Source organism: Cygnus atratus, chromosome 7, assembly GCF_013377495.2.
Source record: "Cygnus atratus isolate AKBS03 ecotype Queensland, Australia chromosome 7, CAtr_DNAZoo_HiC_assembly, whole genome shotgun sequence".
In the NCBI taxonomy this organism is placed as follows: Eukaryota; Metazoa; Chordata; class Aves; order Anseriformes; family Anatidae; genus Cygnus; species Cygnus atratus.
In genome coordinates, this window is record NC_066368.1 from 25,470,930 (window position 1) to 25,709,786 (window position 238,857).

Genomic DNA, 238,857 nt, shown 5'->3' on the forward strand with positions numbered 1-238,857 from the left:
ATTGTGAAACTAATAAACTCCAACCATCTGAAACATGAATGCCTGAAATTAATCTGGAAATCTGAACACCCGAAACAAAAGTTCTGCAAATGTGATTCCCAAATCAAGAGAACAATGTTGGTATTGTTGTTTGGAAAAACAAAGGCTCAGCACAGACCCATGAGGAAGAGCAGCAGGCCACTCCACTGCCCCCCCAAGGGCTTGCTTGCCCAGGACTTACTAAAAATCTGCAGCTCGTGTAGCTTTGCACCATACCAGTCCAGATTTTACCACATGGGACCAATCTGGCAGCCCCACCACCAAGAGTCAATGACAACCACACCATTAGCTCAGAAGAAAACTTTTTATGAAAGTCAGCCTGGAAACGCCTGAATAAACTTCAGAGCTCCTAAACAGTTACTATGGAGTCACTATGGAAACAAGCGCTGAATTAAGCCAAACGCTAATCTGGGCAAAATACAAAAAAGAATGCTTAGAGTCATTTAGCTCCCGGGCTGCAAGGCTTGCTGCTCAAACACAAGACTGGCTCACACCTCCAAGTCCCAGCTCCTCTTTCCTTGCTCAAAAGTACACACTAGGAAGCAGCTTAGCATACAGTTAAAGGGTACGTTTACCAAAACAGTCCAGAAGCAAGGTACAGTAGCAGCAGGAGTCTCCTGTGACTTGGGGGACAGAAGGGAGTCATCCTTGCAGAAGCGTTGTTTGAAGCGGTACCTTGCAGATCCAGCAAGGTGTTTGCAGTCCAAGAGGTAAGTGAGCAAACACAGGCTGTCATAACCCGACTGCAGTCACAACCACCTACATCTTCCCTTTGAGTTTGTCAAGTGCAAAGCAAACAAGAACTCAAGGGATACCACTCAGCCACGTAACTCACCTCTCTCGAGCTCTTCCACGAGCATCAAAGTTTATAAATTTGTAAGGGTTAATCGCAAGTTTGTGTTCTGTGCCAGTCACATTGCATTTAAGCAGAGGCTGTCCTGACTCTGGGAAGGAAAGGAGAATTACTCCTCCCCAAAGCAGAAAATGCCCGACATTCACATGGCCATGGCCACACATACATAGCTGCTTGGTTCTTCCTCAAATGGGGCTTTGCAGAAGGACACGAAAATTTCCCTCCTCACCAGCTCGGCCCTGAAATCAGCAGAGGACATGAACTAGCAACGTTTACGCACTACCTGCATTTCAGTAAGTAACGGGAAAATTGTGTGTGAAATACCCTGAAACAGCTTTTAAAACTGTGTTCAGACTGCTGTAGACTTGCTTCTGAACAGCAGCTTTAAGGTCTGATGCTAGCAGGAAGCAAAGGGGATTCAGACCTAAGTTTCCACCTGTGGAGATATGCAGTTGAACATTTTAGAAAGTATTTGACAGAGAGAAATTCACCCCAGTTTTCACAAGTATCCCAACATTAAGACAAGCAGCATCTGCAGGCTTGTGAATACCCAACCACACACACAGAGTTGCCACAACATAATTCTCCCCATGCAGTCACAGCAACATGTCCTACCGCCGAAATCCCTTTCTGTGAGCACACACAGCAGTTTAAGTAGCCAATTTTTCCACTCCCCAGTATCTATACGAGGAGCTCAACAGTGTACTTGAAACCTTCTTACACTAAAAATAACTGCAAGGGTGACAGATCACACAGTCATGTATGAAACTGGCACAGCCTGGTGTTGCACTGCCTTAAACCTTATTCAGTGACCCTATCAGGTAGAGTTTCCTGAGAACTCAGTTCCGACAAACTAAATCTTCCTCCCGGTGGTATGCACATAGGTTTTCCACTTTAAGGTATGTGGGAATACCGCTGGCACAAGCATCAACCCCTGGCTGTTACTTACTCTACCTAACAGCTTACAGTTTAATTAAATATTTCATGTCTCCCATCAAAATCCAGATGTCACAAATAAGCTAAAACATGAAGCAAAAAAAAATATGAATTGCAACAGAACAAAATCATTTGTATAAAACTGAATTAGAAAAAAAGAATAAGACATCTGAATTTCTCCAAAATAAATAAATTACACCTATGTCCCTAAAATCACCTTCCCCCAAAAAACAATACTACTTTTTTTTCCCCCAAACATTGCCTGAGTTTGTGTGATAAGCATTTCCTGCAGAAAAGAATACAATTTAAAGAGCAAGGACAGACTTAATTACCCTTCAGATGACAGAACTGATATTTATCTCAAAACTCCTGTGACCAGAATTACGTAATTCCCAAGGCATTAACACAAATGCTTTTTGCCTCCTTACACATTTTCACAAGACCCAAAGGTTAGAGGCACATGATTCCTGTCATCTCTCTGACCAAATTTCCTGCCAGGTTGTTCATTACCTGTTTGTTATCTGCTTAACTCTGCCCTTTGAGAAGGAATGGAATGAGTAGCTCATTCATCACTAGTGAAATATCTGATGTTTATTACAGGTGAGGATATCTTGCAAGAAGGCAGCGGTTTCCGATTTTCACATTGAACAAGTGTACAGCAGAGTGGTAAAAGCAAAGGCATGGCCTCTGAGCTTACAGAAGTCCACCTCTCTGAGTGCTTCACATAAGCGGTCACAGGAGGAGAACATCATCAAGGAGCTACAGCAGTGTAAACATGAAATGCCAAAGTAGTTATTAAAATAGTATTTTATTTTATTAATAAAAACTAAACAACATTATGACATGGATTCTATTTTTTCTTTTTTCCAGTTTCCTTTGAACTACTCTGATCATCTCTTTTTGAGGCAAAGCCATATCTACCATTCCTGTGCTGATCCTGCCACTCACTCTCCAGCTGTCTCAGCATCTCTTGTGTTAGAAGTCCTTCACGCAGCAATCTGTTGGCAAGCGATCCACGTCCATGGCTTTTCAAATCCTCCTGCCTCATAGAAGACCTGTAAGCTTTCAAGCTCCTGACTCTACTTTCTCCTGGAACCTCCAGTGCAACAGAAAGTGGCTCTGTGGATTTTGCACCACGATGGTCTGAAAACATCCTACTATCTCTTTTAGTCCTTGAAAGAGGAAAGTCTTCTGACACAACTTCTGCCGCTCCAGAAGCAGCACTAGACTGCGAAGCTCGGATCAGCTTTGTGATGTTGCAGACACCAATTTGTATAATGTCGTCTAGTTTTTTCTGAATATTCCTTACAAGGGCAGCATCAGGGAACATATCCATGAAGCGGTAACTGAAGAGAAGTGAAACAAAACAAAATACAATTAAACCTTTACACTAAAGGAATGCTGACTGGGACAAAACTGAGATATATATTATGTAAAGTAAAAAAGAAAAATTATTACGTGTTGCATGAGAAGACCACTATGTTTTAAGTGGCACTGCAGCTGCTTCAGTCCAGGATCCCCTTGTTTCTAACTTTCTTTCTCTGCCAGTCACAAACTGTTCTCTGCAGAGCCTACAACTTGCTCCCACAACATAGCTACACCAGCATTTGTCAAGATCCTCCAAAGAGCCACCAAATGAGCCCATACTGTACCACATACACACTGGCTGGAAACACACTGCTTTCTAGGACAGCAATTCATAAATATTAGCAGGAAAAAAAAAGTGATTCCCAAGCACCAAGTGAATACCTTAACCACAGATAGAGGTCAAAAACATCATGAACAGCTTCAAGGTGTACAAGTTCTTTGATGTTCTTTGGTGGGGCTAGCGGCCATTTGGTGTGCCGACAGAGCCAGTCAAACGTCAGAGGCTCATTTCTGCTGAATTGTCTTGCAAACTGAAAGAAAAAAAGAGGATTCAGTGAAATATGCAATTAGTCAGGAAAGAACAAATACATTTGTTTACAGCACAGCCATTTCTGTAACCAGTTGCATTATTCAAGCAGTTTATAAACAAACAGGCTATTTAATTTCTTGTAACTGACAGAAGGGTAGTTTGCAGTTGGGCAGCTGCACGCTAGCTAAGGCCCACTGTAATCCGCAGAGCATAGAACTGATTGAGAGTCAGTACCACAGTCTACTGCTAGATAATGTTTGCAGGCCAGTTTATTATTAAAGAAACCACCGCTAGCCAACTCAAAATAATCCCAGTGGACTAAATTCCCTTGAGTCTGTATACATACAATATTCCAGAAAATACCTGCTTTGTTTTACACAGCCCAAATGCCACACATTCTTTTAGTTAATTGCTCAACACAGCAGTCATCTCTCCTTTCCCAGGCCTCATTAACACAATTTGTCCGTGGGCCGTGCACAGAGTTAAGCAACAGATGTACAGAGCTATCCAGCAAAACCTAACACTGGAGGCATATGATTTCATCTAGCAGAGCACGCAGACTTGGTCTTTTCTTCTCCTCTTGCTCCTATTCTGTTAATTATCTTTTTTTTTTTTTCAGAATCTCCAGGATTGAGAAAATCATATTAAATGTGTTCCCTGACTTATGAAAGGCACTACTCACAACCCAAACAGATTAATCTGCAGTAACAGCTCTTCTGAAACCTAGACATCTCGGCTCTTTTACTAACGGATAAACAAGACAAATAAGATTTAAATTTTTAAATGTCAGGAGTACTGATGACTTGGATTAACTAGTTCCTAACTGGCTAATACCAGGGTGGTTTTTTTACCAGGGGCTAAAATTCACATCAACATTTAACAACTGATGTGTCAGCTGTTGAATCTACTATCATGTTACGACCTTCTGCACCTCCACTACGTGGGATCTGAATGCTTAGCATTTACTTAAGAAGGCAAAATTTATTTTTTTAAACTCTTGAAATCAATCATTCAACTTTCAAATAAAGTTACTTGCCAGTTTTTAAAACCTTGAGTCTGGTATCTGTGACATGAGTGCACAACAGCAGCTAAATTTTTAGACTATTTTATTAAAAATATTAACACAATCCCTAAAAAAAAGGGAGAAAGATAATAGTGTCTAACAAAGTAAAAGGCCCAAAAGAAATTATTAGTCCTGAAAAACTGAAATCAGCTGACGGAAAATTCCTCAAAATAATCACTCCAGGAGCACTGACAAAAAGAGTTTATCAAGGCCTGCAAACTGAACTGATGTAATTCTGAGATCAATTTTACAGCATCACATCTTGTGGGAGTTTAATTCTACATAACTGTATTATAACATCAACAGTCACATTCAGTCCCACATTTCTCTGTCTTCTTGACCACCTAACACCCTGAATTAGGGGCATCCTGGTTTTTAAGGGCTATTTTTAATGACTAGACAGACACACTGCAGTGCAAAGCTTACCTGTGCACAAGCGACTACCTAACAGATACACTTCTGATCTCTCCCATTACAAAGACCACTTGCAAGGCAAGCAGTATGATTCTCTGAGGCAAACAGTGGAAAAGCTATTCAAATTCTAATTTAATTCTCAAAATGAAATCAGTTCTCAGAAGTGAAGAGCTTCCCCCTTCCAGGTGAAGAATACAATTTAAAAAAAATCTCTATTTTATATTTTTTACCTATGAGCATGTTAAGAATGCTCTCAAATGAGGCAATGACAATACCCACAATAAGCAGAGCAGCTAGACAAGTCCCACTGCACCACAACCTGCTCAGTTTAATACAAATTCAACATTTTCTAGGGAACAAACAATAACTGACCTTCAACAACGTGGTACACACAAAGGGCTCTTTTCTATTCAAGGGTGCAGTGCAGAAGACATATCGTGATCGCAAATTTAGTGGAATGTGCTGAATCATATCTGCTAGAAATTTGAAGTCATCAATATTGCAGACAAAGTAAAGCCCATCAACTTGTGAGAGACTCACAAAAATATCCTGTGAAAACATAATCAAATGAAGAGGGTGTTATTACAGGAAAGGGTTGACACATTTTATATTAACAAAACAAAATGGTGTTTTAAATGCTAGTTATACTGAAAGAACAGTTAAAAATACTAATTTGAACCACAGTAATAAGAAAAAGGTCAGAAGAGCTCCCTCTACTCTTTTAAGAGAATTTTAACCAAATTCTCTGACACAGGATCAGAGGGTAAGACATAAAGCACTATGTTTTATTGAAGCATTTTCAACTGGTCTTTTAAGTATCCAATTTTATGTTCTAAAAACATACATTCTAGCTTCAAAGAACACTATCACAAGAATCAATTATTTCCACGTTTCAAACTTATTCCAGGTTTGTCACTTAGCATGACCCAAAAAGCTAACTTTACAACATAAAATTCAACAATTGAGCTATTTTTATACCAATGCCAGGAGCAGATCTATTTTAGGAAGAAAGAAGTCACAAGATAAATCTGGTGTTGCAATAGAGAAGTTCAAAGAATACCTGAAACTTATCCAAGGTCTGGAGTAATAGGAGATGCCACTGCACATTGCAGGTGGAATTTTTATTGGCCCACAAAACTAGTTTCTCTAATGTAAATCTTTTGAAGATTTTTTTTCTTTAAAAGATCTTTAGAGAAGTACTGAGCTTCTTAATTGGATATGCAACTGAATACTTACAGAAATTGATAATGACATTTTCTTTTTTTTTTTTAAAATAAATCTTGATACTGATAAGCTAGCTCAGAAAAACAGTTAGATTTTGAAGATGTGCTGTTACCCTACCAGTCTAATCTTCCAGGAGGTCTCCGAGATAATCTTCTATCTCAAGGTTAGAAACTGTGTAATTTGCTACGTAACAGCATCTCAGCAGGGAGCTAAATATGCACTCATATCCCTTAAAGCTGCCGAGAAGTCCTCATTGTGCTAAAAACAGTGAAACTATTTTTAAAATACAGCATTGGAAACTTAATTTCTACTTCAAAAACTTCAGGTGCTTCCAGAAATTCTATCATCCACATAATGATGAGATCAAGTACATCCCACAAAATCTGCTTACACCAAGCTCAGCAGACTGTTTTACTGCAAAGTCCACAGAAGCTCTCAGATATATAGAAACCTGACATGACCAGCTCCATTTCCCAGGAGTTTTCACATAAATTTGTTAAAATTTCAATCTAAGATTTTCAGACACAGACAAAGTCTACATTTAAAATGGAGGAAAGGTGAAATGAAAAGGATCTTGCATGCTCTTTAACACAAGTGCACATATTTACACACTTCAAAGGCTTTCAAGTTTATTATGAAATAGAGTAAGTAGGCATTCAAAATGTATTTGCAGTCATGGCTGTGGTAGAAAGAAAATTTGAACTAATACACACAAAGCTGTCTGTTACGTTTTTAAAGTACACATTTCTAAGAAAGCAGTGACTATAGGCAAAGCTATAGAAGCTAATATTTTGATTGCTCTTACAATTAGATTGGAAAGAGTGGCATCAGGGAGATGATAAGCAAACATTTCTATCTGCTCTGCAGTAGGATGTAGGCCAGCTGCCTAAAGGGAAAAACAAAGACAACATTTTCCATTAATTCTCAACATTGTTCTTAAGTTAGCGCATCAGATGAAGAATCTAGAAAGATAATATGCCAAAACACCCTACAGAGTCCAGTTTTTCAAGAACACTTATATGGACCTTACAAACTTCTGAGCTTTTAATTCTTAAAAAAGCGGTTTCAATATAATTGAAGGTATTGCAAGCCTCCAAATGAGCCATATATTCAAAATCATCCCAGCATGACAAAAAACGTTTTTGTCACTGATTTGTTCATAGACACAAAGAAAAATGATTTGGGATCAGAAGACTGTAACACGGCTCCAGAGCACATATGTACACACTGGGAACTGAGCCTCTCACCTTCACAGGGCGCACAGGCTCACTCAGAATCTCCTTCAGCTGCACTAGGTCATCACGATGCATTGTTGTGACTTCTCCTTGCTTGAAAGATGAGCCGTAACGCCCAGCTCTGCCCGCGATTTGTAGAGCCTGAGAGGTTGTAATTAAATCTATTTCCTTCTCTCCCTTCTCATTGATAGTTGGCTTTACTATTGAGTTAAAAATTATTCTTTTTATACACCTGAAATATTTGAGAAAAAAATAGGAATTGGTTTTGCAAATTATTTCCAATACACAACCACCTACAAAAGAATGAAAGCCGTATTTTCAAAGGCTTTTTCTCCTCCATAAATTAAATAATCACAGATACTACTTAGGAACGTATCAAATTCAAAAGGGCAGCATAAGACTATGGGTTAGTAGCTACAAGAATCACCGTCCTGACATATTTCAATCCTGTTCTAATAGGGTCCCAGTCCACTCCTCATCATCTGCCTTAGCAGTTGATAGCAATATGACTTCATTGCTTTCAGCAGCATAATACTTCTGAAACTGGACTGAACTTCACAGAATCATAGAATTATTTAGGTTGGAAAGTGCCTGTAAGATCATCAAGTTCAACCATCACGTAACACTACCAAGTCCACCACTAAACCATGTCTCTTAGTGCCACAACCCCATGTCTCTTAAGTGTCACCAGGAATGGCAATTCCGCCACCAAAAACCACGACTAAACAACCCCACATCCCTCAGCTGCTCCTCGTGTATCTTGTTTTCTAGTCCCTCCACCAGTTTCAGTGTTCTCTGAGCACGTTCCAGCACCCCACCATCCTTCTTGCAGTGAGGGGCGCCAAGCTGAGCACAGTGCTCAAGCTGCGGTCTCACCAGTGCCAAATACAGATGCACAAGCACTTCCCCAGCCCTGCTGGCCATACCATTTCTGATGTGGGCCAGGATGTCACCATCCTTCTTGGCCACCTGGGCACGCTGATGGCTCCTGTTGATCTGGCTTTCAACCAGCACCCTCAAGCCCTTTTCTGTTGGGCAACTTTACTGGCACTCTTCCCCCAGGCTGTACCACTGCACGGGGTTGTTGTGACCCAGATGTGGCACCCAGCATTTCACTTGCTCTACATTTCACAAATGCAAGAGACTGACACTAACAACCTAGCCCATCTGACCCCCACAAATCAGAAGCACCTTAACAGTGCTTACTATAACACAGAATTAGATCAAGTAAACCATTTAATTTTTACAATCAGCTTTAGAATTAAAGCTCAGTCCTACCCAATCAAATTCATTAGCAGTTCAGAATTAAAACATAAGTACCGTGTTTTTTCAGCCATAGCAGATATTTAGCCAATCCAGTCAGACTGGCCAGAAAAAAGTGAGCAAACTAATGCAGGTACCAGATCCCAAAAAATCATACCATAACCTGTCAGAGTACTTACAAATTGAGTCCCATTCCAATTGCATCCGTAGCAACTAAAATTTTGCATGGATCATCAGGATCGTTGAATTTCTTTGCCTGTTCAAGTTTTGTTCCTAAAGCAAAAAAAAAACGAACACTTCACATAGCAAACTGTTCTTAGAAAATAAATACAGCTTATCACTAAGCTTGATGTCTTTATAACAGATCAAGGAAAAAAAAAAAACAAAAAAACTTTGATTGGTATCAGGCTGTGGTTGAGGGTAGAGGGGCAGGAATTTAAAACCAGACCCAGGGCTGTGGATAGATCTCATTTAATTAAGTCTATCTGAAGAACAATATTAAGTACGTAATAAAAGCGCTGACACCAAGATTATAAAAAACACCATTCAACAGAAGTCTTTATATGTAGATGCAAAACTAGGAAAACTTCATTTTAAGTTTTTTTCTAGAAAAGCAGCAAAATCAGACTGTTCTCTTAAAAATAAAAGGAAGGAAGCTTTACCTGGTGGCAGACTGCCATAAATGACAGCACACTCTAATCCTCGAGCTTCAACCTGCCGACTGACAGAATAAATGTCGTTCTTACTGAAACAAACGATGCAGTCCCCAGGCTGGAGGTTATCCAAAGATTCTAAGGCATAATTCAACACTGTAAGAGGAGTGAGTCTTTCGTAGTTTCGGACCTAGAATTAAAGGAGTTATCACAGATAATGTGTTTTTTAAACGACAAATTCCTGTGGAAGATCATTGAGCATGGTTATTGTCACAACTGACTAACACTGAGGGACCTCTCACAGTCCTGGAAGGATAACTACCAGAGAGAAGGTGACATACACCTCACGCAGTTGCATACTTGCAACATTTCCCAGGCTGAGAAATAAAAGGCCTTTTCAAGAAGCAGAGGAACTATACATTTTTACATGTCAACTAGTTTCAAGTGAAGAAATACACAGACTACGTAATAGCCATTCTTGTAAGAAATGAGTTTGTTTTCCTTATTTCAGTCACCTTCATGTTGTAACTCTTTCACAGCTGCTCAGCCCAGCAAGCAGATATATGTAAAGCTACAGATAATTCACCAAGAAATCATGTAGACTACACTTTCTTAGGACCAAATTTTGTTTTTTAATGCTCTTCAGAAAGGAACCTTTTGAAGACAGCAGAATTCATAACAGGAAAGTTGGGTTTCAGAGATTTTTCAATTGCTTTCTTCTGGAGACGAAAACTCTTAACAGTTTTCCTCACCATATGGAGAGTAAGCATCAACAGATCAAATAACCTGAGCGAACTGAAGGCATGGTTCCGTCCAGGAAGAACAGAACAGTAAAGAAAGCCACTGAACAGCTACAGCATTCCCTGAGGGGAAGTCAGCAAAACAATTACCTTTCTTTTAAGCAAAAATAATACCATTATATGAAAAAAAAAAAAAACACTTTATAACATCTCCTTTGGTTTAGCAAAATGGAGAAACATTTTAACAAGAACTCCTGCAAGAGTAACTTTGATCAGTTGTATCCCAGACAAGAGCCTGCATTTCAGTCTGTTTTCCCAGCAAGAAGAAAGTGATGCTCTAGCCATAACTTCGTAGAACTAAAAAGCTTACCTCAACTTCCTCCCCTGTAGTGTACATGAGTTCTGTCACCAAGTCAATAGCAGCAGCTTCTCCACAAACATGGATTTCTTCCGCAGAGAGTCCTGAACAAGACCCAGTGAAACAGAGTGCTAAAAGTTACATACTTATATCCAACAGCACTTTGGCTGACATTAACAGTTACCCCAAAATCACATTTTGCTTACTAAACACATCAAGGAGTATACTTCACCTCACATTAAATCATGAATTATTGTCATAAGTCAGAACAACCTATGAACCAAAGTTAATTGCCAACACTAACAAGCTTACCTAGAAGGGCTCTTGTCCAAGCCCACCCTCTAGCAGGATCTCGGATCATCTGAATTTCATCAATCACAGCAACTTCATCTTAAAAACAAGAAAAATATGATGAACCAAGGAAGAGCATCCAGAACAGCAATATTACATAGGAAAGAACATCACAAAGGCTTTCAAAAATGTTGCTCAAATCAAGTTAAACCTCTGCCACCAAAAAGTTAAGCTAAGATGGTCCAGGTAATAACTCAGAAATTGCTCAAGTAGGAGTGAAAAGGAATAGCTCTGCTACTTCACAGAGTACCAGCAGTAACACCCATAAAGATCCCAGAGATGTGACAAACAACTGTATATACGTACAAGGTGTGTTAGTGCTGCACATTTCTATGGTACAAGCAATATGAGAAGCTTGTCTGGCATCTTCATTGGCATACACACGCTCTTCTCCTGTCACCAAATCACATGGCACGTTCTATGGGAATTCAGAAAACTCATGTTACATTTCCTGAATATAATATAATTCTCTTTCCACAGGGGAAAAAAAAATCAGTTTCTTAAAGTAGCTTCTAAGACAGTATAAAGGAAGCTATCCAGAAAATAACTACTCAGCCTTTTGAGACTTGTGGCCTGTATTTAAGTCCTATCAGACTGAAGGGCATAATGAAGAGGTAATATCTTTAATGAGATGCCCCCCCCCATTCCTGCAAGAGATTACATCTTACTTAGATGTACTCTTACTTAGAAATTCTCAGACTTAACAATATATAGAGAGAAGTGACAAGAACCTTGTTAAACACCACTATATCTACATACTACGCTGCATTAATGTGTGATGTGCTACAGTAATACCTCAGAAGAGGTATGGTTCTGTGCAGCTGCAAACACCCTGGTGAAAACCCTTCGGAAAGATGTTGGAAATGATTAAAGTAAAAAAAAAAAAAAAAAAAAAGTACTGAAGAACACCTCCTCTAGGGACCTGTTATAACAGGGCACTGGCTTTCACCAACTCACCCAATCTGAAATTGCAGAACTTTATTAGATGGCCGAGTTAAATGTATTTAAACACTGAAGCAAAAGGTTGATGGGAGTTAAGCGAGGGTAATTACTTGAGTACAAGCTAAAATAAAGGTCAGGATAAAAGAAGCAATGGTTTTGACACAGAAAAATCTAACAGTACAACCAGGCTAACCCAGGGAGAGAAAAAATACCACAGAACAATGAATGCAGGTTACAAGGATGACAACATGGCATATGCTTTGGAGAAAGTGATGTTCCACTCTGCCTAGAGCAGAAATGACCACTGGTAACTGACACCACCACAGTTCGCCAAAAGCACCCTTTCAAGTACACTGCTTCACAGCCTCCTTTAAGCAACTACAGCACTTAAACATGCATTCATGAGACTGCTCCAATAGTTAGGAAACAGGTAAGTAATACAACATACTGACAGCAGCATTACTCTTTTGGAAGATCTCATGAGCCAGAAGTTTTAATGGACCACAGTATATTCCAGACTTTGCTGACAAAAATCTCTGGATAGCATGGTACGTTTTTCCACTATTTGTAGGGCCAGCATGGAATATTATCTTTCTCTGAATAGCCCTAGCTTCTGGATACCTGAAACAAACAAAAAAAAAAAATTGTTGAACGTGTATCTGGTGTTCTGGACACTGATTTAGGTGAAATTCCAAATTAGCTTAAATATTTGCATATCAGTAAACTTTCATGTGTGTTGAAAGCAGAAAGATCAAGTTCTTAAATACACCCTATAAGGCATGAAGTTCCTGTATCTTATACATTCATCTTACTAACCATACAATGCTTTCTAAGATTGAGATTGAAATTCACACATGGTGTTCAAAATAACTCTCATTACTATGGTCTCTCTTTGGGTGCACTAACGTTTTAATGTTCCAACACACTAATTCCCAGATACAGCCACAAGTCAGCTTTCTGGAAAGAGAATACCAACTCAGCTACTTTCATAGCTGACATGCTCTTGTTTTCCTTTTAATTGATTGCAAAATATCTTGTAACATAGATGAGAGTTTCTGACAAGGTATTCTAAAAAGAGAGAACTGGAACTGAAAACGTAATGCAAATATCCATCAAAGTTCAAATCCACAGACTCAGAAATTATGTGAGGCTAAGAAAACACCACAATCACTTAAACTCACTGACCAGTTGGGCGGTAGCCTTAAATCACTGATCTTTCGCAGATCATCCATGCAGTCCAGCATCGGAAAGATCTGCTTGGCATGTCTCAAGAAAAATGGAAAGAGATCATCCACGTGACCTAGAAGACATGAAAGCTTGAATGCCTGTCCGAAGGCATGCATCTTCATAACAAATTTTGAAAAAAATTAATGGCACTTCCACCACCACTTCAGTAATTATTTCAACAAACTAAGTTCTAAAAATTTTAGAGCTAAAAAGCTCTAAACAAAGTTCAATATCACAATCACCGAAAGGTAAACTAACATGAGTCACGGGCTCATTAAGCAATGTTCTACAAACACAAAGGAGAATGAAAAAAAAACAACTCAGTTCAGTAAATTCACTCTTGCTAATCTTCAAGTCTAGAGAACTTCCAAATCAAATGAGAAGCTATGAAAAAGCTGGGTGAGAAATAGCTTTTTCTGTCCTATGAAGATTTTTGTCTTTTATTGCTGAATTCATTTATGGCCTTGGAATAAAATAAAGAAACTACATGAAAGATTTTATACAAAACTAATATATAAAGATTTCTTAAATTTCCTAAAGAGGAAAATTTCCTAAAGACTTAAAATCAACACATTTACATTTTAAGACAAAGCTTAAGGACACTGTAACCTTTATATTACCATCATTAAAAACATACGTACAATGCCAAAGTCCTAAAGCTCAAACTCTGGAGAAAGGTGTTTGTGCTGTTACCAATTAGCATCACCTCTTGGTTAAGTGCCATTAATTACAACACACAAAGCAGTAAGCAAGCAAGCAAACACCCCTTTCTCTATTAGTGCCACACAGAAGCAGAACAGTCAGAGTTGTGTTCCCAAGTTTTTCAAGCCACCTGAGCAGGACAACGCTCTCAAAGTGCCCCCTAGTGACTACTAAATTTTTGAGAGAGGAATAAATCAAACAGTCGGTTTCCATTTCACCAAGGAACAGATGCTATAAAACAATGGGCTTCTACTTGCTAAGACTTCCACCTCTTTTGTTTCCACTTCAGAAGATTTAAAGACAGAACACTCCGTAGGATGGGCACAAATGGTTCTGAAGAGGAAGCAGGACGATTTTCAACCTCTTTTACAACACCGTAGGGGGGTCCAACAAGTAAACAGGTAAGTACAACGGTTAAAAACAATAAAAAAATGCACATTTTATTTTACAAGCACCCCAGATACTTGCCTGCACCACAGCATATATCATTGAGAATAATATGCAAATCAGCACTCACGGAGCTGGATTCCATGATATATTTCCTAAAGCTTATAAAGGCTTGGTGAAACAGGCGAGCTGCAAAAAGACAATGAAAAAGTCAATGTGAGTAGAATCACCACACTGTATTTGTAAACACATAACAAACCACTGAAGTGGTCCATTAAAAACGTGTACCTTCACTTGAGCTATTAGAAGCAATTAAAGATTATTTAAACCTAGTGACAGAGGCAACCTAACAAGCAGTGCTGTGAGAACTGTAAAAAATCCAATCTACTAATAACATACCCAAATAAAAACAGAGTTCACATAAAATAAACTCTTAGAATGTTTTCTTACCATCTAATCCATTTTCTGTTCCTAGTCTTTGGATTTCTTTTCTTTTGTAGAACTTATTTAAGTTTTTTAGAACTTCAGCTGCAGAAAAAGAAGAACATTTTTTTAGCTTGCTCAAGACTAAATCGCATTCTGCCGACCCCAAAATCATGGCTTATAGTCTCATTACGTGAGAGTGAGGGCATCTTTGCCGTGCTGAACAGACTCAAATGATTTTTCCCCAAATGAAGCACAATCAACAACTGAGGCTGTTGTGGAAAAGGACGATTTTAAGTCTGGGGGTGTTTTTTGTTTGCTTTGTATCAGCACTTATCGGCAAAAAGCAAGTTTTAATGTGAAAATTAAATCTGCTTAAACCACTCAATGAAAGCTTTCCTAAACCTGCTGAGAGGCCTTCTTCCCTCTACGCTGCTTCTAAGACACACACTCAGAGAAATCAGGCAAACCAGATGCGGTGTTCTTTCTATTTCTCAGATAAGATAAAAGAAAACTTAGCCGACTTTCCACATACCTGTCACAAATCAAGAGGTTTGATGTGAACACCTGATTATTATAAAGTTATTAATAAACCCATTCTGTCCCCTGAAAAGAATGGGTTTTAACAAAACTGTATTTATTATTATAAAATACAGAATTTAGTTTATTAAATGTTAGTCAAATCACAACAGCAGAAACGTCAGCTCCTCATCGATAACAAATCAGGAATTCATAGCGATCTAGCAAGTATCAGCAGCACCTGGCCATAACCTTACGTTATTCTTAAAATTCGAGTCCAGCAGCGCTGTACTACACACTGCCAGAACTGGTACATAACGCAGTTTGCCAGCAGAACACCACCACGCGCTGCTCTCCGCAGTTATTACCTGACTATTGGAAAGCTCTGTCACGATGGGGAAAGCTTCCCATGAAATCAATGATAAATCACTGAAAAATTGCCTCTTTTTCTGAAAAGCTATACTCTAGAGTAGAGATAGCACACTTTGAATAATAAAAATCATCGCTTGGCAAGAATTTGGCGAAGTGCAAAACCAGTGCAGCCACAGCCAGAAGCACAAGAGCAGTGGTTCCATCCATCCTACACCTGCATGGGATGGAGTAGTGCAGCAGTCTGTTAAGAACTTATTTCAAATTACAGACTGAAAACTACTTCCAAAGCGTTCACACGGGTAACTAAGCAAGATGAAGGCTGTTATCAGCACGCTTACATTTACCGCACAAACATTCGTATTCTCATCAGGAAATGTTTAGGGCCCTGGAAATCAAAGACGTGCTGGAAAACACCACAGTAAAAGAATGGAAGAGGATGAATTTCCCTTGAGAAGCCTCCATAAGAAGTTACAAAAGTTAACACAACATCAGACATATTTAAATCACAACCTACTGGCCTTACTACAAGATGAAAAGGTCAATGCCAGAACATTTGTTACTATCCAAGGCAACATGACGTTGGGACCATCGTAGCCCACTCAAGGTCACAATCCTTCCCAAGCACAAATACCTTAACAATAAGGTGTATCCAAACAAAACGAAGCTGGCATCGCACTCCAACAATGTGTACAGCCACAGCAGTTTAATCTAACTGCCTGTAGCACTATTTCTAAAACAACTAGTAGCAGGGCACAAACTCAGGAGATGTGTCCTACCTCTACCATTAATTCTCCTTTCTACCAGTCACTTCTGTTTTAAGAAATTCCCCTCTTAACTATTTTCTCAGTCTAGAGCACTATTTTAGCTCTGCTTGAGCGAAAATACTTGAGAATTACGCATTTCTTAGCAGTATTTTCCAGTTAGACTTGCATTGTCCAACCCAAGTGACGTTGTGCATCTAACTAGTCCATTTGCTCAGGCACCTCCTGGTCCTGATGCACGAATTGCTGACAACAGCTCATCTTTCCCAGTTCACATCTCTTAGCAGCGAACACGCGCACACAGTCCGACAGCTGAAGACACTCGAGGGGCATTCAATGACTGAGCATTTGGGCTCCAAATCAACAACTTTATCAAGAATTCTGACCAGAACAAAGTGCTGGTCTTTCATACAGTAGACTTTCTGTTCAAATTTATTTTAAAATGGTTAACGGATCCTCTCCATGCCAGGAGGCCCACATCCACACCCCGTGTGTGCTGCCTGCTGACTGGCAGCCGGGTACCAATCTTTCTCCCTCTGTACTGCTGGCGGATCACTTATCTTTGCAACATCCCTGTCTTCTCTTGTTGCTCCTCTTTATACGTCTTTCTTTCTATGCTGCATTTGTGAGCGGCCCAGTTACTCCCTTTCATCCTCCTATCTAAGTTGAGCATCACAGGTCTTGGTTTTTTGGTTTTAAAACACAGCAGCTCCTTAGATATTTCACTGTAACATGCTCATGTATCACCAGCTCGCTCAACAATTAGCTTTTTTGACGAAGCAGTCAGACAAGGGGTTTAGCAAGCATTGACTTAAATTTTAAATCACTCCATCATATAGTAATATCATACTGTTTTATCATTTCCATATCACTGCACTTAGGCTTTTTGTAACAAGGACGTCACCATCACACAAACCTGTCAGTAACCCTACTAATGTAAAAGCAATGAAAGGCTATCAAACAACATATTCTGGCACAATCTCTGTAAGAGAAGCTCAAAAGCAATGTCCCTTCTACTTGTACCTACTTGATACACCAACATGGAAAGCATACATCACCACTAATGAGGACATCCTAACGAAGTCGAAGTACTGCATAAAGATGCAGCTGGGAATGAATTCCCCTACTTGGTGTTAAGCAGCAGGTCTGTTATAAAAGCTTTTGCAGAACTGGCTTTGCAAAAGTTATCCAAAAAGGTGTCTGCTATATTGACAACGTTTGACTAGCATGAAAGGTATGACCACTGTATCTTTCATCTTGTTAGTTTGTTATTTACTGATTTACTGTAATTATGAAAAGTGTAAGTAACAAAGTTTCTTCACCGGCTGTAGTGAGAGAGCTTGTAAGTACTCAGCATACAAATTTTTCTTTACTGAACCTAGGACAGTATTTGACAGTAGAATTTAAGAGCATCTTCATTCAAAATACCACAAGAACAGATGCGTGATTTGTTTAAGATCTGGTCAGAATCCTGGAGGAAAACCAGACGATGAGCATTTATTTCATAAAAAAGAATGGATGATATTTGCTAAGGAAGCTAAGGTTTCAAAACATGAAATCACTGACAGCAACACAGAGGGCACCCTGCAGGCCACTATGCCAGACAAGCACCACAGCAGCCACCTGGCTGGCGTGCCTCACACCTTTAGGTTGCTTGAAAGTTAATTTTCATCTGGGAACGCAAATGATTTTAGCCAATCTGTTCTCTCTTGAAGTTAAGAGAACACACAGGATCTATATGTATTTTCCCATACCATTTTAGTTGTAACTTTGAAGAAATCCACCATAACTGCTAGTCTAATACAGGTGAAAATGAGTTATGTATGCGTAAGATACCACTGTTCATACTTATTGGCACCTGAGGAATACACTCCTAACTTTAGCCAATACTCACACACCAGCCTGAAGACAATACAGATTTCTTGCCTTACAGCTGTCCAGGATTTCACTCCTAACTACGTTTTTTACCTGTCAGGCCCAAGTATCCTTTTCTCAAAAGCTCCAAACAAATTAGATCACTTTCCCATGCTTCCTATACCTGCAGTTTATAAAAATAAAACGTTCTCCTAATCAAGTCTTCTGATGGCATATAAACAAATGTTCTTTTACGCCCTCAATGCTTGGCATCGCTGAACACTGAGAGGAGCAGGAACTTGTTTCTTAGCAAGCCTTTACGGACAGCATCCTGGCAGAGCTAGGTAAAACATAACTGTTACTATGCAGAAGGAACAAGCTGTATAGTTTATGATTCAATAAAACGGTGAAAAAGCATTTCCAAATTGCACTGTGTTTCTTGGGATATAATTATACTGACGGACAAAGAAGCGTAGAGCACCTAAAGGTCAACAACGGAATTTCTTTCCTGTTTCCGCTTACATGATAAAGAAAAAGGATGTATCAGGCACAATGCAGGAGAGGCACCTGATATATAAATATATATATACACCAGATACACAGAAAGGTGCCCACCCCCCGAGAAGGACGCTATTTTGCCTCCCGCAGGCCGCAGCCGCGTGCCCCGGCAGGGCAGCACGCCGCGCCAACGGCTGGCCCCGCACCTGCTCCTCCATCTACCTCGGGGCCTGCTCAGAGCCGCCCCGACGGCTTCGTCCCACCCTCGGCCCCGCGGCCAGACCGACGGACGGACGGACAGCCCACACCCACCCTTGTCGAGGGGCCGCGTGAGCTCGGCGCCCACGTCTTCCTCCGCCGCGTCACCCACGGGCTTTAGCGGCACGGGCACGAAGAGGGACGTGTCGGGGGCCCGCGAGCCGCCGCTGCCGTCCGAGGAGGAGGAGAAGGAGGCCGGGAAAGCGGCGGCGACGCCATGGCGGAGGGGCAGCGCCCGGCGCCCCGCCAGCCGCAGCAGCGGCCCCGCGCAGCGCCTCATCCGCCTCAAGGGCAGCGCCGCCACCGCCCGCCCTGCGCGTGCGCCGTGCCCCGCGGGGCGCCGAGCCGAGATGGCGGCCGCTCCCCTTCCTGGGCGAGGCGTCCCGCGGCCTCGCTGCTTCCGCCGCCAGGCCCTGCTGAGAGGTGGGGAACACCGGCCGTGAGGCAACGAGACCGAGGTAAAAGCGCCCGTGCTGCCCCAGAGGGGATAGATCTAGGCACACAATGCAAAGGGCTCGTCCCCCCTCACACAGGAGCCCGCAGCTGTGCTCCTATCTCAGCTGTGACACCCTAGAGAGGAAGGAACAGCACAACCAGTTTACCTCAGTTACATGGCACAAGTATCCCTGTGAAAAACAAATCCTTTTTCAAGATCCTTGCACCACCTGAACCACTTTTGTACACACTGATTTAGCTACCCCAGCTTACTTCTCTCACAGCAGTGCTGCCCTGTCATGAGGCAGAGCTGGGAGAAGTTTCAGCGTTCCCATCCATAACAAAGACAACCCAGATGCTTAGTGAGAATACAGCTATTTTAATAATTGAAAGAGCAGCTCAGTATATTTCTTGTTTATTATACATGGTTGCACAATCTGAGGCTGGTTAAATACAATCAGTTTTCAAAATCTCTTAGAATAGTCTCCAGATAACAACATGCAAGTGACCATGAAAATATTTGGCTTTTTACTTTATTCTTTTAAATTTCCATACAGGCACTTACATGAGGGAATTAAATTTGCTCTCAGAGATATTCATATTACGAGAAGTATTCTAACATAAAGTACACAGAATCTTTGTCTGCTTTATCAAAGTGCCACAGTAATAAAACAGTTCTTACAGAAAAGTAATTCAGTAATTTGCTTACTCATAAAGTAAGGTTACCAATGACACTTGCACTGAAGTTGAGAAGTCTTGGTTTAAAGGCCAAGTGAACTACAAGCGCAAGTAGCCTTCCACACAGCAGGCTTCAGTTTATGCCCAAGCCACATGTCTGATAACAGACTACATGCTCAACTGTGAGTAGATGAAGGCTAACTCATTTAAGCTATTTCTTCAAACACTAAATGCATACAAGATGATCAAGACAAACAATTTGCTGTGCTAGACAAGCTTCTAACAGTTTTGAGGCTTGCCTGGCTTGAAAATACCTTTCTAGAAGAGCACAAGAAGCATGTTTACCCTCATCACAGGCTTAGATGGATGAGGAAGAGGTTGTCCTTTGAAGATGTTTTGCCTTTCCTATCAAGACAATGAGGAAAAATTGAAGACAATAGAAGCATGAAACCAGGAGGAACCACATTTTGTGTATTCGCAAAATAATCAATGTTACTAGAGTTTATTTCGTCAACGAGAGAATTACGTTCAGATACTTTACCCACTCGCCACCCAAAGGTGAAATCATGAGAACATCTCCAAAGTCACTCGTTACCGGGCAATGAACCCCCAACAGTCAGGAGCGACTCAGATGAAAGGCTTAGGGGAAGAATGGCAAAGTCAGAACTGGGGGGAGAGAGAGCAAAGATGTTTTCTGACATTCTTTGCTACCGAAATTCAAAGCTTCTTAGAAACCTTGGTAAGGTGTCTGAAGGCTCCAGTTATAGTCATAGTGCATATACATGCAGCTTGAGTTAAACCCTGTCTAATATAGTGATTAGAAGTCTTAGGACAAGTCCACCATAGACCTTTTTAGTGTGATTTAGTCATTTGCCTTACTGCCATTTCAAAACAAAACAAATGCAAATAAGCAACATCGGAAAAAGACATGCAATAAACAACATGAGAAGGGAAATGCTTTTGTTTTCACTGTATAGGTGATCAGCAAAATCAAATACACCAGCCTACCATGCGTGGAAACAACTAGATTTAAGCTTATGCATATCCAAGTGCATATAACATTACCAAATAAAAGTAAATGTGCAGTATAAAATAGCTTAAGAAAGTTCCAGTGTTTGAGAAAGCACTTTATTTTAAAGGTATATACATACTTGAATGTTTAACTGAAGAATGTTTTAGTAGTATGGTAAATGCAGCACTGCAAGACGAAGGAAGACAGTTGTAATGGGAATTTTGGCCTTCTTTCCCCACAGGCTGCTGCCATCTTTAACCTGCTGAAGCATTGCAAAGTTTTTCGCCTCCTACCAGTTCACATTTCAGGTTGTTCAGCAGATGCTTGTGATTCTGGAGATTCAAATCGCTGGTGAAAGTTTGTTCGTTGTTTCCTCAGCTTCTCAGGTGCTTTTCTCCATAAAATTATTTCCTATTGGAGGAAGCAAACACTTTTGAACCAGCCATTTACCATTAAGCCAGTAGTATCAACTATCATTAGGATAAATTCCTAGATGGAATAGGTAAAGGCTTTTGAAAAACCTCTGGATCCCCATTATTTTCCATATGCACTTTCTGTTATGTAGTTAACAGAAAGATAACAATTTACGTATTACCCATCATAGCCATTGTATGCTTCAGTTACCTTCTGTTTCCCACATACATCACCTTGTCTATTCTTTAGAAGAAAAATTCTGATATATGTTGTCACAATCCACATGGCTTCATTCCAGTGACCTTTTTCATTACTTCTTTCCCCTAACAGGTCCTCAACTTTTGTTAGTGTTTCAGTCAATTATCTTGACCTTACTACAGTTTTGAACCTGAGATAATGCTGGGAAGGGACGTTATCTGTAGTAGTTAGAAAAGAGCAAGCACGGAAATGCATCTCTAACTCATTTTAGCCACAAAGTATATTGTCTGGATATTCACAGTACAAGATTGTTTTATGGCACTGAGCATTATATCCTTGCTGAAATAGTATCTGTCATACCTGCCTCCCTCCAGGACTTCCTTCAGCAAGCTAATATTTTCTATATGGCTTCCAATACATTCAACAGCAAAAACATTTATGCCATACATGAAGCACAGCTGAATATACATTCTAATGTATAGAATATCTAAAGCAGAATGTACAACACCCCAGAATTCTGAGGCGAAATCCCTATAGACCATACCTGTTGTTTAAAGTATCGTCTGTCTTCTTCATCCACAAGCACAAGATTTAAGAAGTACCTCACTGAAAATTTCTTGTTCACATCTCTCATTGTAGGGGTTGGGTCATAGCCTGCTAAGAACAGTCTGATAGGAATCGATTCACCTTGAAAAGGAAGGTTTCAATTAGTTCCTGAAAACTGGGTAATAATCTCAGAAGCCATGCAAAATAAAGGCACCTTCCCAAGTTCCGTGCCTCTTCTTTCTGCAGGGGAAATGGGAACACCAGACTTCCAGTATCTGAGGCAAGAGGACAAGAGTCCTCTCACCAGTAAGTCACTTGCACCTCATTAGGTTTCAGATTATTCAAGAGCTTTCCACACAGTCATCAGAACCAGCTCCCACTAGTAGGAGCAAGCAAGTGGGAGTCTAGATTAAAATTTGATCATCACACTTCGATGAGACCTAAGTTACATTACCTTGTGCTACTGAAGCACCTTCACAGTACTGCTGCCACCTATGGCATCTACAAGCATTTGCATGTCTGAGTCCTGAAGTTATGCAGTAACTGCTCAGAGCTGGAATGCTTGTTTAAAAAAAAAAAAAAAAAAAAAAAAAAAAAAAAAAAAAAAAAAAAACACCACACTCTGGCAAGCATGAAATCAGAGGTAGAAGTGTTTTTGTCAGTAGAAGCATGGTAACCAAGCAAGACAAAAAGAAACTGCATCTTGAACTCTCTACAGCTGATCTACATCACAGAGTCAGGTTTAAACTGAAATGATAAATTGATCAGTCAGAATTTTCAATGTTAAATGAAAGAATTGCTAGGGTCCCAAGTAAAATTCCTTAAATTAGTGAAAATACCTGTTTTAAATAGGAAAATCCAGTATTATTACAGCAACCTAAGTAGAAAGGTGTTTTCTCCAATAAAAGTTTACACAAGTCACTCTCATAATCCACATATTTTTTAGGCAGTTAACTAAGAATGCTTACCCTTCAAAACAGAATCACAAATATTTACCTTTAACTGGTGCACCATCCATTATTTCATACTTGGCAATGGTTTCAGTCTCTGTTGTGGTACTAGGTCCTGATAAAACAAGTTATCACTCTGAGAACACATGCTTCAGTTTTAAACATATCTACAAAGCTTTATCGCAGCAATTTCTACTCTGCAGCATTTAAATTACATACCACCAAATTATTTTTGTGCCTTTATTTTGTATTCACACAGTTAAAGTCAGCAAAGCCAGCTCCTAGACAGAGTAACTACTCTTTACTATCTCCTCCCAGCACTGACACAAAAGAGGCAGTAGTTAGTGCTTCAAGGGAGCCCTCAGTATGCAGGCTTTAAATAAAGGACAAGCATGCAGGGTAAGATTTGTGAAACTGTTCTGTTCCGTGGGCAGTGCTCGTAACTGACTCTGGTAGGCCACGACCAGACTAGATACCGGAGGAGTTGCCATCCAGCACAAGAGCCACCTTTCTCCAGCGTCTAGGTTGAAGCATTATCTAGTTTAGCCACAAAGCATGCAATCAAGTAGAGCTCTGTGCTATTCCTCTCTTACTACAGAGGCGTTCTTGAATCTCCCCACAAACAACTCACTAAGGCCCCAGCCACTTGGGAAGGAAGTCGTGAGCCACAACCTTACTGCCTTCCTAGTCCCACAGTGTGCAAGCCCAACCTGCAATAATCGAGCTGTTTCTGCCTCAAAGCCCCTAGATGTTTTCATCACATCAGTTTTCGGCTGCCTGAAAATAATACATTTCTAGAGCAGAGGAGAGATTTCATGCCACTCTTTACCAAGCCCACTTCACTAGCTTTACTCTGTAGAGGCAAAAAGGTCTTCAGGATGCATTTTACACCTCTTCCCTTGTTTATCTATCAAAGCCGCTTAAGCGTCTGTATATTTTTTGCAAAGGTTCCATTTACAATGGTTCAAGTTTGTGAGGCCAGCCTAACATCAAAGCCCCAAAACAATGCCACAGACCTCAAGTATGATAATCGCAGCACAAAATGCAAATGGTAGTCAAACATCACTGAGGAAGAAGCAGATCTTTTGGACTTTGTTTCTCTTACCAATTCCAGTAATCTCCTTTTTGATCAGCTGCAACTCCATGTGCTGAATTTTTATTCTCACTAAGAGGAAATAAATTTTCCCAACAATCACGTCCTTTAAGTGATACCTTTGAAAGAACAGAACAAGAGGGGTACATTAAATAAAAAAACCCCAACTTTTACACCTTCTTCAATCAATTTCTAGAGGCAGTTACCTTATCTGCCCCTTCATTACTCAGACCTCACTTCCCCACCAAGCTAAGTATCTCAGCCACACTGGTGATATTAACACCTTTTTATGACTGCAGTATTGGTAAATGAGGTACTGTAGTTTTATTCAAAAATCATAAATGCAGAAATCAAGTCTTAAGCATCTGCAGTGACCTTCCTATTAGTACTGAAGGCAGAACAGGCAAGAAAGGCCATCATAATTAACCAGACAGCTCAATACCATAATCACTGAAAGAGTCGCATTACTTTTCAACTCCCTAGTGCCACACTGTTCATCAAGTATTCTGTATCCTACCAAAGTATTTTCTACCAAAGTATTTACCTGAACGTGTTTCATTCTAAGTTACACTTACTTTGACTTATTGTATTCAAACTCTATATGAAGACAGTCTTCAATGCCTACTTCCATTTTAATGGAGTTGTTTACGTCTGGGTAGGTAGCAAGCTGGTGAACAATCAGATCATATTCTTTCACCATGTCTGACAGTCGTCTCACTATTGTCACTTTTAGAAAATACCTAGAAAGAAAGCCATAAAGGTAACCAGAATTACATAAGCAAACACCTTCATATTCTGATGTACAGGTCATTCTTTCAAAGACCACAGTGCATTCTCTTTAAAACTGAGCAGAAAGGAAAGACACCAAAATATATGGACTATTTTCATTTGATTGAACTGAAAGAATTTGATCCACATAAACATCATGTTGTAATATTGCCTATTCTATGTTATTTGGAATTGCTCATTCTCAACACTGTGAAAAAAGGCACACTAGCTATTTGCTGTTATAAACATCTGATTTGAAATCAGATTTTTCTGATTTCTGAAGGAGTGTGGAGGCATGAGGGGGGTAAGCACAATTGCTAAATGATGAAATATCCAGCAGGACAGGAGGGGAGAGAAGACCTAGCGGTTACAGACCTCAGTCGGACGTTGGCACCAATGTATGATTCATATGGCTTCTCAACCTGCATGAATTCAAAGTCATAGTTTCTGCTCTGGGTCAGTTCTCCAGGTAAGGCAAGTTCCTTCACTAAGTTCACAAATTCATGAGTATTGCTTTTGTCGTTGAAGAGCTCTACAGTTGAGGAAGAGGAAAGTGGGTTTCAGTGTTTATTTTTAGCAAACAAAACTGTCTCTAATTTGCCAAGAGCAGATGGGAGAAGACAAAAGTAATTTGATTTGAGCAACACATTTGACCAGATGTTTTATCCAGCTTTTCAAAGTTATCTTCTGTTTTAGCAACTTACTGTAAGGATTCCTAAAGAGCTGATTGCAGTGAAAAAGAACACATACTTGAAGCTTCACTAACACGGGATTTATTTTTTCCCCCCATTTCTTTAAATGACAGTTTAGCTAGATTTTTCAAGTACTTCTTGCCTTGCATCCTTTGTAAATAGCATAGCTCAGTTTTGACTTCTGACATTTATTGCTGAAAGGACAAAACTTAAGCAAAGCAAGATTAGCCCATTACGGACATGCCAGTGATCCCAAATGGTATCCCACAGGCCAACAACACCTATCAAATGGTTTATCATTACTGCTGGTGTAAGTTGGTCATTTGAAAACAAGTTCTTAAGACATAAACATAAACACACCAGTATCACACAGCAACCACATTTCCAGTCACTAGACTAGACCACTGTGATTATTATTCATCTGTAGGTCTATGCCATGCAATCCTCACATAGATAAAAAGTTAGAGAAATATAACATCGTCATTAAAAGACTACCCGCTTTAGTACATTAAAACAGCTGCTCCACAATTCACACCTAAAAACATCAGGTAAGAATGTAAGCAGCAGTTGAAGTGGTTGTGCACAGACTGAAGCACTCCAGAAGAGAATAAACAAACGTGAACTTCACAGTTTATCGCTGCAAATTTGATAGAAACTTGTACGTTCACTAGTAACTGCTTATTTTCTGCTACAACCAGAAATAAAAGGTGCACTTTGTTTGCTATGACAAGTGTTAAAATAACAAAAGGTCTGTTTCCTGTTGTATGTCCACTATTTTTTGTGCCAGTCAGAAAAATACGCTGAAGAGTAGGTTTAAAATATGTTTGTGACGTGCTGCTAGAGCTAGTCTCCATGTAGTACAGAGAGAAGTCACACTAACAGGATGTTGTTTGTATTAACTACATTAAAACTTGAAAGGATACAAAGAATTATGAACAAGTAAAATAAGCGGTAGCTTAAGCCACTCCTGTGCAACTCCTTGAGAATTTCTAAAATTGTAGCACAAGATAAAGACCCAGAAAAATATAAAGTTTGATAAACTCCATCAAATTAAAGTCATTCAGAGAATACAAATTATCCATCAGAGTAGATGAACATATATATACACAACTATTAGAGGACAGACAACAGACTAAACAAAGCAGACATATGGGAGCTCTGTTTTTTCTCCTCGGCTTCTCAACACCTCATTTCCTTTGCACTGCTGTTTCACTCTACCAGCCTGCTTTTATGGCTCCACTGATCAGATCCTCGAAGCATAAAGCAGCAGGTGTCAGAACTCAGTCATACTTGCTGCACAACAGTTCACACGAAGGGTAATGAAGCCTACTGACTGAGCAGAAACAGAGCAATCTGTTAAATGCCAACCAAAAAGTCAATTTTATGAGGTTGAAACTTGAAGGTTTACTTCCAAGAGGGACAACAATGCAAACAGCCCTCTAACAGAGAAAGAAGGTATTTCAGCATCAGCCTCAAGAAGCTGAGGTTACTTGGACTGCTAAGAGGTTAGACACAGCGAAGATTCTTCACAGCCCAAAACAAGATTTGGATACAGTTAAAAGATAATTATGTTTATCATGTCAATACCACATCATCTTGCTAAAAAGCACACAGGTCCTGTGAAGCTTCAACACTACTTTTTGTTAGCAATACAAAATTATAGTTATTGCTTCTCTAAAACAAAGAATTATTTCCAGAAGTGTTGTACTGTAGGCTGTCCCATCATTTCTTTTCTCTCAGAGAAAGTCTTTCAGAGCCAGAATTCAAAACTAGAATTAAGAAGTCTACCACAATAGGTACACCTGGTATTTTGGCTTGAAACCTTAAACATGGACAAAAGGCACAAGCAGGAAAAAAAATAAGCGCTTTGAGTTGTTTTTTCAAAACAGGGTAATTTACCACCTATAATCAGTGGAGAACATTCTTAAGTTATAAATGAGTAGACTGAAATACATAAAGCTGAAACAATGTGTATCATGGTTCCGAGTTTAGTTTTCATAAATCTCTAGTGGTTCTTAATCAAGTTCTTAGCCAGTCAGACAAAATACTTGCCAGCCCAGTTCTCCCTCACATGTACACATCCTCCCTTCCAGTGATTTTCTGACTAGCACAAATTAGTATGTCACTTGTGTTAAAATTAGTAGAATATACTCTTCCTTTGGCACTTGTCATCTACTAACCTGATCAGGTTGCAATGGTTCAGCCAAACTGCCGACAGTCACATATGCAAAGTTCCACACACCACACCCACCTAACATCCCCTTCGTAGTTTCAAAACTCACCGATCTGTCCTACAAATTCAATTCTAATTCCTTGGTGCTCTAGTCTCTTCCCATGCTGTTTAAAGGAGATGTTCACCTACAAAGGCAAAAAAAAATAGAGCAACAGTTAAAAGTTAATACTTTCACTTAATACATGGTCTTAGTACAGGCATGTAGCAATTTCCTTTTTAAAAACTGCAAACTCTTCTCAACAGCACTACCTGAGCTTGAAAAGAACCGAGTCAAACAGCTCATTAAAAAATTAAGCATAACCAAGACCCCACTAAAGCCTTTGAGAAAAATCTAGCCATCCCTGAGACTGAACTTAGTAAGCAGCCTTGAAACCTTTGAGCCTCACAATTAGGAATCCAACCCCTAGCTTCAGTACAGCTCACATAAGCCAGCAGTGACCTCCTTGCCATCTTTGAGAGCAGAGAGCTTCAAAACATTTTGAAGTCCGAAAAAGAACTCCCATTAGATGCATTCCTTTCAAGTCAAGTGCACTCAACTCCTTTCCTCAGCAGAAAGCCAAGTATTAGTTTGAGATAAATCAATGTTTCCGCACTAGGCAGCTACTACCAGAGAAAATCCTGTACCTTAAAATCCAATATATCATTGATATCCGAGTAGAAAGCAAACCACTTGAATGATCTACCTCTGTGATGAAAAGAAGGGAAGAGACACAGGGAAGCTGCCCTATAAATTACTGTTCTCCCAAACCCCCTGATCCCACTGTGCTGGTGTTAGTCAAAACTCAGGCCTCTCTCAGGACTTGCTGATATAAGCAAGAAGTCATTAGGTCAGTGAACATGTAAAAGCCAGTTCCTTCTGTTCGAGTTTGAGGCCTGTCTTGCAAGAGTTTCACATCCCTGAAAGGATCTTTGTAGAGAAGCAAGCTCTTACTGTGGAAAGATAACTTAAGAGCAGGACGGTGCCCAGTGACAATCAGTCAGTCAAGACTGAACGAGGTATTTAGAAGTCAGTCCCAGAACCCAATAGCTGTCCCAAGTTTCTTGAAGGAAGAGTGAATCCTAACAAACATATTCAGAGAATGACTCCAGTAAAACCAGTGATAGCAAGGACTTCTTGTGGGGGAATTCTGAGAGATGAGGAATCCCTCTAGTAATTTTAACTACATCTCCCCACCAAGAACTCCTGTTGACTCAACAGCCAGCTGAACGTTAACATGCTGCCCCTTTGATGTAGTTCCAGAAACCACTTCAGGGCATGAAATGTAAGGCTTAGCTTCAGGGTGTGCAAAGCAGGTTGGCTGCACCAGCCAAAATTACTCTTACACCCATGGGAGTTGTGGATTTCAGAGTTCAAGGGGAAGGGCGGGTCCCATTTGGAATAACTTTCTTGTCAGAAGCAACGACAGGATTGCACATGGTCGCACAAACAGCTTATTCATAAAAACATGAAGATCAGAAAAGATTATCAGAAACAAACGTGAACAAAAAATTGAAAAGGCTCAGTTCTATCGGCTGCCTGAATAACTATGGTTAAAAAGACCAGATACAGGAAAGTAGCGTTTTCTTTCAGCAACAACACAACCTGAAATGGCCACGCTTGCTTATGTTTGTTCATTTCATTTCCTATATGCATTAGCAATCAGTGCAGTAATTAATAGCCACTCAAAAAAAAAAAGTTACCTTTCCTGAAACAGATTCACCATCATAGAAGAGAAAATGCTTTTCCACTTTACCATCTTCTGTTTTGATTTCTGCCGTTTTTCGTGTTTCAGCATCATTAAGAATAACGTCAATCTCACAAACGGGACTAAAGAAGCCTCCAAGGAAACTCTGGAATGACAAGAATTAGGTGAATTACTTCATAGAGGACACCCCATTTTAAATGCAGTATCTACTTGCAGCTGTGCACCTTATACTGGGGAAAAACACTCGTGTTTCCATGAAATTATGAAGCCATTCTGCATTAAAGACCCAAGATATAGCAACGACAAAAGAGAGTTGTTCACCTAGCGAGTAACTGCAATCACAGCAACAAGCAGCAGTTGTACTTACAAAAATGTGACGTTTATTATTAAAGTATGCAGCATAGCTACCATTATTACTACTACATTAAAATGCTAATAAAGATCTGTTACTGTTGCAAACACAACTTTGGTTTCTGCCACTGCAACATTTCATCGTATTTACTGTTAAACCAGTGATTTCACTTTGAAAAAATTAATGCCTTCTAACCACACCAAAAAAAAAAAAAATGTTGTTAACAAATTTATTCCACCTGGGTGAGGATTTGAGCTATTATGCCAAAAAATATGCATTGTTTGATACCCACTATAACTTACTGCGTAAACAGCAGTAACATGATGACCAGAAGTAAGAGGACTGTAAGAAGTAAGATGGAGCAAAGCAAGGTGAGAAGAAACAGCTATCAGGGGAATATTACAGAAGGCCTAAAGGAACCTCCTGGCTGGCAAAGTTCAATAAGGAACTTTTACTGCTGCCTCTTCCTACGCCCTGTAATTCTCTTTGGGAACAAAGAGAGCATTAGCAGGCTCAGGAGACAGCAGCTCTTCACACAATCTACCTTAACTACGCAACCCTGCCATCAGATGATTCGCATGTTCCAAGTCTACCTGTAATTCTGCTCCAGGCACCGATGTGCTGTAAGCTTTAAATGTCCGTCCTCACTTTGCAACAGCATTCTCTAGGCATGAACTTTTGAGCAGTATCAGACAACAGAGCAGGGAAGATCATCCTTTGACCTTGCACAAACATTTCTTACAAGAAACTGAAAAACATGTTTAGCAGCTCTGTGGGAAACTCAACAAGGTTACTGTGAAATCCCACATTTTTCCTAGGAATTAGGCACTAATCTGCTTTGATGTACTAAAGCAGACAACACTTTGCTAATTCAGGACAACGTGTTTTTTTTTTTAAGAACACATTTTGGTTTGAGAAGTTACACTTGATTCTCAATAAGAGCATCCACTTCAGCTAGCGGATTTTCGTATGCACAAAACAGTCATACTCATTTCACCAATTTAACCTCAAAAAGTGAATAAGCACACACTCAAGGTATTCGGGGACCTCAAGTTTTAGCTGTTTGATTAATAACCAAAAAAATCTAAAATACAGTTTAATATGAATGCAGCTGCCTAGCAGTAGGAACACTGAGTAACGTATTACAAGACATGGTGCAATGTGGAGCTATAAAACAGCAACTCACACAAGACTAAACTGACTTGGGGTTTGTTCAAAAAGCAAGCAGCCCTAATTCCATCCACAAAGATGTACGTAGCTCAGTAACGGAAGCCTGGTCACATATACTTCGGATTCTCAAAAGCAAGCAAAAGCAGTCAAGCAGGTAGGTGGTCAATCCTATAACTGAGCGGTCCTCCAAGTTTCTGCCAAGCACATATGTGCATTCACTGCTCAAACAAGAAATTAGGGTGTTGTTTTGCTTTTAAAAAGTGACTGCACATTAGAATTGTTCTTGAATTTGGGTCCTTGGAGAGAGGAACAGAGAAAGAAGAAAACTTCACCAAGAATTCCAGATCTTTGGGCTATTTTTATCTGCGACACAAGTTATTTTATCATATCCATATTTTTTTTCTTTAGTTCTGTACTTGTTGTCCAGATTAGCCTTCTAGTTTTTCCCCCAGCTAAGCAGGGAAGCATACTACCTTTCAGTAAGCATTACACGAGATGTTTACATGGCACCTTCCACATTTTGAAGCCGTACCATCCCTCAAAGCAGCGGGCAGACCTGGCACACCACTTCCGAAGGCTCTGTCCGAGCCTATTTCACCCAAACCCTCAGAAATGAGCCACGACCTCATATGGAGAGGCCGAGAACACACGGAATAAAGGCACCAGCAGCTGCTATCTCCTCCGCTTGCTACCAAAGATACCGCCGCAGGGCAACTGCGCGCGACGAGAAGTTTATTTTCAGAAGCCGTAATAGGGTTTATTAGCATAATAATGACAGAAGCCGGGTTTTAGGGAGCTGGCCAAACGCTGCCCTACGCCTCAGGCTTGGTGCCAAAGGGTGGTCAGAGGCTGTGCTCCTGCGGGCCCGCGGCCACCCCGCCGCGCTGAGGGACCCGAAGGGCCCCCGGGGCAGCCCCAACGAGCACCTGCGGGCCCCCGCACGCCGCAGAAGCCCTCGGGGCGCCCCCCACCCCTCAGCCCTTCCACTAAGCAGCCCCCAGCCCTCTCTCGGCCGTTTTTAACCCGTTTTTAACCCGTTGCAGCCCGTTCTCCCCCCGCCCCGCCTGAGGCGGCCCCTGAGGGCCGGCGGTTGGCGCCCTGCAGCCCCGCCCCGCCCCCACTCACCATGGCCGCTGCCCGCCGCCGCCGCCGCCGCGCGCCACCAGCCCCCGGCCCGCGCCCCTGTCATGTGACCCTCCGGGCCGCCACGCCACGCCACGCCCACATTCCCCCCCGCCCCCCGGCACGTGACCAGCCCGGCCCGCCCGCGGGGCGGGAAGGGGGCGGCGCATGCGCGGACGGAAGGGGCGGGAAGGGGCGGCTGTGGTGGGCGGGGGAAGGGGCGGCTGTGGTGGGCGGGGGAAGGGGCAGGGGGAGGGGATGGCGTCGCTGAGGGGGGGCGATGGTTGTGCCAGAACAGCCCGGTGTTCAGCCCTAATAAACGCTTTTAATGTACCAAAACAGCCCAGTATTCAGCCCTAATTAACGCTTTTAATGTAGCAAAACAAGACAGCGTCCAGCCCTAATAAAGACATTTAATGAGTGAAAGCCGTAACAGTTATAAGGCAACGGTTTTTATTGAGCGGTGGTAGGGGATGGTCCTGTCATGGCGGCCGGGGCCTTAGAGGAGCAGAGCCTCCTCTGACAGCTGCAGCCCCAGCTCCGGTGGCAGCTCCGGTCTCCGGGCAGCCCGGGGAGCCGGGATGGCCTCAGCTCCTGACCCCGAGGCAGGCTCCATCTCCAGTGCTGTGTCCAAGCCAGAGCCCGATTCCTCCTCAGAGAGCGGGAAGATATCACTCAGCTCCTGGTAGCTCTTCATCCTGAAACGCCAGGAAGCAGCGGGTTCATTATAATTCACCATTTCCCTCATTATTCACTAAATATCACGCTCACAGGGCCAGATGAGCCATGGCCCTGCACGTCCACGGCACTGGGTGCACTTACAGGGATGGGTCAGCCATGGGAGGGAGGATCCTGTTGGCGCCATCGTCGGGCAGGTGGAACCAGGGCCCCTTCTCCTCAATGCAGTTGGGGGACCAGGCGTCGGGCCGGCACCTCACCCTCTTGTACCGCGCCTTCTGCATGGGGGCACCTGTGGGAGCAGCCCACGTTAATCGCCCGCACCCACCAATCCCGACTTGGGTGTTGCGTTGGCCAAATTACCCAAACCCACTGCCTTGGCTCAGTGCCTCCCGGGCCAACGCTGATGAAAAAGACCTCCAAAATTACCAGGAGGAGAAAATGGGGATGGAAGCAACAGTACAGCATCTTTCTTTCCAGTCTCGTTTAATTAACTTGTTCTGAAGCCTCCTGGCACATCCTCCTCCTTTTGGCAATCTATGTAATTTTTCTCAGTTTCTTGGGAATATCTGTCTGTAATTACGGCTGTCTATTGCTCCATATATTGCCACAATGTGCTAGATGACTTTCAGCTTCCTCCTACACTCTTCTGTCAGAGAAAAAGTCTCTCAGGTAGGATTTCCTGCTGCTTTCGCAGCATATTCCCTTTTCTTATTTATTTCTCTTAGCGTCTTATGAAGGTTTTTTATAACAACAGCGGCAACAAAAGAAACAACCGCAGCTGAATACTTTGTAAATAAGCATTATACAGAAAGCAGGCTCTAAGCTCCGAAAGCTCATCCTCAGAGCAGAAACAGCAGTAGGTGCATAATAAAAGCTTCTCGCTGCCATAGCCATAGTTTGCCATAGTTTGGCAAGAAATTATACTACACATGGTTGGTAAGTGCCACTCTCTTGCAAGAAAGGAATCCACAGGGCATTTGTCATCATGAATCAACATTTCCTTTTCGTTGTTTTAGTGCTGCGTGTTGCAATTTTTTCTGTACTGAATAAACCGTTTAATTTCCTCACACTTACGTCCGATTTCGTTTCCTCCCCCCCACAAGTAGACCAGAGGAGTTATAACATGGGGACTGCAACAGGCTTACTCTATAGCTGCATAATGGAATATCAGGACGTAACCGGACCCTTGAGAAAGGGCTGGTTAAAAATATCTATATTGGCATATATCGGGTATATGTGTACATAGAGTAGCGTATTTTACAAAGTCTCCTTCTTATACGGGCTGGGTGAGGGATGCAGAAATGTTCCACTAGCAAAAGGCATCTTTTCTTCCAATTCTCCCTTCAGAAAACAAGAAGCTAGCAAAGCAGGTTTCCTAAGCAGACCTCGTTCCTCCCAGAAGAAGGTCAATTTGAAATATTCTCCCTCAAATTTGGAGGCTGCTTCATTGGCCCACACTGCCTCACCCAGAAAGAGGATTACAGAGAGAACAACCGCTCGGCGTTACCTTGTGCTGTGCATCCCACAAAGAGGATTACACAAACAGCCAGGAAAATCCTCCTGCTACATCTGACTGGGAGCTGCATTTTGGCCGGCATTCCTCCTCTCCCCGCCAGCCTCTGCTGCGGCCTCGCGCTTCAGAAATACAGTGAGGCGAGGAGACCGACTTTTAGACAAGGTTTCCGAAACCTCAAACCCAACCCATAATCTGCGTCACCGCTTCCTGATTGACTGAAGTGAGGCATCTGTGGAAAAGCCCTGTGCTCCGGCCCCCCAGTTCCCCACTGGGCACTGAAATCCCCACTCTGGTGCTGCCCGCGGGCAAAGGCAAGCCCATGACAAGCCCACCAGGCACACGGATCAGGCATGCATCCCTGCTCACTGCTCTTTCCTCCAGCCCACCGTGTTTTTGCATTGGCAGCTTTTTCGTTGGGATTAAACCAGCCAGGCTTGAGTTTAGCCAAGAATAAATCAGGCACGAGAAGGCAATGGCAGTGGTGGGGTTTTTCTTACTCATACCACTCCCCACCAGGTTAACCCGGGCAGAGATGTGGGGGCCAGCATGCTGCCAGCACCTCCCGCAGCACCGCGGCCAGCAGCACAAGCTGTCTGTGGTGAATCTATTTTTATGAGGTGGAAAGTCCACCGGGGCCCCAGCGGTGCTTCTGGTGAGCGGTGACTTTCCCTGCGATGCTCCCTTGGATTCACTGCCCGACAAGGGGCTGAGAATTCTTGCCATTTATTTTGCATTTCCACACATGGTTTTTCCAGTGTGGGAAAAACCAGGAGACTCTAAGCTAGCATGTACAGACTTGCGGGCAGCAGTTATTTGTACCGACTTTTTCTCTACTTCGTATTTTTAGCATCAACTCTGTGTTGGTTTTTGTTTTCGGTTTTTTTTTTCTTTTTTTTTTTTTTCTTTTGAGGTGGTGCTCAGCATCAATAGGAAATGGAGCAAACACATGCAGGGTCCCACAGCCCCAGCCCACGGAAGTCGTTCCTGCCATCACACCTCTGACTTTCCGCTGGTCACGGGCTCACGGAACCTTCCCAGGTCCCCGACGGGAGCAGGCCCCGCAGGGCTGTGTCGGCGTGGGCAGGGGAACAGATCACAGCCCCCTGTGCAACAGTGATAACCTTGAAACGTGCCATCGTATGGCTATCGGAGTGTCTTACTGCTGCGGTGCTGAAGCACTGCTGCTGCTTTCAAATCACATGTAAAGCAGATTAAGGGCTTTGCATTTTTCTAAGGCATTAATTAGGGGGCAGGGAGAGGGAGGGGGCTGCTTCTGGCCTCTTGCGCAGACACATGGGACTCTTCCTGATGTGCCCAAAATGCCTGGAAATAGCCCCAAAGCAGAGAAGAAACATCTCAAAATCTCAAGTGATGAATCACTCCTCAGTCATAACTCTCAGGGCTGTTTTATCTCCCAGTTTACCTCAGGAGTGATGAGTAATTTGTAACATCACTACATTGGGACCACACTGTGAGAGTGCCCAGCGTGACAGCAGCTATCCTGCCATTGACAACAGGGGATTTAGGGCAAGAAAATTCCCTCCTGGTGGCCCCATATCATGCAGGTACAGGGGTGAGGCGTTGTCCACCCAGATGGGGGTCCTGATAAAGAAGTTTCTCATTCATAACTGCTCAGAAAGCAGATAAACCCCAACTGCTGCGGGGTCACTGCACGCTCAGGGGTCGCTGTTATCTACATAAACATATTACACATCGATGCATTATCTGTAGGTCACTGTGCTGGGGATTGGTGGTACAGAAAGGCTACACTCATGCTGATCAGCGCTGGAAAAGAGGCTAAAGGGAGAAGGAGGGCCACAGGCGTCACAGCTCGACTGAAGGATGCTTTCTCCCACCAGTTCATGTCCAAACAACCAGCCTTTGGGGGCTGAAAGTAAGAGCATGTCCCACCCCAAAATAACAAAGAGCTGATGAACCCAGGAGGTAAATTTGGGTCCCTTGAGTGGATTTCTAAGTCCAGCCCGGAGCCAGGATGGATCCTCAACCCTGGCTGTGCCTGAGCCCAGTGCCTGGGATGCTGGAGCACAGCAGCCCGCACAGCACACGGCATCCCTCTGCCTCTCGTGCCATAGCCTCTTGCCTCCAAGTGCAGTATCAGGACCTGGCCCATGAAGATAAGAAAGATTCAGATCTCACAAGAAGTCAATACCGCTCACGTGCATTGCACAGAAATAATCTGACGTTTGCTGCCATCTAGATTGCGCAGAAGAGCAGCTCCCTGTTTTTTCCCATGATAAAGGCCAACAGACACCCAGAGAGAAATCGTTGCTCAAAAGCCACAGCTGCACGGGCACCGAGCACTACGGATGGTTCACAGGAAGCTGCCACCAGCGATCTTGGCTCTGTCAAAAACATTGGCTGAAGAACGGGCCCTTCCCTCAGAAGGCAAAAAGCAGCTTTCCCCTGTGGTGCAGGCTGTGGCGCTTTCTGCTTTCACATGCTGAAGCCCAAAGCAGCAGGAGGCTTTCACTGTAGGAATTAAAATGGGTTCAGGATGGAGATAGATTGAAGTTATACATACTCAAGCAACTGAATGGCCAAACTGTATGGAGACGAAATGAGGAACTTGCGCTGGCCTCAGCCTCCCTTGCGGTCAAGAGTGGCTTTTAGGGCAGTTGAGGACCTCAAACAGGGCTCTGCCAGCCTGGGACTGGATTCATCCCATTTGATGCTTCCAGCAAATGGTGCAGTAGGGTTAGGACAGGCTGATGAGGGTGGTCACACTCAAGAGACCCTCATGCTAGCAGAACTTTGTGCCTTTATGGTATAGAGAGAGGTGTGCTCTTACTAAAGCACTAAGTAGCATAGGCAGCTTGGCACCATAAAAAATAAGACAAAGCACATGGAGAAGTTCAAAAAAAGGATTTGAGAGTTATTTGCAAATACAGGAGGTTATGTTGTTCTTTATCATCCCCTCCTCTCCCTGAGCCTGCAGACCACGCTAGGCTGGTGGTCATCAGGTCCAACATCATCACTTCTGTCCTCTTGTCTTTATTAGACAGAACCTGATGTCATTTTTGGACCATCAGTGCCTCCATTATGTGGAAAGTCCTGGTTTTCTGGCAGACGGAGGCTCTGGGCCTACCTGACTGCATCGTCTTGTGGGTTGCTCTGAAGCATCTCTGGAGGCTGCTGGACTCCTCTGGAGATGGGCTCCAGGCGAGCAGTTTCATGGCCAACACTCAGAGCAGCTGGAGAGCCTGTTCGGGAATCACTTTCTCTTCCTCTCCTCCAAGAGGGTTAACTTACAGGAAATTGTCTTGCTAATTCCTTATTTTTCCCCCCGTATTTCAGATGAGGATCTTGGAGCTCTCTGACGCAAACCCTTGCTGTCCTCTCACAGCGTCCAGTGACTAACATCTCGCTCCAACTTGTCCATCGCAACCTTTCACTCATCACTCATCCAATTCCTTTTTGTCAGCAAAGTCTACTAATAGCTCTAACAGCGAAATACTTGCATCACTGCTTGACGTCTCTTTTACAGTGTCAATGAGCATGTGAGGAGACTTTCAGCGTTTTGTGTGCACCAGATGGGAAAAAACTCAAGCACTAAACACGTAAGCGTTGCCACAAAACACCTGAACAATTGTGCTCTTCCAAGCTCAGGCGCTGTGCTGCTGTCAGTCACTTCTCCAAACAAAACTCTATATATTTTAGTGGTTGGAAAACGGGCTGTGTTCAGTATTCCCTCCCTGCACAGTCTCTCTGGTACAACGCTCACATCTTTGGTTGTAAATACCCAACTGTACGCTTTTGGAAAAGGGCAGGCAGGCAAATGGTTCTTGTTAGGAAATCACTGATTGCGCATACATCTCGCTGGGATGACGAAGAGCGAGACGTGATCAACTAAACTGCAAAATTAAAAAGTGCTAGCAGGCACTTTGAAAGAGTTACTTGGAAGCACATGAGCCAAGTTTTTAAACGGAATTCAGAATCTGCCTTAATTATTCCTGGCAAGCTCTAAAGTAACCTAAAATGTTGCAATTGAGGAGGAAAAAGTTGACAAATGCTTCCAGCCACAAATTTACACACTTGATTTTAACATAACAGTCTTCAGTTCTGTAACTGCAAGGCTGTAAAGGGGTCAGCTCCAGGGATGCCAGCCTAGGTAGGGGTCCTGCTTCACTGGTCTGGTTCTGGGCATTTTATAATGAAAAGTTCCACAGAAAACATCAAAGCAACAGTGATTATCTCAATCTTTTAGAAGAAACACACAAGTAAAGCTCATCTTCACTGAGTGCTGAGCAAAAGGAAAACAAAGAAAAAAAACCTGAAATGCCTAAAGCCATAAGTTAAGCAGATCAGTCTTGTATCTCGTTGTCTGATGTTGAGCTTAATCAGGCTCCTGCAATGTTTCCGGACGTGGGGCTGCTGCAGTGATCACACCCAGTGCCAGCTCTGCACCGATACATCGAGGCATCTCTGTCTGCAGATAGAGGAGGAAGTCATCCGCCTTGCCAAGACCACGTAAGACTGTGCCCTTTGGGGTGCGGGGGACCCATGTTCCTGATGGGAAAGGGGAAGCGAGGGCTCACTTCTCATTTCCCCTGGTATTTCAGCCGGTTTAAGGGAGGAGAATGGCAAAGGACACGACCGTTCTGCCATTCTCCTCAAGGGAAAAAGGGAAAGAGCCTTCTTCCATAGGCTTTGAGGGTGAGGCAGAAAAAGGCAGTGGTTTAATTCTCTGTCCTGAACCATTTAACAAGCTTCCTGATCCACCCACTTTGTAACACGTAAAGCGTCTTAGCTAGTATGAGAATTGAGAGCATTTAAATTAAAACGAAACTGTTTTTAAACAAAACAAATTACCTCTAGTGAGTATTATGCACTGTCTGAAGAAGGACGCTGAGGTTATAGCCTCCATGTTTAGGAGATCTGACACTTGATATGCATTCTGCACAAACATGAGCTTCTTGTAAACCTCACTGCTCCATGCTGGGTAAGGAAAAAAAAACAGTAGAACAACAGAAAGGAGTTTTCAGTGGCAAGATTTTGTTGAGGTACAAAAAAGAATAAAACAGTTTAAATGGAGTTCACAGGAATCTAATCTTTAATTAATCTTTGAAATAAATGCCTGACCTCACACATACTTCACAGTTAAAACTCAGCATTCCTGAAGGGAGCTTTGCTGCCTAATCCAACAAGTCCCCTCTTGGCCTCCCTCCCTTTTTTTAAGCTACTACACAATCTAAGTCCATTCTATCAAATAGCTTAACAAATAGGAAATATTCAAAAGGTTTCCATAAAAAAGACATGCCTCAGAGTACCATAACATAATGTGTTGCAGTGAGAATCTGGCATGAAATAGTCTCAGGAATAAAATATTTTTAGTTGGTAGTAGTCTTCAACTTTTACTGTAGGAGATGAAGAACAGACATGATTGGTTTCTGGAGCTCTAAATGTAATATATAATGAATACATACACTTACATTATACTGCAGTTTTTAAGACCAGTTGAAGCTCTCCTGCAGAGGCAAGAGGTGTCCAAACCACAGCACCAACCCCACAAGTTGAAAAAAGTGTGAAAAAGCCCTGTTCTCTTTTATTTCCAGGCCTTTTTAAGTATTGTCCTGTTCTCCACTGAGCTTTGACCAGAATTTTGGTGAATACAAAGCAAAAGCTGCTAACAAGAGGGGTGCTCCTCTACACACCAACTGCTGGCTAAAAGTGACACAGGGCCCTGCACTCCGCTCTGCTTTTGTACGGTGGGTTAGCCCTTGGTCTGTCTTTCCCTGAATTACAAGTAAAGCCAAATTTGATAAGCCCAGCCTTGCTTTAAAAAATCCACTTGAAGGCCCTCAAGGGTGGAATATTTAAATATGAGGGGAAAAAATCATAAAAGTCCTTTTTCTACCTGAATACAAAGCTAGAAGTAATTAGAAAAATATAACCTTATATTTTAAATTATACGAGTTAGCGGTAAAAATGCACACTGCCTTTAACTGAAATCACACACAAGAAGAACACACAGTACAGCCCTCTGAGAACCTGTGGGCTGTCCTACTGTCAGGTCAAGGGAAAAACTGAATTGAGGTACTGACAGTGGAAAGAAAACTCTTAAAGGCTGACTAGACAATTAGGAAAACAAACAATGCACACGCATTCATACACACGTGCACACACACTCTATGCATGCATGCAAAATAGATGCTCTAGTTTTGAGCTTTGCTACCTCTCATTTCCAGGACCCATGTGTTGGCCTATTTGCTTGTGGTTAGCAGTCAGCCAGCCTGTTCTGCGCAGCAGTCTGCAAACGAGAGGTTTTTACCACACATACGCGATGTACTTTCTTGCTTGCATACGCTCCTCCCTCACCCCCCTCTCCAGTTACAAATTTTCTCATTTTCTTGAGGTTTCCATAAGAAACCCGTTGTTGGGCTGTTCTCATTTAACGCCCTCCATTTCTGTAAAAATCTTCCCCTCAGCTCGATAAGACTGCCAGTGTGTGGGGCAGCTTGTTACTGCACACCCTTGTCACTTCGCTTTCCCAGAGCTGGCTGACCTCTCTGACCGTTCTCTCTACGTATATGGCTTGATTGTGGGCTCAGCCTACGTTTTATCTACACCACTGGTTTGTAATCCTTCCACAGACACAAGAAATACAAAGACAAGCTCAGTGCGTGTTTTGGGTCAGAAACATAGCCTGGTCTTCCATGAAGGAGTAAATAGGGGGCTAATTCAGAACGGGGCAAAGGTGATGGTTTGTATAAGACCAGGAACACAGCCAAATCAGCAGGCCCTTAATGAGAATCAGCTCTAGCACAGAATTTGGCGATCCACAGCATCAAGACAGATATTTGAACAGTGCTCCTGAGGATCTGTGGCAACTTCGGAGAGGTGCCTACCTGCAGCTCTGGCTGAGAAAGCTTCTGACCTTCCTGACCTACACAAGGAGCTGTTTATGGCACCTTAGGCCTTGAAGTTTGGAGCACTATCCCACGGCACCTCTACCCTACCACTTTCCAACAGTTGTACTAAGAACAGGGTATCTCCTCCCACCTTGAGCAAGAAAGTCTGCCGCTTTCTTGCTTGTCATTCTGGCGCTTCAAATGCTCGTGTATTTTGATTGATGGCACATGGGAAAACACTTTCACAACCATTTATTTTGGTAAAAGTTGTACCGTGTATCATATCTTAGTAAGACAAAACAAAACAGAATTCTAAGGACTCAAAAAAAACATTTAGCCAAGCTAGTCCATTTATTGAGCCTCTATCAGTTAGGTTTTAATTAACAGGGAAAGAAAACACTGAGCAACACATAAAATAAATAATGAAAATAAAAGTTCCCTTCATATGGATAAGGTTTTCTGGTGACAAAGGTTAGAAGAGAGAAAAAGTTTTCTAAGTGGAAGAATGTGCCTCAAGTTTCTTCGAAAATGCTTCCTAGAGCAACAGATTCTCTTAGAAGAAACCATTTTTGTACAGCACTACATTTAGACCATATCTCAAAGGAAAAAATAGAAGGAGAAAAGGTTTATATTTACATACAGTACAAGCAATACAAAGCATCATCTGGACATTCACTTTACATTTAAGGTTTAGACCGTTAGTGTGGGTGAGCTACTAAACTGGAGTGCTCTGTTTTTCATAAAGTTGTGTTACTGCAGGCTCTAGTTGGACTGCCAAACCGTGGACACCTTTGTTTTATTAATCGGCACAGAAACTGTCTGGCAGCACTGGTTTTGACAGAGATCATTTTAATAGTGCACATTCCCTTCAAGGCAAGTATTTATACGAATGGCCCCAGTTTTGCTCTTAGCCTCTCCATTCTTGTTGGAAGAAGACCCACCATCTCCTTACTGAGTTCTAGTTCAGTCTCAACAACACGGACAGCATCTGGGTGCTTCTCGCAATAGTCTATCAGAAATGTGTAATATTCCAATGATGTCTGCATATTTTCCAGTTGCTTTTTGCTATCTGAAGTAATAAGCTTACTATAGAGCCGTGCGATATGAAATTTAGCCACCATTGCAGGGCGAAGAACATCTTCGTCAAGCTCCTCAGGAAACACCTTATCTGGGTTCCTCAAAGAATCTAAGAAGAGTTCATAATACTTGATTGCTAACTGAGCCAAGGAATTAACTTTTTTTATCGTGTGGGAGTCAAGCCCCTCTAACCTGTTACCAATAGTTACCTTTAAATCCATCATCTCGTAATAGGTCTCGGCTAGTTCAAACTGAAGCTGCCTACTAATCAATAGGTAGTACTGTGGGTTCAAGTCTGCGTATATAGGCTCCAGCATGTCTATTCTACGCTTGTGCATTTTGCAGCGTCTCTCATAGTCTTCTTCAAAGAAAGCAAGGACCTTAAACAACGCACTGTGATCCTGAACAATCTCAATATGGTCAGTAACATAACCATCAACCTGGAAGAACTCTTTTGCTTCCTGAACATAGTTCTGACCCACTAGAAAGATCTCTCTGGCTTCCTGAAAATCTAACGGATACACGCTGCTCACTTTCTCTTCCATGGCTAAGACAGAGTCACATATATCACTCGTCCCAAAAAGGACAGCTTTTTTCCTGCCGTTCTCCTTTTCATCTTCCTCTTTTTTCCTTTGGGCTTTAAGTTGCATTTGCCTGAATGAATCCATCTCTCCTATGTCATCCTGAAAACACAAAGCATAGTAATTAAAAGAGCACATGCCTTACAAAGACAGGCTTACACTGGATCATTTTATTTACGAGTTACCTTTCAAATACAAACTAGCTAGCAGCAAAACACAAGAGAAGACACACTTGCATATTAAACCTCATATTCACTAACAAAAATATAGATTACAATCTTGATTCTGTAAAAACACAAGACAAAAACAATTTAAGTCTGCCTACTCTGTGTGACAATGTAGTCAAACCAATAAATGTAAAGCCATAAGGCCCTGCTTCTGCAGAGCATTTCAGCAAATGCTGAGTTTTACGCATTTAGCATGAAAACACCAGCATGCTAAAGTGCTGCGTATTAAGAGGATGTTCTTACTGCCAGCTAAGTGACCTGCCAAAATCAAGCCATGAGCAAATTCAAGAGAGGAGAGGAGTTGATGAAGTTGCTGTACAAGCAGCACACTGATCATGTTAGAGAGCTGATCTCCCATCCATGCTTATTTCTAAGTACTGCATTAAAGCCAAAACATGCTACGAAATACCTGCTAGATTTCAAGCAGCTATTGTATTATTCATTGGGCAATTGCTTATCATTTGCTACCAACTATGAACTGACTCCTGCTACGAGCATCAAAATAGACTTGTTCTTTTTAGCAATCTATTCTACAGAATAGATTTTGAGTTACCTCAAGTAATTTCCGAGCACTCTGCAGAAGATTCAAGCAATACTTAATCCAGCATCTTGCAATTTCAGCTTTTCTCTGTCGAAGGTCCTGCTGGTCTTGCTCATTTTCATCTAGTTAGCGGATATAAACGCGTGAGAACCTTAATACTTGAGCACTCCAGTAGTAACCCCAAATGTTACATGCAAAGAAAACATTACTTGTATTTAATTATTTTTTCTTCGTTGTTGGACAGATACATGTTCACTGCATTAGGTTATTATACAACTCTGTAAACAGCTGGTATGCTTCTACATGCCTACTGAAAACGTAACCTCATTTTTTAGTTTAATGATCATATTCAAGAACTCTGACAACTGTGCAGACAGGTAGCTACAGAAGCCCATGAACACCGACGCAGACCTCTTGAATATTTTATAACACATGCTGTTTGAAAACCCCTGGGTTTTTACAGGCTTAAGAGATCTGCATAACCCAGCTCTGACAGCCCTGTTCCCCTGAAACTGAAAGTCTTTTGGACACCATCATTTAAGTACATCCTCAAAGGCAACTGCATAGAATTCTGTATTGTTGAGCAAGAAAAAATACTAAAAACAAATTAATGTACTGTCACTGAACTTCAATTAAATAAAATTCATTTGAGTCTATTCAGGCTATATTTTATGTGAATTAACAACATGGATGGATTAAAGTGCTAGAATCCTAAACAGCTCAAACCATTAGAAGTTAAACAATATATTCACCATTTAAAGTCAGAGTTAGGAACTCACACTGGAACTTCCCTGAGTACTTGCTCATTCTCCATCAGTCAAGCTCTACTGTTTTGAAGCTTTCATTTGCCCAAGACATGGAACATAAAAAGCTGTGCTGTAGATAAGCAAAGCATAATCCTACAACAGACAACTTATGTTGCGTACTGATGCTATCACGTAACCACAGCTCCTTAAAATTGCGGTCAGTTCTTTAGAAGTCTTTTATTGATCTTTGTGCTGAACAGTGAAGTTGTTCCTTTACATAAATACCCCAAACAACAAGGATGGTATCTACAACTTCAAAAATAGCCATTAATGAGGCTGCAGAATTCAGCAACAAAAGGCAGTAAAAGTGTGTTCTGAATGTGGGCTTTTTAAGAGCTGCAGTTTCCTTCCCCCTTTAAAAACTATGCCCAGGAAGCACCTGTTTTGGTTCATTGAATCATCGTCCTCTGATGGTTTACAAGCAAAGGTAAGCTGGATTTTAAGCACACATACAGTAACAAGTGGGTGAACTGCCACTACTGAAAGCATACTGTTTTAAATTTCAGTTTTTAATCTTTGTCACTTTAACAGTAAATGCAAGTCTTATCTAACTTTCTGGTATGCTTTCTGAAACATCATCAACAAGCACTTGATTTTATTTTCAAAGGGTTTACTCACAGCTAATCTTAAGCTGCAGTAGCAGCAGCTCTTCAGAGACATTCCAGTTTATTAACAAAAGAGATTTTTGAAAATTAACACTGGAATATGTTTTGTACATATTTATAGGCTTCACTTTTAATGCACGTATTAATGATGCGTAATTCACCATACTTTATTGTTGAACACTTATGTGAACTTACTGTCTTCAGCAGATGGCACCTGGCCGGCTTGGCTAAAGATGACACTGGCTGCTGCTAAACAATGTCGGGACTCCATAAAACATTGCTGAGAGAAACAGAAACGGCAGCATTTATCACTGGAACAAGCAACACAAGCACTGCTCTCAACTTGGTTAGACCCCTCACCTCGGGCAGTACGGAGACAAGAGTGCAAAGCAAATTACAGAACTGAGAGGCTGTCAAGAATATTCCCCTGGATGCTGGAAGAAAAGACAATTTTTCCACACCTACTACTGAATGCAGTATTTTCTAACTATTTTCTGTCTACCACAGCCACAAAAGCAAGCCATTCTTTTAATATTCTTTTTTATATTAGATTGTGAACATTTTCAGACTGCTCTGATCTATGCTACTATCACTTCCTGACATCTTCTGGTGAAGACTGTATCAGATGGCGTTAGTCAAAACGAGCTGGACAAACAAGTCAATACATTAAGTCAGATTTAGACTCCTTTACTTATATTTGCCTTGTTTAATGATTACTCTTGTCAATGCATCCAAACCACACGGAAATGACAAGCTACTTTTCAAATGAGCATTAACTGGTTTATGTATAGCAGAAGTTTTTAAGGATCAGGAAAAAGCACCTGAGTGGTCTGGAACCTAAACATTCCTAAACAAAATGGAAGCATTTCCTAACAGAATAGATTATTTAGAGTCCAGACAAATGTGTGGAAATAACAATTACCATCTTACAGTTAGCCTTAATGTTCACATAGGCTCCGTTCTTAAACACGTGCCAAAGTACAAAGGACAATGATTTATATGGAACATACAACATGCAATACCTCTGCAAGCCCTAAGACGTCTTTGTTTTCAGATTCTGTATTGTAAGAGAACAATATAAGAAACAATTTAAGATTAAGCAATTATGACCTAGTAAATTTCACTTACAAGCATCATGTCACATCACTGCTGAGATGTTCATTAACTACAGAGCTTTTCTTGTCTACAGCCCTGTCCATTTTCCCTGTTGTCATCACTAAGCCACAGAAAAGCAAGGCTACTATGGCTTCTTCAGAAAAAAATAACAGCTCTACCACGTCAGAAGACAATCCATGGTTTAGTAAGAGGCCATTTTTAATTTAACAAGGAGCCCTACTCCAAACAGCTGTTTAAACAATAGTCTTACTTGCTAGCTACGTTTATGATATAATTACAGCAGAAAAACCGCTGTATTACCTTAGAGAGATAGTACTGTGACAGCGTAGCAGCGTTGAGTGCCCATTCCACTGGGTAATAGCCACAGTACTCAAGCTGTCGTTTCAGAGTAGTATGGCAATACTGAGCAGCCTTCTCAGTCATCTCCAGGTGTTGGTAGACTTGGGCTAGATAATACAGCGTATGGGTATAGGCTTTTTCAAATCTGAAAAAAGAAACTCCTTAGATTTCTTCTTTTTCGACTCCCTAAATACACCCTCCTAAGTAAGAAAATAAAAATTAAGAAAATTCGAATATGCTGCTATGCACCCACCTTTTTGATCTTTCTTGGTCTGTGAGTTTTTCTTCTTCCGACATGAAATGTTCACTGGGATCCAGGGGAGGATTTCCATCCTGCAGGAATACACGACCTAGTCAGTCAACTACCTTTCTCCTACTTTGTGACACAGCGCTCCCTCTTCTGGCTGCAGACTGGTTTACCACTTTTCAATCCTAAATTCAACAGAACTTCACATAATGCATCCACAGCTATCTGAATGTCACATCTCTGCAGCAATTCTACATAATTCAAGAAATTTGGGGGGGGGAAGAAGACCACAATTTCACATAGAATTACACTGTGTTCAGCTTGTAAAATATTTCTGCCTGCATACTTCAAAATAACGCATGCTACCTGCACCAGAAATACTCACCCTGTATTTTTACAGGACTACAATTGGGTGTCTTTAGATTATATAACAACATAATGGCTTTACATCATGTTTTTAAAGCATTAGTTTAACACTAAGCTTGTCTTCAAGTGTGAAATATTCGTTTGCCCAGCAGCACTAATCAGTAACAAGAAAACATCCTGCAGGAAGTACCGCAAAGAACATTACATGCAGAGCACTCAGCAGACCTGCTGCAGAGACTGCTCTTGCCACTTTGCAATCACTCCCTTTATTCACAAGCTGCTGAGGCTGTTCACACAAACATAGAAATGAGACAACAGCCAATGTCTTTGGAGGATGAAGCTGCTAAATCTTGATCTAAGACACGACCTACATGCAAGTTTATTAATGAAAATAAGTGAATTATTAGTGAAATACTTTGTTGGGTTTTTTTTGTTTTTTTAAACCAAAAGCTCTGTCATAATCCTCATATATAGTGTGATATGTACAAAGTAATTATTTTCTTCATACAAGAAGAAATGAAAGATATTGCTGAGCACATAGGTATTAACTCTGATTTTATATTTATTTTTGTTCATTCTATGACAGTTTGGGAGATTAAAACAGAGTGGTGATTATACATCTTTCAGCAGTGCTCTGTTCAAACTTGTCTTAAAAACTGTCAGTAAAGTCAGCATAACTGCTGAGGCAGACAGACTAATACTGCTTATAGCACACGTTTGACTATAATGCCCTACTATATAAGTGGGAAGTAAATAAACGCTGGGGACAATAACGTGACAAATGATCTGATGTGAGGTTATGACAGTTTTGTACACGTACCCTACCCTTTACCTAACGACATGCAGATAGCCAACAAAAAATAACCATTTCAGAAAAGTAAAATGTAAAAACATGAAGTATTTGGCAGTATTGTCTAATCCACTGAAATATGTGGTAGTATCCATTCAATACCATAATCACGGGAGCAAGAGACAAACTTTTAGAGGTGCTGTGGAAGCTAACAGTATCATGCTTGGCTGGGTATATCACGGATGAACATCAGGAATTAATTAGAGCGAGGGTCTGTAGAGAGGTACAGTATCTCTAGTTAAACCAACTGATTCAGAGGGTGAAAAACAGGCTTTTTAACACAAGTTGTTTTTTATTTCCTATATCCATTACCTCTTCTCTAAGTGTAGACTAGCATGGTTACAAAGGCAGTACTGTGGCAGGAATTAACCCATAAAGAATAACCCATCTTAAAATTTCCATAAGAATAACTTATTCTGTAAACCACATTCATGTAAAACTAATTTAATGCATCTAACTTCTGTCTAAACTGAAACACTGCACACTGCACCTTTAAGTTCACAAATATTTTTAGCTCACTCAGGAACTCTTCTGTCCCTGAGGCACGTCACTGTAGGAACAGCTTTGCAAAGCACCTAACAATAGCACAAGGGAGCCTTTGTTGATATACAGCAGAATCCACAACTCAAAAGGTTGTTTAATATGCAAGAGGGGTATAATTGCTTGTAAGATTGCCCTCTTTGAAATGAACTAAACTCCTTGCCTCTATGCAATATTATGTTGTGCATGGTCAGACCAAGCCATGCAAACATTGCACTTTATTGCCCTTATCAGACTGAAAGTTTGACATTTCACAGCATTCCCAAAACAAGATTAGGACAATCTTAATTAGAAACCAAATTCTACCTGTCTTCAATGTGGAGTATCACCTCAAAGACCTCTCATCAAGGACCTTTTTTTTTTTGAGCAAAACTATTTTCCTGAGTAAACCCATTTTGAAACTAGCAAGTGAGCCTCCTCTGCTAGCAGTACAAACCATCCCACTTCTCAAAAGTATCACAGCAGCGAGTACAAAGCTCAGAAACTCAAGTTCCATTGTATGTTTTTTCCAAGACCAATGAAACTGTAAGTGGCGCACAAAAGTAAGACCTGACAGAATATTAATAAACACGGTACCTCTTTCATGTATTGATTATACAAGGCTTCGGCAGATTCCAAGTAAGTTTGTGCAGTTTTAATTTCATCCCTTTCAGACCACAAGATACCTAGATTGTTCTAAATTTAAAAGGAAGAACAAAATAGTTATTTTCCAATTACATCACACGTTTTATCCAAATAACTTATCAGTCTTCATCCCCATATATATATATTTTAAAATCATACATTTCAAAAGGCAACCCATTTTATCACAAGTTGCTCAAAGAGGAAGGTTCCCGCAGGGGCGAATACATACAAATGTCATCTCACAACGTGTAACTTTCTGTGTTTGGTTTCCTAAATTAGGACTGGTGTGTTCAAATAAAGTTTTTTCTACACAACATGTTCTATATCTGATTCAAGCATGTTTTAAATCATTCGCTATCATATTAGATATTTGTCATCACAACTTTGTGGAAAAATTTAACAGGGAAAAAAAACGTTAGGAATGAATGCTTGTACACATTGACAACAAGAAGAGATGAAACGAACTACTAAGATGTAAAAGCTACGGACTACCACCTTTAGATTTATATTACAGGAAAGTTGCACTATGTGGCAGGTGATGGCAGCCCTGTCTGCTGTTGGACAGAAATTTTGCTACCAGTATTATCTTCTTCAGTTTTAGGGAGTGAATATTATTATTTCTAGACTCTCAAAATGGTGTTTATGTCTTGAATAAAATATAATAGATTAAGAGATAATAGGCAATGCTGAAAAGCAAACAAGTAAGTGATTTTAAGAATAATTTACCTTTTCTGGATACTGCATAACTAAAAGCATCCCCCAACTTGACTTTGACAGCAAGTGACGGTTAAGGAATCACAGTTAAGGTCTGGACACACTGAAATCTTCCACTAATTTATTCTTCCTCAGGCCTTACGAATTTCTGCTTCCCAATCCTGAGGAGGAGGCTGCTTTGCCAACACCCAACTTCTATCAAGAGAACACACCACTAACACTCGGCACAACAGCGAGCAAGCTCCAAAGTGAGCAGCACACCTCCGCACCCCTCAGGAACTGCTCTTTCGGGCAAAAAGAAAATGGGCTGTAACCCCATGGGGCTGGAGAGGGGCGGATCCCTCCCAGCGCTCCTCTGCCGAGCTCACAGCACCCAGGGCCCCCTCAGAGCCCCCTCAGGACCCCCTGCCCACCTGGGCCTGGATGTAGAGGGAAACGCAGTCTCGAGAGAGGCGGTGCGGCTGGAGGAGCTGCGTGCAGCGCTGCAGGTGCTCCTCGCCGGCCGACAGCTCCTCGGTGTCGGTGTGGTTGACGCCCAGCTCGTACTCCAGCACGGCGCGCCTCACGGCCAGCAGCCGCGCCTCGCCTCCCTCCTCGGCGGCGCTCAGCTGCTGCTTCACCTCCTGCAGCAGCGCCCGGGCACTGTACTTGGAGCGGTACGGCTCGCTCTCCGGGTCCTTGCGCGACTCCACGGCCGACAGGGTGCGGGCGCTGCGGAACTTCTCGCAGGCCGCGGCCCACCAGCCACCCGCCGTCGCCGCCGCCATCTTGCGGCCCCGTCACCCGGCCGCGTCACGATCGCGCCGCCGGCCGCCGGAGGCCCCGTCCCCTCCCTCCGCCCCTAAGATGGCGGCCGCCGCTTCAGGCAGGCTCAGCCCCGCCGCGCTGACAGGAGGCGATGCCCCGACCTCAGTAAACACACGCAGGAGCGCCACTTTTATTATTATTATTTTTTTTTTTTTACTTTTTTAAGTTTTTGGTAAAAACCAGCTCAGTCCCATAGCTGTGGCGGAGGTTAATCGGACGACTTGTTGAAGCGCTGTCCCCAGCTCCTGCTGTTAAACTTGCCGTTGCGCTTGAAACCGCCGTCCCCGAACCTGGCGGGTCCCCGGCTCGCCTCCTGGGGCTGCTCCTCCAGCTCGGGCAGCTCCTTTGCCACCGTCAGCTGCCAGCGCCGGGTGTCCTGCCACCGCTCCTGCAAACACAGCAGCACCATGTCACACCCGCCACTGCCAGCCCAATGGCATGCCCGTGGCTAACGGCAGCACCAAATGCACTGGCACCTCCAAGCAAGGCCCAGCCATGCCAAAACGGCTCTGCAGAGCCCCACAGGAACAAGCATCAACCTTGGTCTTCCCAAATCATCTCCATACAGAACGACAAAGGAACAAGAAGAAGTCCACAGTAAACTCTTTTAAGTGCTGCTACTCTCCAATACCCCAGAGAGATCAAAACCCAGAGCAGCCAAAAACATGACTGTGTTTAATAAAAATCAGGTTATAGGATGAGAACTGAAATGAGTATTTTCTCATTGTAATCTCTCCGTGCAATGTCCTTGTTAAATCATAAACCTGATCTTCCCAAACCACCCAATATTCAAACCCATGTATGACAGTCACCAAACGTTTAACTTCATTAACCCTGGAGGTTTCAAAAACAACATACCTGTATGTGATTCAGTTCGTTAACAGGGATATCAAAGCACACCCCCTATAGGAGAAAAAAATAATTAAAAAATAAGGCATTTGCTTTCCAGAAATATAACCAAGACAGCAAAACTCCAGATAGGCAGCACATGCAACTGAGATACAAATATTTCTATAGTGGTATTCCATTATTACTTCATTTCTACACTGGTACATTTTTATCCTGGTACTGTCCCAACCCCTGTAGAAATTGGCCCATGCACAGACACACACATGGACCACCACCACCATCCCTCCTTCCCAAAGGATGGGTTATAACTTACCATCTTCCCCTTAAGGAAGCGCATTGCAGATATTTTGTCATCTACTTCTTCACCAAGCTGTTCTTTTAGCCCTCTCCAGGCGTAACTCATGGTACGCATTTCAATCGAGCACTTTAACACCATGGTCACAAAGCCCTTCAGAAGAAACAGAGAAATACATTTGCAAATACATTTCGTTGGACAGCCTGTAACCCACTAACTATAATGAACTATGCAAGAACCTAAGAGAATCCTAAGGGAGCAGTTTCCCAGAAGTAAAGCAACTAAAAGCCTCTTAAGAAGCTAAAGGCATCCATTTAACCTAGGAGTGCCCATTGATATGAAACGGCAACAGCATTTCTGTATTTTAGACAGAAGCAGAGACATTTATTCAATAAATAAAGTTACAGCTGCAAAAGGGTTAAAAAAAATGATACAAGGAGTACAGTCCAGTGACATGCTATTTCCAAAACTGTATTACTACACAATAAACTGGGCCAAGTTCTCCCCAAATACATCAGGAAAAAGAAGGACTGTACTTTTCACCTGTCAGGATTTCTTTGCTATCAGGTAATTGCACGTTAGATCTGCTTGAAATATGCAGAAATGCAAGATGCTTCCTGACAAAGGAAAACTACAACAGCAAGAACCAATCTATCAGCTTGTGACATTTCATTAAGTTCTTTTATATCATCAAAGTCTTCTGTTACTTAGATCTCCAGAGCAATTCTTTTAAGTCTCATTACATGAAAATTTACTAACTGATCTCAAGTTTCTCTCACTGCATGCAGTGTGCCAGTAAGAGCTGAGTTCAGTTAAGGAACAAGAAACAAACCAGAAGGGGATAACAACTGTAAGAAACCCTACTGAAAGAGCCTTAAGAGAAAATGCCACAGTTGCACTGGACTCAAGTGATCTGTTTATCCACTCTTATTAATGCAGGTATAATGCTATTTACCGCAGTTGAGTTGAGAAACGAGCGCTGCTGTATGGAAGATGCTCCAGAAATATGGGCTAGAGCTGCTGCCAGGGCATCAACTGCTCCTTTTTCCGCTATGAGCTCTCGAGCCGACTGTCTGAAGTAGTCTATTGCAAAAGGAGGAATGGCCTCTATACACCTAGAGCATTGATAAAAAAAAGCAAGGAAAGGTTCTGAAATATCAGTGTTCTTAAGGCCATAGCCAAGAATCCACAAGAAAGTGTTGCTAGCAGATCCGAGGATCCCTTGTGTTTACTTCACAAGAGGAACAAACCACTACAATGCCACTGCTGGGCTGGAGCAAGGCACTTTCTGCTCTCAGGGAAAGCTGATCAAATTGGTTAGTTCTGGGAGAAGGAATAAGAATAAGCTGGGAAACTGAGAACAGTTACTTTTCCAATGCTGTTTTTGGTACACCAGCACTTCCCACCACTTTTAAGTACAAGGTGAACCCAACACCATGCCAATCATTTCACTAATGACAAAAATCTGTCAATGGAATTTCCACCAATCATGCAGCAAGTGTAAACAGAGCTGCATGGAATAAAAAGCACAACCCTTGGCAATACATTGACACTGAAAAACACAGGATGATAGATTACTGATGTTCTAAACACAGGTCAATTTCAGCAAGGATTTAACAGAAGATTATGTTCTATGAAAAGGCTGACATTCAAGCACACAGGTTTATTGATATCATCTTAAGAAAACTAGTCAGTGTCCACGTGCAAGCAGCTGACTTTTATGACACAGGGAAAGACACGCTCACATACACATCTGTTCCTTAAACCTGCATTACCAGCATTGCTGCTGGCATGAACCCTAGATGTCTTTTAAGAACAGGCAGAAAAACTTACTTTTTGGCATCATTACTTGACGCTTTAATTATATCTGTAGCAGATGGAACACCTATCCGCTTAAACGTAATCCCCTGAAATCAAGAAAACAAATTGCAGTTAAAGGTATTTTCAGCACTCCACAGGTTCAACCCTACCTGAGTCACATTACTAGGACCTCTTTCATTTGTTGTTTATAGCAACAACAGTCTTTACTTAAAAAAAGGTATATCTCAAGCTAGAAGAAAGATTTGAAGTCACTGCCTTGGTTAATCCGAGCTACTTTCCACCAATTTACAAGCAGATTGTAACAAAAGGCATGGTTTCATTCATGCATTCCTGTCACTGTCTGCCTCCTGCCAGTAACAGAGTACTGCCGGCATGGGAAAACTCATGAGACATTAGAATAAGCTGATACAAAATCATTTATCAACACTTAACAAATACCAGCATTTTAGGCCTATCCACACCCATGCTGGCCTCATGCAGCCCTAAGCAGCCCATGGTTACAAAGTTCAAGAGTACCACTGTCTTCTTAGGACCCGAATCACTTCATTAAGAAGTCTAAAGCAGAACTCACCGCTTTCTGCTCAACCTGTTTCAGAAGGTCTTCTTCTCTTCTCTGATAGAAACAAATACAGATCCCAGTCCGGCCAGCTCGACCCGTGCGTCCAGAACGATGGATGTAGGAATCAACATCCTTCAGAAATTCGGATTAACATGAAAAAAACGTGTATAATTTAAGCCATCAACATTTATAAATTATAAGAGAGAAGTGAAGTTAAATTTTAATTCGGAAGCCTAAGGAATGATACATTTCTGTACCCGAACTCGTATTTACATGCTAACCACTGGAGATACTATACCTTGGGTTTAACAAATACTATTGATACACATTTTTAAAAGTAAAAAGCTCCAATGGAGTTTCAAAAGAAAAAGGCTATAGGACTATTTTAGTATTGTTACAAAACTCCATCTAAAGGTGTTCAGAAGGGATTCAGAAATACTGAAACAATGTCAAAAGCTACCATAAGACTTTGCAGAGTAACAGAAAAGCCTAGCTTTTACTTTAATCAGAGCTCAAATATAAAAGCTTAACTAGAAAATTGTAGGGCTGCATGTAAAAAAATCCACTTCATCGGTGAATCAGAACATACATATGGCAAAAAAAAAAAAGGAATTGCCCACTATTCTGCCCCAAGAAAACAAACAAACAAACAAGGCTATTTCTTTTTCCCCTAATGGCTTACTTTTGGTGGTGAGCACTGTATAACCAGGTCAACTTCAGGAATATCCAAACCACGGGCAGCTACATTGGTTGCAATCAGAACTTCAAACACACCGTTTCTAAAGCCCTTTAAGGTAATTTCCCTCTGTTTCTGTGGAATGTCACCATGCAATGACTGGGCATCCTGTCAGTGATACAAACCGTTAAGATGTCAAATATTGAGGAAGTCTAGCCTGCAACATCTAAAGATATTTTGTATATGACATTTTTCAAATACTGGGCAAAACATGCCTTCCCACCCCTGGGAAGAGAGACAGTATTTCCTGGTTGTTCAGCATTAGCTGCATATTTTGCATTGATCTGGTCCTGCATGATTTTAAAGCCAAAGTAATAATCACATAATAACAGTCACAAGTGTATCTTAAATGCACAGCTCTACTTTTCGACCTGGATTTCAGACATCTTAAAAACACAGAAACAACTCCATCCACGCGGTTCCAACCTCATATTTATTTCAGGTCGTTCAATCCCTGAGTATCTGTAACTGCTGCTTTCTGTTGACCCCAGTACCTGTTTGAGAGAAGAATTCAAAGCCAACTCGTTTGCCTCCTTTTTGGTCTCACAGAAGATGATAGTTCGCCCACGGCTTCCACTGTAGACTTGAATGATATCCCCAAGGACTTCTGCTCTCTGAGACGAGCGACACTGTATAGCCAAATGCTGTTTGGGAAAGAAGCATGATAAGTTAAATCTTAAGTGTAAAATCTTAGCCATGCACAAGACAGACACAATTGTAGTATGTCTGTACTTTATTTTTTAAATTGCCAACTACTGTCCTAAGTGAAATCTTTGCTTTAAAAACTCATGTGTCAATCACGGGAAAAGTCATTCCACACCCACCACTTTCCACTTTGGAAAGTCACTGCAGAACCCATCTCACCCAGGCCACATGCTCTCAGGACCCATACTGCTCTGCACCAGACTCACTCACTTCCACAGTGGTGGCAGTCCTCTGGGTCTTCTTGCCAATCAGGTCTACCTGTTCATATTCGTCTTTCATGTATTTTTTTGCAACGTCATACACCCAGCGTGGACAAGTTGCAGAGAACAGCAGCGTCTGAGGTTTGTTCTCAGAACCTGGCAGGAAAGACTACCAATTTCAGTCATCATAGCAGACTCAAACTTGAGATCTGATTAAAAAAATCAACTGAATTCTCTCAAATTGAAAAATTTACATGTGCAGTAAGTCAACTACAACAATAAATCTTAGAAGAGACTAAAATACTTTTAAAGCCCTTTAGAAACCAAAGGCAAGATTACAGTAATTTGAACTTGACTAAGCTGAATCCTTCACCTCACCTAAAAGAAATGCAAGACTCATCCAGATCTTCAGCTAAAATAGTTTGGACCATGCCTGAAGTCCCTCTCTTACCTGAAAAGCTCAGTCCCTCTTTGCCCAGCGTTCCAATATTTACTAGTTGTGGACAGTAGGGCTACATACAAAGGGAGAACAGTGGGCTAAAAAGGACACTGCAAATCATGGGAAAAAATATAAAACCAGATAGACGACTCCTCGTAAGAGCAGTTTAACAAGTGGTATCTTCAAAAAGTTTAACCTACCTCCACAGCTCCACAGGATCAGACAGGTAGAAACACACATTGCAAAAGAATGCTTTATTATTCCCTGCAATTTACTTTCCAGTTGTGAAGAAAGCTTTAAAGGATGAATTACAACTCTTCTAAAATCTATACGTATTTCCTTTTTTAGGAGATTACTTGTACTCCCTGGCTGTCAGCACAAGGATCAACTAACCCTAAACCCAGACATCTCTTTCAGAATGAGGAAAATTAGGGCTTGGAGCAAAACCTAAAACATCAGTGTTTTTTGTTCCTCCCTTACCCCCTCCCCTCCTTTTTTCCCTCTTTCCTCCCAAAGATGCCATTCCAGCCCATCAGCCATCTGACACCTTGCTCCAAATCTTATCATTTTCTCTAGGCTTTTATACTAACATCACACAAAGGATTCAACTGGTGGGGCACCGCCTGTTTTCAGAATAATATAACAGTGTTTTCTACATTGTCCCCTATTCTTTTCCCAGTATCAGCATTTACCTTTTTTATAAGCAAATCCTAAGATTTCTTCTACTTGCTCGGCAAAGCCCATGTCTAACATGTGATCAACTTCATCTAAAACAACATGCTTCACATTGGAAAGGTCCAGCTTGCTATTCTCAATGTGGTCTTTGATCCGCCCAGGAGTTCCCACTAGAATATCAATGCCAATTTTAAGGAGATCAACTGCAAGAAAAAAGACAAAAACAACAACTGTGTCAGAATACGGAGACAAAAGCTAAAAAGCCACCAGTAAATACCAAAACTTCTAACCTTAGAATCAAAAAGCTGCACTTTCCTGCAGTATTTGTCTCTGAATAAAAGCACTGTGGCATTATCGCCACATGATGGCATTAGAAACCTCCATAGCTTTATCACAGAAAAAAAAAGTTTGCTTTTTTTTTTTTATCTAAATTATTTATTTCTTTCACTTCTGACTATGGAAATGTATAGAGCCATCTGCACATACAGTCCTTGGACAGTCATCCAGTCCCAGTGTATGTCCACTTACAACATACACAAATCCACAATAAAGAAGTAATAAGGAGAATTAGACACTTGCAGACCTATAATCATTTTTTTAATGAGGATTTATTGGAAATAATTCAACTCAGGCTGTGTAAATCCTTTAATAGCAATGTCATGGCTGCCTGAAGTGAAACTCTGACAGGGAAAAAAGCCAGTTTTACTCATGAAATATGTTTGGAGGAAGACAACTCCCACCCATGAGTTCTAGCATTTACTTACACTGTGCTTTATATGGAGTTCCTCCATAAAAACAAGCCACTGACAGTTTCTTTGTGAGATTCTTGAAGTCTCTGGCTACCTGAATGGCCAGTTCCCTTGTTGGAACAAGAACCAACACCTGGAGAAAGAGAAAGAAAAGACAAAAATACAGCTGTGCTTTGGAGTGGGCGCAAAGAGAACAGGATTTACTTCACGTCAGACAGGGAAACCACGCTGCAGAACTGCTCTGATTTTTTGCCTGTTGCCCTCCAATTCTTGCCAGTTTGTAATCCGCTTTTTATGCTACACTTGTTGCAAGGTGCCACAGCTCCCTAACACCCCAGTAACATTTTCTGCCACCTGGAACTGCACATCACAGCCTCAATGCCATCAAGAGGAAACAACGGAAAGTGTTACAAGATAACCAAGATATAGAATGGTGATGTTTTTTTCTTAACGCCAGATAAAACAGACACTTCATTAACATTACTGAAGGCAATGAAGGCACGGTTCAATGTGAAAGGACAAAAACAGTCACTGAACAATTTGGTGTAGCAAGACCTGCTATGATACACAGCATGAAATACTCCAGCCATGTACCCTCCTTCTCCATCTACCTGCCCTCCTCTAATATCTTCCCTTTTAAGAACAAAGTGATAAATGATTTCATTCATTCCTAGAAATCTTTCAGACAGTAGTATTTCAAATCTTACATCAACATCATCTTTAAAATAAAGTAGAAGGATGAAATAGGCAATGGATCTGTAGACTGTCACAGCTTTTCAGTCACGAGATAAATACACGCATCTTATTTGTGTGGGAATAGGGTATCTGGTTACAGATATCTGGTTATCGATTCAATTCCATGCTCAAGTAAAAACATAAATACCCCTTGAATCCATTCAGCTGCGTCTCCAGACATGGGGGAAAAATAAAATTATCACCACCAAACTTACAGTAAGAAACAACCTCACTGAGTTCTGAAGAGTTCAGCTGACACAACTGCTATAGAGGCAGGGGACTGAACCGCAAAGCCACACACCAAATTCCTGAGGACAGGAGTCTGGACATCATAAAGAACCCCAAATATGAAATGTTTTACCACCGAGATGCTACAAAACCTCAGCCACACTGTAGCTCCTGTTCTGAGGAAAGTGTTCAGTATTAGGAACACAAATAAAGGGAAAACAAGTCCACGAAGCATTCACAAAATCACTTTTGAAAACTGCCCTACTCAAAGGTTTTGGTGTTAACCCTTAAGTGGTAAGTTACTTTTGGTGAACGTCCTCTTCTCTCATCTTGCGTGACACTCTGAAGTTTTTCAGTCAGCGGAATAGCAAAAGAAAAGGTTTTCCCGGTTCCCGTCCGAGCTTGAGCAATTAGGTCTTTGCCATCATATATGGGCTGAAAAGTCTTCGCTTGCACAGGGAACAGGTATGTTACACCTCGAGCTGCAAGGTAATCCAAAGAGATTTTGTTAAGTGCTGCTGAATCTGCTGCAAACTGGGCTAACAATTACGAGCCCTCACACAGAACTAGCCTGAGTATGTAAGACACATCCTGTCAAATCCTGCACGCCACAGGAGGTACCAAGTTAGAAGAAATACACACGCACCTGTTTGTTTTCACTCCTACTCTATATCAAGAAGTATTCCACCCCCAAATGCAAAGGTGAGCAGCCACAATGAAATAAGCTTTCTTTGCGACATTTGGAGCAAGACACCAAGGGAAAAATGTATGTATTAATGTTTATTTTTCCTGATACAGACCAAGATTTTGTTGTAGCTTGGCTTTGAAGGCAGGGGACGAGATGAAGCTGTTTGTTTTAAGAGAACATTCTAAAAATTCAGAGACATTTTGCAGAATGGAAGCGAAACAACGCACCCCAGTGACACTTCTGAGTAAGGAAAATGTAAGGCAACAACAATAATTTTGTCTGGGGAACAAGAACTATACAACTTCCCAGAAAACAGTAAGAATTCTACAGCGCTTACTTCCACAAGAAAGCTAATCTAAAGGACAGATGAAAATGCCCAAAAATATGAGATCAGAGACGATCCTTTCACAGAAGCCAAAAAGCCCTCGAATACAAAACTACATTACGCTTATTTAAGAATTGATATTACAGAGAACATTGAAGAGCATTGAAGACACAGTAAATCAAATGATGCTAGTAAGAAAAAAAACCCACTGTCTATAAAATGTATATGCAGTAATAACCACGCTGTCAAAGAATAACTCTACCTTGAAATAAGTACACTTGAAATTGAACCAAAAAAACTTTAGCAGACTACTATTAACAGCAGATTCTTTGAACCTACAGTGACTGCTGGGGTGCGTATCCTTACTGCATAATAAACGCAAGATGATTTAAGCTTCATTCTCTGCTTGTAAGGATATCAGAGCACAATCCTAACAAACATTTACAGAATTTTTTTTTGCCACATTAACTAACCTTTGAGAAGGTTGATGGTGTTTTTGGAAAGAGGAAAATTGGAGAAGGCACCTTCTCTTGCTTCCTCTGTCAGCTCCTAAAAGAATAAAAGAAAACTTATTAGTCCTGAAATACGATCAAATAGCATAACCTATGTATCCACACAAGAAAAGCTGTGTATTTGCTTTATTGGCACAATTGTACCAGCTACCTCCTTTCTAAATAGAAGAAATGAAAGCCCTTGAGATGCAGGTACTTCACAAACAAAAATGTCATCACTGTAAAGCAGGCAACTCAAATCCAGCCACCCTGTATTAGAAGACAAGGTGACACAGGTTGCACCAGTCACAGGGTACAAGGAATTCATACAAGCAAGTCGGGTTTTTAAATCAGCATGAACTCTGTGCTACCAAATCTTCCTGATCGTTACCTGCGACATGTTCAAAACCATCTATACTGTCATCTCATCCTTAATTCAGATACACCTGCACCATATTTTAAAGTCCCATGGCAAAAGAATGGGAACAAACACTCCTTCGGTGTATCAGTGACCCACCACATCATACAGATATGCTCAGCAAGTCACAAAAGAGAAACTACTTGCTATCAGTCTCAAGTGGCTCCACTGAAATAATAATCAGGAAACTTTTTGTGAGCAAAATGTATTTGGTATCAGAATTTACTATGTAAAGCAGAAACTTCCCAGTAAACCAAATCTCCTTGGTACACCACACAAATAGCTTCTTAACTCTGCATACCATTAGATAGTTACCTAAAGCTCATTATTCAGTTTCTGCTTCAAAGATCAGAGAGATGACATCATTATACCTATGTACAAAAAGCACCCTGGATTAACTTTTCCATCTTTCTTAAACACGAGAGAGAAAATTACACGTGGAAAGACCCATACAGAGGGTGGCAAGCTGCAGTGCCCACTCACACAGGTGTACAGGGCCAAGGGGCTCCAAATGCCCCAAATCTGGGCAAGGAGATCTCAAGGAGAGGGAATTAGATAACCGTCCTTTACCGACTCCCTGCCAAATACTTCTTCACAGAGCCTTCCAGAAAGTGCCATCACAGCACAAAGCAGCGCACGTTTCTCAGATGGGATCTGCTTGTGTAATCGGGAAGAAACCCTTGTGCTGTAGGACACAGAATGAGTTGCTACACGAAGACAAGCCAACATATGCAAGCTGCTTCCTGCTAGCGAGTCTCCCCCGCTGCCAGACACTCCAAACAGCTTAGCATTTGCCACGAGGAGGAATGCACGACATGCAGAGAGCTGCCACGTGCTGGTCCACGCACTGCTGCACCTTACTCACCCACCACAGCTGGGTGCATCGTGCTAGGGGCTCCCTAAAGCCGCTGCTCTGAGTCTGAGGGGAGCAGCAGCAAATGCTACCTATGGCAGCAGCCGAATGCTCCTACGGGCCTCACACACCATGTCTCCACATGGCACCCAGCACGTGTTATTAAGCCAACTCGTTACCACCAGGACACCGACTAGGTGAGACAAGGGCTCTGCGGGCAGTTACTACCTCTGAGTCACCGTTGTGCTCTCCATCCACCACTTCGTCGGACACGCTCTGTGCTGCCTCGCCATCACTTAAAGCCGAGGAAGACTTGCCCAACCCCATGGTGCTGCTCTCCTCAGCCACACCGTTGCTTTTCTGCCGCTTCTTCGCCTTCTTGGGCAGGGGGGGCTGCAGGTCGCCATCGCCCAGCCCGCTCTCCTCAGGCTGAGCCTGTTCGCCCTCAGCCTTGCCACGGCGCTTCAGCTTCTCCCGGCGCTTCGGCTTCTTCTCTGTGCTCTCATCCTGAGGAGGGAAATCAGCCGTCGGTCGGCCCAGTGACGTCCCCTCTGCCCTCAGCGCCCTCCATGAGCCCTCAGAGCCCCCCCCTCAGGCCGGGCTGCACAAAATGGCCGCCCCGGGGCGCCACGTGCGGGCAGCCCCTCTCCCTCCTTCCCTCCCTCTCCTACCTTCGCCTTCCTCCTGCGGCCGCGGCGGATCGGCTCGGCGTCCGCAGGCGCCTGCGGCTCTCCGGGGCTGGCTGCGGGGCCGGCGGCGGGCATGGCGGCGGGACGCTCCCCGCACAGCTCGGCAGTGGATCGGGCTCCAGCGGGGCAGCACCAGGAGCCGCGCCCCGCCCCGGCGCGCAGGAAGGGAGGCGCCCAGCACCGGGCGGCCGGGCCGCGGGGCAGCGCCGCCGCCAGCAGCAGCAGCGGGCCCGGCCGGGCCGCGGCCGCCCAGCACAGTCCCCGCCGCCGGCCGCAGCTCGGAGCCGCCGCCCGGGAGGCTGCAGGGAAGCCGAGGCGGGCAGCGCGGCCCCACACGCCGCCCATGCAGCCCAGCGCCCGGCGCTGCCCGCCCCTTCCGCCCGCACCGCCCGCCGGGACAGGTATAAGCGCGTAATTAAGCACGCTTTTCCTCAGACTACTCTAATTTCTACCGTAAAACCAACAGACAATATGACTTCGTAAAATAATATTTTATTTTTTTACTTCTTTTTTTCGGAAAATGTACAGGTTTGGCCAGCAGTTAAGATCTATACATTATACAGTGAGCCAGGCTAGAGGTTTGAATGCAACAGCCGTACTCTGGAATACAGATTTAGGTGTTACACACAGCTGAAATGGCAAATGAGAAAGAAAGGAAATAACACCTGCATTTTCTTCTTTTTCCCCAAAAACGAACATGATCTTGTTTATGACCAAAGTAGTACTGAAGAAAAGAACTGAATGACATGTTTCTCAAAGTGGTACAAACACCCAGGAACAGCCTATTTTAACATATTATAAAATACTGCAGTTCCGTTTTGGGATTGTCGAAGTTAACGATCAAAGGCTCTATCATAACTCCGCTTCTGGCCTCTGCTTCTGAATCTGTTTCTTCCAGAGCCGCCCCGCCGCCCACTCCTGGAGCTAGAGAAGCTTCTGCCATTTCCTCCTCCTCGCTGCGTTTCTTCTAACTCAGGTAATTCATTCGCCACACACAAACGGCACTGTTTCGAGTCCTCCCATTTTCCCTATTGCAACGAAGTCACATATGTCAAGTTATATTCCATAAATACAAATACAGTGTATTTCCTAATTGTTATATTTGCTCAATTGAAAAGCAAGGAAAAATCTTACATTTTAGTAGTACCCTGCAAATACAGGGTATTCAAGTTTGTTTGTCAGTACTAGTTTCAAAACTTTAAGCATAAAAGCTATAGATATCTGACTACGCCTCAGATACTATACAACAGAATCAAAACCCACTTTAGAGATTTACAAAACCCACTTTAGAGATTTACAGAGCAGCCCTTACCAGCAAACTCTTTCCCCGCCTTTCACTTATTAGGAATACCACTAGAATTATTACTGATCCAACAGTCCCCACCCTTCCATCCACGATCCCCCTCTAATCCAGAACTAAAAATTGTTTTAGGAACAAATGCTGCGGCACGAGGGTATGGAGATGCACTGAGGGATCTCCACAATACCTGAAGGAAAGACAGGAAGTCCAGGGAATTTTGGCATGGGAATGCTAACTCTGCCAGAAAAAAAAACTGATCTCAATTCACTTTTCTGGGGAGAAAATTCTGGGTGAAAAGAAGCAGGGGGCAGAATGAAAAAAGGGATCTTTAAGCGAAACATGTTGCCTACAAAGAGCAATTCAGCAGCAGCAATAAGAAGGGGTAGATTGTTCATATCACCATTCGTTTCAGTGGAAATGTTTCAAGCTACAGATTTTTGTAGACAGAAATAGTTTAGGAAAACGACACTGTCTATTTGTTCTGTTCCTCCGTTCCTTTATGGCCAGCCCTTTTGGCCACTAGAAAAGGCAGGATACAAGCTAGATAACATTTTCAGCCTAACCTAGCCAGTTTCATCTACAGTCTGCTGTTACCAGAAACTCCAGTGAAGTACGTACCTCTATTTCCTTTTGGTCTGCCACAGGAATATCAAAGCAAACACCCTACAAAGAGAAAATAATTTCAGTGGATACAAATCTAGCCTTTGAATCGATTGCAACTAAAAAGAAGTATAACAGAACCTACAGACCTACGTACGAAACCAAAGTTTTACATTTCCAAGTTATTTTTATGTTGACTTAAGATGTTTCAAAATCTTTGAACGTTGAAAGAGTTACATCGGTGTTTCACAAAACACCAATACTTGTACTTCCTTAATGTTTTTCTCAGATATACAACATTTTTCCTCTGCATAGCCAGTACTTCATGGATTTTGTTCCTTAACAAGCTTATCACCCTCTCCACTCCGAACTGTGGTCCATTAGCTTCTGCATTACTGATTTTGTAAGTTCTCTCAAATCAGAAGTTTTTTCTATGCTATGAATTGTATACATCCAGTAAATTGAACATTTAGGTTCAGATTAAAGATCTCCTGAAGTTAAAACTATATTACAGGTTAAGTACAATAAACTACATACAGATTTAAGTACATACAGGTTAAGTACAATCCATAATTCATATGTTAAAAAGCAATTCTTTGTCTGAAGCAGCAATTTGACTATCAACAATTACAACTCAGGTAGGAAAAGCCATCCATAGATTGTGTTCCGTACATCAAGTATAAAACAAGGCCGTGATCAGAGAGACAGAGGCAACGGCAATAAAAGAAATCTCACCAATTAAGACAGCATTGAATACTAAGTACGCATCAAAAATACATCAAAAAACCTCAGACAGAGATAGTAAAATAATTCACTGGAATTAAGAACTGTCCCCTCAAGGTCAAATTTAAAATTAAGCGTCCTGCCAGGAAACCTTCTGAAATTCCTGTATAGTAAACCTATATGAAATTCATAAGTCAAGACATGCAGGTTAACTTTTACAAAAAGATGTACCGTAAAAGAGAATACACACAGTACCTAAGATTTTTCTTTTATTTTTTAAATAATTTTAGAACTGTTGCTTAAGTGTAGGTTGCCTCTTGTTTCAGGCTTTCTAGTTTATCATGTCTGGGTATCCTCAGTACTGGCATATAGATGCGCTAGGATTTTGATGATTTGCTGAACTAGATACTGCCAACACCTGCCATTTTTACATCTCTCCCCCCTTCCGGTACTTCCAAAACGCACACAGTCAGCTTTCTTTCATATCAATCTTTATGCTTCTATTACATAGCAACACAATTTGTACCTTTGACATGTACTGCTATCTCTCTCTGGACGTGCATGGTTATACTGAACTATCCTACCTCTTTAACATAGCAGGGGAGCAGAACCCTAAGCTGCAGAGGTGACCACTAAATAAGATAGAGGCCCATTCCTCTGTCAGAGGATCGTGTCTTTATCAGAGTCTGGAATGGGGGAAGAAAAACCCAACTATCCACTCCACCATAACTTTCTTACAGTAGCAGAAATACAAGGAAAAAAAAAAAGCTTACCATTCTTCCCTTGATGAAACACATTCTGTTCACCTTTCTATCAACGTCATCACCCAGCTGTTCTCGTAGTCGCCGCCAAGCATAGCTCATATTGTTTATTTCTTCAGAGCAGCGCAGTATCATTGTAACAAATCCCTAAAGAGTAAGAAATTGGGCATGTTCCATTCAGTCAGAGGAATAAGCTTTAGCTCATCCATCAGATATGAGAAACCTGCTGATTTACAGTTTATAAACTACATTTTCAAATGGCTCCCGTTACAGGCGAACATGCATATTTATAGTCCCTATATTCTTAGTTCCCATAAGGAGAATGAGGAGACAATTATTTTAACAAATAGAGGTATTTTTGTAGTTGTTTTGTTTTTTCTTCAAATTCAGGACAAACATTAAGCTATATATATACTTACAGCATCAGAGTTCAGCAGGGAGCGCTGTTCAATGGAAGTAGCACCTGAAATATGTGCTAGAGCTGCAGCCAGAGCATTAACTGGTCCCTTTTCTTGTATTAGCAACTGAGCAGATTCTTTGAAATAATCAATAGCACTTTGAGGAACAGAATCCAGACATCTAAACAAAACCAAACAAAAAAAATTGCTAGTCAAGGAGAAAAAAAATTTATATACAGAGGTATCTACTTGGCTTTGGAGCATAAATAGAAATGGCAGTCCAGGACTTTAATTAATAGTGATGAGAAATGGCAATGAACAATGCAAAACAGCCCTTTTGAACTAGAAAGATAGGAAGATACAATAAAGCTTGAGTTACCTGATAGCATCTTTGCTGGAAGCCTTTATTATATCTGTTGCAGTAGGAACACCAACACGCTTGAATGCAATGCCCTGAAATTCATAAAGCAAAATACAGATGAAAGTTGCAAACTACAAATAATTCAGTTTTAAAGAAACAGTGTTGGACTCCAATGAAAAAAACATTTAAATCTTAATTTTCTCTTGTGCTTTTTCAAAACCCTACTTTGTTAGTAAAAATTACAAGGTTACAATCACAGGAAAATGGGTAACACTTAAAAAACATTTATGTACCAGGTCAGTTTAAATCATCTACTGGCCTTAAATGGAAGTGAATAGACCATTTTGATATTTTCCAGCAAAAATGAAGGTCTACAAATTCTAAACAGAATTATAAATCCAAGTAAATCAGACTAAAATTAAAGTATGAGTTATGTTGCCCTTCTAAAGGAAAGCCTAAGTTTTTACATGCCTGTGACGAAACCATCTCATCTTAACTGAATACTTAATCAGTGAGAAAACTATCGTATGGAATAGTGCTGGGAAGTAACAGTTATCGATAAAGCTGCACATCGGAAAATCATTGATCACATAAACCAGGGTGAACACTAAATGGAAAACCTGCGAGTTTTCTCCCCAGCCTCCCCTTCTCATTTCCACGGGTACAATCTTATGGCATTTCCTGAAAAAGTGTAGGCACGTAAAACTGCAGTGCAGTGCCTGCTCCACAGCAGCCTACAACCTACCCAAACTCTGCAAGGTAACTGAACCTCAACGGGATGCTTTAGATGTTGTACTCTGTCATTGAGCTACACGAACAAAACATGACATGAGGATTTTACATGCTGCCCTAACACGTTGCATTTGGGTGCTCGTGAACAGAAAAAAACTATGGTTTACCGCTTTTTGTTCCACATATCTTAACTGATTTTCTTCTTTTCGTTGATAAAAACAGATACATATCCCAGTCCGGCCAGCTCGACCTGTGCGTCCAGAACGATGGATATAGGACTCCACATCCTTCAAAATAAATAGCCTTATGACTTATCTCATTCACTGCAATTTAATCAACTCATTGCATTCATATAATTTAGAAGTCATTACCTTAACTAAGCCTGAACAATGCACAGTAATTACAAATGAGGATTAAATTAAAAACCATTTTATCACTTAAGTCAGAAGAGTAAGCTTTCCCATAAATCTCTAAAGAGCATGGTCGGAAAGCCAGAATCACGAGCATGGCTCAACTAGGTCTTGTTTTGTCATTACCACAGAGAACACGAGAAAACATTTTAAGTGTGTACACCTCTAACAATTCCATTCCCTGTCCTGCATGTCAACTTAAGAGCATGGTTATTGAGATACTAATAGTGAATTCACTGAAACATTAGCTCGTTTCTTGTAACTCTTAACTTCAGCCAATGTTCTCACTGCTGGGGTCTCCTCCTCACATGTGCCCCTATGTTAATCATTCTTGCAAGACAAAAAGCTTTTTTTTTTTTCCCACTGTTCACTGTTTCCAGATTTGCAACTACCATATACGGCCTTACAGTAAGAGGCTTCAGACAGCCTTAAAAGGCAGCACTTTAAGAACCATCTTTACATATTCTAGGGACTGATGCACACTGAAAAATCCTCAAATAAACTACTTTTGTATATCAGGACATTCCTTACCCTCAAACGCAATGCTCATAAACTCTGTGGTGAACACCATCACTTGACAACATTTACTATTTGAAAACAAGACTATATATCATTATTACAACGAGACACCCAACCTACCTTTGGTGGTGAACTTTGTACAACCAGGTCAACTTCAGGGATATCTAAACCACGGGCAGCTACATTGGTTGCAACCAGAACTTTAAAGGCACCGTTTCTAAAACCTTTCAGCGTGATCTCCCTTTGCTTCTGAGGAATGTCACCATGCAATGACTGGCAATCCTGAAAAAAAAAACAAAAAAACAAAACAGTATTATTATAGGACTGTACCAAAATCCAAAAGTTCTCCCTTTTATGGTCACTTTTGGTTACAGTATCTTGGTATACAGTACACACTGTATACCAAGATACAGAAGAACTAAACTGCCAGTTTATACTTTAGATGTCTCACAATACTTCCTCGGTGCTTCTTATTCACATACCTCAAATACCTTTAACAAAGGTAGGAAAACACAACAGCAACATATATCTTACCTCCACCTCTAACTACTGTGACCGATGAAAACAACTATGCCCGAGCTTTCCACCCACATCCTCTATGCAAGGCTTAGCTGTTTAAAAGCAAGCCATTTCCAATAATGTTCTCAGGCCTTCCACAGTATTTCTTTAGGTATGTTTTCCAAAATTATGTTGCTTTTTAATCCCTCAGTATATTAATTTCCCCCACTACAAATTAAGGGATTAAAACATAAGTACTCCTTAAAAAAATAAACTGTAGGGTGTTTTAATCTAAACATTCTGAAAGTTCTTCTGTATCACAGCAATAACAAGCGTAAAGACTAAAACATACAGAAACCATTTTTTCTTCCACTTCCTTTCACCTCTTGCCCATAGTTGATTTCCATGCTTTCCTCATGTAAACAAAGTGATTTAAAAAAACAACAACAAAAATACTAAAACAATCCTACAGACACCACAGAATTCAAAAATGTCTTCACAGTTTTAGATTAATGTCACCCCACAAATGGAAGAGGCATCTATTCTGTTAGTGAGCATCAATATGCAAAACCAGAAACATCTAATAATTTCCTCTCTTACCTGCCAAGATCAGAGCTCTGCATTGCCTATGCAAGATTTGATATCACTAACACCACCAGTAACGCAGGATAAGGCTCCACACTCAGGTTTAGCTGTTAGTGAGGTCTTCTAGGAGTGTGGGAGAAACACTCCTGAACACAGTTGTGGCAGATGAAAAAGGTTCTGCTTTCCCTAGGAATATAATACTCTACAGCTTTTCTAGACATAAGTTAACCCATCTCCCTAGTGAAAATACACAGAGAAGAAGTAGTTGCTGTGATACCACCATCAAAAAGGAGCATGCAGTGCCAGTGCCACAACATATAAACACTGCACCGCTACATCAGCGAGTTATTTTCCACCAGTGCTAGTGTGCTCTAGTGTGCTGCACCACAAACCTCAGGAATAAACTAAAGCTCACTCACAGGACACAGCAGATTGAATTCTTCCTGCGCATACATCTTTAAACTCTTCGTAACAGCTAATAAATACCTTAATGAGACACAGATAGAGCCCCTGGTGTACTGCTGCTCTAAACCCTAATTGGGGCCCCCTGACTACACTAATTAACATCAGCCTCCTAGCTCAGTAACTGCTATTCCAGTACCATGACCTGTCATCCTAGCAGCTCTTCAAGTTTGTTACCATGTTTTAATCCAAGAGAGACAGTTCTCTCTAAAGAAAAACAAAATAGCTCACAACTGCTTCATTTAACAGCAATGAAAAGATGTTTTTTCTTAAGAAAAATGAATCCTTTGTAGTCCAGTGTCTGTTAGAGCAGCCTAGTCCTGAAAACAATAATGCTGAGAACTTCCAACCATTTATTTGTTTTAAGGTTTTGTAATTTTCAAACAATCTGACCACCTGCAAAAGCCCACATCATTCACTTTCAAAGTCTCTCCAAAACTTACTCAGCATAGGTCTAATATCAATAGAGGGTCGATCTATCTGTGTTACCTAATACAGATGATGAAATACCTGTTTGATTGAAGCATTCAGAGCCAGTTCGTTTGCATCCTTTTTGGTCTCACAAAATACAATGGTCCTCCCGAGGCTGCCACTGTAGACCTGAATGACATCTCCAATAACTGCAGCTCTCTGAGACCAGTGGCACTCTATAGCCAAATGCTGTGGAAAAGAATTCCAGTTTTTAGCTTACACAAAACCCACAAGATTCTTTAAAGCATTTGAAATTTGAAAATGCAGAAATACTAAAGAGTTACACAGTTTCTTGATGGGCAAAACATTCCCGGAACATGCAAAATCCCTATGGCCCTTACATGTACAACACGATCAGTCTAACATTAAGTGAAATAATTACAGTAAAAAGAAAAAATGACAGTCCACTGATCACTTTTTTAAAGCAAGGAAAAAAACTGGCGATTATAAACTGCGTCTCTAGAGAATAGTTAGAGGTGCAGGATTTTATCAAAGTTATATTAGCTACAGTTATACGTCAGATAAAGTGAAACACTGTGTTACAAGCTTCTTTTGAGCTCAAGATTAACATTCTTTGAAAACTGCCATTACAATTATGATATGCCCAACTGATTCATCAGAGTATCTGTTAAGAGGTACCCTACACCTAAACAAAACACCTTTATAAGGTATAGAGAATTAATTCAGGCTTCTAACATACGCCTTGTATTCCTTGCCATGGTATTCACCACACAGCAAGCAAAGGCCTAGCAAGTTGTGATACCACAGGAAATCTGAAAAAGCCTCCTGTGTACAGAATACCAGAATGTGACTGACGCCTGTAATAATTTAAAGGAGCCAGGCTGATGTTAATGCATGCCTTTAGCTCACAACTCAGGGAGATTCAGACACACTGAATTTCTCTCTGAAAATCAACATAACTGATAACTGAATTGTCACTCTGCTCTAGATGTCTATAAGGTTACTAGGTGCCGGGAGTTTCTAAACCTAGCAAGTTTGAGTAGCTGTAGTGTGCCCTACGCCTAAAAATTCATTCTAAAAACAAACTTTCAACATTACCCTGATAAAGTACCTTAGCTGGCACCATTTATGTCAACGGATGACCATTTGTGTCAAAAAGGGAAAGGGATGAGGCCTGAAAACATTGACATTAGACAGGTTACTCACTTCTACTGTTGTAGCAGCCTTCTGAGTTCTTTTCCCAATTAGGTCAATCTGCTCATATTTAGACTTCATGTATTTCTTAGCCACATCATACACCCAATGTGGGCAAGTTGCAGAAAACAGTAGCGTCTGGGGATTGTCTTCAGAATCTTAAAATACAGAAAAACATTTCACAACCTTTATATCTTTCATTTTACGGACGCATACTAGTTCATTACACGCTTACTACAAATATAAGGTCAAATCTCATTATCTAAAATATAGACGGAAAGTCTTTTTTTCATTTCATGCATTACTTACACCTCGGAAAAATACTCTTGAAATTAAAAGTATTTTCAAGATTAGAGAAAAAGGTTACTTTGAACAAAAATACAGTCTCTTTTCAAGTGATTAAATGGGTAAAAAGCTTCTAATTCCTTTTGACTGGAAAAAGTCCAAGTAAAACTTCTATAGAGGTGTCAAAGAAAGTTATCTACAGGCTCCTAGGTACTGGATTTTAAGCTTTGCGAAGGTCCTATGAATGATTCCCAGTTACACAACACTTCCTCACATACTACATTCACAGTATGTTTCTTAGAATACACTATTCAGTCTTTTCTAAATAAAGCCACATTACAACTTTCAGAAAAACATTCTTCGGTTTTAGCAGACTAAAAGATTCCTTGTATGTCCTACTATTTGTTTAAATATTGAGATTACCTTTCTTGTATGCAACTCGTAAAATGTCTTCCACTTGCTCAGCAAATCCCATGTCCAGCATCTGGTCAACTTCATCAAGGACAACGTGTTTCACCTTGCTAAGGTCTAGCTTGCCGTTCTGAAGATGGTCTTTGATTCGACCAGGTGTCCCAACCAAAATGTCAATTCCACTTCTAATGAGATCAACTGATAAACAGGAAAGAGCAGAAGAGGAGTTAGCAGTGGACTAACGAGCATTCTATACATTAGAGAGACTTGATAGCCAAGTAATAATGAAACAACAGCTTCTTAAACCACTCATATGTACTTTCTTAACAAATGTAACAAGTGATGAAGAGGAGGAGAAAACTGGGGAAAATAACAAAATTGGTAAGACAGAAGTTCTGCTGCTTTCCCTGAAGGAAAAAAGAGATTCATCATCTCTCTTCCTTCTCCTCGTGACTTAAATTACGTAGCAAAGAGCTTGTTTGAACACGCTTGGAAAATAGTTAGATCTTTCCAAGTTGTCTGACTAATTTAACCAGATTAAGAAAAAAACACTTCTGACTATCTGAATTATTCAATACATTTTTTCCACAAAGTTCTGTTGGAAAAAAAAAGTTATCCCTAATGACATCCTATACACACAATATATGTGTATATATTGACTCCCAATAATGACTCCCTATACACACGATATAGTAACTTTGGTTAAAAGTACGTCAGTAGACGAGGAACATTAAGACTATAACTGAGAGCTATGGTTATTTCCCACCATAAAGGGATATTCTGAGCCACTCACTGAATACCCCACGATTGCCCCCCCGAGCTTGAGCTAAAGGTTGCATTTGGTAAGGCCTGAGTGCACTTCTTAAACACGCTAGTCAATTGATATTTCAATTATTAGCCATGTGTCACTTACTCTGTCCATTATATGGAGTTCCTCCATAAAAACAAGCTACTGTGAGCTTTCTCGTTATGTCCTTGAAATCTTTGGCAACCTGGTTTGCCAGCTCTCTTGTTGGAGCAAGAACCAGTACCTAGACAGAAGGATGACAGACAGATGTTCTCTCAACATGGCTTCTACCAAAATACATTAAACGTTTATCCACCAGTATAGGTCCAACCACTATACCATTAAAAATAACAACAAAAAAAAGGTTTAAAAGTTATCTAGGCAAACATCAGGGAAACACACTAAAGTTTCTCATGACATCATTAACCTCCTTCAGCACATATTCATGTAGGACTTTTTTTTTTTTAATGAGATAGGCAGGAGGTACTTAAATTTTAACTTCAGTTTTTGAACACATCAGATCAGCTACAGATCTTCTTCTACATGTGCATATATTGTCAGTACAAGACTGAACAAGTTGTTTAAGCTTTTTAGCTTTTTTTTTTTTTGATACTGTTCTCAAACCTAGCAACAGAGTCTTGACAAAAGGACCTTTAAAATCCTTGTCCTGTTATGTCTTTTATCATTGACACACATTATAAAAAAGTAAGAAGTGTACTAGGCTGGATTAAGGCCTGAAATCTTTTCTCTTCTGATATTCCTAACTCCCTTGATGAAAGTTTTCCCTTCTCTGCAAGACTGCACCGAATCTTAAGTCAGCGTTCCCAGTCAGACAGCCAACACGATGGCCAGATGCAGATAAAACAGCTAGTAGTAATTTTGGAATAAACTTTAGGTAGCCTGAGATGGGTGACAAGATGAATTAAGCTGACAAAAATAAATTCCACTACGAAATGAGGATAGGTGTTGGCCTTTCTAGTTTTCGAAGGTATCATGAGAATTTGGTAAAATAAACATATATTTCTGAGAAGAATGCAGACAGCTCATAATCAATCTGCATTCTCTGGAGCAGGACTTTTAACATCTGGTGGTGGTCCTACTTAAAAAATAAGTCTATTTTTAAAATCTCCTGCTATTTATGTGCTTAAAATAAACATGCTTAAAGCAGACAGCTTTTATTGATCAAAAAAAAGTCGTTATTTTGTTCTAACTTGGGAGAAAAAAAATCACCCAGTGACCAGTGGGCCCAAACAGGTAAGATGGCTGGCCAAAATTACCTAGAGATGCAGTGAACCCCTCTAGTTTTTTCTCCCTGTAAGCAGAAAAAGGAATTGTCGAGTGGATAGAGCTACTGCACTCTTTAATCTTGATTAGAGGGCATAAGGCATCACAGGATGCAGACAAAGCCCCAGTGAACGTAACTTTCAAAGAATCTTTCAAAGGTTGCTTTGAAAGAAGAACTTCTGTGCTAGCTTATCCCTGCACAAATGTGAAGAACTTTTCCAGTGGGCTAACACTCTGAATCACTTGGACAGAAGACAAAAGCAAAACCAGCATTCTAACTAAGTTACCTTTGGTGAACGGCCTCTTCTTCTTTCCTGTGAGTCTGCCTGAAGCTTTTCAATTAAGGGAATAGCAAAAGAGAATGTTTTCCCTGTTCCAGTTCGTGCTTGAGCAATTACATCTTTCCCAGAAAACACCGGGTGGAAGGTCTTCACTTGAACGGGGAACAGGTACGTCACTCCTCGAGCTGTGACAATGTGAACAGACTTCCTCAGCACAATCACATTTAAAGTCTTCTCACGTACATTTCAGAGGTCATCCCAAGCAGAATACCCAACAACTCTACAGTAAGTCAGGACTATATCATCACCTCCACTGCTTCGTGTAACCACAGAGCCATTTTTAACGAGCACCCTGAGACTGCCTCTCTTAATCGCCCCTGCTTCATATCACCAGAGAGAGCTAGCTGGGACAGAAGAAGTTACTAGCCTTTAATAGAAGTCTTTAAACACCATGATTTTATTTATGTAACGCTCCCCTCCTGGCTACAAAAATTTCTTATCTTCAAATAAAATGCTAGTCAAAATCAATTCTTCTCTCAATCTCATATGAAGTCATACAACTCATGTCAGAGATGCTAAATATATCTGATTTTCTTTTACTTGCAATGATATAACTTTTAACCAAAAATTTCTCAATGTTTTTTGAACTTGTATCTGTTATTTCAAGTTCCACTGTAATGGCTGAACCAGGCAAAACTGAACACAGACTTCTCTGTGCTCAAAAATGTATTTAAAGTTGGCATTCAATACGCTTTCTGTGTAACATCGGTGCTTGCATACACACAAGTAAAGCCCACCCCAAAGCTCACTGCGCATATTAAGTGTAAAAACACATGACAGATCATTTACTTCCTGTGACCACATCATGCCAAGAAACTTACCTTGAAGAAGCTCAACAGTCACTTTGGAAATAGGGAAATTAGAGAAAGCACCCTCCTTCTGCTCTTCAGTCATCTCCTGTTGGGTAAACAAGAATTCAAGTAACTTTACTTGTGAGTATCAGATGACCATCAGAAAGCCTAGGATATGGGCGTGCACACTGGTGTCATAGACAAAGGTGAATTTTTTGGTAACAATATCACAGCCTTCTTTGTTTTACTTGCTTACTATCATATTTCAGTTAAACAAAAGTGATCTGTAATTTAAATTAAGGCAGTTTCAAATATAACGGTATAATAATAGAAAATATAAATTAACTCCAATAGCTTTTAATTACATTTTAAGATGATATTTTAAGCAATTACTGACAGCCAAGCAGAGTAAGTTGTAATATGGCTTGCTAGCCAACTTCCTACTTCCCAACTAACACAGCACAGTGATTTACATGTACACCAATTGATCCCCAAAGGAGCAACAAATTGAGGTAGATCATCAAATTCACCTACTTACTAGTGTGTCACTTCAATATACACTGTAGCAGCACACTGACTAAAACGTTAAGTGTGCTGAAAAACAAAACTACCCATGCCAATGCTGGGTGCTTTGTGAAGCATCAATCACCACAAAAAAATACAAGCAACAGTAAACAACATGGCTAAATAGACTTAAAAACAAATCCTAGGAATGACAATATTTCCCCCAACAAAAAAAGTGAATTATGTCAAGCAATTTTAAAAAGACATAAATCAAACAGAAATAGTCAGATAAAAATATTACCCCAGGAAGGCTTAAAAATACTTACGGAACTGGTCCGATGATATATATATATATATCGCTATATAATATATATATTACGCTAAGAAACAACACCTTACAAAGTGATATTTAGCAAGATCATAGATAGAAACAAATTAACATATAATCCTTCTTTTTCAACCAGCTAGAAAAATAAATGTTACTTTACCCAAGAAATACCCATACTATCAAAAATAAGTCAATTAAGATGTATTTCTGGCCATGACAGTCACATCTAACAATGCTGAAAAACATTAAAGTACCCTCTTGCTGCAGCTCACCAACAGCTGCCAACAGCTACAACAGCACCGGACTGCTGAAGTGAGGAAACCATGGCGCGCTGATCTGGAACTTCAGCACTTTCAGAATTTAGAACTTTTGCAAATAACCGACAGCAACGGCAGGCCAAGCAACTTGAAAGTTTACAGCAGACTTCCCATTGATTGAGAGAGGAGGAGGAAAGGAAAAAAAAGAAATAATGTGTTCTAAATTTAACCTTGTTGTAGCACAGGAGTTGAAAGCTGACCTGATAACTGTTGGTAAATCAGTTATTACTTTTACCTGCTCTTGGTCGCTGTCACAGTCCCCACTTGATGTTTCGCTGGAGTTACGGGGCCGCTTTTTGTGGGCAGATTTAAGGGTGAGGGAAGATAACCTGGCGTTCTCTGGGCTATCTCCTCCGGCATCACCGTTTTGCTTATTTCTGCTCTTTGCTTTCTTGACTTTCGGCGAATCGAGCTCATCCTCCGACTGCTCGCTCTCATCTGTCTGTGATTTCCTCTTCCGAGCCTTATCGCGCCGCTTGGCTTTCTTTTCTTTCTTCTCCTTCTGGGGAACGACACTCCCGTGAGTACCAACCCGCGCATCACCCGAGCCACGGGGAACCGAAGCAGCACGAAGAGCCGGCTCACAACCGAGCCGGCTCACAACCGGCCGCTCCCCCGGGGGCTCGCGTAACTCGCCAAAACCCTCCCATAAAAAAAAAAGAAAGAAAAAATCCCAAGTCCCTCCCCCTCCGCGCATGTGCCGCCGGGAGCCGGCTTCCCGACCGTGGCACACGCGGCGCTGTGGCCGAGGGGGCTTAGGAGGAGCCGGGAGTCCCCCGGGCGGCTGCTCCGGCCGCGCCAAGCCTCGGTGCCCCGGCGGGGGCGGCGGGGCCGGGCTGAGGGGTGGCCCCGAGGCCTCCCGGGGGCCTCGCCGAGGCCACGCCGCCACGCACGTGGCCGGCACGGCCCAGGGGAGCGCGGGGCTCGGCCCCGGCCCGGAGCACGGCGGCGGAGCCCGGCCTGAGGCCGCCGCCACCGGGGGGCTGAGGGGTGGGGAAGGCCCGGCCCGACCCGGCCCGGCCGCACCGGCTGCGGAACCCCCCCGGAGCCCCTCCCCGGTACCTTGCGCCGCCGCCGGCCGTTGCCCGTGGCCGCCTCGCTCTCCATGGGGCTCTCGGAGCCCGCCTCAGCCCCGCTGCCGGCGCACAGCCGGGTGGCCTCGGGCATCGCCGCTCTGCTCCGCGCCTCGCCGCCGCTCCCCGCCGCCGCCGTGACAGGAACGCGCCCCTCCCCGGAAGCCGCCCGCCGCCCCGGCCGGCGGCAGCCAACCGCCTGCCGCCCCGCCCCGCGGACTACAACTCCCGGCGTGCCTAGGGACAGTTCCCGCCCGCCCCAGCCTATGGCCGTGCGCCGCACCTCGGTCGTGAGGCGGCCGCCATTTTGGGGATGCTCCCGCCCCACCCAGCTCCGCCGCGCTGGGGGGGGGGAGGGATTGTGTGAGAGGAAAAAATTAAAAAAATAAAAAAGGCAGGGCTCCCGCCGGGCCAGGAAGTTTGTGCTCCTCCTCGCAGCCAGGGATATTTTCTCAAAATGAATCTCCTGTGGGTTTAAGGTCGATAAAAGACCGTGCAGGCTGAAAGCAGCGCAGCCTGCCTTTAGCTACAGGAAAAAATCAGGAGTAAGAAATCAGAAGGAGTCTCAAAGACTAAGTCCTGTGTACCACATAAAACCACGCACAAGCAAGCGTAGGAGGACTGCCGTGATTTATCCCCAAAACAGTGAGAAAGCCTCAGGATTCAAGCAGTGTTTGCGGTAAAAAGGTGCGTGCCCAGCTAGTTTCTTTGCGTTGTTTGCTGATGGGAGATGGAGGCTAAAGCCTGCCACTGTTTCTGGTTTTCCACAAAAAAAGAATTACAGCATCAAACAGTCCTGCACGAGTGGTACAGTCCCGCTAGAGCAACACATACCCTTTCCAGATTAACAATGGGATCTGAGTGAAGTGTATCAGTCGTCACTTTTATTAGACATAGGGATGCAAAAACTAAAGATGAGAGCAATAGAAATGTTCATTAGATCTCCACACTTCTAACAAACAGCTCTGATTTAGAGGCAGCCTCACACTGTGACCAGACATAGTTACAGTATGGTTGTATTGTTACAAAGAAAAAAGTTTACATAGCTCATTAAAAACCTAATCAAACATTCATGACCATAGTTAGCTGAAGCAAGGAATTTTTTGGTGATTGTCCTCCCACTCTATCCTCCTTTTAGCATTATTATTCTTTTAGGATTTGGCAGGAAGCTTCATCTTCTTTTCAGTCCATCTAAAACAACAGAATTATTAGATGTCAGACCTCATACTCTAAAAATAAGCTGAATTGGCTTAGCTTCTGGTACCTCAGATGGCACCAATACAATCAGAATGACCCTTTAAATACTTTTTGCTAAAGAACAACCAAGAGGCTTCAAGTGTCCATGTCCAAATAACACATTAAAATTGTGCTTGAGAGAGTGCACAGCCAAAAAGCTGCTTAAGAGGGAAGAAAAAAAAAACAAAACAACACTTTAGCAGAATTTCCTTAAAAATAGTAGTATGTGATTTGTTCCTTTGTGTACAAGTTTCTCAAGGTGACAATACATGTCTAATGAGAACTTGAGTGGTTTAATTGTACTTAAATACCAGTCATTTAAGGTCTTAAGAACATATGATGCTATTAAAAATTGATATGATTTTTTTTTTCCTCACAGCATTTTATCTTACATTCCTGTCACTTTAGTTAACAGTTTTGTAAGTCTTACCCACATGCAACTATGTGAAATATTGTTTCATACTGGTTCATTTTGTTTATGAATTTTCAAAAATCCACCTGAAAAAGTTACCTAGTTACAAGCAACACCTACCCTATGAAGGGAAGAGAAACCTCTAGGTCAGGTGGTGGACACATTCTCCAGTCTGTTGTGAGCAATTTTGATGATATTTTGTACTTTAAATTATGATTGAACACCTTCATAAAACACTTTTTATTCTTCATCTACAACTGGGAAAACTCTGGCAATATTGGTAATATTATACGGTAAGATCAATAGAAGCTGAGTGTTATTGTTAACAGGACCATATTGAGTTTATCCATCACCATGTTGCTTAACATTTCTGCACTTGTCTACATCTCCTTGTGCAAAGTAGAGCTCATAATATTTTCTTGTCTCATGAAAGCAAAATATAAACAGCAGCATTTGTATAGCAGACTTAGGGAGAAAGTTCACATAAAAAGACATGGTAGAACTATGCATTTTAAGTATTTCTGGGTCATAACACTTATGTTTTTAAAGATAATAATTTTATTGTTGGGGAGAGGGATCTATGGTGTACTGCAACTGGTCTACCTAAATCTGATTGTTAATTTGAAGATAAAACAACTAACACAGTCGCATGTGTTTTCTTACCTTGGGGAGTCAATTCCACTGTCTCCTGTTATGCTGTGGTTTTCTGTCCCCTCTGTGTGATTCTGTCCTGATAGCACAGTACATGCATTCTTAAAAAACAGACCTTTCTTTACCAGAGGGTTTCTTGTTTCTTTGGTTTGTGGGCCCAAAGCACGGCTCAACACTGCTTCTCCTGTCTCACACAAAGAGTCATCCTCATTGGTGCTGCAGAAATCGGCTACAGCTGAAGCCTTCACATGTTCAGTAAGGCCAGTTTCATCTTCCTCTCTGTAAACTGTCGGAAGAACCTGACTGCACAAACAACTTTCTACTGTAAAATCTGGGTTTTGATGCTGTTTTGAGCCATCAATTGATTCTGCAAAACCAGCACATCCCTTATATCCATGGTCTCCAGAACCATGTTTATTTACAGTTGTATTGTATTGCATTGAACAAATATTAACCTTGGAGTTTTTTAGAGCTGTCCCCATCTTTTGCACAGCTTTATTCCAGTCCGTTGTACCTGAAGATGCACAGCCAGGAACCAAATGACATGGTTCATTGCATTCAGAATTGTCACCCAGATGCAACAAACTACCAGTGTCACAAGGATGCGCTTTCTGGTACGGAAGATGACCTTTATCAGTAAATCCTTCACTTTCCACCTTCATTGATCCAGGATGGCTGGCGCAGACATATTTAAATATAAGGTCATTCTTTTCGTCAGTCTTCTGTCTGTGTTTCACACCAAATTCTTTTACCCGGCTAACATTGGTTGTATAATGTGAAAGACTGACATTCCGAAACTCATTTGCTGTTTGATCTAATAACTCGCATACAGTGTCAGCTTTGTACCTGCAATGGCTTTCTTTCAGATGTAATGAATGTTTTGCTGCTTCTTTGCACGTACCGTTATCCCCAGCAGAAGAGTGGGGGGATTTTTGAATATCCCCATGATTTCTTTCGACTGTTCCTCTGTGGACGTTGTCTTCAGAAATAACACTCTCCACAAAGTATTTACTTTTATCATCTATCCGCAAAGTACTGCTTTGTGGATAACTACAGTTTTCACTTAAACTGTCCTTCTTTAGTTGGACGGAGGACCTATTACCTTGAAGAAATTTGCTTTGCTTAACATTGTCAGCCTGCATTTCAGAAACTGGATGTTCAGTTTCATATTCAAAGGCTTTTGAGGAGTCCAAGAAATGTGGCCTTTGCGAACCGCTCTCCTGCTTTTGAGTCCTGGGCTTCAGCTGACTGTTAACACGACCTCTGTACCCTTTGGAATAAACGTTGTGTCTCCATGAGAGACCCTGAAAAGGGTTCTTGATCTGTTTTTTATATATGACGTGGGATTCCACTGCTACATCCAGCGGCTGGTGGGTCATGGTAGACAGCGAAATGTTCTCTTCCAGTTTCTGGTTTGGGGATGTTAGCTCAGGCATGTGAGATTTCCTGTTGCTTCTGCTAATTTGCTTCTCTTTGTCTGATTTGGTTTTCCTGCAGTGTTTTGCTGTTCTAATTTGTGTCTTTGGAACACACTCCTTTGAAAGATGCTTTTGCCTGAGGGTTAACGCTTCAGCAGAGATACCTTCACTAATACTTTTCTTCCTCTCCTCAAACTTTTGCATTAATTTTGTGTGCTTAATCAAATTATCAACCGTGAGAGTAGGGTTAATACGCTTGATGATTTCATGTTCAATATCACGTGGCATATTATCTAAGTTGTCTTCATCTCGGACTGGCCATTCCTTGGGAGGAAACTGGGCTGAAAAAGTAGAAAACTCCTTCTTCTGTTTCTCTTTTTTGGAAGTACCTCTCCAGAAAAGGCCAAGGCCAAATTTTTTGCATTTCAGTTTCTCTTTGACTGATGTCAGGGATTTGATGGTGTCCCAGGAGTGGTTTTCAGCAGATGCTGAGATCACTTGAGTTTGAATTGAAGGCTTCAACTCACTGCAGCCTTTCTTACCTCCCCTGTTAGCTTCAAGGTTCATTAGTTGCTGATATCTTTGGTCAGTGAGCATATTCTGGTCAGAGAAACAATGGCAGGATCTGTAACAGGATACTGTAGGAATGTTTTCTTTTGCTGGGTCTGCACAGCTCTCAGCATTTACAAGGTAACTGATGGAAGACAAGGAGCAGCAACTGTCCTCCAGCAGGACTCTTTTATTGTCTTCTGGGGCATCATTTGCAATGAAGTAGGTGTTAGGGGTGACGATGAAGTATCCGTTTTCTGTATGATAGATTTTCCTTTCTTTAATTAGAGCACCAAGGATATTGTATAAGATTTTGTGGGAGGGAACTGCAATGCCTACAAGATACAGATATTTCAAATCAAAAATAAGTTTTCAAACGAAATGGGAAATGGTTGAAGAATAACTTGCATGTAACAGACCTGGAAACAACTCAACATGAAATACCCAGCGTATTTAGCTTGCAGGATTCAGAAATAAGTTTGCAACTGACCTGTGAATGGGAAATACTCAATTTCAACATGAAAACGTCTGGTACCACGGGACAAAGAGCGGGATTTTTTTTTTTTTTAATACGTCACCAGCAATTGTGCTTACACCCAGCCACATCCCCGTAGGGCTCCCCGCAGGACAGGGACAGCCCCAGCTCCGCAGCCAGCGGGCTGCAGCCGGTGACGATCCTTGTGTGTCCCTTCCAGCTCGGATTTTCCGTGATCATCAGCCCTGAGCTGGGGAGAGGTGAAGCAGCCAGGAGAGGGCAGCACAGAAACGCCATCCCGCCGAGGTGGCTGCAACCCTGCCAGGGGCTGAAGGATCAGCAAAACCCTTTTAACTCTCTCAAGGCCATTCCTCGCTGATGAGTGAAGCTCGCTGCTGAGGAAGAGGGTGAAGACAGCGGCGTTTCTGGTGGTCACGGTAGTCTCTTTTGAATAAGTAAGGATGTTCCCTTTGCATCTGTCAATATATGATTTTTGTGAGACCTTCTGCCAGGTAGAAGCCAAGCCATGTGTTGTTCAAAGCATTTGCCTCTAGGCAGGTTATTTAAGAGCAGCTTTCATCCCTCTCTCTCAAGCTTCTGGTAAAGTTTTGTCAGGTGACAATTGCTCCCAAAATTTACCTCACTGACACTGGTCTCAGCTGCTGGTTTTCCCTCAGGTGTCACAGTCCCAGCATCATTAGTCTGGTGACAACTGACCAGCTGTCCCAGATGCTGCTGATCTCCTGCCCACAAGAACGAAGACTTCCAGCGAAGAACAAACATAGCAAGAAAAACGTTCTCTCCCTCTACAGACTTGGGGAGTACTGCTTCTGGCTGAGCTGAAAATGCTACCTCGTGGTGTCTCAGTACACATATGGACTGCATCACATTCCTGGCAGCTTTTGGAGCCAGTTTATGGGGCTGCATTAAAATTTTTTCCCAGTAGTGAAAATGCATACCAGATCAACCTGTAACATTTGCAGAGCTGTAAGACTGAAGAATCAAACGAGGAAGCTCAGTATGAAACCAGGGAACCTCCTGCAAAGGGCTATAACGAGCCTTTATGGAGACACACATGCACACCCCCTCCTTCAATACTGCAGATTTAAGGGACGTTTTTCAGATTAAAAGCAACTGCAGCATTTAAGGCAAGAGACTACTCCCCCATCAGAAGAGCTCATTAAAGTTCATTTGGTGTAATTAATTTGCTTTCAGGAATTTGACCAACAAACCTGATTTTGCAGGCAGCTCCATTTTGGATACCAGCCACCAGATGTAGCTCCCCTACTGTAGACTCCTTTGCCATCAAAATCAAATGTGTTCCTGGCTCTTAAAGGAGAATTCAAAGCCTTACTGATCTGGCAGTCTGCTTTATGCTTTTCCAGATCTGGCATCTGGATCCCTCATCTATACTTTCAGACTCTTGAGAAAGGACATGCCCCCAAAGTCCTAACGAACCCAGTTTATTAAAATGTGTAAAAAGGATCATCATCATATCAATGTTAGTGATGCTCACAGGCTGATAAGGACTCCATACGTATTTGTGCATTCTCCCAGTTGCCTGATGGTTCGTAATCTTCCACATTGCCAGTTTTACTTGTGAATATTCATTGATGACTTGTCCAATATCACAAACTCAAGCTTGATGGTACAGTCACTTTTAAAAGGAAGAGGAAACGAACACTTTACCTGGATAACTTTTCACTAACTGCTCCACCAAAGTTTTCTGCGTGACCATCATTTGATCTGCATTCATGTCTGATATGGCACTGCAGATTTCTTCTGCCAGAGGAAGAGACTGTGGCAGTGAGCAAGGATTCATGAGAACAGGGAGCACATCACCTGAAGTCCAGAAGGAAGGAAAAAGACAAAGAAGAGAAGGTAGTTTGAATGGAACAGTGCCTCATTTTTCTATTAGCCACGATTATATGGTGTTGCTTCAGAGCAAGCATCTTATCCTCAACTAATTTTATTTCACAAATTACTCAGTGTTTCTCAGAGAACACAAATGGCTCTAAATACTTTGTGTTTTTATAATGAAGGCAGCAGAAGGCTACCTTAGGCACGTCAGTTTGTTTGGTATTAAATTCCAGCTTAAACCTTCATTTAGCTCAGTAAACAGGGAGTCAAAAGAGAGAATTAAATCTGATGACTGACTTTTTGATGACTGTTTACAAACAAAACCATGCAGAACATGTATTTCTCTGAGTAGCTAATGAAAAAGGTCAGCATCCAACATTCTAAGCACGAAATCTTTTCACCAGATCAGAATACAGGAAGAAAAAAGACCAGCAACAGGCTCTAACACATGAATTTGAACAGAAATGGTAAACTTTCCATTTTTAGACTGGGCTCTAGAACTACAGATTATCTACTGGACTGTACAGAGAACAAAAATGCTTGTAACAACTGACTTAGACTGGTTACAATCATAATTTGTACTTCTTCACCAGTGCACACATTGTTTAGGCTATGTCACCTGGTCACGTCTCCTGGTCACAGACAACAACACTGTCCCCACTTTGCACAGTGAAAGCAGAGGCTCGGAGGGGCAAGAGCAAAGCCCTGCTCCCCCAGCAGTGCTGCAGCCTCAGCCCCATCCCCTGCCCAGCAGGGCACAGCGCACCTCCTGCCAGCAGCTCAACAGTTTCAGTTCTGTTTTCCCTCCCTCTCACAAGGACAGGATAGTGCACTTGGAATGAAGTAGGAAAACCTGAAGTAAAGACTTTTCCTGAAAGCTGGTGACAAAGAATGAAGCAGGGACTTACCTGAGGTCTGTGCATACATTAAGACTATGACCGCGTACCGCTCAGACAAAAACCAGGCGTTTTTCTATTGTTCAGGTAGACCCACGATCTGTTCTCACTACCTGGTGGTGTTCTGTGTTCTCTTCCCTGGTCTCTGTTGCAGAAAGCCCCTGGGTATGCTCAGCTGCCAGCTCGTTACTTCACGAGGCAAAAGTTAGAGTTAAATGCTAACAGCAATTCTCCCACTAGTGAGAAGTGACAGCTTTGATTAACCGATGTTCAGGTTTAACTAAACTGCAGTTGGGTAGTCTGTTGGACGACTCTGCAACCTGATATTTATCCTTTTGGCAGAAAACTAGAACACAAACATTTCTCTGAGTAAATGAATTAAGCAACTGCACTTGGAAAAGCTTAAATTGCTCTTGACCTTTGTTTTACAAGTGCAGTTAGGTTTGACAAAAAGCTCTCAGAGAAAAATCCTGGCACACAGTTTCCCCAGTGACGTTGCTTGGACACTCCTTGCAGGTGCAGGAAGCATTGCAGGGTTTCTTTTTCTATGGGAAAAGACTGCCAGCATTGGGTAATAACTCTTGTGAACACTGCTGTCTCAGCTCTCTGCTGCAGGCACACAGAGCTGCAGCCAGTTTTACTATTTGTTCCTGTAGAGCACCAAACTGCTAGGGAATAAAACACCAAATGTAATGGAAATGTATTAATGATCTTTATGAATATTAATTATCATGTCATCATTGTCTGCATCTGTCTCACAGCCTCAAATCCCACGTCTCTTTCAAGGGGAAGCCCTTTCAGGTTAATATTTAAAACAAAGTAGTAAGCAAAAACCAGCTTCATACTAAAGGAAAAAAATATTAGAGTCGCATTTATCACAATGCAAGCCTATTTAAAATGCTCATTGTAGATCAATAGTGCTAACAACAGGAATATTAGACATCATTCCCTCGTGACTCTGAAAGAAAACCTGAAATAGCGAAAGCAAAAATCAGATCATTGGCAACGCCGCTAGGTAGTTGTAGGAAAAGACCCAGGCAGCAGCCTACATGTGTCCATCAATTTCTTATTAAAAGAAGCTCAGGAAAGTTGCTCAGTGTTTGTCCCTGAACAGCCCCAAAACAGCCCCTGCAGAACCCCTGCTCCCCTCCCTGCTCTACGTAAGCTGTCTGATTAGGCTCATCTGCTTGGTTGCTTTATAGTTTTTATAAGGACTTGCTTACAGTTACATGCAAGGTACCTGTCAGCCCTCAAGGGACTCAGGGTAACCCTCTTGGTTGTTTAAATACAGCACAGTTCCTATTTCACACTCCGCAGCTCTTACAGAATCACGTTTACCAGGTAGGCACTTTGCCAGTAGTCACGTATTATTGTCCTTCAGTTTGGTTTACCATTCTATTCAAACGCTGCTTATTACCTGGACACCCGAAACCCAAGAATACCCTTTTAGAGCACATATCGATCACAGTGTGGGCAAGTCACCTGTAATACAAGCACTGGTGCACAGGAAAAGCCTCCGAACTCAGTGTACAGGAAAGTCTCCGGGTATTCTTGACCTGCACAAAGTGATTTTTTTTTGTTCCATGTCTGTAACGTGAGATTTACCACTTGTCACTGGGTTGTTTAACCAGAAAAATGTGTACAACGCAAGTTTTTTCTAGGTAAAAAATAGGCTAGTCCTGAGAAAGTGAACAGAGGTGCATTTTATTGCATGAGAGCTCGATTTACTTCTTAAAAGCTGGGGTAAAGAATTTATATAACAATAAAAAATTAACAGTAACTAATTAATTCTAGGGAAAAATAAATGGAAATCAGCAATGATCTCCACTACATGATTCCAGTTACATCTGCTGAGACAAAACACCTGGAAATTACATTTAGTAGCTGGAAAAGTCTATCTAGGACTATATAATTGAGCATAAAATCCCACTGATCCTGTGCCTCTTTCCATGAGAGCCCTAATCTGTTTGATTCGCTTCACTTTCTGCAGAAATGCAAGAGGAAAACTATAAGCAAGTACAGTTCTGCTACAACTCCAAGGCTTCTGCTTTTCTGTAGACTAAAGCGCGTCCTGGTCACATTTTATAACATTTTAAAATTAAAGACTAGGAAAAGTTTTGAAGAGGAAGAAAGTTAAAAGGAACATAGAAAGTTTGGTAACTTTTGTAAAATCACTTTTTGAACATTTATGGAGATTTTAAGTCTTATTAAAGGATAACATTTCTATGTAGATTCCAAAGACAGAGTTAAGATTCTTAGATCACTCTCAGTTACAGGTATATAACCAGGAAGCTCCATTTTGGCATAACCATTGTGTACCAGACCCTCTTTTCAGAAACATCCATTTACTGATGCAAAGAGCAAATAGTTCAACTCCATTAAAAACTGTCAACTCTTGCAACATGTTTAATCTGTTACGGAAACAAGCAGAAGCTCTGAAGAACAGCAGGCTATCTTTCTGTTTATTTTGTACAACTCCCTGAGAGAAACAAAATGACTGTCAGTTAAGGTCACTGACACTTCGTCAGCTGGAGCTGAAGGAGCAGCTGCACACACTTCAAAATGTCAGGTTTCCGTAACCACTGATTCCTGCAACGATACTCCCAAATCACAATTAGGCAACGTCCTCCACTTAGTGCCAGTGGCTGACGTTTACAGATGGAGGATGATGCCGTGCCACAAAAAGAGCACTTCTGGGTGTTGAAGATGAGCAGGCAAATTGTTCAGTGCTTGGAGATCTGTTTCACCCACAACAGCTGCCAAAGCAGCCACCTAGCAAACCATATAAACGCATCTGCCTCTGGGTCACCCTCACTGTTTGCAGTGTAACTGGCAGAGAAACTGAGCTATGAGCGACAGCACCTGACAATTATTTTTCAGTATACTTTAACTCGCTTTTCAGTCAACTCACATACAGCATTGGATATATCCAGCACAGCTGATAGCAAGGAAGGTCATCGTTAACCATGTCAGCGTTCAATGTCTGGCATAAAAGGCAAATTGATTCAAAAGTTTCATTGCAAGGAGATAAAAATAACATAAAACAAAATGGTCCCGGGTAAGCTGCAAAACCATGCAAGTAGCCCACAGAGGCAAGTAGTAGTAGAGGAATAAACAAGTCACTGGCAATGTCTCTGGCTCCTGTAATTGTCTGCAGGTGCTGCCAGCCAGAGCTACAGGATTTCGACACAAGCACATCTTTTCCACTTCGCCTGGTCCAAAAAGTCCCTTCACAACCCTGGCATTTCTCCAGTGAAATCGCTCGTTTTTTTCCTTGCTCCCAGCCCTGCCATCTCTTCTGCAGTAAATCTCAGCCAATCCAAATAGCTCTTTAACGTCAAAATCTTTGGTCTAAGAAGTGTTACTGGGTGCTGGTTAGGTACTTACCCATAGAGTGAAGGACACTGTAAAAACATCATCATACTGTTGTGCATTCCTGCGTCTGTTCACCTAAAGGTCAGCTCTAACTGCTGCAGTATTCCTGAGGCTGACTCCTGTGCTGGGAAATGTGCTGTCACACAAAAGGCAGTCACAAAAAGTGTACAACTTAAGGCAACAGGCATGGGAGTAAGATGTAACTACGAGCATGTCCCCCTACCCTGAGTGGGGGACCAAAATTCACTCCTTTGCACGCCCCCTGGCTTCAGCTCACATTCACCCCAGGCAAGGAAAGTCCCACACTGGTCTTTTAGACTAACAGCACCCACAGAGCTCTTCAAAAGAGAACATAGCCCCCTGCAGAGTGTTCCAGCAAACCATGAATCAGGGGACAAAACAGCTATTGCATCCCACTTGCTCCCAGGCAACCCTTGGCCAAATCCGACCCACAGCAGAAAAAGCTGCCGGAGAGCTTAGTGCAGTTGTAGCAGCCCTCGGACCCAGGGCACTGGCTTTCAGTGAGGGCAGGAGCCACCAGCACACACACAGGTGGAAGGAAGCAGCTCTCAGATCCTGTTTCAGGCCATATTCCACTGCAGGGAGTGTTGTCATTCAACTGAGAACAAAGCTTTGATGGTATATGAGCAATTCGCACCTGTCTGAGAATCCCATGATGTTGAAGGATGTGCACAGCCACTTTTAGCTTCCTCTCTCCTTAAAAAGAAATACAATTTTAAAGACAAACCCTATGCTAAAAAATAAGCTTCTGCACCTGGGCTGCAATTCTGCAAAAACTGGGTTGCAATTTATAGCCAAAAGAAAAAGGAAAAGGAGAATAGCATGTTTGCCATCACAGGAGGTCTCAGAGGAGTTGTTTGGTCACTGCAGAACTAACAGCGGTAGTTTGGATCTGAGAATATTGGCCCAGAGTTCCCAAACCTTTCCCCATGACTTTGGCACTATTAAACTCCCCTTCCATACTTCAGTTCATCTAAATTTCAACCAAAAGGAAGTGGTACATGACAAACAGAGCAACTGAGCACCTCCACTCTGTTACAGAAGACTCAGTAAATATCTTTTTCAAGAGCCAGTTGTGGAGAACCCTTGCTGTGAAGGCTGCTGGGTCACACACAGCAAGGTGAAGCCTCCCACGGAAGTTACAAAGATGTGCAGGTGCCTGTGGCATACTGAAGATACAGAACAGTTAATGGGGGAAAAGAAAATGGTGCTGTCCATGAAGTACCTAAGCAAGTGTTCTTTATGGCAGGCTAGCTTTATTGCAATATTTTTGGGGGAACAAGGAAACTATTTAATAATATTAGCATAATTTTCAACCTTGGAAGCTCAGCATATAGCTGGCCATAGAGCACAAAGGAGAAATCCAGTATCGGGGTGGGAGTACTAAAACGCAACAAATAAAACCTCATTTGGGAGTGATTCATTTGTTTTAGAAAAGCAGAATAAAATTCACAGAGGTTCAGATTATTTCAGTTTAAAAACAAAAACAAAACCAGCATTTTAGCTTGCACACAGATTGAGGTTGCTAAACAAACAGCATTTGAAGTTGTGCCACTGCCCAGGAAGCTTTCTGCTTCAGTACAAAGCAGGCTGCTCACAGGGAAGCTGTGAGCTGCCAGCAAACGGACCATGGCTCGCCACTGATGCATCAGTGTAAGATAAAACATACTAAGAAAAAAAAAAAAAAAGGTTTATATCATGGATTATTTCCAAGGGTTTCACAGTACTCTCACCAACATGGGCAGTTCTGCATATTGAGCTCTCTGTTAGCAGTAAACACGGTGTGAGTCACAGCAATGATGCACAGCACTACCATCTTTGTTTTAGTTCTCCCGAGAGTGTTTTTATAAAATACAGTAACAAACTGGCAGAGAGTGGCTCTGGGTGGATGTTGTTTTGGCAGTGCAGACATCTCTCTAACCTAATGGTTTAGAGAAAAAAAAAAGTAAGAAAAACCTCTTGTGAGTATCACAGCAGTTTTATCAGGCTAAAGAAAACCATGCTGCCATCATCCTGGTTTGGGGGGACCTGACAGCAGCCCCTCAAGAAGATGATGGAGCCAAGCTCTGTGCAGCTGTGTGTGGTGGGAGGATGAAGGACAGCAGGCATCAGCTGGAACAAGAGGGGTTCAACCTGGCTATAAGGAAACCCTTTTCACCCTTCAGGACAGCCCAGCAGTGGAGCAAGTTGCCCAGAGAGGTTGTGCAGTCTCCAGTCCTGGGGAGTTTTCAAGACGTGACTGGACAAAGCCCTGAGCAACCTGGTCCGACCCCACAGCTGTCCCTGCTTTGAGCAGGAGGTGGAATAGGCTCCCAGGAATGAGGTAACAGTCCAGACATCCAGCTTAATTGGACACTGGTGCCTGTGCCTCCCACAGCGGTATCTCAACACCCACTTTGACCACCCTGTTTTCTGTAACCCAATGCAACAGCACTTTTGACCTCTGCTAGCTGTGAAGTTTTCTTGGGTTACACCAGGTTAAAGAAAAAAGGGGATGGTTACCCTTACATCACGTCAAAACAGCATCTGAATGGAAAACCTATTGGATTTCTTCTCAACCTTCAAAGAGCCAGTGTTTTCATAACCTTTCTTTTGTCACAACCAAACTCCATCAGTATATGCTTGTTAGAGCTGGTGCTCTCTGGTGGTGAAGTGGACACATGCTAAAACAAGAAGGCAGTGCAGAAAAACTAAACTAAATGAAGTCTCTGATTTTGAAACCATATCAATATCTATATCAGACTAATAAATGCAGTTTATTTTATTAACTGTGTGATATTAAAATAATAGCAAATGAGCTTTTCAAATACCCTCATCCTCACTAAGAAAGTTAAAATCTGCTGTTGAGGATTCAAAGTGCGAGAATGCAAAAAGACAGCTCAGCACAGCTCAGTCTGTGTTCTTGAATTTTGCTTTCTCACTCAAAAGACAAATAAGTTTATTCTGCTGAAAACTTCTAGCACTGAGAAATACACAGTACATATGAAGTTCTACACAACTAATCTTATTAGAGGTAATGTTTAGAAAAAACAAAGTCAATTGAAATGAATGGAGTTTACTATATGTAAAAAATACACTCCTGTTCAACGGTACTTGTTAAATGGTGCAACTAGAGAATATTCAATGAAACAGTGGAAAAATATGCACACACACATTTTTGCAGATAACACCTTACAGGAAATTCAACCTGAGCAGATGTGGTAAATCCATCAGAATTTTGAAGAGCTTTGCAGTGCCTTGCTGCTGTGAGTTCAAACAGTAGTTCAAATACAGCAGTTGCGTTCAGTGCAAAACACCGAAAAAAGTCTTTTGTAATACAGGATTGATAACTTATGAAGAACTCATGGAAAAAAGAATTAAGATTGGATTAAAAGAATTAAGAATGGATTAAGAACACATGGATAAGCATGAAACATTCAGAGGTATCACTTCATTTGAAGTCAGTGGTAAGGGCTCAATGCCAGCTAAAATTAGGTGCTAAACGTTACGAAATAATGTGAGATTTACACTGAGAGAATTGATTCAGTAAGCTAAAGGTAACAAAAGTAGATAAAAAGTTGTCCTTTGAGAACTACAAATATTTTATTCCCTTTTTTTAATCCCAAAGATGTATTGGGCAGTCACCACTGAAACAACTGCGATATCCAGGAGAACCCAATTACAACAGAATATACAAGTTAGTAAGTTCTGAATCAGAGACCTTACTGAAATTAACTTGAGAATAAAAGTTAAAAATGCAACTAAACTGCTCGTGTTCTGACAGCCTATATGCAGCAGTGCAAAATAAAACATTTCTGTTCATCCACTCTTTTTCAAGCCTGAAGAAAATAAAAAAGGAAGGCACCCTCAGTAAGTTTGCAGATGACACCAAGCTAAGTGCGTGTGTCGATCTGCTCGAGGGCAGGAAGGCTCTGCAGGAGGATCTGGATAGGCTGGAGCGATGGGCTGAGGTCAACTGTATGAAGTTCAACAAGGCCAAGTGCCGGGTCCTGCACCTGGGGCGCAACAACCCCAAGCAGAGCTACAGGCTGGGAGATGAGTGGTTGGAAAGCTGCCTGGCCGAGAAGGACCTGGGAATACTGGTTGATAGGCAGCTGAATATGAGCCAGCAGTGTGCTCAGGTGGCCAAGAAGGCCAACAGCATCCTGGCCTGTATAAGAAGCAGTGTGGCCAGCAGGTCTAGGGAAGTGATTGTGCCCCTGTACTCGGCTCTGGTGAGGCCACACCTTGAGTACTGTGTTCAGTTTTGGGCCCCTCGCTACAGGAAGGACATGGACGTGCTCGAGCGAGTCCAGAGAAGGGCGACCAAGCTGGTGAGGGGTCTGGAGAACAAGTCTTACGAGGAGCGGCTGAGGGAGCTGGGCTTGTTCATCCTGGAGAAGAGGAGGCTCAGGGGTGACCTTATCGCTCTCTATAGGTACCTTAAAGGAGGCTGTAGTGAGGTGGGGGTTGGTCTGTTCTCCCACGTGCCTGGTGACAGGACGAGGGGGAATGGGCGAAAGTTGCGACAGGGGAGTTTTAGGTTGGATGTTAGGAAGTACTTCTTTACCGAAAGGGTTATTAAGCATTGGAACGGGCTGCCCAGGGAGGTGGTGGAGTCACCATCCCTGGAGGTCTTTAAAAGACGTTTAGATGTAGAGCTTAGCGGTATGGTTTAGTGGAGTACTTAGTGTTAGGTCAGAGGTTGGACTCGATGATCTTGAGGTCTCTTCCAACCTAGAAATCTGTGTCTGTGTCTGAACAAACTTAAAAAGAACCCTGAACAGTCCAATGCAAAGCACGACCACATACTGAGAGTTACACTTCACAGAAGCCAACTCCATTGAAGTACAAAACTATTCTGCTTTGACTTGCAAACCTACATCCCCACTGGTGAGGCAGGATGAAAGTCCCTGGAAGAACGGGGCTCCAGAAGAGAGGAATCCCAAGCTGCACATCCCAGCCTCTTACAGAGCCACCGTCCTCACCGGGACCGGGTGTTCCCATGGCAAAACAGCATCTGCTGCTCACACAGCTGCAATTTCAGCTGTAGTTTCATTAGAGACTGCAGCAGAATGATGCTGACACTGACATGAATTGCTGTGAACAAATTCAAGTGAAAATAAAGAGACAATCTTTGTCCTCTCTTGTGCTTTTTAGCTCTTTCTGAGTGCTTCACTTCTCCCTCAGTTCTGGGGAGTATTTACAGGGGAAGGAGGAGATGTTAGGAGCTATGCTATCAGGTAACTCCATCAAGTTCACAAACAATTGGGTGAGGACTTGTTTTATGTTCTTACCTCATTCCAGTTCACTCAATACCTGCAGCAAAAATGGACAAACCTTAGCACTTGACAGAGAAGCACTCTGTCCTTTCAACATCAGCGTTCAGTAGGATGTTCTCCAGGTGAGATGCCTGGGTGACCCCAGGAAGGCCCCAGCCTGCATTCTGCAAGCCAGCCCCAGCCTCAGCTCACCTGGGAAGCTGCAGAGCTGGTTTTAGCATTCATAGGGAGTAACTTGCAGCCCTGCAGGGGAGATGCTGGACCAGCAGCAATTTCAGGCCTCTGAAGCTTAAAAAAACAAACGAAAAAATCTGAATTTTCTATTGTCTGCCTCTGCCTGATGGGAACCACAGAAAGGGAACCAGGCAGCTCAGCACATGGAAGAACTCTGGGAAGACAGAAACGAGCTGGTCACGACTAAGGAGAAGCAAGAAGCTACAGCAATGCGTCCTCCAGGGCTGACACCCCCAGCTTCTCTCTTCAAACGCCCTGGAGTGATGCTCCTCAAACCGAGCGCTGCCAACTGTATCATAGCTCATATCCGTCCTGCTCCTCTCCAGCACCCCGGGGCTGCCCAGGAAGGGGCATGGGGAGCATTTTGCCCCTCATTTGGTTAACAACAGACTGAACAAGCACCGGAGATGGGCCCTCAGGGGTGTTAGCATTGCCACTCAGGCCGCTCAGCTATCAGATCGTAGGACAAGAGGGTTAAAACTAGCCCCCCTACTTAACCCTCTGAGGGAGAGGAGAATTGCCATGATTTTCCCTCTACCCGCCGAGGGGAAGAATATAACAGCTGCCCCCCAGCCCTGGGAGAAGCGTGCAAACCAGACCCTGGCTCCAGGGCACAGGGGGAGAAAGCAAGTTTTTTGGGATTTACCTGGGAACAAATACAGCAGGGCGGTTTGCGATTCCTGATAAGCTTTTGGGACTGGAGTTTCCCCTTATTTGCTAAATCTTCCAGTGGCTGACATCAGTCAGGGTGTAGTCTATTTATAAAGCCAAGAAGTTCAACCCCCAGTGCGTTTCTCTAGAGCAAACCTCATTTGAACCGCAGGGAAAAGGAGCAAAACTAAGACCAGAGGAACACCACAGAGTCTTCTGGTGACCAGCAGGAGCCAGGAAGGTTCCTTGAGATACAGCAGTGAGGAGGCCTCCTGAATGCTCAAGGCTTGAAAAATAGAGTGCACCAGGGCCTGGAGCATGGCAAGACCCTCACACTAATTCCCAAGGATAATTCTTCACTGAAACATGACTTGGCAAAATTACCACTGCAGCACTGTGTGCCCCTTACTTCTCATTTACTGTTCAGCAAACAATGGGTTGTGGATTAAAGAGGAAAAAAGAAAAAAGAAAAAAAACACCTTAAAACTGTTAGCTGATTTTTCTCATGAGTCTGAAAACTCAGTCTTTACCCTTTTGGTGTACTGTGGACATAGATAAAGATACTGCAACCAGGTATCTGTGAAAATTCATCAAACAGTAATGTAGTTTGCAGACACTGCTACTGCTATGTGCTGCAGTAAAGGGATGTTTCCTAAGAACCACCTCGGACATTTCTTTGTTCCCTACATCCCAGCCACAAGTCACAGAGCACGAGGAACCCATGTGCGCCTTGAATTCTACTTTACTGCAAGTAACAGCTTGAGAGCAGATAGATTAAAACAAGAAATCTATATAAAATAAAGACTGCTAATGTGATACCAATAGCTTCATTTTTCAATATTGTCAACTCCTTTAAGAAAGGAAACCAAGAAAGCTTTGTCCCTTGGGTTTTAGTTGTCTAACTTGTCACTTGCTTTCCTGGAACAAGACACATACAAGGAATGGGAGAAAAGCCTTCCAGAGCAGAACACGGTCATTATCACGAGAGATGGAAGAAAAGACACAGTACATCAGTTTTTACCAGAAAATTACCTAAATAAAGACACTAAAATTGCAAATTAGTTTCAGAAGGGAGGGAGGGAGGGAAGGAGGGAAGGAATCCCTTCAACATCAAATGTTTGAAAAAGGGAAATTCACAAAGAAGCTTCTTCAAAGGCATTTGATAAAAGAAACAGTAAGAGAACTTCAACTTGTTAGAACCCCCTTTGGGTATTACTGCAGTGAGAGATAAAACATTAGGGGAAGTTGTGTAATTCATTTACTGAAATAATTTTCATTTGGATTCAGCCAGCCACCCTATGCATGAGAAAAGAGGTTACTGGGAAGCAAGAGGAGGAAAAACCAAATGAACTGAGGTCTCTAAATCACTTTCAGGAGACTAGCAAGTAACAACATATCAATAGTCACAAGTAAAATAAAACAACTATAGCAAGAGGGAATAACCTCCAACATATTTAGAAGTATGATGTCTTTTTAGATGGAGACCAGTAAGTAAAATGCTGGTCTTGCTTATAACACCCTACCTGGGTTAACAGTGAAGAGGTCAGTAGGCTACTCACAACCAGGAAAAACAAAGCTCTCGCTGGAGCAAGTGCAGGAAGTCACCAGAGTGCCCAGAGAAATGAGACTGCATGAAGAGATTGAAGAGTCAGAAAACAGGGCTGAGACAGAAAAGAGCTATTCTCTGCAAACTATTAGGAAAGCAGTGTAAATACTAGGAAAGGGGTGGGGGGGGGGGGGGGGGTGGGGGGGAATAAAAATCTGTGTGATTTAAGCTAAAGCCACTGTTAAGAGAAGCATGAACAGGTTGAGCTGGCCAAGGACAACACAGGCTAGGCACCGCAAATTTGCACATTGAAAATTTTGAAAGAGGTCATTCTTAAGTCTTCCAAACGGTGACAAAGTTCGGGCTTTGAGAAAGAATTCAAAACTGCTGTTTCATTTGGACTGCTACTTCTCTTCGACACAAAGCTTCTGTTACCTAATCAGATCCAGTTCTGCCTGAGGTAACATGTACTTCTAACTTTAAAATTCATCCCCTGACACAGAGGATTACCAAGCTACCCTCAGGGAAGCATAACAATAAACCTCTCAAAAAACGACAGCTATGAAAATTCCTACCTTTGGAAATCCGACTCAGCCAGGATTCATTTGCACTTCAAGTACCTGGTAGTTACTATGGGGCTGAACAGCTGCAAGTCTTCATTTCAGCATCTTCTACTTGGTCTTTGCCACGTTTCTGGTTTGGCTGCTGATGCTTACAATCCTTTAGTTTGGGGAAAGTGGTTCAGATCAAAAGGGTAATGCAGGCACCTGAGCTGACACGACACAAAAACTAGGCTGCCCATTCATCACTTATCGTGGTGTTTCTTGGTAATTACAACTTGCTGTCTCCTATAATCACCTTCAGTAGACAACAGTCCTAATTAACTACAACAAAACCACACGGAAAATTGCAAAATGTACAGAAGCTTCACTGGCCAAACCAATGGCTCAAGTAAAAAATGAGGAGCTGTGAGGCAGCGTTCGGTACCAAGAGCAGAAATTTAGTTAATGCAACTGCCACATTTCAGAGAATAATTCAGTGGCACCCTTGCAGTAAGAGCACTCAGTAATCCAGCAGCTGTATTTTCATGTATATTCAAAGCCCTTGATTGCAGCCTGGCCTCATTAGACTGAAAAGGTTACTAGCTTAATTAATTGAATATGAGCTAATTGCAGGTACTAAATAGCAATGATAAATAAATACAATTTTCACCAGTATGATCTTAAAAATACACTTTTTTTCCCCCCAGATTACTTTGTCATTGTTCCTACTGCCAGATATGATAGCATGTTCTCTGTGTATCCCCTGAATGCTAATGAATTAAACAAAAGGGGGAACTGAGACACTTACTGCTGCAATATGCTATCTTCTGCAAAACTCTTATCTAAATTTTTCCTGTGAATAATTACATACTTAAGATAGCAACCTGAATGTGCCCAAGTCTGATTTCTTCTTAGATCTTCCATCGATTTCACTTTTCCCTATTTTTAGAAAAGCTTTCAAAGACCCCTTTGGAGCTTCTTTTTGGTCAGCATTTCCAGAGGAATGAAGACTAAAAGCAGCTGCTGAGATCAGAGCATCGCCTCCACATTAGGTAACAAAATGCCTTCCCCACCAGGCAGCCACCGCCCCACCGAGCTGCGGCGCCCCACAGTGCTGAGCACCCTCCGCCTTTACCGGCTTCAGTGGCAGCACACTCTGTAGCTTTTTTTTTTCACATAAATCTTTGTGCTGATTCAATCCATAACATCCAGCTTCAGTGTTTTTTTCTAGGCATCATTCTTTGTCTGAAGACATTCATGGTGAATGAAACTGAATGAGTCTTCCACTGGTTATGAATGCACCTTCCAGCTGATTAGAGTATCACTCTCTGGACAGTCACCTCCTCCAAAAACACCACTATCTGCAACAAAACACCTAAACCAGCCTGGTTCCTATCACATTTTCCCTAAATGTTGATTGCCCATGTGCACAACTGCACTGCAACAACTCACCGGGTCACGACCAAGTGAGCTTCAAAGCAGACCGCTGGCAGGTGAGACATGGCTTGCCTCAGTGTCCATAGCGGGGAAAGGCTGCGGTGGTGATGCCCTGCTTGTTCCTTGCTTTCGCAGCAGCCCAGTTGCAGGATTTTTGCCCCCCAGGATTCACGCTGATGCTGCTAATCATGAAATGCCACAGGCAGAAGTCACCTGCCACGAGAGCATGGTTTGGCACTTCCAGTGGATAGTCTCCGATGGCAGCTGAGGACATGCTGCTCAATCAACCAGCAGCTCCACAAAGTGGAGAGGATCTCACCATCAGGATCACACAGGCAGGCAGCAAAGGAGACAAGCAACAGAGTCAGGAAGAAAGGAAATAAATTCAGTGGCACTGGAAGGCTGCCTGCTCCAGCCCCAGCTGCAGCCACTGCGGTCAGTTCTCACCTCCGTCCCTGCTGCTCCAGCACGGGGCACTCTTCCTCTGGAAAACCCCACTCTGGGCTGAAGGAAACTGCCTCAATTTTGTACTAAAATCCCACCGAGACAAAAGACTCCCTCCCCATCCCACCGCCGTGTTTTCCTCCCCCAGGATCAGCTCTTGCTATGTCTCAGGTTACACTTTCATGGAGCGAGGCCCCAGCAAAGGAGGCAACAGAGGCACCCCTGCAAGGGCAGCAGGCCTTGCTCCGCACAGAATTTGGGTTAAACACGCAGTTCGTTCCTGTTGTGCAAAGCTGCACAGTGCATCTTCTCATCTACTGTGGAAAATCCTTACCAGATAAGGTAAGAGCACTGCTCACTTTGGAATCTGTGCTCAGGGAGATTTTGTATCAGATTGAGAAGGATTCTGGTGTGTTGTTAACTTGCAGGTCACATTAGAATAGTCTTCAAACCGTCTTCACTAGAAAAAGTGCCTAAAATGGACTCATCTTCCTTTTCTTAAACTTCAAGCAAAGTATCCGAATTAATTAACTGCTCAGAATATCTGCACTGCCATCTCTTTCTTATCAACCCTACCTATTCTGAGCCCCTGCCACCCAAAGTCAACGCTATACAGTTTCTGCTTTTGTCAGTGGCTCAGTTATTATCCAGTGTATAATTCCCACAAGTCCCCCTTTGTGCTGCCCATCATTATATCCCAAATCACAAGACTGAAAATGCTGGCTACGCATTCCTTGCAAGCATATTACTGGATCCCATGCATAACCAGGGGATTTGTAGACATGCTGCCACCAATATGTCCCCCAGAACTAAGTGTCACCTATTTTTCCTCTCGTGAGTACAATGAAAAGATACTTCTTCCTTGCCCCCACTGCTCAACAACAACAGAGGTAATTAGCTTGATTTCAGGAAAGATGCTGCAGCAGAAAACCAAGTCCAATATTGGTAAGCAACTACTCGTTTTCATCCCTTTGGTCACATTATACAAGGCTTCTTTGTATTGGAGATAATGACAACTGTAAGTTTCTCTCTGTGGACAAATGATTTAAGGATACTCTCAACCTGTTTGGAAATCCTTCCCCAGGATTTTGCAACTTGTAACATGAATGTCTTCATTGATACCTTATGTTTGACATAATACACTTAACAAAAGTACATTTGCTTGAATAGCTCTTTGGTAAAACAAGGTATCAGGAGACCAGCTGGAGGCTTGGACTAAATGTGTGCACGTTTTATTAGCACACGGTGACAATTGCCTACTTCTGCTCTGACACTGCCTCTGCATGCATGCAGTGGTCTGTTTTACAGTACGTCAGGTTGGTCTAGGAGACAAGTCTTTTCTGAGACCAACAGCACAAAGTACTTTTATCTCCCACTGTTCATTTCTATGACATGACATGGCAGCAATTTCTGCTTTTATTTGTAAGTCTGCTGGCTACCATCCAGCCCTGCTAAAAAGAGATCAGAAATGAAGGCCAATTGCTCTCCAGCTGTTTCAGCCCTTGCATGACAAAACAGGGAGGTAACTGGATGACCCTCTGTCAGGAAGACCAAAAACCATTAAGTGAAATACAAGGGAAAAACCTAATGTGCACACAGACAAATCCTTTTGTATACCACTGAAAAAGTTGCAAGCAACTAATAAAGCAAACTACTACACTAAAAACAGTTGCCGAAACAGAGTGGGGAGAGTTCAGGCTGAGATTCTCTGTACTGCTTGTCCTCTCCACTCTTCCCTTCTCCCCAGTTTCTTCATGATGAAATGTGAGTGATTCAGCCAACAGGATCCTTTCATTTGTGCCCACAATAGACTGAGGGAAAATAATCAGATACGGAAGGGAAGATTATTATTTCTAAATAGAATAACATCACTGAGGTATTTTAACAATAGGGCAAAATAAAGCTCACATGCCTGAGGCTGTACGTGCTCTGTAAACAGTCTCAGTATAATGGTGAAGCACTGCATGAACTAGAGGAAAAACTCCAGCAGTTTAACCTCATAACCCAGCACCAAAAAAAGCAAATGGCCAACATGGAACAAAAAAATCCACTCAACACCACTACCTTACTCTGTCATTGTTGAGAAAAGAACACAGAGAACCAGACTGATAGAGGGCTAGATACAGTAGCTTGCAGGATTCCTGAATCACACCTGAAAAGATACCAGTTCTTACATTCACTGTATGGTAAATGACCTGAATCTTCATATCTGTTAGAATCTACTCGTTAAAGAGAACAACACTTGAAAAAACAGCAGATACAAGAAATCAGAAGTGGCATAGAACTGCAGAGTGTAGCAAGATTTCAAAGCAAATTCAGGTTATCAGGTAACTGGAAATTCAAAAGCAAATCTCCTAACCACAGCTGAAACACTGTGAAACGTACAACCTTCAGTGTTTGGTGTGTTCCAAAAATCTCAATTTGTGTTCCATATCATAATGTCCTGGTTATGGAGTGGATGAATAAAACATAGTTTTGCTTATTAAAAGTATGTTATATTACTATTAATGTTGTATTAATGTTAAATAAACTAATTAATTTCTAATGCGACACATCTAATGAGACACAATACACAGAAACATAAGTTTGTTGGGAAAACACTGGAAGTTTTCATAGCCAAGTAGAGGTATTTATTATTTATGCTGTTTTTATTGTTGTACTACATGGCAATATACAAGTTCCAGCTGAATTTCTATTTGAACCATTTCTGCTTTCTGGAAATGCATTGACCGTGCTACCTACACATTTTGCAATCTATCACTGGCCATGAGACTCAGTCACTAAAAATGAAATATTTTATATTTTTAAATATAAACTGCACTGAACAAATGCACTCAAGATTTTAAAACCTGACCTGGATACACAAAGATTACAAAAGCAAGAGAAAAAACACATTTTGTGTGCAGTCCTGATAAAATTATCAGTGAAAGTTAACTGTGATACATAAATCCAAACAGATACTCAACACAGTACATTATTCAGCAGAAAGATGGACTGAAAGCCATTATCTCTCCCAAAGCAGTTATTTCAGCCTGAACACTGAACATATATCATGTTCATGGACTCAGCTTTACCAAGTTACATTCTGAAGTGACTCAATTCTAAATGCTGGATCTGTGGAAACCCATGGTCACCAGACAGCATTCTAACTTCTGCTCCACAGGCCGAGTGAAAGGACGCAGGGAAAACCAAGCAACAACTGGGAAGTGATTCTGCAGCAGCGCCCTGGTGCTACAGCCATGATACATCAAGCACTGGTGAGTCAGTAAAACGTGTCTCTGTCATAGTAGAACATGCAGTGGTGCTGGATGCAGCTCCATTATCTCCCATGCAATACTCAGCTCTCCAGAAAGCTTTGGCAAAAACTCTCTATTTGTCTTTTTGCCACTGTTGCTATGTACCACTAAAGCTATGCACCTCTACCTTTTTTATTACCAGATCAAGCAAAGGAGCATTATTAGAGTCTACTCCAATGTAGATCATGTTGCATGCAGATGTATCACGCAGAACTTTCTTCCTATCCTTATTCACGGGCATTCACTGGTCTGAGTATCTTGCTGTAAAGGTTCAATTCATTAATTTCATCATCCGAGAGCAATATAAAAGGGGAAAAAAAAGTCTATAAACAGATTCAGTTCTATTTACTGGCTTGTAGCAGTGCTTTCTCTACAGAACAAGGCACTCCTACATTTGCTACTCTGCATAGAGCCTCTAAGATGATTTTAAAACTACAAACAAATTGTGTGCTTCAACACTGAGAGAGCCAGCAAGACCTTGCTTCAGCTGTTTTAGCTGCCTTTTGTCAGCAGGTGATACCCAGGGAAAGGCGTAACAGGGGAAAGCCCATGAGATGTGAAGTGTGGACATTAAATGCAAAAACACTGTTCATAAATTAAAACTGATAGAAGATTACTTCTCTAAACCCCCATTACTGATACTCTATTAGTTGTTTTTTTTTTTTTTTTAAGAACTGCTTGCATTCCTAGAATATTACTGAGATGCTTTAGCTAATGACCAGAAGTGATGCAACATATACAGAACTTTGTGCCATTTGATAAAGTGACTTTACATGCTGTGAAGTTGTCTGTTCTTCCTCAGATTATTTGTCCTTTGGGAGACTGGTCAAGCCCTGTGTAGGTTGTAAAATTTTTCCTTATTTTTTCCCCTTTATTTTTTAACCTTTCATTTTCCTTCCAACATAAATGCAGACTGTACATTGTATTTAAAACACTGGTACATCAAAGCAATACAGAGCAAGGTTACACTAATTCAAGCAATTATTTTTCTTAAATACTATAAAAATCTGTATCACTAGCAATTATGTCACAGGGCCACTCAACTCAAACACAAGATGAGGCCTGCTTTTGTGCCAACTGCTTTCATATCAGCTGTTTAAGGTTAAAAAAAAAAAAAAAAAGAAAAAACACGAAGAGATTCCAACAGAAGTTTCACAGTGAACCTACAAAGTTATCTTGTATTCTAAAATTGATCTCTTGCACGTTCACACGTACAGCTGAAAATTCCTCATGAAAAAAGTTATTTCAAAGTCAGTCCTTTCCTTAATATTTTAAATGGTGCTCGACACATACTAGCTGTCAGTCTGTACAAATGTAAAGGTGAAAAATATAATTTGATTACAAAAAAATTTCACTTTACACCATCTGTATACCACAGACGATGCTTTTCATAGGATTCATTTATGACCATCCTCACTCACTCTAATGAGATGTTACCTCTTAATTCATAACACATGCATTTTCTGTGTACTTGTACGGAATAAGTAGTATTTTTATTTTATCTCCTACTTTAGCGTGAACAGTTAAGGTATTACACAGTGACTCAACTGCGATGAATGAGAGGGAAATTTATGCATGTTATTTTAATGAAGAGACTTCACTTGTCTGGCTTCAAAAGAGCCAAGGAAAGAAATGATAAAAGCACCACCTCTTAGACTCTTTTGAGCATCAAGTCAGACATTTTAAGGTGTTTCTCAATAAAGCCACGTGAGCTTTCACGTAGGTTATTCATACATATTATGGCACTTGGACTCTCCTAACAGGTATTTAGTTACCTAGGACATCTAGGCTAAAAAAAAAAGTCTGCTAAAATTAACCATTTCTGTAAGACAAGATTCCTTTCCCAACCTTCAAAACCCTTAATTTTCCTGGAAGTTGCACCAAAATACCATTGTTCATGCTTCATCTCATGTAAGTAAGTTGTCTTTGACAAATGATATCACATTAAGTTTTAAGCTTAGATCTCTGGTTATCTGTGAACACAAAGGAAAGGCAGTCTTCACCTCTTTCAACAAAAATTGTCCTGCTCCTTCATAATTATAACATGGAATATTGATACTTGTGTATCTATTACTTTGTTGGACTAGAGTATTTGAAGTAATTACACATACTAGGAAAGAAGTCCAAATTTAATTAAAGGTGACTTACAATGGTAGCATTTTGTCCATGTAAGGCATTATTCTGACATCTACTGGCCTGGTATCCAACCATACATATTAATACACTACACTTGTTAAAAAGGAGCATATATATTAATCCAAAGATAAGAACAATTAAGGAAACACAAATGACATACATTTAAAACAGGCCCATATATTTTCATATAAATCTCACAACTCTACCAGTATTGTGGTAGGTTTCTATTGCTTTCTTAACTCATATGCAACTCTGAACTACTGTATCTCAGGAAGCTTTATTACAAGCAGCTTTTGGAAAATTACAGTTGGAAGGGAAAAGAAAGTTGTGACAAGTAAAAAAAAAATCCGAGAAGCTTTTAAAAAAATCTTTACTTGCAAAATTAAGCAGCATGCTATTTTGTGATTTATATTTGAATTTAAAAAGACTAATTAGACAGAAATAAAAATAAAAACCTAAAAATGGCAATTCTATAAATAATGAAAATTTTGATTTCACTAGACTTTAATGAAAAACATTTGGTAATTAAATACTTGCTACTGTTCATTATGTTGATGAACTTTATTAGGGTTAAAACTGTAACAAAGTTCATCCTAAAACATTTTGCAACGCAAAATTATTTTCACTCGAGGAGTGTCTCAAATTGAATGCTAAGAATTACAAGCAATCTTCAGAAGCAGACATTCACATTCATAAAACTTTATACATCTTTTGGAACTAAGATATTTATACTACTAAAATCAAACATGCATCACTTCCCATACATTCTGGTATCATGATTTATATTACATTATGTAACACCGTTCTTCTAAACAGCAGCAGTTTTATCATACGTTCGCTCCATTTTCTTTGGATTTCTGATCTCTATCTTCACTTTTCACAATATCCTTTAAAGAAAAAGAGGGAGAAGACTTGAGTGCTGGAAATTTTATTTCTCATGTGAACTATAAAGTACTGCAAGACAAAAATACTGCTTAGCTTTAATTTTTAATACCATAGGAACTAGTGTCTTACTCAGTTTAGTTAAACCAATCCCAACATCTTCCTGAAAAACTGATGGAGTAGAAATTAAATGTGACAAACAATTGTAAATAGAAGCACAAAACCATCCCCAGAAGCCTCACTTTATAGTCTAGGCTTTTTTTTTTCCTTTTTAAAAAGCAAATGAAAACAGTTTCTGCAAAATCCATTAAATTATGGTAACATGTAACAGCTCTAACATAAAATACTGATATTGGTCAAAGATGTCTGAAAGCACTGGGCACAGGAGACATTTTCAGTTCTATTTTCAGTTCTAAAGTACTAGACAGAATGAACAAGGATATTTAACTATGGCTATTTAAGTGTGGAAACAGAATTACCCAGCTCCCAGGGATTAGCAGGTCTACAACACACAGTGAAATAAATGCAGAACTGTTTAATGATATGGATGGCAGCTAGATTGCTGCAAGTTATTGCCAGCTTAATAAGCTACAGCAATTTATCACTTGCATCACACAAGAGAAAAGGTCACAAACATTTGGCATACTTCTTTGTACGTGTGCTTGAGCTTTTGTAGATGTTATATCGCCCTTTCAAAATACATGTAGACAGAAGAAGCAGCAAGGCACCCTGATAGTACCAGTTTGCCACTGAGTAGCCTTCATAACCTTCATCTACTCAGGATTCCCCCAGCATTCCCAGGGAACATGCAAGTATCTTTCCATACAGGGATGGGGATGCTCTGGAGCACTAGGCAGGTTGCTTAAAACTCATTTTACTAGAATACTCCTGATAAATTGAAATAACTATATTCTGCTTAGAAAAATTAATAACTGATCAAACAGAATAGTGTATTTGGACAAATGGGGATGGACAAGATCAGGACAGGAAAGCATTACAAAATAAACATCTAACCTGTTTAAGAACACTCTGTATTTCATCCATAACAGTAGCTAAATTTTTGATTGTCTTATTCAGCTGACCCTCAAATTGCAAATTTTTATCATCTGAGATCTTCAAGTTCTCTTGCAGTTGACCAAGGTCTTTTTTGACTTCTTTGAGCTCCGTAGACAGACTTTTGTTAGAATTCTCCAGATGCAGTATGGTCTTCTCATCCTCATCTTAAAGAAAAAAAGTCAGTCACTTCTAACACCTTGTACTTTGCATCCTAATATTCCATTGCATTCCAACACCTAACTATTAATTTTGAAAGAACATTAAAGACTGCATTGCATTACCATTTGGTAATACTCTAACTACATTTGAGAGTCTTATATTCGAGTTGAATGAGAAGTCAGGATTTCAGCATGGTGACAATGGTATTTCAACTACTGTTGGTGTGCAGGTTCAAAGGGTATGGGAAGTAGAAAATTAAGTTTATAGCATGCAACCAGCTAAGCAATCTAGATCACAAATTAGTTTATCTATTAAAAAAGTCTTAGCATCTTGCATCCACGTAAATACCACCTTCAAAGCAATGTCACACCTGTTTTTTCTTCTAGTAACTGAAGCTTTTGTTCTATCTCTGCCCGCACTCTTTCACTCTTCTCCAGCTTCTGTAAGAGGCTCCCAACATCCACCATAGCGCCATTGTATACAATAAGGCCAACGTTCTCTTCTATAGCTTTTGATTCTTGCTTTATTGTAGGTGATGGCAACAGTAATCTGTTTCCTAAATTAGATTAAGTAGTATTAATAAATAATCATTAACATTTTCAGTTGCCTACAGTTCCAGTGACTAATGTTAAAAGCTTCCTACATTAGTTTAAAAGCAACACCTCATACTAATTCAAAAGCCACACCTTTAACATGACAGAATTATGATCATAATATGGCCTCTTCATATGTAAGGAAAAAAATAAAGTTTAGATTCAGTTTGGTTTGTCTATTCCTCAATTCTCTTCTCCCTCCTTACCCCAATCACAGTCCCCCCCAAAAGCTCATGCTGTTTCATGACATTCCTTTATTATTCTTTTCCGCAGTCATTTGTATTCAAAAAAATCACACTCCGTTCTACTACCTACAGCACTGATACTCCCGACTGCAGAGCTGCTGTGAACAAGAAGTGTTAACATTAACCTCCTCCTTCCAGTTCCAAGATACTAAGATTCATCCTGTAAAAGCAACAAGGTCTGGAAGCCAGAAATATTGAAAGTTATGAACTGTCCAAGATTTACTTTTCAAAATTGGCAGGTTCTCTGCAGATCTGAACTTGTTACTGTGAGAAAGCAAACATCTCAGGGCTCTCATATCATTCCAGAGAACTGTTTCTGTGCAGTTTGTGCTATACAAAAAATACTACCTAACATATCTTCCTGTAGTTCTTCCGATTCTTCTTGGTTTTCCTCATCTTTAGAAGTATCTGTTAGTCTTCTGTAAAAGCAGGATTCTCTAAGTACTACTTTATTAAGGAGCTTCTTGACCTAAAACGCAACCATGGACAAAGTATGGTATTACTTAAACACAGAAATTATACTACCTAAACAAGAATGTTTTAACTTTAAAAACTTACTAAAAGAACTTGCATAGACTTTTGGTTTTTAACATACTGGGGATTAAAATAAAAAAAGAAGAAATAAACTTGAGACAAAAGCTACATGTGCAGTATGGGCATGTTAAAAAGCCACACATTTTTACTTTTTCATTCCAAAACAGCTTACAAATTATCAAATTAGTATTTCCTTGTAAATACAAAATGGCTACATAAAAACCAGGGATAAAGTATATAAGCAGTAGCCTTTAGAAGCTGAACTACATTTCTCCCCTCTATAGCATTCCTGTAATAATGAATAAATACAAAACCTGAGCACGTGATAGGTGTAGTCCAAGAGTGTACAGTATCTCCTCCATGTCCTTCTCCAGAAGGTATCCACAATGACTTTGATCGAAATAAACGAAGGCCATCAGAAGGTCCCTATTAACAGTTACCATTTGTGTTTTGTCCTTCTCCTACAGAAAATTAATTATGGGGTCATTAGGAAGCTAAAAATACCACCTTCTCTTCCTCTACAAAAAAAAAGTAAACTTTTCAGTTAACCAATGTTTTCTTCTGTTCATTTTATCATCACTTTCAGTAAAGCCACTAATACAGCTAGCATTTACCTATCGAACTCAGATATAACATTAGCAAGCTATTTAGGACAAATAATCTTTCAATTATGTAGAAGATTTGCAGCACAATGCACAGTAACACCTGGTAGACATAGTTTCTTTTTGTTCAAGCTAATGTCCAAAAGTTTGAAAAATAAACTAAATAAACAAGTGTAATAGGAAAAATCCCTTCTTTCCTCAAATATTTTATTGAACAGCTGTTTTCAAAACAAAATCCCCATAAACATATAATGAATGAGCATCCAGCTCTCACAGCTAAAGCAGTTCTGCAGTGTTTTCCATTATTTCTGTTCCTACCTCTCCTAATATTCCTTGAAGAAAAAAAAAAAAAAGAGAGAATCAGACACTTGTTTTATCCTAGCATTTATAAAGAAAATTCAAGCACAACAAATCTAACTTATGCTGTTCCTTAATCTGAACTATGAAGGCTAGCTATTGGCCTCATGACATATAAAGCATCCATTTTCCTGCAGGGAGATGTAGAAACACAGCTAACGATGGCATCCATTTTCCTGCAGGGAAATGTAAAAAATTTACATAATGATTCCAGGCTTTACAATTTAAAAGCCAGTTTTTTAATCAAGCTAAGCTTCTGTTTTTGTTGTTTATGAATGCAGCAGCTGAAAGCCATAGATAAAATAATCATCCGGCTCTTAGGTCTGCATACAGCATTAGTCTTCGGACTTTTCAGACAAATCAGTATCAGATTGGTATAAGAAAGTTTTTCCAAGAGATTTCACTCAGCAATCTTTAAAATGAAAATAACAGTAGCTTGTATGCACCTAACCCAAAGCTGACACATGTTCCCTTTTATATATGCATAATGTTTCACTCTAGAAGTGCTGAAGGAAACAAGGAGTGCAAATAGGTCTTACAGTGAAAACAAAGGTAAGCTTTCATAAAGACATCTCTAACAAGGCTCTATGTAGTTCTTAAGAAAGGTATTAATTACTTTATCTTTAGACGACCTCTCTTTGCAATGCCTATTTCCCTCTCTTCTGTCCTCCCGTTTGTTCATTTCCTCTTCATCCCGGTCTATAAGACACAAACAAAATTTAACACACCCACAACAAATGATTTGATAAACATTATCTCAAATATACATGTTCATTAAGAAGTTCACATAAGCCCCCTAACACCTGAAAATATTTCCCTCAAAAAGAAAGAACAAATGACAATTATATGAGTCCTGTTAAATTTGTTGTTTCTCTGATCTGTTTTTAACATAAGACCTTTGTCAATTTTATCCTGTAAATTCTTATTTACCTCACACACAGGATGGAAGACCTGAAAGAAACACTAACTAGGCCAAAATAAGTTGCGCCAACAACATCTATTTAAGTTGTGTGTCAGAAATTACCACAATTCTTGCTAATTAGGCTTGGCAGAGTCTGCATTCAGCTATGGGTATTCCTACCAAAAGCAGTACTGTTTGCTCTCAAGTATTTTACAATACATTATAAAAACTGTACCAACTGTATAATTAAAACCCAGTGTTTATACTCATGTGTGAGTGAGATATTAGTGGTGTATATGATCCTCTACTTTAGATCAAAGTTATGGTTCATATCACTTGTTAGATATGAAGCACAAACTGCACTTTTTTTTCTTTAAAGGTAGACAGTACAGTAAAACTAAAGATAAAAAAGAGAAAGAGGAACGTGACAACTGCAGGGACATATGGCATGCAGCTCTGTACCTTATGTACAAGTTTTTGGTCACAGAATCATGTGCCAAATTCAGCTTTAAGAAACCGCTCACCTTTCTTGTGAGGAAAGCTTTGAAAAAAAAACTACGTATCACAACATTTATCTAATTTTGCCAACACATTTCTGAGAACCACGAGGTTTCTCCTGTACCTCCATGGTACGTTAGATTGTTCTCACCAACCCTGACTGGGAATGGCACAAGGGAAGCAGAAGCACTTTACAGAACAGAGAAGTCCAGGGCACACTCTCCAGGGTCAGGTTATGAGCAATTAAGGGTCATTTTGGAAATAAGAGATTAGCACCAAGTTTTTTAAGGCTGGTGCAGTACTCTGACAACTGAAAACACTTCTTAGAAAGTGCTGGGACTGCAAGTTCAGAACTACATCTCTAGCAAAAACTCTACCTAAGAGGACAAAACTCCACAAAAGTACAAACCAAAAAGTGTCCAGCTGCCTTACACCTTCCTGAATCTCTGAGCCAGGAAAGACTACTGCTGCTCCTAGCAGACAGGAAAGTTAATAGTCCCTTTCCCCACTTACTCAGGCAAACAGAACTCCACCCAAACAGAAATCAACTCCTTAGAGCATCACGTAAAGAATCCCATACTGCATTGCAGTCTAACAAAAACAGGATGACATTTTAGAACTGATGAATAGGAAAAGTTAGGCACTTAAAAGTGGCTTGGTTTTTCAGAGGTGCCGAATACTCACATCTCCTACTGACTTCAATGGGAGTTGCGAGTGGTCTGCATTCTGAAAAAAATAAAACCACTTCTATACGCATGCCTTACTTTGAGTACCGCAGCTACAGTTTATATATAGATTATGTTAATAAAACACCTAGCAGAAAGACACTTACATTTTAAGTAGATCTGGTCAGAATTACTGAAATAAAATTAGTGTAATAATGCAATTTTAGATTTTCTAGTTCCAGTGCCTCTTCCAGCTTGAAAGAAGCTGGTATATGCAGTGGCAATAAAAAAGTTTATCTGGAAGCCACAAAATTCCTAATTCAAGATACCTTCATCTTCATCTTCAGCATCTTCTGCCTCCATTGGATCATATTCTTCTTGGTTATTGTCATCTTCTGTCTCTTCTTCATCTTTACAATCATCTTTCCTTTTATCTTCCCTCTGTAAAAATTCCTAAAAATTAGTCCATTCAGAACTAAAAAAACAGGAAAGTAAAAACATCACACTAGCACTCACTCAAAATTTCAGTATGCTTACATTTCATAGGATCACAGAATGGTCAGGGTTGGAAGTGACCTTAAAGATCATCTAGTTCCACCCGCCTGCCATGGGCAGGGATGCCACTATGATATTTAGTCACATAAAAACACACACGCACACACACAAATCTAAGTGATAAAGATGAATTGGGGAAGGTTTTTTTTTTTTTTTTTTTAATATAATACTCAAATACACCAGTCAAATTTTTACATGACTGATTATGATAGAAACACTAGCTGATATATAAGTTAGCTGCAGACCTTCTTTTCGTCTCTATCTTCTTTTTTATCTTTATCGTCTCCAGATTTTCTCCTCTTAGGTTTTGGTTCATCATTTTCTTCCTCTTTTTCTTCCTTTTTCTCTTTTCGTTCATCTTTTTTGCCTTTTTTGTCTTTTTTGTCCTCCCTCTCTGGGAGAGAAACCAGTGCTTTGTAAATTCTGACACCAAAATCCCTCTGAAGCATTTCATTGAAGAGTTCTGCAAACAATGAAACCTGCACATAAAGAAGAACAAAAAGAGAACTGAAAATGAGTTTCAAAATGCATATTAAGAATTTGTACGCTTATGACTAGAAGAAGCCATCAGGTGTTATCTTACCGAGCTTTCACCATGTTAGTTTTAGGCAGTGTTAGACTTCTTACCATTTGTTTTGAATTTGTAAACTTTAAAGAACTTTATACATTCTTCTTTCCTGTACTACAGTGGTTTAGGACCTGCACTAGCTGTGTAAGTTATAAATGCAGCTGAAAATATACGCATTTCTTCTAGATATCACACAGTGACTACATTGTTTTTGAAAACCCTGTACCAAATACTGGACTACTTTTTCTAGATATTGCACAAAGAAATTAACCCATTTTACATTAAGTTTTCTTGTGTCATGCTATCATAACTTGCAGAATTTAAGAATACTGCAGTTAGCATAGAATTAAAAAGAAACAAGAATGACTAACTTTACTAACTATAAACATTTCTATTCACTTGCTAGGCATGAGCTTTTTCTTCAACGCAATGTTTCAATGCAGAAAGCTCACTAAAAAGTAGCTTTAACATGACAGCACAGCTAAATTACCTCAAAGGAATGTTCTTTATTATCCTCTAATCTATAGTCCAGAAGAACGCTAAGCGACATAATGCTACAGTCAAACTTCCCACTCTTTGCTGCCCAGTTAGGATGCACAATGATGGCTGGTTCATCAGGCAAGATGTATCGTCTCTCCCGCCGTTGACGTTCCATTTCTTCTTGACGTTTTCTTTCCTCTTCCTAAATAGGCAAAACAAAACAACATGCAGCGTATTCCAAAGTTTCAAGATATTCAAGAGTTTCAGCCTGTAAGTTAGTTTTTAGGACTCACTGCTTTGTAGGAAGTGAAGAAAAGCCTAAGGCTGCATAATGCAATGAAGATTACAGAAATTAGACCAGAATTTACAGAATGCATAATGCATCCATTGCCAACACTCATGTAAGAGTGAAGACTGGAAACCTGAGCAACACAAAGCAGGGCATACAGTGTTTAACTACACAGCAACGAGCATCTTCCAACAATTTCATGGTGCTAACTGCAGCACGTTTACTTAACATTGGAAGGAATCCAACTAGTTCACTTCAAGAAATGGTATACAAGCTAGTAAAGGAGTCAATGCTCTGGACACAAATTTTGTTTGTCTGGGTGTTTTTAGAGCTGTACGGGGAAGTCCTACTGTAGTTTATCTCTTACATAGGAACAGTCAAGGTTTCTACCATCATCATCCCAAAGATATCCAATACTGCTTCAACAACTGGCAGGTAACTACTCACCCAGAAATTTTGGTTAGAAGAAATGCAATCTATAGATACAACTGATACAGATTTAAAAAAAAGGGGGAGTGGTGGTGTTAAAAAAAAAAAGGTAAAATACTAAGCAGCTTATTAATTGCCAAGACAGGAATATTAAATTCTTATGAATATCAAAGTCACAGCAGAGATTACGCTTTCTGAAAAGCGAACACGATCAAACCTGCCTGCTCCTAATCTTAAAAGATAGATTTGGCAAGGAACTCCAAGACAGTTTTCTTCCTCCAAGCTATGTGAGAAGGCAGCAGCTGAAATAATTAGCAGGCACACGGCCTCTGCTGCACCAATAAACAAAATGTTTACACAGACAAAACTAAAACTTCAAAATTATCCCATACTGGTTTGCAGGTAGGAATACACAAAAAGGCAGGTTTAAAAGCAAGTATGGAGAGAATGTTTTGTTACATTTATGCCCCTTTTCTGTTGTTGGGCTGTGGTGTTTTTGCACAGATCTTGTTCACCCTCATGAAATATCAGACCAGACTTAAATAGTACTGAAACTATCAACTGCAAAACTGGGAAACCTCCATGCATAAGAATTTTATCCAAATGTGAAAAGTAAGATTTCATTATACAGAAAAAAACACAAATCCAAGCAAAACATTAGCCATGTGCAGAAATTAGACCGTTTGAGATACCAAAACATTTACAGATCAAAATAAACATTGCGACACAAATCCCTTAAGGCTTGCACGTCAATAAAAGCCAACACAACTAAGCAGCTACTTTTCATATAAGTTTAACAAGTTAAGATCTTGTTAAATGCGCTCACCTGTTCACAAATGAGCATATTTTTGCTGGGGAGGTTGGCTTTTTTTTTCCTTACACTTAAGGTCCAACATTAATTCAAATACCCTTAACAGAGTTGCACATTTCAGCTGACTTTGCTGATACAGGAATTCAAGCTTGCCAAGATTTCATTCCAATTCAGTAGTTCAAGTTACAGCAGGAGTTCCCAGTAGTCATCTGAGAACTACAAAATCTCAGCAAGGCACCATCCTGTACTTTTTAAACTTATAAAATTTTGTTTAAATAAATATACATATAATAATTTATGTATTTATGTACATTTAATAAGACTTAAACCAAGCATGTCCAAAACCTAACCTCTTTGTCGTCTTCAGATTTCCTATCCTCCTCCTCTTCCTCTTCTTTCTCAGACTTCTCTAGCTCCTTTTGCTCTTCTTTTTGTTCCTCTACTTTCAGCTGCTTTGTCAGTCGAGCTATCAACTGAGATTTCAGTCCTTTAGAGCTAAGGGTTCGACTTTCTAATTCTTTGCGAAGGTCATTTACCTGGTAAGTAAAAGCTCTGTAAGTTATATCAACCAGCAACACTGCAAAACATATGATTAGCAGAAAAGGTGAAGTAAAAATTAAAGAAAGATCACTGAAAACTCAACTGCATTTTTTGAAGCTGTACTGTATTACCCTAGTATTTACTAGTATAAAATACACTACATTTAAAGTCATGTTCTCCCCAAAGAACTCTTTTTTTGAGGGACTTCATAGATGCAGGGAAAAGATTTGGCAGTATAAGGCTATTATTTCTTTTGTGGAAACTTTTTATTACGTTTTTTGTACTATTATTGCCTTTTTAAACTAACATTAAAGTATTTTAGACCCCACATTTTTAATATAAGTAGATATGACCAGATTACCGCAGAACTTTCATTTTCCAGTTAAACAGTATCATATGTGATACACTTTAATTGTACAAAGTTCAAAAGTTCACAATAGTTTTAATTATCTCTATTCATCTATTAAAATCATAAGTCACATTTTCATACTGTGATGTCATACATAATATCTACAAAATCAACAAGGAATATAAAACACTACTATTTTTTCCCCTCAGTTAAGGGAAAGACAGCTGTATTTCAGGTCCTGCTTTAAAAAAGAAAACGTATGATGGAAACAAGTTTAAAAATGTAGTTACCTTCATTGTTTTGGGATCCAGTTTAGACCAGTGTGTAGGCGTAGAGATCTCTTTAGCTTCTCCATCATCCTTTTCCTCTTCATCCTGACAAATGAAATTTAAAAATTATCATTCAGAAAGCTTGAAAGCATTTTAGTCATTTTTAAAATTCTGTTGCTGATCTGTGCAAGGTCACAACTGTTTCAGACAGTCTTCTCCTAAAGTTATTGTTTAGACAAGTTCACACACACATTCTACCACTTTTTAAATGATCAGTGCCACTCAGCCAATACAAGCCAGATCTGTGGAACACAAAAGGGTGAAAAGCAACACCACAAAGAATATCGGGGTTACAAAGACACTGCTGGTCTCCATTAACCACACAGTGTGAGATCTTCCCCCGGATTTTAAATCCCCCAAGTTACTCTTTGTTCAGTTAGACTTTCCCTTATTCCAAGATGTTGATCAGCCACATGGCCTGAAATTCAGATGTTTCAGACTAGTGTTCGTTCAATTTCAAATATCGCAATTAGAACTGGCCACAAGAGAGAATTTAGAAATTTTAGAAAATGGCAAAATGTTTAAAGACAGCTATTCATAAACTGCATCTCACTCAACAACTGGTCCCAGATTCCAGCAACTATTTCTACGGTAAAAAATTTTCTGCGCATCATAAGCACAATTTTATTCCATTTGTGATATCGGCATACGCATTTAAAGTTAGTAAACTAGCTGAAATAAAAATAAAAAACAACATTCACTACACTGCTGAAAGCTGGTTTACCAGTCATTGTTACCAGTTATGTTCCTCCTATGTATGTATGTTGTGTAGTATGTGATGTGCATTTTGTGCCTGTGTTCCTGTGCCTGTGAGAAGCAGAAATAGAAAAAGGGATTAGCGTTCAGTGCCTGTTCTCCATCAGCCTCCTTGCGTTCACCCTGAAGCTTCTCGACCAGCTGCTGCTTGTATCCTCGGGAGAGGGTTTCCCACTCTGAGCGGGTGGGAAGGCAATGCCAAACATCCGGGAAAAATAAAACCACTGTCTCCACATGAGCTGGAACTGTACGCCCCTTGTGGGTCTCCTCAGGGCGATGGTAGCGAATCTCTGCAAAACGGTACCTGTCGCAAGGGAAGAAGCATGTTGGAAAAAAAATTCTACAATACATTTTAAAGAGCCTAGATCACTTGTAGCACATCAAGTAAAGAAATTTTGCTGCAAGACCTTGAAGTTTATCTAAAGAAAAAAATTATGGAAGCCATATTTTCTCTTTCGGCACATTTGTAAAAACATATCACAATTGCAAAGGAAAAAGACTACCAAAATCCCATTTTACATTACTTAGCGCACAAAGGTTTAATGCGCAACTAGGAGGCACTGAAGCACTTTAAATTTAGCTTACAATAGACTTTTCTGATGCTAGTAAAATTGCTCTAAATGTTAATACAGGACAAAAACTCATCAAGAGAAAATATGGCTATATAACCAACAGCTAATTTATAACGAAAGAACAATGAAATGAAGTTCTCTTGACGATCTTCTCCAGCTATGCACGAAATGAGAAATATATTCAACACACATTCATTAAAAATTACAGCATAACACCAAAATAAGTCCAGAATCTTTAATTAGTCCTTAATGCATTATTCAGCACAGTTGGCACCAATCGAGCTTACTACGAAAACAGAACATCCTTTGAGTAGTTTACCTGTGCTACCAACAGCACTGACAAAGAAAAAGATGTTTCTCTTCTTAATTTTTCATAATAGAAAAGTACTTCTATGGCGTACTTTACGTTGCAGTACAGTACTTACCATTGTGTGCACACACTTAAGTCAATCCCTGTAAGAGCCTTGCAACAACGAATAGCCGTCTTTATCAGCACGGAAGGGTCCTTTTCTGGATCAGGTCCATCCAGTGATGGGGACCAGTGTCCTCCAATAGCCATAGCTTCATCTTTGCCTTTCATACCCACTAAAAACTAGACAAAAAGAGTCTTCTGAATGTTCCCCTGCTAGGGGCAAAAAGTCATCTTCCCAAAGCGTAAAGAATATTTCATAGCACACACACTGAAATCCGTGAGCAAATTGTCATGTTATTTTGAAATCTGAAAATGAAAGTCAGTCAAGAAAGAGTTCAGTTATTTTTTTTCCACAGAGTATTTCAGAAATGGAATAGGTTTAAAACATCATCACTCATTCTTGTTTGCAAGACTTTCCATCAAGTTTCTTTATTGGTAGAGGCTTGTTCCTTCGCAATTAAAAGCCTTCTAACACAGAAGATAAACACATACTATTTTAAATGGCATCTTAATTCCAATCAACAACTTTGTAGATGTTCCTGCTTAAAAGTGACAAAGGACAGCTACAAAAGATGAGACCACAAGAGCATTATATCTATAAATTCACGCACTCCCACTGGCTTTAAGATGATGGAGTTTAATTGAAAAAGAACAAATGTGTTGTCTTGAAACACCACAGCACTTACAGGTTGTTCAACGTAACAACTGTTAAATTTCAATACAATAGTTACTTAACTGTTGCTTCATTTGTATTCTCATCACAGCTGAACCCTTAAAAAGTTTTAAGTGCTTGTAAAAATGAGACTAACAGTTAATTAAATAAATAGGTTTCTCCAAATATCTATAGTTTGAGTAAGCGGAAGAAAGCAGTAAATATGAAAGCAATGAAGATAAAGCTCCATTAAATTGAAGAAGTGAAAAACTAGATCTCTGAAGAGTAAAACTGAAGCCATCGCTTAGCTGCCTTCAAACTCTTCCCTTACCAACAAATATTTTAAAGCTCTATAACCAACCTTCATTGCCAAGAGTATCTGGCAGTGAAGCATATTTACCTTTACAAGTCTAGCAGGATGCTGAAATCCATCACGAAGTTCTTGGGGATCTTCAGCCAGAGCACACGACTTGTGGTAGAGATCCTCCATGCTAGGACTAGCCATCAACATCACCTGGTGTGTAAATGAGATGAGTCTTGTGAAGGCCTCCCAGTATAACTGGTAAACAATGACCACAACTTGCAAACACATACATACCAATACTTCTCTTAATGTCACAAAAAATCAGAATAAGCTAAAAGGAAATTGCAGAACTGAGGCTTAAAGTGTCTGCCAAGGAGTTCTTTCACTCCCTCACCATTTGATATGCATGCAATGTGCGATCTTACAAAAAGACAAACCAACTGAAAGCATATAAAAGCAACATGCAGAATTGCTACTCTGCTTTGCATGTTACCGCTATGTACCAAATAGCCAAGAAGCACACTGAGTACATTTCTGGTTCCCGTAACTGACTTCTTCCATTTTGTCACAATCACAAGAGAGCCGGCCGACACTCATCTGCATTTTCTTAGCATCCCATTGGCCCTGCCAAATCTAACAAGCTCACTTTATAATCTAAACAGCTTAATATTATGAAACTGGATGCTATTTCTTAAGGTACTGAATATATTTTAAAGATCAACTTTCTGAAACAGAGTTCTTGCTCTGCATCAGTAGAATGAAAAAAAAAACAGTACATCTGATACTTGAGCCAAGGCTTCAGACTTTTTATAGACAGTAAAGTAACTCTTCCAAAAATACAAGGGTTAAGGGCAGTTTTGTTTCTAAATTTATCTTTAACATTAAACACTTCTAGAACCCATTTTAATGGGAGAGCTAACACACAGAAGGGTTTTAGGAAGATTCTTTTTGACCCTAAGGTCCTTTACATGTCATTATGGCCCCTTGTGCAACATTTTTTGAGATTCCTATAATCCTGCTCAATCTACTTTCCATCAAATGGTAAAGATTGAAATGAATCTGAAAGGAGTAAGAAAGAAAACATCACTAAGTGGAAAAGCACCAACTGCCCAGAAAGGATCCATAAAGGAAAACAAGACTCCAGTAACAGTTCAGAGTGAATTGCCTAAGAAATACATTCAGAGATCCTGCGGGAGATGTCTTTCTTTCCTGGGTGCAGAGAATGGAAAATAAATCTCAGTAAAAACAAGACATAGGACAGCTCTAGTAACAGGAAAAACTGAATTTCCATCATGATTCTACCAAGCTCTACCTACCTGCTCTTTACACAAAGGATTAAAATACTGTATTTTGCTCAGATCATTGCAAAAAAAAAATCAGTTCAGTTACACTCAACCTTTTACTCTATTGGCAAAGAAATCTAATGAAGAGTTGTAATACTGGAAACTATACAAACCTTTGCACTGTACAGATGGTCAGCATCAGGTGGATCAAGGACAGCAGCGTTTTTATCTATAGGATCTACTTCTCTATGCATTACGTAGAAATTACAGTAGTTTCCCAGCTGAAATGGTCTAGACATAGGGAAAGCATCCACCCATGTAAACTGAGCATCAAAGAAATCACTTGGGATATACAAGTTCTGGTAACGCCTCCTCAGCTCCATCATATCACAGCTACGACTGAAATAAACAACATTATTTGAAAGATGCAGCAATAAAAACAATTAAAAAAAGCACATCATTAAGAGGTACATTCATTGGAAACATCTACTGTATATTTAACAGTGTACGTGTGTGTACACGTGTGTATGAATTCAGAGTAATATATTTAAAAGGTCACATATTAAGGATTACAAACACGTAACTACTAAACATTCTTCTAATTAAGGTGTCTACAAATTAGGGAATATTTATTAAACAGGGTTATAAACACATTTTGCAGTAGCACACAAAACCAACAGAGCCTAGAAAGTTTCATATACAAGGTTCTCAGCCATTACATAGTTGAACTTCCTTTAAAGTTATGATCATCATTTAACATTCACTAAACACGTGTGCTAACACTGCTCACAGTAGTTCGTGCCTGCTATTAAAGTGAGATCTTTAAGTAAAAATTTGGTTCTATAAACATACCAGTCCAATGAAAACTTGGAAAACTGAACTGTGTAACGAGGAACAACACGTCGTGGTCTTCGAGGTGACCTCTCCCTCTCTCGTCGAGGTGATCTCTCTCTGGAGCGTTTTCTCTGGGGTGATCTTTCCCGAGACCTACGTCTCTCTCGTTCTCTTTCACGACTTAAAAAAATATGCAGACAAGATATAAATATTTTTGCATGCTGCTAACACAAAGCTTTCTAGTACAACAGAAGCTAGACTTTTCAGAGATGGCTCACAGAACAGAAAGGAGAAATTCCTCACCGTTTGTTTCAGTATTCTTTACAGGAGAGACAGATAATGCAATTCTTTCATTTCAGACAAAAAAGAACTTTTCACTGACATCTAATGGTAAAAACACTTGTGCGTATCACTGACTCAGTCCGGTGCAAGAAGCTCAGCTCTGTTAGACTAGATTATAATCAAAGCATTCTACAAAGACCTGTTCTCAACAGCATACCTCCTGTCATCTTTTCGATTCGGCATAGGGTCTCCTCCTCTGTCATTCCTCCCAGAAAATCTGGATGGGGGGTCTAGTCTTCGAGCTGGTTGAGGCTGTGAGACTAGACGAACAGGAGGCTGTAACAAACCACCTGAAACAAAAACATACGGCATCAACACATAACAGGGAGCAATTGCCTACTCTCAGTCACCAAAAACACTGCTGCTTTACAGCTGTTTCCCTTGTGTACATTTTCTAAAATAATTTGAGTCAGTAAGTCTATTATTAATGTCCTCCCCAAGAAACAAGAGACCTACGCTCTTCTTCACTGATACAAACTGAGACTCAATGATTTTAAAAACTGAAATTGGTCTGAAAACATCTTTTTCACATGGAAGATGACCCAAATCTAAGCACATAGAAGTTACCTTAGTAAACAACAAAACCCTCTTTTGGAAAAGTAAAGGTTTTAAGATATATATATATATATATATATATATATATATATATATGCTACATGCTCATAGAAATAAAATGTAAAATTTCTTCTTGATTCTATTCATAGGTAAAATAATTAGCTTCTTGTAAAAATTACTCTTATTATCCTGCTGCACTAATTCCCCAAAACATATTTTTGCTGTCTCAAGACAGCACACACTTAAATGACTGTTTGTAAATACGGCAAACATTGCCAAAGACTGATGAACACCTAGGACTAAATTAGATTGTAATAAGCATTTATCCAAAACAGTTCTGCTTAGGTGATCTTCTTCCCTTGCTTTTATTGTGGGTGAGAAGACAATGTCTTAACTGCGTCTTATTGTTATCAAGTCTATCACTGATTTGTCAGCCACCCAAAGTTCAGTTGACACGACAACAGCCTTTGTTTCAGATTTGTTACATTCACCAATATTTATTCTTGCAAATGTCGACTTGGCTGACTAAATAAAACAAAAACAAATACAGAAATAACGGTTTTAAGAACACCACTATGAAAACCTAATTTTGTTGAACATTCCAAATTATGAAGAGCTACACTGCAATTATTTCTTTCAGCTCTGCAAATTGTCTGTAAAAGCATCCAAATAAAAACTACGTTGAATTTACTTCCAGATTATGAAATCCTAATAGGAATGACAAGAGTCCACAGGAACATCACTAACCAGGTGATTCTTGAGCTAGTGCAGGCAACGGGCCTTGCATATATCTGCAGAAAAGATGCACACTAAAACTGAAAAATAATGACCCTGCCCTTCTACAGGATCCTTTCCTCATTACCTCACCTGTTAATTCAGTCAGACTAGGCACAAAAAGGACTTAGTACACTGAAGGAGCACCTTTCTGCTGCGGCTGCTGCAGCAATGGCTGAGGCTGTGTCTGAAGCAAAGGTGTGATTGAAGCTGCCGATATCTGTGCTTGCAACAAGGACTGTGGCTGCGGCTGGGCCTGAACACCAAACGCTGTCTGCTGCGCAATAGGCTGAAGAACTGCTGGCGGTGTCTTGAGCAACGGCTGAGCCTGTGTCTGGTTCTAATAGCAGAAAAGGAGTTGTGAACGAGCTTAGAACAGAAGTAGTCAGTACAAGCAAGACCGGGTAAACTCCATATACCTGATTTGGAAGCGTCTGGATCCTCTGTGCGTTCCATTTGAATGGCATATTAGGATTGTAAGTAGCTTCTACCAAAACTCTGTCACCCACCTGAGGTGTTTTTCCTTTAACAGCACTGCAAACATTACAAAAAATGCATTGAGAGAGCTTTATTTAGCTACAGAAGCTATTTTTACATTTGCAAGCTATGTTTAAAGTTGTGGAAAAGTAAACAAAATTCACTAAAAAAAGCTCATAGGAAGAGCATCTACCTTCGGTTTGGAATGCAAAGAAATTTAATACCTGTCTTTGGCCCTAACACAGAAGTTCCTTGAACGATATTGAGGTAAGATAGGCAGATAGCAAAATACATGCATTTAATCACCCATAAATTCTGCAATTTCATATTACAAGGAGCTTACTACCTTCCACATCTCTTAACTTTGGGTTTTGCAATAAGAAAATTCAAAATTCCACAGAAGGAACTCACATCTACTAACTTAATCACCATCTGATTTTCAGTGTTGACAGAGAACATGTAACTGCAGGGACTACCAGTGGAGTCACAGAATTATAATGCAGCAATCTAAACCTTTTCTCTAGGGAGGGAATCACAGAACACATCTGCAGACAACTATTTACACCTTACCTAAGTTGAAAAAAGACATCTTCATCCACAAAACCAAAGGTATCATGTAGTTTAGTAACTACCCCAGTGAAGACACGCTGCTTTTGTGGCTGCGTTTGCTGCTGACTTGAGCGGGGTGCTGGATAAGAAACTGTTATCTGGGCTGCTGGTTGAGGAGTAGATAGGCTAAGACTGGTAGGTAGCGCAACAGCTGGCTGTAAGCAAAATAAAACAAACTATAAATCTTATAACCAGCCGACATGCCTGCAAGGAACAGATCTTTTACCCGTGTAGAGAGGAGTTGATAATGTCTCTAAAGCAATTATTCTGAATGGAGATTTTCAGAATGTGGGAGTTTGTTTTTTTTAAAGATGATCTTTCTTTGCTATTTTGAATGAAGATTGGCTTTTTTTATACTTTTCTTTTTTTAAAAAAGGCCCTTTTTCCCCACATATGCACATTTTCTAGAAAAAAATTAAGACTTCCTTATTGTTTACAGATAACTGATACAGTGGGCTGAAGAGGAGATAAATTCCCAACTCTACTAGGAAAAAGCTTAGAGATTTCTCCATTTGTATCCCAACTGTACTGTTAAATGAGTTAGTAAGGGTTGAGGCTAACAAGAACCCTTCTCTAACTCCAGTTCATGTGCTTGCCTTCTTATTAAATCAGAATAAGGAGGCAAAATACAAGCTTTACACAGTAAAATAGTGAAATTAAGTCAGCTATTTTTACCTCAATTCTTTTCAAAGCATGTTTTTGTAAGTGAACAGTACGAGAGCAGCTTGCAGTGTGTTGAATGGTTTCGTGTTTTAAGCTTGTCAAGCTCAGCGAGATTCTTTTTAAACCTCTACATATCCGTATTGCAGTAGTGTTAGCAGAAAGTTAAATTCCTTTTTAAAGGAGATTTTTCTTGTTACTTACTGCAAAACAACTGAACACTTGAAGTTCAAACCAAAAAAAAGTGCTCAACACACATTTCCTTCAAGATTAAGGAAAAGTGGTTGTCATTCAGTTTTTGAAACCAAGGCTAAGCATATTTTAACATCTGGATAAAATAAACCTGTACCAATAAATCGTCCATTCATATTAGTTCTTTTTACAGATTAAAAAGCTCAAGAAGTCACAAATTTGCCCTCTTGCATTATCTGTGTTTGGGGATGAAGACCAAACAATAAAACCAAACTAACCTGCGTTAAAATGGTCTGCTGAGGTTGCTGCAACTTAAAATAAATAAAGTTATAAATTAATTTTATATGGTTAAGGAAATTGTACAATTTTACCTCCTCTTTACAAGTAAGAGTTTTTTTGTTTAATGTGAGTCAGTTAATAGTCCTTTGGGGTTTGGTCATTTCAGTGGTTTGCATATCTATAAAGTTGTGCTCATTTGTTTAATTTTAAGATTGTGTAATCTAGATTTATTCAGTAAGCAGAAATGCTGTTTTCTTGCAACTAGAAGTTACTAGGAATATCAAAAAAAAGTTTTGGCAGCTGGAGAAGCTTATGCCTCTAATTTCCATGTCCTTTCTCAAAATCCTGTAAATTCAAAGACCATAAAATATGTAAAAGGGAACTTTTTTTGGACAGCATCTTTCCAGCAGTTAAAATACACGGCCCTGATTAGAGCAAAGTTTAGAAGGAATTGTGTACACATGGAATAGCATATAGATTTTTGATTTCTTTTTTGCATGAAGGTAGACAGGCTTCCATTCTGGATACATCTCTCCAAGTTTGTAAACTTCAAGCTCTCTTTCACTACAAAAAAATATTAGTTTAACAACTTCCCATGTAACGATGATTTTGTAGACAAATTCTACAAGGCACATAACCAACAGTATTTTTAAAAATTGTGATGTATGCATTAAGAATCAGACAAACCTGTTGCTGTACACTATAGAGAGTCTGCTGAGGTTGTGAATATTGCTGAAACAGATAAAAGCAAAATATCTCATAAACAGAAAGCATTATTGCCCCCAAAACACTAAATACAAGTTAGCTGCTAAGCATGTTTTAGATAAAAAGTATCCACATTTAACAATACAAAACATAACAAATAGTATCAATATGTACTACTTTTACACCAAATATTCCTCTTTAGACTGGACTCTGAAGCACTCTTCCTAGCTAGAACAGATTTTGTTATGCCTGACACATACAGTATCTAGAGCACAGCATGAAATCATGCAAATGCTATCACGTTACATATGGTGACTGGAGATACTTGGAACTTGAGACAGTCACCTTAGGTGCAGCAAAACTCCTTTTTCCCCCAAAGGCTTTCCATAGCAACTCCATAACCATAATTCCCACACCTTCACTGATTAATACAGCTAATGAGAGCTGTAGGCCTACAATCCCACTGTTTTTTTAAACAGGTTTATAAAACAACAGTGAGTATTGCCCACTTGCTTTTCTCTTAGACACTTTTGCTTTACAGGGCCACTGTTTTATATTTTGAAAGTTCCTACAGACAAGAGCAAACGCTCCTTTTCGTTACCTGCTGTAATGCAGCTGCTGCAGCTGCAGCTTGCTGCTGTAAGGCAGCTGTCTGAGTCAGCTGATAGTTGGTCGGGGTCTGGGTAGTGAGGCCTGCTGCTGCCAGGGCCGTCTGCTGGGTGTATATTGTAGGAGAGGCTCCAAGCAGCGACGGCTGCTGCACGCCAAGAGCAGCTGAAACAAGAACACACACGTAAGCACAAAGAGCAGCTTTAAACAGAGGAACTTTCTCCCAGTTATCTGGGATGCAGTACGTGATGCTTCACTCCTGAAGTAGATAAATCCAATTAAAAAATTCAAGATAAAGGATCCCACCTCACTAGCTTCTTTTCCAATTTTAGAAATAGTACACCACAGCAGAGACAGAGACATATTTCCTTCTCTCAAGTTGCACAGGACTTTAGAGCTCCAGTAACTGCCTTCCCTGTCTCCCAACACATACATTCAAGAAAAGATGCAGCGTGCATATTTCAGGTTTTGGATGAGCCTGATGAAGATCCCTGCTCTGTTCTGTAAATCAATTATTTCACTCTGAGCAGCCTTCACTCTAGCAGCAGCTATGAAACTGAGGCCTATGGAATGCGTGCTGCTCTGGAAAGGCACATGGCTTAGTTTCACTCAGTACTGTCTTTGTCCCGGAGTGAGCTGGGTTTTGTAGATGTGGGTGCTGGTAAAGGAGGAACAGCCTCGTAACAACAGGGAGTTTAATTAGTCTGCACATATAAAGGGACCAAGTCAAGCTGTCTCCAGCTCTTACTAGGAAGGCTTTATGCTGCACAAGTCCAGACTGTCTGGAAAGAAAAAATAATGTATTTTATTGTCATATCACCTTTCAATTCACTGCAGAAGACTAAGCATATCATGGGCACCAGCTATCCACATGGTTTGACTCTTACGCATGCGGTACTTCTGAACAAAGAATGATTAAGCCTTACTTAAGGAACTCTGAGGGACAGAAAACACTGCACAACGTAAGTCTCAGTAAAGAACTGCAAACCTATCTGGAAACCTGCTCCATCTTTGGCAGGGGGCTTTCAAGTAAGTTATTTGCAGCTGCACGATCAAATATCACTTCATCAGGCTATCAGTCTACTTCACATGTTCAAATGAAACTAAAAAGAAACTTGGCGCAGAAGCATGTTGCCAGCAAAAACAGGCCAGCCAGCCACCTTCAGAACTGAAGAACACTCAAGTTGAACAGGGTTCCTTTCTTTTCCAAAGTTATTAAAGACACACAATGAATTAAGAACAGATTTACTATAATCTTCCTGTGGAGTTTGTGCTCCACACTATTCTTCCTGATCCTAAACAAAGCTGCCACCCCTGACCCATGGATGCAGTAAGATAGCTTTGTTCTCAGCGAACATCACCATAAAATACACAAGCTGTAACCAACACGTTCTGAATGAGGTAATCCCCTCCACCACACTGCTCTTTGCAGCAGGGTAAAGATCTTTAGAACTAAACAAGTTGATGGCACTGATCATCTTACAGTTTGGAATGAAACCTGCAAGAACTCCGTAAGCAACGGTGAAAATAACAACCATTGCTATGATCTGGGTCAAATCCTGTCGTATTCCAGGAAGTCATACTATTTTAATAGTGAAATCAAGCATTCTACAGTACAGCAGTATTACAATATTTCTAGTGTTACGTGAGACTTTTTCCCCTGGAAAATTCCAGCATTCACTTTGTTTTAGAAGCCAACTTCTCCTGTGACAGGCCCTCCATCGCCTTGATCCTCTCGCCCACTGCTTCTCCCACCACCAGTTCCAATCTGAAGATGAATTTCTGACCATCCAGCAGCACACTCACCTGGAACCTCAACAGTGCCTTACATAACACGCCTCACACAGAACTTGAAATCTAATCTAAATGCTTTGCTGCTGTATCCTGGGACAGCTTTCACTTTTCCTGGCTGCATTACTTTGCTGGCTGATTCGAGGCAAATAACAAATGCATTAGTCTTTCCTCTTAGCTCTTGATGCTGAACAGAAATTCCTATTAGCGAATTCCACAAGTTCACTTAATGCTATTACCTTTGAATCTGTTTGACTACGCTAGTTGCTGTCATTCAGCCTCATGTTCTATTCTACACCAGCACAGAGGGATGAAATTGGCAAGCAGTGTCATCAAGCAAGTTTCATGAGCCCTCTCCTACTTTTTGTACCAGAATATCCACAAAAATACTAACATGCTTGCTCCCAAAACCAGATCTTGGGTTACTCTCCTCTTTGGTTTCTATCCTGACAATTTCCCCTTCCAGCATAACCAATAATCCTCCCTTTATGCAATTGCCAGCCCACCCTAAGGCTCTTATCCCATTTTCTCCACTAAGAAAAAAACATTTTTTCTACCACTACTACCACTTTATGAGCACTCAGTATCAACTAGGTACCGTGTCACCTACAAGACTGTGGATCAGCTTACTAACAATGGGCAAGAAGAGAAGACTGCTGAGATTCCCTTACAGACCAACATATATAGTAGCAAGTTTCGCAAAGATGCATCTACTAATTTGCTATGAAGTATTCCAGGAGTTTAATCTGACTGCCTTTCACCCCTATGTACTCACCTTGTTCAAGCAGGCTCTGATCAAATGGATCAAATAGGGAATTGTGGTTGTATTACTACTAGAAAACAAAAAAACAAAACAAAACAAAACAAAACAAAACAACTACCACGGGGTGAGGGGAGAGCACAGTCACAGAGCCAAAAGCTTACCGAGTGGGGAGCTGACACCTGACTGCCAGTTGTTGTTATTATTATTATTACTGGCAGCACACATCTATAGCAACAATAGCTTCTTAGGATTTACCACGCAGTAAGTACAATGATGGAGATACCCCCCTTCAAAGGGGGCCTAAACAACTTGCACCAAATACCGCACGTCAGTCTGAAAGGGCTCAGATATAGGCTGGAGTCCTAGGCTGCAGCTCAAGCATCCTTCTAGGTCACAGAAATTTCTGTTGCAGCAGACAAATAATAAAAAAAGGATAATATTTAACAGTTCCTCTTGCTGCTTCTGAATTCCAGAGGTGATTAATACATATTTACGTATTACAATAAAGGAGTAGCGTATCCAGGACTTTGGATGCCTCTCAAAATTCACAGAAATTGACTTAGTTTTTTTCTTCAAGCTTAACACACTTGTAATATAAACTCCATACAACCTGCTCCAAAAAAAAAAACAACACTCAACTGGCACACAATAGAAACTAGTCTCAATGTATTCACCACAAGACATCTATTTAGAGCAAGCCAGCAAACTGTGCATCAGCTGCTATTTCTTAGTGGCTTCCAGATGCACTGCAGGCTTGTCTTCCTTTTACACATTTCTCAGTCATCTCCTAGGGGCCACCAGCAACAATAAGAGCATAGCTGAGCTGGAGGGACTTTTGTTTTCATCAGCTGCACTGTTCTCCACTGTAATGCAATTAGGTCTGGATATGGCAAAGAAGACAGCGCTCATCAGCCATAACGCAGCACAGCACAGCTAGGACTTCCCCTTAACTACAGCTCCATGAAAACAGGTTTCACACTGCAAGCAGAAATCTCAGTCTTGAAGAGGGCACACGCTAAGCACTGTGCTACGAACACAACACGTGCTGAGAGGACAGGAAGGTATTTCCCTGCGCAGGCATTTGAGGAATCTGCACATCATCAAGCCAAGCCAAAAGGATAAAGTGCACTTAAAGAAGCAGTCCGTGCTATCTAGGAATTTTATTTTTTTTTAATGTTCTAACGCTCAAATTTCTGCAGTAGGTATAATTTATACTCGAACTATGCTTAACCAGTGTAACAGGGACCTCATTCTTTTTTCAGCCATGCGATGCACAAAACCGTGAGACAAGGACTACAGAAACAGTTTTGCTATAATGCAAGTAGGAGTCTCTCTTCATACACAGGTATTTGCTGGAACCTGGAATTACCTGTTTCTCTTCTACTACCAGAGGCACAGACAGTAATTAGCAAGCAGCCCCAAAACAATCCCAGGAACCCTTCATTACATGGCACGTAACTCTACAACTACCTTAGAGTAAGGCACCTTAATTAAAAAATCTTAACTCATACAGTGACTTCACCAGGAATGGCCAAGACAGCATTTAAGTCAGCAATATGATTAAAAAAAATCCTGAAATTATCTTTCTGCAGTGATCAAATGGGGCTTTAACATAACAGTCACCACTTTTGACTACAGTTTAGGAAAAAGCTACATAACACGTTGCTTGTGCTATGAAAATCAAGATCTTTCCCCCATACATAAGCACCTTGATGCTTTGGAGAAGGAAGAGATAAAACAGCTGGCATGCATAAATATATTTAACATCTTTTGTCAATCCTCCGAAAATATATCACAATTTGGTATATTTTTTAATCTGTTTACGAACACTGAGATATACAAAGGTAAATTTACAGTCTGCACAACTTCTCGAGCTCAGCCACAGGTGAGAAGTCCTACGCGGTCAGCATGCCTCAACACCGACAGCTTCTCTCCCCGTCTGGCAAGCAACCCGGCAGGACAGTCATACCTTCCTGGTGAAAGCTGCGTGAGGGAGGACTGCTCAGCTAGAACTCAAGTTCTTCAGCTCTCAGCACACCACATGTTTTCCAAAGAGGTTTCCTGTGCTCCCTAGTGTAAGCCAGCTCACCGATAAAGAAAGCAGGGAACCAAGTGTGTATGGGGGTACTACGACAGGAGCTGGGCGGCAGAATCCCAGGGCCTGACAGAGGCTGCAGAGAAGGATGTAAGAAGCTAAATACTTTCAAGTGATACTGGAGAGAAGATACTGCAGCGGGAAGATGGACACTAGGAACAGGAAAAAATGGTGTAAATACTGCAGGAAGAAGGCAAAAGTGCTGTCTTTAACAGCTCTTATATTCATGTCAGGTGCCAGAATAGATGAGCAGCTAAGAATCCCTGGAGACACTGTCCTCATTGAGTAGGTGAAACATCTCTCTACTGATGCCAACTAGTCCTATCCCAATTAAGTTTTGCACTTGGCTTAATTTAAGGAGGCTGAGAAGTAGGCTAACCAAAGGCAGAGCTGGAGGAATAGAACCAGGAGTCTGACTTTGGGGCGTGCTTCTAGCGCCCCCACCCCATCCACCCTCTCTTCCAGGGCTCCCTTCTGGTCCTTGCTCAGTGAGGTCTAAGATGGCTGCCAGCTCCTCCCCTTCAGCAAGTTTTTTGCAGCCTTCCCCCCACACGGGGGCCTGCTCCAGTCCACAGACCACTCGTGTGCCACAACTTGTGGTGTGCCAGCCCGATGAGAGTGCCCCCAGCCCAGGGGCTGCCATCCATCCCGTGGCTACCCCATGCTGCCACCAAGTCAGGCAGCAGAACCAAGCAAAGTTGGTCTCTGCCATCCTCACCCGCTGTTTAGCAACTTCTTACAGAAGGAGAATGGTACCGCTAGGATGAGGGAAGCGTGAGCTACTCAGAGAAACGGGGAAAACCGCACGGTGGTACAGCAATGGTTTAGGCAGAGAGCTGTGGGGAGGTAACCTGGGAGTGAATGTGGTTGAAGAGAAGGCAAAGGCACATCAGGGCTGAGTTTTGGGAAATGCCGCGGGTGGGGAGGAGGCAGGTCCCTGGGCATATGCCCTCAGACTGGATCCGTGCCCAAAGGACAAACAGGAGATGAAGTAAGTTAGGGAAGGAAAACCCGAGTCAGGAGAAAGATGTCTGTTTGTTTGCCCAGATATGCACCTCCGAAGCATGGCAGGCGTTCCCAACTCCTGCTAGGTGCACAGAAAGTAAAACCTCTGACAAAAGACATGTGACAGCAACTCTCTATCAAACTAGAGAAAGATTTGGAGGACAACTGCGCAAAACCCAGGCAACTCTATCTTAACTCCTCAAAGCACTGCAGCTTTTTTGGTTTTTTTGAAGCCATTCCACTTCAGACACCCTACAACATTTAGGCAACATTCTGCACACAAAAGGAGAAAAAGGCAGGCCACGACTGGAAAAGAAAGCACTAAAATTCAGCACACAGCAAGCCTCACATTTCTGGCTCTAAACCTCCAATGCTATAAAACAATGCAAAACAATAAAACGCAGCCGGCTAGATTTTTAAAATCACGAAACTGCAGCCAAGTAAGAGTTTTCAGGTACGTGGAGAGGCACCCTCTGTCAGCAGCAGGGCGATGCCTTTAGTCACAGGGATCTCTAAGTTCTAAGTTAGTGTTACAAAGGTGTGTACGCGCACACGTACCCCTCCCCAGGCAAGCAGTACATTTCAGAAGCGCCTCGCCGTACGAGTGCGTGCTGTGTGTGAACCAAGGCAAGTTATTCTGCCAGCACTGACTGGGGCTGCCCTGGCGACGGACGCGGGGCAGCCCTTAAGGCCACGGTTCTATGCTCCGTGCCGCTGCATACGGCTGGCTGCGCGCACCCAGGGGCCGGTACCTGGGCACGCCGCTCGCCGCCGCCCCCCGCGCCGTGAGGGGGCCCCGCGGGGGGGCCGGGCCGGACCGGGCCGGCGGCACTGACCTGGCTGCGACACCGCCGTGGCCGTGAACTGCGTCGCCCACGGGGGGTTCTTCTGTCCGCCGAACTGCGCCATGGCGGCCGGCACGGCACGGCACGGGCACGGGCACCGCCTACCTCCTGCGACCTGCCGGGGCAAACGGGCTGCAGCCGGGGGCGCGCACGCCGCCGGGCCGCCCCACAGAGCGCCACAAAAGCCCCCCGGGGCCGCCGAGCCCCCTTCCTCCCCCCCGTCCCCTCTTCCTCCTCCCCCTCCTCTTCCTCTCCCCCCACCCCGGGGCTCCCCGCTCCCCCCGCCGGTACCTGCCCGCCCCGCCGCCATCACGCCCGGCCCTCGCCGCCTCCCGCCCGCCCCCACTGCGCACGCGCCCCCCGGCCCCACCGCCGGCGCGCGCTGCTGCCGTCACGGCCCGCGCCCGCCCGGCTGAGCAGCGCGCACGCGCGGGGCTGGGTGTGGGGGGGAGGGGGGCGGGGGATTGGGCGCGCGGACGGCTCGCCGCGTGCTGGGCCGTTAGGCGCGGGGAGGCGGCCCGCCGCCATATTGGCCCCGGCGCCATCTTGCGGGAGGGTTGTGGTGCTGATGTCCCGGCAGCGCCGTCACCTCCCGCGGTCGCCCGCCGCCGGCTCTGAGCCTTCTCCCTGCCACACAGGGGTTGTGTGGCCGCCTTTCGTCCCGGCGGCGGCCCGACGCCTGTCACACCGCCCGGCGGTGCCTCATGGGGGGGAAGGGGCAGCCCCCAGCCTGAGACAAAGCTCCCAGGAGCCGTGAGGCGGTTGCCAAGGGAGGAGTCAAAGCTCGCTGGCGGGTCTTGTTTCCTCAAGCACCCAGAAAATAACGTGGGGCATCGCCTGGGGTGAAGGGGGAGTGGGCTCACCACAGAAAGCGCTTTGAAACAGAAATTGCTGCCAGAAACCATTGCAGTAAGTAGTTCAAGGGCAGCAGGGATGTCTCATCCATCTTTATAAAAGATCCTTCTACCCCTTAAATACTTTATTTTACCGAACTTCGCTTTGAGGTGAAAACACATGCAGGATATTACTCAGTGTTTAAAGTCAGCAGGACATGCTCTGTAAATCAAATTGAGATTTTTGAGGTGTTTTATTTGTTGTCGTTAAAAATAAATTTTAGTGATGGAATAAAATCTACTTTAGAGGCAAAAACATCAAGCAGGTATTCCTGTAAGGGCAACTTGCTGTGGGCTACATTATGCTATAGAGGGGTAACTAGAAAAAAAGCAGGAAACTGCCACGTGGTGATAAATTCCTGTCAGCATTTGGTGTTCGATACTATACAAAGACAGAGCTGCCTTGGAACTTTGAAGTACAGTGCAACTTACATGAGGGTTTAGATGTTTTACACTGATAAGGATATTTCTTTATCTTTTAAATCTCTATGCATTTTTTATCTTACATCTCTTATCTCTCTTACTGGCATAACTACATCAAACTCAGTTGTTTGACAAAGAATCTGTACTCTTTCACCTGAAAGTAGGATTTAGAGGCTAAAAAGGTGACAGAGGTCTCTCCCATGATTGAAATGGAAAGGACAGTGGCAAAAATTTATTAAGGAAGAAAATTGTCAGTAAATGTCAGAATTTTATGAAGTAGCTCTATTCTTCAGTCCTTTGGCCTGGGGCCTTTTTAACCAGACGATGTGTAGCTCTTAGTGATGCTCTCAGAAATCCTTACAAGTTTGTAGGAAACCCTTGGGTAGAACATGACTTCATGTGCTTCCTCCTTTCCATACATATATTGCTACCATTAGTGGGCAAATGTTGATATCGCCCTTTAGAGAATACTAATTAATCCTTTTGATTTCTTTAGGTTTCTGTATCTTCAAGATCAGCCATGCTGTTGTGAAAAAGACCAGTTAAAATGGAAAACAGTGAAAAAATGTAAGCACTTCTAGTCTTTTTTTTTTTTTTTTGTAAACAAACCAAGAAAACACTGTAGGCTTAAGTGAATATGACATGTTCCATCTTCTTTTCCCCAAGCCCTAAATATCTTCCAAGTACATTGGACAATTTCAGCCAGAATTGATAAAGGGGCAGAATTCTGACAGGTATGACATCTCTACAAGTTAGCTTAAAATAATTGGGCAAGTTAAGAAAAAGAGAGACGTTAGAAGGAAAAAACAAAAACAGAAACCATAAAGCATATGCAGCCTCTAGCATTCCTGGTGGTAACGGGAATTGTTAAGAACAAGATGGGGATATTGTGGAGAGAAAAGATGACTTGTAAATCTTATAATTAAAGAACTTCGTATGTATTTTGGCACAATCAGAACATTTAACAACGATTAATGGGAAAGAACAAAGAAAATACCTTTGGTATCAGGAAATGCTCCATAGTTAAGTCTCACAGTGTGAATAGTATTTCAGATCTCTGGCCTTTAGTAATCAGGTGCCTAGCTTTGTCTGGGAAAGCCATGAAGATGGTCTGTGGCACCATCTGTGGTGGCGTACGTGTTCTTTATTATCCAAAGTTTTTCTGGAATGAAAACTACATATATATCCCCTTGGAACAGAGGCTTGTTTGGTACTTAATGAAACACAAATTTCAAAAGGTTTAAAACTTACATCTTTCCTTTTCAAGGATCTGTGTCTAAAAGAGCTCTCAGAAGCTACACCTCTTTGTATGTCACAAGACAGTCAATTGAAATAAAGACATTCACCACTATCACAACAGCAGGCAGCTTTACTGATTCAGCACTGTAGAAAGAACGACTAATACACCAAACAGCATAAATACTGAAGTAGCATGTAGAAGCATGCTGATCTTGGTAGTGAGTATAACCAGAGTACAGATCGTGGAGTGGATGTCGCACCTCTCTAATGAGCGTACTGGGTATTTAAAAAGCAAGTGTATGGCTTGCTTTAGGCTAGAGGCTTTCTCCATTGGCCCAGGGATTATGTAATTGTACTGTTCCTGCATATGGTATACATTTTGCATCCACACTGATGTTGATATTGATCAACATTTGCCATATTGTATTTGCTGTTTGGTACAGTATCCCACCTTCAACTGAAAAAGAAGAAAGAAAAGTCCTGTAATTCATTTTAGCGATACAAACAGCTGACTAAGTGAAGCTGACAAATGACACCAACTTCAGATCCCCAAGGTGTTGAAGAAGCAGAAAAACAATTACATTTGTCATTAAATAAATCTTTACTGCCTTCAAAGTGCCCCTGAGGTATTTCATAACAGTGGTTGTATCATAAACTTACCATAGACCAAAGTGTTTGGTGCAGAGGTTTTGCAATCTAGAAGGAACGACTGGGTATCAGCTGCAAATAATTGTCATTACCTTTAGAAGTAAGTTCCACCTGAAAGCCTTGGAAAAGTAGGAGTCCTATTTTTGAAATAAAAAGCAACAAGAAACCCATAACATGTTACCCTTCTTTTGAAAATGTGAGCATGGGTAAGGTTGTTTGTAAGGACATGATAAAAAAACATGCTTCAGAGGCGCTATCGACAGTACCGCAGACTGCTTCAATACTACTCTTTAATAAATCACTATACATTATTGACACTATACAGAGAGTTCCATGCTATGAACTCGATGATCCTCATGGGTTCCTTCCAACTCGGGATATTCTATGATTCTGTAATAAATACAGTATGGCTGAACAGCTGTTCAGCCATAGCTGAACATAGTTAAATAGCGTCCCTCATACAAAAAATAAGCACTTATCAACCAATCGTCACTATACAGCAGCATCAGGGATACTGTGATATTTTCCTGCATCATGTAGAACAAAACTAGTTTGAGACACCTTAGGTACAGGCTGTGAAAGAAAAAGACGGAAGGGAATGTGTAAGGCTTATCTTCGGTTGGAGAAACAAACAAAGCAACAAAAACCAGCAGAAAGCTTGAACTGTATTCACGGTATGTATTTAGGAGAATTAATTGGGGGGGAAATTATAACCTTCTAATAAACATAATTTTGACAACCTGTACAATTGAGAGGACACAGAAATTACCTGTTTCGTACCAAACATGAAGCTACAAGACAGCAAACTAATAATGATAAGTAACAGGTCATATTGTATCTCTCCAGACAACGTAAGACATTTGCCAGTCACAGGGAGGTGGTTATTCCATTCCATTTTGATGATGTAAGAACTCTTGACAGTGAAACATCATTATATTATGTTTTTTTTCTTCATGTTGGAAATACATTTCTATGTATCCTGCTCAATCCCTGAATGAACTTTCTGATACATACATGTTACTACTGGAACTTGCTCTTTGTACCTCTGGATCACTCAGATTTAAACTTATTTGTACCTTTCCAGATATCCAGAAATACCTGATGATAACAATGGTTAAGATAACGGCTTTTTTGATGCTTGAATTACAGGAATCAAGTGCAGAATATAACCTTCTGAGCAGATTAACTATTTTTTTTCTTGCAGAAAAAATGTATTGTAGTTTTTCCTTGGGATGGCATATGTAGTGATGCTTGACATTTCCCCAAACACGTGATATATTCACTATTGTATGTCTATTATATACCGCTATACAAAGTATTTGACAAAAGTGTTTCTGTATAGGCATTACCCCTCAAAAACAAGGAGGGACATCACAGAGTTAAATCAACCTCATTGGGTTTAGCAGATTGCAGATAACAAATTTACGTACTTTTTTAAGTGTCTCAAAGTGAGGAGGAAAAGGCTTTTATGGTCTACTATATTGTGACAAAATAAAACGGGTTGAGGATAGACTTCGGACAAAGTATGAATTAGTGTAGATTCTGTAACATAAATAAGACAAATTTTAATTATTTTGAAGCTAAGATGCACCAGAAACACAGGGACTATCACAAACTATTTATTTAACTGGTAAAGTTCACTGTCTAAAGGAATTGGTAGTGATTCAATAAAATAACTTAAGATCATGCTTTTGGGGAGTTCACAGGAGATAATCTTACCTCTTGTTGAAAGTCGTCGAGATTTACTGATATTGCCAAAGTAGTTGGAGATCCGAGTCTGAGAAAGGTCCCAATGCTAGAATGTTTTATGTAAGGACTGTACTGAATGATTTGTTTGTAGATTTTAATCTGAACATTTACCATTCTGAGTTTTTTTTTTTTTAAAGCAGTCTTAAAGTACAGAGAAAGGGCAGCACAATCTGTCCATCCATTAAATACTGATTTTCTACCACATTTCTTGTCTGTAGCATATGGCTGGGAGACTGGATGCACTTGCAACTATTTCCTGAAATTTAATTTACATGTATTTGACAAGAGGCTGGTCCTTCTGCAGTTCAAGTTTGACTCTGTGTACTGGAGGGCTGAGTCCTAGAATATTTCACAGAGCTTGACACAGCTGTTTCAATTGTTATTATTACATGCAGAGGTTTGGCCCAGTGAATCTATTTGGGATTCCTGATTCAGCATATTTTTGTACCTTGCATGTTCATGCCACTTACATCTCCATTTCAAGAATAAAGGTTCTTGCATTTTGAAGGACACGCAGGTGTAATTCCCAGCACTGTGCAGCACAGCGTAGAGATTCAGAGATTTAACTCGCTGTGGCCCATGCAGGCTGCAACTTATAGGAAGAACAGGGAACATCCTCTGAACTTCTGCGTGCAGTAACAGCCCCAAGGAGTGCTTCCTTCAGTGGAGGGGACAAAGGAGAAAGACTTAGAGGCTCTAGTCAATATGCATTTGCTCAGACAGTAGAAATTACATACAAAGGGAATACTTGCCCATACTCTTTGGGGTGATCCAGAGCCTCTGACACTTGCAAGGCTTGTTGGTGTGCCCTCTGGACAGACGAGCAGTCTGCCTTCCACCCCAACCACATCTCTACATGAGCCACAGCCAGTGTAGTGGTTAAGCAGTGGCACACCTGAGCCACTGACAGCCTCTTACCCTCACAGAGCAAGGTAATTTGCAACAGTCCAATAGATCTCACCCTGTAAAATTCATAGCAGCTGTGCCCCAGATGGATCCTCACAAGGCTTTCTGCCTTAGCGGAGGTTAGAGTCTACCACAGAAGTGCTTGCTTGATGAAGCATGGGATTAATGCCTCATTTTCCTGAAAGGATTCTTCAAGTGGAGGAAGTCAAAGTCATCACTGTGCAAAAAACAAGTCTCAGTGTAAAGCAAAGTGGTGACAACAAGCTGAACTGCTGACTTGTTATGCCACAGGAGGAGGCAAAGCTCCTACTGTTCTGTGCTGACAAGTAAGGCTAGGTCATGATGTCCCCTGCAGGAATTCCAGGCTAATTCACAAGAGCTAACGGGAGCAGTGTAGCCCAATTTTGTTACATATGAATGGAGACATACATGTGATATCATGGGGATTATGAGTCATTTTTGGCCATGTGGAAAAAGACATCGCCATTTTCAAGAGTTCAGCTGATAAGAATTTTGTATAACTGGTGTATGTTATAAAAGCAAAAGAGAATCCAGAAGTAAACAGACTGGACGGGGAATTAGAGGCCACTTTAAGAGTCGTGCTCCATCGAATGGTTTTAGAAATAGTTGGGTTTAAATTTCCACATTTTAAATACTATCTCAGTGTGATTTAGATTGAAAACACAAACATGTATCTCTGGTAATTATTTTATTGTAGACAATCTAGGCTATTTCCTGAACCGAAACACTACTAATTGAAGCACTATCTTATTTTCTTTAAAATTACTTTCGAATTTGATGCTTATGTTGATCTAGAGAATCCACAGACTGTCCTATATAATGATTAATTCCACTTTTGAAGATACAAAGTAACAGTATGCAACAGCATATAACAGCAGCAATCAGTATGAGTATTACCTCGCAGCAATCAAGCCGCAACATAATGCCCTGCCATTCTGTGGGGTTTATGGGGTACTGGACTATTGCAGAACAGTGTAACTGTAGTAGGAAAAAAAAGTTATCTTTAAGTTTAAACTGTTGTTAGCAATGAATACTGTTTTCAATAGGTATTGTAATTTGAGGTCATAACATTTTAAGAATTAAAACCAACTATACTGTATCAATCTTTTATTACTTGTATAGTTTATATAAGAAATCTAAAATAGGAGAAAGCACTGAAACCACCTTCAGTCATTGAGCCCTACAAAATAAACTGATATTCGGCAGCCTTTCCAGGATGCCACGGCTGGTAACTTTTGTTTGGCTTTGTTCCCCCAAGTCTGAGGTGGCTCTGACTGGCAACAGCTTGGGCAGTGGCAATGCCAGGAGGGGACAAGATGCAGTTGGCTGGCAGTAACTGAAAAGCAGCTGGAGACAGTTGCTCCGCATCGATGCCTCTCCGTCAACAGTGATGTTCTTGGGTCTGCTCCTCAGTCTCTCAGCACCATTCAAAGCCACGTGCTTTCCTAGACACCTGTGCTACAGGTTACTGACTAATATCAAACCGTGGGACGTGTACTGCTCGGAGGATTTGTTAGTACTGTTCAGAGTATGCCTGGGGCAGTCTGGGAGATGTGTTGCTATAAAAGCCCATTAATGATTATCCTCTAAAGGAGCAGCAAATTGCATGGCAGGGTAAAGGCCTTCCTCGTGGATTACCACATGCAGCTCCCGGAGACTAGATGCACTGAATCACGTGATGTATTTTATATTGCTAGCGAATTATTGTAGCCCACGGATAGCAGCATTTTTCTGCCTTCTAGGAGATGCCAGTTATCTGGAAGATTGTTTTAATAGACACTTTTTGCTATTGCATTTACTAGAGAAGGAAAAGAAGCAAATGTGAACATTCAGAGAGTTTTCTTCCTTTTCTTCAGATTATAAAAACAGGAATTCTCCCTAGTATTGTTGTGCACTCAAATGTCACGTACATAGTAAAGCAGACAAGAGCCAAGGTTGTTTTTGTCTTGAGGAAAATCTGTAAACACTGAGCTGAAGCAAATATAAACAGGACTTTCTCTACTGGATGGGAATTAAGTCACAGTAAAAGACTCCCATAACCCTCCTCTGCCAGACAAAGCTGGTAGAAAAACAAGGCACTGTACAAGTGTTCACAATCTGTGTTTTCAGTCCGAAGATGAAGTTTAGAATTTTCCAATGGCTTTTCGACTTGTTTTACTGATTATAGGGTACACAATATAAACATAGTATACAGAATCTAAAGAATAATATATTTTTTAGAGTAACTTCTTTCTATTTTCACATCTTTGCTGAGGTTCTTCACAGTCGCAGAAATGCTGCAAGACTAGCCTAGCTTTAGAACCATTTTTTTAATTGTTGTTGTTTCCCTAAAATGTAAAGCCACGTAATGGTTTTAAATGGTAAATAATAAGTTCTTCTACATTTATGTAACGTTATATGCTGTATTATGAAGGGGGGCCTTAACTTTGCTTTAAGTTTTATCGTATAGGCTCTTCAGGCCTTAATTTTCAATCTTTAGTTACCTCAGTATGACTTTGTCTGGGTATGTATTGGAAAAACAACTTCTTTTTTCCCCCCTGAAACCATTTTACAAGAAGATTCACATGAAAAATGCAGAAAAGAAAAATTAGACGACTAAGTGCAAAATAGAAGTATAAAATTTATTTAAAACCACCCACAAAGTTCTGTGTAATCAGGAATGATACAATTTGTAATAGTCTTTTTAAAAACTCATGACAAGATTTAAAATATATTTTCAATTACAGTATTCATTTAGCCTTATTCAGTTAGGACAATAAAAAAATGAAAGTTTACGTTCTAAACAGATGAGACACACAAGAAAAATAGAACAGAACAGACAATTTCCACAACAACAATTTTTACATGTATGTTTCAATACTAGTATCAACATTTCAATGCATCTTGCTACATAAACATGAAATCATGTACAACAACTGCTTGCACCAAAAAACATAGCTTAATTAGATCTTTCAAGTAACATGCAGTCACAACTCACAAGTCTTCAAGTACTGCTGGTAAGGGTTCCCTTGTCTGCAAAGAAGATTTTAAGATTCAGTTTCTCAGCTAGTCCAACTCCTCATAGCTCCACCAATCTCATGAAGCTATGCTCAGTTATACTAGGAAAGAATCAGGCCCCAAATATTTTTTGAGAAAAGAAGTAATTTTTATACTTTCTCCTGTAAATACTGTGACATAATGAAGTGCTTTTTCTTTCCGATTTTTTTCTCCCTGTACATCATCTTTTGTTTTTTTTTTTTTTAAAGTTATGTTTCAGATCTAAATACAGTAGGTTGGTAACTGGAAATAATCCAAAACCTCAACGTTGAAAAATAAATATCAAATGCATCCCAAAGAAAGAAAGATAAACAAGGAAAGAGATAGGAGGAAAGAGAAGCAAAGAAAGAAAATAGCCTTTTTTTGGCATACTATCTTTTTTTAAAGTAGGAAAGAATTCATTAGCCGTATCATTTTAGTACAGCATGTCCTTAAAATTTTATGTTTTTACGATAGCAAATTTTGAACAGCATTTATGACCTGGTACAATACTGTCACATTATGAGGAGCTGTCTCTTTTAAACTGAGCAAATTATTTTAGAATAATTAATTGTTAAAGACTGAAATGTCTTAAGTTTTTGTGTTGGTTAGAACTGGATTTCTTTTAGTTGTATTGGGATATTGGATTTGCTTTTCTTGCCTTCAGTTATTTTTAATTTTGAGGACAAGAGATTCATGAAGTTTAGACACTGCCTTTTGCATTGCATGGATTACAGTCTGGCATTCACAAAGCTCGTATGAAACCAGTTCTCCTTACGTTCTGCAGTATCATTGCACTTCAGAAATTTAAGAATGAAAATACAACAATTTTTTCCTCAAATCTTTTTGAAAGACAAACATTTAACTGCAATGTTGTGAGGGTATGGGGGGCGGCACTTGATGTTTACAAAAAGCTTCCATAGGCAGCGAGGGAAGCTTTGCATGACTCAAGCATGCAGGGCAGTGCCAGCAGTTTCACTGCTGAGTATCACCACGGTCAGGGCGGTCAGAAAATGTTGGCTTTTAGCTTTGTCTCTCAAAACCTACCCCAGTGTGGCAATGCTGAATGGAGTTCAGTAGATTCTCACAACCCCATTTTATGCAATCAAGTAAAAGGGTTCAAGTAATGATAAAAGCAAGGAAATATTTTAAGAAAAACCACCTATGTTTAGAAACAGCGTTACTGACAACTCCATGAGATTTCTGGCCAGGTCATTATCTTGAGGTACAAATCTACCACATTCTCCTTGTAGACAAGGTTGGGAAAAGGACAGCCAATAGAAATGAATACTTAAAGCCGGTTACAAAACAAGGTGGAGGAATTTCTTTTCAATGTGTATTTCTAAGCTAAGAACAATCTAGGTGTTACTGGCCAGTATGCGCAAAATAGGGTTATCATTGTACACATCAGTCCTTTGGTAAGAATTGTAATTTATACTAATGATCTTTCATACCGTTATCAGTATAATGGGATGCTCCAAACGATGTAAGCTCAGTGGGCATCCATTTACAGCCCCTTTATCCTTCTAATGGGATGCAAAGGACATCAGTATAAATGAGAATCAGGGCCTTCATTCTTACTTTAAGAAGATTCCCAAACCCTAGACCCTTTTCCATTACAATATAATAAAAATACAGACATACATGTAAAATATTGATCAGATCACAAAACTTTCCACAACAGCATTAAAATGTTCTGTCGCAACAACTGCAATACCGAACATCAAACTAGCAGTTCCCTTGCTCCACTGCAACAGCACTTCTTTGGAATACAGTTCATCTGCTGTAACTGGTAACTCTCTGTAGGTTAGCTGACAAATCTCTCCTCCTTCTTACACATGTAGTTTTTTGAGGTCTACAACCTGTGTCCTCTCATTTTATGAGGAAAGCTGGTAGGGTGTGCAAAGTGTTAAAAACAGCACTGTCACACCAAACAGAGCAAGTCACCTTCACGTAAGTTATTTAGCACCCCAGTCTTGCATTCACTGCAAGTACACTGTTGGAAGATTCTAGCATTTTAATATAACTACGTGTGGAAAATGGCATATATAATGGTCCAGTAGAAAAGAGAAGTTGCTGTTGTAGAAGAATTCAGGATACAGCATCAAGAAGCATCTTATATCTTTAAAAGCTGAAGTTACAAGTATGTGGTTAAGCACTGTAAACAATGTTGGGGTGAACTGGGGAACTGGATTGGAAAAAGGATCCTAAAGTCTTTGCGTCTCAGAAAGAGAAAAAACAATGCCAACGCTCCTGTACCCTTTTATAAAAGGCAATTACTATTATTTTCTGCTCAAGCTTAATCAGTTCCACTTGCTGCTACAGAGGAAGAACCCAAAAAATCCATTGTTCCTCTCTTTTTTTCCAAGCAGTCCTGTCAGTTAAGGCATGAACTTACACAACACTAAGGTTTCTCACAAGGATGAGAACTGATCTCTGCACGGGAATATAACCAGAAGATGTAAAGAAATACTCCTGCTCTTGTAATTATGCAGGGTCTGCAGCATCTGTCATGTCAAAATCTGAGCAGAGCTGGTAGAGTAACTCAAAAGAAAAGAAGGCACTCCACAGAGATGCTAGCAACAGGAGTCTTCAACTGTGAGCAAAGGGTCTTTTGTTCAGCTACTTGCAGACAGAAGAACAGAGTGTAACAACTACAGCAAGAGATCTGAGAGTTAACTGGAAAAAAATATTTTAAAAAGTAAGAAAATACTGATGAAGAAAGATAATGAAATGTCCTTTCTTGAAATGAAAAAATATCCAATATTATGGGTTCCATATGAGAGAACATGAATTCAAAAAAAAAAGAGAGAGAAAGAAAGACTGAAAAAATGAGAACTGCCTTATATAGAATAAGAGGTGACAAAGAAACAGATTTTGGGACAGTCACAAAGAGAATAAATTCATATGATATTCCTGAGATGATGAAGACTGGCTGATCTACATAGAAAGTAGCGACAGCTGTGGGGCGTGTTCACGAGCAGGCTGACATCTCTACTCCTACTGCTGAGCACTGAAGTAGATCTGCAGAGAGACAGGAAGAACTTCTGGAGCAGTTGTAAGTGTTTAAAGCATTCAGCAGAAGGTGAGAATGCGATCTAGTGCCGAGTGTGAAAACAGCTAACCACAACAGATGATCCACAAGGAGACTAAGGAATGAGAAAGCTGCCTGTAGTATTTGGTGTCATCTGTACAGAGCAGAAAGCAACACCTACTCATCGACACTAGTCAAATCTAATGTTCTTCAGAGAGATAACACAGCAGCATGTTGAGAATTAAGTTGTCTTAATTTAGGAAGCAAGTATGTAAAGGACAATATTAAGCAAAAAATTTAGCTCACTCCTCTTTTTTGACATGACCAAAAATGTTTTAACAGGGCAATAATAAAATAACTATTAAATCAATTTTCAAACACTTTAGAAAAAATAAGTGACCTATATGCATACTGGTGCTTGCCTGATCAGATACTATGATTAGAACTCCTTGCTCGCTGAAAAAAAACTCAAGTATAAATCTCTACATTTTTTGCAGCAACATACTGAAGCACCATTTACACAGCTTGTGAAAACTAAGTATCAGGGAAGTCCAGAAGAAACTAGAGCCAGTTTCTGTACTGTTCTACTGAGTAGCCACATCCTCAGGACTTTTGACACTGGCCACTCTATTTAATTAAAGAAGGACAAAAATGTATCATGGACTTTAAAAAGTTTTTGTGTTTAAAATTACATACACCAAAAAGTGTCAGTATAAAGAAGCACCCTAGCAACCACAACACATGTACATGAGAAGGCTGTTTCTGAAGTCCATTGTACCTTTCACAGCTTTGCCTGTGACTGTCTACACATATTAAAGAGAGTGACCAACTCTCTCACTCTCTTCTTTGTTTGTTTTGTTGTTCCTTAAAAAAGCGAATATACTTAGGCAGAGAACAAGGGAAAGATTACTGTCCCCAGAGGAACTGTGGAAACAGCTGAATTTGTACGTGTATCCACAGCTGTATGACACAATGGCACATCCTTACTGGTTTGAAACAATGCTGTAACGCAGACATTGCAGTGCAGTACTGTGGTGTCACAATCATCAATGGAAACTTTCTCTGCAATTTAATTTTACGGAAAGATATTTCTCTGCACTTTCTCCTGAAAGTCAGATCACCACCTGATGAAAGTAAGAAAGCCAGACTGTATTTCTACATGTGATTGGACTGTTCCTTGTCTCTAACTAATTATTTAAGATCAGATGACAGAAAGTTTCATGAGGCACGGCTGGACAGATGCTTTTCACACATGAGAAATACAACACCAACAATTTTATGGAAGATACGTCACAAAGACCTTACTTTGTATACAACTGCTCTTACGTACAGAAAGTGTGAAGTAGACATGCAATTTAGCTTTTTGTAATATCTGAAGATATGGTTATTTCCTATAGGTTAGAAATAAGGAGACATTTCTTCTCAGAAAGAGTAGTCAGGCATTGGAACAGGTTGCTCAGGAAGTGGTGGTGTCACCATCCCTGGGAGTGTTCAAGGAAAGGTTGGACCTGGTGCTTACGGACATGGTTTTGTGGGTAATACTGGTGGTAGGGGGATGGTTGGACCAGATGATCTTAAAGGTCTTTTACAACCTTAATGATTCTATGAACTTCTATGAACTAAAAGTTACAGGATTTCCATGGGAAAAAAAAGGGCATAATCATATAGTTATAAATTATAAAGCTGATGACTGATTGATAAATGAGCTAATTTCACAGAGAGAAATTTCATAGGAAGTGAAAGGGCGAGATTCAACCTTACATTTTAAATATAAAGTCATGAAGATGCAGTTTGTTAGCATGTTTCAATTAAAAGCTGTCATTGAACAACCTATCAAATAAGAAAAAAAATCACAAAAAAACCCCTGTCGACATAAGCCTGAATCAGGTCTGAAGGAGACCTGCTTGTATGCCTGAAACTTGACGTGAAGGTATTATGTCTCTCTACACACCACTAATCACTTCTTGTGCTACAAACAATAAAACCTCTGCACTTAACCAAAAGTACATTGATCCCAAATCTTTCTGTGTATGTCCTTGCAAGACTATTAATTGTGGTATTGTTGCAAGGGTCTGAGTCAGCATGGGCTTTGGTCAACTGTATCTATAACCATCCAGTTAAATATGAAAATTGCATAAAAGCTTGATAAATGAGCACATTGCAGTCAACAGGGCTGCAGCAATGTAAACAGGACCCAAATTTAACCCACCAAATTTAGTGTAATACTGCTATGATATTAAAAACATCTTTAAAAAAAAACACAAATGGTTGTATGTTACAAATAATCTTTAGTACTAACGAATGTGTCATTTACCCATGCTTACAATGAAGCGTTGCTTAAGATACTATGATTATTTCCTGTTATAAGTGTAGAGAGGTGCTGTCAGGTAAGATAAAGACTTTTAACAGCAGTTATTCCTAAGTAAAAGAGTTAGCTTAGAAAGTTCTTACAAAAACCAGAACTGCATACAACTGTTAGAGCTAGAAGGTCACAAGTATTTGTAAGTTCTTTCAAAGCTTTTTGGATCTTGTGACTAAAATATTTATAGAAACAAGTTTTGCTACTTTCTGTAAGATAGCCTGTTAGAAACAGTAACATGGAGAAATTCTATGAGTAAAATTCAGTATGTAATTGGGCACAGCTGCAGTAACTCCAAGGGGGACTCAGGGACTCACAGAACTGGCTCCTGCAGAAGGCGCTACATTTTCCCTCCTTCACCGTGAAGGAGGAGCGGTGGTGCCGGACCCAGTGGAGAAAGGGGTGAGAGACATCTCTTCTGGAAAATCAAAGGTGTCCTGTGTTGGGTCATGACAGTTTTTGCTAGAGAACTGGGAAAACGGATCAAAAGACAACCACATCCCACCACCAACCCATACCTGAATCCATTTTGGTTTTTTTCCACTGAGTACAATGCCAGCTGTTGGAAACCAAATAAAATGTATGGGTCTGACCTAGCCAGCTACCTTAACTTTGGATCCAGTTCCTGATCTGGCCATCCCCGAAGGCCTTTGTTAAGGGATAAAAGCAAACTACGCAAGTGGTGGCGTGGGCTGCAAAGGAAAGCAATACACCCACAGATGTACAAATCTTAAGAGACAACTACTGTTATAAAATGATAACCTTACTCAAAAAAAAACCACATAATTTGTGTACAAGACTGATAAATATTCTGAAATGTTACCATAAATAGCACACAGTTGTAAAAACAGTAAAAGGTTGTATTTTCTATACCGCAGTACAGCAATAGAAAATATTAGCTTCCCAAATCACAACCTGCCGTGTGCCACAGCAGTAACCAGAAGCGGCCAGCTTACCTGCCTGTTAGATACACACTGAGAAAGTAGTTATGTTATGAACAGCCAAGGAAAGAGCACCTATTGTATAGACGATATATTTTCTCATATAAGTAATCTTAATAAAGTAGTAACTCTGAGCTTTAGCACCTATCAGTTAATAGCATTACTCTTATGTTAAGATAAACTTTTCTCTTAAAATTGCCTTTTCAAATAAGGTAGACCTGGACTTGCTGAAAGTCTACTGGTGCAGTCACTGGAGCAGTGACTTGCCAGGGGCTATGTTTGGAGGTATCCTTTCAGATCCACCTTTTAGTTTCTCACTTCTTTGAGGGAAGCTGCTGGTTTTTAAATAGAACATTTTCACCTTGAAGTTTCTAACCACACAGAAGTAAAATCTGGACATTTACAGGGGAAGATTCAAGTGAAACTGATCCACTGTAACGATCTGAACATTTCTAAAGGTAGAGATGGCTCTAACGTTACTTTGTGTAGAAAACTTGTTACTCATATGGGAGTGCTGAATGATATTTTCAATTTGTATTACACAACCCAAAGCTATCAGCACTGTCAGTGAAACAAATAAACTCATCTTTTCTGCAAATGATCAATCGTGGTGTTGGACAAGGGTTTTCAGATAGCAAATACATGAATGGAATAGCTAGAGAACGTACAGTACTACTTACTGTATGGACAGCTGGAGTTCTTACTAGTCTTAGGCTCACCAAAAATATACAAGTTTCAAAATGGAAATCTAAGGCACACAAAATACCATAATGATTTGATGTATACTGTATATTACGTAGTCAAGAAGCATAAAACTGCTGGTACAAAATGATGGCATAATATTGTTTTTGTTTTATTATTATTTACAATCCCTTCATATCCTCTATTTGAACTAATATTAAGCTTTGAACTAAGATTTGCAGCATACCCGGTTTTTACAAATTTTACTTAAAATAGGTAAGATACAAAGAATGGGTTCAATTCGGCCATCCTCTGCCATCAAAATTTTGTTAATTTCGACAGGAATCTGTGGAATTGAACCCAAGGTCATTACATAGTGATTGCTATTTCAGACCTTGCTCCCGCAAACACTAGGTGTGTATCCATTTGTACAGGAGAACAGTCTCATTGATCAACGGCCGTATTGAAGTATTTGTAGCACCAAGGTCCTAACTGGCACTATATGTTAAAAATACAATTTATGTACTTTTCGTACCAAAACTGTAGATAGAGCATTTACAGTTCAACTTTTCAAGGAAAAAGCACCTTGTCTAGGTTTTAAATAAAGCAGATCTATATAATTCATATTCCTCTGTTACAGCACCACTACATTATAATATTATCAAGTATATTATTAGTATATTTTCACACTGGAAAACTCTAACCTCGTTATGCCTATGGATTACCCAGCCGGGGAGGACTCCGAGGCAGAATTAAGGTACAGCTTCGTCTCTGGGGCCTGATCCTGCAGCTCTCAGTCACGACAGGAGTCCTGGCTTGAGCGGTGCTCCTGGCTCTGACTGGGCAGGTATGGGTACGCAGAACTGTTCTCATGGAGGAAGTTGCAGGATGAGGTCAGTCCTTAGCTAACGTTGTCATTTGGTAATTTGTTTAAATAAATAAGGTTAAAAAGGAAATACATAGGAGAGGAGAATCAGAAAGAAGAGTGGGATGCTACAGCATTTAAAAGCAATGGAGTGTCTGTTTTTCCTCTGGTCCAGCGAATATTCATTTCATGATACGTCACTTTTTCAACAAAAATGGAGAACATAAATTTCATATGTTTGGAAGGAAGAATACAACCCTTTCTACATGAAATGTAGAAATCACTTAAAAATTTACCAAGCATTTTTGTAAAAAAACTGAACTTAGAAAGCTGGTGAACCTTATAGATGGGTTCTTCTTAAGGAAAAATTTGCTGTTAAATGTTAGAAATTTCATTCTTTTCCAACACTTCCTTTGTATTTTCCTCAAATTAATATTTTTTGTTTCAGAATAGAATAAGGCAACTCTAGGGGGTATTTTTTATCCCAAAACAATCCTACCCCTGAGGCATTAGGAACATTTGGTTGTCATGTTAACTTATAATGCTCCAAACGAATGAGACTTATGCACTTATTGCTCAAAGAAATCATAACATATGCTGCCTTTAAAAAATAAAAATAAAAATCTTAACTCCCCAATAGCAACGCACATATTGATGTCTCCTAATTTCATGTTTGTACACTCTCTTTCAAATAATAAAATGTTTCCATATTTCATAACTGTTGTTTATATGTAACAAAATCTTCCATGAAAAAGGGCAAGTCTAAAAACAATCACATGCTATTAGCATACATACTGCAGCTGTAACAATATGGAACTCTACACAGCAAGAATAAAATGATTTCTTCTGTAGAGTATGCACAAACCTTAGACAATATGATCCTTATACTATACTATTTCAAGTTAATTTTAAAAATAGAAAGTGCTTTTAAAATATATATTTACAGCTTAAAAACAACTTCCAGCCATCATTGCCAATAACTTCATTTCATACATAATGACAAATCTAGAGAAAAAAAAATCATTGGTTTTCTAAAAGATTTATCTGTAATTTGGACTATATAGCAATGGCTGGAAGTTGTTAAAGCAATGGCACCATGAAGTAATAATTCAGCTTATTTATTTTAACTGTTTGATGTGGTTAAGCACCAAGAGCTGTGTAGAGCTACTACTGTAATAACTTGATTTAACACCATAAAATGTGAACCTGTTAAAATCCCTATAAATGATTTCTGTAGTAAACAGACTTGATTTAAAGCACCAAAATATAAATTCCTAAAGGTAATAAACTGAATGATTTCAATCAAGGTTAATAACCTAAACAAAATCTTTTTTAGAATGTATTAAAACTATACAACTTTTTTTTTTTTTTGCTTAAAATGTGCTTGAGCACCACCAAATGTTAAAGTCACAGTTTAAGAAGAAATCCCCCCACATTTTTTTTTTTACCTCAGCCTTAAAATGGTTGAGATGAGCAAATAGTAAACGACACGAGACTTGTTCTTTAACAGCACCTTAAAGAAACACTGTGTAATGCTGCACCAAGAGGAGGCATTCGATACTAAAACCTATGCCCAATGGTTGTAAGGCCCTGCAACTCGTGTAAGGGCATAAGAAGATACTGTTATTACGTTATCTTTAGTTACTGTTAATGCTCTGCGTGATGGAATTTGGTTGAACTCATTGTCTTCGTAAAAAATCTCTCTGTTTTCACTTGTTTGCTTTGTTTTCCTGCTGCTAGAGTTCAGTTCAGTATTCTCTGTTCCTAATCGTTCTGCTTCTTTTTCTTTTTCTTTTGCCCTCTCAGCCATCTTTGCTTCCCACATGGCTAACCCATGTTTTGGCTCATTTAAATTTTTGTGTTGGTAGAAAACTAAGGAAATCCGTGTGGGGTGATTGCGGTTGGGTTTTTTAATAGGTGTGGTAGCATGGAGTTCACGTCTTGCACATTCAATTAAGATAGAACCATGAGAAGGTGCCACAGCAACACCGCCAATGTCATCATCCAAAAAATTGTGCTCGCTGTCTGACCACAGTTCCTCAGCTTTTTCTTCAGAATCAGTTGGTTGTCCCAGTGCAGTGTTTTGCTTTTCGTCAGCACAGTCAAAATCACACATCTGTTCTTGAAGGGAGCCACCCTTCTCCATTGGGCACCCGTGGGAACAGTCAGCTTCATTTCCAACTGCGTCCCTTGCTGGAGAGCTCTGCGGTACTGACAAATTGCAAGAGCTGATCATCTGCGAAGAAGGAGAATTGTCTAACTGAGGCTGACAATTCTGCTTGTCTGGCTGATGTTCAAGTATACTGGGCAGGGGGTCTTTATGGGCTGGGGGGCCTGGAGCAGTGACCTCTGGAAGAATTGGTGGCACACCATTCATCTTATCATTCAGCAAAATTCCAGTATAATCTTTGACCGACACATCAAAGTTCTTACAATTAATATAAGGTGTCACGTGAGGTTGCTTACTACTGCATTCAAAATACCCGTAGGGAACTGAAAAATCTTGTTGAATATTAGTCACTGCCGTTAGGCCAGGCTTATGTGCTAACGATGAATAAGGATGTAAACTATCCACCTTGAAAGGGGGGGAAGCTGTATACTGTTTTAATAAGGAGCAATTTTTAGTAGTGTTTGAAGTATGTTTCATGGCATAGAGGTGGTCGGAAGTCTCCATTTTTATTCCAGGTTTTAAAGCATCTGTTTTGTTCCCTAAAAAAAATGTACACCAAAGTGTAAGTTACTTTTCCTCAGTTAAAAAAACATACCTTTTATGGTATTTTCATATGTGCTTTCTAATATGAAAGATATAAACGATGACTACAAATTTTTCAACATGGTAATTTTTAACTTTCTAGGAGTATCTGTATGACAAACTACATACATAATTACCTTGCTGAATTACTGCCTTAATCTTTTCCCGTCAGACTGCTGGTATATAAAACAGAAAGGTATTTCACGGAGGGATGAAAAAGCAGATCAAATAAGTACTCAGTTCCGATTCAGACAGCCCAGTTCTACACAAGTGCTTCCCAGCAGCTGCCTGACCGCACAGTCCAGCAGGAATCACTGCGTAAAAGATTTTTAGGTAACTGCCAAAATTTAGTCTGTCTGAAATTAAGCCTGTGAAACAACCAAAATTCTTTATCACCTTACCCCAACTTATGACAGAAGGAAAAAGCGTGTTTACAGATCCTGTCCCTTGCAGAAAGAAAGTACAATTTGTGCATTAGCAAGTAACTGCTCAGAATTAAAAAAGTATCTGGCAACATACTCCAGGTAAATTCACACTGCTACATGTGACTTGCTCTGTCTTGCACCTAATTGGCAAACACTAGATATTTCAAATCTTTTGGGGGATTACTTGTTCAGTTTATGTCAGCTCCCAATTTCTAGTCCTGGCACACTGCAGTTGTGCTCATTTGTAGAACAAAACTGCTCTCTCCTCAAATGACTTGTTCTGGTCACAAGTAAGTTTCATCCAGAGTCCGTAAGAGTAATGGGAAATAATTCCATTGACTTTGATGGACTTTGCATCATGCCCTAAAACTGCTTTACATCTGTTTGCTGGCAAACTAGTACAACACAGAGTTCTTCCATATTCTCACAAAGGACCGTCTCTGTCAGTGTTGTTTCTTTGTTCCATAAATACACAGAATGTCTAACTGCTTTACCGAATATAGAAGAACTATTCTCTCTTCTATTAATTTATAAATAGTGATGGATTAAAAAACATTCTTTCAACATGCTTTCAGGAATGAGGAAAAAAAAGCAAAGTGGGATAAACTACAGACACAATACATTTAGCATACAAATACTGAAACTGAGGGGTGACATAAGGAAACTGCATACATTCTTTTAAGGACCTTTTTATGAAAACAAACTCAAAGCATTCCATTTAATTAAGAAAAAAACCTACAGTGAAATTGTATTTAACAGCATTAAGTTGAAATCAACATTTTCTATATAGGGTATATACATGTTAGAAAGATACAAAACTGTGTGTTCTGGAAACGTACAGAGGTGCACATTCCTCTGAAATTAATACTGAACAAAAGTCAGGGTCAATGTTTTGATTAGGAGGAAAATATTACAGATGTTAAGAAACAGAAGTAAATTCAAATATATGGGTAGAAGGAAATCAGTAATGGTTCAGATAAAGTGGCATCACGTCCCGGGGCTACTACCTCCTGTTCAAACAGTGCAGCCCCACTGGGATCTGCTGGCTGCAGTACTACTGTGCTGCAGCCAGCCGAGAGACTGGCTCCGGGCGGGTGGTTCGTCTCTGCTTCTATCCAATACAGGCCAAGAGGAATTGCCAGTATTTACAGAGAGAAAAAATAACATTTCCATCTCTAAAGTTTATTTGTCCAGGATAATGGGCTTTATGATGAAACTATATAAAGATGCATTTTTTTAATCTTTAATATGTATTTTGTAACAATTTAAGATTTCAATGGCTCTCAGCATTAGCACAAATGTAAAAATTAACAGTTGTGCTGCGTGGTATTGGCAAGAGGCGTGTGACAAATGCACCCTATTTAATATATAGTGTTTCTACAAAACACTTGGCACGATTAGGTATCTAGCCAAGTCATCACGTATGCCTGCTCTACCAAGCAGACCTAAGCTGTCTTCAGCACCATAAAGGTCCTCCTCACCATCATCTCTGCTGCTAGGTAAAAACAGAAGATAGTCCTGTCTTAGCACTTTGCAATTTCCAGCTCTCCATACGATGCAGACATGGCAGGTTAGAGGAGTCTCTCAAGGTTTACGGGCTTTCCAGCTGGGGATACAGTAATGGCTTTGAAATGATGGTCAAAGTCTCTTTCAAAGGAAGATCACGAACAATGGACAATACCCAATAGTCAGCCTTGTGACTCCTTCAAAATCCCCCCAGTCTACTCCAAAGAGTGTTAGCCTCACATGGCCTAAAACCTGACTGAATATGCAATGCTTATCTCATCTAATTGCACATTCTCCATATTCTTTTTAATATTTAAAAAGCAAAACCAATGCTTTAAACTCTTGTCCTCATCAGTAAATTGAGTACATTACAGATACCATTTATCAATATTTTTTTCCTTTCCAGTAGACATAAGCTAGTATTTTATTCCTGTATTAGTAGAAAATTTAAAAGCAGTATCTGACATGCTTAAGGTAGCTGTAGCAGAACTCTCTTTACTCACTGCTTACCTAAAACTATACAGTTGGTATTGTTCTTCTCTCCCCCTAGTAAGTTTCTCTGTACTTTGTTTCCATTACCTATTACACAAACCTTTCTGTTTTTTATGTTTAAATGGTATGAGCGGAGCTGATGGCCACTATTAATGTGAAAGGATACCCAATTAATAATTGTTTCTTCCAGTTTACTGTCAGGAACGATGGCTACTGGATAGTCTAATTTCAACTCCTCTCTTCCACAGGCCATTTGATTTTGTTTTGATGTTGAATCTCGTAATCTTTGCCAGATTAACATTATTAATTTCTCAGGACTAAAATCATACCTACAACTGGCAAAATTGAAAGAACCAACCAAGGACTGATCCCTTATTACAGCAAAAAGTAGTATGTACAGGTTAATACTATAATTTTATAAATTCATAATCCATGGATCTTTGTGTTTTTGGCAAGGGGCAGGGCAGGGGCCGTTACGGTGACATTCAGCCATTGCGCTGTGTGACTACAGGAAACACACATAATGTGCATAAATGCTTTGAGTCACTAATCTTGGCCAGCTGCAGCAATGTGCCATCAGCAGATTTGGGCTTACTGTGGTGACAGCTTTATTTGAGTCAGAAAGAACGGCATAAACTCGACATGTTTCACTTGCAGAATCTTGAGGGAATTCCACTATCAAAATCTGCACGACAGAGGCTGAACCTTTACGACAGAAAGAAAATGGTTTTATTCAACTCTTTTCATCTTTGAAAAACTTTCTCACTCTTAAGAGTATTTCTTCATCACTCTGATTTATTTTTATCAGCAGCTTTTTTAGACTATATTACCTAATTATTTAGTCAAGATCAATTATTTAAGTTGACTGGTTTATGCAGTTATTTTATTATTCTTGCATGTTTAAGGGAATAATGATAAAGACTTACATTTCCAAAGCATACAGCAAAACTCTGGATAGCATACCATTTGTTAAAGGCATGGCTTTCAAATTCAGAAGCCATGCCTGTTTTTAATGACAAGGTCATGCTCAGGTAGACAGTTCCTAACTATTTCAGTGTTTCAGAACAACTTTACAGTGAGATCAAACAATTTCAGAATTCCTTCCCAAGCCAGAGTCTAATCCTTCCAGGACTTCCAGTCCACCTGAAGCACGATAGAAGTTATTAATCATTGCTTTGGAGTTATTGTTGGACATTGTCCTCAGCCTGAGGAGTCCTTTTATATTTGTTTCAGAGCCTGGACTGTCTCCCAAACTTACATGCAGGTTAACTCAATGGCTGTCTAATTTCCTAGTAGTGTAATAATTCTTTTCTTATTTCATCCTGCTATACACAAAGTTTTATTTGTTGCCCTGTCTCATCTGAGAGAAACATGTACTCAGGTTGATGAGTACAAATTACAGATGTGTCAAATAGATTCTCATTTGCAGTGTTTTTTTCTTCCCCAGAACATATCCACATTTAATTTTTGTTCCTCAAGTGAAATCTATCACATGTACCTGGATTTCCCTCATGAATTAACATTCAAAGTTTCAGCAGGTTGGCTAAATTCCCCCTTTTCTTCCCCAGAGCCAGACAGGCTATGCTTTTTATTTGTTTTCTCCCTTCTAATCACAGAATCTACTCTGTGGCTTCCTCCTCATCTTGCTTCTTTTCTACTTTTCATTACTGAGAAGTCCCAGAGAAGAGTTTTATTGTCCAAAAATACTTGTTCAAAACCTGACCCCAGTCAGGTAAAATAGCATGAATCAAAAGCAACTCCGCACAGCTCAGTCAAGTAATGACTCTATGCTGCACAAGCACACATTATTGCAGAAGACTGAGGCCAGTGCAATCTCCCTGTAATAGAGAAAGCACACCTTTTACTTAGCTGCTGTCAGATCCCATCTCTCACACCCTCACCAACAGCATTTCAAAGAATTTGAGAAGTACTGTTTTCTTTGATAAAACCTTGCCCCCCCCCCCTTTTTTTTTGGCAAGTCTCTTGCTCTGCTGCAGTATCGGTGTCACTAAGTATTAGAAGGAAATTATCATCAACTCAGACTGTCAGAAAGCCATTGTCTCTCATACAAAGTAGGTAATGGTTCTTGTACTTTAAAATGATATAAAATAATGCCCATTGTTTAAATAAACATTCCTACCATTTCAAGATGTTCTTATTATCATTATTTATCAGAATACAGGAACCTGAAAACATTTCATTGGTGCATTAGCATTACTTACGATTATGAAAACACCACCACAAACTTATTTTTGCGTTATCACCTGTCTTCTTCTGTGCCAAGAGAGAATGCTGACTACACTGTCTTGTTCATTAGCTCCTAAAACGCAGGGTAGGGGAATATGTTATAAAAATGAGTATTAGGGAGCTTTTCCTTCCCCTCAGATGGGTAGTACACAACACAGTGTCAGACAAGACCAGTAGAATTTAATGAGCATCACTCACCTAAACAATGCAACGTGTTGCTCAGATTTTCTGGTGCTTCAGTTTTCAGCTTTACTGGTGTTGAATATTTTTTGTCTATTAATGGCTGCTTTTCAGTTGGGGTCCTCCTTGTGTCAGGTTTCTTTTTCTTTGTAGCTCTAAGAGGCTCAGCTAACATTCGTACTTCTCTGGGAAATGCAGTGAGCACCTGTATGGCTCCGGCTTTTATCTTAGCTTCCAATCCTTCCTCAGTGCCGAATTCATCTGTTTGTGAGATTTTGTAGAGAGGTAACACGTGGAGCTGTTCATCACTTGGAATCACCCCCACTCTCCGGTTATCTTCCTTTGTTAATGTACACACCTGGGAGGAACAGGACCATTTACAAATACAACCAGAACGCAAACGTTATTTAAATATTTAAGCACTTATCTTGGACTTCATTGTTTTCTTGTATTTTATATTCTCAGTGCTATAGGTTTTCAAATGTAGACATCTGACACGTAATTTCTTTCATTTATGGTGATGCAGAAAAATTACTGGTACCTGAAGAATAAGGTGAAGGCATGTGTTTTGGACAGAAAAAATTCAGCTTTGGGCTAGCTCACACTATCCACAAACACATGCCGAACTCATTAAATAGGCTGAGCTGTAAGTATACTGGAAATTCCTAAGTATTTTTTTTTAATATGTATTTGATGTTCAGGTTCATTTTTAAAGGCTAAATATGAAAAAACAAACAAACAAACAAACAAAACATGGATTCAACAAGAAGTTTGTAAGACATGGAACTATTTTTTTGTTGTTGTTGTCTGGCAAATGAAGTTATCTATATTGCTCTGTATTTTCAGTAAATCTCAGCTATAACTCTCTCGTTCTGAACCTACGTATCTATACACACACTTTCTTAAATTAACACCCCTCCCCAACTCTGCCTGCTGTAATGAAGTCATGAGACCCAACAAATATTTCGTTTCTCTCATGCCACTGACCTACTTTCTCTCATTAAATTATGTGTTGCCAAGAGAAGGCTGGCTAGATCCAGTTTGATAAGAAATGTGAATAAATATCCAAAGTTATTGCAACAGTTTTCTTATTAGTTATTCCAAATCACTGCTGAACCTTCGCAGTACTTATGACTTCCAGCATGTCTAGAGTTCCAGCTGTTATTAATATTAAACCTTCACCTTAAAAGAAGAGCTAAAAACACATGCTTGTTTCCTAGGGACAAAAAAAAACACAGAACAAAACAAAAACCACAGACACACACAAAACATTCTTAAAAACAGAGGAGCAAACCACATCTGTCTGGTTTCATTCTGTGCTTTCCAAGGGATGGCGACAGTTTTACTCATTTGAGCAAGTGTTCAAATAAACCACACATTAAGTTTCATTCATTAAATTCACAGGAGAATGCTGTTTTTTCACAATATACCACATTACTAGAAAGCCATGCATTAATACCATGGCACAGTTAAGCTTCTATATCATGGGGAGTTGCTAGCTACACACACAAAGGAATCTGAGCACCATCCAAGGAGGAGATGATACTCCCTAAATGAGGGCATTCTCTTTCCATCATTGTGTAGATCGAATTTGATGCATATCACCAGTTAATTCAGTTTTCCAGAATATTGTCACCATGCCTAACATTCTGGGGGAGAATAATAATAATATAATTTAGGAAAAACAAACATTTATTTTGTAGCATAGCTTTCACATAAAAGCATCACAGATTTATTTCCAGAATAACAGAATTACAGAATCACAAACTAAAAATCCTAAATAAATAAGGTGGTGGTTAGGGCTTTATAAATAGCTATATGCAAAGCCTGACAGTTGCAGAGCAGCAAGAGGAGAAAATTTGAGGGGCAGAGACAAAGGAGAAGAGCTTTTCAGGTGGCATTTTAAAAGGATCAAGAGAAGGGGTCTTCAGAAGAAAAGGTGAAAGGGCAAGTAGAAGCTGATGAGTAGCATTTACTGATGTGCTTGCTCCATGCGCACTTACCTCCACTGGGCAGCCTTTGGACTACGAGGAAGATTTAGAAAAAACAAGTTGTTCCATGAGCAGCAAATGATGCCTGGTTTCCTACGGACTTGTCCATCCCCACGCTCCCACGTGCCCAGTCCCAGCACCATTATCCCTGCCCCCGTCACACCTTGCTGCCACCTCCGCTGGGTACCAGCCCGCGGGAAGTGGGGCCCGGCTGAAGCTCAGTGCCTCCCAGTGTGCGTGGATTAACCAGGAGCTGCAGCTGGAGCTGACTTGGGTCTGTCTCCGCCGCTCAGCAGTGGGCTTTCACCAAGCTTAGAACAAGAGGTTAAAGGCTCCAAGACAAGTTTCTGCGGAGTTCAGTGGAATCTGGTTGAAATACGCCAGCAGATTCCAAATTATTCAGGAATGGGAGAGAGGGTAGGACATACACAGAGCACAATTACATAGGGCTCAGCACATCCTCCCCTTCTAAATTAAAAACAAAAACAGAAATAAAATAATCATGGAGGCACCTAGCTCCCGTTTGTTTTCATTAGACACTGCATGATTCTCACTAGCTGTTAAAAATATTCTGCCCAACCTCTGTCTGGACCCATACGCTAGTCTGAAAAAAGGTCTAAATCTTGAAGATTCAATCTACAATCTTGCTATTTTGAAAATCAAAACCCTCACCCAATTTACAGTTCTGCATTTCCAGGCATTTCATCAGATATGTTCACAGAAATCTTATCTTGTACAGTTATTAGATTTATTCTTTCCCATAAAGAGATTTTCTCTTAAAAATATATTAATCATCTTTTCATCTGACTTATAATTAGGCAAGGATAGATTTGCTCTATATTTCTGCAATGCTTGACCCAGGGGAAAGCATATGAGCAGACAGAAAAAAACAAACAAACAAAAAAAACTCCTATCAGGTGAAAGAGAGCTTAACTGTAGGCAGAAATGAGTATTAGACAGTATCACAAGAGCAACATCCTCTTTAAAACAAGGAAGTCAAAGAACTCTTTGGAGGAACTAAAGAAGATAATGGCTGTAGGACTCTGGCAGAACTATGTAGAAGGTATAGTCACCTCCAGTACACAATATATTAAATACTCAAATGAGACAAAAATGAAGAAAATTCTAAATTCTCCAGAAAAAAAATGAATATGTAAATACCCTTAATACACCTAAAGCCTAAATACCGTAACAGAAAAGTTAATATATATTATTTCTCAGGGTCATTGTTCCCCCATAATATATTTCATTATAAAAGGAAGAACCCAACTGCAAGTGGATAACTGAAAAGTTAATGTAACCAGGAAAACAGTTTTAAATTTAGATTTTAAATTTAAATAAATTAAGGCCCTACAGATGAGCTGGCAATTTACAGCTGAAGCAGAGTAATCCACCAAATGTGAAACATCCGTTTCAAAAGCCCCTCTAATACTGAAATTTGTGCAAAATATTCCATGAGGAAACTTAAACATAAGCTACAGCTGAGAAGTTAAAAGCAGCATTTTCCATTGGTTGTGATACTGTGTGCAAATGGACCAGAATTAAAACTGAACATGAGAAAATCATAGACTCTGTTAAACCCCACTTACGCAGTGAAACTACATATCCTGCTACACTCTATTTTTTCCAGAATATGCAGCTAAATCATCCAGGATGCCGGAAAGCCAAAAAAAATATTGGCCAGGTGGTTTGTTTAGGTTTCCGTGTGCCTGGTGATCAAAACCATTGCCTATTCTGGGTTTAGTGATGTCATGGTAAAACTTGCATATTCATGAAACATTTCCCCCCCCTTCTTTTCACTGAAACGCACCCATGAACTCAGTGACATGCCCTACACATCTGTAGCCACGCAACTGTGAATGAATTATTCTGGGACACTTTCATCTGCCTTTGGCCTCCTGAACTTCACAAGATGTAGCCTTTTGCACCACGATGTAAGAACAGATGTTTTAAATTCAAGATGCAGCATAGCAGTCAAACAGCATTTCTAGCCTTGAAGGATGAAATCAATTTCCTATGCTCATCGTCCCTTTGCAGATGGAACGGAGAGAAGGTGCCATGTGGGACTCCGAGGTGCTATGCCATCATTGTTTATCATTACAAATACAAACAACTTTGCTTTCTTTTCTCTTGCAGCTGAGAAACAGTGCTGTTTTGTTGGCCTGTTATAACCTGAATGAGCTTGCATAAGTCTGCAAGTCCGAGAAGGGAGTCCCAGACATTTTTCCTTTTGACCGCTTGAGGTTCAACTAACAGCGCCTTCTCCTGGATACACCCACCTCAGGTGCCGTTTTCATGCCGCATGCTGTAGCATGGGTGCAGTGCACAAACCACTGTCTGGGAACTCACGGATTACTAGTGAACTTCTAGTATTTCTCCATTTTCACAATATAAAGAATAACAAAAATCCTTCCGTTAAGGTGCTGTGGAGTTTATCTTTTCTCTGATTTGCTATAATCTGAACCTCCAGCTTAAGCATCTAAGTACTTCTGTAGCTCACAAAGAAGTTGTGGACATGACCTCAAATGCACTCTTCAAGTATTTGCAGACATATTCTGTCATTTATTGCAAAGGTCTGGACATACATATGTAGTGGTAACTTGATGAGCTGTAACTACAGACATACAGTAAGTTACAGGAAGAGCAGAGGATCTTTAAAAAAATATATAAGAAGGAAAAAAATCAGGAACAGTTTGTTGATGGATTGCTTATTAACACTAACTACTTAGTTCTGCTGCCAATAATTTTACATTGCAGCTGCTCTTGAAGCACAGATGTAAGCATAGATGTATCTTCCTCCCCTTCCTTCCGCAGTGCCTGCTACAGACTCCGCTACTGCTCTCTCACCTTCCTGCACCCCAGCAAAAAGGGCAACATGCCCCACACAGTGAGCAGCACCCATATACACGGCACACAGCTAGTAAGGTCATCATTAACCATTTTGTTCTAGCTGTTGTGAAACCCCTTATTTCAGTGATTTAAATGGATTTACACAGGTATTAAGAGTGTGATCCTTTGCAGCTAAGCCATTGAAGAAACAGAAATACTTACATTTCACAGAATCCATTAATAACTATAAAGCCTTTATTTACATGCTGCTCATTTACAGTCTAGCTTCACATCGACAAGGAACACTGCACCCTAACACTGTGTTGCAACATACAGCAATGGCCCTTAGTACAACATTAAAAGATGACAAAAGAATCTGAGTAAAAATGGATGGCATATTTATTGACTTCAAGGTTCTTCAAAAATTCAATCCATAGGCAGAAATTACTTTTGCTTCTTTCAGATAAACATGTTAGTTTACACCTCTGTAGAAATGCCAAGTGTTTTCATTCTATTACAGAGACAAATAGGTAATATTCACATTTGTCTTCAGCTTTTCTATCAAAATGCAGTTCTGCAAAATTTTCAGATTTTGATAGCCAGGAAAGGTTTTCAGCAAATCAAATCTCCCATGGTAAATCTTGCTTTTTCTAAATTAAAATGTACTATTCTACCTTGTATCTACAAAAGATGTTTCCAAAACTTTTTTTCCTCCCCTGCTAATAAAAATGACATTTATTTTCAGAAACACATACAAGTAATTCACTTTATCATCAAAACATGTATATCTGGAAAAATACAGGAATGCTTTTCTGAAATTCTGGCAGAGAAAGGAAATTGTTCTTCGTAGCTGGTTAGATACCATATTCTTTTAAATATACAGTAAATTCCCTACTTGTCCTTAAGCTCATTTAGTGCTTTGCTGAACTCATATCTGTGTCTGATTTAAATCATTTTAAAAAAATCTGTTTTTCCTTTAATTCCTGTGCACTGTGCAGTATTTCTTTCATATTTGTGGTGAAAGTGATTCACCAACAACTGAAGGGAGAAATGAAAATGTGTCACTCACGCCATAACTAGTGGTGATAGAGCTGGCAGCATTTTATAAATACCATCTTGTAAGGTATTTATTTATTTCAACCTTTTTAGTCTAGAGGAACTTCAGATTTTATAAATGAACATTTTGTGTCTGGGTAAGAAGGAAGAGAAGCAATCTTACCAACACCAACGATGTGCAAGATGACGAGTATGTTTTGTACAAATTTTAAAAGTGTAAGTTGTAATTATCATTAAAAAATCAAATAAAGGAAATGAGAAAAAAGGTAAATTAACTTGCATGCCTTTGAGATTTAAAAAGCCAGCAAGTCATCCCCATTCTGTTTATTAGCACATTATCAGAAAACAATCATCTATACGAAAACTGACAGTCACCTCAGCTAGGTGTAATACTTGTACACACTGCATTTTGCATACAGAATATGTCAAAGGTAAGATGCAAATGCCTCCATCATTGCCAGCAGTGATGTGTAAGAAATGCTAATCTATTTGAAACTAAGTAGGTAGCTGGAGTAGCTTCTGAAACTACATGGGAACACAGGAGGTGACCAGACGGATGGTAGAGTCACACATGGTAATTTCTTTTTGTGTTCTTACCACTAGTTTTCCTACTTGTTTAAAAGCCAAACTTAACCCTAATTTTGATCATCAACAAGCTGATCTAGATTGAAGAAAGCCCAGCATATCCTATTACCTTGTCTGCAGAACAACAAAACTCTCTGCTTTAGGCTTCCAACATGCATCACTGTAACTACATATCTAAGCGTACTAGACAGCAACTTACATAAGCCTTCTCACTGTCGAGGTTGTATACAGGTCATTAGGTAACTCTGAACTCCACCTTCTTGCTAAATTTTGTTACATAAATTGAGTGTTAATATTTGCCACCTAATTATGCACAGCCCTTTGTTTCAAGCATATTGGAATAAACAGATTAAATAAAGAGAATATGAAGTGTGCAACAGGTATTTGTATGAGTGAGCTATCTGATGAAGGTCACATTTGAAGGTGAACTTCTCAGCAGTTGTAGTGATTTTATAATGTTTTGTAAGACTTATAAAATTCATCACCAAAATAACATCAGATGATTATAGATAAATACACAATCATAGAACTATTCCCTGGTACATTTCTCAAAAAAAAAACCACCACCACCACCACACACAAAAAAAAAGTTAATCATCCCTCCAGCCAACTGTTGGCCATACATTTATGGCTTTTCCAAGAGGATAACTGTATTCTTTATGGGATCCAGTATGGCTGAATGAGTAGTGGGATCAGTTTCCATTTTGTCTTCACATTAAGAGGCAAAGTAGCACTTAAAATATTACTTTGGGAACACCCAAATTGAGTTTCATTTAAAACTATGTCATGCAGTCTGCCAGAAAAGGAAGTCTCATTTCCAAATTTGGGATCTTTAAAAGGTCTGAATTACCACACTTCAGAAGCTTTGAAGTGACTGTACATACACGAGCTTACTCATAGTAGCTCACTAATATTTTGGAAAGTATGCTTTCAGCATTTTCTTATAAAATATCTGCATATAAGTAGCATTCAGTATTAGGAAGAAAATATTAGTCTATTCAGGACTGACATTCCTGCTGAATTCTGAGGCCTGCTTCCATACTTCAAAGTAGCAGATATTTACCCAACCTACAAGCAGACATTTAACATTAACAACCTTTCCAGTCACTTCTCCTTGACATTACATACAAACACCGTAAGTATATACTTAAATTCAATGCTTTATTGAATCACAGCAACATAATAATTGAATTCTCATTTTCAAATTGTAAAAAATTCAGTTTATAAGAGGGCAGAGATTTTAGATGCATTTCTTTTTTCTGTATACACATCCTTTGATTGAGAAATTATTCTCAAGTGTTACCTTCACCAATGTACAAGAATTCATCCTAGTCGTTTAGGAAGTATTTACAATGTTCTAACTACTAAAGAAACAAAACTCATATTTACACAAGCATTGTCAGTTTTATTTCATTTTCTTTCGACTCTGTCCCTCTTCACGACTATGGGTCTCAGTTTCTAAAACACTACTTAACTGAGTAATTCCCAACTGTTTTTCTCACTAGCAAACCAGCAAGGTATTTGGTACAATGACCACTTAAAAAAACAAACAAACAAAAAAAAACAACAACAAACCAAAACAAAAATACACACTGACAACTGTGGGTTTTCCTTTCATAATGAGATACTCAGATTTAATTTCAAGGACTGTAACAGGCACCTGACTCCTCCACCTACTCCATGACATCATACAATGTACTTTCTGACTAGTAACTTTACCAATGTGAAGTCTGGTAAGTGCACAGTGCAAGGAGAAAGTGAATTTGATGGGCTGGGGGAGGTAAATTAATAACGAGTTTATTTGTTTAAGCTCTTCTACAGATGTCTGTGCAACTCCTTGATTAGACCATTATTACCTGACTTTGAGCATGAAGCCTCTACTCAGAATAGCTTATCTGTCCCATTGACAATCCTGTCTAAAGGGCTTGTGTGTCTTCAAAGAATTACGGTATTTTGTAGGAAACATCACTCACATACCTTTCTTGATTTGCTCTACAACAAGATGAACGTATGTCCTCTGTAGACTAATAATAAATAGATCCAAATAACATGAGAATTTATAAATGGCAACGTGCAATTAATTTCATAATCGTTTAAAAAACTTCACGCAAGTGTATCCACTAAATCGAGAAACATTTTAGGGCACAGAGTAATCACAACAGTAAACAGTACAAAAAAGAAAATCCTATGTACATACCACAGTGCTTCCATTGTGCATGTTATGTGTATCCTTATGGGCATGGGCACAGAAATCTATGCAAGCTGTTACACCAGAGAAAGGCCTACCGTCCTTGGATCCAAGCCGACAGTCTGGGCCCATGTGTTCATTTTCCACCTAAAAATGAAATAAACTACAGGTACTTAGGACTGCAAGTGTGTGATGTAGAACCCCCCGAGCCACAAATGCACTTGTGACTGAATAAATACAGCCAGTAAGAATATCAGAAAGTACCTATTTCCCCATGAAACATATAATACTTATTACTGACTGTCAACAAGATTATCAGCTCAGCCAGGATCAAACTGTCTCTGCAAATAAAGTGTTTTTATTTTTAAGACTTTTATAACTGCACAGCTGGGGGCATAACTTAATCACCAGCTGGAATAAAAAGATTTTAAAACCAACCACATGAAATAACAAATCAAAGTAAGCAGTGGGATTTGTCACATCTGTGAGATCTCCTGCTTCCACCTGTTAACATACTTTGGGGTTGCATCTCGTTTTTAAACAATGCTGCCTTGTTGGAGGTACAGCTACATTAGTTGGCTGTCACAGACCTACCTGGTTCTGGAAAGCTTCAGGAGCAAGCTTTTTATAAACCGGAGCCACATCAGTAGCTAAAGTTTGCAAATTATTTTCAAGAAGTTCCTCCTGCAGAGAAAGACAATGCTTAGAGAGCTGCAATTTACTTTAAATGAATCTAATCCAGTTTAGAGATGTCTGACTCAAGTCAGCAAAGCTAATAAGGTCCACCTCTACCTTATTTTATTAATCTGACGTCTGTACTACTGTCTTTTGTCACTGGACATAAATAAGGCTATTTTTACATTACTAAAATACCAAAAGCAATAAATACAAGTCAACCAAATAGCAACAGAGGATGTGTGCTAAGGCAGAGAAACCCAATACACAAGGAATTTATTTTTGCATCGTTTCCTCTTTCTCATCCACAGCCAATCAAGGAAAGAGGTATGTTCCACAGAAAATAGAGAAATACCATCCAGAAGAAAAAAATTATACCACATTCTGGGTGGAGATGGAAACTCATGTCTTCTTTTAGTGTTTTGTTTATGGGGTCTTAAGTCACAATGATAAATTCCTGCTAAAATATAAAGTTTGCAACTTCTTTGTCTTTTAATGTGATGAGTTACTCCTAACAGTATTTAACATCGATTTCAGCTCGCAGGGGGAGAGGTATGTTTCTAAAACTGCAACAGAAACTTTAAGAAGATTTGGTATTTTGTTATTTGGGTGTGAAAAAGTCACAGGACTTCATAGAAATATCTACTAGATTTGGAAGTAATATTCAGCTCCCTGGGGAAAGCCATGGACACATGATGGGCTTCTGTGGCAGTGTGACATTTAAACACTTATTTAGAGAAACACAATCCCTAAATTCTTGCTTTTCCTGATTGTTGCTTTTCCAGGAAAATCACCAGCAACCTGGGAAAGAAAAGGTGACAGATTCATTCTGGGTTTACGTATCTCCTACTTTGTTTTCCTCCAAAGGCCAGGCTTTTGGAGACAACTACAGCTTCAGTTTTGCACACTGGGTAGTGGCAAAAAACAGCAGCTTGCTTCGTTTTGTTCTACAAGGAACACATGTCACCATATATTATAAACACTTATGCACATAAGTATACTTCCACATTTTTCAATGTAATATTACGAAATGATACTGTATTTTTAACTTGTATTATAGCCAGTTTATTAACTGTTGATTGCTACCACATGTTCTTCCGAACTGCACTGAAGGTAACGCATCCTCAATTATCTGTCCTATGTACTATTCTTACCTAGGTAAATTACACCCTTAACCTCATCTCACTCCATCCAGGGCCTCAAATGATCAACCAATCCAAATCTTTCTGGACTTCGAACTATCTTCTTTTTAATGTGCTATATCTCCTAGCTTTATGTCATCTGCAAAATCATCAATATCCAGTTAGCTAGAAGAAGTATCTGATATAAAAATTTATGACAAAACCAAATGAAGAGAAAAAATATTCACCAGTAAGTACTCTTTTTTGAGATGTACTGACAGCCTGCACAAACACTGAAGTGCCCAGCCAAGCACCACTGGCACCTAGAGCTGGAGGCTTTTGCACAGCAGCAGCCAAAGGGTGCAAACGCTTCCCTCACAGACAAACACCATAACAGAGTGCCTGTGTGCTCTGCAGCCCTCATCCCCTCCCAGATGCACTCCCCAAGGAGATTTTAAAACTTCAGCAGAATAGGGGAAATAAGACTATACACTTTCAGATCACACATCTAGAAAACATCCCATTACTGGTTAAGTAATCTCGCTCAGACAACTGCTAATATACTGTGGTGGAAAGTATTCTACAAAAACCTGCAGGTTACCTGTTAAATGAACAGGCAACCCAAGACAGCTCTCATTAGGGGGGCACCATTTCTAGATGCCACTATGAACACCATTGTGCTTGACCGAATGGAGCTCAAGGTGGCCTTTCACAGACACAGGGGAAGCGATGCCACCAACATAGCCTGCAGTCTCATGGAACATGGTGTGATCAGCGGAGAAGAATCTATTTGAGCCGCCTTTTAAGAGATTAAGATGCAGACTAATATTTCATTAGACAGTGCATATGAAGATTGCCACCTTGCTGATCTCCCAGCTAATGCTATTAAAAGCATTAGAAACCTGCAGAGGAAAAACACGCACAGGATGCTCCATGTGCAACACTAAGCAGGGAAGAACCTAAGACAGGGTAATAGAAAACGGAAAGGGAGAAAGGGACAAAGAAGGGGAAGAGGACTACTAAAACGAAGGAACACCCAAACATAGGCAGTTTTCTGTAAATTGAAAATTTATAAAACAAACTCCTTCAAGACATTTTAGACAAGCAGAGATAATTTCAGCTTGTATTGCCTGAAGTCACGTATTCACTGAGAAACAAGGAGAGAGAGGCTGTGTGTGCCCTAGACTGCTTGGGCAGAAGTCCCATTAGCACTTTAAGTGCTAATGAAGTTCGTGAATACCCACAATGCAAGCAGACAGCGCAAGTCAAAGGAGAATGAGGGTTTTGCATTGTGCACATGAGCATAGAATGTGCTTAATCAGGTCTTTTGTGGAAAAAAATAGGACTTGGGAGGAGTATTTAGCTCCAGTGAATAAACTGACATCACTCTTCCAAGAAACATTGTGTGCACACACGTGTACACTACACATTAAAAATGCACAACACTTCTACTACTGTCCGGCCTTCAGCCAGTGAGGTCTTTTCTGTATCTGGCAGCAGTGGAGTTCAGAAGCTGAGAAAGACTAACGGCAGGATAACCCAGAAGGAGAACTAGGTAACAGACTGCTCTGTATGTGTCTTTTAAAGCATGTCAGATATGCTAGTGAAGACCTAATTCATTTATCCAGGAGCTCCACAGGGAAATGGAGTTATAGAGTCAGAGCAAAAGGAACTTTTGAGTTAGCCCAAGTGATCTTTTTGCTGTATGTCCCTCAGGCAGGGGTTATCAGTTTATACCACATTTATTCCTTCATCACAAAATAACTTTGTTTTTTAGAGGTACATTACTTGGCATAATCCATCATCATATTTTCTGCGCTGAGCTTTATGCCACCACTAATGCTCATAATCAGCAATTAAGAGTATCAGTTGGATGCATCATATCTTACTGCAATTCATTCCCTTAAGTGTTTCAGAAACATGTTGTCCGAGGAAATAACAGTTTATTCCCGATGTCAGACAGATACCAGGTTGTCTGCTGGTCAGACATCAATGCGAAAGGCATGCAATCCAAGGCACAAACGTTTCTATAACAGGACAAGAGAACTGAATCTGTTGAGGTGCAGTCTTGGTGCTTAGAAAACCCTTTATCTCTATTTTATAATTACAAAGAATCAACATTTCATATCAAGTTACACAATGGAGCTAAATATGTTTAAAAAAAAAGCATTTAAGGATAATTTCAGAGTATTTAAGGAGATAATAAGAGAGCACTTTCATGCGGTGGAAAAGTTATAAATGCTACAGCTACAAAACATTTAGTTGGATGCCCGTATGATAAGCAATGCATACGTATGTGTGGGGGATATCTGCAGATCCCATTTCTAATTCTGAAAATCATCTGAATAAATAGTTGGAGGAAAAAAAAACAACAAAGTCTTACTTGTTTAGGGTCATCAGTGAGAAGCCTAAATTTCCTGGGGTTTTTGCTTCTTGCAAATTTACATCCATTGAAATACATACTCCATGAACAGCCGAATGAGAATGATGCTCCGCAAGTTTCTGGATCAAGTCCTTGACATGCACAAGTACGACTATGAACGGAAATAAAGACAAGTCACGTCAGCTGACAATGCAGCTTGGTTTTTTTAATTATCAGTGATATTTGCTATTTCTTCTATAATACATAGCAAAATAACACAGTTTAACTGGGTATTTTCTGTTAATATTTGTGTGTAGAGGATTTTTTTCCCCATGAAGACAGTCCCAACTCCCAAAAGTCCCACGAGTTCTACTGCTACAACACTGAGTTATAGCTACATAAATATATATCCATGCTTCTTTGGTTTTGACTTCTCCAACTGGGTAAAATTTTTTGAAGTACAAGAAAATACCACTCCTATTGAGGGTTACCCATAAATACAGTAAATACATCATGTGCAACAATGCCATTATCGTCAAATTGATCCAACTTCTAAAATGGAACAACCCTACTTAGCCTAACCATTTAAGAACATAAGCATTAGATTCAGGTCACTGCACAGCTGTTAGATATTGGTTAAATGTAGGCAACAAAAAATCAGCACAAAGACAGCTCTGCTCCACAGCCTCAGTTTCAATGAGGTTCAATCTCTCATTTATTTAAAAAGATCAAGTATTTTAATTTTACACCTATGTAGAATTACAGCAACGGTAGCTGAAGAACGTGAGGCAGCTGACAGTACTACTACTGCTTCTCTCATTTAATTAATATAATTGAAAACAAAGCACATTTGCAGTTGTCCTGGCCAGACTCGAGATGCTGGGCAGATGTGTACTGCTGGGAAGAGACAGTCCTCAGAAGATCTCTCAAAGGCCTCATGCTGTATACTCATGTGCAGGAGGAAAGGCAGCACACCTTCCTCTCATGACCAACCAGCTTGGCTCACGAGCACAGTACAAGTCACATCCTGGCAGCTCCTTACCATGCCTGCACATGTAAAGTGTGTGCAAAGACGGGGGAGAAGTTGCCACCCGCCTCCCTGGGCTTTCCTTGTGCAACTATCCCTTGGAGCCTGGTCTCTAGAAAAAGCCAGGAGCTAAATTTTATACTGAAATGACACCTAATGGTTTGTAACTTTAAATAAGCTTTTCTGTATTTGTCAGTCACACTACCAGTGAATTCTCATGCTATTTATTACAGAACAACATTCAAAGGGTGACACAACAATCATTTACAATTAAAGTGACATACTCTTCGTTTAATGCACATCTGCGGCTTGTGGGACAGCCGTATTTTCTGAGGCTCTGCGTCAGTTCTTTGTACAGCGTGTCTGCCAGGAGATGAGGGATCCCCTCCCAGGCCAGTATGAGAATCACTATGACGGCGGTTTGACAGTGGTGTCCTGCACGCTGACGTACCAAGCACAGCAACTTTTCCTCATCGCTACTTCTTCGTATCACCTGGAAGAATCATTTTGTTTATTCTCAGATAAAAGTAGGAAACACATAACGTGTTGTTCTTCTGAGACATGTCAGGCCTGGAAGAGAATGAAAAATCGCTGCCTGAAGTGTCCGTCAGCAAGCAGGAGCAGGAAAGCATCACACAGTGGTCTCTGATGTAAAACATGATTTCACATTGCTTCTCTATCTGTAGAAATAGTGTATTTTACAGGAGGAATATCCTAGGTGTTCTACACAAACAATAAAGATGGATTAAGAAGAAAATAACCACTAGAAGGAAATAATAATCTCGAAGTAACAGATCCACTGCTAATAGTTACCTTGAAAGTACTACTGAAAATGTATTGCCAAAACCCAGAATGCAGGTACATAAAAGCACACCCCAAAATCAAACAGCCTCGTGTTAAGATGGTTACCACAGTTACACATCGGCATATAAAATGGTTCCTATCTTGGAAAAGAATATTACAAGAAAGTGATGAAAATAAATGGTGTTCTTAGTGAAGGAAGCAAGGAGATTTTTCATAACATATCCCTAAATGACCTACATTACAGTACTTAGCAGAATGCTGATTTTTTTTACTGAACTGTGTGATATACAAAGCATTCTGTCAACTTTGTCCATGCAACAACACACCAAAGGCTAACATGATACAGAACACTACAATGGCTTTCAATATACCATGGAATTAAAGGAAAAAAAAACAAACTTGATAGTCTAAGTGCTACATATTTTGTTTTTTGGCATAATTTGAAACAAAGCTGCATTGTAAGAGGACCAAAAATGCATTAACACTAGGTAATACTAGAACATAGGCTTTGAAAATATGTTTATCTATTTGTCAAACATGTTTTACCCACCATAGCCTCTATGAGGCTCCAACAAAAGTTCCAAGACTTCAGTGTTAAGCTTCAACAAAGGTATTGGACCTGGACCTCTCAGGCATTAGAGGCCAAATCTTCCTCCTTGGCTCGGTCATACACAGGACGAGGACTGGTGGGTTGCTCTTCTGTACTCCATGCAGACAGTGAGCCTGTATGTTGTAGATGGGCTCTGCCAGCCCCACAGCAAACACGCTTGCTCAGGGTGAGCAGCCAGTCATCCTGGCTTTCCACCCAACAACCCCTATCCATTAGCAGAAACCCCACAGCTAAATTACTAATCATGGACTATAAAAGCAGGAAGGCAACAGTTTCACCTATTCTTTGGATACCCCCAAATGGCTGAATTTTCATGCAGATTCCCTATCAGACTGATGTCAAAGCTTCTTTGTTGCCAGACTCACAGCTAGCTATCATTAATAATGTGAGCGCTAGCCTGATCAACTGTGAATATCTAAATTATTTGAATTAATTCAAAGTGGGGACCAAAGTACCCTCGCAATTAATCTGCAAATGAAAGGATCTTCATCAGACTAACAGTTTCAGAGCAAATCTGTTCAGGCTGAGAAGAAAGAAGCAAGCTTCAAGTTAGTTTGTGTCAAGGGAGAAAGCATCACCCTTTTAAAGTTGATTACGCAACCTTAAAATCAGCCTTAAATTGAGTGAGAAAACAAGTAACTGCATCTGAGGTACCATTTCTCAAAAGCAGTCTTGGTTGTGACTGACCAACCGATACAGTATTTTCTGTAAAGAAAGAAAAATAATGCAACTCATTTACATTTGAGTGAGCTTTACAGAAAACCTATTAAGGCTCATACACAATACAGGTTATTCATGTTGGTGTGAGTTTTACATTCCCGAGGCAGCACAGTTCCTTCGAGTCAGAAAGAGGAATTTGATTTTGTTACTCAGAATGAAGGGTGATGTTTTTAATCTCTTTTTTCTTTCTTGGTTTTCTAGACCTCCTAACTTCAATACGGAAATCTGGTATCTCTTAGTTTCTCAGTACATCATCAGGTTGCCCTTTGTGAGCACTCAAGAGTTCTAAACTGGAAATACAGGGTCCAGGAAAAATGACAAATGGACAGGAAGGTAATTCATAGTTTGCTTTGAACAAACATCACACCACCCTGGAGTTAACCCCAGCTGGAATTTGCTTTGTTGTGCAAGCAGCAGATATTGCAATACTCTTACTGGACCCCAGAACATTTTACAATCCATTGTCTTTCAGGCCACAAAGGTGGCTAAGGGATTTATTAATTGCCTGAATTTTATTTCTGCACCTCTTAAGATGTTACATCATATGCTCACATCTGACTACTGCAGCTGCAGTACTCCTGTCCTTTGGTAACTGGGGATAAGGCACTTTTCTCACCTGTCTCAGAAGAGCACAACTCACACCGAAGCAATCACAGTTGCTCTGGGCTCACGGCCAGCGGCAGTGCAGGCAGAGCTGGAGCCATACTGCTTTGCCCATGTAAACTGATGGTGCCCGCTCACGGTACAGCTGACTTTCTCAAAGCAGTAATAAGTGGAGACTCTCTTTGCAGTAATAATAAATCCACAGCAACACCACACTCAGCTTTAATTCACAAAAAAGCACATTTGAGGGAGACAACTGAAAAACTATAGAACAAATCCAGGCAGAAACACCATGTAAATTCCTGATGATTTAACAATTTTTCTCATGAGGAAAATCCCCACTGCACTCCTTGACTTGGTGACTTATTAGCTACATTAACACTCATGTAATTTCATTAATTTCCAGCTTGTCATTTGTTTTTCAGTACCAGATTATATCCACTATGTTTCTGAACTCTGTAAGTAGTTACATATTAAGCTAAAGAAAAAATTACCGTATCTGCTTTTCTTCCTGAATTTGTGTTTATCTGAGTAACTGGTAAAGCCCAAAATGTGAATACAAGCTGTGTACTGCTTATCAAGATTTGTCTGATATGCTAACAGACCAGATTTCTTACTGTTTGTAGTGGGCCTCGTAAGGTTTTACTTGATTGATCATTTCTTGAATTATTCTTAAATTCGGATATCTCCAATATATTTATTTTCATCCCAGTTTCTGCAGCTTGAAATGACCAGGGATGATTCCAAGACCTCTTAACCCTTAAAGTTCCCCAAACCACAGTGTTTTAACCCACTACTCCCCCCCCACACACACACATTGTGGAAAACATCCCGCTTGTTTTAAATTTATGCAACAACAACATCATCTTAAAGTCATCATTAGAGTAGCATACAAAGCCTCAGCCTACACTCTGAATAACCTTTTGTTCTTTGGGCATGTGCTCGATATAGTGGTCTTTCTCAGTAAGGCAAATTGAATTCATGCACTGTCACAGCCACAGAGAATACAATACTAACATAACTTATGAATCAATTCTTCATGCAATGATTTAAAACATACATGGATGTGTTATTGGAAGTTTGTAGACTATTCCCAGTGTACTTATTGTTTCCCTATGAAACCCTCAGATGCTGAGCATTAAGTTAAATATGCAGCAGAGCAAGTCACTTTATGTTTCTCAGACTGTAAACAATGCACAAATCAGCTGGCAAATCTCATCTCCAATAGTTGTTGATACTACCCATGATTTCTGTGATGTAGTTTTTAAAAATGGTAAAGTAAGCAATTAAATACTTCAGTTTGGTTAATTTGGGTCCCTAATGCACTTAAAAGGAACGAGAAAATAATCATTTGTAAAGTGGTAAAATTTTAAAGGCAGCTTTTTAAGACAGCAAAATAAAAACTTTTCCCTGCAATTATTTTTCCACACCCAAATCCCCACCACCATTTCTCAGTGACTCACACAGACAAATAATATAACAACAGAAAAAACAGACCTGTAGTAAGTTTGTAAAGTATTATATAACACTTAAATGTGGTACGATCATCTTTTTTGCAGGTACATAGGCCCAGATTATCCCTGAGCTTATTTTAGCAAACAGTAACTGTCATCAGTACTAAGCATCCATCAAAAAATTCCTACATTTACAACAAAATCTGTTTCAGCTGCAACACAGCCCTCCTGGAAAGCCACAGACCGGACAGAGTCCCCTGCAATGCTTGACCTGGGCATAAAGTTCCAGGCGACCTGCTCCTTCACCTGGTCACTAATGTAAGCACATCTAGGACAAGAGGAAAAACTGAAGTGGGATAAACACCTCCTGCCTAACAGCTTTCTTATACACATACGTATTTGGACACACAGCAACACAACTATCACCCTTGTAGGTTGCCAGTTTGGGCAGAACGTTTTATTTGTTTTTGTCTTTTTCAAAACCTCATTTTGTACATTCCTCCTGCGCTGCAGTCTGGCACCCACCACCATCACTTTGTGCACCATGCCTGTTCTGCATTATTACGGCTCTCCATGTGTTCTTGTTTATGCATGCAACTTAAAAAGACAGCAATTCAACTAATTTCTTTTATTAACTAGTCCAGATATTCTGAAGTGGCAGAATCAGCTGATACAAGTAAGCCTTCGGGGTGAGCCACAAACTGCCAGCTAGGACAGAAAGACCATCAACGGCAATTATGGCAACATACCACAGCCTAACCTCTGATTCTACAAGCCACAAAGGTAGAAATTAACCCAATTTTCCTAACAGAAAATATGAGCCCTGAACTAGTTTATTAAAGAAGTGCCATACACTGCGCAATTCACTCCAGCAGTTTAACAAGGCGTTACGGGACAAATAAGAAGCTTCTCAATCCCTCACATACAAGGATACCAAAGAGACAGAGAGAGGGATAAGAGGACTTCTTGGGATTACTTCACTGCATTCATTTTGCCTTCAACTAAACACTGTAAGAGCAGGACCAGGTCAGAGAAGCTGACTGTGCAGCCTTATCCCAATCCTGGCAGTGACTACCAGCAGTTGCCTAGGAATGAGTACTAAGAGAAGCACCTGGACACAGGGATGCTTCTCATCAACTGTTGCTTCACAGCATCCATAGGCAAAGCTTAATTCCAGGTCATGCGGAGGAAAAAACAACCCCTTTTCTTTGTGTTGAGCTCATCTTCCCCAAACACTAGTGCGTTTGGTATAGGATGAGACTGGATAATAACAGATAGCTATTCGTCTCTCCATGCCACAAAGACCAAGAGAAGTGTGCTTTCTCCCTTTCCCACCTGCCAGGCGGAGAAGCCTTCCCTTGTTTTGCTGTGCTTTCCTGAGCTGGGGGACCATAACTGCTGACAGCATTTAAGATTGGCATGCAGCATGCATTCGCACAGAGGCATAATCATACTTCTTGTTTTCTTTATTCTTTCCCAGCAATTCTCACTGGCTTCTTTTGCTGTTTTCATCACTACTGAACACCAAAGCTGATGTCTTACGTGCAGTAACACTCAGACTGGGGTCCATCACCGTGTATATAAAACTCTACTCTGCTATTTGCATTGCTTCACATTTATCAACAGCAAGACTTATCTAACATTTTACTGGCCATTCATTCTGGACACCAAGTTCTTCCTGTAGGTGATGATAGCTGGCCCTCTTTTGTTATCCCGAGCAACTCTCGTTGGCAACTTGTCATCTCAGTGTTTCCCACTTTTTTCATATAATTCCTGAATATAATGAACAGCATAGATAAAGTTTACCAACAAAACTTGCTCCAGCTGTCCAAGTGCTTGAGTTCTACTTACTTGAATTATTTCTTTTACATTGTTGAAGCAACTGTCTCAACCCTTGGCAGGAGCTCTAGAACAAGGAATAATTACACTGTGAATAAAAATTACTTGATGTCCTTAAACATAAGCCAGTCTATCTAAATTAGCACGTACATGACTTATGTAACTTGCTAAGAATCAGACTGCAGAAGCTCAGCACACCAGATGCTGAGTTACCATATGGATGAGAAATTACTTTCATATTTAGGGTAACCAGAATAGTCGTGTGAACTTTGGTACGATATAAACCAGATACTACTAGCAAATAAGTAAAAAACTTTAACTCTGAGTTAAATGCAACAAATTACTGGATGAAAACTGAACAGAACTAACAAAAAGGCCCTTTTTAGACTTATTTCATCACCATGTGGTTCCACTGCAATAACTGTCCAGTCCATTCTGAATTTCTTCAGCAAAATAGCTGTGTCTCCTTTGCAGAGCATCAACAGATGATTTTAAAGTGAGAATGCAGCCTAAGTGCTCACAGTAATTTCCTGAAATAGGCAACTCATTCAGAACAGCTTGCCTCTACATTTTCTAACCTGTAGATTTTGCCTCTGGGGGAAGTTCACCTATTGGAGTCCCTTCTACATACGACGAAATCTTCTGCTAGGATACAATTCCATAATAACCTACACCAGCACAAACAGAGTACAACGCTGCTAAAAACTGCTGCTGTTCTAGTAGGTGAGGCTGTATAACAGAGAAAGCGGGAGAAGTTCTCTTGTTTGCAGCAGAAGAGAGTCTGCCCTGTTTTCCAAATTCACCCCCCATATATACATGCACAATAAATGACATCAGACTTTTTTCTCACTGCAAAGTGATACATCCTTTTATTCTCAGTATGTCTAAGAGATATTAAAATGCAAATCAATTCCACTTCCCTAACTTCTCTCTTCTCAATAGTACTAGCAGACTACATCAGGTAAGTTAAAACAGAACAGTCACCATCAATAAAGCTATTAAGTTACTTATCTAATTTTACAGAAATATCACTGAAGTATTTCACAAGAATTATCAGCCAACACCACTTCCAAATTGCTACTAGAAGCAGTACTGTACACTTAGAAATGAGTAAACAGCAATACAGATGCTGTTTTTCTATAACCACATAGCCAGTGCTGCAGAAATGAGGCCAAAATTCACGTCTCAACTCCCAGTGTCCTCTTACCCTCTGCAGTCTCACAAACTTCGCCTCCTGTTACATCACATCAATGGTAAACAGTGCTTCATATGATACGGATGACAAACGAGAACCTACACCCCCTGTTTGTTCAGATATCGCTATTTGTTCTGATGTGGTGATAACAGCAACTTAAATGTTTAGTCTTTCATAATACTTAATTTTCTTTATCTTAACGTGGCTTTTTTGTTTGATATTTACTCTAATAGTTGAGTTTCCCATTAAAGAAATGAGAACACCTCTGTTTCCTTCAGAAGCCATGTAAAAATTTCTAATCATTTTGAATCTCAAAACATTGTACCACTTAGAGAACAGCTTGACTTTGGGTATTACAAACATTTTTCATCCAAAATAATCTCCTCTATGTTTAACAGATAAGCGTTCCTGCAGACACTAAAACAGTACGTGTAAGGGGTACCATAGGTATGGAGGCACTAACTTCAATGTGTGTTGACAGATGGCAACAAAGTCCTGCTCTAACATAATGGTGCCCAAAAACATGACTAAAACCCCAGCCAACCACCCCGCTGTGTGCCAAAATTCACTTCCTTCTAGACTTCTATGGAGATCATCATCCAGACTGGCTGGATGGCAGCAGCCCGAGAGCTGTGGTCAATGGCTATGTCCACCCTGCCATTCTCCACTCCGCAGCCAGCTGGGCCGTGCTGTGCCAGACCTGCCCCTCCCACTGCCAAGCAGCGGACAGGGACGTAAGCATCTGGGAGTCTGCTCACCAGACTGCCAACCAGAGCAGCAGTCCTCTGGTTGGTTGGTAATGATCACCTACCCCAAAGCACAGTGCCATGCTCGTTTGTCACCTCCTTTTCTTTAATAAATTACACATCTCTTCTAGCACTAACTTATATGTATATACCCTAGAAGCTGGAGTAACTTCTCACTTTTCTTGCTTTTTCTATTTCCCATCACTTTCTCAAGCAAAGCTAGCAAACTGGAAAAAATAATCCTCTCTGCATCTGCAGAAGAAATATTTGTTACCAAAACTCATTCAGCACTCAACAAACTGTAGTTTTTAGCATTGAGGCACAAATTCCTATCAGGTCAATGATCTATAAAGTCTTGGTTATAACAGTGAATTATCTAAGTATTACTTTTTGAAAACTTGACGAATTTCAGTGGCTAATATTAAGTCCAGGTCTTTAAAAGAAGACTGTCATTTAAATATATTTATATTGTATAAGTATTTATATGTGCTTCTTTTTTATCTGCTTCCTGTTTTTTTTTAATATTTATACAACCTACCAATCTATGACCAAAACTAAAAGATCATAAAGCTCTGTCAAGCTATAAACATAAAATCCCAAGAGGTAGAAAGTACAAAACAAAAGTGAAAGAGTTTGACAAAGGCATAAAAATCCCATAATACTAAATTTTTCAAATGATTAGGGCTGCCAATAGGATATCAGAATCTGAAGGGTCCACAGATCATCCAGGGGAAAAATTACAAAGCGCTTAGAGAAAATAAGGCCAGAGATGCAAAAACCGCTTCTTCTGTGTTCACAAAAAGGCATTTGGGAAGATTCCCACTTCAGAACACTTCTTTGGAGAAAAACCCTCAGCTGTGTACCTTATCAAGGTAAAGCCCCCCAAAAAGTGGTTATAGGACAACAGGAACCACTGAAAAACATCACTCACTCTCCTCCCCAAAGGCAGTAACAATTTGCCACGATCAGGTAACATCCACCCCCGAAACTCAAGGATGAACAACCGAACTGTTACATCTGATAGGCACTGTTCTGGTTTATAATACACCAGTACCAGAAGGCATGAAGATAACTAAGAGTACGGCAGCTTGTAAAATGGGCCTAGGAGAAATCTGGCAATTTAATAACGTTGGCCCAGTATCTGTGCAGGGCACATTTGTAGCTCCGAAGGACAGAAGTAGTGATCACACAGATAACCGTGATGCACAGGGTGAAGTCAAGTGTTTGTGAAGAGAAGTCACAGCTCGGTCACACTGCAGGTCCTTCTAAGCCACTCAGTAAGGTCCCTTAAAAAAACAAACACCAATGTGTCTTGGGATAAAGCGAAAGACCACCCAGGAATAACTGGTGAGAAGACAAAGGCTGGTATGTCTCTGATGGGAGCTCTGTAGAACTGTGTTCAAGCCTGTGCTCTCCAGCATGTTTGTCAAGGGTAAATAAAAGGATGACAACAGTTGTGGATGACAGCAAGTAATTCAGAGGAGCGAAGACAAGCACAATCTGCAAACAAATGAAGGAGGAGTTCGTACTGCTGAGTGGGCAGTAAAAGTGGCAGATAAAATTCACCGTAGTGTGCATACTTAATGCACGTGGATAAAACTATTCCTTTTTGAGACAGAGAGGGACTGACTGCAGGTTGGCCATTACCATGCAGAAATAAGAATCTGGCATAATGATAGAAAGCTCTAAGAAAATGCCAAATCACTGCTCTGCAATGGAGTTAAAAAGGAAAAGCAACTGCTAGGAATTACTGGAAATAGAGCACATGACTGAAAACATTTTGCTTACCAGTTTAATACCAAGCGTAAAAGAAGAGGAAGGAAACGGAGGAATAAAGGCAACATTTTTATGGAAGACAACTGAGCACAAAGACACTGCCTCCAGCTTAGGGAACCTCAGAGCTAGGAATTACTGGAAAGTGAGTGAGTCTTCTGGGGCCCCACTGCCCTGCTCTTACACCTTTCTGCTATCAGGCAGCGCTGGAGACAGGATATCAGCAAGAAGGACCTCTGCCCCAACCTGGCTGTTCTTATCAGTTCTTATCTCCTGTCTTTATTCAGAGCTGGAGCCTTAGAAATCACATTGCATCTCTGAATGAAGACAGACAGCAATGATAGCTTAGCTGATCCAAGCCAACATCCACAGAAACCAGGAGAAGGAACCCAAAGGAAATCGGTGTAATCCAGAAACGTTAAGACCTGAAGCTGCCCTCTGAGGTCAGCGACATCATCTTTGATTTCAGCGCAGCAGGATTATGCCAGGAGTGAGGCTACTTACAGATAACAGGTTTATAAACCATTTCACTTAAATGATGTGAGGTAATCTTTATTTCCCATCAGACATACTGAGAACAGAAAAAAAGAGACCACATCAAACAAAGCACTGATGAAACAATAGGACTGATATGAATCACTGATCACTGGCTGCTTATGGGGGATGCGCTGTAACATGATTATATGAATGGGCTAACCCAGGAAGGCATACTGGCAATTCAAGTACTGCAAAGCTTTTCTTTTTTTCTCTTCTTTAACTTGTTACACAGAAACATGAAGAACTTGGACAAAACAAAAATGCCAAAGTAATCCAAACAAAAAAGGAAAGAAGAGTACGTGTACTCCAGCATGCATCACGGAATGGTTGAGTTATTTTCTAATCATGCAATTAACACCTACACAGATTTTCCAAGTTTATAGCACCCTAAAAAATAAGGAAGAAAAGGTCAGCTTGTTTAGGGAAAAGGAGCCTTTCTCAGTAAGTGTTTAAAACAATATGCACATGTTTGGAGCAACTTAAGTAAAAACAATTCTGGAGGACATCAGTATTATGAAACAGTCATTAACAGAAGACTGTATGGACCCAAGTATTTTACAAAGCCTCCTTTGATCCTAAAATGTATCAAGGAACTGGTAAAGGACAAATTTAACTCGTGGAAATAGGGAAATTAATTGGGGAAAATAGCTAAATATTATCAATAGATACATTCAGTTTTTTTCTCCTCACATTTGCTTCAGCAGAGCTCCATCGTGGTGCTCTTGCCAGCAAGTCTCTCAAGAGCCCTAAGGGCAATAGCTTGTCCATCTGCAAAGCAGGAATGAGTCTGTCCCAACATACAGTGTACATGAATAAGTGAAAGTCTCTGTGCAGCTGACAGAACCTTGTGACTGCAATTATCAGAGAGCACAGCAAACTTTTTCCATATGCTTTCAAACAAATTTCACAATTACGCTTCTTTGGTCAGAGACAAAAGCCAAATATGCTCTGTTCTAAGGATTAAAATTAGTATTGTCAATGAGAAGTTAACTCACACATTAAGAATACCAACCAAAAAAAAGGCAAATTTTATACAAGATGAAGCATCCTGTATAAAGAAGACGACTTCGGTGATTTCCTTCCCTCTCTTGTATTAAGCAGTCACACAGTAACAGCAGACTTGGAAAAGCATTCACCCTCTTTTTGTCTGAGCTTACACACAGAAAGTCACCATTGCACAAAACAAGTTTGGAATTTAGTTAAATTAACATTAAAGCTTACTCTTGTAAACACTTTACATATAGCAATGTGACAGTCTAATTGAACAGCAGGTCCACTGTACCTTTACGGAGCCTTTTCTATATGCAGCTGAGTGCTCCCTGGCTATCATATTGTATACACATGTTGGACACCTATGGCCACGCAGACACACAATAAAACCTATCATTTCTGTTTTATATAAAAGGCAGCATGTTGATACTGGCAACAGAAAAATCAATTTTAAGAGTTAGCTTTAAATCTCTTCTTCCTTTCAAAGGCTCACAACTTTTTCTAAGATAAGATTTTTAGCTGTGTTACAATGGAAGGTTTTTGTTTAGCTGAAATGCTAAGAAAAATAATTCCGTTCTTTTTGGGTCAGCTGTTTCTGAAATTCGTTTGACCATCTCTATTTCTTGGATGCTTATTTGTTATTATGTATTATCTGAAGCAACGCGCACATATGGGAGTCCTTTCTGAATAATAGCTTATGTGCTGAGTATGAAAACCACATTCGGACTGTTCCAAACATGTAAGCAATAAATATACATGCAGTACCATTCACGTACATTATGTACTATCATCATTTTTGTCATGTAATTACCAATGCTAGTCTACCAACTGTACAGTTAACTTCATCAGGTTTTCAGTTAAGTCTGAAACTCCTAAATACAGCGACAATAAAAAAATGTATTTTAACAAACAAATTCTTTTTATTTCCAAAACTTAGTTTACAAGATTTCCAGTCTACTTTTTACCTCCCTTGGTGGTTTCAGCAAAGATTAAGGACAATCGTTTCCAAGCTCTTTCCTGGAGCTTGTCTGTTACCTCATTTCCTGGCTCCTATGAAGCAATGTGAGACAAGACTTTGGTGACACTATCACCGTAACATTTACATTTCCAAATAGGGAGTTCAGCGCCTCAAAGAGAGGAACAAACTCCATCGTATATGAAACTGAATTTCCTTATCCAGCACATGCTCTTTTCTTCAGATGTTCATAAAATTAAGAAGAGTTTAAAAAAAAAATACTGTATTGTTTTCCAACTCTCCCAAGCAATCACCCCTTCTTTTCTTTCAAGCTTCCCAATAGCTTACTTTACTAGACACTCCAGCTTCCAGACACTGTCAAGAATTTCTTACCCTTGATTTGGTCATCTCTGCCAGCTCTATTAAGCACTTCTCTTTCTAACTCATGCAAACCACAGCACAGCAAACAGCATCACAGCTTAAGAAGCGTTTTCCTTAGCTTCATCATTCAGGCAGATTTGTAGATAAATGGACAAACAGACCTTCATTAAAGACCAGATTATATTTAAGCTCAAAGACTATACACATCATTTGATATTTAAAAGCCACACAAAACAATCTTACTGCTGTAACATAAAAACTTACCCACTTGGCAATCGGACACCCCTGAGAGCTTTTTCCTTCCTTTCCTGTATAAACCACTACCTCTATTCTTACAGCGCTTCCTTTTGCTCCATACCTGCATTGAGAAAGTTCATGAGTAAAAAACTAAAGCCTCTGTAGACCACTTTAAAACAGTAAACACTTTCTACAAGAACAACAACTTTATTTTTTCCTTGCTTTACTGAGAATAGAAGAAAACCAAAATATTTAAGATGTCAAAAAATACTTTTAAATTCAACACCCTACTTGCAAAAGTCATTTTGAAGTATCTCATAAAGGAGTAAGCTTCTGCCAAACATTACTTGGAAAGAAAATGTTATCTGCATGCAAATCCTAGTGACCTTTCTGTCCAACTTGCAGCAGGTTGTTTGTATGCATGACACCAGGAAGCGTAATCCTGCCAGCTGGTAATCTTTGTCATCCCTACTGAGTTCAACAGCACCTAAGAGCATACCACTCCTGGTGTAACTGAACCCTAAAACTGCAGGAGCTCAGAAAAGACACACGAATTTGGAACTGGAATGTGAGAGCTTACCTCATACACCGATGAACAGGAAAAGGCTTTACAAATGAGTAGAGCAAAATTTTAGAAAAACAAAGCAAAACGTAGCACCTGATTTCTCCTAGTTGCTCTTGTTTCCTGTTTAAATAGTCAAAAATATTGGGTTTTGTACATTTTGTACATTTCCTTACCTGTTCTCCATTATTTCTCTCACAGCAGCAACACTTGGTCCTGTCCCGAGGTGGGTGTAATACGGGCCTTCATCTTTCTCAATAATTTGCTCTGTAAGCAGGTTGAGAAAATTAAGTTTGCACATCCAAATTTTATTTACACTGCTATAAGTAAGCTTAGAAATGGTTTACAGAAACATCTTCCAAATTAAATACATAAAATCTGCCCCTGAAATGCAATGAATAAGTAGCATGACATATTTTTCTCCTCAGAGAAATTATTTTATACTTGCTTTCTCCTATTAACCTTCTAGTACATTTTTTTTTCTTGATACTACAGAGAAATCATAATTATATTTTGCATTCTTCAGCAGTTTTCCATTGCAGTACCTGGCACGCATTGACTAAGTTTCCCAACGCCTTTGTGAGTAGGAAAACATTATTAATTCATATTAGACAACGGAGAAGTGAGACCAAAAAGTATCAACTGAGTCATATACTACAGATCAGAACACATAATCCAGGTCACTTCACCAGCAGTTTGTTGATTCAGAACATTTAAGCAAAGATGAAAAAAGTCTGTCTGTGTACAACCTTAAGTCTCTGAGGTGATTTTTTTCCCCTCCCCATCTGGTGCTTTGATAGCCTGAAACACAGCATGTCCAACACCATCAGTCAAGCCGTATTTGGAAAGTTCTCAGGACCGAGTTTGATCCAACACCCCACACCACAGTGCCAACTACTACATATCTGGCTTTATCACCTCAGCTCCAGCTCACCTCTCATCTTTGAGATGAGACACATCAGAAGCCTTTGACAGGACACCTCAAGGCAAACTCTCCTCAGGAGCATCAGTGACAGCAACAAGACTGCCCACAACTACGCCCTGCTGCTTATCTAACAGCATTCAGGCAACAATGAAAAAGTATTGGGAATCTTTTGCCCACCTCATCTCAAACAGAAACTAGTTCTAGACCATAATAATCATGATCTGATATTCTCAGATAAATTTACATGGCATTCAAGGCAGCAATGACAAAACAAGTGAAACAATTCCTTTCCCTCAACTTGAATTTAAACCCTGCAGAATTTAAACTGGCCAGTTGCAAGGCCAAAAATACCAAATTTTGCTGGGCTTTGCAGGCCTGAGGAACACCAGGCTAAAGTTACAGAAAGGGAAAAAATAATTTTCTCTGATTCCCTAATGGCAAAATGCTGATCCTTTTTCAACAGCTCAATGGCAAGTACACTTCCTCACATTAAAGGAAGCAACACAAACACACCCATCCGAAAGGTACTGGCAGAAGTTAGCCAAAGGACTTACCAACACAGTCACAAGTTGGCAATTCAGATTGTCCTTTTTTTGTAGGCGTATCTATTAGATTTTTCGTAGGAGTATCAAGAAACTTCATAGGTGATTCAAGAAAGCTGCTGAGTGTGTTTTTTACTGGAGAACACCCTGAGTCCCCTGTGCTCGGAGGGTGGTCAGCACCCAAACTCGTTGACGTCAGAACAGTAATTTCACCTGCACACTCCATCGTCCTGAGAGCTTCCGCAGCACCTGGCACCGGAGCCCCACTGCAGGGACCAGGCAGCACCTGCGCCTTTGCATCCCCTTGTTCGGCAGCACCCTGCGGAACATAGGCTATGTCTTCGCTGCGCATTTCATTAGCTCTCAGGTTAGACTGATTAAAGGTCTGAGGCAAAGGATGTGCCTGACTGACATTCACTGCTTGCTGTACCTGAGAATTGCATTTTTCTGTAAACATCTGTATGTTTTCACTTGGTCTGTTCAACACGGATGCTGTTTTCAGCTGTGAAACAGCCAGAAGATTACGGGAGGGCAGATGACCATACTGGTTACATGCAACATCATCTTTCAGTGGATCGACGCCTAGTGGGTCACCGGAGCCTGCAGTTTTGATTTGCTCATTCATCACTTCAGAGCCAAACAACCTGTCTTTTTTTTTCTCCTGGGGTACCTCAGGTAAGCACCTATGGAATTTTATCTGTGTTTGTGGGAGAAATAACCGAGGTTTTTCCTGTGATGCTAAAGTATTTTGATTCAGTGCTTTATGTACTTTGGTTCTTGGAGATTTTTTTTCAGATGGAGCTATTCTGGAGTCCTGTGGCACGGTTTGACCAAGCTTGTGCAGTTTTGATGATATCCACATGTCCTGTAACTCACTATGTTGGCATGACAGCAACTCTAGCTGGTTTTGATTAATTTGCTGATAGCGTGCTTCTTGAGGCTTTTTTTTGTGTCTTGGTTTCCATGGTACAGCATTGCCTTTTTTATTTGATGATTGTTTTTGCTTTAACAGTAAGGAACTATAATTATGCCTAAAAAATACAGACTCCTTTCTCTGCAACAGATCTTGGTTATGTTTTGGCTGCCTCTCATGTGATATTAGGTTAAGTAGCGACGCCTTTATGTCATTCTTCTGCTCTGGATTTGTCCGGTTTGATTCAATTAATGCTGCGAGTTGAGTTAGTTGTGTAGCTACATCCTCTTCATCCTGGCTGTGAATTCCTCCTTCTTTAATCAAAGAACTCGTTTCCAAGCTCAAATCGTTACAGGCTGGCTTTTGGTCTAACTGGCCAAGAGCATCCAAGTTGTTACCTGCATGTTGGACGTTATGTGAAGCGTTGCAATACCGCACAAGGGTGACTGGATCGTAGTTCTTGGTAGCGTGTCCTGAAAATGATTTTGCATTACATGTTAAATCAGATAAAGTTTTGGTATCTCTTGAGGATAACTGTAATTTATACATCTCACTAGCCAGATTGACGGGTTTATCGCGCGACTCAGAAATTGAACTTTGGCCATTGTATAACACAGCCTTATTAGGGAGCTGCTTCTGTGAGTGAGCACAGTGAGCCAAGAGCTGTTGTTCATTCTGCAAGTAAGTGTCTTTGATTTCTTTTAATGTAGAAGATGTGAAGGAGGATGAAATATCCCTTTTATAACTGTGGAGCAAGTTGGAAGTTGTTTCTTCTGTATGTTCAGTACTTTGAGTTTTAGGTGGTGAAGTTGTTTCCAAAGGGGCTTCAGATAACTGTGTTAAAGCTTCAATAGCTACAACCTGCTCTACAGTTAAATTTCTGTTTTTAATCAGGGACAAGAAAGTTGGCTGGAGTGAAGAGTTCTCATGCTGTGTCTCTGCATTAGGTACTTTAAAGCCATCCTTCTGTACATGTGCTCCCTCTTCAAGCAGCAGAGGACAGCACGAGCTTTCTCGCAGATCCAAAATGGAACCAGTGGGCAACACCGATTTGTCAGAATTCTGGAGGACACTGCAAGCGCAGTTTTCCTCTTTCATGAAAAGGTTCCCGTGTTTGTCTGGGTGAACACAGCTAACACCCGTCGCCAGAGTGTTTACTATGTTATTCAGATTAGTAGCCTTGGTCCATGGGGCATGGGAGTTGCTCGTCACATCTGTCCTTTCCTCTACAGATGCTTTTTTCAGTGAAGCAACTGCTTCTGGTGGTGAATAATGTAAAGTTTTTATGCCATTTTTGATGGTCTGTGCAAATGATTTTTTTGGCTCAGCTAACTGACTGGGAGAGACTGCTCTTTCACTTCCTTCAGCATTTTTCAAGTGTTCATGGCCTGTCACAGTTCCGTGGATATCTCCGTTGACATGGACACCAAAGGATGGCTTCTCGTTATGTGCCCACTTCTCTGCTTCTAAGCCTGTCATTCTTTCTTTCTCCTTAGACTGTACATTTTCAAAGGGTTGTGTTTGGTTCGTTTTCACCCTGTATTTTTCACCATGACCACATATACTGCATTCCATGAGTTCTGGTCTGCGGCCATTTACTGGTTTGTTTTCTAAATTTGCCTATGAAATAATAATAAAAAATTTGTTGTAACAGCTGCTCGAAAACATTAAAAATAAGCATAAGATTTACAACAATTAAACCCTACTTTGACAGATATGAGGAATATCTTAATTAAACTCAGGCACAGATGTTGGGGGGAAAAAAAAGTCTTAAAGAAAATCTGCAGCCTAAAAACCTTATTCATATTTACAGCAAGTATTGCCTTACCTCAAATTGGGAGGTATACAGAGAATCACAGAACAGCTCGGGATGGAAGGGACCTTAAAGATAATCCAGTTTTAATCCCCGTGCCATAGGCAGGGACACTTCCCGCCAGATCAGGCTGGCAGGAACAAAGCATGTGCATTTGGTAGTATTGGCAAACTAAAGAAATGAATTAACACATAAAGGACTTCACTATTTAGACTCAAATCTAAGGATTCCTTTTTTTTTTTTTTAAACTGAATTTGCATAAGCAGATGAAAGTCTCCTTTGAATTCAAAGCAGGACTGAAATCTAATGGTTTGTGCCTCAGAAAGTTTGTAATTATGCTCTTTATAATTATGCTTTCACAGCTACACCACTAAACTGATGCACCACCTGGTTGGACGCGTGTAAGAATGGCTGGTTTTCAGGTTAGCTGCACCAACTCCTTCAGAAACAACAAAAACTGAAGTAAAAAGGCTAACAAGCCAACTACTCCGTCAGCTCATATGAAAGTTACCATGTAAACATTTGGTTGGCTTGTATGTTTAGATGGTAACTTTCAGGTTTCTGAACAGTCGCTCTTGTAATTGAGCTATCACTAGCACTCTTGCACTGAACTCTTAATATTTAGTTTGTTGCAGCCACATGATATCTGTGAAGATGAAGAATGTATCAATGTCAGAATCCCATGTCCTGCAGAGGATACTTATATAGGCTTCATTTAAAACAGTATTATGGCTATGAGGTAAGGAGTTAACGCAGTTAAAAAAAAAAATTAAGGCAAGAACTCAGGCAGAGACAGCAATAAAGAGTGAAATCCAAGTTTTATTACCTTAATTAAATTTTATTTCTATTTATATTACATTTTCTTTTAAAAATTAAATTTGAAGTCACAATGGACAGTACTGGTACTTAATCTTATTGTAGTATCTAAGACTTATTTAAATATTCTGTAGCTTTAAGCCCTACTTAGCACAAAAAACAGAACTGCTTTTCAGATTAGACAGAAACGATGCATCTGGTTAATTAACCATATATTAACCATACACAGAAAATCTTAGCAGTTTGCTGAAAATAGCACCCAAATTAAAATATTTAGTTAAATCTAACGTGTTTTAGTAGCCACAGCCAAAATGTATGGAGTTCTCTGAGAAATGAAGTAAAAATGGAAAATAGATCTATGATTAATCATAACCATCAAGGCAATATTGCCAGCCACCCCCAGGCAAAAAGAGGCATGTGGTCCTAACTCCATCTAGAACCCAGTATTCACCTTAAAACTGACTCTTAATTGATGAAAAATCTAACAGGGAATTCATAGCATGCCTTAAATAAACCTGAGGCATCAAACTCTCATGGAAATGCTATGTAAAAATATATCCAGAACCTACATATGAAAGCCAAACCTATAGAAATCTCATTAAGAAATAAAGATACCATTTTTAATGTTTTGTGGTGTTTTTTTTTTGTTTTTGTTTTGTTTTGTTTTTTTGTTTTTTTTTTATTACACACAGGTACTGACTAAGGCAGTGAACCTCAACTCCTCTGGATCCTGGAGGTTTTCCATCAATGACCCAAAGACCTGGGGGGATCACGAAGTAATTTCTAAGGGTTCCACGAAAGTGAATAACACAAAAGTGGATAACCAAGTCTATTGTTAGCAGGGGTAAAGGCTTTAAACAGGCCTCTGCAACTGTACCAGAAAATATCGTAAGGCTCCACCACCAAAGAGTAAAAACCCACAGTTCTATGCCTGTACAAAAGCTGTATTTCAATTATCTAGCTTTCTTCGTCTCAGTTGAACTTCAGAAGGAACTAGGATATGAAATGGCTGGGTTTTCTTCAACAGAAGTATACTTAGGATCTCTATCAGTCCAAACGTCTTGACTACGTAAAATTGCTATTAGAAGCTATTTAATTCAGTGATTAGAAAGTTGAGGAGATAGAAACAAATGGATTAAAATCGTCTCCCAGCATTTGTAGGTTTTCAACACAACCACACATTTTTGTATTCCCTTCATTTATAGAGGGTGTCACTGTTTTGTATTCCCTTCATTTATAAAGGGTGTCACTCTCTACGTAAAAAAAAAAAAAGAAATAAATTAACTCTAAGTCTGGAAATTTGAGAGCAATGAGAGGCAGAGGGAAAGAGGAAGGTTCAATCATGATCATCAGAGATGAGAGGATCTGACAGAGTCCACTGACAATGCTCAAAGCACAAAAACACCATCATATTTCTCTCTCAAATATGCTGCTTCTCACTGAAGTACTTTTATCTGACCAAAAAGCATCACTGTGCTCGAAAATACCCAGTACATTCCCCCTTAGAAGAACATAGGTGCAGTGTTGTGTTTACATAAAACCCCAGTGATCTCAGCAGCAAAGTGGAATTATTAATAAAATTATTCCCCATATAAAGGGATGCAAGACACAGACTCCTGATGGCTCTTGAACAGGAGACCTTTATTGCCCTTTTTCACCACTACATATACTTTCCCCGTAGCCCCACGCGCTGTCCACGCGCCCGAATCTGTCTTACAATTGGTTAGAGACCCTCAGACACACGCCTTGAGCCAGCCAGCAATTGAGCCCAAAGCTCATCTTTAACACTGTAGCCAATTTACTTTATCTCGACCTTGCTCAAGTTTTTGGTTCTACCGCTTGTTTCCTCATTATCTCTAATTCAGGGACGTGTGAAACAGCACAAAGCCACCTGCGAATTCCTTCCCCACACCCATACATCATAATTTCCACTAACATTACTGGAAGCTGCCTACATGCAATGAGGAAAAAAATAAGAACCAGATGAATCATATCACTTGCACTATTTGTTTCATATTTTATTTTTCCATACAAAGAATAGAAGTTATCCTAAAATCTTTCTTCTAAAAAAAAAAAAAAAAATCAAATTATCTTCTTTTTGAGTAATACATTGCCTTTTCTCTTTTGTTACTGTACTGCAATGGATCCTAAAAAAAAAAAAAATATATACCTTTTTCCTCCTTTTACCAGACTTTTCAGTGGCCTTTTCCGTTTAATAGGTAAAGCTATTGTTTCCCAGAATAAAAAGAAGCACAGACATAGTAGCAGGGGCAGAGCTCGTTTGATTCTTCTCCATCTAAGCCTGACAGACCAAAAGCAATAGCTCAGCAAAGCCTTTGCAGCAGAACGACCTAGGAGCAATCTATCTTCCAGGTCTGAATCAAAGCACTCCAAACTACAGGCAAGGATACCACGCTTCCAAGCAACAGTCTTAAAATTCATGGAAGCTGAGCACGAAAGACCAATCTGATTGATTTCTAAAGCTTTTACACAAGTGTAATGAAAAGTGGTAGAATAAACTGGATCAATAAAAGTAATTTCCTCTCTTCTTCATTAAGGGGAGCACAGCTCTAGCTGGGGACATAAAACACTAACAAATCTCAAGCTTAGACCCGACAATAGTTAGTACTATTACACGAGGAGCCATAGGAGTATGGTCTGATGTAGCCATTACTAAATTGCTTAAACTCAAACCAGACATCCTATCTTTTTTGTATTTTTTAATTATACACACACACAAAATTCACTCCATGAGGCAATGCTTCCAAGCACACATGAAAAGCCAATCACAGTGAATCATTCCCACAAAAGTCAAAAGGCTGTGTGTAATATTGAGTTTTCTTTCTTCAACACGAGATGCCTCCAAAGTAACGCAAAGGTTTCACCAATTCACAATCAAAATACAATGCCAAGGTGACCCTGAAGACTTTTCCACATTTCCTGTACAATGGCGACCAGAGCACAGGTTTGTATTTCGTTTCGTGCCTCTATAGGTGGTAACAACCCATTTTGTACCAAAGGACACAACCAGAAGCAATTATTGCCATGAACCAGTAACAACAGATGATGCCCAGATAAACAACTGATAAAGTGGCTCTCAAGATCCCAAGAGATTAAAAACCAGCTGCACCTGCTCGCTTGTGCCAAAGCCAGGATGACCTGAACAGCAGTTCTTCCAGGGTCACAATGTTCAACATGGCAAAAGGACGGGTGAGCAAGGAGCACCTGCACTCTGCACCTCTTCTCCACGGCAGTGCTGTGGATCAGGCCAGACCCTGCTACAGCCCCGCGTGCCCCCCAGGTTGGCACAGAGCTGCTAAGCTCAGAGCTCAAGTGCCTTGAGAGGAATTTCCTTCCAGAAAAATGGTTTGGGGAGAAGTTAAAAAAAAAAAAAAAAAAAAAAAAAAAAAAAAAAAAAAAAGAGAGACAAACAAACTTGATCTAAAAGAGGTTGGCCATATCCCTTTGTCGCCCACACTTCAGGTATTTATAAACATTGACAAGATCCCTCCCCCCCAGTCTTCTTTTCTAAAGGCTTAACAGACACAGGTCCCTCAGCCTTTCCTCACAGGCACATGCTCCAGGCCCCATACCATCTTTGTGGCCCTCTGCTGGACTCTTTCCAGTAGACCCTTGTTTTTTTGTACCGGGGAGCCCAGAACTGGACACAGTACTCCAGGTGAGACCTGACCAGGGCACAGTAGAGGGAGAAGATCACCTCCCTTGACCTGCTGGCCACACACTCCTTTTAATGCACCCCAGGATCCCATTCCCCTAACACAGGTACCCCAAAGTGGATGTGTTACAGAAAGAAAGAAAAACTGTAACAGTACCTTTTCTGCTACAGAAACCAATATAAACTAGTGTCTTGCTTGACTTGTTTGTTTTACTGATGTTTTGATTTATTCAATCATTTATCTTCAACATTGAAATGGTACACTCAAAGAGACAGCTCTGGAAAATATAGCACTCAATTAACCCACAGAAGAAAAATGATATGATCATCAGCAACATGTATTCCCTAATATAACCTTCCCCTAATGTGCTTTAACTCAAATGGAGAGATGAAAGAAACTCAGTCTTTGAATTTATCCATCCTAGCTAATGTCTCCTGTGGTCTACTCATTTATGAAGCCATCACCGTAACATTAACAAAGTCCTGCCTGGCCCGTAACTGTAAATGGGGAATCATCACAGAGTGCTCATAATGGGGTCTTTAGGGAACAGATCACAGCCATGTGTAACATTCTTAGCAATGACCTGTAAGAAAAGTGAATTTAATACTGGTAGAAAAATAGCAAAAAATGAAAAAATCAGACATGATGTTTCCTAAATTGACCGGCAAGGTGGCTGCAAGCAAACCTTTCACTACAGATACCGGTGAAGCTGTGTATCTAACAACGAAGACATCAGACTGTACTTACAAAATGCAGGTTTTAGCTTAGAAAGCAACGACCTTAGGAAGGCCATGACGATGGTCAACAACCAACTGCACAGTAACTATAGAAACTTCTGTTGCAACTTCATGGCCAGAACGGCTAGTGAGGATCTCCAGTGCATAAACAACAGTGTAATTAGGAAGACAGATTATTTTATACCCAGTGTTTGGCACTTTTACACCTGCTACTGGAACAGAGTGTCCGATCCTGGCATCCCCAATTCAAGCAAGACATTTATATGCTGGACGGGGCTTGGAGGACCATGTGAACGACAAAGGATTGAAGTATCTTGAAGTGAAAGCCTCGAGTCCACTTTCTACAATTTACCAAAGAAAAAGAAAATTGAAAGGCCACGAACTATTGCTAAGTCTATGTGGAAAAGAAAGCCAACAACAGAAGGCTCCTTGTTCTAGCAGACAAATGTATAACAAGACTCAATGACTTTAAGTGAAGGACAGAGAAGTCTGGGCTGCAATTATGGTGCACATTTTTGCAGAGGGACAGAGAGAGGAAAGAATCTTTTAGGCACCTTGTTAGGCGTTTCATTGTCCTTTTCATCCATGGGAATTCTCAAATTCAAGTTCATTGAGGTATTTTTAAAACATGATGCTTTAACCCAAATAAATTTATTCAGTCGTACGAGCTCTCAGAAAGGTTGCTCAGATCAGAGCAAATGATCACAAAGACTTTGCCCGGCTTTGCCATAAGCAAACCAAACTAACACAAGTTCATGATTTTCACTCAGTTCAGATCTTTCACTAAGGATCTGAACAGCTGCGTAAGGTAATGTTCCAGTTCCTGTAACCTAACCAGGAACACATTCAGCTCCTTATTTAGGGCTCGGTTTAAGTGCCTAACCACCTGTTGCACAACCAATTGTATTCACAACTTGCTACCTACTGGTACAGCAGTTCTCAGACCAGATCTGAGAAAGACACACAACCAGTAAGTTAACAACGCTACACAGCCCTGCTGCTGTCCCTCACTCTCAAATTCAGCCACAGGTCCCAAATAGAGCAACAAGTCATGCACTGAGTTGTTTTCAAATTCAAACATCTGTATTGTAGGAGTATTCCAGCCTGGTGTTAAAGCTGATGAGAGGCCACAAGACTAGAAAGAATATCTAACACTCGTTACCAATGGAAAAGCCACTGACAGGTAAGTCAGAGGACCAGCTAAAGGCAATTCAGATAGAAGAACTAGAAATAGTCATGCTGATCAGCCAGGCCACCCAACTACAAGCCACTATTCAGGAGTCTGCATCTATGCCTTGTTTATTCCCATGAGGAAAAAAGCTGGAAGTGGCAAACAATGTTTCTCTTATACCAGCTAGCATGCTCACAAATTTAAATAAAGCTAACAACAGAATTTACACACACAACTTCCACGTTCTCCTTAGAGGAGTACCAGGCTCACTCACATACTGCAATAACAGCAACGCTCTGGAACAGCACTGCAACAACAATGGTGTTTGAGTTACAGAATTCAGGCAGAGATCAGCTGCTACAAAAATAGATGCTCTACGTTTTTAAATACTTGGAAACTTTTCCTCTTATTCACAAGTTCAATAAAAGCTTACTTTACAAAACTGAAACAGAGCCAAATTTTACTGAAAAGCACCAATTAAATAATACAACATGGACAACACCAACAAAACACTGGCAAAGGAATTCCCAACTGAGTGTCAAGGCACAAACCAATCAATTTTAAGTCAGACTTGGAAAATCCGTATTAAAGGTTTAATGTTAAAGCTGTTAGGACAACAAGATGACAGCCAAACATGTTCTATACAATAATTTTACAGACGTTAATGAAAAGTGGTGGCTGCTAGGTCATTTATGCAATTCTGTTTTTTTTCTTGATATTGGTTAAGTTTCATATACTTGATATTAAAAAAAAAACAACATTGTTGGAATGCATGGATTCTTTCTAACCTTGTAATTATAAGATCTAATTTGCAAATTTATTGTAGTAGGAATTAAAGCCTTTGGTCCCTACAAAGGCAAGGCTCTTATACTAATGCCCATGGAAAAGCCTGCTGCAGTGGTGTCTGCAAGATTTTTTTTTTTTGCATTTGTATTGCCATATATAAAAACTTAGCATAACATCAGAGAGATGAAGCACACAAGTGAAAATCTGGTCCCACTCAAGTGTGCTGAGGACTTCTCACTGGGTTTCCTCCCACAACAGTTACTGAAAGCAATAAACAAACTTGCTTAGCAATATGGTATAGGATTCTAAACAAGTAGAACCCATTTTCACAGCATTTTCTAGATACTATTATTATCTACAAATGTATGAGCATCAGATAGCAAACACTGACAACTGATTATTGCAGTCTGCAAAACTATCTCAAATATTTCAGTGCCTACATTACACACGGCAAGTACAAGTGTTCAGTAAAGCTCTTAATTCAGTAGTAAATACAAATAGTATCAAGAAAACATACCTAGAATATGAACGTGTTTGTTTTGTAATGCTAAAACTTCATTAGAAATATCTAAACTTAAGAACAAACCTGTGCATTTGATCTTTATTAATACATGGACGTGTTTTCCTTCCTTCCCACAAACTATGTTACTTCACTGATTATTTTATAAGGTTTTTGATCACAGACATTTGCTACCTTTTCAAGGAGCTCTTCTCTCCTCTGAATTCAACACAGTGGAATGCCCAGCACTGCACTAAAACACATAGTGACAAGCAATATCTACAGTATTAGATATTCAAAGCATGTGCAACTCCACCCCCACAAAAAACACCATAACTGCTAGGATGATTGAGCATGGCCCTGCTTCATCCTGCCTCTGTCTCCAGCACTCCCTGAGCAAGAAGAGGAGCAGCACAATCCTCACAACTGCTCCACCACAGCAGCACGTGAGTTATAACAAAGCCCTGGTCCTCCCTCCTTGCCCTTTTCTCAGAAACGTCCCTTTCTTCCCTGACATTCTGCAGGTTCGGTTGGGTTGTGGGTGCAAAGAGGAGGATGCTGGTTCTGCTGGGCAAGTAGCGCAGGGGTCCTCATAAGGAGGCGGGTGGGAGAGGAAGGGGCACTACAGCAGGGGAGCTCTACAGGAGCAAGGGAAGAGCAATGCCTCCACGCCCTACTGAGCACCATCAGCACCACAGGAAAAAGTCCACAAGGGACAGGCTTCAACTCCCTCCAAAACACACTGAATAAAGTTAAGAGTGATAAACTTACTGGAGTGAAATCTCCAATTTACAAAGGCCTTCTTTGTTAAGACTCCATTCAAAAAACCCATCTACATACAGGTGAAATTTAATGGCAGCGTACAAAGGAAACACAGTTACTCATGTGGAAGTGCTGGAAAGGCTGCACAGAGGGAGGTACGGTACGGAATTACAGCTATTATCATGCCTGCTCACTTCAAGTGAGGTGCACGAGCCTGACAAGAGAAAAAAGATAATCCAATTTGGACACACACTCAGTTTCAAAAAGGTCCTCAATAAAAAGGAACATTTTTGAAGTAAATGCTTTTAATTTTGAATTAAGTTAACTGCAAAGTTACTCCTTTGTTATTTTAGTTTTAAAAATAAAAGTTGGATAATTTGTGTAAGCCACTCCTATGCCAGAAGTAAACTCTCCCTATCGAACAGAGGAGCAAAAGGCACAGAAGTAGGCACACACTTCCAACCAGTACTCAAAACAATTTTAATTGGTATTTTCTAAATGAGTATGTTCCAAGGTGAAAATGTCCCTTTAAAAAACACAAAGCTCAAGACCAGTGCTTTCTGGACAGTGTCCTTTCCAATTCCTATTACACCATTCTGCCTTCTTCCTCTGTAAAATTGCACAGCACTGCAATTCCATCCATTGACTTGTTGATATCTTCTTTTAAAAATGAAGAAAAATAACAAAGTTGAATTACTTCCAGCTACATATTCTGGCAGACATTTTGCACCAAAACCCATATACTCTAAGTTATAATAGATGTTTAAAAATCAGTTAAATTAATGCTCACTTGAAGCACTATCCTGCACATTTCCAGTTGCTTCTGTTAACTCTTGTTAACACACATGAGGTTAAAAGAGTGCATTTTTAATTTTAGCAGCAAAGCAAACCGCATTTTGAAAAGGAATAACAACAGCAGATCTGCCATACTGACTTTATTTCTAAACACTGTTTTTGTTAAGAAACACCATGCTTTCTACACACGGTAGAGAAATATTAAGAGAGTGCTCAAGTCTGTATTTGTAGCTTTGATGGAAATGAGACTCCCACTAGTTCCCAACACAATGTTTAGCAATAAATCAAGTTCTAGATACTGAGTCATCTCTGGCTTCTGGCTTGGATTAAACCAAACTGATTGTAGAGCTTAGCAGACATCTTTCAGACTTTTCTGGTGCACGGATCACCGTGACAGTGTTTGTGCGTAAACATGCGAACAGAATCGGTCAGAGAACAAAGAATGTGCATGCAGTTATAATGCTCACTTAGCACCGCATATATTATTGGGAATCTCTCTCCTCGGTCGCTCTTTTTTAAAAAATTTTTATGTAAAAAACCCAACTCCATGAATGCAGCAAACATCTGCAGCCATCCAAACAGCGGCCTTGGCTCCACAGAACCTAGCAGGAAGACCATGGAGTGCACTTCTTCAACAGCTGCACCCTGCCTTGTGGGAGGTTTCCTTACTGGTGTCACTGCTCAGTGTGATCTCCCTGACAGTATGATGCCAAGTTCAGCTGTCCCGCTCTTCTGAGCTGTGGTTATAAACTTGTGTGTGGCTGCAAATGTTTCCTCACCTTTAAGGGGGAGAGGTGCACTGCACTGCCCAGATTGAGTGAGAACACTGCTAAGTGGCTAAAAGGAGAATGCTAATAACTAAGTGAAGCAGAGCTTATAACATGTCCTTTGAAATGCAGCGAAATTAATTTTTCAGTATGAATCCCTTCTATCTAGATTTTCCTGCTTAAGTGGGGAAAACATGAACGATAATCTCAAAAAAAAAACCAAACCAGGAGTATTCCTTCTTTAGTATCTATTTCTACGAACTCACACCAACTGTTCAAGGAACATTTGCTCATTAGAAGAGATGAATATTTCAGATGTTCTTTGAAAATAAATATGGAGAACCAAACACAGTAGTTATGGCACAGTGGAATTTCCTAAATGACTCTTAAAATAATGAGAAAGGAGCAGTAAAACACAAACACAGAAAATGAAAAAATATGAAACGAGAGGTACAATGTAACAGAATGGGTCACTTTTGTTCATAATGTTTCTATCTGTCCAACCTGATTTCAGCAGGAAAATATTGTGTGTTTTCACCCAATACAGAAGACCTTGGTCCTAAGAAGTATAATCAGGAAGATCACCAACCCTCTGAATAAATCAATGTACATGTATAAAGACTTAGCATGACTGGAGAAATACTAACTCAGCGTATCACTGGAGCAGAGTACTATAAAACAGCCTTTAAGAAAGTTTACAATCCTCTTAGAAGCAAAATACAATGAAAAATTATTAAATCCTGTTAAAAATTTTGCACGTGTCACTGGTTAGCATCCCTCAACCACTATTGATCATTAAAACAAAGGCTGAGGTTGTAACCCAATAGATACAATACCACTTGGCGAGACAGTCCCACCAATAAGCCAGGTTAGAGAGTCATATAGCAGAGTGTCATATTTCTAAAATGCCCTTGTGAAGAAGACTATAAATTATGTAGCTTTTTGGAAGTTTACTGCAGCTGACAGAGATGCAACCTAATTTAAATTGACCGACCTGCCTCCCTAAAAACAAAGCTAAACCTCACCAACCCCAAGGCAACTACTTCCATGAGATGCCTTCAGGGGTACCATGCTTTACTTGGTGCACACAAGTGAGCAAACTCATCAAATGCAATTCAGCACCATGAAACAAAGACAAAATACTAGCAAACTGAAAGAACTGTCCCTAAAACCAAAGGGGAAACACCACAGAATCAATTCAGCAAAGGAAAAGTCAAAGCAGAAATAAACACAAGCCCAATGACTAACATGATACCATGCACACACACAAAAACAGACAAGCCTTTTTCCATTTAAGAGCCAAGAAAAAACTGTGTGGAAGGCTTTTTGGAAAGGAGAGGAATGACAGCATCATATTACATAGCAACCTGCCCTGCCATCAAATCAGAAACAGTGGTAAAACCAACTAAGGAGAAAAATCTGAAGACCCTCTATGAACCCCCCCCGTATGCAGACATCTGATACAACACGGCTACCTATGACAAGAAAGATTTCTCATATTTGACAGAACAGATGTCATACCAATTACACATCACAAAACTGAGTGACCCTTTTACAAAACGTCCTTATTTTGCACGCCCTCTATGTAACCACACAAAGTGTACGATGAACAAACGCTCAAGTTTTAACTGCACCTTGCCTTATGCTACAAAAGTGGCAGCAACTAAAATGGGCAATTAAAAGCATATCCACGCCTTAATGAAACACGCTAATTTAGTAGATCAATCTATTTAATGGAAGAAGAGGAGTACTTGTTAGCATTTTATAAGCACTATTGCTTAGCATTACATAGCTAAGCATGCAAGGAGGTGGTTTGCACAACTACACCCCTATGAAGACACACACTTGAGGTCAGACATTTGCAAGTCAAGTAACTTATTTGCTCCTTACTTAACTTTTAACTTCACCATGTCTTACAAAATTACAACTTCTTTCAGTAAGTTTCTGCAATATGTAACAAAGACAAAGGTGCTAAGGAACTGGGATGATTTCAAACGAAATGACGCTACAGACATTCAGCACTTATCACATCTACCGCGTCCCATAACTTCTGAAATTTTTATGTACTGAAACAATGCTAAACTATGTTAAAATCACATTTAGCTGCACTCCATATAAAGAGAACAGTTCTACAAATAAGTTTAACAACATAACATTTTTCTCACTTTCTTTATCTTCTTTCTACAGCTGCACCATCCATCCTTCAGCATTTTAGTTTGAAAGAACAGGATTCAGAACTTACTTCTATTCAAAATACTCTAAAGATGAACTGAAAAAGGCAACATGAATTTGCTACCTGTTACTTTTTAAAATTAAAAAAATGGCCATAAATGTAGTAAAACTGTACATTGGATAAAATATGAAACAATATAGTTGGAAAAACAAGTCTTGTTATTGTAAAAGATAGCCATCTTAAAAATCTTGATGAAACGTTACCACGTGAAACTGAAGGTTTTTCTAAGCTTACAGAATTTTCAGTTTCACTTGAGGTGTTCTAAAGTTTAAAGAAAAAGGAAATCAAAACTACTGCAATTGAGGTATGAAATTTCCAGTTTCATTAATTTGGTTTATATTAGAACAATGACTTCTCACATTCAATTTCACATGCTGTAAAAGCTGGATATTGAAAAACCCAGCCCGTGTTCAATGGCTATCTTTGGAAGGAGGTGAAATAGAAAAAGAGAAAATTAAAGTGAACGTTGGATACAATGGGAAGCAAACTTTGTAGTCTGCAGCGTCCTGCAGAAAGACTCAGCTATGTATACAACATGCTGGAAAGCGGAGGGGGGAGAGAGGAGAGAGGGAGTAAAAAGAAAATGTTCTGGGCTTCAAAATTAGCTAATCTGCTGAAGAGCTGGAAAGCGCTGCTTCCCAGGGTTAACCCTTTGGCCTCCTGGTCGGCGTGACAAGGAAAGGCTGCTTAAACCTAGGGGAGAAACATTAAAGCGATCGTCGGTTACCTTAAAAACTCTTTGCTTCCTCCTCTGAGGCCTTTTGTTTTCAGTTAGCACCTAAAAAAACACCAAATCGCACAGTAAGTTGCGGTCACAAAGGCAGCCGGCTCCGCTCTGCCTCCCGAAGTGCACCATCTCGCCAGTACCCCGCACGCCCGCCCCGCGGCACCCCGGAGGGCCGCCGGCGGCTCGACGCGGCCCCGCCGCGGGCCGAGGGGAGAGGCCCCGCCGCCCCCTGGAGCCGGCCTGGCCGCCGCCGCCCCGCATTCCTCACAGCGGCGCCCCCCCGGCGGCCATCTTGCTTCCTGCCGCAGCGCCGCCCTCCCCTCCGGCCGGCGGCGCGGGAGCGAGCGCGGCCCCGCGCGCGCGCGCGCACCCCCCCGTCTCCTTTCCCCACCGCTCCCGCCGCGCGCGCCCGGCCCAGCCAATGGGGAGGCGGCGGCCGCCCCGCAGCGCCCCCCCCCGGCGCTGCCCGAACAAAGGGGCTCCTGTGCCGGGGCCGCGGCGGCCGCCCGCAAGACGCGGCCCGGAGCCGCGAGGGGGACGCGGAGCCGGAGTCGGGGGGGGAGGTCACGGGGGGGGGGGGGGGGGGGCGGGGAGCGGCGCCCACCCGCGCGGCCGCGTGGCTCCGCGAGGGGCTCTCGAGGTCAGGCGAGGACACGGCCCGCGGGCACCCGCACGCACGAGGGAGGGAGGGGGGAGCCCACGCGGGGCGGGAGCGCGCGTGGGCAGGGAAATGGCAGCGGCTGAGGGCAGGCGGGACAAAGGGGCGCACGCAGGCGGCCCCCCCGCTGCCAAAATCCTACAAATAAAGCGGAATCGTGCACGGGGGCTGCCGGACGGCGGGCCGCAGCCCTACGGAGCTCGCCCCAGAACGACTCGAGCCGAGACAGCCAGGAGCTGGGAGAGCTCCCCGGTAAAGCAGCATTTTCCGTCGGAAACCAAGAAAAAGGGGCAGGCTGGCAAGCTGCCCGCCACCTCTAATTGCAGCACCCTCCTTAAATACGCCTGGGGTTTCGGCAGCACGTCAGAAAGCCACAAGCAAGCAGGCCTCATTGTTGGGTCCTATTTCCCCGCTCCTCGGATTACAGCTATTAAATGAGACGTCTTGAGACACCTCGGGAAGGCCAGCGAGCTCCCGCTCACCGCTTTCCCCTCGACTCCAGACCCCACAGAGCTCCTGCAGCCCCCGCCTCTAACACCCACCTGAGTCCACGCCAAAACAAAACACACACCGCACAACCCCTCCAGGCCCTAGGACACGGGCACCTGGGCAAGCCTTGCAGAAAGCAGGCTTTGGAGACACTGTTACATCTGCACAGCCTGCCCCTGCAAAGCCCTTTTCCCCAGAGAGCCTAAAAATAAGGCAGGGATCATCACCTCGCTGCCCCACACGCAGCTCTGGAGATTCCCAGGCCCTGCCCTGCAACGCACCCGGGCAACCTGGACATGTGCCATGACATGACAGCAGCCCGACAGGCTGCTTCCCCAAATGAGGTGGACTTTTAGTAGCAAACAGCTGAGAAGCAGCCTTCAGCAGCTCCTGTGTCAGCTCCGAAAACTGCAGTCTCAGAAAAACAGGAGAAAATGCCCGAGTTCCCCACTGCCGGGCAGCTGGGCTTGTCCAAATGCTCTTTTCTCTGGGGAATATTCCTGCAATATTCTACCGTCCCTCTCTGGATGTGCAATGCCAAGCTTTTTTCCCCTGCCTTTCAAAGCTTGCTAACACCTTTTCCTTTTCCTTATCTGGCTGCTCCTTCAGGAACCAGTAAAGGTTTAGGATTTCTTCTTCACCAGCTCCCCGCCAGGCCACCACAGCCCGGGTCCCTGAAGGGCAGCATTACCTGTAGCGGCACTGCCGCGCGGGCACTGCGAGCGGAGCCCGCAATGATTTCTCCAGACCTTCTCCTTGCTGCGTCCCTGCAAAACCCATTACCTTCAGCGAGGTAACATACCACTGAGGGTTTATGGGGATGTTATTTTTAAGGGATATTTTTCAAGCCCAATATAGTTTTCAAATCTTTATCTGGATGATGTGTGAATTAATGAAAATAACAGTAACATAACCAATACCAGCTCCAAACATGCAACCGATACTCTCTTTGGGTTGAATGCTTGCGCACACACAGCCGTGTATGTTGGACTGTGCATTTCAAACTACATTCACGGATCCTACAAGCCAGGTCTGACTCTCTCTATCCATAAACCCACCCAAGACCTTAAGAAAAAAAAAAACACACCGCATTTTGTGGGTTTGTTTGTTTTTTTTTTTTAAACACCATGCACAGACTTCCAAGCCTTGCACCAGCTCTCCTAGAGCCACCTAACACAGAGCTCTCATCGACTTCCCTGACTTCAGCACTGTTGAGTCAAAGTGCAAAGAAACGATTCCCTTTAAGGCAAAACATCACTGTTTAAACTGTGATTGTGCAGAGAACATCCATCCCCTCCACCCTCCTCCCAGTGAATCACCTCCAAAAAATGCTTACATTCCACCACCAGGACAGACAGAGCCGCGCAGCTCCTCAAACTAGGAATGAATGCACTGAAGCCAGCCTAATTTCTCTTAATTAGGTTCACTTTCTATACCATGGACAGAGACCTACAGCTGTTTTTCTCCAGCTGTCCTCTATTCAAACCACATTGCTGGCATGAAGTCCCCACTGCTGTGGTCCCAACCCCATCACAGTTTGGGAAAACACAGTGGGACTCCCTTCCAGAGTGGGAAAATCTTATCTAAAGGATGGCTGCTAACAGAGATACTGTTTCCCATTCCCCCGATACCTCCCCCTGTATCTCAACATCTTTAAAGAGCTCCCGTAACATATGTACGCTGTGGAAATGCTTTTCTCAGAGCAGAGTTTCTACAGAATACAAGAGACCAGACTTGCTTCTAGGAATATCCGAAAAGGCACCAGGTTTCATTCAAATACAATTTTATGAGAAAATACCCGACATGTTCTTAAATGTCAGGAATACTTCATTTCCTCCATGCAGTACTCAAACTTCATACAAAATTTAACGAGAAATGAAGGAGGCCTCTGGTGCAGCTCTAAATGTATTGTACAAAACACAACCAGTTTAATAAAATAAAAGCACACAAGAAATAAGCTGCCAAAGAAAGGCATATAAACAAGGAATTCCTCAAAGAAAGCAAAAGGAACGTCTAAAGAGGAAAGGGTGAAGGGGCAAGGCTAATCTGCGAGGAGAAGGTCAGGCTGAGCAACAAGAAAAGATGTATGTTTAGCCTGGAAAACAAAGGTTGACAGAAAAACTGGAGTGCTTCCTTTCACTGACCCTGCCAAACCCCTTTTTAAAACACGGCTTTCAAACTGTTTCCTACCTCATCTCCACCAATGCTCTTCCACGAGCTTCTTCAGTCCCACTAGCTAAAGAATAAATACAGAAGGACATCATGGTGCTACACTCTTGCTGTAACAAGTCGGGATCAGCCTCTGTCACCTTTATTGCTTTATTATAGATCTTAAAGTCACATTTTAATTGTCCCTTCCCTTTTATTAAAAAGAGTATTTGGAAACAGTTGAGACACAAAAGGATTTTGACTCAACTGTAAGCCAAGCTGTTTAAACCTACTTCCCTGAACATTTTAATTTAAAATACACTTCCCTCGAAGGAGAACATACCATACCCTCACTGCTATGGGACTTGTCTTTCTCCTTGCCTCCTGTGAAGACAGAGCAGACACGTCTGCGAAACCTGGCAAGTACAGGACGGAGCGGTGAAAACAGGAGGTCTCCTGAGATCTCCGCAGCAAACGGGGATTTCTACCTGCTGCACGAACACACTGTTTTAATGAAGCTGCTGTTGAGAAATGTTTTGCAGGTGCGTTCCCCCCAGTGCGAACTGCTCTGCTCAGAGTGCACGCTGCTGCAGAGACTTGAACCTGAGTTTCCCACATCCCAAGGCAAATGTCCCAGTGACTTAACTACTGGGACAGCATCTCCCCCTCTGCAGCTCAGCCACTATCCAAGCAGACCAACTTCCAGCAGCACACCGAGGCTGGCTCTGCAGCACAGAGGTCAGGGAATTCAGTTGGAATGTGGGAAATCGATGTTCAACTCCCTACTTACCTGATTTAAAGCCTGATCTTGAACTGAAATCTCTCAGAAGGTCAGTGCTGTTATCACAGGGGCATACAGACTGTCTTTTCCCCTCCTCTTTGTTCCAAAAGTAATGACCTGGGTTATAAAAGGCTGATGGATCAGAAAAATGAGTAAGAAACACAAGAAAAACAAGTATTTGTGGGAGATATGGTACGAGAGACAAAGGGAGAGTGGCAGGAGAAACGAAATGAAAGAAACAGAAGAATAGACAATTAGGCAGAGAGATGCGAAAGGAGAAAATGCAGCTACAATTTGCTCCTGAAGGTTATGAATTTATTTCTACGTGTTGAGTCATTACAAGCAAATTATTCTAACTCCAACTGAAGAGCGCACACAGCCTTCCCTCTTTCGCCTGTTATCCTTAGCTATCTTGCAACACACACCCTTTCCTCCCTAATAATTTACAGTCTCCTAAGACTAACATCATTTCCCCCCTCCCCTCTAGAACACAGAGCTAAACCATGCTCACTGCTGATTTTATGCATTTACACAGGAGGAACAAGAATAACTCTAGCTCACTTTAATCTACCCTTCTATAGATACCAAGAGAAAGTCACAACGCAACTTGCTAGCTCCAACAGAAACCCTAAGTCCTCTAAAGCTGTCCAGTGACCAGCATTTCCCTTCACAGAATTTTAAGATGCATCTCAAGCCTCAAAAGGGGGACTTAATTTGAGACTCCTCAGGCTTACCTCAAGAGGTAGTGTGATCGGCGGTGGTGGCTTTTTCAGTTCTTCACATTTTCTCTTTTTACATATCCGGTGACTGGTTTTGCGTTTCCTGCAACAGCTGCATTCTTCACAATTTGTCTTCCGCAGACAGGGCTCACAGACTCCACAACGCCTTCGTTTCTTTTTCTCTAACATAGGGAGCAGAGTTGAATAAGGAACAGGGTGATCACCAGCTGGATTTGTACGAGAGGATGGCCCTGAGGCCTCAACAGCTTCAGTGCTGTCGCTCACGTTGTCCTGAACCAAATTCAAGCTTATTCCAACACTTCCCAGCTGTGATGAATAATCATTATGCTGCAGTCTTGAGTCAGCTGGCAAGTCTGCATTTATGGCTTTTTCTGAGGCAAGAGCAGAGATTTCCGTGCTTGAAGGCAACTCTGAAACAAAACCTTCAGAGAATTGTCCAGAGCTTTCACTGGAGATTTTATTGACTGTGCTTTTTTCTAAATCTGACAATAAAGCGGGGACATAATCTGAATTCAAAATTAATGTCTCTGCATCAATACATTTAACAAGTTGTTCAATATCCTCCACTTCAATATTGCTTAAAGAGGTATCGGAAACTGGTTCACATGCTGTAAATATGATTTGTGAGTCAGATTCTGAAATCTCTCTGGTACAGCTCAAATCTGAATTTGAGTCAAGTTCTTTGTGAATGGTTACAAAATCCACAACTAGTTTCATGGGGGATTCTGCAGGCGAGCTTACACCTTCAAGATATAAAACTGAATTTGATTCAGTGGCAGATAAAGAGTTGGAATTTGAAACAAGGTCTTTATTCTCTGATTCTAAATCCCAGTCTGCCTTTAAGCAGGACTCTGCAAGCGAGCTCGAATCTTCTAAATGTTCTTGTGAGTTAAACTCAGAGGTAACTATGGGTGCAGAACTCGAGTCATGTTCTTCACTAGCTAGCACCAGGTCCAACTCCGTTTCAGTGTGCGGTTCAGCAAGCGGGGCTGACTCTTCAGCTGCTGCTGAACTGAGGTCTGAGGTATCAACAGAACCGGAGTCAGGTTCTTGACTGTTAGGCACCGGGTCGAAGGGAACCTCTACATGCTCCTTCGAGTTTGATTCAGAGGCAGTTATGGAATCAGAAGATGGAAGCACAAGTGCAGCATCTTCAACAAATGCTTCAACTGAACTATCTGCATTGAGATCAGCGGGCTTCTGCTCACAGGGCAGGTCTTCATGCTGAGATCCCACCTCTAACACTTCAGTATCGCCGTCAGTTACCTGACTGCTTGGAACAGCATCACTTGTTTCAGGTACTTCTACCTCCTCCTCTTGACCGGCACATGTGGCAGCAGGCTCTTCGTCTGCGCTGTGTGGAGCATCCTCTACAGGCAGAGGAGCTACCGTGTTTTGTGCTGAATCCTGTTCCAACGCTTTTTCACCTGCTTCTACATTTTTTTCTTCTTCTACTGCCAAGGCTTCTTGTTCATGCTTTTCCTTTGTTTCTAGCCTTTTTTGTGCTGCAACTTTCCTAGGTTTTGCAATTACTGGAGCTTGGGAAAATCTACGGGAGAATGATCGGTTACGAAGAGACATTGTAAAGCCATTGAAGTTGAAAGCATCCTGGTTATGAAAGAGGATATTGTCAGCTTTCTCCAAACTCACCCACGGTGTTCCAGACAAGGTTCTGGTGACACTGCTCCTGAGAAGTCTACCTGAAGAGCTCATGATTGGTTTCTTTTCTTGCTGTTTTTTCTTAACATCTTTTTCTTGTGCTGGCTTCTTGCATTTTCCAGAACTAACAGCTTTTGTGGAAGTCTTTGCAGTTTTCTTTCTCACTTGGCTAGATTTCTTTTTGCCCTGGTTAGTTTTCCTTTTGCCTATCTCTTCCTTTTTGGCTAATCTGGAAGGCCTTGCGTGGTGAGCCATGTCTGCGGAGTAGTAGAAATGTTAAGAGGAGAGATGGAAAAAAATCATGAGCTCTTGAGAGAATTTTTCAATAGAAAACTGCACACTCCCATTGCGGCTCTCTGTAGTGATACAGAGTCAACTCTGAAATAGAAAAAGATATAAAATAACATTAATAGAAGCCTAATTAACACAGGAAGCACATAGGCTAAAATAATCATTAAAAAATACAGAGGTAGAACTAGACACATTGTTATTGGGTGTCAAGTTCAATCAACAGAAAAGCTTTGAAAATATTAGTATACTGCAAAAAGGAGAACTTGCCTAAACTCCTAGAACACCAACGAAGAAGTGAGCCAAACTTGAGTGATCATGCAACACCCCATATTTACAACTTTATATCATTTTTAAAAGGATTGAGCTTTCTCAATCTTATTAATGATTTATTAGCCACTTTCCCTTGGGAAAGAAGAAATAAAATTTACATCCACAGATACACTGCGGAGCATAAAACTACCACCCTAAGGACATTTGGGGCAAAGGAACAAAGCTGAGTTTACGTGGTGTATGTGCGCACTCATACACCATCCCAAGGCCATCCTTCACACTCCAACAGGCTGCCCACCACGGTACAATCCAGGTAAAAACGGAGAATTAACTACCTCCCTAAGCACATCTAGCTTGTAGTGCTGCTCACGGAGGAACTGGACCAGGGAAGAATCTCCTTTCCCAGAGTTATGTCCTGGGATAACGCACCAGAACACCGTACTACACTGCAAGCCTGGGTCCTGCCTAGCTATATCAAATGTACTACGTAAGCCATCACCTCTGCTTCGCCAGCAGGCCTACCATATTTGCCATCAACACAATACCTACCACAAGGTTTATCCTAAACTTTTGCCCCCAAATATGACTGCAATGCAAAAGCCCCTGAACTCCCCAAATACAACCCAGCCATCTCAGAGGACACAACCAACTCTTCTTGCTCCAGAGCAATTTTCTTCAAGGTGGTTTGTGTTTTTTACGGTTTTAAAGCAATTCTTTTAAGTACACAGTTTTTAAGTACATGCTATTTTAAAATACCTGTGGAAGGCTTTAGAAGTTTTATTTAGCTCTTCAAATAGATCAGATGGGTAGACAAGAGCATCCTAAAAATGGGAACAGGCAAAGCCAGAGCAAGAGACTCTAGTCTCAGGCAGGAGAGTGCCTTCCCTTTGTCACCATTCCTAGGTGACCAGCAGGGCTCTTAGGCAGAGCCCTGCTGGTGCAGCTCAGCCTACTTAATGTGTAACGGTACTACACCACCCAGGTTTGGCTGGTGCAGGGCACACAGAAAGACACAGGACATGTAAAGAGAGCAGGCTCTGTGACAACAGATCTCATATAAGCATAAAAGGGTGCAAAAAACTCACAGCAGCATTGCAGTGTGCCAAGATAAGCTCATCAGCCCACCATGGGGCTGGTCTAGCACAGCCAACGTGCATGGCCTCTATGCAAGACCACCGTCTCTTGCTGCCCCCCAAACAGCACGCCAGCAGTAGGCTCATCTCCAGCTTTGCCTCAGCTGGGAGCACGCTGCCCAGTTAGCACAATACCTGCCAAGGCCACTGCTAACTTTCCCAAACTCTTTTCTATCTAGCAGCTTGCTTAGAGCACTTTGAAGCCCCGTTCCTGTCCATTCAGCAGCAGCAAGCTGAGTGATCCTGTGTACTACAGAACATAAACCTAATGCTTCAAAGGCCATTGCCAAAGACCTAAACAGCTCCTGCAGAAGTGCTCTACAGAAGGTGGGTGAGACACTGAAATAAAATAAATACAAAGCTGAAATTAAGGCAATTTGAAAGCTTTCCTCCCCTTACCCTTTCCTGGAGAGGCATGGGGGAAGGGGAGCATGGCCATCACTTGCCACTTCATGAACCCAGTGTCAAAGAGGCTATCAGCAGCACGTCAACAGGTCTACAAAACTGGTTGTTAGCAGCCTGCAAAAAGCTTCCCAGTTTTCTTGTGGTTTGATGAGACAGGGCTCCTCACTCCAAAGGATAGCCTGGAGGGCTGCAAAACCAGCTGGAAACAAGCAGCAGGCAGCGCATCTGTAGCCATTAGTGGCTGGTGCTACATAACAGTGGTAGGAGAGGAAATGCGAGCTACTTTCAGAGGCTATAGCCAGGAGAGCAAGAAAGAAAGCAAGCAAACAAGGGCCAGACAGTATGGGAATGTGTGAATCAGGAGGGGACCAGAAGAGAGGAGATAAAGCTTTTTCTCTTTATCAGCCCTGAAACAGAAGCAGAATGATGAGAAAACAGATCAGGAATGGAAACAGACTGGATTTCTGAAGATACCGAATGTGTGTTAACACTTTAGTAATACTACTTCTCTACATAAACAGCTGCCACTGCTGCTGTGGAAGTTTTGGAAGCATGATGTCCAAAATTATCAACTAGAAGCTTCATTTATAACTACCTTGTCAATCTTTATTTTTCTTTCAAATTGTATTTATGTGATATGCTTTCACCTGCAATTAGAAATTTCAACACTTGCTTCAAGACTGAAGAAGTAAGACTATCCTGTTACATTTTGGTTCTGGTTTTTGTTTTTAACAGAAACCCACCTGTCTGTTACTTTTCTATGTTCTTGCCAATGTAAAAGTGTTGCTGCTTTTCAGAGCCAAAATTAGAGGCTCTGAACACAGAGCGGTTGAAGATCTTTTTCTTGGTAAAGAAAGAATGTTGTTATTTGTAGAAAATTGCCTGGCATTTAAATACTGTGTTAGAGAAGATGAGAAAGGCTGTTAGTACTGTCTTGCTCAGAAATGACAATACAGAAACATACAGAAACCAGCAGCAACTGTATCCATTTTGTTTTGATTTTGTCCCTGGAAATATATAGATCTGAGTAATACATCTCTGAAGGTCTTATTTTTTCCCTTTTCTTTTAATACTGGACTCCAGTTTTATTTGTCTGGGACTGAGCACCTGACCTCTGAGGTGATTGTAAGCTCCTGGGAGAAATGCCTGTCAGCACAAAATCCTCACTTCCACTTAAAGAAACCCCAGACTCTTGATGAGTACTACTCTGCCACAATAATCTTAACTGCTAGATGAAAAATGACATTTTAAAAAGAAAGTTTCTAATAAAACCAAATTACATTCTTACTTTCTTGTTTACATTTCTACATTTAGGACCAAAATATTAGGTAGCTACAAGCTGAGCATTCAAGTTTTGTTTTCTGTTGCACTAAGGAATATTTTACCCTCCCTTTTCCATTTAAAGGGCTGGCAATGACTCTGCGTTGATGCCTGCAGCAGTTGCAAATTGCCTCGCGTCACTTCTTAAGGACAGCCAATACCAACACCACGCTAGTCACATTTCAAAGCAAGAAATATTTCCAAAATATCTACATCAACTAAAAAGGATTATCAAATATAAACCTCATGGGTCAATACAACAACTTGTCAGTTTTTCACCACCGTGGAGAGATATAAACTTACTTCAATGCTCTCCTCTCAATGCCACCTCAGATGGGACCTCCCATGCCCTCCCCGAGAGAAAGGACAGGCGTCCCTATAAAGTGAACCAGGTAATAGGTGCAGGAGGGTTTGCAGGGAACTGCCCTAGATAATAACAGTGCATCCTGAAGCTGCTTGTTACTTGAGCTGACTTATCTCTTTAATTCACGTGCAAAACCGAAAGCTGGTTGTAAGGCCAGTTGCTTAAGTTTTGCTCACAGTAATAAATCTGGAGCAATCCCACTGACTGCTATAATCCTCAACAAATACCACTAAAAAGCTAATCAAGGGCTAAATCTTCTAGTCTCATCTGGGTCAAAATTCCAAACAGCTATAATGAGAATCTCGTCTACAAAGCACTAGGGGGAATTTAACCCCATATTGCTGGAATGCCTCCAGGGAAAAAAAAAAAAAAAAAAGCTTCTCTTATTTACTTTCATTTTCTTTACACAAACTAATATAAAAAAAATCCTTTTAGAAGTACTGTTTATCAAGATTGTTTCATAACTAAGTGGAAATCTGAAAAAAATTAAAAGATATGTTTTCATAAAAATGATGGCAGCCTTTTCATGACATCATGAAAGAGAGCAAGTGACCCCTAAAAAAAAAAAAACAACACACAGCTGCATGGGAAAAATCACACAGCTAGGAATAGTCAAGCCTGGTTTCACTACAGCCAGAATTAACTAATTAAATGCATTTTGTTTCAGTGTTTAGGCGTCTTTTTAAAAGTCACTTGAAATCAGCCTGATGGGGAAACAAGATCCAGAAGCTTTCAGAAAAGCCACTTCAGCAATAATGAACAGGTCCCAAGCAATAAGGATCACCATTTGACTTGGATGTCACACAATCTCTGATCTACAATTTTGAATTGAGGAGCATCTCGTCTTCCAGCTGCAAGTGCTTTAAAGGACGATGCAAGACACACCAGAAAAGACAGAAAGGGGAAAACCTGACCCTCATGCTAGATACAAAATCTTTTTTCAGCCCGTTCAGAATTGTCATATCACCTGGATGTTCCTCCCAGCTGCACCAAAGTCAACCTGCTTTTCAATCTTGCTCCATTCTCTGCGTCTCCTGACTGCTCTGTACAACACTTTGTATATGAAAAGAAGGGAAATGGGTTAAGAGGAGGGAATTATCTTTAAATCCATCCTCCCCCCCCCCTTAATCCTTGAGCATCCATTTGGTTTTGGTTAAGAAACAGAAATGAAACTTCTCGCCTGCCTTCTCAGGACCATGAATTATTGTACACAAGCTCTTGTAGAGGCCTCTCCCCTGTCACCCACCACCACACAGCCTCTCAGACCTCTCCTGCAGAACCACCAGCAGTTCAGACAGGGCTGCAGCCTCGCAGGCCTTCCAACAGCACTGTTTGCTATTTTTCTACATTGATGTTCGCCACCTTGCTTTCCACGATCATGCCACTCCTGAGGTAAACTGGAGTATTTTATCCAGCCATATTAAACTTAGACTTAAGACAACGCTTCCCAGTAGCACAACCACAATCTGGGACAGGCGCTCCAGGATGCTGCCTCAGTATGAGAGCATAACCCTTCTGCTGATGCTCAGCAGCTGGTCAAGCAGCAAGGCCTTCACCCTGATGTTTGTCCCTCCTGGACCCAGAAGCCTGCCTCTGAGCCTGGAGCAGAAGAGGACTGCCACCAGGTCCCACTTCCCCCCTCTGCACAGGGAGCCAAGGACTGCCCCAAGGCTTGCATTCTAAGTCTCACTGAATTCAGCAGGAGATGTCAAGACCCAGCATTATGCAACATCATGACTTCAGCATACACTTTGGAGCCTGCACAGTGAAGGAAACTAGCAAAGGCACCACAAAAAAGCCCTCCTAGCTTAGGGAAAGCTCTATTAGAGCAATTAAAAAAAAGGAAAAAAGAAAAAAGGCAAGGAACCACACATGCTTAAACCACAAAACTCGATTAAACCTCAAACAACTGGCACCAAAAACCCATTGTAAAGGCTCACACCGTATGCGCAAGCATCACCCCTCCGACCCAGGGAGCAACATGCATTTGCTTTCATCTGTTAAGCGCAGCCAAACACTGACCTTAACTTGAAGAAATGCTAAAAAGCAAAAAGGTAAGTAATTTCTAAAGGCTTACCAAATGAAAACCTTTTCAGACACAATACTCCTGGAACTTTGGAATAAAAAAAGCAAACAACCCCCCCTAAACTAATCATATTTCCTCCCAGTTCTACATTTATGCTGTTTTAAACAATGATTTTCTTTCTGACGGCACTGGACTCCATTCTCTGACGATTTTACCTTAAGAAAAAAAACAACCACCCTAACTGAATCACCTTATCTCAAACTCAATTAAAAGAAGGGGGAGGTGGAGGGAAGAACCTTCAGGCAAAGATTAAGCCTGGAAAATTTCAACCTGAAAAGTGTTTTGAAATGTAAGTAACTGAAAACAGAAAGCAGGATGGAAATGCTTAGGCTGGCTTTAACAAGCACGGGTAGTACACCAGCCATAATAAAAAATTATCAGTGGGGATTTTGAATTATTACACAATGAAGAATTCAGTTCTACAGAAATCACAACTATCAGAAAGTTCCTCAGTCTCGCCTTGAATTCCTCCCTGATTACCTGCCCCATGTAAACCAGCCCATCTGGCATAACCCAGCCTTCTCCTTCACAGCCAGGGCCAGCCCGGCTACCTGCCCAGACCCAGAACAAATGCTACGTTTTCTGGATTCAATCCCTACTCTTAATTTGTGTTGACTGACATTAATGAAAACAAGGTGATTACTGTATGGAAGAGCCCACTGCCTCTCCATAAAAGTGCCTTAAAAAGCGTACTGAGCACAGGTGGGAAAAACTACTAGTCTGAAGATTTTTAAATTATTTTCACAGGTTTCTACGCTGGCTGTAAAATTTAAAGAGACACCTTTGCCCTTTAAGTCTGCTTGGTCATACTTGAGATATCTAGTGCTGCAAGTGCACGGTTGCTCAGTTTTGCTGTTATAGCATTGATGCCTCTGGAAGTGGGGCTCTCTGGTCAGGTCTGTGCTGGTCGCATTCTGTCGCTCTTTAAAGTCTCTCTAGGGTGCAGGATCGGTTGGGCACACGACAGGCACGACTCCTCAAACTGCTGCTGTGCCTGGTGCCTTCTGCAGATCCTACACACTCCTGGGGTACACTGAGCTGTACCTTGGCAAGACGAAGCGGTGCTAGCCCCCTGCAGGCTGCCCTGTCCTTTTCCCTCACCCATCCCTCTCAGCGAGCCATGCCATCCCATTCCCTCACCCGCCCCTGCCCCGGGGCTCCCTAAAGAGTACGGCGGGGCCGCCCGGCCCGGGCTCAGCTGCTCAGCGGCACCGGGGGGCTGAGGCCCCCCTGGGCCGGGCCAGGCTCTGCCTCCTTCAGCGAGCGCAGGCGGGCGGACCCGGGGGGAAGGGAAAGAGGGAAAGGGAGAAGGGAAGGGAAGGAGGAAAGGGGAGAAGGGAAGGGGCAGGCCCGGCGCTGGGGGAGGCGGCGGCTCCTCGTGGCCCGCCGGCCCCGCGACCCGCCCGGGGGCGGGCGGTCCCCGCGGGGCTGCAGGGGGCAGACAAAGGGGCCGCCCCCCTGCAAAGCCAGGGGGGACCGGGGAGGGGGGAATTCGCCCCGGGGCTGCTCCCCCGGGGCCCAGCGCGGAGCGGCAGCTGCTGGCAGCGCTGCACGGCCCCCGCCTGCAGTCGGGGGGGCTGCCGGGCAGGGTCCCTTGCATGGCTCCGTGCCCCTCCGGGGAGGGCTGCAGGCGGTTTCGCTGGCCTGGTGGCTTTCTGCAGGCAGGCTCTGGCCGCGGGGGGCAGTAGGAGCGGGCTCGTTGGCTCTGTCGGCGCTCAATAGCCCCCGGGCTGCCCCATCATCCCTCGGGGGCCACCCCCTACCCAACTCCTCAGCGGGCCGAGCAAGAGGGGAGAGAAAGAAGAGGGTGGGGGGGGTGTTAAAAATTAAAAGCGTGAGGAAGCAGAGCCCCCCCCAACTCCTCCCCCCCCCCGGTACGTACCAGGGCTGCGGCGCGGCCAGCCCGCGGCTACCGGCGAGGGGCGACGCTGGCCTGGCTCGGCGCCGGCTCGGCGCGGCTGGGTTCATGGCTCCCTCCTCGCTGCCGGTCCCCGCGGCGCGACGAGCCCAGCGCGGCTGGCGGAGCCCCGGCGGCGGACGGCGAAACGTGCGGGCGACGGCGGCCCCGTCCGGACCCTCCGGGAGGGAGCGGGGAGGGGAGGGGGCGGCTCGGCGGGGAGCTCGCCGCACTCGGCCCTCCCGGCAGGCGGCAAAACGCGCCCTGGATCCCCGCCGCTGGAGCCGGATCCCCCGGCCGCCCCCCCGCGGCTGGCCCGGCTCGGGGAAGCGGGAGGCACCGAGCCCGCACGGCCCCGGGGCTGAGATGTGTCCCCCCGCAAGAGAGAACCGCTGGGACCCCCCCAGCCACCGTTGCTGCCTTCCGGAGCTGCCTGGTAGTAACCAGGCTGGACCCGCTCGTCCTACCCGAGTCATCAGCACGGCCCAAAGCAGGCCACCAAGGCTAGTGTCTCGTCACGCTGGAAAACTGATGGTGGAAGGGGATCTCTGAGACTCTACAGCTTAGAAGTACTTTTTAAAAAAAAAGGTTCGTTATTAAGTCTCTGGCTGTTGCACTAGAAAGTACCTAAAATGTGAAGCAAGCCATTCAAATGCAAGTCTGCAGGGAGGCTTCTCTGCCCACATCCACTCCTGCAAGGGTGTTTTAACACAAGTGTTTTGCTACCTATTTTAATTCACGTGAGAAAGGAGAGGCAGCACAGACCTGCACGGCTTATTGTTCTGCCATCTCCTCCTGGCATCGGTTCAGAACCCGTGGGTGCCCATCACCAGTTTGTACCTCCATCATCTTCTCTCTTCTTCATTTCCTTGCAGCCAAAAAGGAATATGATCTGGGAACCTTAGCCAAGCTCACAGACATCTCAGATATAATACAGCAAACCCAGGAGCACATACACCTGAAATTAAAGCATTTGCCTGATCCGCTTTCACTGGCTGCTAATTTTAACCCTAGATGGGAGCTCTCTATTCAGGGTGTAGCCATCCCCTCTGACGGTTTGGGTAGATTACTTTGTGCAGTGCAGGATATCAAGACTTCTCTCATTCTAGTAACCTGCCCAACAAAAAGAAGAGGTAACAAACTTTAATTAGGAAAGAATACATGATTTGAGAAGAACTATTGCTCTCCTAGTGCTGCACATAGCAGAAGTAGAAGGAAATTGGAAGCTGATGATAAAACCCCACGTAAGCTAAGAGCATGGTTCCTGGCAAGATAGGAACACATTAGAAAGCGTGGGCTTGAATAAAACAGAAGGAGAAACACGTAACCTGGAGGAAAGCAACAAGCACAAGGGAAAAGGCTTGTGGAATAAAAAGTGTAATATAATCAACCAAACGCTAACATGTTCAATCACTGCCCCATTAAGAACTCCACTAAAAGCTAAGAAACAAACTAGAATTAACATTTGGTTGCTTTCATTAACACAGACATATGCCTGTGGTCTTTTTCAACACTAACAAATAACCTAGAAGGTGACTAGCACAAGGTGACAATCTTTCATGACACTGCTAAGATGCTCAGCCTACGAAAACAAAAGCAGAGTGTAAAAGTTCGTAGAAAGAACTCACAGTAACGACTGGCTGGACAACAAAATGGTGGATGAAATTATTTGACTAAAACGCAAAGTGAGGCACGTGGGGAAAACACAGAAATCACAGACTCTGAATTAGCTACTATCATTCAAAACAGAGGCCCTGGTGCTGTGACAGACAGTTCTGTGAAACTCTTCTGTGTGCTCAGTAGCGTCAGGAGCCATCACAAAAGGAGGAGAAAACAGAACAGGAGACACCACCATTCCATCGTTTAGTCCAATCTATCATTTGCGAAGATCTTGAATATAACACACAGTTCTTGTCCCCACAGCTTAAAGAGTGACAGGCTCCACCTAAGAAGGCACAAGGGTGGTAATAGCAGCCAGAAGTACAAGGAGCAACTAAGCACTCCAAGACTTTCACCCTGGAAAAATGGCCAGCTAGATTAAACACCAAATAGTATATTTTAAAACAAACAACACAAAGTATTAATGAAGAATGATCACTATTTCAAGCCAATTTATCAAATAAACACATCAGATGATAGCTACTTCCATGCAGTGTATGGTTAAACCATAGAACTCACTGCTACAAAGCACTGTAGATGCTAAAAGTCTTAACAGGTTAAATATTCTTAAAAATTCATGGGAGAAAATTGAATCAAAATCTGCTTAATAGAAGAGTGCTATTTCAGCTGTGCATTACTGGAAGGTAAGAGTATCTTAAGAAAATGGCCCTGTATGCTACTTCAGCCTTCTTCCAGGGATGTGCTACTAAGCAACTGCCAGAGGTAGTTTTCAGCTGGTAGACCTTTGGCCTAACACAGCACTACCATCCCTGCACGTTTATCCAAATGAATTGGATCTGTCCTATGTAGACTTCTGGTGCCAGGTGTTTGTAATGGAAATGTGATGCTGAGACATTAGAGCTGGCTTCTTGTGTGATTACAAACCATGGGTTAAAGCATCTACCTTGCAAAGCCTCCCTCCTATTTATTGACTCGGACTCTGGTGAGAAAAAGTGAGGAGCCAGCTCTTAGACCAGCTGTGACCTGGGAAGCTACATGCTGCACCTCTGCGGGGCTGCGCCTGCGAACCCACCTGAATGCAAGCCAGGCACTGCTAATGTCTTTGTAACACAGATAATCAGATAAATCACCCACAGAATTGTCAGTTGGCAGTATTTGAAAGAGAAGTCTTGAATAACGTGTTTAATGCAGAAACTCTTGAATTCTAATTGTGGTTTTGACAATGACTTCCTCATTTAGTCTTTCTTGGCCCTGGTTCTAGAGATAGTATCTACCTGCCTGATAGGCACTGAAAGTAAGGTAACATCTGGAATCGTACCAAACACAGACAGTTTAAGTGTTAATACTATTTTATAATACTATAATTCCCTCTTCTGCCCCAGTTTTATATAGGTCCATTGCATTTAATCTAAATATTTTTTATCAGATGTTCTTGACCTGTGGCTGACAGACTACACACAGCCTACGGAACAAATCTTCTAAGGACGGCCCCAACTTGCCACCCTCCTTTCAAAAGGGCAATTTGAGAGCAGACTGTAAACCAAATGGGGCAGTAGTTTGCCCCTATTTCCCATTTTTCTTGGGAAATCTTGGCCCGTACTTCACTACATGACTATGCATGAGCAGTATAATGCACGAGGGCAGACTAACCGTGCTGTGCCTGGCCAATAAACATAGTCTGGCAGTAAACACTATGCCTGGGAAGATACTAGCTAACTTTTCACGCACCAGCCTGGCATTTATGGGTGCTTCAAGTCTGCTGCACTTGTGCAGTAGCCTTATTAAGTGACGCTAGAGTGCAGGAAGTCTGCACCTCTTCCCTGCACTTGAAAGAAAAGTAGAGGCCAGTTTAAAGAAACTTGGCAGCACTGTGTTTGCAAGCTCAATGACTTTGGAGAATCAAATATATCTGTGCTTTAAAGACCTCACTGACAAGACACAGGTAGGGACTATAAGGCTCCTGATTGTACCAACAGGATTTAATGGCCCTGACCAGCCCCACCTGGGCCCTCCCCGTCCATGGGCCCAGCAGCTCTATTTAAGCTCAAGCCTGGGCATCTATTTCTTGTTTGAGTTATGTTATAGGTGTGGCTGTTGTCAGTCCTGGCTTTAGCCTTGTTTCCTCACTGGACCTTGTTGCTAGATAATTTTTAGACTTATCTCTAGTCCTGTTTTAGGTTTTATCTCCTATTGTTCCCGATGTACTTCTGTTAATGGACCCTAGACCTGCTTTGTCTTTTGATGTGTTAAGAGCCTGTTTCTAGTACCTAGCTCTGCGTCTCCTGCTACAGGACTGCACCCTGTTGGTGAGGATGCAGCCTGTGCTGTGGGTCAACCAAGGTTCCTGGCTCAGTTCACCTTGGGAAGCAGTATCTGTACTGTTACATGGTGCCAGAGAGCTCAAGATGCAATAGTAGCAAGGTATTAAGACTTCCCTAGATGTTTTCAGTTTGCAAGCCATGTCTTCATGGGAGAAAGAAAAAATAAAGCTTCAAATTCCTGAGTCTTGTGTGTAGAAGCTTGGGACTTATGGTGGCTTTGGATACAGGTTAGGGCAAATGAACAGCTAGACAGATATCACTTCAGGTCAGTAACCTGTAAAGACCAGAAATAAATATAAAAAAGAAAAAAAACTTACCCTAAAGCCTAGAGGTGTGATGCTTGATGAAAACTTGAATGATTGTCTCAAAACAGAGCTAGGCATGCCTGAGCATTTTAAGAGTAATGAAAATAATCTTTCTAGAAACAACTGCCATGAGAACAGCTTACCTAACTGTAGTCTTGATAGCTTGTTTAAATTGATAATTGCTTGAAACATCTTAATAAAAACAAGCATCTTTAACAGTGCAACAAAGGTGAAAAAATAGAAAGTAATGACATCTATCAACAAAATTACCTACTACCCATTTGAGTTTTTCTTCCACTTTGCAGCTATTCTCTTGAGTGTCTTGACTTCCATGTCTTCCCCTGTTGTAGAGTCAATCTGCCAGGGAAGGCTGACAGTGTCAGGTGTGAGTGTAACTTGAGTGACATTAAAAATGCTGATGACTTTTAAGGGTGGGTCATAAAAGAGATTCACCAGAAAAATCCTGCAAAGGGCATAAACATTTCAAGGTAAGAAGATGAAGTGATAGTAGTAAGAATGTTAAGATTTAAAGGTGTAAATAGAGTTTAAAAAGTTTTGGGCTAAACACAAAGTTCACTGCTGAATTTAATTGTGGTAGTGTTTCTCTGAGAAGATGTTCTGTTTAATTTTGCAATACAAGTTTCTTCCTGCTTTCCTAAAAAGTACCCAGTCATGGTGCACACTTCCCTAAATTACAAGGTCTGACAAAGTTTCTTCCTGAAATACCTCACCGCTGTCGAAAATAAGCAACAGGACATTTATGTGGTTATCAGACTTTTCAAGCTGTTTGTGAAACTCTAGAAGACTTTCAGCTGTCAGAATCATTGCAACACTTAGGTGAAAACAGTAGATAGAAGAAATTGTTTACCGTTGGGGCTGTCCAAGCAGTGCGATTGAGCCTCAGTTCCTGAGCAGAATCCCAAAAAAACACAATTGACTGTGGAAAATTGTATGAACAGTTGCTATAAACCTGGGTATTCAAATAACTTATAATAGGATAGTTGATTTTGCATTGGAGACTTCAACAGGTTGACCTGAACAAAAACTGTGGATTGCTAGTTTAGTAAATGTTAAAAGGTTTGAGTTGGCTGCTGTAAAGGGTATTTCATATTCTCCCAGCAAGGGAATTCTCTGCACATCCTTGCTATGTATTTTATTATTGGAAAAAAATGTGTATTAAAACAGCTACACCCTAAATAAGTAATGATCAAACATGTAACCAACCGAGTGCTGAAACAAACTTGTTCTTTAAGCAATGTAGTCTGTTAAAGGAAAAAAAAGTTATGTCTGTTGAATGCAGTTTGACATAAGCTGAAAGCAGAATGTTCTGAACACTTGCACCTCAGCTCAATGCATATGGGGCAGAAAGTGTAAGAAGTGTGAGTAACTACAGAAAATGTATTGAAAAGCTGACAGCATTAACTTGCTCGCTGATGTCTGGCTTCAGGTACACTCCTTGCCTGTGATGTGCATTGGCATTCATTGCATGCTAAGCTCCTGTCCTCTAAATGGTTTCTGGTAAGCCCTGTGCAGTGTATTTATCAAAGACGCTGTGGACAGCCTAAGAAGTTGCGCAACGCTCCTGATGGCTACAAATACGATGCTGGTTTTGATCGCTCTGATTCCAAGAAAGATAACTTTTTCGTTGCAGCGTCTACCTCCCTTTCTGATGCATTTCGAAACTTGAGCGTGGACGCGCTCAAGAACACGAAGCCACACTCGCAGACGGACGCTGTTTGAATGCTCGTGGTGCGGCGGGCTCGAAGCGCCGACCCAGCGGGGCACGGGGCGCGGTCTGCACCCCGCGGGGCCGTCCTCGCTGCTGCTCCCCTCTGCTGTGCTCCCCACGGGCGGGACGCGACCGCCTCTGACGCCATCTGCCTGCGCCGCAGCGCGGCCCGGCGGCCGGGGCCCGGCGCGGTGGCGGCCGCGGGGAGGGCGCGGGCGGCCCCGGCTCCTCCCTTGCACCGCAGCGGCGGCTGCTCCGAGCCGAGGCGAGCCGCCCCCCCGAGCCGAGCCGCCGCCGGCCGTGCCCGCGCTGCCTCATGGCCTCCCCGGCGGCGGCGGGCCCCGGCGCTGCCCTGCCGGCCGGTGCGGGTGCGGCGCGGCGTGACTTCTACTGGCTGCGCTCCTTCATCGCCGGAGGTGGGTCGGGGGCGAGTGCTGCCTGCCCCCGGGAGCTGTGGCGGGAGGTGGCTCCCGTGGCGGTAAGGCTCCGTCCGAGGGGTGCTTCCCTCCGGGAGTTGCGAGGGGAGGGGAGCCCTCCTTCGAGGGCAAAGACTTCGCCCAGCGCTGCGGCTTCAGCGGGTGGCGGCCCTTGTCTGCGGCGGCACGCAGACCTAGCTTAGGCAGTGAGGCTGCTGGGGTTTTGTGGCATGCTTCTAGAGGATGTCCCCCAGTTGGGGCCTTCTAGACTTACTATGTAAGTTTCCTCTCACCCACTCCGTTTGAAAATGCGTTAGGAAATCCTTTATTTAACTGCTGACTTGAAGAACTTTGGCATCCCATGGCTTTTTTTTCTCCTCTTGGAAAGGTGTCGCAGGGTGTTGTGCCAAAACAACCACTGCACCATTGGATCGAGTGAAGATTTTGCTGCAAGCTCATAACCACCATTACAAACATCTAGGTAAGATGGCTGCGGGCCTAATTTTGTTGTGAAATGCAATGTCTGTCATTTAGGTTTGTTGAGTTATTTAGTGATGAAATGGTGATAAAGGTGCTAATCAGACAGAAGGTCATTTCCGTTTGGCAGTCGCTGTGCCGTATATTGCAAGCATTTAAAAACGAAACCAACCAACCAAACCGCCCTTAAACAAGAGATGTTGAACCTGTACAATTAAGTTGCAGCGCTGGTTGACAAGTTAGAGATTGAGATGTCAGAATAATCCTCCATAAGGCGTAAGAGCTGGGGCTTGATCCTGTTCTTACTGAAGTCAGCAGGAGATTGGTAATCACAGGTTCAAAGCTTGGGATCATTTATGTAAGACCTGTCACTGCTGGTAACTGTTACTGTGTTTACTGCCAGTACCAGCCGGCAGGGCTTGTGGGAGTGGGCACTTTTCAGAGCTTGGTGGTCCTTGCAGAGGGGCTGGTGATACCATGACGGTGACCACTGAGTCCTGTCAAGCTCGTGCACTTACTCTCCTTGACAGCAGCGTGATTGATGGGAATTGAAAATAAAAGTGGACTGGTGCTTTGCAAAAGGTGCTGGTGATCTGCATTTGGCATCTGTGTTACATCATGGTGAGAGAGTCAACTCAATTGTCAGCATGTTCAGAACCGTTCGCTGTGGGGCTGTAACAGTGCCCTCTTGTGCATAATATTTGAGATATTTTGTCATATGGTCTTGAAATATATGTCCTAACTTATGTCCAGAAATTCAGATGGGTGTCCAGAAAAAAATAATCGAGTTAGTTAACATTACATGAAATGAAACTTCAAAATTTTTAACTTAAAGACTAAAGATCATGTTTTTAAGGCTGGAAAAATAAATCTTACAACAAAATTCAACGAATGTATATTAACTTTGATGTACGAAAAAGGGAAACACGAAACATGTGGCAGCTTGGTAATGCAATCACATAAGTACACATTCAAATCTTCACTCTAACAATGGAAAGCTGAAATAATTGGTTTGACTAATATTTTAAATTATTACTTTGGTTTGTACTGTGCCATAGGTGGCACTAGATAAGGCAGAGTTAAGACTAGACATAGTTAAGTTTTATATTCTTCTCCACTTAGAGAGTTAAATATGATTCTGATTGTTAGAAACGTGTCTGACTTGAATGCGTGTCCTTGTTACATGTAGGCAAAAAAAAGAAAATTATATGGATAGAATACCTGTATCTGTAGAGATCCAGTGGGTGGGTTCATCGCAGTCCTCACTAAATGTTTTTACTGTCCCTGCTCTGTGGAGTTCATGACAGCCGGATCTCAGAGCGTGTATTGAAAGAAATAAAAACTAACTCAGCATTGCAGGGTAGAGAGAAATTCTAGTCATGGCATAAATATTTTCAGAGGCACGTAGTAAGTGCAACCTCTTAAAAATAGATACACTATTGTATTCTTAGAACCCCAGAAGCTAATTAACATTTGTTTAATTTTTAAATGGAAGTTTATCATTTTGTTTTCTGCCTGCAAGTAAGGTAGAGGTGGAAGCTTCTCTCAGGTTCACCTCTTCTTAAGTAGTTGCATGTGGAAATTGTTCAACTGTTATGGTTTATTCCTTTATTTAAAATAAAAAAAATAAAAGGGAAAAAAAACAAAATGTCAACTTGATAGCAGTTGTTTATAACTAATAATATGCTTATCCTAAAGCTGTTGGTTTTGCCCTAACTTTATGTGATTTTGCATTATTTACCACCCATCAAAAGGGAGTAGGATTGCTGCATCTTTGAGACAGGAAGTGTAAAATGTTGAAGTAATGGGAGTTTTAAACTTGTTTACTTCGTTTCCTCACTAATGGCGTTTAATCTCTAATTTAGCATGTAACAACAATAGGTTGTTTGCCCATTATTTTAGATTTGTAAGGTTTTTTGTTGTTATTGTTAATTGACTTTTGAATTGAGTGAAATGCAACTCAGCAGGTTTATTTCCTTCCGTTGCTAGTCTTAGCTTTCGTGGGTAGCTATTGTCATTTACAGTAGGATTGGTGGCAGTCCAGGCAAGCATGAGGCTCGAAATACGTGAATGCAGAAGGAGGTTCGCTGAATATAGGAGGTGAGAAAGTTGGTAAAAACTTAACCTTAAACCTCTTCCTTCTGGCAATATTTTGGCATTAAAAGTGGGTTTTCCACTCTCCATAGTTAAAGGAGCTACGCGGTTGGACGTTACTTCTGTGCATACTGTCCTGTTGTACTTGCTTGAAGCTTTTTTTTTCCAGTGTAATTGTTAAATACCTCTTTTTGCATTGTGGCAGGAGTGTTTTCTACATTGTGCGCTGTCCCCAGAAAGGAAGGTTACCTTGGGCTGTATAAAGGAAACGGGGCAATGATGATTAGAATCTTTCCATATGGCGCAATTCAATTTATGGCTTTTGACCAATATAAAAAGGTAGTTGAATTTATTTTTTTCTCTTCTTTTATTTTTTCTCTTTTCATCTGGCTGCAGTGAATACAGATTTTTAAGTGATCAAAACTAACACTGAAACTTTTGTTTCTTACTAGTTAATCTGCACATCTTCCATAAGGGTGCTTAATTTTATCCAAATCTACCCATTAAAAATTTCAGGGCAACAGTGAAACTGTTTGCAGTGCTGCTTAAGCAAAAATTCCCAACAATTTTTGTTGCTTTGTATTGTTCAGTGTGTGTGGTTTTTTTTTTCATATATATGTATATAAAAAGGTAATTAAAGTCTGCTGCTAGTTATTTTGCTAAAAATAGACCTTTGTGAAGAAAGTAGGAACAAAATACAAAACATAACCTTTTTATTCTTTATTATACTGCGTTGGAATTCTTAGTAACCGATGGATGGAATAACTTTAACTTGAAAATCTGTCTGGCTATATTACTCTTATGTTTGACCTGAGAAATGACTGTCAGTGTCAGGCTGTAGATAAAAATGACCTGGAAGAGAAGATGCATATTTCAGGGGGCCCGTGTGATTTGTGTATTTCTTTCTACTCTTATGCATTTAGTCTTTCATAATAAATCCCCACAGCATGTTTTGGAAATCAGATATTAGCATAACTATGTTTTTAAGCTTATACATAGCGAAAAATACAATTTTACTGTTAGCAATGAGGAATTTCATAGTTGGAAGGTCAGATTTAGTACCCAGTGAAGTAAATTGCAGGATTTTCACTGAAGACAGCAAGATTCAAATTGTGACTTCCCTCCCAGAAGAGGAAGTTTCAGAAGGCTCACACAAAGAACTAACTGTAATGAGCTTCATATGTTCTTTTTTTGTGGTGTAATTATAAATGCTGTTGATCAAAACACTATGCTTGTTTTATATTGTGTTGAACAAAAGAGCACATGCCATGCTTTATAATGAAATGATTTGTGAATCCACAAATTTAAAGAAACCATTTAATGTCATAGCAGTTTCCTGTATCTGTTATTTGACAACAAACATTCAAGATAGTTTGGAGCAGTGTGTAAAAGGAGGAAAAAAAATCCCAAAGAAGGAATGTATGAAATAATCCCATGAATGATTCTTCATAGGAAAAACTGCTTCTTAAAACTGCTCAGTTCTTTGATACAAGTCTGAAAATTGTTTTCTAACTTCCTTGAAGGACTTAATGTAATTTAGGAAGTTCTTGTTCAAACAAATGTGTAACTTTCCAATTTTGCTCACTGTCCTTTGTACTCTGTCATGCGAAAGGGATAGTATTCAGTTTGCCTTGTTTGAACTGGATTAAAGATAACTAAATAAACAATCTAGTGTCCAAAGTAAATAGTACAAATAAGTTCAACTAATCATTCTGCCTTGTTAGAAGTATTTTAATACTTGGGTGTTTTTAATAAGAAATTGGTACCAACATAAATTTTCAAAAAACTCCTTTAACAGTAATTAAGTGGTCTGGTTTGAATTTGTAGGGTTGTAAACTTCTTATAAACAGCTACAGGGTTTGCATTAATGTGCCAGTAAATGGTGTGATGTATTTCCTTGTATTTTCTATATACAACTACTGTAAATGTTCCTTATTTTGTAGGTAATAAGGAAGCACCTTGGGATTTCAGGGCATGTGCATCGGTTAATGGCTGGATCCATGGCAGGTACGGTTTTGTACTTGCGTTTCAGACATCCTTTTTGCTGAAAAGCTAGTATATGATTAGAGGATGATTTAATGTGTTCTCAGGTCAAACTCCTGCAAATTTGTATTAAGCAAAAATACGTGTAAATGGTTATGGTAACAAATAGTTGCCTAGTTAAAACTATTTGACTAAGAGTATTCTTTAAAATATATTTGTTCCAACACTGAATTCTGTGCTAGGCTGTAAAGCACAGGTTTTATGGTTTTCCTTATGGCTTCTAAATAATGAAAAATGCAGTCTCATCAGGATGGAGAGTAAAGATGCAGGTTTTTGTAGAATTGGCTCATCAGCCTGTCTGCCATTGCTACTAGGTTGAAAATAAGCCGAGAAATAGAGGGAAATGCAGCTGCTTAAATGGGTGGATTCTTTGGATTTCCCAGAAATGTTTATATGTTCAACGTGCAGTGTAGGATTGTCATAATACCCCTTACAGCATATATGTCAACAATAAAAATAATCAGTTATCAATTAGTGCAATAACAGTAGGAAAAATAACCACTTGTAACTGCCAGTATATAATATGGTTGTACAAGTCCATTTTTCTTTTGCTGGTCATTCAGCCAAATGTAGCTAAGAATAAAAACAGGGGAAGGTAAGTAATAGCGGACAGATTTTTAATCGAGGTGTTTTTTCATGTGTGTTTTTACATTGTAAAAGAGGCTTAATACAGTCTATTGACAGTCCTTAACTAGTTGCAATGTATTAATATGTAGTTTCTTTTTTTTTTTTAAAGGATGAGTTATGCTAACTTCAGTTAAACTAGGAAGACTTTATGAAAGCATTTTGGTTTTGCATGCCATCTGAGAAAAGGGAAAGATATGTTCCAGAAGTTGGCTGGCTTTTTGTCTAAAAGAAGTGGAAAAAAAATATATAAAAATATATATATATATATATATATATATATATTATTTTTTTTCTGGCTTTAACTGCGTTAAAAAATATTTTTCCCCAAAGTTCTTTATTATTAGTTTTTTCAGGAGTCTTGTCAGAGACCAGGGACCTGACTTGTGAGACACTGTAAAAAACTTTGAATAATCGGTTAACTCTGTCAGTGTTGGACATGCTGAAATTCTTTGTGTAGATAAATTAATAGCATCTGACATAGTTTTAAGTATCCGTGTAGTTAAATGTCTTGTGTAGTTAGAGTAACAGAAATATGATGAATATACAGAGGATATATCTGGAAACCCTGATCAAATGAAATGCTTGGCGTGGTGCATTTAAGTACAATACACTCAATAGTCTGGTATTGAGAACCCCAAAACTGAGTAGATGAGCTGGACTTAGGTGTGCAGTGAAATGAGTATAACACACAAGTATGGTAGTAGTGTAACGTTTGGGGAGTTCTAATATTTGTTTATTAGGTTGCATTAATATTAGATAAGAGGGGAGGGTTTGTATTGAGCGTGCCAAGAAGATACGAGGAGGAAGGAGGCACAGAGTCTGGAGTGTTAGAAGTTCTCTAGAATTGCAAACAAAAAGAAAGAAGACTCTTAAAAGCAATTGGCAATATTTCTGGCTTTAACTCCCATGGCTTAGTCTCTTCCTGGCACCAATAAAGGGATATAATCCTCTTTTTTTCTACGTTTAAATGAGTGAAGGAGACAGTGAGCTGCATGCACCTCAATGTTAATGGAGAGCGGTCTTCCTAGAACATAGTGTTATGCAGTTGAAAATGGCTAGCCCTTGGTTCCTATTCCTTTTTGTCCCTTCTGTGCCATCAGACCACACAGCTGTCTGCATTCACTTCAGTGTGTGGTACAGATACTTAAATCTTGCTTATGTCAGTGTTTCCAACAGTACTAACAGTCAACAGACCTGAAATCAGCTTCAAAACGGTGGGAACCTTTTGAGTAGCTTTTGTAACTGATAAACGGGATCAAAGGCATATCCACAGGGAAAAGCAAGGCAATGAGGATGGGGGCAGTGGAGTGAGAGAAAAGAAAAACCTATTGTAATGCATGTATTTAAGGAGGTTGAGTTAAAGTTACTGTGGAAACTTCAACTCTGAATTTCCTGGACCTTGTGTGATTCAAATTTCAGCTGTAACACCTCATTAACAGATAAATGGCTTATAATTTTTTTATTTTTTTTTTTTAGAAAAGACAGAGCTGGGGAGAGGATTGAGAAATCATAGGTGTTAGTGGGGTTTAGGAAACAAAATAACACCTGTATTACAGAATGACTGTGCAAATCTAAATATTTTTCATTTTTCTTACTGACAAATCTGACTTAAAACAGAAATGTGTATTTCCTCCCCTGCCCTTGATTAACTCAAAAAAAAAAAAAAAAAAAAAAGCAAAGTGCTGAAATAGACTGGATGTTAACAGAATAAACACAAGTTCTGTGAAACTAATAGAGAAAGAAAGCATGGTGGCAGTTTGTTTATTTTTACTAAAAGTGATTGGAAAACAGTATGGGGGTAGGAGGGTACTGCTATCTCAATTTTAAATAGTATCTACCTAACAGTTATCTAATTGAGTCAACATTTAAAAAGAATCAGTGCTGTTTACTTCTTCAGGTGCCATTTAGAAAGAAATACAGTTATGTATTAAAGGCCTAGACATACTTGTAAATTATAGACATATAATTAAAGGCCTAGACATAACTTGTAAATTATCCAGTTCTTTAACCAGTCTGATGCATGTTCTTTGTCATCAGCTGTGTCTCTCTTTGTATAGTTCCCAAAGCTTGTTTTTTTTCAGAAGATGCCTCCTTGATAAATTAATCTACTTTATGCTAGTGAAGGAGTATGTTTCCTTGCAGGCTGTGACTTGCGTGTATCGTTTTCCGAAACGTATATCTCTGAATAACCTGGTAGTACTAATTTAGTCTATGTAGTTTTTGATATAGTACAAAGAGCATGATGTAGAAATCAGATAAAACATGTACATCAGGTATGTTTGCAGTACCTGATCTTTGTAAACGTATTTCACTTCGTTCTTGTTTTAGATATGTTTAGTTTTGATTTTCAGAGAAAGAAAGAAAATTACTAAGAATGGAGGAATAGTAGGGAAATTGGGAGACAGTTCAATACCTATTCAGCTAAACTCATTGACAACTTCGAAAGCTTGGACGGCCTAATTCTTGTGCTTCGTTTATGCTGAGTCTCAGTAAAAGTCTGTGTAACCCAGTATCTTGTCCCCAAGAGTGGTCAGAGGTGCTTGAAGAAAAATTGATAAGTGAAAAATGATCTTTCCCTGACAGTTCCTTGACTTTGGTGGGGTAGGTACTTCTGAGTCAGCATTTGTAATGAAAAAGTTGCTGTATTTGAAGAAGTGGTACCTTACAGGAGGGAAGAACTACATCTGCCTTATTACGATTATTTCAGATAAGATGCTGGGATTTGCCATAGGTATCTCTGAACTGGGGAGAGACTTCCAGTTCTGTCCTGTTGAACCAACCATAGTGGAGATTTCTGTCTCAAGTTAGTTGAAAAAGACGACTTCCTCAGGACAGGGAATCAGTCTTAAGGTGTTGTGGTCCATCTTCTGATAACTCATAGCATTTAGGGAGTAGAGATGAGATTAGTATTCTTGTTGACTTTCTCAAAATGGCTTTCAGTGTCCCAATGCTGGCCACCGTTCCTCCCAGAAAAGATAGTGTCTCTTCTGACAGAGAAAATCTTGATCCTTCCCCAATATACGTTTTGCTCATATGAACAGTAAGCAGTAACATGCTTCTCCAAGTTCCTTCAGGAAAGCATATTTTGTGGTTTTATCATCCATTAATGTTGGACATCCTTTTTTTTTTTTTTTCCTGTTTCCAGAATTCATGGCTAGAGGATTCTAAGATAAAGTCAAAAATGGGTCCTATTTAAAACTGTACTACATAGTTTCTTTCAGTCCCCTCTGATTTTTTTTTTCTTGAATTGTGCTGGTTTTGGACTTCTTGTCGACTACTTACTGCATTCATCAAACTTTGGGTTGCTCTGTTTGCTAGTCTTCGTACAGAGGATATTCCTGGATACTTAGTGCATGAGTGGAATGAGAATGGGGATAAGTTTGCCCATGTTCTGCATTACGATAACTTTCCTGTGAACTCTAAAGCTCTGTAAAAGTTTTGCTCTTTTTTTCCCCCTTTTTTTGAAACTGCTTGAATTCATCCATTTTACAATATGTCTGGATGTCTTGGGCAATCCATTAGGAAAAGGCTGCAGTCTGAGGGATTGCATTTAATAATGTAGGTCAGTGGAAACAGTTCTAAAATTGCTTTGGTGTTATACAGCTTCCAACTTTTGAACCCTAGGGGTGAAACTGCATCAAAAATCAATGACAGATGTCTGCTTTTTGTTCAGAGGAATAGTTCAAAATATCTGAAAGAGGTGTTTTTGTCTTTTAAAATAAAAGCTACAGGAAGACACAAACTTTGCTCTCAGTTGACAGCTGACCAGTGTCAGCTTTTTGGGTAGCCTTCTCATGCTGTTAATTTTTTTTGTCCATTCCCATCTAACACTGGTATTTTATGTCAGATAATTCAGCTAACTGAAGTTGATTTTTGTCTCTCCAGACATAAGTTATAGAGATCTTTGCTGGAACTGACTGACGGTTTTTGCTTGTTTCACTTTCGTCTCTTCCCTCTTGTGGCTTTCTCTTCCTCTTAGGGAAGAGGGAGAAAATGATGCACCTACAAAAGAGAGATCATTAACAAAGTATTAAAACTTAGGAGGAACTGGCAATTTCCTGCCAGTGTTCCAAAGTGTGCCCATCTTCTGTAGGATCAATTTTAAGGGTGATCTTTAGATAAAGAAGAGCGGTTGCTAGGAAGCAGAATAGGCTTTTGCTTTCTTCTTCTCCTTCTCCCAGTATTTTTTTTTTTTTAAGAGCCAGTGGTACACCACCAGAAAATAATCTGATGAGTAAGCAGATTTTAGTAAGCAGTTTTAACCATCCCCTCCAAATAATTTGTCAGAAACTGAGTGGTTTACCTCAAAGCCTAGTGGTAGAAAGGAATTTATTATTAAGGTAACTGTTACAGAAGTTACTCTTTGTACTGAAGGTCTGTTTCCAAAATGACAAGTTGGTCGGTTATCTATATAGTTTTGAAGTAGGATTCATCCAGTTATGAGCTAAGATTTTTTTCTTTTTAGCATCTTGTTAAGTCTTGAAATAGTTTTTTTGGTCAAAGTTTTAAAACAGAAGTGCTGGTATAACAGGAACTATAAAAATGCAGTAATGCAACACAGTTCAGTGCTCTTCATTAGTAGGCTCCTGACTTTATTTTAAATGTCATTAGAATATGTTCAGTATTTTCAGATGCAGTAGGTAAATGAATGTATCTCCATCCAGTAATCACATCTGAATTCTGACAACTCTTTGGTAATTAAACATATAAATGGTGCTATGTAGTAGGTAACGTAGGATTAGATTTTGTGGTTGCAGTCCAGTAAAGGCCGAGGCACTTGATTAAGCTGATGCTTATGAGCCACGGTGAAGATCACTCATGTGAATACAGTTAGGCCCGTAAATCTTTGGAGAATCAAGGTGGATGTGTGCAGCTTCAGTGAACATCGAGTATAAATATAAATGCCTTGTGTGTTGCTGAGGTTGCTATTTGCTGAATATAAGTGATAAAATTTTAGGTGCTTCTTTAACAAAATAATTTATATATGCTATTATATGCACTGCTACAAATGGAAATTCTAATTTTCAAAATAATCCTAGATCCAGATAAGGTGTAGGTGAGTTTTGTTTGCTTGTTTTGTTTTTGTTTTTAATAAAGGTATTACAGCAGTGATTTGTACTTACCCTCTTGATATGGTTAGAGTTCGTCTGGCATTCCAAGTAAAAGGGGAACACAAGTACATGGGAATTATCCATGCATTCAAGATGATTTACACAAAGGTATTTTTTCTTTTAATCTTCAGTCCTGTCAAAGCAAAATATGCTCCTTAAATTATGTTGCACTGCATTGAAGTTGTGACCTGGTGGAAAATAACATGAGTTCATTGCGTGCACATTGAACTTAATGTAAAAAGTTATCTGGATGCTTCCTTCTACTTCGGCTGCTAAGATGTAGCTAAGGCTTGTATAAGTGGGAGGTAAAAACAAACAGCAGAGAGAAGTTGGTTTTCAAGAACTTATAGTAACGATTCCAAAAAAATTGGGGAGGAGGGATATGTATAATGCAGAAATGTCTCCTAGGTTATGATGTTGGATATAGATTCTTCATTTTCCCTTCTTCATTTATGGAGTCAGCAGTTGCCCCCTCAATTCTTCAAGCACAAGAAACGGCACTTGCTGTTAGCTCCTTGTTGCTAAATGATGCTAGTCAGATTGCTGTTGTGCAAATCTGTATGAACAGATGTGTAGCTTAAGACGTTTGTCGTATTTCTTGCCACAAACATCCATGTATTTTTCTTTCAAAGGAAGGTGGTTTTAGTGGGTTCTACAGAGGGCTGATGCCAACTGTTGTAGGAATGGCTCCGTACGCTGGTAAGTTAAAAACAGAACACAGCAATCCTTCAGCATTTTTATGTGCTGCTAAATTTGCTTGATATATTCGCACAACTACTTAATTAGCTTCTGTTAAAATCGAGGATGTTTTACTGAATGGAGAGGGGAGGCCACTGGAAGCATTTGTAGTTTTTTATCTAAATTGATCAATGTGTATTAAAACATCTTCAGCAGGCAAAGCCTAGCTTTCCAGAGACTTGGAGTTGAGAGGCAAAGAGGCAAAGCAGTTGTTCTCTTTCTCTTCTGCTTCCCAGTCTTGTCATAAGAAAGCGTGTAGGTTCTCTCTCAAACAGGTAAATCCACGAGAGGGCAGAGGTGGAGGCTTAGAGGCTCTCTGTTGGCTCCATCTCCTGGTGACTTTTGTAAAAATACTTAGCCAAGCTGAAGTAGGTGGCATGAGATGGAGAAACAGCAGAACTACCTACCTAAACTACACTCACCTCTAGATGATAAGTGTTTTCCAGTTAAATAGATCTTAGGGGGTTACTCTTAACAGCAATTCAGTAATTTAAAAGCTGTGGTCTAGCTTATTTAAAGCATTCTTTTAACATTAATTATAAACGTTAATTTGGACAGAAGTTACTCTAAAACTTAAAGTATTATTTGTCAATTCTATTTCTTTCTGCATAAGAAAACTTCTGATAGGATTGGAAAATAGTTTAATTTTGTAATTGCAGCTTTTGTTTATGACGATGATACATACATCCAATTCTTTGCTCTTTCGTGAAAGTACATAAAATTAAATTTCCTTTTAGGTTTTTCATTTTTTACCTTTGGTACCTTAAAGAGCATTGGACTTGCTCAAGCACCTAACTTGCTTGGACGGCCTTCCTTAGATAATCCCGATGTCTTAGTTTTGAAAACACATGTAAATCTGCTGTGTGGTGGCATAGCTGGAGCAATAGCTCAGACGATATCGTAAGTTTGGGTATTGTTTGTTTTTTGCTGTATAGCTGTTTGTTATAGAAAAAGTGTTTTATCTGAGAATGAGTTTTTTATGAGTCTAGTTGGTAGTAAGGATTTTTAATCAGACACACTGCAACTATATTGTTTCACTTAGTAAACATCTATTTAATTCTCAGGGGGGTTAAAGATAAATGCATTGAGTCAAATTCAGACAAAACTAAAATCTGGACTGTGAACATCATTTGCAGAATTTTATTATTCCAATTTACTTCTAAAATTATGTAACCTGCAAAGCCATAGAATTTACAATATCTTAGACTTTTCTTTTGTTGTTTGGCATTACCTTATTATTACTTTGCCTCTTTTCTTCCATTCTCATGCTGTCCTTGTTATATTTTCTTTTGGCCATAAACCAAGTGAATTTGATAGACCTGTGTGGCATCAAAAATCACTGCATTACAAATGTCACAAATACATTTTTTATTAATCTTTAAACTGTTAATTTTATTTTTGATTCAGGTGTCTTCTCCCTCCAGCGTTTTACAGGCTGTTTTATATTCTCATCTGATCTTCATGTGTCTTCCTTACTCATGCCAAATGGAATACCTTAAGGGATCTGATTTGCTGGTTTTGATTGTATAGGGAAGTCTCCCTTTTTGGAGAACTTTCAGCTGTGTTGAGAATCTAAGCCGGATTCCTGACTCACTGAAAAGGGAGCTTGGAGGTTGCACGTGGACTTCTGTATTCTTTTTGTTTGTTTAAAAAAACAAAACAAACAAACAAACAAAAACAAAACAAAAAAAAACACAACACAGTATTCTCATGTAGTCATCACGCATCTGGTTGAACTGCTCTTCAAATATCTCCTCTGTAGATATCCTCTCGATGTAACTCGCAGGCGAATGCAGTTAGGAGCGGTTCTTCCAGATTCTGACAAGTGCCTGTAAGTATTTTCTTTTCACCTTCAGGAACTGAGTTCCGAGATGTCTGAGCAATGTTAAATTCTTAGTTTAATTTTTTTTTTAAATAAGTTATTGTGGTGTTGATTTCATTATGCTTTTAATCAAATATGTTGTTTCCACACAGTTGGGCAAAAGCTGGGGTTAAAAAAATAAAAATCACATACACTTTATGTTTTTACTAATACTGTGTTTGTATTAATAGATACATATTTCATATTTTAACTCAACTAACTCATCCTTAGTATCCTTAGTATCCCTGAGAGACCGTCTACTTCTCCTGAAATGAGTTGTCTCAAGGCATTTCTTTAATGGTGCAGAATCTGTTCCAAAAGTTGATGTTAAATAATATTGTTCTATTTGACCTGCTTTATTGACTTCACTTACAGTAATGTCACATGCACTGATTGTAGTTGGGGTTCCTGCAGGTTTTTTAGTCATATGCTTCAGTCCAATAGAGGTGGAAGTACCATAATATCCTTAAAATCATACTGTTAAGTCAATTGTCATCTTGAAAAACATTCTGAGTTTCATATTCCCCTAAACAAATTCAACTCCAGGAAAGTTTTATCTTGGCTACTTCACATTTTGTGGAATTGTGTGTATCTGAGTCCAGTGTGAGCCACCTGCTTGGTGAGTTGGATCTTACAAGCAGTAGTCTCAGTGAGCTTTCATAAATACCTTAGAGGTTGCTTACTATGGAAGTTGCTGTTTTGTTTTTCATTAACTGCAAAAGTTTTTGGTTTTCTTTGATTATTTTTACTCCAGATACTATTAAAATAAAAATGTGTTACTTTTCCTTGAGCTTTTGCTTCCTGCGTTTGTGAGAATTAATGCTTTTACAATTAGGTTTCCCAGTTTAACAATTGTGTTGTGACTGTGTTTGGAGAGAGCTGTACCCTGAAGTATAGTAGACAAATGTCTTTAGAGGACAGGAGGATAAAACAAGAAAATTACTGAAATTCTGAGGCACACTGAAGATGCTCTCAAAGAGTAATGTCTTTAATAGCTTGGAGTGTTGAGCACCTTACAGGTTTTCACTCGAGGGCTTTGCATTGTAATGTCTTTACTCAGTTTCAATATAGCTATGTGAGGAAAATCTTTCTCCTTGCATACCTTCTGCAAATTCTGCTTCTAATAAGGTCAAACATTATACTTAACACGCATTAGTGTCTCTCTCTTGAGAGAAAAGAGGTCTTTGCTTGGGGTGAGGAGGCTACACGCACGCAAGATGTAGAATACAGGGCTAAACAAGCTTTATGTGTAGAACTTTAGGAGGACAGGTATGATCCTGTGCTTAAAGAAAGAGAATGGAATGCAAAACCTAAATACTGATCTTTAATGCAAGAAGTGTGCATTGGGCAAAGTATATTGTTTTTGTTACTCTGTATTTACATTGGTAAGACAGAAATGGTGCTTCTTAACTGCCTCCTGCCAGATAGAAAACAATGTGTGGCCATTCTGGTGTAAAATTTCTTACTATATCTGTTAGGGCAGATTATTTTCAGACTGAAGTGTCTTGAGATGGGATTGCACTGTCCTCTTTCCGATTTCCAGCCTTTGTGTGCAAATGTCTTGCAGAAATTCAGACTGTCTTCTGAGTCCTGAAAGGACTGTCATATTCTGCTTTATGGAGTCACTTTTTTTTTTTTTTACGATAGATCTCTTAAGAATCAAGTAAAAGAAGTGTCTTGTGTTTAAGAAAGTGATTTTGACTGTTGAATGCATATACTCAATAATGATTCAAGTTCTTATTTTTCCAGTACAATGGTGCAGACACTGAAATATGTCTATCAACAACATGGAATACGAAGAGGATTATACCGTGGTCTATCGCTAAATTATATTCGTTGTATTCCTTCCCAGGCAGTGGCTTTTACCACATATGAACTTATGAAACAATTCTTGCACCTCAACTAAATTTTTTGAAGCTTTAAGATAAAAGTACACTATCAGTCCTCAAGTTATATTGGTGAATAAATTACTTGAAGTTGAATATATGATACTGTGGAACTGCTGTTGTCTGACAATTTTATTTGCCAAAATGTAGTTAATTTTCTGGAATAAAACCAGGAGACAGATCATAATAAGTATTAGTTAGCTATAAAGATTTTTTGCACTTGATCTTGTAGCCTTCATTAGATTAATGTTAAGAATTACACAGTTTTAAAATTACACCCACATTTTATATGGGTTTCAAGCTGTTAGCTATTTAGCTTTATCACCATTCCAGGAGTTATATACATGATTGTATTGCTTTTTAAGCTAATAGTTAGACATCTGTTCTTCTTTAAAATTTAAAATGACTAAACTAATTTGAATAAAATGTAATGATTTTTATATTCAACTACTTGCCAGCTCTGCAGAAGCTAAACTCAGTAGACCACAACTTTACAATCTTTTCTTTTTTTTTTTCCTTTTGTACAAATTTTCTGTATGGTAAGAACAATGCACATATCTTCAGATAGGTACATATGAAAGTCCTTTCAGACATTTCAATAAATTATGACACGAAGTGTTGAACATTATTTGTAATCTTGCAATTCAGAAAACAGTTTATTTGCATGCATTCTATTCTAAAAAGAAAATGCTCTATCTACACAAAGAAAAGCAGGGGGAACTTGTACAGTGACAAGTGCTAGAAAAGATCTTAAGGCAGTTAGTATGGGCCTAATCTTGCAAAGCATTATGTACCTTTTCTGTGGAGCTTAATGTTCTCAATTTAGTTTATCGAAGGCTGTAAGTATATTAGGTACTTGACAGTAATGGCTTTTGTAAACAGGTTTGTCCCTACCTTAAAACATGGTGACAAACATGAGTGCATGCTGCTGCGTTTACTGATTTAGGCATCTGGACCATATTCAACCTCTTGGGGAGGATGTGGGGAGGAATAAATGAAGATTGTATTGGGAATCTGTAGATGTGTGTATGTATTGTTTCTAAAATATGATATGCAATAGACTATTACATTTTTCTCCTCGTACAATTCCTTTTGTAGAAGGAATTGTTTTCCACATTTGTTAATATATAATTTGCATTGGTACTTTTGATTTTATTCACTTGATTCAGGAAACTGTAAAGCATTTGCTTAAAGTGATGTAAATTATTTATTTATTGTAAATATTTTAGCAGTGTCCTTTAAGAATTGGTAATGGTTTTGTTAAATGAACTGGTTGATGATACAATGAATTTGCTTAATTTTGACAAATTTGACAAGCTGGATTTTGAGTTATATATCCCAAACCAACTTTTATGGCTCATTTTTTTCCCGGTTTTCTTAAAAGTATGTATTTCTTTGATATTTAACAATACAGTTATGGACAGAGAACAAGATGTATTTGAATTTATTTTATTAAAAATTTTGGAGTAATATTTGTGTGATTTTGTGTGTTGCAGCAAAAAAAAGGTTTCTGAAATTGCCTGAATGTTTCTCCTTGTAGTTAAACCTGCATAAAATTGTCATTCTTAATTAAAAGAGACAACAATTAAGATTTTTGGTCTGATTTTTAGTTTGACTTGCAGGAAAACTAACCAATATTGCAGTTAATTTTTATTTCTAAAAGTCCTTACCAGGGAGTTAAATCCATTGTGTGTGTATTATGAAAAATGTGTGCCATTTTTTCCCTGTATTGTTCTACTGTGTGAGCAAAATAGCTGTCTTGTTTGTCCGTCAGTTCTGAGACTCAAGTGACAGCCCTTTTCCAGGTTAATACTGCAGTGTTTAAAGAGTTTTGTGTCTTAACTCTAGTTAAAAGAAAGAAGCTGAGGAACTTGAATAGGTTTGCATTTATGTCATGAAGAGTTAAGCAGCTATGCAAAATAAAGCAGAATCCAGAATATTTCCTCTTGGGAGGAAAAGAGCAGTAAAAAGTGTCCCCAGAATAACTGAGGAGGATATTGATTCATCCAATAGGTCTAATTTTTCATGTTCAGTGCTGTATCCTCAGCATTAGTTTTCAAAATACAATTTAAAAGTGCACTAATAATTCTACTTTAAAGCATTACAATACTTGAGAAAGGTGTATGAAATGAAAAAAAGGGCTAGAAGAGAGGGGACTTGTTTCTAATCTTTTGAGTAGATATACCTAACTTCTTCTGAAAGTGTTATTATAAAAGGTATTTCTTAAACAGAATGTTATAAATGACTGAGTCCCAAATAGGATTGCAATCAAAGTTTACAATTTATTAAATTAATAGAAGCAAGCAAACAGCGCTGGGTGCGCCGGGAGTCTCTGCTCCACCAAGACACACACCCGTTACGTAAGGCGGCTGGTTTTTATGCTCCTAGGCTAATACATATTCATTACTACTTCTAGAAGAGGCAGGGTTGTTATAATTGGTTTCCGGAATCCGAAGCCCTCCCAGGGGCGCCTGCGTATCAGTCTCTGGTGGTCTCTCAGGGGTCGTTCGTGCTGAAGGCTCATGGTCTTCCTCGCAGACCCTTCAATCATCCTTCAGCTCCCCCTTCCTCTTTATTTGGTAGTCTCTTGGCTGGATGTTAGAAACTACTGCACATCCTGTGCAGTAGTCAGCAGTTTTTCTCTAAAAATCCCTTTGTTCTCTTACCACCTAAACCCGGGCCTCAATGTTAACCCTTCAAATCCCTTACTGACATGAATTGCTAGACCATTCCTTACAAGAACACAATTTATTTTGAATACCTCAGTACTGTATTTCATGTATCTGACTGGCTGTATTTCCCAGGGTAGTTCACTTTACCACACGACTTTGAAGCGTAGATTTTGTGTTTAAAATGCTAATAAATAGACGCATAGTTAAATACATTCTGTGTATGTAGGCCGTTAAAATGGAAGAGTTTTTCATTACTTTTCATTAGGCCCAAATTTTTCATTTGTCGAAATGCTGGATTTGAGTTCATCAATTTAAATTGTCTCTACTGTAGAAGGTGAGGTAATTTATTTTTAAACTACCCTTCTGCCACTGGTTTTCTAAATTTACTGGTTTGTGAGCAATTTAACCTCAAGGAACATGGTGATCATTAACATACGGTTTTATTTTCAAACTATTCTAGTTCTTCAAATGTATCACAGCATAACAATTGGAAATGTGTTTGAGTACGTCCTTTCTAGAAACTTTAGAAGTTATTATAAATCGGTGTATGAGTGAGTGTGTTGGTTCTTTCTTGATTTAATTGCTACCAAGTAATTTTTAAAGGCTTTCTGAATGTGGAGAAGATGTGTTAGAAAACATTTTTGACAACGCCAAGATTAGTTTAGTTTTTCTGTTTATTTGGTGGTATAGATAGTTATCCCAAGTGACAACTTTATTGAATGAAGAGGCCTCAGTATCTTTTTTTAACCACATTTCCTTAAAATCCT

General features: G+C 40.7%; 10 protein-coding genes, 2 long non-coding RNA genes and 1 other non-coding gene across 23 annotated transcripts; 2 read left to right on the forward strand and 11 right to left on the reverse strand.

Moving 5' to 3' along the window:
• Nucleotides 1-2,617: 2,617 nt before the first annotated feature.
• SUPV3L1 (Suv3 like RNA helicase) lies at nucleotides 2,618-19,348 on the reverse strand. Its single transcript, XM_035543493.2, has 15 exons — nucleotides 19,024-19,348; nucleotides 14,735-14,812; nucleotides 14,366-14,473; nucleotides 13,154-13,268; nucleotides 12,421-12,589; nucleotides 11,333-11,444; nucleotides 10,988-11,065; nucleotides 10,688-10,779; nucleotides 9,587-9,767; nucleotides 9,104-9,197; nucleotides 7,674-7,893; nucleotides 7,232-7,312; nucleotides 5,575-5,751; nucleotides 3,578-3,726; nucleotides 2,618-3,174 (listed from the first exon to the last, which is right to left on the reverse strand). Exons 1-15 carry the CDS (start codon nucleotides 19,247-19,249, stop codon nucleotides 2,679-2,681), a joined length of 2,376 nt encoding a protein of 791 aa, XP_035399386.1. The 5' UTR covers nucleotides 19,250-19,348; the 3' UTR covers nucleotides 2,618-2,678.
• A 415-nt stretch (nucleotides 19,349-19,763) lies between these two features.
• On the reverse strand, nucleotides 19,764-32,438 carry VPS26A (VPS26 retromer complex component A). The gene is made up of 9 exons (XM_035543700.2): nucleotides 32,321-32,438; nucleotides 29,669-29,818; nucleotides 28,038-28,113; nucleotides 25,439-25,595; nucleotides 24,871-25,035; nucleotides 24,308-24,414; nucleotides 23,249-23,317; nucleotides 22,251-22,393; nucleotides 19,764-21,505 (listed from the first exon to the last, which is right to left on the reverse strand). The coding sequence occupies exons 1-9, from the start codon at nucleotides 32,321-32,323 to the stop codon at nucleotides 21,392-21,394; spliced, it is 984 nt and encodes a 327-aa protein (XP_035399593.1). The 5' UTR covers nucleotides 32,324-32,438; the 3' UTR covers nucleotides 19,764-21,391.
• Nucleotides 32,439-32,710: 272 nt separating this feature from the next.
• On the reverse strand, nucleotides 32,711-34,681 carry SRGN (serglycin). The gene is made up of 3 exons (XM_035569485.2): nucleotides 34,506-34,681; nucleotides 33,140-33,287; nucleotides 32,711-33,015 (listed from the first exon to the last, which is right to left on the reverse strand). Exons 1-3 carry the CDS (start codon nucleotides 34,594-34,596, stop codon nucleotides 32,817-32,819), a joined length of 438 nt encoding a protein of 145 aa, XP_035425378.1. The 5' UTR covers nucleotides 34,597-34,681; the 3' UTR covers nucleotides 32,711-32,816.
• A 740-nt stretch (nucleotides 34,682-35,421) lies between these two features.
• LOC126913364 (uncharacterized) lies at nucleotides 35,422-40,986 on the reverse strand. The gene is made up of 3 exons (XR_007708541.1): nucleotides 40,708-40,986; nucleotides 39,345-39,470; nucleotides 35,422-38,961 (listed from the first exon to the last, which is right to left on the reverse strand). It is a non-coding gene; the product is annotated as an uncharacterized LOC126913364 (long non-coding RNA).
• Nucleotides 40,987-41,693: 707 nt separating this feature from the next.
• On the reverse strand, nucleotides 41,694-50,828 carry KIFBP (kinesin family binding protein). 3 transcript variants are annotated; one of them, XM_035569389.2, is made up of 8 exons: nucleotides 50,430-50,562; nucleotides 50,029-50,208; nucleotides 49,255-49,353; nucleotides 46,929-47,008; nucleotides 46,637-46,820; nucleotides 45,416-45,500; nucleotides 43,822-43,931; nucleotides 41,694-43,143 (listed from the first exon to the last, which is right to left on the reverse strand). In XM_035569389.2, the coding sequence occupies exons 2-8, from the start codon at nucleotides 50,056-50,058 to the stop codon at nucleotides 42,265-42,267; spliced, it is 1,467 nt and encodes a 488-aa protein (XP_035425282.1). In that variant the 5' UTR covers nucleotides 50,059-50,208; nucleotides 50,430-50,562; the 3' UTR covers nucleotides 41,694-42,264. The 3 variants fall into 3 exon arrangements, with proteins under 3 accessions (XP_035425282.1, XP_035425200.1, XP_035425125.1); XM_035569307.2 differs by having other exon boundaries at nucleotides 50,029-50,211; XM_035569232.2 differs by lacking the exon at nucleotides 50,029-50,208 and having other exon boundaries at nucleotides 50,430-50,828.
• A 120-nt stretch (nucleotides 50,829-50,948) lies between these two features.
• LOC118246807 (nucleolar RNA helicase 2-like) lies at nucleotides 50,949-62,653 on the reverse strand. The gene is made up of 15 exons (XM_035544247.2): nucleotides 62,261-62,653; nucleotides 61,818-62,096; nucleotides 60,301-60,376; nucleotides 59,118-59,296; nucleotides 57,867-57,984; nucleotides 57,120-57,305; nucleotides 55,999-56,144; nucleotides 55,578-55,727; nucleotides 55,030-55,191; nucleotides 54,360-54,479; nucleotides 53,801-53,874; nucleotides 52,923-53,082; nucleotides 51,986-52,120; nucleotides 51,682-51,726; nucleotides 50,949-51,211 (listed from the first exon to the last, which is right to left on the reverse strand). The coding sequence occupies exons 1-15, from the start codon at nucleotides 62,621-62,623 to the stop codon at nucleotides 51,032-51,034; spliced, it is 2,373 nt and encodes a 790-aa protein (XP_035400140.2). The 5' UTR covers nucleotides 62,624-62,653; the 3' UTR covers nucleotides 50,949-51,031.
• A 95-nt stretch (nucleotides 62,654-62,748) lies between these two features.
• Nucleotides 62,749-77,548, reverse strand: LOC118253064 (nucleolar RNA helicase 2-like). Of its 2 annotated transcripts, none has more exons than XM_035557101.2 (15): nucleotides 77,364-77,548; nucleotides 76,537-76,803; nucleotides 75,183-75,258; nucleotides 74,308-74,486; nucleotides 72,863-72,980; nucleotides 71,962-72,147; nucleotides 71,266-71,411; nucleotides 70,138-70,287; nucleotides 68,203-68,364; nucleotides 67,321-67,440; nucleotides 66,440-66,513; nucleotides 66,082-66,241; nucleotides 65,675-65,809; nucleotides 64,197-64,241; nucleotides 62,749-63,306 (listed from the first exon to the last, which is right to left on the reverse strand). In XM_035557101.2, exons 1-15 carry the CDS (start codon nucleotides 77,466-77,468, stop codon nucleotides 63,112-63,114), a joined length of 2,118 nt encoding a protein of 705 aa, XP_035412994.1. In that variant the 5' UTR covers nucleotides 77,469-77,548; the 3' UTR covers nucleotides 62,749-63,111. The 2 variants fall into 2 exon arrangements, with proteins under 2 accessions (XP_035412994.1, XP_050567791.1); XM_050711834.1 differs by having other exon boundaries at nucleotides 76,537-76,800; nucleotides 77,364-77,547.
• Nucleotides 77,549-78,525: 977 nt separating this feature from the next.
• On the reverse strand, nucleotides 78,526-83,985 carry STOX1 (storkhead box 1). The gene is made up of 3 exons (XM_035544233.1): nucleotides 83,805-83,985; nucleotides 79,686-81,975; nucleotides 78,526-78,565 (listed from the first exon to the last, which is right to left on the reverse strand). The coding sequence occupies exons 1-3, from the start codon at nucleotides 83,935-83,937 to the stop codon at nucleotides 78,526-78,528; spliced, it is 2,463 nt and encodes an 820-aa protein (XP_035400126.1). The 5' UTR covers nucleotides 83,938-83,985.
• Nucleotides 83,986-103,908: 19,923 nt separating this feature from the next.
• Nucleotides 103,909-131,538, reverse strand: CCAR1 (cell division cycle and apoptosis regulator 1). 5 transcript variants are annotated; one of them, XM_035545767.2, is made up of 26 exons: nucleotides 131,462-131,538; nucleotides 131,162-131,285; nucleotides 124,664-124,836; nucleotides 124,045-124,089; nucleotides 123,357-123,383; nucleotides 122,188-122,381; nucleotides 121,560-121,674; nucleotides 121,288-121,480; nucleotides 119,969-120,101; nucleotides 119,488-119,649; nucleotides 118,809-119,034; nucleotides 117,449-117,562; nucleotides 116,410-116,576; nucleotides 115,506-115,716; nucleotides 114,618-114,701; nucleotides 113,789-113,974; nucleotides 111,920-112,111; nucleotides 111,107-111,340; nucleotides 110,636-110,747; nucleotides 110,326-110,367; nucleotides 108,859-108,941; nucleotides 107,598-107,744; nucleotides 107,098-107,218; nucleotides 106,282-106,467; nucleotides 105,711-105,916; nucleotides 103,909-104,701 (listed from the first exon to the last, which is right to left on the reverse strand). In XM_035545767.2, the coding sequence occupies exons 2-26, from the start codon at nucleotides 131,232-131,234 to the stop codon at nucleotides 104,642-104,644; spliced, it is 3,486 nt and encodes a 1,161-aa protein (XP_035401660.1). In that variant the 5' UTR covers nucleotides 131,235-131,285; nucleotides 131,462-131,538; the 3' UTR covers nucleotides 103,909-104,641. The 5 variants fall into 5 exon arrangements, with proteins under 5 accessions (XP_035401660.1, XP_035401652.1, XP_035401664.1 ...); XM_035545759.2 differs by having other exon boundaries at nucleotides 123,357-123,389; XM_035545771.2 differs by lacking the exon at nucleotides 123,357-123,383.
• Nucleotides 116,728-116,792, reverse strand: LOC118247871 (small nucleolar RNA SNORD98). Its single transcript, XR_004778602.1, has one exon. It is a non-coding gene; the product is annotated as a small nucleolar RNA SNORD98 (small nucleolar RNA).
• Nucleotides 131,539-131,710: 172 nt separating the features above from the next.
• Nucleotides 131,711-162,942, forward strand: LOC118249550 (uncharacterized). Its single transcript, XR_004779131.1, has 3 exons — nucleotides 131,711-132,079; nucleotides 132,983-133,053; nucleotides 159,674-162,942. It is a non-coding gene; the product is annotated as an uncharacterized LOC118249550 (long non-coding RNA).
• TET1 (tet methylcytosine dioxygenase 1) lies at nucleotides 149,316-214,461 on the reverse strand. 4 transcript variants are annotated; one of them, XM_035549268.2, is made up of 12 exons: nucleotides 214,176-214,461; nucleotides 204,760-206,802; nucleotides 199,950-200,000; nucleotides 184,266-186,786; nucleotides 182,963-183,053; nucleotides 182,252-182,345; nucleotides 169,665-169,873; nucleotides 168,375-168,525; nucleotides 164,790-164,879; nucleotides 164,205-164,342; nucleotides 155,565-155,904; nucleotides 149,316-150,653 (listed from the first exon to the last, which is right to left on the reverse strand). In XM_035549268.2, the coding sequence occupies exons 2-12, from the start codon at nucleotides 206,677-206,679 to the stop codon at nucleotides 149,512-149,514; spliced, it is 6,747 nt and encodes a 2,248-aa protein (XP_035405161.1). In that variant the 5' UTR covers nucleotides 206,680-206,802; nucleotides 214,176-214,461; the 3' UTR covers nucleotides 149,316-149,511. The 4 variants fall into 4 exon arrangements, with proteins under 4 accessions (XP_035405161.1, XP_035405245.1, XP_035405330.1 ...); XM_035549437.2 differs by lacking the exon at nucleotides 149,316-150,653 and adding an exon at nucleotides 155,137-155,439 and having other exon boundaries at nucleotides 214,176-214,441; XM_035549352.2 differs by lacking the exon at nucleotides 199,950-200,000 and having other exon boundaries at nucleotides 149,322-150,653; nucleotides 214,176-214,441.
• Nucleotides 214,462-220,413: 5,952 nt separating this feature from the next.
• On the forward strand, nucleotides 220,414-237,003 carry SLC25A16 (solute carrier family 25 member 16). Its single transcript, XM_035549549.2, has 9 exons — nucleotides 220,414-220,581; nucleotides 220,970-221,062; nucleotides 223,358-223,491; nucleotides 225,096-225,159; nucleotides 230,920-231,041; nucleotides 231,566-231,632; nucleotides 232,409-232,571; nucleotides 233,434-233,502; nucleotides 235,282-237,003. Exons 1-9 carry the CDS (start codon nucleotides 220,482-220,484, stop codon nucleotides 235,436-235,438), a joined length of 969 nt encoding a protein of 322 aa, XP_035405442.1. The 5' UTR covers nucleotides 220,414-220,481; the 3' UTR covers nucleotides 235,439-237,003.
• The last annotated feature ends 1,854 nt before the right edge of the window (nucleotides 237,004-238,857 follow it).

Coding starts and splice junctions, on each gene's coding strand:
- SUPV3L1 (XM_035543493.2), bottom strand. CDS start 19,249: ATGAGGCGCTGCGCGGGGCCGCTGCTGCGGCTGGCGGGGCGCCGGGCG. Junction 11,066..11,332: donor GTGCAGCACTAACACACCTT/GTACGTATATAC, acceptor CTTGTTTTTAAG/ATGAAGTTGCTGTGATTGAT. Junction 3,175..3,577: donor GACCTCTATCTGTGGTTAAG/GTATTCACTTGG, acceptor ACTTCTCTTCAG/TTACCGCTTCATGGATATGT.
- VPS26A (XM_035543700.2), bottom strand. Junction 25,596..28,037: donor TGAATTTGTAGGACAGATCG/GTGAGTTTTGAA, acceptor CCTCAACTGTAG/AGCTCTTCAACGACAAAAGC. Junction 22,394..23,248: donor GGATGGTGCACCAGTTAAAG/GTAAATATTTGT, acceptor TTCCTTTTCAAG/GTGAATCGATTCCTATCAGA.
- SRGN (XM_035569485.2), bottom strand. CDS start 34,596: ATGCCGGCCAAAATGCAGCTCCCAGTCAGATGTAGCAGGAGGATTTTC. Junction 33,288..34,505: donor TGTGGGATGCACAGCACAAG/GTAACGCCGAGC, acceptor CTGCTCCCACAG/GTGCCCCCATGCAGAAGGCG. Junction 33,016..33,139: donor CCCATGGCTGACCCATCCCT/GTAAGTGCACCC, acceptor CTGGCGTTTCAG/GATGAAGAGCTACCAGGAGC.
- KIFBP (XM_035569232.2), bottom strand. CDS start 50,783: ATGGCGGCGGCGACGGCGGGTGGCTGGTGGGCCGCGGCCTGCGAGAAG. Junction 43,932..45,415: donor GGTGCCATCTGCTGAAGACA/GTAAGTTCACAT, acceptor TCCGCTAACTAG/ATGAAAATGAGCAAGACCAG. Junction 43,144..43,821: donor GTGCTCGGAAATTACTTGAG/GTAACTCAAAAT, acceptor TTGTGTTTTCAG/GATGACATAGGAGAGATGGA.
- LOC118246807 (XM_035544247.2), bottom strand. CDS start 62,623: ATGGGCGGCGTGTGGGGCCGCGCTGCCCGCCTCGGCTTCCCTGCAGCC. Junction 57,985..59,117: donor GAAGAGGACGTTCACCAAAA/GTAACTTACCAC, acceptor CTCTTTCTCCAG/GTGTTGGTTCTTGTTCCAAC. Junction 54,480..55,029: donor TACAGTGCTCACCACCAAAA/GTAAGCCATTAG, acceptor GAATTTCTGAAG/GATGTTGATTCCTACATCCA.
- LOC118253064 (XM_035557101.2), bottom strand. CDS start 77,468: ATGCCCGAGGCCACCCGGCTGTGCGCCGGCAGCGGGGCTGAGGCGGGC. Junction 71,412..71,961: donor ACGAGTTGCATACAAGAAAG/GTAATCTCAATA, acceptor CTGTATTTTAAG/ATTCTGAAGACAATCCCCAG. Junction 68,365..70,137: donor TGAATGCTTCAATCAAACAG/GTATTTCATCAT, acceptor TTTTTTTTTCAG/GATTGCCAGTCATTGCATGG.
- STOX1 (XM_035544233.1), bottom strand. CDS start 83,937: ATGAATCCTTGCTCACTGCCACAGTCTCTTCCTCTGGCAGAAGAAATC. Junction 81,976..83,804: donor GTTAGTGAAAAGTTATCCAG/GTAAAGTGTTCG, acceptor TGTATCTTGTAG/GCATTGCAGTTCCCTCCCAC. Junction 78,566..79,685: donor AGTGGAATTGACTCCCCAAG/GTAAGAAAACAC, acceptor CTGTTGTTTTAG/ATGGACTGAAAAGAAGATGA.
- CCAR1 (XM_035545759.2), bottom strand. CDS start 131,234: ATGGCGCAGTTCGGCGGACAGAAGAACCCCCCGTGGGCGACGCAGTTC. Junction 110,748..111,106: donor AAGATAGAGACGAAAAGAAG/GTCTGCAGCTAA, acceptor GAATTTTTACAG/AGGGAAGATAAAAGGAAAGA. Junction 104,702..105,710: donor TACAGAGTGTTCTTAAACAG/GTTAGATGTTTA, acceptor TTTTCTTTAAAG/GATATTGTGAAAAGTGAAGA.
- TET1 (XM_035549268.2), bottom strand. CDS start 206,679: ATGGCTCACCACGCAAGGCCTTCCAGATTAGCCAAAAAGGAAGAGATA. Junction 200,001..204,759: donor CGATCACACTACCTCTTGAG/GTAAGCCTGAGG, acceptor GTGTTTTTTTAG/GTGCTAACTGAAAACAAAAG. Junction 183,054..184,265: donor GCCAACTTGTGACTGTGTTG/GTAAGTCCTTTG, acceptor ACCTGCTTACAG/AGCAAATTATTGAGAAAGAT.
- SLC25A16 (XM_035549549.2), top strand. CDS start 220,482: ATGGCCTCCCCGGCGGCGGCGGGCCCCGGCGCTGCCCTGCCGGCCGGT. Junction 231,042..231,565: donor TCAAGATGATTTACACAAAG/GTATTTTTTCTT, acceptor TTTCTTTCAAAG/GAAGGTGGTTTTAGTGGGTT. Junction 232,572..233,433: donor GCAATAGCTCAGACGATATC/GTAAGTTTGGGT, acceptor TCTCCTCTGTAG/ATATCCTCTCGATGTAACTC.